At 38.0% G+C, this 288358-nt stretch overlaps 6 protein-coding genes across 11 annotated transcripts in view; 3 read left to right on the forward strand and 3 right to left on the reverse strand.

Annotated features, from left to right (window-relative positions):
- Nucleotides 1–1057: 1057 nt before the first annotated feature.
- On the forward strand, nucleotides 1058–30658 carry LOC306872804 (insulin-like growth factor 2 mRNA-binding protein 2). Of its 5 annotated transcripts, none has more exons than XM_079421652.1 (12): nucleotides 1058–1162; nucleotides 20318–20623; nucleotides 22958–23092; nucleotides 23296–23418; nucleotides 23579–23714; nucleotides 25513–25641; nucleotides 25834–25902; nucleotides 27174–27290; nucleotides 28009–28083; nucleotides 28225–28356; nucleotides 28748–28861; nucleotides 29764–30658. In XM_079421652.1, the coding sequence occupies exons 2-12, from the start codon at nucleotides 20442–20444 to the stop codon at nucleotides 29860–29862; spliced, it is 1311 nt and encodes a 436-aa protein (XP_079277778.1). In that variant the 5' UTR covers nucleotides 1058–1162; nucleotides 20318–20441; the 3' UTR covers nucleotides 29863–30658. The 5 variants fall into 5 exon arrangements, with proteins under 5 accessions (XP_079277778.1, XP_079277776.1, XP_079277779.1 ...); XM_079421650.1 differs by having other exon boundaries at nucleotides 1069–1162; nucleotides 25510–25641; XM_079421653.1 differs by having other exon boundaries at nucleotides 1146–1353.
- Nucleotides 30659–36299: 5641 nt separating this feature from the next.
- On the reverse strand, nucleotides 36300–52926 carry LOC306872467 (transmembrane protein 41A-B; the record flags this gene model as incomplete). Its single annotated transcript, XM_079421032.1, has 5 exons — nucleotides 36300–36529; nucleotides 37339–37477; nucleotides 42186–42347; nucleotides 43548–43698; nucleotides 52772–52926. The coding sequence occupies 5 exons, from the start codon at nucleotides 52924–52926 to the stop codon at nucleotides 36300–36302; spliced, it is 837 nt and encodes a 278-aa protein (XP_079277158.1).
- Nucleotides 52927–69759: 16833 nt separating this feature from the next.
- Nucleotides 69760–85756, forward strand: LOC306872085 (UPF0524 protein C3orf70 homolog A). Its single transcript, XM_079420460.1, has 2 exons — nucleotides 69760–70278; nucleotides 82911–85756. Exons 1-2 carry the CDS (start codon nucleotides 70104–70106, stop codon nucleotides 83546–83548), a joined length of 813 nt encoding a protein of 270 aa, XP_079276586.1. The 5' UTR covers nucleotides 69760–70103; the 3' UTR covers nucleotides 83549–85756.
- A 12651-nt stretch (nucleotides 85757–98407) lies between these two features.
- Nucleotides 98408–220323, reverse strand: LOC306872817 (vacuolar protein sorting-associated protein 8 homolog). Its single transcript, XM_079421673.1, has 45 exons — nucleotides 220147–220323; nucleotides 219762–219830; nucleotides 218257–218389; nucleotides 218035–218129; nucleotides 217661–217693; nucleotides 217522–217576; nucleotides 214652–214776; nucleotides 214454–214540; nucleotides 214299–214366; nucleotides 212857–213010; nucleotides 210136–210195; nucleotides 207182–207289; nucleotides 206814–206894; nucleotides 206554–206724; nucleotides 205063–205137; nucleotides 200767–200802; nucleotides 200587–200677; nucleotides 200252–200298; nucleotides 195480–195569; nucleotides 194597–194643; nucleotides 176908–177130; nucleotides 176734–176823; nucleotides 174289–174340; nucleotides 173400–173442; nucleotides 173247–173319; nucleotides 170960–171079; nucleotides 170754–170825; nucleotides 169614–169733; nucleotides 169147–169203; nucleotides 168968–169050; nucleotides 168080–168164; nucleotides 167894–167992; nucleotides 165935–166024; nucleotides 165077–165123; nucleotides 158142–158292; nucleotides 156038–156127; nucleotides 144846–145028; nucleotides 144619–144700; nucleotides 142456–142538; nucleotides 136790–136870; nucleotides 123633–123802; nucleotides 121529–121697; nucleotides 118374–118427; nucleotides 110506–110586; nucleotides 98408–98609 (listed from the first exon to the last, which is right to left on the reverse strand). Exons 1-45 carry the CDS (start codon nucleotides 220216–220218, stop codon nucleotides 98466–98468), a joined length of 4239 nt encoding a protein of 1412 aa, XP_079277799.1. The 5' UTR covers nucleotides 220219–220323; the 3' UTR covers nucleotides 98408–98465.
- Nucleotides 125765–128626, reverse strand: LOC306872847 (uncharacterized protein). The gene is made up of 4 exons (XM_079421721.1): nucleotides 128439–128626; nucleotides 127827–127968; nucleotides 127540–127664; nucleotides 125765–126209 (listed from the first exon to the last, which is right to left on the reverse strand). The coding sequence occupies exons 1-4, from the start codon at nucleotides 128601–128603 to the stop codon at nucleotides 125880–125882; spliced, it is 762 nt and encodes a 253-aa protein (XP_079277847.1). The 5' UTR covers nucleotides 128604–128626; the 3' UTR covers nucleotides 125765–125879.
- Nucleotides 220324–243838: 23515 nt separating the features above from the next.
- Nucleotides 243839–288358, forward strand: part of LOC306873206 (E3 ubiquitin-protein ligase MARCHF4-like) — a 53781-nt gene continuing 9261 nt past the window's right edge. The window contains exons 1-4 of one of the 2 annotated variants that reach the window (XM_079422318.1): nucleotides 244043–244134; nucleotides 244365–244686; nucleotides 268007–268162; nucleotides 278843–279035. In XM_079422318.1, the coding sequence (XP_079278444.1) occupies nucleotides 244405–244686; nucleotides 268007–268162; nucleotides 278843–279035 (631 nt within the window). In that variant the 5' untranslated portion in view covers nucleotides 244043–244134; nucleotides 244365–244404. Of the gene's footprint in view, nucleotides 244687–268006; nucleotides 268163–278842; nucleotides 279036–288358 lie in introns of both variants that reach the window. The other variant, XM_079422317.1, reaches the window with a different exon arrangement.

The following is a 288358-nucleotide window of genomic DNA, read 5'->3' on the forward strand; positions in this document are numbered from 1 at the left end:
CAAAATTAAAAAAAAATATACAAAAATGCTGCTACATAATTTGCTGCAGGATGGGAATCTAAGCGCCAATTCTTTAATCTATTATACAAGATATTAATATAATAGACACCTACAACTAACCACAACTCCAGAATATTATATCCATGTTCTATTCCTGTTCACAACAGTAAACAGTAAACCTGTAATATAACTGTAAGAAAGTGTAAGAACGTTTTACTTTAAAAGTCACTGTGAGCGTATAAGATTAGCCACTATAAGATACTGTATATTCATATGAATATTTTTATAGTGTTTCAATGGCTGCTAAACCCATTTGTGGTCAGGGAAATGAACAAAAGCATAGCCGAACTTCAGCACATTTGGCAGCTTCCACACTCAAATGCTTCAGGTTTTCCAGCGTTCCATTGGGACTTGTACAGTTTGTACAGTCATGTACAGTTTATTTAGTTTCTGTAGCTAAATTTAAGTGAAATCTGCTCAAATCACATTAATTCAAGTCAAGATGTTAATGATGGAGAATGCAAAATGGTTACCCTGTTATGTCATTTATTTTGAATAATCAATTAAGAAAAAAAAAAGTAAACCACATTATAAACAACTGCCATAATTAGCCTACATTGAGTGATCAGCAAACTTATATATACACTAACATTCAAATAAAACATTTAATTTCTGGAACAAAATGAATGCTGTCATTTTACACTGTATTTTTAACAAAACACAGTCACAAATTTCAAATTATGTAACTATTTGTATGCATTAACATAAAAAAATAAAAAATAAAAAAAAGGAAGGCATTGTCATTAAGTGCTGACATGATAGGCTACTCAAACTTTTTTATGGCACAGCTGAATAGGCTGTTGTCTGAGAGCAGATGAAAATATTTTTTGCATTGTGTCACAAGGTGGCTTTTTCTTAAATACTACTTTAAAACAAAAAACTTTTTCATTTAAAAAGGTTAAATCAACATATCTTCTGACTGATTCCATTGCTCCAGCTAAGAGTTTCAGTTTCATCTCTAATATCGTAAAATAGAGGAGGCGCTATGAAGTAAACCACGGTGAAGAAGGACAGTAGTTCTGATTGGACAGAGTCCATGTACCATCGGGAAGACAGCCGCTCCTCTCCTGCCGCGAAACGACGCGAAAATCTTATTAACCAGGTGAATATATAAGCGAACAAGTTCTTTCCACGCTTTCCAGTTCTCCACATCCACGAGGAATGGGGTTATTTTTCATCTTACCATGCAGTTTGGGTATTTCCGCCGGGTGGTGCATTTCACGGATTTCCCGCAGAATTAATTTTCTGTAATATTTTGGTGAATTTATTTGAAAGACTTCAGAAGACGAAACGGTATGTTTATGCATTTACCAAGTTGGTGCAACATCGGAGTATGTTTCTACGAGGTGGATTGTGATTAGGGTCAATGGGGTTGAAGAAAAGAGATGATAATATAGTTCGGGGTAAGGGGTGTGTGATTGCATGGATCCTTTCAGTTAACGCAGCCTAAATATAAGAATACATTCAGTTTAATGGCGCATATCAACAGGCTGTCAATAGTAAGTCACTTAAATAAGCAACCACCGTATAAAGTCCACTTTAATGTAAAGACGTCCAGATGAGTCAGTTTAAGTGGGAGGGAACAGTTTTGTTGAGGTTGGCACCCTTGTTTATTTTGCGCCTGTTTTCCAAAATTATACAATCGAGTATTGGAGATGGTGGCTTTTGTAACCTTTGTTTTTAAAAATTGGTGAACAGAAAGCGTTCATATATTTCTATCTTTTGAATAGACGTGTATGGATATTGACATCCATACATATATATTTATGTTTGTTCCTGGCCTTTTTCACGACTGTGAAGTTGTGTGTTGTCCTGATTTCTCGGAGAATTGCACAGGAAGGTGTTCAAGGCTTCCCAGAAACTTAAGGTCATTTTTTCTGCTGTCATATAATTGCTTGCTTGTGGGTCTCACTGTGCTTTTAGAGATCGTGTGGGCCTCGCACTTGTTTATATCCAAAGTTGTTATTATGTAACGAGAAATGTTGTTTTGCTCAGTCGATCAAACAATATGAAACACATTTTTTTTTTCTTCAATTTAAGTAAGAAATAATAATCGGCCTTTACAAATTAATATTACAATACCGTAGACATAACATCTACAGGCTAAGCTATGTTTTCTTTTAATAACACAGGGCTTGACAAAGGTTGTTAAAATGCCACAAAGTCAAACTTCCTGTTTGGGTCGAGTGCTTTTGTCCATTGTGTCAGAACACACACATGAACACACACACACGCACACACATGCACACACACACATGCACGCGAGGGATTCAGGTCTGAACATAACACCACGTTGTGTGGATTAAGTAGCAAATGTTCCTGTAGCATACTCTTAGCATAAAGTCCCTAAATTGTTATGTTCAATTTGTATTTACGTGTTTATGTTTGTAACTTCGGCTTGTTTAGTAGAATATCTGCTAGCTTTAAACGATACGTCGCAAAAGTAGTTTTTATTCTTTTAATTATTCGTATTATAATTTGTAATATGTGGAGTATTTTGTTGATTTCTGACTGTCTTGTTTGCCTACTGTTATTATATGAGAACGAGTTTATGGAAAAATCTGACATGAACTGCTTTGTGTAGGCCTATGTGTTTCTTTGAATGCTTTATTTAGTACAATACTCTTTTAAAACGAGTATCACAATGAATTAAAAAAAATAATTTTTTAGTTTACAGCTAATGTAAATCAGATTGGATATGTTCAAATACATGCAGAAGTGTTTAAATAGCAGTCAGAGGTAACTACATAGTTAGCTAGATCACAACCACGTGACCAGATTTACATTCCTCCATATGCAGCCATCCTCAAGTTTTTAGCATATGAAAAGTTCATTTGCAAAAACAGAACTCCATTTTTAACAATTTTCAAAAATCATGTTTTATCATTGTGCATTCCAATTAATCTCAATCAAACCGCAGTTCAGTTATTTTGATTAGGTTAAAAAATAACTAAAACTACAGCTAACTAACACAATAAAAACATGATCACAATGAAAAACGTGATTTTTGAAAAAAAAACAAAAAAACCCAGAGTTATCTGTTTTTGTGACTCTTCATATGTGTTTCTACACAGACAAATATTTTTTTACAGAAAAGCTTTTTAGCAAGGATTGTAACCTGCAGTTGTTGCCTTAAAGAGCTATTTCTACCTGCTGATAGAAAATAGAAACCCATAAAAACGAGTTTTGTTGTAATAAATTAATGTATATGGGTTGGTTCGGTGATGGTAAATATTTTTTGACTCAAATAAAACCAGCTGATATAGATGTTGCTGTTTGTTTCACTTTACATATTCATGATTGGTGGGGACAAAATCACAAATTTAACAATCTAAAAAAAAAAAAATATTAATGGACCACTTTGTTCAATGAATATTGTGGTGGTTCAGTTTTAAGTGCAAAACTCAAATAGACAGGCTGATCAAAATGCTTTTGTAAGTAATTATATGTAAATTATATGTAAAAATTCACATGAAATTTGACAAGTTCTAGATTAAAGTATTCCATCAGTGTGAGAAGCAAAAATTAGATTCACATGTTCGTAAGGATTGCTTTTTGCTTATGAAGAAGACATCATGTAAGCATTAGATTGTATTAATAGATACCACCATTTGAGGTGGGATGTGGAGCAAATAACATAATCAAAATCCACTATGCAGCAAAGCGCACACTGTACACTTGTGCAGTTGAGTAATTTGTATATGCATTGGTGTACATAGAGTGGTCCACGTTTAGTTGCAGTTACTGTTTTGAATTAGTTTGTTATTTTCGCTATATATTAGGCACATTATAAGCTTATTATACCTATACACAAACGGTGCATATTGACATCTACCACTGTGGTTTGTGGCAAAGGTTTCTGATTTCCTAAAAATTGTCAGTGTTTTGAGAATAAAATGTTAAACATCAAACAAATCAAAACTCAAATTTAAATCAAAACTCAACAAAAGTTTTGTCAATATTCGTTTAATCTCTTAGGAGCCACTCAGCTATTCAAATGATAATAATTAAATGATAATTATTACACTTAATAAATTACATAATGTTTTGTTTGATTTCAAACATTATTTATGTATTTGATGATTGTGTTCTCAAATATGTTTACTTTGTTTACAATGTGCATTAAGTACTTAAAAGAAAACTGCTTTGAAATCATGATTTAAATATTCCAGTTGACCTTAAAGGAAAACACATCAGGTATCAGATTCAGATAGCATAGATCAATACATGGGAAAAAATGGTAACCTAAAATTGCTAACATCTGTATTAACTATTTTTTTTCCCAACCAAAAATAATATTTATCATCACTGAATCAACCTCAATACCTTAATTTATACCAACAAAATGAAGTTTTACAGGTTAAATCAAGTAGAAATAGCTGATAACAATCGCAGGTCATCACTTTTTGTAATGATTGTAATGATTGTAATGATGTATAATGACACATTTATACAACCTTAACTGCACTCAGGATTACAAAGAAATTGACTAAACTGGTCCTTGTTTGATATTATACCAGCTGTTGATTTGCAAGTAATTTATTTGTTGTTCATATTGTTATTTGTCTGAATGTTCACATGTAACACAAATACTGTACATTTGAAAAGGCAACGTTTTCTGCACTAAAGGGTGTTTGTGTTTGATAGTGGAGTCATGTTGAATCTTTAAGATTAAAATATAGAGAAAAGATTTTTATTTGTAGGTTTATGATGTTTACAAAAAGGAATTTTGTCAAAATCAAAGACATGAGAGTGAATGTCATCAGCATTAGACAGAATAATAAATTAAATTTAGGGGAACAGATAAAGGATCAGAAAATTAAAATGCAATTTAAATGATAATTTACAACTTCACACATATAGTGACCCTCAGATGTTGATAAAGAAATATGTATTTTAAGGTAATCTTATTATATTTGTGAAGCTCTTTATGATTATTTAAAAAAAATGTTTATTATAGGTCTCAAAATTCTTTGAGATTCTGGTTCTTTAATTCTTTTTAAACAAGATTTCAATTATGTAATTCAACAGATGTGTTTATTTGTGCATCAGATTCTTTTTCTTTTAAATATTGAATCATTTTGATTGTTATTTGGATCAAGTTGAAAAAACTATGACCAGTTCTTTCTAAACTTTTTGACAGCTGAAATGTAAAATTAAAATGCTGTCATTAATTTCATAAAGAATTACAGCTTTTCCTGAAAAAAGTAGGTTTTTACGTGCTTCTGAGGAGGGTTGTTGTTTTCTATGCGTTTGTGCTCAAGTGCTTTTTTGACACTACTTTTTATTGCAACTGCATAGAGAGATACGGTAGACAGTGCTACTACAGTCAATGGAAGTGGGCCAAGCCAACCGGCTTGTGTGTGTGTGTGTGTGTGTGTGTGTGTAACCAGAGCCGAGCAGATCAGATGCCACACTATGAACAGGACTTGGGTTCCGTCACCCTGTGTCATCTGATGCACAGGAATCCTGTCACAGAACACATGTTGAATGTACTGTAGGTATCATGATTAGAACAGCAGATGAGCGAGTAAGAAAATGTTATTTTATATAGCATGCTAAAATATATATATACAACTGCTGCTCAGTAATTGTTTTAGTTTATGTATTATGATCATGGCAACAGTGTTAACACATTTTTGTAACCAACACCTGTATGTGGGGATTTAATTGTGGTTTTGTGGATAACTGATTCATGTTCCTTGTCTTATTGTGACAGATTTATGTATTTTTTCTTATTTATTAATTTTTTACATGTAATAACTTGCCCTTTTTCTGTTAATTAGGGCTGGGTAAAAATATCAATTTTCAGAGTAGTTGTGATATTCATGTGAACACAAGATGGATCTTTTTCATCTGATGGCTTTCAGTATCCATGTGAAAAGTGTTTGTGCAGCACTTCCCGTCCTGCAGATTTAAAACTAGCTAACTTCTAAACTAACTCACTCCGCTGCTTAGTTTGAACCTTGCTGTTACATTTTCAAATGAAAAGTTTTGTAATGTACAAATTTTGAAGATTCCACTTGTTCAATGAAGTGGTGCTCCAGTTTGTAAAACACTGCAGTGTTTAATTTTCAGCATTAGTAGAGGGAATTTCTTTTATATGTAAGCAAAATAGACATTGTGACAGAAATATAACCACCCCCCAAAAAAGAACCAAATCTCATTGAGTTCTTGTGAATTTGAATCAGATCTGTATTTAGCCCTGCTGCTGATGTCAACTTAAAGCAGTTTAGGCATAGTTTTAAGAAACTTACATTCAGCTTTGCTCCATTCTGGTACAGTATGTAGCACACGATTTTCACAATCCTATTAATTAAAATGTAAAAGCAATACAATATTTGGTGCTCACATTTGAACATGATTTTTCAAACAAACAAAAAAATTGGTACAACAGGTTTATACAACTGTGTACAGCAGGTTTTTCAGCAAAGTGATTTTAGGAAGATTTTTTTTTTACTATCATGTGTATTAGAACATTTCATGATACGAAAGTTAAATGGCAATTGAAGGTAACTTGTGTTTTCGCACAGCCAGTTATGATATGCCTGGACAAAGAGGACAGTATCTGATCTGAACTCTGTTACACCAGTAGAGGGAGTACAGACGGTATTAAGAGATTACGCGGATAAAACCCATCTCCATTCATCCTTTCTCTCTCTTTTCTTCGCATTGCCCTTATCCATTAACACCTCTCGTGGCTGTTTCTGGATATTGTGCATGGCAGTGATAGTCCATCAGATGTTTTGCAGTTTTTGTTTCTGTATCCATCTGTCTTTCTCTTTAAATAAGCACACGCTCACACGCATTGACTTGATAACATTCAATGCTTTTACCCCATACTATACCTAGGCTGAGGCAATGCTGATGACTTGGGGATGGTGCAGGAGTTGCCATGGTAACCCCATAGCTGGAGAGTGTCAGGTATAGGCAGGTTGGCAGGGCTTTTGTTATGGATGGAGTGTGTGAGTCTAGAGCAACACAATAGCCCACTGAGACCAGCTCACAAGAGAGGGAATTTACTGGGAAAATTGTGATCTATAAGTACTGTGAGAAAGGTTGGGAAGCAGAAATAATAACGTGCTGTGAAAGCAGAGTGAGAGGAACACTCCCTATTTGCTTATGGGTGTCGGCTGTTCAACAGGTTAGGTAGCATGTTTAAGACTCGCATAGAAGAGTTGAGTATGAATTTATATCCAAAAGAACTACTAAAACTACTAATGTAAAATAAATAAAAAATACACATCATCCTGTTCAGAAAGTTTACTCTAATGCCTTGTGTTCTTCTTGAGTCAGTGAATGTTGGTAGCCTCAGTGTGAAAAGATGAATGTCAAAATCATGCAGTCACTCTTCTAAAATGGCTCAGATATGCAGAAGATACTGGAAAACCAAAGAATGTGCAGGACCTGGAGGATAACTGTTAGCAGTTTAGCTTTTTAAGAAATTCAAGCCAAAAATCACACACATATCGCATATGGCGTGTATTTCACTGCTCTTGTAATACGAACAACCAGTCAGTATTTACACTGACAAGCTTTAAGTACATATTACACAATAACCGTTGTGTGACAAAAATGATGACTTGCACTTCGTGAAGTAGTCAAGAATGGAAATTAACATTAAATCTTAGCACTTCATGGTATTCGTCTAATTGCAATATGCAAAGTTTTATTTTCTCAAATTCACCTGTGAATGGAGGTGTGAACTTGCAGGCCAGTTACCCACTGACCAGATGCCCTGTGACAAGAATAGAGTTGGTCAGAGTTGACATTAGAAATGTGGAAGCTATGCTTTAGTTATATTTGCCACTCCCGGGAGTGATAAAGGTTATATCAGTGCTGGATAACTTCACTGCGTGGAAGAGTATTTATTTATTTACCTTTTTATTGTGGATTTAAAGTATCCTGCTATTAAAGGAATAGTTCACCTCATTCCAAACCTATTTAAGTTTCTTTCTTATTTTGAACACAAAAGAAGATATTTTGAAGAATACTGGTAATACAGGTTCGGAACGACATAAGGGCGAGTAAATGATTACAGAATTTTCATTTTTGAGGTGAACTATTTCTTTTATTGTCAGTATGGCAACTGTGCATAAAGTGTAAGCATCAGCTGTATTATGTTTTGTGGTTGTCCTGCAGTTACTGTTCAGAAATAAGGCTGCACAGATTGTATGGTGTTTTTTTTTTTTTTTTTGCATTTGTTCTTTATTGAATTGAAGATTCAGTAGTGGCACAGCTCTGCTGCTGAATAGCAGTGCAGAAAACAATTTCCGTCTACAAGTATTTTAGCCTTCTGTTTGCACTGACTGAAAAATTCTAGAATTTTTCTTAACAAGAATTTTATACTATGTTAAGAATTTTTCTTAACATAGTATTTTCTTAACAAGAGCCAGTTCACCATTCCGAGCTGTCTCATCTCTGCATTGTGGTTTTGTAAATTGAGTCAGTCTTACCAAATGTATTTGCATGCATGTGCATTTGTATGCTGATCTGGAATGCGAACATTTGTATCTGCCTGTAACTGGTTCTGTTGCAGTATGAGACTGTGACGCAATCATATTAGAAGAGTCACTCATGATTTCACTCTGGCACTCTAAATCTACAATGGCATGACAAAAGAAATTGTGTTTTTTTTTATGTGATAACATACAGTGTACCATGAAAAAACGCAAACACAATGCATCTTTATTGTATTTTTTGTATTTTGAAACAAAAGCTGATGACTCAAAACAATGAATTATTGTTCAAAATAAAATAATGAATCCTTCACTAACCTAACTCATTAAAACAGATATATACTGAAAATGAATTAATGTCTGAATGTCTTACTCAGCCTTAAGTCTTGCATCAAATCAGTCTTTCCAATTAAGTAAAAAGGTTTATAAAACTTTGTTCAATCAATCTTCCTTCAAAAAACAAAAAAAAAACCACCCCATCACGATTGGTTGTTGTTCATCTGACCTCAAAACAAAACTTTAATAAAACTTCAAATACAGTACCAAAGTTATATTGTTTGCAGAAACGGGTGTCTTTAAGAAATATGGTAACACACACATAAACACACTAGGTCAGCTCTTTAGATGCTGAGCTACAGGATATGGACACACACACACTGGGTCAGAGGATGAGGATCAGGTTGTGATGAAGATAATGCTTCTTCAGCCTCTTGTGAATCACGTGATAGTCTGTGATCTGATGGCCAGGTTAGATCTGTATGCCATATTAATATCATTAAAACACATAGCAGCGGATTGATAATTAGTCTGTAACTGCTTCCATTGCAGCAAACGCTGACACACACACAGATTTTTTTTTCTGCATAAAACATGCATATTATATATTTGATAGTGTACGTGCTGGATTGTCTCCTTTTAACCCCTTCAGGAGGATTGGAGTGAGCCGAGTATGTGTATGTGGCCATGGTTTGGGGGCAGGGGGTGTAACCACACTTAATAAAGGCCTCGCCTGTGTCTAATAATCCCAATCCCCTCAGATTAAAGGATGACGTGTCTGGTAGAGCGCTACTTGGCTCAGACTCCAGCCACGTTGTGTCCTGGTGAGGGAATGCACCATGCATGAATTACTTCAGTACGTGGGGTTTGACAAGGCAAGAGTCTGGAACGCAGAGCATTGATGTCACGATTTGTGGAACTTTTTTTTTCACGTCTAAGGAGGAATCTTGATGTCTGATTTGTAATGAATGAGTAGCTGCTTTGGAGCAAATCTGTGAGACCCGTAGCAATGAAGATCTTGAACTCTCACACTTTCTAAAATTATTTTGTCCCATCAGTCTTCATGATCACTGGAACATCCGCACCAAGTTGGGCAAAGGTATCATTCACTACTAATGTAAAGTCAATATTTTAATGTTTTTTTATATTTTAAAATGTAATTTATTCCTGTGATGCAAAGCTGAATTTTCAGCATCATTACTCCAGTCTTCAGTGTCACATGATCCTTCAGAAATCATTCTAATATGCTGATTTGCTGCTCAAGAAACATTTCAGTATTCACAATTCTAAAGTTTTGGGTGAGTAAGATGAAAAAAAAAAAAACGTTAAGCAAGGATAAATGCTCTTTTGATTAATGAAAGAATCCTGAAAATAAAAATGTATCACAGCTTCCACAAAATTATGAAGTAGCACAACTGTTTTCAACATTTATAATAATGAGAAGTTTTTCTTGAGCAGCAAATAATCATGTGACACTGAAGACTGGAGCAATGGCTGCTGAAAATTCATCTTTGCATTGCGGGACTTTACTTTAAAAGAGGTCATTTTAATTGAGATAATATTAGACAATATTACCGTTTTTGCTGCATTTTGGATCGGATAAATACAGCCTTGGTGAACATAAGAGACTTTTTATTTTTATTTTTTAGAAACATTAAAAAATCTTAATGATTCCAAACTTTTGACCGGTAGTTCAGGTATCAGTTGTTTTCCTTTGTCATACTGAAAGTCTTATGTGTTGTTTTCTTATGTCTTGTTTTTAATGAGACAGTGAGGAAGGGGAAACTCATACATATGCAAATCAGATATGTTCAGTAGCCTATATTTATGCAGTAAGTATGCCTCTCAAGCATTGAAATATGGATGCGAGTCCTTAAAGTGGGAAGGGGGAAGTCGTGGCCCACGTGGGAAGTCGTGGCCTAATGGTTAGAGAGTCGGACTCGTAATCGAAAGGTTGCGGGTTCGAGTCCCCGGCCGGCAGGGATTGTAGGTGGGGGGAGTGAATGTACAGCGCTCTCTCCACCCTCAATACCACGACTGAGGTGCCCTTGAGCAAGGCACTGAACCCCCAATTGCTCCCCGGGCGCTGCAGCATGGCTGCCCACTGCTCCGGGTGTGTGTTCACGGTGTGTGTGTGTGTGTGTGTGTGTGTGTGCATTTGTTCACTACTCACTGCTGTGTGTGTGCACTTGGATGGGTTAAACGCAGAGCACCAATTTCGAGTATGGGTCACCATACTTGACAATACGTCACGACTTTACCTTTTAAATCTCATTTGCATCGCATACATCTTGAGTATTCCAAGCGAGATATAATTGGCAGGGCATCCGTGAGGGGAGGCGTATATGACATTTAAAGTGCCTGCAAGGAGGTCTCTGTCCAGTAGGAAATGCTGTAGAAGGATTTGTGTTTTCTGTAATTTAGTTTTATTTTGTCTTTATCTACAGTATGATACACCTATTAGTCCTGACAATTTTATTGGTAGAGTACTGATTTAAAGATATGTTTTCTAGCAGCGGGCAGTGATTAGAGCCTCTGCTGTTACTTCCTTTCTCTCACAGCTGGTTTCTCTGTACCTCTGTGCAAGTCTCACAGGGTTTGCTGATGCATTAATGTTTTAATATTCTTCTCTGTTACATGCCCTTATTGATATTTGTTAAGTCTTATTGATTTTCTCCTGAAAACTGCAGAATGTTAGTCATGCATTATTAACCGTGTTTACACAAGCTAAGACTGACAGAAATCTATACTTGCACATGCATTACCCATGTATACACAGATAAGTTAGTATTTATCGTATTTTGCAGACATTTTTATCAAAGGAAACTTTTGCATTCAAGGTATGCATTTTATCCGTTCATGCCTTCCCTGGGAATCTAACCCATGCTTTACTGTTTGAGCTCCAGCAACCATCCATCCAAGTCATTTTTCCTCTGTAGGGTCTTGGGGAATGAAATACGTTTTTCTTTTCACTGTTGGAGCAAATGGGAATGCAAAGATTTCTTATATTTTATATTTCTTATCTACCTCTATGAAAGTGAAAGTGTAAAAATGGTTCATTAGGTTTGAATAATCACTTTGTTTTGTGACTTTGCTGAAAGTTGATAGATGCACCATCCCTGTATCTATACCTATGCTTCACTAACATACCTATGGTTCCTAACAAACACCAAGTTCTAACAGTTGTTGGATTAGTGTGATAAACCTGTTAGTGTTTGTTGAGGCAGTGTGATAATGACAGTTGTGTTTCGCAACATTGCAATGTAATAATCTAAGAATTTCTAAGTATAACTGAATTAGCAATACCTGCTATTTCTCTGTCTCGTGTAGTCACTTTGTCAAGTATGCTAATTAATGCTGTTTACTCTTAAACACTAATTTGTGCTGTAGAAGGCATCAGAATGCTAATACAAAAAGCACGACTCATAAATAATTGACTGAGCTATGCAGAATGCTAATGGATTAGCCACTGGGGGAAGCGAGATGCTGCTGTGGTAAAATAGTGCATGTTGAATGTTAATGTGGCAAGCGATGTCCAGGTGTACCTCTGGAATGTGAAGAGAGGCACTGATTCTATTTCTGGCTCTTTCGTATTCAATAAAGAAACAACACCAGGGGCTTCAGAATTAAAACCATGTTGACAGTAAATGCTGCTGCTTTAAGAGCAACAATTCCAGAAAACCAATCTGCAGGACACATGCAGACATTAGTGAAGTCTTAAGTGAAACAGAGCAGTTTTTTTCATAATAAAGCATCCTAACCATCATGAAACTTTTAAGGAGTTTTCTGGAATGCTCTATAGACAGAAACAGCACTTTAGAAAAGTGTTGCTCCAAATGGGAGACTGAAATCAAATTCAGTTCAATTTGTAGTTACTTTTTTTGCTGAACTAGTGGTGCATTGTTGTAGTACTCATAAATAATCCAGTTATTCATTAATCAATGTATTGAATGAATGAAATCAAATTTTGCTTAATAAAGTCATTTATCTCTTTTTGCAAGTGCATGTATGTTACCTTAAAGCAAGAAATAGTGACGACTTTTTTATATATTTTGACATAAAGCACATCAGAGTGTAACAGATAATCAAAAATAATAATATCAGATTCTAACCAATGCATTTTTGTAAGAAAAAAATTCCATATTTAAAATGTTATAAACAGTTTTATCTCACTTCCGCTGACTGTCATACGAGCAAGCCGTTTTCTTACTAAAATGCATCGATTCGTTACAGGAGGCCTTTATTCACCCCCCGGTGCCATGTGTGACACGTTTTATTACGGATGCGCACACTTTATTTGCCTACTTTTGTACCGTTGAACAAAAACACTACTCCCATTCTAATACTTGGAAGAGCCAGGATAATTTTTTATATAATGACTGGATTCGTCTGAAAGAAGAAAGTCATATACACCTATGCACTGAGGGTGAGTAAAACATGGGCTAATTTTCATTTTTGGGTGAACTAACCCTTTAATCGTAAACATTATCACATAATTTTTTTGGTGTCTAAGCAAATCCTCTGAAGTCTATCAAGAGGTGATTTCAAACATTCGACTGAGAGTAAAACCATGTTACAACGTCATTACAGCGGAAGTCATTCAAAAGCATGTGGGGAGGCGTTTCCTCATGTCAGCATGTAAACTCACGGGCACACAAACCGAGCCAATTCGGAGAGAAAAATGGTAATTCACAAGCTCATATTGAACCATGGAGGTTGTACCGAAAGGTTAAATATTATATTGACAATTGTGGTGTCACTAGTTCAAAGTGACATTTAAGTTCAGACTCGACTAGTATAGATGTATCTAATGAGCCAAGGTGAAGGGTCACATGGATCACTCAGTGTATTAAGGGATCAGTAGTGTCTTAGCTTTGATCCCATTGGCAATAGCTCTGACTGAGATTGGCAATGGGACAGAAATAACCCCATCCACTTCATGGGGTCGCAAGCTGATCGAGACCTCCAGATGCCATACTGCTAGCATAGATGACTAGATATTGCACATCTGATTAAGGTGAGGCAGTCATTAGTTGCTGAGGTGGCTAAATTCTTTTTCTCCACACCAAAGCACTGAGGGCAGCTATGCCTAGTGCTTGGCTGTAAAGACCTTTCAGTAGAAAATCTCCATTCAGTTGTTATACAGTAGGAGTCCAAGATTGAGACACATTTTTTGTCATTCTCCAAGCAGCAGATATACCTTTGCTAAAGCTCATAATACAACATCTTTTGTCCCAGTGGAAAATGCACTTACTCTGATTCTTGGCTCTGACTCTTTGCACACTTTCAGGACGCTTATGCGCTTAAGTGATTAAGAGACGAAGTGGGAAATCAGGTTAATTCAGCTTAGAAGTGTCTCTTGGCGGGTGGGAGCCACTGTCACTTCAGGGTCCCTAGGGCCTCAAACATATCCTACATCTACCTGCAGGAGTAACTGAGTTCAGCAGGTTTTAGACTTTGTTTTGGTTATTTTGTGCAGGTTATTCCAGATTTCTTGGAGATAAAAGACTGTGCGTCCATCATCCTGCTGTTTATTTACAGCCTGAGGCTCAGATCACCAAAACTAAAGCTGATTCTGGGTGTTTCTTGTAGCTTTTGTCTTGATGCCTTTTGGATTAGTTTTGAAATTCTCACGTCATAAGCAATGTGTCATGTGCACACTCTGTGTGAATGTTCAGGCTCATTACAGTTTCAATATAGTTACCTGTATTTCTCTGTTCATGACCCTGATGTCCTTTGACAGTGGTTGTACAACTGGCTAGGCTTACTCTGTGACTCATTACAAAAGATCAAGTTTTCCTGTCATCTTTAAACACATGGGTGGAGAGCCATCCTGGCACCTGTCTAGTCCTGAAACAACTATTACATGACTAACGTTGATCGGTGACACCAAACCGACGTGACTGGTGGAGCAACTGTCACCCTTACCTTTTGCACCCTGTCAGGATAGTCACATTGTTACATTCTATGAGAGTATCGTCTCCCTTTCTCTGTAAAGAGGTGTGTCGCTGGTGTATATTTAAAATAGTGGAATTTGACAGGAGTCTCAGCATGTCTGCAGAACTGAAAAAGCAGGGTGTAGTGCAAAGGTGATCTTTGGCAGCGCCAACATGTTCAGTTAGCACAGTTACTGTTTGTATCCTTCTCTGCAAACAAGTGGACACAAGGAGGTCAATTATTTTACCTTTTATATCTTAAATGTTTAGTAGTCAAAACCAGATTACAGGTTTATAAGTAAATATTATGTAATTATAGATAATACAACATTGCTGTTGGACAGTTTAAAAAAACACGTGTGAGCTGAAAGCAGATTTTAAACATGAAAAATGAAAATTATGTCATAATTTACTCACCTGTATGAATGTCTTTGTTCTGCTGAACACAAAGGAAGATATTCTGAAGAATGTGGGAAACAGAGCAGTTCTGGGGTACCATTGACTTCCATAGTATTTTTTTCCTTCTATGGAAATCTATGGTGCCCCAATACAGCCTGGTTACAAACTTTCTTCAAAATATCTTACTTTGTGTTCGGCAGAACAAAGAAATTTACACAGGTTTGGAACTACTTGAGGGTGAGTAAATGATGACACAATTTTCATTTTTGGGTGAACTACAGTATCCCTTCAGTCTTGTTCTAAACCTGTACAATATTTGTTTACACCGCTTTAAAGGAGCAATTAAATCATTTACCGCAGTTATTCATATGACAGTGAGTAGTCAGTCAAAATTTCATGACTCAATGTCAAATGTCTCAGGTTTGTAACGTGTACGTTTCGAAAAGAATTATGGCTTAAGGGAGGAACGTTGAAAATGTTAACATAAAAATATGTTGTCAAGTAACCTACAAATGAAACATCTAGCTACAGTACAGTTCAGAAGTTTGAGGTCGGTGAGATTTTTAAAGTGTCTTATGCTCACCAAAGCTGCATTTATTTGACCCAAAATAAAGTTTTTGATTTTTTTATTGTATTATTATTATTATAATTTAAAAGGACAGTTTTCTATGTAAATATATTGTAAAATGTAATTTATTCCTGTGATGGAAAGCCGAATTTTCAGAAGTCTCCAGTCTTCAGTGCCACATGTCCTTTTAGAAATCACAGTAATATTCTTATTTGTTGCTCAAGAAACATTTCTTATTGTTATCAATAGGGGTGTGCGATATATATCGTCTGCGATAATATAGTAATTGTTGTTTTAACAATGTGCAATTTGACATTATTGAGTATTTTGCAAAAACCAAACAAAACACCAATGGAGTGCATGCATACATTAGCCTACGTGATGAAGCGGGTTAAATAGTGCACGCGCATTTAGTGTTCTTTCACTGCATGATTCTGTCTATTAAAATGCATTAAGAATGATCACAAAATTCAAGACATGGAGGCAGAAAGTGTATATATTTACATCATTTCATATAGTTAAAATCACACGAAGAGTGCCGTTTTTTTCTTCAAAAATAAGCATGATTACAAATGTGATATTGATTTTATACAACAGTTCAATAAACAATAAGTTAATATTAAGAGACTTACGTTTTAGACACCATATTGCCTTTTTTTTGCTCCAAATAATTCCAAACATCTCTGAGCAACATGACAGTGCTTCGTTCGTGAATGAATCAACCGTTTAAATGATTCGGTTCAGTCGCAATGACTCACTTATTAACAGTGACTTTCTGCCACCTACTGGCGATTTTAATTTTACATTTAAAGTCTATTAAACCCCTAGTTGTCAATGTTAAAAACTGCTTCATATTTTTGATGATTGTTTTTGACTATTTTAAATAAATAATTTTGTGACATTATAAATGCCTTTTGTGTCGCTTTGGATCAGTTTTATGTATCCTTGCTGAATAAAAGCCATTTCTTTCAAAAGTAAAATTGTACTGACCTCAAACTTTTGAATGGTAGTGTAAATGAACCTGTTTTATTAAAGCCAAAAATATTTAATATGGCTGAATCTGCCTAAATATGTTTTGTTACACCAACTAAAATAATTTTAAGTGTTAGTTCTCGAAGGGTTATCTTTTAAAGCTACGTGTTACCACTCTTTACAGTGTGAACTGTGATATGATCCAAAAAAAGTGGAGTCAAAGGTGATGTTAGAACAGTAACTGACACTCATCTGACCCCATTAGTGCAGGTGATGTAGCCTAGTGATCTTCTTATGGTCATGATGTCATTTGGCCCGCAAGTGCAGCATGTTATGTCACCCTGTTACAGTCACTGGTGATTGATAGTGAGTCTTGTTTATTCCTGTGACCTGCTTTAAGTTCATCTGACTGGCACACACACACACCTGCTTTGAACAGATCTGTGAATATGTAGCTTTATTAATTAAGGTGAATCTCACCTAATATGCAGACTTTTACCGGAGCTGTAGGTCATTGCTCTTGTTGCAGTAGCAGTAATTTAGACTGCAGACATGCAGCTGGTAATAGCTTGTAGTGTATCATATACCCCTGCTCACATGTTGCTTGTTGGCATTGCGTTCTGTAGGGTGGTCTATTGGTGCATTGCATTAAGCATTCAGATGGCAGTTAAATTAAGCGTAGTTCAGCATTTAAAAACAATGTTGAAATGCGTGCATTCTGTTCTATTCTGTTGCAATCCAGGAACGCTTCCTGTGTAAATGGTTATTTACTAATTCTGTGCTTCTTAGTAACTGCAGCGAGAGAACTCCACTCAATGTTGTTTTCAGTAACCAGCCAATATAATCATCATACATAAACACAGTTACAGGTGGAGAGATGCAAGCTTTACTTTTGAATGCCCAGATTAAAGATACAAAGTAAATTCTACTAGCTATGCCTATATTAATTTTTGTATGTCCAAAGGTGATATCATAAAGAGCAGCATGATATAAAGCCGATGTATATACTGTATATGTAAATGCATACATGCTTGTATATATTTAAGAAAAATGTCATATTAAATGTATTTAAATTATATGCATATAAATATATACATGTAAATATTTTCTAAATATATACTGTATGTGTGTGTCTTTATATATAGGCCTACATAATAAATATTCACAGTACACCCACATATTTTATAAACAAAAACTTTTATTTTGGATGTGATTTAATTCCAATTAATCGTTGCCCAGCACTAGTTAAAAGAAAAGTCTTGGTGCTGTCAATATAAAAGACCTACTTCCAATGCTCATCTATCAAACAAAATCTGATGCAGATAATTAAAAAAATTTAGACCAGCAGTACTTTGGTGTTAGCTAACGGTTGATCGCTAGTCAGTACAGTCCACTTTCATTAACCTACACTCTAAAAAAAAATGCTGGGTTAAATAAAACCCAGTGCTGAGTAAATATTGGACAGAACACATGCTGGGTTGTTTTCAACCAACAGTTGGGTTAAATGTTTAACCCAGCCTTCTGGGCAGTAACTCAACCGCTAGGTTCATCCATATTTTATCCAGCGCTGGGTTGTATGTAGCCCAACAATTTTTTGAGTGTAGATAGTCTAGTAGTCACAGCAATGATATTTGCCCATCTATGAAGCAGGTGACATGCCAAGCTGCTGGTGGTCTTTGTTTTAAGGTACTGTATATTAAGTGGTTGTTTATGGATAAAAAAATGAAGTCCTGAAGAACCAGTCCCACCCCATCCAGCATTGTGGACAACATTTCACATAGTTGATGTTGCATTTGTAGCATTACAATTGTGAATGAATGGACATCAGCTGAGAGATGCTGAGAATATTTGCTCCAGGACACATGCTTGACCGAACACTTGGCTTCAAACAATAGTAACTGTGTTCCCAGCAGCTGATATTATATGGCGGTGCTAGTCGCAATGGATCAGTCAAGCAGTCATCACAGTTTAGGTTGCAGTTGTAAAAAGTGGTTTTACTGGGCAGTGCCTTGTTTTATGTATTTTAATATGTATGTGTGTGGTGGAAGAAGTGTTTAGGGGTTTGAATGTTTTCTTGTCTCCAGTGATCTTATTTTGGAGCTTTGATCTGAGGGAGGTCTCTCCCAATGGGTGGGTATGTGTGTTTTGTGAGTTGTCTGATTTACTATTTCCTGTCATAGGGCGACAGAACGGCGCTTGGTAATTGTACCAGCATTTGTGTGAGCAGGCAGGGTTGTGCACTGTTCAGAGTTGAACCGAGATGTTAATTTAATTCCAGCTCATTACCTGAAGTTGATTTTTAGAATTTCACAATTTAAATAAACCAACTGAAATTCAATCGAATCTAATTTCACTACATTTTATTTTTCATTATATGCACTAGCATTCACAAGTTTGGAATCAGTCAGTTTTTATTTTAAATAAATTAATACTATTATTTTAGCAAGGGCCATGAAATTGATCAAAATGACAAAAATATTTTATAACATCAAAAATATCTTTATTATTTCAAATAAAAGCTGCTCTTTTCTGTATCTGTATTTTTTTCAATCAAGATTACTGGAAAAAATTGACCACAATTTCCACATAAATATGAAACGGTACAACTGTTTTCAACATTGATGATAACAAGAAATGTTTCTTGAGCAGCAAATCAGCATATTAGAATGATTTGTGACGCACAGAAGACTGGAGTAATGATGCTGAAAATTCACCTTTGGATCACAGAAAACAATTATATTTTAAAATATATTCACATAGAAAATATTGTTTTATAATATTTTACAATCTTGCTGTTTTTACTGTATTTTTGAACAGTTAAATGCATCCCTTGTGAACAGAAAAGACTTAAAACATTAAAAGTCTTACTGACCACAAACATTTGAATGATGGTGCATTTAATTATTTTGCATAAAATAATAATATACATATCACAAATTCATATTATGCATCATGTTGAAGGAACATGTAATACAAGATTGCTCTAATACGCTTAATATATTAGTTAATAGGTTCAGTTTTTCATTTTTTTTTACATAAATATAATTTGAACACAATATGATAGATTTTTTATGTAGGTTTACTGTTTCTGTTAATTTGACAGTATTCAACAGTTTCGAGAAATATGTCTATTCAAACAATGTATTTTGCACATCAAAAGATAAATAAGCATAAACAGTCAAAATTAGTTTTGCAGTTATATGTTTTGTTGCACAAATGAAATTGTTCTGTGTCTGTTTGACTGTTCAGTTTATTTGAATTGCAATATCTCTTCTTGTCATTTCAGTTCAAATTCCAAGGTAGCCTGCAGGGTGTGGTCAATTCAATTCAAATTCCTCATGAATGAATGTCAGTTTTTTAAATTTGCCCAACCCTAGTAGTGACGTGGCTATCACAGCAACAGGTCATGCAAAATGTGTGGAATAAATATATTTATTTGATTCATGATTTTTAATGTTGGAATGCATCCATTTTTGTAATCCATTCATGACAGTATAGAAATCTTTATCCCAATGTAAATAATTCTTTGTTTCACGTTGCGAGTGTTGTTTGGGGTCTGTGTATGTTATGATCTAGTCTAAAGTATGTCATGATCTAGTGATTGATCTAATGATTGACCGATATCTTTCTCTCTCATTCTTCTCCAGGGCTGTTGAGAAGTTGACAGGCCACAGTTTTGAGAATCACTCCTTCTGTGTATCGTACATACTGGACGAGGAGGCAGGAAGGGACGGGGGTGTAAGACCCCAGGTCCTGCGAGGGGCATCTAAAATGGGGACAGGAAGTCGGGAGCAGGAGTTTGGTCAGCCAGGGGCCATGGGAGGCCCCCAGGGGCCCAGGCATCGTCAGCAAGAGCTGCCTCTTCGAATCCTAGTGCCCACTCAGTTTGTGGGAGCCATCATTGGGAAAGAGGGACTCACTATAAAGAACATCACAAAGCAGACACAGTCCAAGTAAGAAGTCTTGATATTTTAAACATGTTAACCAGCATTTGTCGAGTTAAATTTAACTAGGGCCCAAGCACCAATGGTGTGAGTTTATTGAGTTTATAACTCAAAGATGTTGTAATAGCTATCATTGTTTAATCACACAAATACGGATGTACCAGTAGGACATTTCTGGGCTGATAATGAACACCTTGCTGTGGCTGAAACAATAATTTATAATTTTGCTTTTTGTTTTAACCCTTTCGTCTGGCACTGTAAAGCCTTTCTGTGCTGGTAAAATGCAATCGATATTTCTACCTCATGTAACCTATACAAATGAGTTTTGCTTGTATAAATTAATGTGATTAAGTGATGCTAAATACTATTTTTGATTAGAATAATACCAGTTAATATACTGTAGAAGTTACCATTTTTCAAAGTAGAGTGGCTAGCTAAATTAAAAATCACTTACTTGATGCTTGTAAAAGCTTAGAATTTGGACCTCATAATAGTGGTTGACCGATATATCATCAAGGCCAATATTTACAATTTGGCTGATAGGTTTATGGCCGAGTAGGAAGCAGGATGTTTATGCTGATCCCAGAACCTAAGCTCAGACTACCTTTGTTTAACAGTTCGGTTTAATAATTGAAAGGCAAATGCAGTAATACTCAAGTTTAATATCTAAAGAATATCTAAACGTTTAGGGCCAGTTTTAATAAACAGGGCAAATTAGCAGGAGAGCGCAATTCCAGAACAGTGCAGATTCGAGGGGAAATTTGTGCAGGTGATTTACTAACAACCCGCAAATGAAAAAACACAGATGCAGCATCTCATTTCCATATCGACCAACGCAATATACCAAGCTCAGCACAAATTAGCATAGTCGCAAATAAAGAATAAAGAGGCTAGAGTACGTTGAAAAGAACTGGAGGCTAAAAAAATGAAGGTTTGCGATAAACCTATTGCGTGACTCCTAGTTGAGGGTTCCAAGTCGTCTTTTATTTCCTGAAGCAAATTAAAAATGGCTTGGCAAACAATATGTTTGGACAATGTGTTCATCTTGCTTTTTAAATAAATTAATACATGTGGAAAAAATCCCCTAATGCCCAAACTTCACAAACTCGAATGCGTTTGTAATGCGTAGCCTGTTTAAAAGTGCATGTACTGTAGTACTGTAGTGTCCATTTCCCAAAAGCTGCTATGGTTGCAAGTTCTGTTGTTACCAATAGAGTTCAATGGAACTTGTGACCATAGTTTGCTCAAAGCTGGCTAAAGCTGACCCATGGAGAGTTGTGCTGTCACTGTACATGCATCAGTTAGCAACTTTAAATCCTTGATTTGAAACTATTCTGCACTATGTCCGGTTTGTCATATTCACTGTATACTGTAAAATTAGTGTTACTGAGTACACTTTTGGTTACAGGGTTCTTTCACTTGTGTTTAATGCTTTTTATAAATATTTATTTAATATTTATTTTTTATTTTATTTTACCACAAAAATTACTACAATAGGATCGCAGAATCAAAACAATTCTGTATAAAGTATAAATTAGATTTCTTTGTAGATTTTACAAAAATGTATTTATTTATTTAAATTAAATAGTGTAATATCATACATATTGACCATCTATGCTAATCATAATTTTAAAAACGCAGTATACATCAGCTGAAAGCATCATGTAGATTTTATAGTTATGTCAGATAACTAGTATAATGAAACAAGCATATTTGCATGTTTTACAAACTACAGCAAATATTTTATGTGGATACCCTTTGACACAAATGTTATAGGCAGGGTTTATTCTTGTTCATTTGTTCAAAGACAACTATATGTAGCACAAAGGGATAGAAAAAACCTGTAGGGGTCTTGACGTGTTTTTCTTGTTTGACTACTTAACTTCAAATTGAAGACTTAAGTGCTGTGTGACGTGCTTAATATGACATGCTGAACAGAGTATCTTTTGTGGGTCGCAATTACTTGCTGTGTGTGCACAATTCCACTATGGGTATTAATTGTAAGAATTCATTTCTTTCCAGTAATTGGCAAACGATATAGTGCTATTTTAGTATCATTGAGATAGTATCAGGTATACTTATTTCATTTATTTTATTACAATTATTATTATTATTATTATTTTTTTTTTCAAATTGCAAAATATAATTTTTTATGGTTTTAGTTTTTGGTAATGAAACTAGATAATATATTGGCTTACAATATATTGAGCACCTCTAATCACTAACATTGCATAGTTATTCTTATTTCTGAGATCATAACCTATTCTCAATATCCATTTTGCTCTATCCACGTGACAGTTAAATTCAAAAATGTGATAAAGGTCATCCTTTGCTCTGTCTCAGGGTAGATATCCATCGTAAGGAGAATGCAGGAGCAACTGAGAAGGCCATCACTATCCACTCATCTAAAGAGGGCTGTACACAAGCCTGCAGGATGATCCTGGAAATAATGGAAAAAGAAGCCAATGACACCAAGATGTCAGTATCTGTAGGGCTCATTAAAGTAGGGACTGTAGGGCACATTAAAGTTTTACATGCTTCATTTGCTTTAGGATTGATTCTTTTAAGACAAATAATTTAAAACTGCGTAAATAAGCAAATAACCTTGTGTTGTTCTCAGATTTATTATTAAAAAGAAATAAAAAATGAAAATAATATTGTGTGCTCTGTCTCTGAATCAGTGTTGATGAGGTTCCTCTGAAGATCTTGGCCCACAATAGCCTTGTTGGGAGACTCATAGGGAAGGAGGGCAGAAACCTGAAGAAGATAGAGCAAGATTCTGGGACCAAGATCACTATTTCTTCGTAAGTTTGCTCTGAACAGACCATCTTGAACAGATGACATCAATTAAAGATCAAACAGCTTCTCGTAGGATAGGACCCAGTGATGAATGTGTATGTATTGATTGTTCATCGGAAGTGGCAATGCTTATCTTCTTCAATTTTTTTTTTTTTTTTTTTGTAGATTACAAGACCTAACTATATATAACCAGGAACGTACCATCACGGTGAGGGGAGGGGTGGAGGAGTGCTGTAATGCAGAAGTGGAGATCATGAAGAAACTTAGAGAAGCCCATGAGAATGATGTGGCTTCACTTAATGTGAGTGGATCATAGCTTTTTAGGCTTATTGGTGGATAGATGGTAGTTTGTTTATAGAGATAGGAAGAGTTTTATGTGAAGTCACTTTGAAACAACAGGGATTGTGAAAAGTGTTGTATAATAAGTTTACATAGGGCCAGTATTATTTTTATCTCTTCTTAAACGCACTAATCCTACAACAATATTCTTGTTTGCTGGTAAATGATGAAGGAAGCCTTTAACCTTTACTTGCAAATTGAATCCAGATGTTACTTTTAACAGAAGACTTTATCATTAGCAAAGCTGAAAGCTGAAATATCACTTCGACCAGAATTTGTGAATTCAAAATTTGCATCACCATTAATTATTTTATCTACTGACAGCCCTATTTAAAGATAAAAAGTGGAGAATTATGAGTGTACATGGACACGTGCTCCAAACTGTTTTGATTCCTTTGAAACTGACCTGACCTGAACTGACCTCTGTGCAGTTATGTGGAAGTTTGCCCTCTATAAAAATATAATGCCCTCTATCAAAATAATATTGAGTTGCTGTCAAAAGTAAAAGCCCATGTTTACAGAACTTTAAACCTGTATTTTTAGAAGGATTGGCTATTTTATTTTAAAAATGTGTAATTATAAAACTTCATTGGTTGTAGAAAAATATCTTCTTTTTTTTTTTCCTCCAAACGTGTCCTGTGATTGAATGCAGCCAAACAACCACCCAAAGAGTTCCCTTTCTTTTGTGTATTGTGACACATTCTAAAACTTTGGTAAATCAGGATCCAGTTTTAAGAACACAGATCTACCAAGATGCACAAATATACTGCGCCATTTCAGAGGATTGAATGTACGTACCGTACCTTTTCAGATGATGCACTAAACAAGTAGCGTTTAGTGATGTACTGAAAAAGAATTTCAGAACTCTTGAACTACAGTAACAAGTGTTTGTTGGAACTTACCAAATAAATGAATTCAGTGAAATATTGAAGTAATTAGTTTACTGAATTAGTATTGGTATTAGTTTACTGAATTATTGATTTTTATTATTAATTATTGAGTAATTGATTATTGTATCTTACTTGTAGAGTTGTCTTGTTAAAGTCGCGCTTCAGCCATTATACTCTGTGACTTTTTTTTTTTTTTTACAATAATAGTTTATATATTACTATTAATCTGCCAATTTTAATCTCCAATTTATATGACCTACTTAGCAGACATATTTATGTACAGTGGGGAAAAAAATGGTTAACTGGCTTAGTTAACTGGTTTTGTCTAAAATTGTATTTAATATTGTTTAATCAACCTAAATATGTTAACCTAAATACTTTAATTAATTTATAACTGAACTAATTTTTATGGGTTAAATTAGGAAAAAATAGGACAGCAATGACAGCAATGACACATATAGCGGTCTATGTAAATATAGAATTGTCCATCAGTAGATTAAATATCCTCACAATTGATCTGAATGAATATTGCAGAGAACAATGTAATACGGACTGACAAACACCAAACATATCCTTTAACTGTTCTCACAGTGTTTGGGTTTAACTGTGGCTTTAATCCTGTTTCTTTAATCTTAGTAAAGCAGAAATTGTTTTGCCTGGACAGACAGTGATTATCAGGCAGAGTGTGGATGTGAATTGGCATTAACTCGGTAGAACTGCATTTGTTTAATCCATTTAATTTGCTGATTCAGTAGCTGTTTGACTAACATAAACCTGTGAAATTGAACAAGATTGATTAATTCCACGCTTTGCATAAAGTCTCACTTGTACTCTCAGATTCACATCCTTCTCCATATCTGGTTTCAGCAGCAGACTAACATGATGTCAGGTCTAAACATGAGCGCATTGGGGATCTTCTCCTCTGGCTTGTCTGTTCTCCCACCAGCCTCTGGTGTGCGTGGATCTCTATCTGCCCCAGCCAACTACAGCCCCCTGCTGGTGAGCATCAGGATATGCATGAGTGTATCATGACACTGAGCTGCCAATGAAAAAAGAATGTGTGATCTCTTGAGGGAGTGTGAGAGATAGTTGTCTTTCATCTTAGTTTATCTCTTAAATAACCATCTGTTTGCTTAATTTTGGGTTATATTGGTCTCACCACGTCCTCCATGTGTATGTTTGCCACCGCAGGGCCCCTCATCAGTACTAGGTGGTCTGTATGGGGTTCCCTCCTCTGGAGCATTATCTCTTCAGCAAGCAGTGAGTACTTGTTATTTTATGTGTATGTCAGTATACATTTCTCATTATGTTCCATAAATCTGCACACTGCTGTATGTCATGACAATCTTAAGCTCATAAGAACCTTTTCATTCTGAGCCATTCAGAACTTCAGGATATTAAAAATGTCTTTTAAATAATAATTAAGTTCATGATTTTGAATTGTGGTATCAAACAGATCCAGAACAATAATTTGAATTTGAAATTAATCATGTAGAATAAAAAGGAAATTGAAAAAAATTATATAAATGTTGTAAATGTGGTTTTTAATAATACATTATATTTTTCTGCATGTATTTCGCATACACATGTTGACACATGGCATATTGCCAGAATCGTTGAATGATATGATTCAACTCTCTATCCATTAGGCCACGACTGCCCCTAATAAGAGGTTGTTTAACAACAACAACAAAAAACATACAAGTTTTACATGCAATTTTTAAAGCTTAAAACTCCCCACTTTAAAATATGAATTATTCTTAAATAAATGATTCTTTTCTACCCATCTATCCAAGGTAGAAATGACCATAAATACATTTTTGTTATGAAAAACATACTAAGATTATAGATGCACCTCAGGAAACATTATTAAATAATATTTTTCCCCTTGACCGCTCATTACCCTTTAATTTATAGATATTTCATTATATGCAAATAATGAACTTTAAAATAGAAAAAGTTACGAATTATAAATTAACTTTGATTCAAAGATTCAGTGTGTCAAGCTTAGTTAATGCATTAGGTATCATAATTTTACAATACAGGATTTTATCAATTAATTTACCGGGAAAATGCTGCAGCCGCTTTATTTTTGAAATAGATCATTTAGTTCTGAAGCAGTTTTGTGAAGCTAATGGTGTTTAATACTGTAAAGTTGCTGAAGTAATCTGTATCGTAAAAAGCACTATCTATCTATCTGTCTGTCATCTGTCTGTCTGTCTGTCTATTCATCCATCTATCTGTCTATTATCTGTTTCTATTTATCTCTGTCTGTCCGTCTATCTCTCTATCATCTGTCTGTCTGTCCGTCTATCTCTCTATCATCTGTCTGTCTGTCTGTCTATTCATCCATCTATCTGTCTATCATCTGTTTCTATTTATCTGTCTGTCTGTCCGTCTATCTCTCTATCATCTGTCTGTCTGTCTGTCTATTCATCCATCTATCTGTCTATCATCTGTTTCTATTTATCTGTCTGTCTGTTTGTCTAAACTTGACTAGCAGGAGTCAAGGCTGTCTGTGTGTTTTTCAGACTGCTGAACAGGAAGTGGTCTACCTCTTCATCCCCACTCCAGCAGTAGGAGCTCTCATCGGGAAGAAAGGGCAACACATTAAAGAGCTGGCACACTACGCTGGAGCCTCAATAAAAGTGAGACACTTCTGATTCCCACTGCAGTTCACTCTCATTGCAAACATTAACCAGTTTTGAACAAAGCTTGAATGAAAGAATGGTTTGAACCAGATTATATTATATTGCTTGTTATTCAGGACTATAAAAACCTTGATATGTTCTACTGTTTTGGGCCATCTAATGGAACTGCTTCACCAGTGTTGCATTGTCTCTACAGCTTACGTTTGTTGATTTAAATGTTTTTGTGCCTTGCAAACTTTTCGAATTCTAAATGATTTATTGTGAATTCTGCTCCAAAGTAACAGTATTTAGCTGATTGACAGCTGTGGTTTTATCTAAATTATGACTTGTGATTAGACAAATGTAAATGGAAAACAATCAGTAATATTTGAATTGTGTTCATTTGTTTTCCATGAAAAAGTGTTGTATAATGTAGACTTGAGCTGTACACGCTATAAAAAGTGATGACCTGCAATTGTTACCTTAAAGAGCTATCTCTAACTGGCATTAACCTGTAAAATTTAGTTTTGCTGCTATATATATATATATTGATGTATATAAGTTGGTTCATTGATGTTAAATAATATTTTTGACTTGAATAACTTCATTTAGATTTTTAGGTTACCAATTTTTTTCTGTGTATTCAGGGATCACTGCACACTTGTAGCAGTTTAAGTGGTCTTTTGTACTCATCAAGACAGAACAAAAAAAAAAGTGGTGTTTTGTGTCACTGCAGATTGCAGCACCAGACAACCCTGATGATCCTGAGCGGATGGTCATTATCACTGGACCACCAGAGGCTCAGTTTAAGGTAAAAGCCATCATTCAGTCATTTAGGCTCCTTATCTTCAGGGTACAAATACCGCTAGGCAGGACCCGGGGTGTTTTACATTGATCTCTATATTCATCCCTCATTTCTCCTTTACTCATCTGTGTATGTGTGTGGCTGTAGGCACAGGGGAGGATATATGGGAAGTTGAAAGAGGAGAATTTTTTCAATGCTACGGAAGAAGTGAAGTTGGAGGCACATATAAAAGTGCCTTCGACCGCCGCTGGACGAGTCATCGGGAAGGGTGGCAAAACGGTATGTGTGCTTTGTGTACATGTGATCGGATCACCAAAGACATGTTAAAACTTGAGACAGATTGTTATTTACACTTGATAGTAGCACAACACTTGAAATCAGATTTTGAAGGAACTGTTACTGAAAATGTTACTTTGTGAAAATAAAACTACACACACAAAGTCAGAAAATTGCTTTCAAATGCTTCCAAATTTGAATCTAACCACAAACGGGTTAAATAAAATGAGTCATTTTAGTCACTTACATTGACTTAAGTAATTAGTAAATCTCGGTAATAGGTTGTTGAGCAACACTTAGGAATCATGAAGCACTGCTCACTTGTGATTGCAGTGTTAATTCCAGTTCTATATGCAATCTGTTTGTGTGACCTCTGACCTCTTACCAACCACAGGTCAATGAGCTGCAGAATCTCACCAGTGCTGAGGTCATTGTACCACGGGACCAGATACCAGATGAGAATGATGATGTGGTTGTAAAGATAATTGGACATTTCTTTGCCAGTCAGGTATGATTTTGACATTTTCCCAGCCTTTAAACTCTTTGCGTTTATTTGAATTTGACTAAAACATCAGGGTCATACCAGGTCACCGCTGAAAAACCATGGGTGCAGCAGTATCATATTGTATCATAACTAGTTACCTAGCTGGGGACTACTTTCAGGCGCTGCGTAATATCATTGCGCCTGCTGCACTCATGGTACAGCAGCAAAGTTCCTTGATTATTACGCCAGAATGATAATATAGTTCCTAGCCATATCGGCCTAGAAAATCGCAACTTTTCATTTTCCGTCAGTCTTAATACACGATGTAACTACAGGAGAGTCAAATTTTAAATAGGAAAATTATCGAAACTGGTAATTTTTGAGCGAGATGCTAACGGTCTAATCCGATTCAATGATCTATGCTAAGCTAAGCTAAAAGTGCTTCCAACAGACCGGAGATCGGCTGAATGGATTCAAAAACAGTAAAACTCCACGGGAGTTGTAAAATGAGCCTATTTCCAAAAAAAGTGGAGTGTTCCTTTAAGTGTTCCTTTAACTACTACTGGGTTGTACTGCTCACTGTGTTTTGCTTTTGTGACCAGTTGTTCCTAAGTAGAACAACCTGAGTAGAAATATTATCTGATCAATATTAATTCTTTTTTTTTTTTCAATCTTGGTATCAGCTTGTTAATACAGTACTGGTACATTTGACTTTCCTGTTTTAGACTCCTCACTCTCTCATTGTGAACATAAATCAGTTTTGAGGCTTGAATGAAATAATGGTTTGGGCTTGACTGTGTCCAAAGGCTTGTTATTCAGGATTACATACGATTTGTTGAGGTTCTTAAAATATTATCTGTTGATGTAAATAATGTATTTGCATGTGCACCCCAGTCACCTTTTGTTTACGGTGTGTTTGTTTGCAGGCTGCCCAGCGCAAGATAAGGGAGATTGTTCAACAGGTCAAACAGCAAGAGCGGAAGCACCAACAAATGGTGCCGACACCCTCAGAACCATCAGAATGATCAGCAGACGCCTGCAAGCAGCAGCTAATGAATGTAGCTCATGCGAGGACAAATCGAAATTGAAGAAAGAATTCAAGAAATAGACAAAGGGAGAGTGAGACAGAGCGGGAAACAGAGAGAGGCAGAAGGTGACGAAGAGGACCAGCAGTTTAAAACAACCAAAGAACTGAAAGCACAAAAACATTTGGTCATGCAGATATGAATGAGGATGATTGAGAGCGTTATCAGGTCAGAGATCTTTTTATGACCACGGACCTGATATTTCAGATTGACCTCTTTGTGTTACTGATTAAGCTGATTAAGCATAATGAAGATTTGTGCACTGTGAAGTAGACTGCTGGATGAGGACTTGCACGTCCGTACCTGAATGTTGCAGGTCTAGTTGTGCATTAGATCGACTCATTTATTAGGAGATATAATAAATTGCACAGCAATATATTAATAAGATTCTAAAAAACAATTCTATTGGTTTATTCAACAATTTTCTTTGGAATCTCATTTCAGGCTATTTAATGGGAGATCAGATTTTTTTGTTGACCTTTTCTAGTAACGAATTAGTACGGCACGGTAACTAAAAGCATTAAGTGATGTTACAAAGGATCGTACATGTAAAAGAGTGCTTGCTGTGTGCCAGCATTTCACTTCCAGTGCCTCTTTTCCACTGCTGAGTCTTAAGCATTTCTCCTCTGCTTGTTGCCCTGTTCTCTTTTCTCTTTTTAAATTAATTTTGTTTTCCTTAAATCCTGTTCCTGATTTATTCGTCACACAAAATAAGAGCTGTTTGTGTGCCAACTGTAAAAAAAAAAAAAAAAGAGGTAGATCTAGATCATCTTAATTTGGGAATCTAATGTTGATATCCCGTACCCCCATGTATTACTCCTTACACTACTGTTCTAAAGTTTGTGGTCAGTATGATTTTTTTTTTTTATTTAAAAAAAATTATAATCTTTTCTGCAAGGATGCATTAAATTTCTCAAAAGTGACGGTAAAGACATTTATAATGTTGCAAAAGATTTATATTTTAAGATTTATTTATCTGTTTTAAAACTTTTTTAACTTAAAAGAAGAATCCTGAAAAGAAGTATGGTTTCCACAAAATATGAAGCGGTACTTCATATTTGTTTTTTCAACATTGATTATACGGTAATAAATGTTTCTTGAACGGCAAATCAGCATTTTAGACTAATTTCTGAGGGATCATGAGACACTGAGGACTGTAGTAATGATGCAGAAAATTTAGCTTTGCATCACAGAAATAAATTACTTTTTAAAGTATATTCGCACAGAAAACAGTTATTTTAAAGGGGTCATCGGATGCGACATGCACTTTTACAAGTTGATTGAACTGAAATGTGTGTTGACAGTGTGTGTACACAACCACCCTATAATGATAAAGATCCACCCAGTGTTTTTTTTTTATCTAAATAATTTCCCTGTGACGTCACACAGACCCAGGCTGCTCCCACGATTGTTGATTGACAGTAGCGTTTTACCTTAGACCCGCCCTGAGTGAACTGTTATCAGTCCGCCATTGTTTCAATGCTGGAGCAGATGTAGACAAGAATGGCTCCGAAGTGATTGAGGTGTTTTGTTGTTGGATGTAATAATGAACATAGCAGTCGTCATTTACTCCCAATATCTGAGCTGCTGAGGACACAGAGGATTACTTTCGCTTTTGAAGGGAATGCATCCTCCAATCTACCTAAATGCGTTTATGTTCACACAAATCATTCGTGATCCAGCTTCACCTACAGAAGTGAGTATAAGGTTCTTTTATGAATCTTTGCAAATCACTTTTCCTAATAATGTTCTAGTTAGCAAGTTCTGCGGCTAAAGGAAACAGTATCATGAGAACGGCTCCTCACCCCACGGAAGAGAGGGGCGGGGTTAGTATCCCTTTGCATTTAAAGGAACATGGACTAAAACGGCTTGCTGAAAACAGCTGATTTTGACAGGGTAAAAAGGTTGTTGTTTTACACTACCATTTGTGCAATTTTAACCAAAGCATGTTATAGACTTTTCATTAAGACCCTAAAGAATCATATCAACTTTTGGAAAATAGGCATCCGATGACCCCTTTAAATTATAATATTTCAGAATATTACAGAAGATTAACAAAATCTTACAAGCCTAAACTTTTGAATGGTAGTGTACGCACATGGAAAAAGGTGAATTTCGTGTTCAATCTGCACCTTGTCTGTAGGTCCTGTAACGGGAGCCCATGGGAGTCCTTGAGGTCTTCCTGACACTCGTGAATGTATATGATGCAAACGCCTTCTGCAAACATGTACTTTCTGTGTAGCAAATATAATTTCTCTTTCCCCCCTCTGATTTCACGTGCTAAGATGAGTGCACACAAGTGTGTTTGCATTAGGGAATGTATGCATAGACCGAGACAACATAAATGTCTACAAATGCATTTTTGACAAGAGAAGAGCAAAGCCAAGACAATTTTTTTTTAAATTGTTTATAAAGACGTCCCATTTTTTTCGTAATATACAAAGGTGATGTGATTGGTGAGGTATGACGTAATGTTACACATCCAAAAGGCTAATGGAATAAAAAAAAAAAGTACTGTATATAGGTGACATTTCAAAAATATTGGTTTTAGTATTTCATGATTGATCAAATGCAAACAGCCAGCATTGCAGTACTGTACAGTCATAGAGCGTAACATTGATATAAAGCAACTGATACAACCATGATTGAGACATGAAAATGATATATTGAAAGTCCACGCAGCTTTGTGTGAACCAGTACAATATACCGTTCTACCTCGAGAACAGGGTACCTCAATCTGATCTTTTCTCCCTTTTGCATATTTTGTATACCTTGTAAAGCTCTCAAACTTGGAGCATTTTTTATTTTTCTAAATAAAAGAAGAAGAAAAAAAGGGTTAGTGCAAGGCACCAACTTGACCTGCTTGTTCTTGCAAAAGAGGTTTCAGAAACTGATTGTTGCTTTATGGTTTGACTCAAATGAGCTCTTGAGGTCAATACAACTCTTGGGCAACTGAACATTTGGGTTGACAGTACTTTGTTCCTTGCAGTTTATGTTTAAACTGAAATAATTGTCTTGACCGATATATAGTGTCTAAGAATACAGCTTAATCCAACCATATGCAGTGTTCTTCAACCTGTATTTAGAATGGTATCTTTGTTACTCTGTTACAAATGGCTCTGTAATTTTTTTCATATCTGATGAGATGGCCAATAACAAGTTAGTTTTGAATGTTATTCTAACAGCATATTTGTGAGGTTTTATTATAGGAATAATCTCCAGTTTACTGCTGAATGTTAGCGTAATAATATTAGATACAATTGAATTAGCTCCTTTCAGTTTGGATTTCTGTAGTAAAATTGTGTCATGTCAAATTGGAGAGATTTCCAGCTGACAACATGTACATGAAACCTAGTCTTTGCCGTATTACTTCTGCAGCTGTCTCTGTGTTCGTTTCTCTTCACATTCTACCATGTTCAAAATGTCTTTATTGATCACTTGTACAGTGAATACTTCTGGGTGTTTGATAAGCCTGTCCCTTATCTGATCAACTCTTATAATGATGTCAAGCAATATAAAAATGGGTAAACAAACTAATTTCAGATCTGGGCAAAAGGGGGACATATTCCATTGGTATACTATGGGCTGTAGCCAAGTGTGGGTGAGTTGGGGACAACAGGAGTGTGAACAATTATAAATACACATCTGTTTTTATGTTTTCTGGAAGGGTCACACTACCCTTCACATGGATATGAGCAATAAAGGGTCTTTAAAACAATGCTTCTGGGTTTTTTTTTTTCATCTTTGTATCAATATGTCAAGTTTACTTGTGTCATCAAGTGAAGTGAAGTGAAGTGACATACTGCCAAGTATGGTGACCCATACTCGGAATTCGTGCTCTGCATTTAACCCATCCAACGTGCACACACACAGCAGTGAACACACACACACCGTGAACACACACCGTGAACACACACCCGGAGCAGTGGGCAGCCATTTATGCTGCAGCGCCCGGGGAGCAGTTGGGGGTTCGTTGCCTTGCTCAAGGGCACCTCAAGGGCAATAGAGGGTGAAGAGAGCGCTGGACATTCACTCCCCCCACCTACAATCCCTGCCGGCCCGAGACTCGAACCCGCAACCTTTGGATTACGAGTCCGACTCTCTAACCATTAACCATAATTGATAATTTTTATCTCACAATTCATCATTTCTTACCACAATTATAAGTTTATAGCTCTTGTTTTCCTCGAAAACAAGAATTTTGAATTTCTGAATTTAGTAGATTACTGCTATATAATAATGACTTATCAGAATTGCAAGTTTATGCAATTACTTTTTTTTTTTTTTTTTTATCTCAAACAATGTCTGAGCTATGAGATAAAAAATCCATATATCCGCAATAACCTTTTTTTTTTTTATCCCATGGCAGAAACTAGCTTCCACAAGATGCTAAAGTGAAACCTTGATTTCTGTTGGAATATTATAGGAATGTTCTGAATCTATACTATATTAATAGAACATCACAATATTTTTATCCTGCAGTAAAATATTCACACATAGAACTCTATAGAAATAGTTTGACTAATTTTATTATGCTTTCAGCTGCCAATATGGTATTCTATCACTCATTTCAGCAATTTTACCATGTATACATCCATTTCACATAATTTAACATAAAGGTTACAATAAGATGTTAAATGGTTTCAAATGTTTTTATTATTGAATTTAAACTGCATGAAACTCAAGTACTACCTAGTTGTGAAAACAGCAGTTATAACTTGGTTATAACAGAATTATAACTTTTAAGCACTCAGCCAGCAGTTTTTAATACAAAAACTAAACCTTAACAACTTATGTACACATTAAGACATTGATTTATTTTTCCATAAATGGCTTAAAACAGGACAACTACTGTAATGCAGTAATTACTTAATCAAGTAGCACCTGTAGATGCAATTCATGAAACTACTATGAAAATTTGTTGTTGTTTTTTTTAAAGGATACATATATCCACCACAGAAACAGCACTAGAATTGAAAGTTTCTGTGACATGCTGATGATTTATACTTTCATGGCACAGTCAACTACAAACTAATGATCAGTACAAATGTGTAAAGTTTATGCTGCATATGAAGCTGAATGGATGAGATATATTTACAGTGCCATTTTATACTGTAAATTTAAATACACTTCATTAATACTGCCATCTGTCTAAAACAGGTCATTAGTAGTGTGCGTTTTTTGTTGTTAGAGTGCACATGTGCAAGTATAACAAAGTAAGTTCAATCCCTGAATGTACTGTGCAACTCCAAAAGATTTAGGCCATTGTGATCAGTGCACAAGTCTATATTTAAGGCATGACACTAACTTGCAAATAAAAGAACACCCTGATAGTAGGACGCTTGAGGATAATGAATATAATAATATCTAATAATCTTTACAAATCGCTTTAGTGGTATGCACCTTATTTTTCAGGGCAGAAGTAAGCTACTTTTTGTGAATTTGCAAATCCTCTTATTCATTAGCTGGTATAGGTAATAACAAGAAGAATAACAAGTGCAGTAATTGAAAAACTATTTGTGCTACAAACCGGTGTGTTTAGAATTATTACATTGTTAAAAAAAAGAAATATTACAAGAATGACATGCCAAGCCTCGTACATTCAAGTTACAAATGGCTGTGTCTCTTTCTTAAGTTAAATAAGGTTGGATACAGTATAAGTAAAACTAGTATTATTAAAAATATTTTTATGTAATAAATTATTTTTATATGTGTGGATCTTGTGCAGAAAATTCACAAAGTGTAAAATGAGTGGTAATCTGCTTTTGTCACCTAAGAGCTATTTACATGTTTTAATCCATAAAAACTGTATAAATGAATGTATTTAGATTAATTGAGCGATATTAAATAATATTTTTGCCTTGAATAAAACCAGATAATTAGATGTGATCATTTTAGGTTACTATTTTATCAGTGTACATTTAGGGGGAAAGTAACTAATCATTAGGTCTATTTTGGTAAAATGTATAAACACTCAAAAACACATGGAATTTACATGTTTCCACAACTAAATAAAGCCAAAAAACACACATAAAGCTACAAACCAACATGGTCACTAAACAACATTTGAAAACAAGTAAATATTTTTGGCTTCAATAAAAAAACTTAAAAGCTAGGCCGTCAGATTCCTTTTTCCTATTTAATGACGCAATGTCCAGTGTTATATATGTAACATCAGCTCTTTTAAGACATTAATAGTCTCTTCCTTTACACTTTCTCTTCATTATAGACATTTGGTAATTATTATTTTCTCTTTCTGTCCATGTCAGTTCCACTCTGCATTCAGACATTCATAACCAAATCCTCAGCTGTGGCTCCAGACCAATGATCAGTCCCATATTAACAGACTGCAGTCTCCTCTTCTGTCTGTCTTTGGTTCATCTAGTCTTGCGATCATTCAGGACCTTTTGGTGTCCATTGGGTTCCAGGCCATCAAGTTTGAGGTGGGCCTGACTATAGCGGCGGATCAGAGCTCCAGGAAGTAGAGCCACACATGCGATCAACAGGAGCTGAAACAGGGTCCTCCAAGAAAAGATGTCGTCCAAAGAGTTGATCTCAGACAAGATGGCACCCGTATGGACACAGATAAAATTATAAGGGATTAGACCTGGGGAGAAAATAAGCATTTAAGATCACGAGGATTGTTTTTCTCCAGAAGCTGTATTTTTACTTAATAACTGTTCAGAGTCTGGCCACCTAAAAACTATAGAAAGGGTTAGTTCACCCAAAAATGAAAATTAGCCCATGTTTTACTCACCCTCAAGGCATCCTAGGTGTATATGACTTCCTTCTTTCAGACAAATCCAATCGGAGTTATATTAAAAATGATCCTGCCTCTTCCATGCTTTAGAATGGGAGTAGGTGGGTGTTTTTATTCAACAGTCCAAAAGTAGTCAAATAAAGCGCACGCATGCGTAATATGCGCGTGACACATACGTCATCCGCCAGAATGGCTTACTCATATGACAGTCAGCGGAAGTGAGATAAAAATGTTTATAACATTTTAAATATGGATACTTTTCTTACAAAAATGCATCGATTCGCTACAGGAGGCCTTTATTCACGCCCCGGAGCCATGGGAGGCGCGTTTTATTACGGATGCGTGTGCTTTATTTGACTACTTTTGGACTGTTAAAAAAACAATAACTGCCTACTCAACGCTTGGAAGAGCCAGGAATTTTTTTTATATAACTCCGATTGGATTCGTCTGAAAGAAGGAAGTCATATACACCATGCTTTGTGGGTGAGTAAAACATGGGCAAATTTTCATTTTTTGGGTTAACTAACATTCTGGTCAAAATGGAATCATTAGGAAAATTTAGGGGGGGGAAACAGTGTAGAATTGCAGTGGAGTGTAAGTACACCATTCACATAAAAAAACATGAATGTATAACTGAAGATGTACTGTAAGCTCACCAATGAGGATGGAAAAAAAGAATATGGGGATGGGGATGTTGAGGATTGGAGAGGTGACATTCAGAAACCAGTTTGGTGTCATGGGAAAGAACCGCAGAAAGAGCAAGAAGAAGAACAAACTACTCCTGTTCTCTTCCACCTAAAAGAGAGAGATTAATCATGTTGCATTAAGTTTCAACTCCTAAGTTCTCTAACAGATGAAAATAACGATTATGATCAAGGTTGCCAAATTGAGCTATGTTAAAAAAAAAAAAATTATCACAAAGTATCCCTTACAAAATACATATATACATACTTCGGGATAATTTTATTTGGTAAACTTCAAATTCAAATATACACTGAACAAAATTATAAACGCAACACTTTTGTTTTTGCCCCCATTTTTGCCGGTTGGATGTACTGCCAATGCCAAATTCTCTGAAACACCTTTGGAGACGGCTTATGGTTGAGAAAGAACGTTCAATTCACGGGCAACAGCTCTGGTGGACATTTCTGCAGTCAGCATGCCAATTGCACACTCCCTCAAAAATTGCGACATCTGTGGCATTGTGCTGTGTGATAAAACTGCACATTTTAGAGTGGCTTTTTATTGTGGCCAGCCTAAGGCACACCTGTGCAATAATCATGCTGTTTAATCAGCATCTTGATATGCCACACCTGTGAGGTGGATGGATTATCTCGGCAAAGGAGAAGTGCTCACTAACACAGATTTAGACAGATTTGTGGACAATATTTGAGAGCAATAGGCCTTTTGTGTACATAGAAAAAGTCTTAGATCTTAGAGTTCAGCTCATGAAAAATGGGGGAAAAACAAAAGTGTTGCGTTTATAATTTTGTTCAGTGTATTTTCCAAGTATACAGTACTCTATGTACTAAGTATATTCAAATCAATATAGTAGCATACTACTTATTTATTTAGCAGACTTGTAAGTGTACTGTTTCAATACTACTTAGGAAGTAAATTGGCCCACTTTTTAGTTAATAAATGTATACTCTTTTAGTTTATAAAAGTATACTCTTCAATGTACTTTAAGCATAATAGAAGTAAACTTTGAGTACACAAGTTTTTTCCTGTATTGTAAATATACTGTGAACTACAAGTGAACTTATTCTGTTATAATTCTAGTTTACTAGTTATATGTATCTATCCCACTAGTTTATAAAAGTACAAGTATACTCTCTCAGTAAACGAATTAAGTCAAGTCAAGTCGCCTTTATTTATATAGCGCTTTTAACAATACAAATTGTGTCAAAGCAACTGCACAATATCAAAATAGGAAAATAGAGAATGAGAATGAGAATGAGCTTTATTGGCCAAGTATGTTTACACATACAAGGAATTTGTTGTAGTGACAGAAGCTCCACAGTGCAACAGAAAGACAGCAACAGGACAGGACACAGATAATAAAAACAAAATAACAACAAATAGTCAATAACCAATGTACAAAGCAGCAAAAAAAACAATATATAATATAGACACCTATGTATGTACAGGTCAAGTATGTGCAAATTAGAAATTAGAAATTAGAAAAATAAAAATGAAATGAGTGAGTGTGGTGAATGGATAATGTATTAGTTGTGTGTTCCACGTTTATTGTTCATGAGATGTATTGACTGAGGGAAGAAACTGTTCCTATGTCTGGTCGTTCTGGTGCACAGAGCTCTGTAGCGTCAACCAGACGGTAACAGTTCAAAGAGGGAGTGTGCTGGGTGTGAGGGGTCTAGAGTGATTTTACCAGCCCTTTTGCTCACTCTGGATGAGTACAGTTCTTGGAGAGTGGGGAGGGTTGTACCAATGATTCGCTCAGCAGTCCGGACTACCCTCCGTAGTCTTCTGAGGTCAGATTTGGTCGCTGAGCTGAACCAGACAGTTATAGAAGTGCAGAGGATGGATTCCATGATGGCGGAGTAGAATTGTTTCAGTAAGTCCTGTGGCAGGTTGAACTTCCTCAGCTGGCGAAGAAAGTACAACCTCTGCTGGGCCTTTTTCACAATGGAGTCAATGTGATTGTCCCACTTCAGGTCCTGAGAGATGGTGGTGCCCAGGAATCTGAATGACTCCACTGCAGTCATAGTGCTGTTCATGATGGTGAGTGGGGGGAGAGCAGGGGGGTTTCTCCTGAAGTCCACAATCATCTCCACAGTTTTGAGCGTGTTAAGCTCCAGGTTGTTGAGACTGCACCAGACAGCCAGCTCCTTAACCTCCTGTCTGTAAGCAGACTCGTCACCGTCCTGGATGAGGCAGATCAGTGTGGTGTCGTCTGCAAACTTCAGGAGCTTGACAGAGGGGTCTTTAGAGGTGCAGGATCCTCTCATAAGTCCCTGGTATGTCCAGATGCTGCAGGATGAAGTGCAGTCCCATGTTGACTGCATCATCCACAGACCTGTTTGCTCTGTAGGCAAACTGCAGGGGGTCCAGTAAGGGCCCAGTGATGTCCTTCAGATAAGCCAAAACCAGTCTTTCAAATGATTTCATGGCTACAGACGTTAGGGCCACAGGTCTGTAGTCATTAAGTCCAGTAATTTTGGGTTTCTTTGGGACGGTGATGATGGTGGTGTGTTTGAAGCATGAGGGGACTTCACACAGCTCCAGTGATCTACAGTATTGAAGATCTGTGTGAGGATGGGGGCCAACTGATCAGCACAGATTTTTAGGCAGGCTGGTGACACACCGTCTGGACCTGGTGCTTTCCTTCTTTTGTTTTTCCTGAAGACCTGGCACACATCTTCTTCACTGATTTGAATTGTAGATGTGGGGGAGAGAGGGGTTGCTGGAAGTGTTAATGGTTGTGTGAAGAAGTGTTCAGGACGGGTGTGGGGTGATCGTTCAAAACGACAAAAGAACTCGTTTAAGTCGTCTGCAGGTGTTGATTCTCCAGACTGCTGGGGATGGTGTCTTGTAACCGGTGATATCCTTCATTCCTTTCCACACTGAAGCAGGATCACTGGAAGATAATTTTTTCCTGAGCTTGTCAGAATAATTCCTCTTTGCCACTCTGATCTCCTTTTCCAGTGTGTATTTGGCCTGTTTGTACAAGACTTTATCCCCCTTTCTGTGAGCATCTTTTTTGGCCTGACGGAGCTGTCCGAGTTTGGCAGTGAACCATGGTTTGTCATTGTTGTAGAATAGATGAGTCCTGGTAGGAATGCACATGTCCTCACAGAAACTGATATAAGATGTTACAGTCTCTGTGAGCTCGTCCAGATCATTTGCAGCAGCTTCAAAACAGTCCAATCAGTGAGGTCGAAACAGGCTTGTAGATCCCGCTCCGTTTCGTTAGTCCATCTTTTAACAGCTCTTAATACAGGCTTTGCAGACTTAAGTTTCTGCCTGTAGGACGGAATAAGATGAACCAAACAGTGATCAGAGAGTCCTAAAGCTGCTCGTGGAACCGAGTGATATGCATCCTTTATTGTTGTGTAACAGTGACCCAGTATATTACTGTCTCTGGTGGGACATGTGATGTGTTGTCTGTATTTTGGCAGTTCGCGGGAGAGATTTGCTTTATTAAAGTCCCCGCGAATGATTAAAACAGAGTCTGGGTGTTGTTGCTCACTCTCTGTGATCAGATCAGCGAGTTTCTGTAAAGCTGTGCTCAGGTGCGCTTTCGGTGGAATGTAAACACTCATGAGAATGAACGAGCAGAACTCCTGCAGCAAATAGAACGGCTTGCAGTTAATGAAGAGCGTTTCTAGATCTGAGCAGCACATCTTCTTTAACACAGTTACATCTGTACACCACCTCTCATTGATGTAAAAGCACGTCCCGCCGCCGCGCGATTTCCCTGTTGATTCCGTGTCCCGATCTGCTCTGATCAGCTGATAATTAGACAGATGAATCGCGCTGTCCGGTATGTCGCCATTCAGCCAGGTTTCCGTGAAACATAGAGCAGCAGAGTTAGAAAAATCCTTGTTTGTCCGGGAGAGCAGAAGGAGTTCGTCCGTTTTGTTGGGTAGAGAGCGGAGATTCGCCAGATGGATGCTAGGCAACACCGTTCGAAATCCGCGCTGAAGAAGCTTCAAGAGCGCGCCGGCTCACTTTCCCCGCCTGCGCCTCCTGTAGCGTTTGACCAGATCTACGGCTCCGCCAACTACAATGTCCAGCAAAACGTCCGAAAAATCAAAATCTGGTAGAAGATTTTGTGGTGTGTTCTGCCGAATGTTCAGCAGATCATCCCTGGTAAAACTGATCGTATTTGAAAAACAAAAAACAAACAAAAACAACACGAACACTGAAGAGCAACGCACAATAGCTGCCATCATCGGCGCCATGTTGTCTATGAGACAATAGTGTGTCAATAATGTAAAATGACAAGATTAAACACTCAATTTTCAGTTAAAGGCATTTCATTATTGAATTCAGTGATGTCATCGTCCAGCTCAGTTCAGTTTAAATAATGTCTGCGCAATCAGGTCGACAATATCGCTAGAAATGAAGTGTCCCCAACTAAGCAAGCCAGAGGCAACACCGGCAAGGAACCAAAACTCCATCGGTGACAGAATTGAGAAAAAAACTTTGGGAGAAACCAGGCTCAGTCGGGGGGCCGACTATTAGCATCTACACTGAGGCACTAATGTGCTGCAAATTGGCCACTTTAAATGCTTGAGCCCTAAAGCATGGATTAAGGATTGATCATCAGTAGGAAAAAATAATTAAGTAGTTCTATATTGTTAATCTGTGTTGTTATTGTCATAGTTGTGCTGTGGACTCTGCTATTCTTTAGAATTTAGATGCACAGTATAAACAAACAAAATCCAAAGTCACACATATATTCACTGACTATTTTTAGCACATTCATTAATGGAAAATCCCTCTGTCATGTGCTAAACACCTAGAGGTGACCCACCATTCTCTGCAGCATCGCCACCTTCTCAGGGAAGAGCCTGACAATGTGGCGTTTGCCAAATGTACGGGACAGCAGGTAGCAGTTGGTGGAACCCACAGTAGTCAAAGTGCAGGCGATGAGAAGTCCATGCCACGGCCCAAACAATGCCCCCGCCAGCATGTTCTAGACATGACAAGAAAAACTGACAGTAAAGGCTTTTTTATTAGGTCATCAGCTACATGCAGTTACATACTGTATATAAATAACTGTACTGTTTGTATATATATTAAGCGTCCCTTGTAAAAAAGTAGTATCATTTCCATACTTTTACACTAAAAAGAGGTAACCTGCGGTTGTTACCCTAAGGAGCTCTTTCTGCCTGATTTAACCCAGAAATATTTGCTTTGTTCATATAAATTATGTATGTATGTTTGGTATGTATGTTTGTAAAATAATAAAAAAATCAGTTAATTTAGTTACCATGTTTAGGCTACCATTTCAGTGTAAAAATCAAAGTACTTGAAGTACTATAGTTAAAAAATTGACATACTTTTAATGTATGGAAATACTGTACAAGTATGAAATAAATGTAACATGTTAATGAAAATGTGGTTTAAATTTATATTAAATGCAAGGAAGTGTTTTTGACTCTTGACCCTCTTAAGTAGAACTCAAGTAGTTGTCTTTTAAATATGGTTCAAGTGTACTGCTGAATGTACTGACAAGCATTTATAAAATATACTTTAATGTCATGTTGACACTTGTGTCATGTTATTTATAATGATGTAGCTGCAATTTAGTACCGTTAGTACTGTGTATGTTAGTTAGCACATCAGAACGAATATACTTTAAAGCATTATTAAAACATAATTAAAATGTACTTTAAAATTAAACTTAATTTGACATTATTACAAAGTGCACTTTTTAAAATGGCCATGAAAGTGTATTCTCTTTACATTTTGTGACCTTTCATTAATATTTTTGTTGCATGAACAGTTTTGAAGATTTAAAACTACACTCTAAAAATGCTGGGTTAAATCTGGACAAACCCAGCGATTGGGTTGTTTTCAACCAACAGTTGGGTTAAATGTTTAACCCAACCTTCTGGGTAGTAACCCAACCGCTGGGTCAAAACCAAACCAATCGCTGGGTTTGTCCAGATTTTACCCAGTGCTGGGTTGTATTTAACCTAGCATTTTTTAGAGTGTACATTATAAGTGCACATTCAACACAATTAAGCACACTTCTATGGGATTATGTCCAGGAAAGGAAACATGATGTAAATGGCATTTAGAGGAACTGGTGATAACGCTTTTATTTCAGTCTAATGAGGTTGTATCAAGCAGGTCTACTAGTGTCACAGAGTAGAGCTCTGTTACCAACCAAAAAGGATGAGCCTGGAATGGCGAAGGACTGCTTGTAGAGGTAGGCACTGCAAAAGAGGATGAACACATATCCAGTGTGTTCTGTCTTATAGAAATTCAGCAGCTCGGCTAGTTCCCTCAACTCGTCCAGATCAGATGGGAACTTCAACCTGGAGAAAATATAAGACATTGTGGGATCAGTAAAATAATGGCACTGAACTTGCATGTTTCTCTTGTAATTTCTAACAGGTTGGATAGTGGCTGTCCTCTTCCTATCAACCCAATTGCTTTCCATTACAAAAACCAGCAGAGACTGATATGAAGGACAAAGAGGGTTTTAATCAATAGATTGAGTGGATACTGTGGGCTTAAGTTATATGACCTGAGTGTACCCTAGTAAAAAGTATAGTATTTAAAATACATTTATTTCATACTAAAGGTCATTGCACACAGAGTCTGAAATTTTCGTCCGAAATCTTTGCACGTTAAAAAATAAATACGACCTCACATTGTGTCAATCACGTTTACACACTGCCTCCGAAACTTTTGTCTGTTATAAAACCATTCGGATCAGGTTCGATTTTCTGTGTTTACTGTGTATATTTAATATATATAAATACACACACATGTATATATTTCAGAAAAATGTTTTTTATATATTAAATATATTTGTTTATAATATGAATTCTATGAATATAAATATAGACATGTAAATATTTTCAAAATATATACTGTATGTGTGTGTATTATATATATACATAATTAATATACACAGAACATACACATATATTATGCAAACAAAAACTTTTATTTTGGATGCGATTAATTGCGATTAATCGTTTGACAGCACTAATTAACATATTTACTGACATGTTTCTTGAGATATAAAAATTTGAATTAGCTAAACTTTATTTGGAGTACTACTTGTGCACAATGCACATTTCTTAATATTAAGCCTAAAATGCATTTTAATGTCACTATTGATGAAGACTGTATGATCTTTGAATAATATTAAGTGCAAGATATTTAAGTGTACCTAAAGTATACTTGCAATAGTTCCACTTCAGCACAATCAAATAAACTTCAGTATATCTTTAGTTGGACTTCAGCACTGCTTTCGCACAATTAAAGTGCATTAAGTGCAAAATTAGTTGTTCCAATTTAACAGAATTCAACCAGTTTAATATACTAAAAGTAAAGGGTATGGTATGGAGTACATAAATATGTAAATATATTTGTTGTATACTTAGCGCGTATGGTACTGCAGGAAGTCTGACAAAATAAATGTTATTTAAACAAATACAATATTGCTTTAACTTTTACCAAAGGTGAAGTTAAAAGGATAAGTTCAACCAAAAATGTCATGATTTACCCACCCTCGTGATTGCTCTACCTGCATGACTTTGTTTCTTTAGTTTAACAAAGATTGAAAAATGCTGAGAACCAAACAATGGAGGTGTAACAGAAGGACCAGGCTCCTCCCAGAGCCAGTTACCCCGATCCACCTCACCTGAGTTTTAATCACCTGCACCTGCACCTCATTATCACCAGCCACATATAAACTCAGTCACCAAAGTCACCAGTTGTCCGATCTCAGGATTACTCCATGGACCATCTCGGCTGCTTGACAAAGCTGAGTATAACTACCTGCGATTACTTACCTGTCCCTACTTACCTTCTGTCTTATCCATTCCAGTCCTCCTCCTCGTCTGTTCCGGTGGCTTGATCGGCTCTCCGCATCTCTCTGTCGCTCTGCCGCGGCCAATCCCCAGGATCTGTAACATCAGAAAGACTGATTACTATTGTCATTCAGTTCTCCTTAAACCTCACGAAGTGACACTCACCACATCCGAAGAATCCTCACGACTGCAATTCGCTGTAACACCCTGTAAATAAACACCTTGTCATTTCACTTACCATCTGTGTCAGACCCGTTCCATTACGGAAGATCGGACCAAGACGGCTACACCATGAGTGTAAACGACCCATTCCAGGAACTGGTCGACACCTTGAAACGGGTATTAGCCCGTCCAGCTTCACCATCACCACCGGACTCTGTTACCACACCCGTCACTTTCGCCTCAACCACTTCTTCGGCAATAATGTACGCCAGTCCCATGGCCCGACCAGCGCCCTATTCAGGTGATCCAGAGGAGTGCAATGGCTTCCTTCTCCAATGTACCCTAACTATTGACTTACATCCTCAGATGTTCCTGACCGATCAGGCGAAGATAGCATTTGTGATCACGTCGCTCACAGGACCCGCATTGAGATGGGCGGAGACAATTTTAAACCAAGCTGGACCTGCCACGCACTCTTTTGCCCAGTTTCTCGCCCATTTTAAGGAGGTGTTTAGCAGCTCTCCTGGTGATTCTTCAGTGGGGGAACAGTTATATAAGCTTCGACAGGGTAATCTGACTATTCATCAATACGCCCTGAAGTTTCGCACCCTCGCGGCCGCGAGTGGATGGAACGAGCCATCACTGATAACTGCTTTCCGGCAAGGCTTGAATACCCGCCTGAAAATTCAGCTGGCAGCCTACGATGACACCTTTGGGCTAGAGAAGTTCATTCAACTTTCCATTCGCTGCTCCAACCGGATGCGGGCCTGTACATCGGAAACCACAACCGTTACCGCCATTGACACTCCTCCAAGCCACCAGCCAGAGTTTAGACCCATATCCGAACCGATGCAGACTGACACTTTCCATCTATCACCAACAGAACGACAGAGGCGAATTACCAACGGTTTGTGCCTGTATTGTGGAAGTTCTGACCACCGAATTCAATCCTGCACCCTTCGTCCGCCCAGGCTTTGGGTGAGTGGTATGCACCCTCACATCCCCAAGATGAACCCCTTAACTACTTGTGCTAACATTGTTCTTGTAAATCACCTAATGCCAGTCACAGTCCTCTTGGACTCCGGATCAGCGGGGAACTTCATCTCGGGGAAACTCAGCCGGCAACTCCACCTCACACCCATTACCACCGAAACCACTTACCAGATCCAGGCCATAACAGGTACTCCACTCACTCGTCGCCTTGTCAAATATTGTGTCGGTCCCCTAGTGCTGAGAATGGGGCAGCTCCATCAAGAGAGTATTCATTTACTAATTTTAGAGGAATCCACAGTAGACATTGTTTTGGGTCGACCCTGGCTGGTTAAGCACGATCCAGTTTTATCCTGGACCTCTGGAGATGTTCTGAAGTGGGGTACTAACTGTTTCCCGCAATGTTTCCCACATATGCCAAAACCATCTCCACGTCCAGTTGTTAAGTTATCTGTGCAGGCCACGTCCATAGAGAGCCCTGTGGAGAAACAATCAGTGGAGGTTCCACCGGACTACGAGGCTTTCAGGGATGTGTTCTGTCCCAAAAGGGCATCTCGGTTACCACCTCATCGGCCATGGGACTGCGCGATCGACCTCGTTCCGGGTGAACCAGTACCACGGGGAAAGATTTATCCCCTCTCTCTTCCCGAGCAGAAGGCGATGGAGGAGTATATTGAGGAGGCACTCAAACAGGGTTACATCGTCCCTTCCATCTCCCCTGCTGCTTCGAGTTTCTTCTTCGTGGCCAAGAAGGACGGAGGGCACCGTCCATGTATAGACTATCGTAAATTAAATCTCATCACGGTTAAGTATCGCTATCCACTTCCTCTTGTCCCTGCAGCGTTGGAACAACTTCGCGGTGCCACCATATTCACCAAACTGGACCTCCGCATCAGAGAGGGGGACGAGTGGAAGACCGCCTTTGTAACCCCTACAGGGCACTATGAGTACCGGGTCATGCCCTATGGGCTTGTCAACGCCCCCTCTGTCTTCCAAAGCTTCATGCATGAGGTGCTCCGGGAGTTCCTTCATCGTTTTGTAATAGTCTACATTGATGACATTTTGATCTACTCCCGGAGCCTGGCCGAACATCGCCACCACGTTGCGGAGGTCCTTCAGCAGTTACGGAAACACCAGCTCTACCTCAAGGCAGAAAAATGTCTATTCCACCAACCATCCGTCCACTTCCTTGGATACATCATTAGTCACGGTGGCATCCGCATGGACAAGGGGAAGGTGGAAGCCATTACATCCTGGCCTCGACCCACCACGATCAAGGAATTGCAGCGCTTCCTGGGTTTCTCAAACTTTTACAGAAGATTCGTTGCCAACTATAGTTCTATCACAAGCCCCCTCACTGACCTCCTACGAGGAGGTAAGAAGTCCCTTGCCTGGGATGTGAATGCCACCAATGCCTTCAACCGTCTCAAAGAAGCCTTCACTACCGCACCACTCCTCGTCCACCCCAATCCAGAACTGCCCTTCATCGTAGAGGTGGACGCATCAACAACTGGAGTAGGTGCGGTATTATCTCAGCAGCAGGGGAAGCCTCCCAAGCTCCATCCATGTGCCTTCTTCTCCAAGAAGCTCAGCCCGGTGGAGAAAAACTACGACATCGGCAACAGGGAGCTTCTGGCCATCAAGCTTGCCCTGGAGGAGTGGAGACACTGGTTGGAGGGGGCAGCTCAACCATTTCTCGTGCTTACCGATCACAAGAACCTCGAATATCTACGAGACGCCAAAAGATTAAATCCACGCCAAGCAAGATGGGCATTGTTTTTCACCCGTTTCAATTTCCAAATCTCCTATCGTCCAGGATCCCGTAACGCCAAGGCGGACGCTTTATCTCGTCTTCACACCAAGGAGGATTCTCTCGAGGAGCCCGAAGGTATCTTGCCCTCCAACATCATCGTAAGTCCCATTGCTTGGTCCTCTCCGCCAGTGTCCTCCGACACTCCTCCTGCCAATCCGCCGGGCTGCCCACCGGGTCGTCAGTATGTTCCCAGGACACAACGCACTTCCCTCATCCACTCCTCTCACACTTCACTTGGTACTGGTCACCCAGGGGCCAACGCTACTCTCTCGCTGCTAAGCGATCGCTTCTGGTGGCCGAACATGGCCAGGGATGTGAGAAGGTTCGTTCAGGGCTGCCCAGACTGCGCCATATCCAAAAGTTCCCGTCATCTCCCTTCCGGCAAGCTGGTGCCCTTACCCATTCCCAACCGCCCGTGGTCACACCTGGGAGTGGACTTCATCACTGATCTTCCACCCTCCGACCATAATACCTGCATCCTCGTCATCATCGACAGATTTTCCAAATTCACCCGTCTCGTTCCTCTACCTGGACTCCCCACTGCCATGCAAACAGCAGAACTTTTATTTAATCATGTATTCCGTTACTACGGCCTCCCTGAAGATATAGTCTCGGACAGAGGTCCACAATTCATCTCCCGTGTTTGGAAGGCCTTCTTCGCTCTCCTAGGTGTGACCATCAGTTTGACTTCAGGTTATCACCCTCAATCAAATGGGCAGACTGAACGCAAAATCCAGGAAATTGGGCGCTTCCTGAGAACCTTCTGCCATCGCCGCCAGAATTCTTGGAACCAGTTCCTAGGCTGGGCCGAGTACGCCCAGAACTCACTCCGTCAATCTTCTACTGGATTCTCTCCCTTCCAGTGCGTACTCGGTTTCCAGCCTCCATTATTTCCCTGGTCCGGAGAACCTTCCGATGTGCCTGCGGTCGACCACTGGTTCCGAGAAAGCGAGGGAGTCTGGGACTCAGCACATCACCACCTGCAACGGACAGTACGCAGGCAGAAGATCGCCGCCGATGCTCGTCGTTCAGCAACACCCACCTATCTGCCTGGACAGAAGGTATGGCTCTCCACACGAGACATTCGGCTACGCCTGCCCAGCCGTAAGCTGAGTCCCAGGTTCGTTGGCCCCTTCACCATTCTGGAACAGGTCAACCCGGTCACTTTCAAGCTTCAGCTCCCTGCACAATATAAAGTTCACCCTACTTTTCACGTCTCCTTACTCAAACCTTATTACCCTTCTGTTTCCCCAGAGCCTGGTCCAACCGAGGAACCCCCTCTCCCACTCATCATTGATGATGGAGCCATCTACAAGGTCCGAGACATTACAGGAGGTTTAGGATGACATGATTAATTTTGAATAATCTAAATGTTTCATTGCTCCTTACATATTAAAATTACATAAACAATTAAAAAGTACCATACGATATATCAATAATTGGTAATTGGTATAAATTGATATATTTAGGGTCAGTATTATTAAATAACCTTTTTTTACTTAAATAAAGCCAGGTAACTTCCATTTTTAGGTTAGCATTTTTTAAGTGCACAGCAGACTTGAAATCACTTGAAGGATTCTTGAAAATGGTTGAAGGCCCCTGATCAAGACACTAGCCTGTCAGCAAGATGAGACGGAAAGACTGAAATCTGCCCTCAGCGTGCATGAAGGAATGAAATATGATACACCAACTGGACGGAAATAGCCTCTCAGCTGTGGACATACGCTAGTGTGCATGTGTGTGGTTTGGCTGTACTGGATGGCCAGACTGTTTAAAACATCTTTAAAACACACTTAACATGATCATCAATATGGCTGTACCACAGATTGGATTTCTTGTGTGGTGGTCACAGGGCTCTTACCAGCAGATGAATCACATCTTGTGCAGTTGAGAGTAATCTTAGCTCCTTAATGCCATCCAGGGGGTAATTTGGGCACGCAATGGGGCGGTATTCCCCACCCATGTGCCAAAGAAGAGGTTTTAATTTCACATACGTACCTGGTATGACGAATATAAACATGTGATATGCTCCATGCTGAGGGGACACTGAGTATGTTCTCACAAGTACAACAATATGAGAGCCTTCAGTGGACGAGACTGACCAGACAATAAACAAAACAGAGTCAATAATCAAAACTCTTTTTTGAAAAGTCCTGACATGTTCAGGACTATTTAAGCCTATTCTCCTTAAAACAGCTGATTTTTATTGCTATACCACTGTAAAACATGATACATGCACATATGTCAACACAAAATTTCCCTTCTCTTATAACTATGGGGATTCCCACCAAAAGATTCAAACAGCTAGCAGTACACAAGACACAGCTGTCTCTGCCATCACTGCTGAACAACATGTGAAAAACATCTCAGCCTCATCAGCAGATATTCTCCAGGGTACAGAGGAGTGAGCTAATCAAGACAGGAACCAAGACATACAGGTCACAAGACACTATGAAAAGGTCAGATCTTTAGACGGAATGTGATGATGGTAGATATACAGCAGATCCGTTACCCAATTTGAAACTTCAGTGTCCTTTCCACTGTTTTTGTTATTCTAAATATCTGGATGACTTCAGAAAGTGACACACTGTAAGCACACAGGGCTTTTGAGACCTCTCTCCTTTTCTTTATTGGTGCGATTTATTTTAGCTCGTCAGGTCAGACATACATGTCGCATATAAACCCTCCAGATATCTTTCTTTCCCTCCTCCTCTATATTGCACATCTCAGCAAATGCAAGGGTTTTCGAGAAACTCCAGAAGGCAGTTGTCTGATCTTATAACTGTCACCTCATGCCCTCTGCCAGGCTCCAATTCTGAGACATGACTGCTAATGTTGATTTGCATTCAGAGCAGACAAAGCAATAATTAATGGAGAGTTTAATTAATTCATAATTAAAATAATTATATTAAAAATGTTATGATAAAAAGATAAACAGTTTGGAAAATGGATGGATACTTTTAAAAGAAAGCAAGGATTTCAGTATTAAATTGATCAAAATTTACAACTTTTAAACAGTACTATATTCACGTATATTTCCTAATAGTGGAACATGCCAGGGCTTTTGTTTATTTTCTAGTAAGTCTGATTCACTGTATATTGTTGCACATATATGCTATATACACTACTGTTAGAGACTACAGGACCTACAGGGGCTAGGACTCACACAAATGCAAAGCAGACAACATTGGAGAATCAGATGCATAATAAGAACTGACTAAAGATAAGTTCCTTTAGGTGCCTGCCAAGGAGATGTGAGAGGACAGATGAAACATTAAAGAAGAAAAAGAGTTTTGATGTGGGTTGCATGTGAATTACATGAAGCATCTATGATCTGGACATTTCCCACACAGACACAGAGCTGCTCACACAGTATAAAGTAACGCTGATGAGGAGAGAGCACAGGAGCTGAATCAGAGAATAACTGCCAAAGCTTCTCTCTTTCTACAGTACAAATCCATCTCTCATTCTCTCTAATTTTATTTCTTATTCTCCCACATTACCCCTCCTCAGAATTGAGATGAGGGTATATATTATAATAAATAAACCAATACTGAGTTAAACAGACACAAAGACAAATATGGAAGAATGTGAAATTAATGAAGATAGAGAGAACTAATAAAAAAAAAGATGGAGAGAGTGAAGGGTGAAGGGGAGCGCTGTCATAAACTGCACTGCAGATGCTTCTCTTAGAAACAGTGGGAACTACTGCTACACTGTAACATGCATGAGTTTAATATGTATATGATATGGATCATCCAATATATTATTAGTGGAAATGTATTATGAGTGGAAAAAACTGGAAACATTTTACAGTTCAGTTATAGCACAAATTCATGAAAAGGACCATCTTGCTCCACTACTAGGGTAAAATTCCACTGTACCTTGGGCAAGAAGCCCCCAGGGAAACATGTAATATTCTATGTAAATCACAGTTTAGTTAAATAAGTGAATACATTACAGAAAAATCAAGTTACTGAATCCCAATTAAATAGACAAGGTTAACTGTTAACATAATTCAGATCGGCCTACATTTTTTATGAAGGGATGTCATAATAGCAACAGACTATGAATTCAGATTAGACTATGGTTATTAATAAGTTATTTGTAATGTTAATAATAATCTAAACGCTTCGTTCACTCGATCGTTCATATTTCGATGCTTTCACTGAATCTTTAACTTAATAATATCAGTGATAGATGTGAACCGGTTCAGCCTATTAGCCTAAGTAAAAAATAAATAAATAAAATAAATAAATAAATCCGATTAAAAATAGCAATTCATTCATGAATCGCAAGTAGCCCACGAAACATCAATATAGCTACCAAGTTTCACCATACAATTTTATTCAGTTTATTTTAATTATGTCTGTTGTGTAACTATGTTTATCTGAAATAATTTCCCATTCTGTCATTTGTCCACATAAGATTATTAAAATAACATATTCAGACGTTTATTTTACCTGTAGCCAGGTAAATAGGTAAAAGTTTAACAGACTATTTGACAGTTAATAGAGAATTTATTCAGCTACAAGCAATAACATAAGTAGGAATAACTGCTCACAAAACAAAGTAAAGTTACCAAAGATATGAATCTACCTGAGTTGTTCCTCGTGCGGTTCATCGGCGGTGTGTTGAGGGTGAGCGTCGTGAGGTCGGGCGGCGCGCGGACCCGGCGGCAGGAACACAGACAGCAGATACAAGTAAAAAGTTGCCGCGGCCACCAAGGCAATTAAACCCCAGACTGAGCGCATAGTCCCGGACTAGATCTATCTAAAAACGATACTGTTGCACTTGCTGCTACACCTGTTAAATAGCAGATCCGGTCAGTGGGCAGTTTATACATGTTACGTCTCCATCCCATGCAAGTACGTGGACCTACTGTATTGCAGCAATGTGAGTCAGTGAAGCCCCTTGTGAGGGTGGACCTATCTGTCACATGAGACCACCAAAAATATGAGCCCATGGTGTGGGCACTGTGGGAAAAGTATGTGTAACTTTAAAAAAACTTCATTAGAACCCCATAAGTAACAAAATAGTATTATTAGAGGCTACAGTGTCGTCAGTGCGTTGCTTTCAGAACTGCAGAGAATCCAAAAATGAAATTGCACCATGGTTTTTAAGTCACTATATTTATAAGGCATGAGCAGTAAAAAAACAGTAAATACACTGTCTTACAAAGTATTTAGGCTATTTATTTATTTATAAGTCAAACGCACATATTTACTTGGATGGTGTCGATTACAATAAAATACAGAAAATATAACAAAATGTACACACCACAGTTAATATGTACACTAATGCACTAAAGAATGTATAATATGAATTATCAAAGTCAAATGTGCAAAAACAGCTGTCTTATTTTACAATCTGATCATGCAAAGGAAATTATTTTCGCCATATTAAAATACAAGATATTAGGAATAAGTAGGTAGTACTATAAATAATAATAAAAAAAGATTATTGTTATAAAAGTATGAGACTATAAAAAAGTGATGCACAAAATATAAATTACATCAATATTAATAATTAAAAAAGAACATCTAGTAATAAAAGAATCGCCTACAGTTTTAAAAAGTGGAATGAGCACTATAAATAAAAAACATAATTGGGTTTACTCAATTTCCATAAACTGTGAATTGGCAAAGAATATCTGTTCCAAATTATGTGGAAAGAGAGGGAAAGATTTGAACAACTTTTGACAGCATAGAACCAATTTTGCTCAGATAGAGTGAAAATTGAGAAAAAGGGATCTTATACTGACCGATACAAGGTATTTCATTACCTTGTCCTGTAAATGCATGCCAGTCTTTGTTTTTTTCATCCTTTTTCAAAAGTTTTGCACTCTGAGGCAACAACCTCGCCCTCACGTCTTTTAGTGGAGGACTACAAAAGTTTGTTCTATTTTGTTACCACAAGATGGCAGAGTTGCCTTCATAATCTATAGCCTGTTTTGAAAACAGTTTTCAACACAGGGAGGTTTTGGGAAGATTTGTAATGATTAACTTTTAACTTTTGTTTAATAGACAAGTAGCTTACTTTGCTCAGTTATAAAGATATGAAATATGAAAAGTGATCTTAGTAAGACGAGCTGTGTCTGAAATCTCATACTGTGTTAATGTGTGTAGTAGGCTATGAATTCAGTTTGGACATTCTACATCCATCATGTTGTCATTGTCATGTGACATACAGCGTCAGTTGTGTTGCTTCACTTTCATTCACAAGTCCTCCCCTGTGGCCTAATGAGATAGTGAATTGTCAGATTTCAGAATCTCACCAGAAATAGCTTGTGACTTTTCAACTACTGTTTTATGAATACCCTGAATATTTGGCATACTAATCTCTTCACATACTGTTTTTCGCCTACTATTTAGTATGAAAGTGTGCATATTTTCACTCACTGATGCTGTGATTTCATCAAGTAGAACATGACCTTGGATCAAGATCCTTGCGTAATAATATTCCTTTAAGGTTTTAGGTTTTGTCGAAGCTGTGTAGGGCTTCTGATCAACCGATTAGTTCTTTCTAAATTTACAGGCTATTGATGTTTAGGGTACATTTAGGGTAAGGGAGAATAACTATGTTAGGAATATGTTTGTTTGACAGCAATATGTTGATTCAAGAAAAGGCCTTGGCACTACTTGGGCAAGAAAAAAGAAAAAGAGAGTGAGAGACTTTTAAATGTTTAATTAATGTTCCCCTTGAGAAAGCTGTTTCATCATCAAAGATTAAAATAACCTTCCCAGCATACTGCAGAGGCAGATTCGTTGATAAAATTCTGCTGTGTGTAGACTGCTGTGTAAATTCTCCACAGAGGTGCCATGCCTGACTGGGAATTATGGATTGAGAATAGGCACATTTGTTTCCACATTTTCACGATTGGTTGAGGATCTACCGATTTGTATTACATCTCTAATCAATTGAACCCGTTCATTGATGGGTAGTTTGAATGCACGTGGTGGACACGCACACACACACACACACACACACATCAGGCTGTGCTGGATGCCGAGTAGATTTATTGATTTCTCTTTGTGGAGTAACAAGTTTGTCATTGATATTAATCAGTGACACACAAACGAAAAGATGTGAGATTGCAGTTTAAAAAGTCACTCAGAAGAAGGAATTATTCCGAATAAGGAATTATCAACTTTTCCAGGAAACAGAGTGATGATGTTATAGCTTGTCCGATGATGGCAGTGTTATGTCACTGAGTCTGTGCGAGCGTGATGGAAGATACGAGCATGATGCCTTTCACGCAAATAAGAGATAGAGAGCAGAATCCCCTTTAGATGCGATTAAAGGGAGATAAGTGCACTCTCAGCTCATTTTAACTGTCCTCTTTACAGGGCACAGTTAGCTTTAAAAGGATATATAAAGCAGGAGGCTGTCAGACAGACACAGAGGGAATGCTGATAGATAGGGACAAGGAAGAAATAAGAAAGAGAAATGCTTGATATGAAAAGAGATCTTTTATTAATGATTCTTTAAAAAAAGACCAGTGGAATTACTCATCTTAAAGAATTTGTTCATCCAAAAATAAAAATAATGTCATTAACTCACCTTCATGTTGTTTCAGAGATTATTTCATATATTGGTTACATTTTGAAAATGTATGCAAAAACACCATAAATTGTTGTCAATACTGAACTGAATGGAGCTGTAATGAAACTGTTGCCTATTTAGAGTTGCTTAGCAGCAGAATTTTGGATTTGCTTCATAAATGTTTGCATCATTGGTTCTGTTATTTTCCTGTTTAATACTGTAAAGCTGCTTTAAAGCTATCTGTATTGTATAAAACACTACACAAATAAAGGTGACTTGACTTGACATATAGTTAACATGCTATATTCTATGTCTTGTGAAGTCACATAAAACCTTTGTGAATGAAACAGAGCCAGATTCCAGTCATTATTCACTGATAACCTTTGCCACCACTGGGCTGACCACTGCGGTCAGATAATTGAGTTTTCAATGAGTTGAACTCCAGAACCAGATCAGTCATCAGACCGACATTCAGTTATTTTGAACGGAATCAGCTGATTTATTGAAAAGATCCAACTTACAGTTTTTTTCAACTGCTTACACGCAAAATCTTTAATTGTCTCACAATTTCTGAAACCTGACACTCAAACACCAAACCACACACCGAATCTGCAAAACCATACGCTAATTCTCGCATCTAAAACTAAAATATCTGAGACTGCTTATCTTCTTGCCCTTGCCCTTCCCATTTATCGTTCTCTTCCATGTTGTCGTCCTCCTCCTCCTTCTTCTCCTCTACCTCTTTCTTCTCCTCCTGTTTCTCTTTATCCTCCACATCTTCCTCTTTCTCCTTCTCCTCTTCTTCTCTGTACTCCTTCTCCACCTCCTACTCTTCCTTCATTTCTTTCTCTACTCCCTCCTCCTCCTCCTCTGTGGTGTCCTTGACCTCTTCCTTCACGTCTCTCTGGATCCATTGTTTCAAACCAGTACAGTTTTTCTCAGTCGCTTTGGTGCATTTCTCGACTCATCCGTACTGTAATATTTGCAAAGAAGTATGTGCATTTCTCAAAACAGTTAGAATAAACAGCACCACACAATGGATTTCCTACAAAAAGCCTGTAACTTATTCAAAATATTTAGTTCATCTCTCAAAAGTAAGTATTTGTCAATGAACATATCCGTGCCATCAGAATGAAAAGTGTCCTCCTTGTGTCGTTGTTCACAAACAAGATAGTTAAAATGTTTAGTCATGTAGCACTCTCTTAGTATTACCTGATGTAAACTATGGCAACAGTTTGGATGACAGTTACTGTATTGAAATGCAGAAGGCTGCGCCTCTTACGTATGCCATTGTGGTGAGTGGGGCGGGGCCGAGAGCCGTGGGAACGGAGCGAGGCCGGTGGAGTTAATGATAATGAGCGACACCTGCGACACTCACCGGTCTCGAGTCCCACGGAGGAGCTCCGGAAGGATAAAAGGAGGAGTGACGACAGTGGAAGACGAGAGAGGACCAGGCCTGGATTTTATTTTGTGTTTTGTGTGCGGCAGTCGTCCGTGAGGGGCTGCCGCTGTACTTTTACGTTTGTTTATTTTGATTATTAAATTCTTAAATGTTTGCCGGTTCCCGCCTCCTTCTTCCCGAATCTACGAACTTTGTTACATTGGTGCCGAAACCCGGGAGGAAGGAGGGACACGCTGTCAGAGAGCCCTCGCTGCTGAGGGGGATCGCGGTGCTGAGGAGATCGGGCAGCAGGGAGTAGCGGGGACGGCCGCTGGCTGCCCGAGGCGACGGTGGTGCTGGAGCGATGGAACATCAGGTGGGACGGAAGACTCGCTGCCGTGCTCCTGGGTCGAGGAGGGGGGCTGCCGTCCGAGAGGGAGCGGAGGAGTCGGCGCCATTCGCCGAGTGGCCGTAGCCTGCTGCCATCCGCCATGATGGGGAGGAGCAGGGAATGGGGGACTCGCTGCCGGCTGCCCTCGACCGGAGGAGCCATCGCCGTCCGCCAGGAGGCGGAGCGTCGAGCCGTCCACCAAAGAGGTCCAGTACCATCGCATGGCACCGCGAGTGAGAGCCTCTCAGCTGGTTGAGGACCAACCAGCAGTGTGTCCGGGAACCGGACCGAATTATTTTTTTTTTTCCTCTCTCGTCTCTGTCACTCCTCATCCTTCCGTCTCCTTTTCTCTCGCCTCGTCTGTCCGTACGCCGCGGCCGCCCTGACGGGTCCTCCCCAGGAAGGAGGGGGGGGGGGGGGGGGAGAGTAGAGCGCAGTCTCGAGTGTACCCCCCGGCCTGCGAGGGGCGATGGGGGTATGTGGTGAGTGGGGCGGGGCCGAGAGCCGTGGGAACGGAGCGAGGCCGGTGGAGTTAATGATAATGAGCGACACCTGCGACACTCACCGGTCTCGAGTCCCACGGAGGAGCTCCGGAAGGATAAAAGGAGGAGTGACGACAGTGGAAGACGAGAGAGGACCAGGCCTGGATTTTATTTTGTGTTTTGTGTGCGGCAGTCGTCCGTGAGGGGCTGCCGCTGTACTTTTACGTTTGTTTATTTTGATTATTAAATTCTTAAATGTTTGCCGGTTCCCGCCTCCTTCTTCCCGAATCTACGAACTTTGTTACAGCCATATATCCAGTTCAAAAGTACAAATTTACACATTACTGTATGTGGGATATTGATTGAAAGAGACTGTTTCAAAATGTTTGAATTATTGAGGATATGGTTGATCTCGCAATATTTAGCTGCACCCTTCATCCATTGTAAGGCCGTGATTGGCAACATGGTCCAAAATAGTGGCCATTATTTCATATGATATGTGCCTCTGCCCTCGGCCTCTTCCTGTCACGAATCCTGGCCATGCTCTTCCGTTAACTCGCCACCAGATGTCACTCACTCACCACATTGACTCTTACACTACACAGCACACTGGACTACAGTTCCCACAATCCATTGCACAGATCACAGCTGTCACCATTCACACATCACTCACACCTGATTATCATTTCACAATCACTCACTATTTAAATCTGGGACTTGCTCTTGCTCAAGGCCGAGTATTGTTAGCATTTATCACTCACCAAGCGATAGCAGCTTTACAGAGCCATAGTCATTGTCCTAGTCTTAGTCTTGCCTTGTTTTCCTGCCGTGTCTGACCGTGCCTGTGTTTACTGGATTTACCCCTTGTTTGGACTGTGTTCGCTCCCCGTTTGGATTATTGCTTTCGTTCTGGATTATCTCTCTGCCTTGCCCCTTTGGATACTGTTCGCCAATCGTCGACCCACGCTTGTTCCACGGATTGCTTTGTCTTGCCCTTGCCATACCTGTTTGCTGTCTCCTGACCCTGCCTGTATGACCATGTTGTATAATAAAGCTTTGCATATGGATCCGCATGTCTCACGTCTCGTCAGCCCCATAACAGAATACTCGGCCACCCCAGGATCCAGCGGCTTTTCCAGTGGACATTGGCCAGGTATGGACATGGCACGTATATTATTAACCCTCGAGCAGGGCTCGCGACCGCTCGAGGAGTATATACAAGAGTATTTAGACCTCACCCATTTTTCTGATCTGCCGGACTATGTACTTATTGACTTCTTTTGCGAGGGCATTAACCAACCACTCAAATCACGTTTAATCCGTGAGGGTCCCCGTGCATCACTCGCTCAGTATATGGATTATGCTTTGCTGTGTGTGGGCTCTCCGTTCACTGTGGGTGTTTCGGAGGAACGCAACACCGCACTCACTTGCAAAATGGCGGTAACAACAACACCCCTTCACGTCTCCGCTGTCAAGCCAGAGTCTGCTCACGTCTCCGCTGTCAAGCCAGAGTCTGCTCACGTCTCCGCTGTCAAGCCAGAGTCTGCTCACGTCTCCGCTGTCAAGCCAGAGTCTGCTCACGTCTCCGCTGTCAAGCCAGAGTCTGCTCACGTCGTCGCTGTCAAGCCAGAGTCTGCCCACGTCTCAGTGCTCAAGCCAGAGTCACTTCACGCCTCCGCCGAACTGCCAGAGGCTGTTACCACAGATTCAAGGTCAGTCCTTCGAGTTCTGATATCCAGTATGATGGACCCACCACTGATGTCGGTGCGAGTAGCTGGCATTCCCAGGGCCTCAACCCTGGCTGTTACAGAGACTGTTCCCCTGACCTCAGTGCTTCCCGTTATGGCGGTCGCCATTTTGAGTGTGTGGGCTGCACACTGTGCTCCTGAGGCCTCTCCTGTCCACGAGTCTGCTCCTGAGGCCTCTTCAGTCCACGAGTCTGCCCCAGAACCTCCAGAGGAGGCGGCGTCCACTGCAGAACCACCAGAGGTGGCCGCTTCCGCTGCAGAACCTCCCGAGGTGGTGGCGCCCACTCATGAACTCGCTATCTGCCCTGTCACGGCCACGGAGGCCATTCCTGACCTCACGGTCTGCTCCGTCACGGCCATGGAGGCCGTTCCTGACCTCACGGTCTGCCCCGTCACGGCCACGGAGGCCATTCTTGAACTCACTGTCTGCCCTGTTACGGCCACGGAGGCTGTTCCTGAACTCACGGTCTGCCTTGTCACGGCCACGGAGGCCGTTCCTGACCTCATGGTCTGCCCTGTCACGGTCATGGAGGCCGTTCCCGAACTCCCTGTTTACCCTGTCACGGCCATGGAGGCTGTTCCTGAACTCACTGTCTGCCCTGTCACGGCCATGGAGGCCGTTCCTGAGCTCACGCCCTGTCCTGTCACGGCTAAAGAGGCCGTCTGTGAGCTTTCGCCCTGTCCTGTCATGGCTAAAGAGGCCGTCTGTGAGCTCACGCCCTGTCCTGTCACGGCTAAAAACGCAGTCTATGAATCCTCGTCCTGCCCTGCCGCGCCCCCTGAGATCATGAATGCTCTCCCTTTATTGTCTCTGCTCTCCCTGTGTTGTCTGTCTCTGTTTCCCCCAGATCTCAGACTCTGCCATGGTTTCCTGCCCAGTCTGCTTCCTGGCGAGGGTTTTCTGCTCAGGTCTGGTGGTCCTCTGCCCTGCCGTGGTGGTCTTCTGCTCGGGTCTGGTGGTCGTCTGCCCCGCCATGGTGGTCTTCTGCTCGGGTCTGGTGGTCGTCTGCTCAGCCGTGGTGGTCTTCTACTCCGGTCTGGTGGGCTCCTGATCCGTCTACTCCGCCCTGGTGGGCTCTTGCTCGGGTCTGGTGGTCGTCTGCCCTGCCGTGGTGGTCTTCTGTTCGGGTCTGGTGGTCGTATGCTCCACCGTGGGGGTCTTCTGCTCGGGTCTGGTGGTCGTCTGCTCTGCCGTGGTGGTCTTCTACTCCGGTCTGGTAGTCATCTACTCCGCCCTGATGGGCTCCTGGTCCGTCTGCTCCGCCCTGGTGGGCTCTTGCTCTGTCCTGGTCTCCGGTTCCGCCTGGGTGTCCTGCTCTGCCGGTTCTGCCTCAGTCCCCGGTCTTCCCACTTCCTGCCTTGCCCCTTTGGATACTGTTCGCCAATCGTCGACCCACGCTTGTTCCACGGATTGCTTTGTCTTGCCCTTGCCATACCTGTTTGCTGTCTCCTGACCCTGCCTGTATGACCATGTTGTATAATAAAGCTTTGCATATGGATCCGCATGTCTCACGTTTCGTCAGCCCCGTAACACTTCCTCTGTTGTGCCTCTGTACCCTTCCACCATGTATCCTTACTCCTCTTCTTCCTCTCGGCTGTTGACCCTGATCGTTTTCTGGATGTTCATCCATTGTCAGAATTTGTAACTCTTGTGTTGTCCTCTGTCTATTTATCCTTTCCAATTAAAGGTTCATGAGATGCACCTTTGAGCTATTTCATAGAACTGGTTTATAATTGGTTGATCTATATTCTCTTCATTAGTGAAATTCAAGATTCACTTGAACAATTCATGGCAAATGTATAAAAAGTCTAATAGAAATGTGTAGAAAATATGCTTGACAGTTTATGACAATTAAATCAACCATTTTGCATTTACCATATGACTTATACAATGAACTAATGACTTGATGTTTTGAGGTTTGAAGACTATAGCACAGAGAACTATATAATACTGTACATTTTGAGCAACATGACAATAGCAGCTGATAATGTAGGAAACCGCAGACAAATGTACACAATCAGTTGCATGAATGTACCAAAGCAATCGCAACTTGTTCAAACTTTTTATGATGAGCACAAGTGACTAGATGATGTGGAGGTTGAACAAGTAGTTTTGAGAATTTCATCTCTGATTCGAGAAATGCACCAAAGCCACTGAGAAAAAATTTAAGCTGACTTTGGTCCTTTATACATCGAAGGTTCTGATTGGTGTGTGATTAAATTTTGACTCCTAGTGTTTCCACTTGGGTAATTGTGTGCTAATTGAGCTCAAACTTTTCCGACTTGAGCGAACAATATTAAATGCTAGTGCTTTCTAAATGACCATATGGTGTAAGCACTGATAAATGTAGGGATTTGTGTGTAGAGTTTTGCAGTTAACAGTTCCCCAGATCTGACTCATGTGTTAAAGCAGGGGAATACTGTTTATAGTTTAGGGGAATGGGTGTGTTTTTTTTAAAAATGGCGTTATGGTTTTGACATTTTAGTTCAAAAGCATGGTTATAGTGTTTTAGCAATTGAGAAAAACTGTAATCCAAGTCCCCACTATGATAAAGAGATTTTAATTTAGGTTTTAGAATCACATATAAACATGATCAGTGCACATACATAGAGCACATCACATATGTTAAAAGGAAGCTCATATACGTACTTGCTTGATGCATGAGAATGAAACTCATTGATTCCTGCACAGCAAACAAGCATGTTTGAGCTTCCATTTATCATATTTGATGTGCTCTGTGCACTGTATGTGCATTCTGAAGATGAACAAAATTAAATGATGACAGAATTTTCATTTTTGAGAGTGCTATTCCTTTAAATTGGTCTGTTCCTGATTCTTATACACAAAACTATTAGGCCAATGTGGCTTCAAAAAAACAATTTTATGATACCTTTTTAAAGCTTGAAAGCCTCAGTCATTGTAATTGCATGGAAAAAGTGATTTTGCATGGAAAAACAAATTTCAATTGTTCCTTCACAGGACAGAAAGTCAAGGAGAAAATAATGACAATTTTTAATTCCACTTTAATTATTATTTAAAAAAATTTTTTTTTTTAACTAGACAATAACTAGACATTACCCCACCACATAAATAGTTTTACCTAATGAACCCTAAAAAGGTGCATCCAAACCAAAGTTTTAAATCCTCAAGCAGAAGCGCTGCAAGCGTGTTCACACACACAAACATATGCACACTTACACACTGTCCCGAATGATTTATGTTCACCCCTGTAGTTACTGAAACATCTGGATCATGCATTGGATCCCTAAACAAAAGGCATGGTGAATCTACACCCAGGAGATCTTCTGCAGGTCCACTGGGGATATACTGGAGAATCAGCAGCTGAACCTGAAATGACCTGCCAAAAACCAATGTTAGGCAGATAAAGCTTTAATAAAAATAAAATACTAATATATTAACTAATTAAAACTAAATACTAACTAACTAAAAAAATAAATGAATAAATAAGAAGTCATGGTAAAATGCTCCGGATAGAGAGCAATCATGCGTTGCAAGCATGTAAAATCATTGGCAGGATCATGTTAGATGGGGTTTTCCCCCAGATGGGACGTTGCAGAGCTGAAATAGAAGTGTGTAACCCAGTTTTGGTGATGGATATAACTCTGCATCAAGCTGAGGGTCCAATTCCTGCCCAGATCTCATTACACTGAGAAAGCAAGACAACCTTACACACACTAAACAGATTCAGAGATGCACCATCCTGCCAATAACAATCTCAGTGCCTCAGGCAGTGTCTGTTTGGTGGATGATAGCAAATGTGATATTTAAGTTGTTCAATAAAGCTCAATGTCTGAGTGTGAGAAGGATTTCTCAGATGTTAAAAATGTGTGTGTTTGTGTGTGTGTGTGTGTGTGTGTGTGTTTGTGTGTGTGTGTGTGTGTGTGTGTGAGTGTGTGTGTGTGTGTGTGTGTGTGTGTGTGTATGTGTGTGTGTATGTGTGTGTGTGTGTGTGTGTGTGTGTGTATGTGTGTGTGTGTGTGTGTGTGTGTGTGTGTGTGTATGTGTGTGTGTGTGTGTGTGTGTGTGCTGTGTGAGGGTGTGGAGGAGGGTGCTTTCAACCTAGATATAGTTATTGCTGCAGGCTTTGGTAGCTATATATTGAAACGTCGCCCCCTAGTTCACGTGCCAGACACAAAGAGCATCCAAGGGGGGAATATTCAATCAGACACAACATCTACATCACAAATCCTGGTCTAATTTCAGCTTCTGTGCTTTCATTTTCTACACATCAACTTCATCTCATAATTTATTGTCACCATGAACTCTGAGGATGAACTCTACACATCTAAACTGCCTTTGTATGACATTTTTCTATTATTTGAATTCAGGGTGGCTGAAATAATTACTCTGGTTCATTTTACAGCAAAAGAAAGATTAAGCTTAGTTGTTGCTTCATCATAAAATGTACGACTTTCAGAAGTAGCGTCCTTGCCGAGATGCAGAAGCATCAGCGGCATGAGGATGAGGTACAGATGAAAATTGGAGGAGAAACTTACCATGATTCATCTTTCATAGCTCATGAGACATTGAGTTGTCTCAGTTAAAAATGTCTTAACAATTTAAAATCTAATAAACATGATTTTGCATACCTCAAAAGTAGCTAAACATGTAAACCTCAAAAATATGTATGTATTACATTGTAATATGCAACAGACATAAGTTGTTAATAATATTCCCAGACCATATACAATAATAAACAATGATATGCATACACCAGAATCATATTCAAGTCAAAGTATGTAACTAAGTAGATACAAAAGCAATGCATGCCCAGTCTATAAAGAAAATTGTCTGGGAAAAGAACTCTTTTCTTGTCTAAGAATATGATTGTTACCCTTTGTGATGATTTTAGTTCATTTATAGCAAACACCGATCAATGAATGTATGTTATAATATGACTATTGTTGGGTTTTTGCCAGATTTCTTTGTTCCTCTTAGTTGCTTTAGATAAAAGCATCTGCTAAAAGCATACATGTAAATACCTGAGAGTATCTGACACAGCCTGCAATTCTGTACTACAAAGTATAGTGTTTGTGGACAAAAGCTAGAATCCACTAGATGTGTATATATATATATATATATATATATATATATGGATACCTCTGTTCTCTGTCACACCGTATCATTTTCTAAAGTCAGCACCATGCCACAGCGCCACACAGCAGGTCTTTTCTGTCAGAGAAAGAGAGAGGCAGAAGAGGTTTATGACAGGATGTATTTTGTTTCGTATGTGCGCAGATTGTCTCTGGCAGAAGCATATGCATCAGTGCTGAGCAGAGATGGCACGTTGCCCTTCTCACTACCTCAACACAGAAGAGCAACCGAAGCTGCAACAGAAGCCACACACCCACTCTGTCAGCTAAGAGCTGCATTAAGACCTTGACTCTAAATGAAATAGTGTCAGCAAAATGGTTCAACACAGTCTGCTTAATCAACATTATATTGACATCCATAAAGCATTCAAGTGTAAATGCATTTGATGATTAGAAAAAATGACAAACACTTTCGTGACAGAAGATGGTTCACTGTGAAACTGAATTTTCTCTCAGAGGGTCTTATCAAACTTAAAAGAGTAAATAGTTCAGCCAAAAATGTCATCATGTCATCATCATTTCAAACATCAAAGTGTTTCTTTCTTCCATGGAACCCAAAAATTAAATTTCAAAGAAGATATTTTTGAATAATTTGGCAGCCAGGATCTTGGAAAAAACGTTGGAAAAACATTTCTAGGCAAGTGATGCTAAAAGCATATTTTTCTATTTGAGACAGATGAACATGATTATAACAATGTTTTATTATGTTGGTTGTTGTTTGTGTCGCTGCAGTTTGGAAATTACATGTCCGGTGATCGGAGACTAAAGTTAACACTATATTATGTTTGAAAACAAAGTATGAAAACAAACTGAAACTAAAGCAACCATGCTATTTTAGTTTGCGTCTACAAGTGTTACACAGGACTCGTACTTAAGTGCTTCACATCACAAATGCAATGCAATACCAGGTGAGTTACTGAGCAAGTTTACTACACCAGAAAGGCCATATGTATGGAGCTGGTTATGTGTTGCAAACATTAAAATGGACACTGTGGTAAAAGTGTTTTTAAAAGTGTCTGCCCGTAATCTTAATATGTATGATAATGAACAAACGTTTTGAATAGTATATGTATATTTTGCAAAAATGTAGGTATGTTTGTGTCACACAGAATTAATTTATGGGTGAACTATCCATCTAATCCCAGGTTATTCTAAACCCTGCATTATTTCATGTTTGAGGCCTTAAAGCCTGGATTAGGAATAAATCCTGGGTATTCTGGTTTCAAGGTTTCACACTGCACATTTGTAAACCATGGGTTTATTTGTAGTGGCAATTATTGGATGAACACAACACAAGACTTCTTAAAATAACAACCTGAATAGAATTTACAGACCATAAATTTAAGAATAAAACAGTCTATTTTTCACATCATTTGACAGTTTTTCTGTCACTGTTTGACATTTCGTTTGACATTCCCTCTGAAACATGTGAAAGTCTCTGTGACTGTACAAAACAAATGAATATTTAATTAGGCAAGCTGTTCAGTTTATGATTGGTTGTTGCTAAACAATTGCTTCACACTGCATCTTCAGCATCTCAGTGCTGGTCCAACAAAAGGTTAAAAGCAGTTGTAAAATTACAAGTGTGAAACATTGCTTTACCCAAGGTTTAAAAAGATGATAACCCAGGGTTAAGCGCAGTGTGAAAAGCCCAAAAAATTCCTACATTTTTATTTAGATCTCAGATCTCTTACTCCGCAAAAACTGTAAAGGATGCAGTCTCATGGGGCACTTTGTAAGGAAATTAAATGAATTAAGGAAAGTATCTCATCTCTCTGCCTCTAACAGAATCTGTCTTTGACAAAGAGCACCAAAGCAATAACACAGAGACTGCCTGCGCCCTGGAGCTTATTCAGAAATAGAGAGGGAGAGTGATGGAAAAGTGATTGTCCTTTGGGCAAATGTTTGAGGGACTTTCTGGCTTAACTCATATCTGTGAGGATGACAGATTGTGCTAACAGTATTTTCCATAATCATACATATAACAGGGTAGAGAGAGACTCCATGTAAATTTTCAAGTACAGTCACAGTTTCAAGGGCAGTAAACACTGTCAGTGGGCAGAGAGGTGTATATTCATACTTTATAGAGGTCTGTTAAATAAAGCCTCCAGAAAGAGACAAGTTCCCAGCTTTCTCTCCAAAAAAATATTCTAAGGCATTTGTAATATCTGTGTTTTGCTTTGCGGTTTTCACACACAAACACTGTGAGTGGCCATTTATCCCAAAATAAACCCACCCCATGACCACCTTGCCAGACTCTTCACACACCCAGAGAGAGAAAGTCCACCGTGAAACCTGATTGCTAGCTACAAGTCCCATCTCTGGGGAAAGTCTAATCAATCCTTTCCCTAGGATCAGCAGACAGTGGCTTCATTGATTGGATAGTTATTGTGACACATGTGGTGGCAGCAGCCGTTTGGCTTCATGACTCCACGCTCCAGTGAAACATGGCTCTTTTATGAGCCTGCTATTCTGCACGGCCTGCCTGCAGCCTCTGACAAAGTGGTTATGGATGTTGCCAATTTAATGGTAGCTTGTGTGTGTGTGAGTGTCAATGTGCATGTGTGTTTCCCTTTCCATTCTAGAGAGAGTCAGAGACAGCAATATGGGTCTGGAGAGGCAATACAATTTAAACGAGGCTGTAGTCGTGTGACATTAGCAATCTTTACTAACATTGTGGAGGTTTTACTCGCTGACAGGACAATAAAAACAAATAAATAATGTTAATGCCAATGAAACCTTTGAATGATGAATAACTTCCTTGTTGCCCTGGAGACAGCGTATATTGACATTTTGGTTGAAGGTGAAGGAGAATGAAATGTAATTAAAGTGGAAGAGGTCAAGAGAAAGGTCATAAACAATGCATATGAACAAGCATAAAGCTGTGCAATAATATTGCTCCTCAAAGCCAAGCACATGTGAAGCAATTATTCTTATTGATGGATACATTTATCTTATACATTTAGCCATTTTCTTGCAGTATTTTACTGCATGTATGCACAATCCTCTCTCCCTTCTGTTTTAATAAGATACCAAGCTTATTTTGTACACACAACACTTTGAATTTCAGCAAGACTTAATTTTTTTTACTTTAAGGCAGAATCACTTATATGGAAATGTATTACATATACATTGCCCTATATCAAAAATGATATTGACATATATGTTATCTCTGAGGCCATATATGATTTTCACGTGTACCGGGTAGATGAAGATAAAAGTTCATAACATATATAAAATATATAAAATTCCCATAGTGAAATTTGTATGTGAACACACTGTATGTTAATAATATATATGATGATTTTTTATATGTAGCAGCTATTTATGTCAACATTATATATTTATTTATATGTGCACCTGTATTAAAACAGTATGCATACAAAAATATGTATGCTTATATGTGTTTTTGTAATAAACTTTTTAAATACATATCTATCTTTAAATTTACTTGTATAATATCATGTACATCACATATATGTGTAAAGACGTATCAAACATACATAAACAAACATATTTGTATGGGCTAGATATATACAGTATGTTAATATATGAAATCATTCCAATTTTTAATAGGTTTCAGCTATATTTTTTACATCATATGGGATATATGGGAATTTCATGTGGAATATGTGGAAATTTAATATGTGTATATACTGTATATGTTAATGGCTGCGATAACTTTCTTTTTTATTATAGCTGTTTTTTCAGGTCAGTTGGATCCAGTTTACATTCTTCATGTATATATGAACAAATTAATACTTCACATTTATTATTTTCAGGACATGACTGAATACTTCTGAATATTTGCATAGAGCTATATGTCAAGTTTTCATAAATTGTGTAGAACTCCTGTGCTAAAAGCAAAGGCTTTTTTTAAAGATGTGAAATCAATTTCTCTTTTGATGATATTCTATATGGTTCATGCATGAACAGAATTTCTTCATTCATACCAATTTTCCTTTCATCCTTTGATAAAAGATCTTGATAAAAATGCTATAATGTGGCCTTGACCGTGCTGTTCCACACCAACTAACCCATTGAAAGACTCAAAAAGACACAGGCATTTTCTCCTTGAGGTGGTCTAACGTGAAGTCAATCACTATGCTGTCAACAGTGGCTTTGAAGGAGGAAAATGTTGGGCAAGCTGCTCCAGAAAACTGCTGACAAAGAGAAGCTTTGAAAACGGAAACACTTTGAGGATGGATGCCCTCTATGACTGTTCTTAGGTTAACTTTGAAAACTGAAACATTTTCATCTCCACAGCCAATGTCTGAAACTATTCTGCAATTCTCCCTAGATTTTGAAAGAAAAAAATTGTAGGTGCTTAATTGTTTGGATAAAAAGAAAATGAAGACCATCAATACCTACCTTTACAAAAACTTAGGCTACTTTATCTGACAGACCATTTCATCTGTGGGTTTGATTATGCAAACTTTCCTATAGTATACAGTAACAATGGCAATTCATCAAACAATGAGTAGTTTGCATGAGTTCACAGTATTCATGAAGCAGTAGACCTAACTGAACAAAACAGATAACGTTTGACATCATTCTTCACCATACAAGAACATTGATGGTCAAAAGCCCTTTTCATGGTGCCCTAAAACATAAAATTGCCTTACTTTAAGAAACGAATACATTTCAAGTGCCTCAAAGCTTTTCCTTTTCATAGAGTTACTAGAGGAACCACTGGCTGTTTAGAGATCTTGCGGGAAATTATAGGTTCTATTTTGGAAATTCCCAAGAAGAAAGGCTCGGAGGAACTTTTGAGTTTAAATGGTAGGCTACGGCAGCTTATTTTCCTTTTTGCAGACAACAGTAATTCTTTGACAAACCTATACAGTCAATGCGCGGAAATGCGAGCATGCATTCATAACAGAAAGAGAGAGAGCGAGAGAGAGAGAGAGAGAGAGAAAGAGAGAGAGAGAGGCGGGGGGATCGACGGAGCAGGAGCGAAACGGAAAATCCGTCTTCGGCAATAAGCATCAAGATCAGTCCCGGTGCCAACCTGAAACTGTTTATACGGACACATTTGGCACGGCGATCTTTTATGCAAAATTAACGGTTTTAGAGGCAGATCGAGCGGAAACTATATGTTTTTTTATAGGGATTAGAAGTGGAACTTGGGTAGGCGAAGTCTTGGGCGTATCTCCACTTTTGTTCATATATAGCCTAGTCGAAGTGGAAAACAGCCGAGTCTGAGTGCATCTGATCTTCCCCGAGCGCTCGGTGCTGATGAGGGCTTCATCGGCGTGATCCGTGCGCGATGGCCGCTTCGGGCGGACACAAGAGTGAGAAGTTAGATGAAGCTCAGGCTCTAGCGAGGAGTTGCGCAGGGCGACCGGACTTTCTGCCCTGCGATGGACTATCCATCTGCGCCACACACAGCCACGGGAAGTGTTTCAAGCTGCACTGGTGCTGTCATCTGGGCTGGTGCCACTGTAAGTACACGCACTGTTTCTCCAGCATCGGTGAGACTTGGATAGATAAGGATACTATCAGTTACACCGAATAAACAGTATCGAAATGCCTCGAGACTTAAAACTATCACCCACAAAGAGGAGTTTCAGGGGTCGGCGCTTTCATCTCTTAACAGTTCACCAGTAACCACTGGCCAGTGTAAGGTTATGTGAGGAAAATGTATGTGTAAAATACAAAGCTTATTTAAAAAGCTTGCTAAAAAAGATTTTCAAGGCACCTTTGGTTTGTAATAAAACAAAGATTTCATTCACAGACTCAGGGAAATTCTTTTGTTCCCGTTTCCCTTCAGAGTTCACAAATGCTGTCAGATAAGAGTTTCTTTAGATTATTTAGCAACTAATATGTCAATGTATTTTGCTAATCAGACATTTAACAGCCTTTAATCTGATAGATAGCCTACGTTTGTTTATTTTTATTAGACAGTAATAGCATCTTTTTATCACATATTCTCAGAGGAATGTGGCATCTTTCGTTTGTGTCTCTGATGAAATATTAAACAAGTTTATAAATGTTGCATAGACATCTTGGAAATGACGTTGTGATGTACATCCAGTTTCTGCTTGTCTATGCAATATGCTATTTAAAAATAGATTAAATTACTTTGACATTTACTAAGTATTGTTATATATAACCCACTGTATATATACATATATTTTAAGAGATAACGATGATCAGATGCAACTTATACCACCGGTGGAGGGAGCTGTTTCTTTTTTGCCTTTTTTTAAACCTAGGTATTTAAATACAGAATATATACAGCCATAGCCTAATAGCGAATTTCAGCTGGTTGATTGTTTATGGTCTCCATATGTAAAGCTATTAAATGTTGACTACAGTATACAGTAGTAGAGCGTAGAGTAGTAGAGTATTATAACATTAACATGCATTTCTGTAAAGCTGCTTTAAAATACAGAATTCTTTGACAAAAAAAAGGAAAAAAAAGACAAACCAAAATTTTCAGCCATGAAAAAAAAATCTAAATAAAGAAGTCATTATCATTATATAACCCAAGCATTATTATATAATCTAACATTGTTTTAATTAATATGCATGGCTGACTATAATGTTTTGCAGATGATTTGCAAGGTGCTTTTCCTTCATCTGGGAAAATTGAATAACACTGATTACATTTAGAGATACTAAGTTATTTATTGCTCATTTTGTTTTTATAAGCAGTGCAAGGTCTAATACTGTTTAATCTGTATATTAACATTTTATAAAAAAATTCAGCAGTCAGAAGGTCAACGATCCACTGCAGTACAGTATCTAACTCAAAAGCTGACTCATAGGGACTTTACAGCTGAAGTGAAACTTTGTACAAGCAGACGTGAATTACTCTAACATGTCCACAATGAATGTGCATTACAGAGGAAGTCAACAGACGAATAAAGATGAGTGCTAAGATATATTTATAAGGCAGCGATAAGATCGGGCCATTTCTGGTGTCAGGGGTATCTGATAAAAAATGGCAGTCATTGTGAGGCTAACAAATGTCATGTGACCGTGAAGGAGAGAGCAGATTCCTGAGACCTCTCTGTGAAATAATCATCTCCGAATGTGTATGTGTGTTTCTGAAAGAAAGAGAGAAAATTCTGTAGGAGCTTTTTAAAAACTCAGTGGAGATTCTTAGATTCTTCTGGGCAAGTGACAGTAAAATTAGGTTGCTAGGTTTTTGTGGGTTTTGATATGCAGTTGCCCCAGGACGGTGCTTAAGTCTTGTTTCCTGTTTAAGTTTAGAGCAGCATTTGAGACAACCCCCATAACTTGACTACATAAACTCCTCCTCAGTTTAAAACAGAGGGAGCAGAACAGTTAACGTCTGTTGTACCAAATTTTGTTTTTCAGTTAGCTACGCACATCCCTTCAGGCATCAGTGGCTTGGATTTCTCAACGAATCCAACGGTTTTGTTACTTTTCTGACTGACAAGCTGAAAAAGAAATTAATCAGGATATGACAGAAAGTTCACGTAGCCCTGTCAGAGGTCAAGCGCTAGTCTGGCCTTGTTGCTAAGTTCTGCTTTTTTATCTCAGCTTTAAAATGTCAGCACAATTTATTCCTAGCTTTAAGGTCTCAGCTTTGACGTGCTTTTTTAAAGTTCAACCTTTCCCTTTCAGAAAAAAAAAAGTGATAGCGGTCAAGTCTTTGAGCTTTTAACCTGACTCAATATAAAATGACAGAGTACAACATAAAACTCACCCACCATTTGAAATTAAATTGAGAAGGTCAGTTAAATTCCAGTTCACTTCCTGAATTTGAATTGATGAACAAACAGGATGCAGAATTAGAGTTTGAATAAAAGGAAATAAAATTGAGAGTGAAAAAAATAAGAGTGAAACTGAAAAAAATGAACATGCTGGAAAATGGCAGAAAGTGACTTTTTAATATTGTATTTAATAATATATTTTATTTTCACTGAATTACACATGCTCACTACATAAGTTTGATTTTTTCTAAAAACAATCAAATAATCTGAAATCAATGTTTTCATGATATCTTATGTACTGTATAGCAAAATTAAAATTTGTAGTTTAGAAAAATGCATCAGTTGAGAAAAATGTATTATAATGTACATATCAGGACACAAATAGGCAAAAGTCTAAATTAATGATGTTATTATTTATTTTCCGTGTCCTATTGCTTTCATTATAATTCAGATTGCAATTCAACATCCCATACTGGAGGGTGTGACCATTACATGAATTAATTATTACATTAGTAACAAAGCTATTTCTACCCACACAACAACTCACTGTAACTGTAAAGTTCAGCTGTCACAATAATTAAGCCGTTATCTGTTCTCATTAAGGGGAGGATGTTTATGTTTGCAACACTATGTGCATTATGTAAACATGCTAAATATTAATTTGATACTTGGCGCGATGCAGCACAGGCTCTCAGGCAGAACCAGTGCTGCTTAAAATGGAGCGACAATGTTTCTCCTGGGAGCTTGACTGACATTTGGCCTACTTGTGAGTTGAATTCCATGAGTTATGTCTTATTTCAGGACCCGAGAAAGATAATACCATCATTACACAGAAACTCTGTCAGGTGCTAATGTTAAAAAAAAAAAAAAAAAAAAACCTTGACTATCAGTTTAATGATAATTAGAAAAAAAAGGTATTGTTTCTTTTGCTAAATACAATGATTCTCTGCGTGCTGTCAGGCTTGTTATGGGCACTGCATAAATGAGGAATACAGTACAATTAGTGGACCATTATTTCAAAATAAACCCTAGGCAAATAAATAAATCCATCTGACTATACAATTTCCCACTTATTACATGGCTACGTATAAAATAGCAAAGTTCAGGAGAAATGTGTTTAATGCTGCAGACACACAAAAACTTGATCCCAAGATACCGTACAATACCATTGTTAGTCTCACATAGAGACAAGAAGTCACTGTACAGTATAAAGCCCAAGGCAGTTAGGAATGTATTTATACATACTTGCAGGAGTGAATAACTGAATACAGATTGGCTTTGTCCTTCGAGATAAGTCTTTTGAGAGGAGTTCTCTGCAGACCCTGGGGAATTCTGATGTTTTCTTCTCTCGTACTCCTCTTTTTCTGTCTTTTATTTGTCTTTGCTGTTTGGGTGCATGTAAACACAGCAGGCATTGCTCTTGTTTACCTCCCTAAAGGTTAGCATCAAGATATGCCATTTGGGGACTTCAAAACATAGAGGATGCTTTTAAGAGTTCACTAAATCTGCTGTGTGAAGTTAGCTTTTTAGCACTTGAAAATGTATGTGCGATTGTTAAAATTGTTGTTTTGCAGCCACCAGATGTCTCTGAGATTTAATATGAATGACATCCTTCTAAAATTAAGAAACATAATGATATGCTTCAGTCCAGAGGCCCTAGTGAATTGGTGTTCTGGGTAGTGTAATGTTATTCTGTACTTGTCAAGCTCTGATGAAAAAGGAAGTGAGAATGCTACGTTTCTCCCAGTGGGTTGTGGGGCAGGCCATAGGACATCAGCACTATGAGTTAGCCTTGTTTAGTGTCAGTAATAATATGTCATCCTTTTCCAACGGATGGGTTCAGGTGTCATGCACATGGACAATTCTGGATTTTGAAATTCGCTTGTGGCGTCACTGCACCTTGGAGACTGTCAGGGGTCTACAAAAGTCTCAGATGCTAAATGATGTGAGCTGACCTCAAGAAACCCTTGGCACCTTCAGTGTACAGTGTAATATTATCCAGTCAGGGCTGTAGACCCCTCAGTACTTCCAGTTTAGGATGACCAGAAGGGGCTCCAGGCCCCTCAGCTGATACAGTGTAAGCTGACTAGTAGGTACTTCAGTGCCCACGATGCTATCATAAAGCCATCAGAGCCTTCAATGCAAGTTGATTACTATGGGCCCCAGGCCCCTCAGAACATACAATGTACCAGGACATACAAGCTTACCAGTAGGGGCCCCAGACACCCTGAGCACTTCCAGTTTAGGCTGATCAGAAGGGGCTTCAGACCCCTCAGCATATGCAGTGTTAGTTGATTACTAGGATATAGTATATAGGATATAGGGCTTCAGACCCCTCAGCACATACAGTGTAAGCCTACCAGTAAAGGCACAAGGCCCCTCAGCATATACATGTCCAAAAGAGGCTCCAGGGCCCTCAGTACTTACACTAAAGGCGATTCAAGGGGCCCCAGGGCCTTCAGCCTATGAAGTGTTCACAGATCACCAAGGGCCCCAGCCCCCATAACATGTACTGTATAATATAGGATGATCACTAGGGACCCAGGGCCAATAGCCTGTACCAGAGGTAGCCAATGGGATTTAGAAAAACAAGTCACGATGGTCACAATGTCTAAATCTAACAAATTCTAAACAAATATGTTCTTGCTTGAATTCTTAAGAAAAAATATAAACCAGATGAATAGAACGTTCTCCTCAGTAAACAGTACTCTAAAACTGTAAGAAAGTGTAATTGGTGCTCAGTGAGGCATCATGTAAGCACAGCATGAGATGATGCTCAGTCTGTTTTTGAAGTCAGTCTGGACCAGCAAGTAAACCTATCAGACACACATGCAAAGAAACTGAGAGGGAGAGAGACAGACAGACAGAGAGTGAATGTTCTACCTGAGATGAACCGAGACCTAAGCGTGAACATGGCATTGCCTGTCTAATCCTGACAGATGATTCACACTAAGGGATTTTCAAGGCCTTCATCATCAGTCTTCATCCAAACCCACCTTCACACCTCTCTGAGACCAGTCCGATGTGTAATTACAGTTGAGCAGGACAGAGAGATTGTAGGAGTGTAGAACTCAGCTCCACTCATCTGTGACTTCACTTTTCTAATCAGGGTTCTCTCTCAACCTTTTATCAAGACGAGCATCTCACACAGTCTGAGTGGCAGCCACCCTCACTACTGCTTTCACCAAGGTTTTTGAGAGTCTATTTTAAGGGTGCATCAAAAGGCAAATCCTTTAAATAGAAGCTATGAACTCCTCCAAACTTCTGCCAGCACTCACCATTTATGTGAAGTAAATACTCTACAGAGAGTAAGTAGAGAAAAAAGTGATTTTAAGATAATAGTCACAAATCTGATAATAGTCACAAGTCACAAAATCTGACATTATTTAATAACCATTATGTCATTCCAATCCCTTAAGATATTTTTTGAGGTCACTATGAACTGCAAACATTGCTTGTTTGCTTTGTATCATTTTATCACTACGATCTGCCATTGTAAGGAAAAGAGCTTTGTAATGATTCTTCAAAAATCATATTTTTGTGTACTCCAGAAAAAAGATAACATGTGACTGGAATGTTTGTTAAAGGGTTCATTCACAGTAGTCATTACTCAGATCTTACTGTTTTAAATAGTGTTGGAGTTCAAGCGAAATTGTAAGCGAAATTGGACCCCACTGACTTTCATTGTGTGCAACAGGAAAGAAAAAAATGGGAAGAAGTAATCATTTTGCACCATACATATAGACCTGTTGAGAAAAACCACCATAGCTGGTCAGCATCCTATTTTCTATATCTTAACTACCTTAAAAAGACTTCCTTGGTGAAACATAAAAAAATATCACCAACAAGACAAGCACAACACTAGCATAAACCAGCAAGACCAGTCCCAAAGCACATATAAAATACTGTAGAGTACTCAAAATCAAAATATAAAGTAGACAGACAAAAGTCCAAGTCATTGGTTTGCTTCCCAATTCTCAACCAAAACAGTGTATAGAAGTCGATCGTTTGCATTATATAATTTTATTTAGAACCAGGTCATAGTCACAAGTAATTATGATTAAGACCGTAAATGTCAAGTCAAAATTGTGCCTCGATTCAAGTTTAGAGCCTCAAGCTCTTATTTCTGATAGCTTAGATTGCATGTCTGTAAAACAGGATATGGAAAGTCCTGCTCACATCCGCCTGTAAACCCTGATTGTACATCAGGCTTTGTTTGCACAATATTTGTCTGAGCACAAGAACTTAAAGCCTAAATATAAGACCAACAATCACAGGATTAGTCTTATCTGTAGACACACACATTCTGTGGTACCCAGTCAGCAGGGGTTTCAGATGTCCTCATATGGACCTTTACTGATTCTTCACTGATAAAGCTCACTACAATACTTGCTCGATTACTCAAATCCCACTTATTTATATGCGGGACGCATGTCTGAAAGTGGTTTCCAGTTTCATTAGCTTTCATCATTTCATCAAGTGTAAATGAAACATGAGAATAGATAAAGCAGATTGGAAACAGCAGCTCTGTAGCTTTCTGTTTTGGTGTAAATGGCCTTGATGGGTAGTCTTTCAATTAGATACAATGCTCCCCTCCTAGCACTTTGCACAGACTGCTAACCTGTCTGTGGACACATGGTCAATGATTTGTAATGGGCCTATAATATACTGTATTATGTGACTGAATCAGGATTTAGTGGTACATTATTATCTGTCATGTGTAGAATGACCCAATTACTGAGCTGATTTAGTAGGATAGACTACCACAAAGATTTTCTTATGAAAATTCACTGGAGGCCTGTTATGACTAGTGTCAAAGAGTTCGCTTGACACATTATTTACTTTTAAAAAAACAACCTTAAAATAATTAATACTGTAAATCACAAGAAATAATGTATTCCTTAGCAAAGTTTAAACTGTAAACATCTGCACAAATTGGCTGTGTTCTTTAAATAAGCTAATGAATAAAAAAATAATTAACCCATACACAAATTAAATTTTTGTAATATACTTTTTGTACATATTAGATTTCCATATATGAAATGTATATATTGTCATATGAAGTAAAACATATATTAAAGCTATAGAAATTTCATAATTAAAATATATACTGTTTACAGTATAGCCCATACAAATATGTATGTTTATGTACAAACCCGATTCCAAAAAAGTTGGGACACTGTACAAATTGTGAATAAAAACAGAATGCAATGACGTGGAAGTTTCAAATTTCAATATTTTATTCAGAATACAACATAGATGACATATCAAATGTTTAAACTGAGAAAATGTATCATTTTAAGGGAAAAATAAGTTTATTTTAAATTTCATGGCATCAACACATCTCAAAAAAGTTGGGACAAGGCCATGTTTACCACTGTGTGGCATCCCCTCTTATTTGTATAACAGTCTGCAAACGTCTGGGGACTGAGGAGACAAGTTGCTCAAGTTTAGGAATTGGAATGTTGTCCCATTCTTGTCTAATACAGGCTTTTAGTTGCTCAACTGTCTTAGGTCTTCTTTGTCGCATCTTACTCTTTATGATGCGCCAAATGTTTTCTATGGGTGAAAGATCTGGACTGCAGGCTGGCCATTTCAGTACCCGAATCCTCCTTCTACGCAGCCATGATGTTGTAATTGATGCAGTATGTGGTCTGGCATTGTCATGTTGGAAAATGCAAGGTCTTCCCTGAAAGAGACAACGTCTGGATGGGAGCATATGTTGTTCTAGAACTTGGATATACCTTTCAGCATTGATGGTGCCTTTCCAGATGTGTAAGCTGCCCATGCCACACGCACTCATGCAACCCCATACCATCAGAGATGCAGGCTTCTGAACTGAGCGCTGACAACAACTTGGGTTGTCCTTGTCCTCTTTAGTCCGGATGACATGGCGTCCCAATTTTCCAAAAAGAACTTCAAATTTTGATTCGTCTGACCACAGAACAGTTTTCCACTTTGCCACAGTCCATTTTAAATGAGCCTTGGCCCAGAGAAAATGCTTGCGCTTCTGGATCATGTTTAGATATGGCTTCTTTTTTGACCTATAGAGTTTTAGCTGGCAACGGCGAATGGCACGGTGGATTGTGTTCACCGACTTTGTTTTCTGGAAGTATTCCTGAGCCCATGTTGTGATTTCCATTACAGTAGCATTCCTGTATGTGATGCAGTGCCGTCTAAGGGCCCGAAGATCACGGGCATCCAGTATGGTTTTCCGTCCTTGACCCTTACGCACAGAGATTGTTCCAGATTCTCTGAATCTTTGGATGATATTATGCACTGTAGATGATGATAACTTCAAACTCTTTGCAAATTTTCTCTGAGAAACTCCTTTCTGATATTGCTCCACTATTTTTCGCCGCAGCATTGGGGGAATTGGTGATCCTCTTGCCATCTTGACTTCTGAGAGACACTGCCACTCTGAGAGGCTCTTTTTATACCCAATCATGTTGCCAATTGACCTAATAAGCTGCAAATTGGTCCCCCAGCTGTTCCTTATATGTACATTTAACTTTTCCGGCCTCTTATTGGTACCTGTCCCAACTTTTTTGGAATGTGTAGCTCTCATGAAATCCAAAATGAGCCAATATTTGGCACGACATTTCAAAATGTCTCACTTTCAACATTTGATATGTTATCTATATTCTATTGTGAATAAAATATAAGTTTATGAGATTTTTAAATTATTGCATTCCTTTTTTATTCGTAATTTGTACAGTGTCCCAACTTTTTTGGAATCGGGTTTGTATGTGTAATACATTTTTGGACATATATGTCATGTATATCATTCCTAAAACCTGTCAATACATGATGATGGTATATAAGTAAGACGTCTCTGTAAAACATTTATTACAAAAACATATATAAACATAAAGATACAAACATACAATTTTTTTGGTATATGTGGTGTTTTAATAAAGTTGCATATATGTATAGTTGACATGTTATTGCTACATGTAATACCATATAAAAATAATCATATTGATATTATATATAATTATAAACTTTAATTATATATATATAAACGTATTATATATAATATACAGTGCGTACATATTTTACTATGTAGAGTTTATTTATGTTATAAACTTACCCAGAGAATATACATACTTTATGTGAAAATTATATATGGATTTATAGGTAACATATGGCAATATCACTCGTGATATAGTGCAATCAATGTCAGAATTTTTTTTCCACCTGGGAACTCATGGAAACATTAAAGTCAGCTTCACAATTACTTTATTAATTATTAAACACTAATTAACACGTTTTATTTGAGTATCTTCTGTTAATTAGCATTCCACACATCTACATCAGATCAGACAAAATATATTCAGTCTGGAGGATGGTGATGGATATAAACACACTTTTTAAGGGCAGTTGAATGTTTTTGCTCGCTTGTTCCTAAGAAAGTGTTTCCTGTTTGGAAGCTTAATCTAAAAAGACAGACATGACAGATACAATTACAGTGGCAGAAGAATTCTTGTTCTTGACAGGATGTTGATGTGATTATTACAAAGGATAGTTTTTTTCATGGCTAAGAGTTTCTACACTCTAAAAAATGCTGTGTTAAAAACAACCTAGTGCTGGGTAAAATATGGACGAACCCAGCGATTGGGTTACTGCCCAGAAGGATGGGTTAAACATTTAACCCAACTGCTGGTTAAAAACAACCCAGCATATGTTCTGTCCAGTATTTACCCAGCACTGGGTTGTATCTAACCCAGCATTTTTTAGAGTGTATACAGGCCTCAAGGCATCTATCATTTCACATCTCACGTTTCACACGTGACTGCAAACACTTATTATTTCAGATCCATAGTGAAGTGGAGGCAATTGTTTTGTAGATACATTTATCCTTCTTTTAAATTCTTTAGCTTGACAGTAGAAAAAGTGAAAGTGGTACAGTCACAAAAATGGTAAATGGCTTTACTGAATGGGATTAGAGGTATTGGCTTTTGTTCTTATGACTTGTTAACTGAGGCACCTTTTTTTCTTTCTTTTGTATTGAAATGTAAATTAAGTAGGTTTGCTCTGTCTTTTTCCATCAAAAGCAGATTAACATTCATTCTACCACAGCTAACATGACAAATCTGGGCATATAGTAGGTAGCCTATTTACTGTAAGTCGATCCCCTGTGTGTCATATGCTTTGAATGAAATGTGTGTCATGTCTGTTCATATAATTCATATTCATTCAAGGAACTCTCTCTGTCCTATTTCCCTTCAAATGCTCTCTTTTTAATAATAAATAAAACATTGCCCAAGGCTATCTGCACCAACAATTGTATATATACCATACAACCTCTCCCAGTTTTTGTTCCCATAGTTTACAAATTGTATATACTGCAAGTCATCTTCATCTAATGCAGACCCAGTATTGAGAGCTTTGAAAGAAGTTGCATAGACAAGGGCAAACACAATGAGAAGTTTTGTGTTTATCTAATCTTAAGATTCTCATTGCCTTCCAATCACATTACAGGCTGGGTGTGATGAAAAAGAGACAGAACGTCAGAAAGAGATGCGTTTGTCTGTTTGGAGAAGCAGAAACTGCAAGTGATGTCAGTAATAATGGTTCATTCTGAATTGTATGTCAGTAAACTGCCACAGCTGAATGCCTTTTATCAATGCAGTTGGAAATTCAATGTGTTTTTTAGGGGTTGAGATAAATAATAAATCTACAAGGTGGAAAAATAGCTGGAAAGAGAAGATAAAAGTGTGTGATGCTACAGAAAATGCTGTTTTGGACCAGATATCTGTGATATCAGACTGCTTTTTGTCATCACTAAATGAGTAGAGATTCGGATTAGATGGAAATTATTCTTTCTCCTGCCTCACAGCCAGGTGGGCCTCAGGATGGTCCAGAGCAAACAATCCATTCTGTCTCTGTAGGGAATTCTGCCTTTGAGATACTATAGCCATCACACTCAAACTCTGTTCACTCTATGGGGGAAATGCAGTGGAATTACTTTTAGATAAGATACACCTGTGAACTTTTTTTTTTTTTTACAAAGAGACTGTTAAGACAGACCGCGCAAATTTTTTTTTCCAAAAACTATCGAGTCAAATGAGGGAATTTAAAAAAAATATTTTATATATGTGTTTGTTCTTGTGTCTCATGCCTCAAGGGCTCCCTTTTTTAGATAATTTGTGATTTGTGGGTCAATGAAATAATGCTTGCATTTGTTTTATGGATCTATAAATTTATGGCCTAATGGTCAGAGAGTTGGACTCGTAATCCAAAGGTTGCGAGTTCGAGTCTCCGGCCGGCAGGAATTGTAGGTGGAGGGAGTGAATGTCCAGCGCTCTCTCCACCCTCAATACCACGACTGAGGTGCCCTTGAGCAAGGCACCGAACCCCCAACTGCTCCCCGGGCGCCGCAGCATAAATGGCTGTCCACTGCTCCGGGTGTGTGTTCACGGTGTGTGTGTGTTCACTGCTGTGTGTGTGCACGTTGGATGGGTTAAATGCAGAGCACGAATTCCGAGTATGGGTCACCATACTTGGCTGAATGTCACTTCACTTCACTCACAAAATGACCAAAACCCAAACTAAAATTAAAACAGAAAATATAAAAATAAAAACCATAATAGTATCTAAATGATGCTAAAATAACACTGCTATTCTGTGATGAGCATTTTTTTAAATTCTGAAACATATATTTTGATTTCTGATATTGTTTTGGTGTAGCATATATTAAAAAATATCCCTGTGATACACTTTTCCTGATAACATAATGAAGATTAAAAATGTATTCTTAACAAAAATAGTTTGACGGCCTTTTATTTGTATTTCCTGCTTTTAGAAGCTATTATTTCTGCTTCACTGCTTATTAAAATTACATAAAACATAAAAACATGCTGACAAAAAACATCAATTGTACATTGTATTTACATATATATTTTTACAGAACTATGTTCCCTTATACAGTATCTTATGTCTTCTGTAGTACACAGTACATGCCGTATGACCTCTAAAGTTGAGAATATGCCTCTGCATGAGATTGCCAGTTGTGAAAAAATCAATTCTGTCCTCTGTGAAAGAGTAACACTTTCAGATTAGTAACTTGCGTTGTACAGTGCAAATATCTAGCAACTTATAACAGCATCTATCACAGCTATCACTAGCACAGCAGACAAATCAATAGCAGCGCAATACTAAGTCAACTCTCCAATGAGATTTGAATTTAAGTTTTCAGCAAGAACATATTTTTGCTCAACCTCACTTTTTGTCATTGTTTTTTAGTAAGTTTTCTCACATTCAGTTGATGATATCAGTGTCTCCTGTACACAGAAAGAATCGTTTTGGGGCACATATTGTATTCATTACATATGAATGTATATTATGAATTTTATAAGTTCAATCTGCTCTTTTTTTCTTTGCAGGTAAATATGTCTACCAACCCATGACCAGCGTATGCCAACTTCCCAGCACGGCGGTTCCAGTTGCCCCCTCAGGTCACACCCACACCATGAACCTGTCCATCTCCCTGGCTGAGCGCTTTCTCAGGACAGCCCCCAAATTCCATCCTCCACCCTGCCCAGAGTCGCCCAAGTTCTGCGTCATCTCTGAGCTCTTTGTGGATGATTACATGGTCAAACGTATCAATGGTAAGATGTGTTATGTGCAAAGGCCGCCTCCCCCTACACCAAATCCCACACACCAATCCCAAACACCGGCACCTCAACCTGCACCCCAACGTACCAACAAGCACACAAGGCAAGCGGCCCCAACTATTAAACACGGCCAACCAAACGAGAAGCTCTCAGGCCCTAAAATGGACCACTGCTCCTCTCCCTCCAGCTCAGAAGACTCTGGAATCAATGCATTGGGTCTGCACTACATGGAATCATGCGATGAGGACTCCTGCGTGGATGATGACGACGAGGAAGAAGAGGATGATGAGCTGAGTACCGATGGGGATTCCAGTCCTGGTAGCCTCTGGGACCAGGATGAGTGCACTTTACTGTCACCGTCCAAATCAATGGTTGAGATCATTGAGAAAATCGAGACTACAGTTTGACGTGCCTGTCGGTTAATACCACAGTTTGTAAATTCTCAGTTTCGGAAACACTTCCCTACACTATCCTATAGGCTGGTGCATGAGTTCAATGAGCCAGTGCAAGCACACGCTCCCTGTTATGGCAGTGCCATCCGAGGTTGTCCCAGAAGAGCCTTCAAGAGATGGGTCATGGCAACTTCTTTTTACTCACTACAACTCTCATTTTCCCTATAGTCCCTTACGCATGGTGAGGTTAATGTAGGTTACACGCAAGTAAAAGTGCGCTGACAAACACATATTGTGAGAACTATGACCAAATGGGACTCGATACATGATAGAATATTACATGGGTGAACAGATGAAAGTCAAAATCAAAAATATGAGGCTATGTCTCTCCTTAGAGAGTTCAGACACAATCTGTCCAATACATAGAAACGGAAGAGGGGATGGCTGATGCAATATGGAGAGATCTAGACTAAGACGGTCTGTGTGTGTTAGGAGGATGGAGAGTGCTACAAAGATAGAAGGAGAAAGAGTGAGGAAGAGAGAGTCTTTCAACGTCCTGTTAGCAGAATCAGTCAGAACAGTGGCTAAATCATGTATGAGCTCAGAGGACGGTAATGAAACTTTGCGATGAAAAGAGATTGAGGCTCGTGCTTGAGGGAACGCCCCTTTTCTCAAACTCTCTCACACACTGAGATTCCCTAGAGCCACAACCAAGGGTACATTACCAGACGTTTCTTGTCTGGCACCAGACTGTGGGCCGGACCAATCCTCCCATCGTCACAGTCCTTAAAGTTTGTGTCTTTTTTAGGAGTGGAAAATAACTTCTGACAATCAATTATATTTAATATAAATTCTGCAGAAGAGTGATAAGGAATAAAATTGCATCGTTCGTCTCCCAAGAATCCCATTGTGGTCTATGTTCCATTATGTCAAGCCACTTTAAAGTATGTGGCGTGTCATTGACAAAGCCAGAGCATTGCTTAGGGGCCGTTCACACAAGATGCGTTTTTGTGTGTCCTGTTTTTTTAATTGTTGGTCTACATAATTATGCTGGACAGATGCTATTGTTCCTTGAAGTTTTTCTCACAGCTGCATTTTTATGAGTTTACCCAAGCATTACAATTCTGTCATAATTTACTCACTGTCATGTCATCACAAACCTGTATGACTTTCTCCTGTGAAAGATTTTGAGAAATGTTATTTGTATGTGTTGTGTAATTTGGAAGAAGCTTTTTGCAAAACAACGTACAATGAATTCGAGGTATACATGCAGGTAAACATTGTATCAAACCCATAACCTTGATGTGGCTGGTAGCATGCCTGATCTACAGGAATGCTATAAACCAGCTTTCAGGTCATTTCTGCCGCCCCTGTCTAGTTGTATTTAACGCAAGAACGCATCCTGTGTAAAAGGCCCCTTAGTGTCACTTTGAGATCTTCACTGGCTGCAACAGTTTCAGATTTTTTAAGGGTTTAAGAACATCCGGCCCATTAAGACTTGCCAGAACATCTCTGGGCCTCATTTTTCCATTGCATTCAAACTTATCTTATTATATCAAGACCACAACTATGTTACCTCCAAATACCCAAGCACAGTTATAGACTGGCCCAAAATGTAAAAAAGAACCAGCATGTCAAGAAGTGCTTCTTTGCCTTGGTTTAAGCACATGAAACCATTGCTATTACTGCTGAGGTGGAATACAGTCCTAAATGAAATGTCTTGCTCTACATTTTTGAAGGGATTGCAACTTAACCAAAAAATTTAAAGTTATGACAATAAATTTGCTAATTAGGGAACTACGAGCTGAGACTGCCAAGGATGTACTTTCTGGATGGAAACCAAGTGAATCCTTTTAACGATCCAACCTCGTTTATTTCAAGAATTGGCTCAAAGATGTTATGCTAGCTTGCTGTTTGCCAAACCCATGTAATATATAAGCACATATGTAACTTCACTGCCTGAACAAAAATATTAATTTTGTAGTTCCTCTGATCACGGAAGGACTATGATCCATAGATGGTGCAGGTGTGATTCTCTCCTTGTTACTGAATGAATGAATATAACTATCCCTGTCTCTGCAGTTTTCATATCAGGGACTGATACTGTAGCTACAAATATATACTGTAGACACACAAATGTTTATCAAATATTAAAATATATTCTTTTTCTTTATATCAACTATTGTTAGCTCACCTCTTATTGTTTCTTATAAAGAAATTTAGAAAATAAGAAATGTTTCTGTCTTTCATTCTGAAAATATACTCATGCATTTTGGTTGCTTCCAAACGTAAGCATTAAGTGTTAATATAGTTTCACAGAAACATTCCTCTATGGATCTTCAGCTGTTAAAGGCTAAATGCATTGGCCTTTTAATCCTAGAGAACTTCCAGTTCAATTTATCACCTTCATTATCAGAAGAGAGGATATTTTGGAATCATAGAGGAACAGAGAAGCCCATTTGAAGCCATCGAAGCAGTGAGACCTTATGCCTTCTTGGAAAACAGATGGGTGCTAACAAGAAGAGGCTCTATGGAATACAAGCCTGAACCAATGAAATAACGGACCACAAAACTTCCCCATGTTGTTGTGCACACTTGCATCTCTCTTAAAGATAATTAATTTACATCCAGAACAACATATATCAATGCTTTTATTAACTGCATTTTTGATTAGTGATATTATTGACCCATTAAAGGAATAGTTCACCCAAAAATGAAAATTTACAGAAAATGTTCTCACCTTCAGGCCATCCGAGATGCGTTTCTTTATCTGAACAGATGTGGAAAAATTTAGCATTATATTATTTGTTCACCAGTGGATCAGCTGCAGTGAATGGGTGCCATCAGAAGATGCAGATACTTGTATCATATATCTGATATCAGCAAATGTGACATTGATTGACAGGGAGGAAAGACAGCACAGAAAGCTGCTCGGACAAAGTTACCTGCCAGGCCACAGTTTATTTGCAATTGAGAGTGGAATGGAGAGCCGGCACAATCCTTTAAATGAGCACCAGTTAAATGATCACCACAGCTAAAAACTGCGACTACAAATAAAAAATGTGATACTACAGATTTAAACAAATACATTTTTTTTTTATTATTTGCAATTATAAGAAATAAACTCCGGTGAAAATAGGCTTCCATAATTTCTTGTACTGCATGTGCATTTGAAGCAAACATTTGTATTGTTTTCCCATTCCTTACAACATACACGTTTTCCATTTTTTGGGGTGGCGGCTGATGCCCTGGGACACGGTGGGACCACAATCCATCCTTGGACATGGATCATTCCAATTATAGTCTCTAAAGTGCATTTTAAGTATAGACAACTTTGTTTACATCATGATAAGTATAAATTGAGTGTCGACACACACAATCATTCAAAAGTCTTGGATTGGTAAGAATGAAAAAAAATGTTTTGAAAGAGGTCTCATCTGCTCATGCATTTATTTGAACAAAATGCAGTAAAAACAGTAATTTTACAAAGTATTATTACAGATTAAAACTGTTTTCTATGTGAATATATTTTAAAAATGTAATTTATTCCTGTGATGCAAAACTGAATTTTCAGGAACCATTTCTCAAGGCTTCAGTTTCACATGATCCTTCAGAAAACATTCTAATATGCCGATTTGCTGCTCAAGAAATAATTGTTTTTGTTATCAGTGTTGAAAATGGTTGTGCTGCTTCATATTTTAGTGGAAACCGTGATATTTTTGCTCATGATTCTTTGATGAATAAAACGTATACTTTTTAAGTAGATTAAAAAGTAGATTACAGTATTTTTTATCAAACTTTTAAGTATTTGTTGAATAAAAAAATTAATTTCTTAAAAAAAAACCACTGACCCCCAAACTTGTGAACAGTAACATAGTTTTCTCTTTGTAGATTGAATGTAATATACATGACCTAACATGCCAGGCAACTGCAATGACATTGCATACACACGAATGATGCAATGCTATGTAAACCAGAGCAGATGCCTGCAAGAGAGCACAGCTTTATGAATGCAGGGGGGAGAAAATAGGGTAGACTATCAAGACTTGGAATCGATCCCGCTCAACCACTGCTAGGAGTACCAGACTGCATCAGCCTTGCGAACAGAATGACTGAGGTAGTGCATAACAAGATAAAAACACTGGAAGTGATGGGAGAAATAGTTGACTGTATAAATCCTCACATCATTGTCCACAGATCTGAAGAACAGAGCACACAGGAAACTCGTGCTAATGAGCAAACAGGAATGTCGGATCCAGCATGCACTCATCCCCACAGGTTGTCAGGGAGACATTTATCTGGGGATCGGAAGAGAGAGAGACATAAACAAATAAAGCTACAAGGTATCCGATAGAAAGAGAGAGGGAGGAGACTTTCATTTCTTAACTTAGCAAAAGTACAAAAAAGTGCACAGTCAGTCTCAAGACCATAGAAACACAGAGTTCATCTCATTAGATATGCACTCTATTTGAAACCATTAGAGGAGAATTAGAGCCTTACCCCTGGGCTGGCATCATTTGCAGAAAGTAAACAGTCTTTTCTTTCATTGTCAGAATGTGGTGGTGGGGTTTACTGTGTTTGAGGGGGTCTGATGTTGTTAATCTTCATGCAAACAGTGCAGCACAGCAGGCAGAGAGCTAGACTGAGAAACATCCATAGAATTCAGCTAATTAATCCAAGCTAACCTAAGGCAAAAAAAAAAACACCAACTGGCTTGCAAATGCATGAGTGAGAAAAGCAGACTTTTTACTTTGAGCTGAATTGAAATTGAACATTTAATTTAGACTGCCACTGTAAAGGGTTAAACTTTGTGCTGAGAGACCTCTAAATGAAGGTGACTGGATGATTGTGTTTGGTTTATCTCATCAAAATGATATTCTTTAACATATTAAAATACTATTTAAGTGAGTTAGCATTTGCATTCTTATTTATCTTGGCATATTATCTAAATATATTCCTTATCAAAATGTATGACACCTATGCATATGCCTACAGAATGTGCACAGTATCGGATCATGACCTTTGCTGTAGCCTGTATGCTTGACAGGGATGTTTGCCGTTTAGAATTGATTTGAGAACGTCAATTTCAAGTTTTTGAATATAAATTACATTTGACTTGAGGTAGCAAATATGATTCAGGATATTTATTAAAATTTTAATATGAGGGAATACATTGAATTTAGTTGGCAAATTTCATCTCTTGGTCTGAAAGCAAGCCAGCGGCATCATTGACCCCAGTGCAAAAACATTTGGATGGACCTCCTTCACCCTGTGTGTCATTTTTTGTGCAACATTTTGAGTATGCAGAAACTAAACTGGGTTGTACACAGATATAAATATGAAACATTTAGAAAAACGGATGCAAGGGACTTTTTCCCAAGTGCTTAAATTATAAGATTTAATAAAAGTCTTACATGTTCTTGAAAATGTTAGAATATCTATTAGACCTAAAAACAATGCTGCTTGTCACATTAGTGTTGATCACTCATGTGCATGCACAATATTCATTGTTCACGTTCATGAATTGTTCAGGTTATAATTACCCCGTTTCTAATGCACTGTGTATAAATTAGCTTAGTGCAACAAAGAGGGCGAATATTCACAAACAAAAATTTTAAGGGTTCATATGACGTTGTTAAAAAGAACATTATTTTGTGTATTTCATGTAATGCAATGTGTTTATTTGGTTTAAGGTTCAAAAACACATTATTTTCCACATACTGTACATTATTGTTGCTCCTCTATGCGCTGCCTTTCTGAGAAAAGCTCATCGTTCTGAGAAGCGAGCTCTGATTGGCCAGCTATCCAGTGCATTGTGATTGGCTGATTACCTCAAGCGTGAGACGGAAATGTTATGCTGTGAACAATAAATAAACAATAAAACCCATTATAAACGAGGCATTTGTTGCATCCAGTGAGGACATAATTACTGATTATAATGACTTATACAATCTTTTTACGCATCACGTTGCATTGTGTAAACATTACCATGTCTGCATTTGTGATCAGAGAAACGACAAACAAGCACTACTCTACACAGCTCAAAACTCGCGTTTGAATAGTCAGTGGCAAATTCTTTAATTATGAAAACTTACAGGCTGTGAGTCAGAAGTGCCAGACTGTCCTTGCAAAGTTGGTATTGCCCCACTTTATAGAAACAGCCTTTATGCACAGCTGGCATTTTAGGCTACTCTCCCAGGTTTAGGAAATACCCCTCCGTAAGATGCGCTGAACACACTCTAATATTTGCGTTGTACTGTTCTGGAACAGTGTTGTAAATACAACTTGACCACTGATTTCTAGTTGTGTCCTCAATTCCAAAGAAAGTAGTTTCACTTTCACAACGAAACACAGCATCTCCAGGACATGGCGTGGGGATCAGCAAGAATAAAAATCACGCCCTCTTTCTTTGTGTATACATTTGGGCGGTGATATGCAAATCTTCCCACACTGTGAAGTAGACATGTGGGGGCGTATTTAAGTCTTAATTTTTATAAAGAATATCTCTTTGGGTTTGGGACTTTAGTCTTTGCAACTTTAGGGATCTTATCTATGCATGAACAGCTTGTAACACTCCAAAGAGAAAGGAAAACTTGAAATCGCATCATGACCCCTTCAAAAAAATTCATTAAGGCACCATTGTGGTTCCTTATACAGCACAACCTCTGGAACCCTTTTCAAGGTGCTGATCTCCTGGCACTGTGTATTTATAGCACAAGTTCACGCTTTCATTTGGCATGCTCTTTATATGCAAAAATGACCTTTTGCACACATCTGATACACACCTTTTACTATCTGATATGAAATAAAAAAAATTCACTGATCGATTTGCGGGAAGCGTCAGAACTTTTAAATCAAGAACAAAATGGATTTGAAATTAAATCAAGCTTTTAAAGATTACACAAATGATTAAATAGTGCTGTCTATATTGAATTTGAAGTTTGGGTGTTTAAAATCAAAACTAAAATAAGTTTGGCGAGCAGACCGGGTTCTAAATTTCTTATTGTGTATTCAAGGAACTTGAATACAATATTTAAAAAGTGTCTGAAGTATCTATTCATTTTCTGAAACACTCCAGTTAGACTTTGAATTCCATGTCGTCACTTTAAAAGCAATGTGTATTCTGTTTCTATTAAAGTACTGTTTAATATCAAAGACTGACATGCATTTTTCCATTTTGTGATACTACTAGCATCAAAATTGCACACTTTGCCTCTGAATCATATACAAACAAAATGTAGCATTCCAGAACACAGAATGATCTAAAACAACAGCTTATAGTACAGGGAGATTTCTGATAAAATAGTAACAAGTACAAATAATATACATCCGGAAATGGTTATCCAGCTTCACCAAAGTACAACATAAGTAGTGATGGTGCTTCAAATTGTTTGATTACCCTGAGCACAAATAAGTCCATGAAGAATTATTATTGTGAATAGAGGCAAGGTCCTTGAAGAGCAATGAGTCTCTCAAAACATATTGGAGTTTCTCTAAAGAGTATGATAGCATTTCCAAGGCATAAAACACAACAAAACATGAATGAAATGCACTGAGAACCTTCCAAGCCCACCAAGATACATGCAAACTCAACTCTCTTGTCCAGCAGCAATAGGCTCAGAGTTTCATTGCATGCTGGATTGTGAGGGTGGGTTGTTTCAGGTAAATTGCCCAGATTAGAACATTGACTTTGGAATTAGCATGACACTAATAAACGCAGCTCAGCCAATAACAGCCTTGGCAGTGCAATTATTTAACAACACATTCAGTCAATTTCTCAACTTGTGAAGACTCCATAATTACCCTTTCTATCTCGTTAAGCCTATAGTGTTTTTTCTTTCCATAAGACCGAATGTTCACAGTGTGAGCAGAGATGTGCAGTGCTGAGACATGGCACGGTTTAAATACTCGAGAGAGGCCAGCTGTGCCTGAGTCAGATCATTAAAAAAAGGAAGAAAAAAGGCATTGGAGACCAAACACTCCTCCACAAAGCTCAATCAACTCAGTCATGAGGGCAACAAAACCTCCAATGCTGCTTCATTTACAATTCAAGTTAGTGTTTTTACAGATGAATCAGAATCCTTTTGGTTGTGTTAATTGCTGTTGTGTAAGTCATTGTTAAAGAAATTACAAAATACATTTTCAACAAACATTTTAGTGGATGGCCTCTACAACAATAAAAGGCTCAAATCAGTCATTAAACCACAGGAAAATAAAAGAAGAAATTATATGAAGCCTCAAATACTGTGACTAGTTATAATGTGAGCCTTTGAAAAGTCTTATTTTAGTTTTAACACTCGTTTTCCAGGCATAATGGGCAAACCGTTTAGGTATATCGTCTCTACTGGATGGTGATTTAGGTTACCATAAGAAAGTAAGTGAAACTCTTAACTCTTGGTATGTTTTAAATAAGGGACACTTTTCTGTTTTATATCACACATGCAACTTAAGTAGAGGTGACAGCTGACCACAATGTAAGTAAAACTGGAATGCTATACAGTCATAGTGCATATCTGCAGTATGCATATAAAAATATTTTTTTTGCATAGAAACATCCATATTTTGCATCGTTTGCTAATTCTAAAGTAATTTTTTGAAACATTGACACTTAACAATAATGATTCAAATACTTAAGATTTATTGGCTGTTGGCTCTAAAATAAGGGTATATGTCATACATTAAAGCACTTAAAGATTTGGCAACCAAAATCAAAATGCAGTTAAACAAAGACTCATGAAACTTGTCAAATTGCATCTCTAAAAATAAAAAAATAAATGATCACACATATCACACACATATTGTATCAGTTTAGCTTCTACCAAGGCAAACCAGAACTAAAACTAAAAAAATTACAGACATAAGTATTTATTGTAAATTTTGAGTTTTGTATTATAGACATTTAGTTAAGACAAATCCAGTGAAAAAATGTGCACTAATGTAATGCACCGAAGCTGAATATTTCCTTTTTTTCAACATCACATTAAATTATTATATTATATTATATTACCAAGTATAAAAAATGTAGGCAACAACCTAAAGTATCAAGAAAGAATAAAAAAAAAAAAAAAAAAAGTGAACTTTCACTTCTCTCAGCAACATTTGTTAGTCCTGAAGTTCAGTTTTGTATAAAATAAGTAAATTATATATATATATATGTGGGTAAAATATTAACAATTTCTCTTGTAATCTTAGTTTGTCCTCTTACAGACCAATCTACCTAACACTGGTCAGGTAGAACACTGTCAGTTTAATCTAGATTAAATACACATTTCTTTAACCTGGCTTGCACATAACACACTAATACAATTCTATTATTCAAATCTGTTAAAGGATTGTTAGGCTGCATTAATTAGATCAACCGGAACCGGGAACACTCCTCATAACACATGATGTACTCGTTACATCGTAAGAACAATGGCATCTATTCTAATATGTACTCCCAAAGGAGCATAGTCTGTGAATTATTTTTTTTCCTCATGTCATGCTGTATCTCTTCCTCACTCTAAAACAAATTCCTCGTATGTGTAAACATACTTGGCGAATAAAGCTCATTCTGATTCTGATTCTGATATTTGTCTGTTTCTTTCTTATTCTGTTTCTCAGTCCGTGTCCGGATCAGATGGTGGATCGGCGCCGGGAGATGACATCAAATTGAGAAACTAATGGAATGTATAGTCGATATAAAAAAACTGGATGACGAGTAACTTCTTACTGCTAAATTCTGAAAAAACAGGTGTTAATTATCAGACCTAAAAACCCCACATGTAATATCCTAGAACACTATCTAACACTTGACGGCTGCTCTGACAATTCTTCTTCATCAGTTAGGAACCTAGGTGCGTTTTTCCATCTCAAAAACATATCTAAATTGCGACTTATGCTCTCAACGTCAAATGCAGAAATACTAATTCATGCGTTTATGACCTCAAGGTTAGACTATTGTAATGCTTTATTGGGTAGTTGTTCTGCACGCTTGATCAACAAACTACAGTTGGTCCAAAATGCAGCAGCTTACTAGAATATCAAAATCGACTGCAGGCGGCAGATCCTTTTCCTATTTAGCACCCAAACTCTGGAACAATCTACCTAACACTGGTCAGGAGGCAAACACACTCTGTCAGTTTAAATATAGATTAAAGACACATTTCTTTAACCTGGCTTACACATAACACACTAATACACTTCTATTATTCAAATCCGTTAAAGGATTGTTAGGCTGCATTAATTAGATCAACCGGAACTGGGAACACTCCTCATAACACACAATGTACTCGTTACATTGTAAGAACAATGGCATCTACGCTAATATTTGTCTGTTTCTATTCTGTTTCTCAGTCCGTGTCGGGATCAGATGGTGGATCGGCGCCGGGAGATGATGTATGTGGCCTTGATCATTGGCGGAGGCCGGACACCTGGATGAGCCCCGGGGACATATCCCCAGTGAAGACCTCGACTAAAAATACAATAAAAATAAAAGAAAATAACTAAACATATAATAAAATACTTAACTACATAATACTATTATCGTTAGAAATTGCAACAATATAAAAATAGAAATATAATACATTTATACATTTAAAATTTTAATTAAAACAATAAGTAAACAATAAATAAACAATAATATCCTGGCCAGAGGAGAACTGCCCCCCCGACTGAGCCTGGTTTGTCCCAAGGTTTTTTTCTCCATTCTGTTGGGCGTTTTGGTTCCTTGCCGCTGTCGACTCTGGCTTGATCAGTTGGGGACCCTTAATTTCTAGCGATTATTGTCAATTTGATTTCACAGATACTATTTATTAACCTAAATTTAGCTAGACAATGACATCTCTGCATTCAATAATGAAATGCCTTTAACTGAAAATTGAGTGTTTAATATTATTATTATACATTACTGACACTCTATCATCCAATTTGATACTGTTAAGTGATTTGACACAAAATGTATTGTTAAAAGCGCTATATAAATAAATAAAGGTGATAAAGGTTAAATGTTTTAATATTCATCACTGATTCAGGCACAATTAGAGGGAAATGCAAGATCTTGTCAAACTATTTTTTTTTTGTCCTGAAAACATGAAAATGACAGAGGAATGGAAAGCAAATTGCTTTTTAAATATGTGCTCTTGAAAGGCTGCACTTGAAGCAGAAGTTTGCTTAGTGCTTTTAAGGAACACAAGCACTGCACTTCACAGCTCTCTGCACTTGATTTCATGTCCAACTGTTTATGTATGTGTTCATTTATTTATTTTCATATTTGTATGAAGTTCTCTCCTCAAAACAAGATCAATACAGCGCAATATGATGCCGGATCCTCTATCTTCCTGTCTCTCTGTGCTTTACAGAGTATAGATGCTTTGAATGGAAAGGCTCATGAAACAAGTCTAGCCGGAATAAACAAGAGTTTTACCAGCATAGCTTTGATTTTGTAGTTGTAATGAGGATGTGCTCTTTTAAAAGGCTTCAGTATTAATGCATACAGTGAGATTACACTATTAACTCACCTTATGCATCAAACACCTTAATGTGGTTGCATATGCAGAAAAAAATGGACTTTTTCTCTCTTTTTTTATTAAATAAATAATATGAAATGTCACACTGGAAAACTTTTCACAAATGACCTGTAATAATTTCTTGCCCTGAATGCACATTTGTCATGTTTCCTACAGCACTTTAGAGACACAGGCCGAGGCTCAGCACAATCAGAGAGATTTAAAGCCATCATCGAAAAACACTCCATCCTTTGATTGACTCTCTTCCACTGCCCACACATGTAAACGCTCACCGACACACTTAGAAATTGCCTTTTATCCGGGTTGTTCAAGTGCATATGGGAGTACTAAAAGTAGAAAATGAGGTGGAAACAGTCAGGCCTTTTGCTGAATAGTTTAGGGACCATTAATGCTCTATGTATAGAAGTATAGGTGGAAAAATAAGATCCAGTTACCATATCTTACTTCAAGAAGCATTTTAGCTGTGGCTGTGTTGATTCTTTTCCCATGTGTTAATTGGTGGGAACCAACAGGGAGACCTCAGAATAACTTTCAGGGTTTCTGCAGGTTTTATGAAGGTACGTAAATGCAGTGTTGCGTTCTTGAGCATCAGTGAATGTTTTCACCCTTTGTAACAGTTGTGTATGAGTCCCTCAGTTGCCCTTGGTGTAAAAAGATGGATCTGCTGGAAAATATTCAAATATGCAGAAGATGCTGAAAAAATAACAACAACAAAACAATGAATGTGCAGAACCTGGAGGACTTTTTCTGAAGAACAGAAGAGAGTTGAACTGCTCAGGACAGCTGAGGGACTCACGAACAACTAAAAAAAACAACAAAAAAACCCCAACAACATTTGAGATCATCCAGGTAATTACACATAGTATTAAAGCATATGTAAACTTTTCAACAGGGTTAGTTTTAGAAAATAGAATTTATATACTAGTTATTATTTTATTAGAATAGATAATAAATTCTAGTTATTTTGTCTTGTGGAATATATGTAAACATGTTATGTGAAATAGTTTATTCAGGACAGTACTAAAAAAAAACATGCAATTTCCATAATCCCTCTTATTTTGTTAAATTATTAACATTTTGCATATTCTGCAAGGGATGTGTAAACTTATGATCTGAACTGTAATTCAAAGGGAAAACACTTTTTCGTATCTCATTGGCAGGTATTTGTTCTTTTGGTAACAATTTAGTATAGGAACCGATTCTCAGTATTAACTAGTTGCTTATTAGCATGCCTATTATTAACATTTTAGCTGTTTATTAGTACTTATAAAGCACATATTCTGCATCCCCAATCCTACCCAACACCTAAACTTAACAACTACCTTTTAATAAGCAGCAAATGAGTAGTTTATTGAGGCAAAAGTTGCAGTTAATAGTTTGTTAATAGTGAGAATGGGACTTGAAATCCAGTTTGACTGTTCTTTCCAACAAAAATTCACTTAATTTTGTTCAATTTCTCAGAAAACAAGACTTCATATCTTCATTTTGCATCTCAAGTGAATGTATCTTTATTTAAGGATGTTTAGATATTTGTATTGGAAAACTAGACAAAAATATTGAAATTAAATTTCCATAACTTTATGAATTTAAGACTTGCTCTGATTTAAGACCTTTTTAAGGCCTTAATTTGTAGAAGGGCATATTAAGACTTTTTTTAGACCTACAGAAACCCTGAATGAATCTACACAACACACACTCGCAGCTGCATCAGCAGGACAGTGTTTGCGGTGCATCTCTGTGCCTTACACTGTTTAGGACACTGAAATGAGCTTTTGATGAGAGAACAATCCTTTCTCAGAGGCTGTAGGGGAACAGCGCCTGCTCTCTTCTCTTAAAGAACTCTCTGTGTATCGGTTCTTTAGCACACATCTCACTCTTTCCTGGGTAAGTAACAGTGTGTATATTAGAATCAGTGATACTGGAGGGCAACTGAGAAAGTTCAACCTGCAGACTGGAATACTGAATAAAAAAGGCCACAATGGACCATTAGGATAGCTGAGAGGATTGCTGGTGTCCACAGAGCATGCTTTGAGGTGTCGCCGATTAAGCATTTTCATAGTCGAATCGGAATTTTCAAATCTTGCCGATATTCGACTGATAGCCGAATCATATGTTTGGGGGCGTGGTCAAAATACATTACCAAGAGTCAAGTCAGACACAGATGTTAACACACAGGGGAAACGTAACAGGCGACTCGCAGATACAAATGGGGTAAATAATGTTTTATGTTTTGATTAATAGATAAACGTCAGCGAAACCCTAAGAATTCGCAACATTTTATTTACAATAGTGCTCTCATTATAATGTTATGTATATGACAGTCCCAGTCATAGTTATTAATATTCTGCATTCTTTGTTGTTTGTCCTGCGTGCGCTGAAGAGATAATCACTGTACCTCAATGAAGCGCTTTACTGCAGGGCAACTCCACCAAATGCATCACATACGAGATGAATACTATATACACGATATAAAAACCGGCTGAAATGTTTTGAAATCTGCAAGTTGTACCCTACCTGATCGAAAAAAATCCAGTCTTTCACTCACCTGTGTAAATTTGAGTCTCAATGCTCCTCTGTGGGTCACGGATCATTGAAAGTGAAACTTAAATCTATAGGGATTTATTCACGCATGTTAAAATATTTATTTGAAGCTTCTTTCTTTTCAGATTCTTATTTACAGCATTATTTTAATAGGCTGTATATTAACTTGTTGTGAGAAAACTGGTAGTTTTATGTGAAATCAAAGATTTGAGCACCCCCATATTTCCAAAATGGCACGATCATAACACCCCGCGAATATCAGGCTCCTCCTATCGATGCAGCGAATCGTCCACTATTCGGGGTCACCCCTTGATTTCAGACACTGGACCACAACTTCTCACCTCAGACCTCTAAAGCCAATGAATCTCCCACAAACACTTAATGCTGTCTTTATACTGCAATATTTTTGAGACGTGCAACATTCTTATTTATAAACATTTAATTTATTTTATTAGTACTTTAACAGCAAGAATGAAATTAAGCTTTTTCTGTTAAAATTAAGTACTGGAAACTTTTGTTAACAGTCAAATTCCTTGTCTGTGTGCGATCAAAGGCTAATGCATATATCCATAAACACATTCTTTCTTTTTGTTTGCCTCAGGTAGTTAAACAACTATTTACAGTGTCATGGGCCAAGTGTAAAGACTGTGGCTCATTTGAATATTACTTTAATCTGTTTACCAATATAAATTATTTTTCTCCATTTAGCATTTCTGAAACGTGGAATTAACATACATTAACTAGTAATTAAAGATTACAATTCATTTGTATCGTCTGATATGAGACTGTAGGGACTGCAATCATCGAAACACAACATCTCAAACATGAGTTCTGTACAGACATGGTAGTGCTTTATTATGATTTGTAACAGTGGGCGGAGTCATCTACTCCTCCACCAGTGGCGGAGGAGAAAGCTTTAGCTGGAAATTCTCGCTGTGATAAATACTTCCTGTTCCTGGATGGACAGGGTTTGACAGACCAGCCCTCTCATTGCCATGAGAATGACTGAGTTCTGTCAGAACAGCAAGCTGAAAAACAAAGAAAAAAAGAGATGAAAAGGGTGGCAGTGCAAAGGTGGTAAAAAAACCAAAGCAAAACAACAACAAAAAACAGTTAATAATTACATAGCTAAAATAGTTATTACAATGACAATAAAAAACATTAACAGCTATAATATAATAATAATATACAATAAAAAATAAAATATACTTTAATATAACAAAATAATATTATAATAATTATTATTAAACCATTACCTTAAAATTGAGTTAGACAGTACAATCATTCACAACTGTTTGTGCACAGAATCATTTAAAAAAAAAAAAAAAACTTCCTTTCAAATATTAAAGATGCTGCCATAGCTGCATATGAAGCAAATAAGTAAAAAATGCCCATTTGCTATCAGTGCAAGATGAATAAACAGTGTTAAAAGCTTCTTATTGTGTCTCCAAGTGCTTTCCCTTTCAGAGTTCTGGAACAACTTTTTTCAAACAAAGTTTTTCTCTATACAAGCTGCCCTCTAATATTAATTTTCATTTTCAATGTAATTTATCTGTAGGCTACACAGCTGATTGGTTTGGTCACGTGTGATTTTGTTCACCGAGTCAAGGTCAACGTCAAATTTAGGGTTTCATGCCTTTTATTGTTTACACCTGCCTTTAAAGGGATAGTTCACCCAAAAATGAAATTCTGTCATCATTTACAGACCATTTCATTTACACACACCACCTTTCTTTGTTCTCTGGAACAATAAAAAAAAGAAAAAAAAGCTATTTTGATAGTTCATTGACGATGTATTTCATTGATCATCAAAAAGTATTTCTTTTGTGTTCCACAGAAGAAAGTTATACAGGTTTGGAATGACATGAGGGTGAGTAAATGATGAATTTCTTATTTTAGGTTAAACTATCCCTTAACACGCATTTCATGCAGCACTTAATGTCAATTATTATTGTTTTATTGACAACAGTATCAATCTGTTGGTGTTGGCCGGTAGAAGTAATGCAGCAACCTGGATTGCACCATGCAGTAATATATACAGAAGACTAAAAAAAAAAAAAATTTAAACACAGACTCACACCAACCAACCCCCACTCATTAGCAGCATTAGCCCGTCCAGAGTTATTCATTAATGTGTATATTTTCAGCAGGGACCTCGTTACAGCTGAGCAATCAATGCGCATTTAAAGAAACAGCATGAATCAAACAGCATAATCTATCCTTCTCTCTCCAGCCTCACTGTGAATCCCTCCTTTGCATCTTTATCTTCTCCTTCCCTCTCTGATCTCACTCCCGTCCACTCCCTCTCTAATCAGCCCCTTTCTATCTGTGGGCAAACCAACTTTTCAGCATCAAATTCAATTCACTCATTTTGTGTCCCCTTCTTTCTCCTGTTGTTTATTAGCAGACTTCAAAACAGGCTGCCATTTATAAGCCATAGTTCTATTCCTCAGTCAAGCTTATTTTCTTTTTTCTTTCGCTTCCCTATCTAAACTGGACACCTGCTAAGCGAAGGCTACGGAGAGTGACGGATAAAAGCAAATAGAGACACAGAAAGCACGTCAGTGGCTAATCATAGCCTCTGTCACTGCAGTGGCTTTATTATCAGCCCCATACTGTTAGCAAACAGGCTAAACACTGAGTATGAAGTCTGAGCACGTCTAATACCAGTAACAGTCTCTCTGTCATACTTTACTATGAGCTTCAAAAAAGGAAAAAACAACATGAATTTGACTAATAGCATGTTTATACATACATACATACATACATACATACATACATACATACATACATACATACATACATACATACATACATACATACATACAGTATATTACGATATATTGTTATTGTACATTTATATGTACACATATTGCCCACGATAATGGTGTAGTGAGAAATCTGATATCGTGACAGCCCTAATATAGACTCTACAACAAATCTGTACATGTATTCATGTGATGTACTTCTGAGTGTGTTAGCTTGTAATGGCTTCCCAGGGTGAGTCATATATGGAGGCGATGTATGAAAAGTTTTTTGTGTGAAAACTATGGTGTATGATTTAATTACATTAGTGGACAGCTGTCAAAGTGTTAGGTATGAAAAAGGACACACTTTGTACTATGCTCTGTGTGATGGTGCCTACTGTAATGGATAATGAATATGGATGAGGGCGAAAAGAGAGCCTGAAGGTTTATTCACACTAAGAACTATGTGACAAAGCAAGCAATTTTCCAAAACCACATAGACATCGAGCTGTTGATATTACTGGTGTCTGAGTACAAGGAAAATAAAACAGCTAATAGGGGTCTGAAGCAATGCATTTTTTGGGAGGGGGCTGTGTTATACCACATTCTATAACAAGAGATTGATTACAACTCATTTTTGTGACCACATATTCTAGAATTGTGTATTTTAGTGTGTAGGGGATCATTTGTAATGCAGTATATGAATGTTTCTTTGTGTTTGTAATTGACAGGTCATTGTATTTGGCCCTGGGATGAAGGAGAGAGTATTGACAGAATGACAAAAAAAGAATTATTTTTCAATGTGAATGAAAGTCTAATGGGTTTTGAATGACATGAGAGGGGGTAACCGATAACAGAATATTCATTTCTGGGTCAACTATTCCTTTAAGTTGCAGGGGGTTGATTATAATACCTTTTTAATGTTGTCATTTCTTTCATTCCTTTTCATCCTTTTTAAGATTGTTTAAAGCTAAAACATCTTAATGATGGATTTGTTTCTTACAAACACACAGCTTTTCATTTACAAGATGTTGATTGATGGACTGGAGTTTTCTGGATTATGGTGGAGTCTCATTCTGATGGCACCCATTCACTGCAGAGCATCCATTGGTGAGTGTTATAATGCTACATTTCCCTAAATCTGTACCCATTAATAAATAAAACCATCATCTACATCTTGGATGGCCTGAGGGTGAGTACATTTTCAGATTTTTGGATTAACCATTCCTTTAAGGCCAAGATCAAATCTCCTAGGACAAGCTGAAACATTTATTTTAGCACAAATGAAACATTTTCCAAGATTTTAAGTTGTCAGAAGTGCCTCTAACTAAAAACCATCCATATAGTCTAATCAAAGGCCTTCCGTTCTCCTCCCTCATTCTGTCCTTTCGCCTCTCTTAAATCTGGTCCTCCTAATTCATTAATTTTGAACACCTTCCACCATTTCATTGCTCCTGCAACTTCATTATCCTTCCACTATTTTCTCTCAACACAATCCCTTTCCTTCAGCTGTATTTCTCCCTATTGCACGCTTGTCTCATCTCTCCACATACATCTCTTTTTCCAGTGGCTTCATACGTCTTCCTCGCCTTCTTCCTGGAACTGCTGCACTGAAGGGAAATGGACCGACTGGGACCTCAAAGAGAGCAATCAAAGCTCAGCACTGACAAAGCATCAGAGAACCCCTGCAACCTCCCCCACACACACACACACACACATTTCAGAAAGACTATAAAACAAGGCACACACAAACACATGAACAACACACATCTTTAATTTCTTCCTGGTCGAAATCAAATGTTCCTGTAAGCTTAATCAGCAGGTCCAGAACATTTAGACAGCACTCCAAAAACTTCAAAAACTTGCATACTCTCACACACATACGCTAGTGCTGACATAATCACGACTGGAGTTTATTGTCAGCGCCTGCCTGGCAGCCTTCTCATTAATGCTTTAAAGAAACACACACACACACACACACGTGCCAAGTTAGTACTCTCAGATGTTGGGAGTGTCACTCTATCTGCTTTTCACTTCTCGTTTTAATTAATCTCTCTCTCTCAAACACAAACATCTTCAATCTGTTTGGCTCGGTTTCTTAATGCAAATCAGACTTCCATAATCTTCACCCAGACAAAGGAACAACGGAAGACACTAACCACACATGCACAAATAAACACCTTGTCTGACGCTCTGGTCTTTTTTTCATATACTCATCCTCTGAAACCATTTACGGTTTAATTAAAGAGCTCAGAACTGGGCTGTGCAGTTCTGCTGTGTTAATTATGGGACGTCTGCTGGGAATGTGTACTGTATGTGTGTGTGCTGACCAAACAGTTCTAATAAAACTCTTGAGGATGCTCGTGTGAAGGGATCGGCACAAAGACTGATACGTGTTTACCTGACTCTCAGCTCTCATGGGATACAGCCATGTCAATTCATGTTCCACCCTAAAGCTCTATAGGAAAAACACTGACTGTTCAAAAGAGTTTTTAATGCTTTTGATAGAAATCTCTAATGCTTATCAAGTTTATTTGATCAAAAATATGGTGAAAACGCTAATATTGTGAATATATTTTTCTATTGTAATGTATTATAAAATGCTGTGATTTTTCAGCAGCCAGTACTCCAGTCTTCATTGTCACATGATCCTTCAGAAATCATCCTGATACTGATTTGCTGCTCAAGAAACATTTCTCGTTATTTTCATCACTGTTGGAAATAGTTAATGGAAACTGTGATATTATTTTCATGCATTTTCTAAAGAATCATTCATTCAACAGCATTTATTTAAAATAAATAAAAATGAAATTTCTTGTAACATTGTAAATGTTTTTATTTTGCTATCAATCTACTTTATGTCTATGCCTTTTTAAATTTTTTTATGTTTTGAATGTATTTTTTATTTTATTTATTTTTTAAATCTAACTGACCCCAAACTTTTGAGCGGTTGTGTACAAGACAAAGCAGCTAATATAACTTTCTTTAACTATTGTGCAACAGAAACATAATAAACCCTAATAAACTATCAAATGGTTTCCTAGAAATTGGCTGTATGGAAAAAAAAATAGCAGTCTCTGTGCAGTCTATGGTGAATACGTTTATCAGAAGGAGATAAAATGCACTGCGTGTTGACCATGAGGCTGGACGAAAGCAGTGTGTTCCAATACAGGATCTGTATTCAGCATCAGAGACCACAGCCTCTTCATATCCTGTGAGGAGACTCACTTAGAACCAACACAATGACTAACGGATATATTTCCGTCACTCATATACAGAGGCAAGGAATGCTGCGATATGAGGAAAGAGGGAAATAGAAAAAAGTTTTTTAATGTCCGTTTTGTGTGATAGATGCCGATGATTCTACTTCAACTCAGGGCTTAAACTTTATTATTAGGTTTAAACTGACTGACAATTATCAAATATATTATAACTTTGTTTTGTTTGGCTTGATAGGGAGATTAGAGTAATAAGGGGAAGAAAAAGAAGAAGGGGAAATGGGACTGGGAAATGATTTGCAGAATCATTTGCAGACTCAAACTCACTTCCCCCATATTAGCACCACTTAATGCTGCTAGACCCCCCTCCCTCACCTGCTCATCTAATAAAACTGTACTATTTTGTAGAAAGAGTGCCAAGTAAGTGATAATGTATAGTCAGATGGTCATCAATCAAATGACCGTCATCAGATGCCACCGGTCAGATTCAAGTATTCCAGAGAGCCATGTACTTAAAACAGATGGGGAGATGGCCTCTTTTTCAGATATTTTAGGATGGAGAGAGATGGCAGAGGGTGCTTGAGGAAAACAGGGACGGTAATGAGAAAGTCAAGCAGGTCAAACTTACACTGCTAGACTCACATGTTTAAAAAGAAAATTTTCGCATATTAAAAAGGATTTTTAATACCACTGCAAGTGACAAAGTCAGTGAGTCAAACAGCTCACTAATAGAAACTACATAGTGAAGACTGCAAACATTAAAAATCAATCTCAAAAATAAAAGAATCATGTTTTGAAAGATGTCAAAATGTTCCTCCGTGTTTCGAGGAGGGAGGCCTGAGAACCTGAAGGGGTCAATTATTTGAGTTATCACTAATGTGGCTCTTCAAACACTTTTTGTGTCTCACTTTTTCACTTCATTTCTGTGTCCACTCCTACCTTCAGCTTTGATCAAACTGAGTCTACACACAGAGGAAAATATGATACCATATACTCTTATACTTCTTCACTGTTGCCTCATTTTGCAGCATATTCCTTTTGTTGAATTATTAACATCTTAATTCATACCACAAAATATCACAAAAAATAATATTTTCCCTGATCCTTTGATAGTGTTCTATGTACTATTTAAACATAGTCTAACTTTAAGAATGTAAAACTCCCGAGTTTAATTTATTAAAACAAAGCTGTAAAACACTCTTAATCCAAGTTAGACGTTAAAAGCAATATGTACACACAAATGCTGTAGGCAATACAGTGGAAGCAGGATATTGACGTTAGATACTAACATTCCTCAAGACCAAAAGTAGAACATAACACTATTCAAGTTGGAACATTACTTACAATAGGATGCGTGAGACATTCATCAAACATGCGTTTCCTGGCTGCGTGGAAGAACCTATTACTCTGTCTAATGTTAGAACAGCTTATATTTACCAAGGCCACACTATTCAAAATACAAGTCAATATTCACTATGAAATCACACCACAAACAGGACTTTGCATTCCTATGAACTTACTTATACTGCACACAGAGTATGATAACATACTTTTTATTTTATTTTTTTCAACCTGAATTTTTCCTTTAATGTTTGGGGTCAAACAAGCAGAAAACAAAGATGTGATATGAAATTCATACTATATTAGTAAAATCTTTATTATCTGCTGAGTTGTTTTGCTTTATAACAACTAACGTATGTTTTTGTCATATGTTTTGGGAAAATGGTCAAGTAAAAGTTATTACTTGCCCTTTTGACTATGTGGACTTCAGAATAAAATGTCCCCTTTAACAGAGCCCTTTGAAGAAATGAGTCACTTTTATTTAGCTCTAGACTTTGGGGACACTTAGGGGACCTATAAAAAGTTGCAACCCCTTTTTTGCATTAGGTCTGCCAAACTTTAAGTTTAGAGGACTAAAATGTTCTGGTCTCAGCAAACCTATTCCTTCTTTTGTTGAGTCTGTCACATGAAAACTATAGTCAAGCTGTGATGACACCCTTCTGTACAACCCAGGCTGATGAACTGTGAATACCATTATTGTCTATTTTATAGCGAGTGCTACTGTTGTGATAGTTTCCCTCATCTCTCTCTCATCATGGAGGACACAGCATGGGGTGACATCGCTTACTCTGGCAGTACATCTCTATTGTTGTACTAGCGTACTACTTATTACATATATTGATATGGCAGAACCACAGTACTTGATTAAATTGCTTCTGCTTAGTTTAAATTCAAATTCAAAGAAAAACAAGAAACAATAAGAAGAACTGTTTCTTGAGCATGAAAGATCATGTGACACAAAGACGGGAGTAATGGCTGCTTTGACATCACAGGAAAAATGACAAAATGAGAAAACGGTTATTTTAAATTGTACAGGTAGGGATGGGAGGGAGTTTTTAAGGTGTGAATACTTCGTGTTACCTGCACCATCCACACATACACATGCTATGCATTGTATTCATAACCATGGATCGAGTGCGTTTGTTCATCTCTGAAGCTCAGTTTGGCATGATGTCAAGTCTTTAGTTTGTTTCCTCATTACCGAGAGTGTGAAGTCTAGCACAGAGACAGGAAAAGAATGACAGCACATACACAAACACACTTCAGCATGTCACATACTGTAGAATAGATAAACGAAGAACAGCAGACAGACAAAGAAACTGCATGGAATGGAGAAGCTGACAATGAGAGTACTCTCTGTCTGTATATCTATCTCTCTCTTTCAGGATGTCTATCTACTCTGACTCTTAAAGCTGAGGACAGATTGAGAGTGTGTTAAGAGGGACACTGGATTACAGCAGTGACTTGCTATTTCTTCAGAGGATTAGGGTCAAAGATTCCCACACAAACTGACTGGATTGGTTTGAGTTGGATAGGGCTGACTGGTAAATTGACATTTAACTGGACAAGAGTATCAACAGCAAGTCTTCAGTAGGCCACAATGGCTCCCTGTATAGCTACAGTTAGATCTGATCACATTAACATGTGAAAACTCAAAGTGTCTCTTACAAATAACATGAGAGGCTGCATTAACTGAAACATTTAGATCATTTACTGCACTTTAGAAACATTGTTGTAGGAGTGCTGCAATAACCACATTGACAATAACCATGATACACACATATATATTTTTTAAAAAGATGTTAATATGACACATATGATATTATTGTAAATAATCCAGTGACTAACTATCTGGTTCACACTCCCAACATAGTGGGCAGTGGCAGTGTGTAGCTGTCACATAAAATCATGTTTTGATTTTATGTGACAGGCTAAAACCAGACATTCAACACACACCCGGAAAATGTCAGCTCACAAATGTGGGAGTTTTTAGGATTCTGTAATAAAAGTTGAGGTTTTAGAAACCCCAGACTGCAAAGCCTTTATGTATAACACACTTTAAGGGTACTCATAATGTATGTTGCCATGCATTTCATTTTTTCATAAATAATTGTAAGGTACCATTTTACCAAAGGTAAAATGCATTATATTATTATTTTTATTATTGTTGTTACATCTGAAATAGGTTGTTTGTATATGTTTTAATACAATATTCTTGATAAAGCTAAACAGCAAATATAATTATTACAATGTAATATATGAAGTGAAGTGAAGTGAAGTGACATTCAGCCAAGTATGGTGACCCATACTCGGAATTCGTGCTCTGCATTTAACCCATCCAACGTGCACACACACAGCAGTGAACACACACACACCGTGAACACACACCCGGAGCAGTGGGCAGCCATTTATGCTGCGGCGCCCGGGGAGCAGTTGGGGGTTCGGTGCCTTGCTCAAGGGCACCTCAGTCATGGTATTGAGTGTGGAGAGAGCGCTGAACATTCACTCCCCCCACCTACAATTCCTGCCGGCCGGGGACTCGAACCCGCAACCTTCGGATTACAAGTCCGACTCTCTAACCATTAGGCCACGACTTCCCCCTTACAAATAAGATATATATCTGTGGTTATATAATATATGTGTGCACTATAAGATATTTCACAAGGCATAATAAATTCATTAATAGTTTTATAATGCATTATATTTAAATGCTTCAAGTTCTTTTTGAAAAGTGTTGTAAAAAAAGTTGAACGAATCTGACTGATGGCATTATTTATTTATCTATCTAATTTATATACTTATTGTGTTAGTTATTTGGGACTAGTGAAAATCCATCAAAATGATTTATGTGAAGTGAGATGTATATGATTATTTACAGTGTAACTTCAATTATATTGTGAAGCATATGAATATTTACAGTGTAACCTCAATTCATATTACTTGCATAACTGAAAGTAGATGAAAATGCACTTACACCATTAGATGTGTCATCATCCATGTCAGACCACCTACAAATATGTTTTCAGTGATTCGATCACGACCCAGTCATAATGCTTCATGGGTGCATTTATGTCTGGCTTTTAATGTTATATTATGACAGTAAATGAATATTAATTCCAGGTGTAAATAGGGCAATGAGCCTCTCTTAATCAAAGACACTTTTAAATAAATTCCATTTGACACCGAGTCAACTTAGTTTTTAGTCAGCAGCAGTGAGTCGACATAGATCTTCATTTGATTGTAAGCGTCTCTATGTTTGTGTGAGTGTATGTGGGGGTGTGCACATGTGGGTGAGAGTATATTTGAGTGCATCTGTGTGTATGTGATGGATAGAACTGTGAGCGAAAATAGAGTCCAATACCTACAGGTCTCTAATCTGGAAAAAGTATATAAATGTAAAACTAAGGGGGAGAAAAATGGCCTTCCACCCTCTCATATACATAGGAATATGCACACACCCTTCTAGACTTTAAAACTGGACCGCTCACATACAGTATGAGGAGTACACAGATGTGACAGTAGGTCAGAGGGCAGAGCACTGTATGAGTGTGTTCAGCCAGGATACTGACACTTACATGAAGACATTCGGATTGTCTCTGTCTGATAAGTGCTGACCCATAAACAGTAAGACTCAAATGACTGAAGTATATACACAAACGCAACACATACACGCGCATTGTATTGCATAACAGTCCGCTGTTATGCAATAATCTTTTAAGGTACTGACACATGTTTTCTCCATGGGTGAAATGAAAATCCCACAAAATCTGCAACAAAGCTGAAGTTCAAGAGTATACTTTAGAGCAGTGTGGGGCACAACTGCTAGGGGGCCCACACAGGTACTGCATGGGTGTGCAGGAGATCAGCAGAAAAAACAACAACAGAAAACTGCCTTGGCAATAGCATTCGAGTGTGTGAATGGTGGTTAGATACACTATATTGCCAAAAGTATTGGGTCACCCCCTTCTAATGAACAGGTTTGACTACTTTAGTAATTTCCATGAGTACAAATCTTAATGTTTAAGCATATAATGATATTCTAGGGAATTGTGTGCTTCTAATTTTACAGCAACAGTTTGGACAGGGCCCTTTTCTAGTCTAACATGACAGTGCCTCGGTGTATAAGGCAAGGTTCAAAAAGAAATGATTGATTGAGTCAGTGTGGAACAACTTGACTGGTCTGCAGAAAGCCAAGTCCTAATCCCAGCTGAACACCTCTGGTGTGACTTTAAATGCAGACCTTCAGCCAAAAACTCGTCACCAAACAGCAATAACTTGTACATATGGGTAAAGTCATTTTAGACACTTCCAAAACTGTTTCAACAGAGATTGAAATACAATGTTTAAATACATGAACTATGTTTTCATCTTTGTTGCCACAGTTTGGAAGTGCCTTTTCCTTTTCTAAAGAAGGGGGTGTCAATACTTTTGCCCATACAGTGCATGTACAAGTCATTGGTGTTGGGTGACGAGTTTTTGGCTCAAGGTCTCTTTGAACCTTAAACCACATAAACACACTGCATTTCACCAAATACACAAAATAATGTTATTTTTAGCATCGTCATATGACCACTTTAAAAAAAGAAAACAAAAAAGAATGATACACGGATTAATTTGCAAGATGTTTAGCATTTTTTTTTTTTTTTTTTTTATATTGTTAAAAACTCCCTTTTGTTTATTTATTAGTCCTACAAAATTAGATTTTTTTTGTACTAAATTAGGTGCAAAATAGACATTTACAAATATTCCACAAGAAATATAAATGCAATTGCTGAAAATACAATATGTCTTTGCGGTCTTGGTTCTTAGTATCATATACTGCCTCCCTGAGTATCCATGACTGCTGCCAGCCTTTTGTAATAATGTACATGTCCTTCGATTGTCCTGAAGCTGGATATCAACATCGTTGAGCCACTGTGGGGAAGAATTCAGCTAGCATCCAAGAACTTAAAGTACCCAGGGTTTTTTTTCAACTTTAATGTTTAGGACAAACCAGGGACTTATGCACTGCTATCACAAAAGGCTGCAAGCAGATATTGATGCTCGAGGTGTCAACACTAGATAATAACCATGGTATGTAAGGGTATGTATGTATTGAACAGGATAATGTGATTAAGTAAGATATTTTTTTGTCTTGTGGGATACAATATCATTCAAAATTCTGGGGTCTGTAAGATTTTTATATTTTCTTTAAGGAATTTAATATTTTTTTATTTATCAGTGAGGAATTAAAATGATCAAAATGACAGTAAGGACATTCATAATCTTACAAAGGATTTCTATTTCAAATAAACCCTGTTCTTTTGAAGTTTCTATTCACTAAATAATCTTGAAAAATAAAATGTATCTTTTTCACACACACAAAGAAAATAAGCAGCAAAAACTTTGACTTTAGAAACATTAGAAAAATCTTACCAACCCCAAACTTTTGAACTGTATAGCGTATATGTCAAATAGCTTCACCATGATTAAAATAAAAATTTTATGACAGTACTAAAATGCCATTTTTTGAGGGGAAAAAAAGGAAAGATAAACAGATTTGGCAGGATTTGGCAAGTAGCATTTAAACATTTGAGTAATGCGAGAATGGAAAGAACAGATTTTAAGGTCAATCGTACCCTAGATGGTCCTCTGTAGAGAGTGCGGAAATGATCCCAGGCCTGAGTCTGCTGGGCATCCAGAGTGGCTTCAGTCAACATCTACAGAGAGAAAAACATACCAACATAACAGATCAACACACTCACAAGAACCAAAACACCCCTGACACTAGATACATGGCCAGAGATAATCCTGAAAGTCCTAAAATCCCCCATTTTTGAAAAAATACATCAATGACATATACAAAAACATTAGAATGTCAATATGAAATATGAAGGGGCAAACATTTACAGACAGTCCCTTCATACATAATGACACATTCACTTATTTAAAGACACATTCCAGTGTCCTTCACACCAATCAGAATCATTTCATCACTTGGTTTGGCTCAAATCGGCCTCCAGTGATCCAAAACCTCCCAGTCTCTGTCATCCAAAGTCAGACTTCTCCAGTCCCAAAGGCACAAAGTCAAGGCAAGCACAAACCCTAAACATCTTCCAAACTCCACCCAGAGACGCTTTTCAACAAAATGTTCCAGAATTAAATCAAGTGTATCCTCACTTTACCTCACTAGGTCTCTATATATAATCAGAGTCTGTTTTGAGTGGCACAAAGGACAAATGCTACTGTCACTGCAGAAGAATAAATGCAATTATTGCGCCCTCCCTTCAGCAGAAAGGAGGAGATGAGCATTGTCACGCCGTTTCAGCTGTCTCCGTACGCAGGGCGCTGAGCTGGAAGACGTCGAAAGGCGTGACAGTATTGTGGGAAAGGTAAGATAATTTGGTGAAGCGTTCATTAAATCCGTTATTTACGCATGACTTATTTAAATAAACCAATTACACACTTTTTGATAGCCCAATGTATTTCCTTGCTTAAAAAAGTAAAAACCCACTTTTCTTGACTTCGAGAGATCAGGAGGAGCATTTCAGCCAACTAGACAAGATGTTGAAATCGTTTAAAGAACATCTGACCTACTTCTAAAGATCTGCCATTTTCTCTTTCTTCTCACTTGCTGTAGGATCAGCCTCATCCATACCTGAAGTATCATGTGTTTTGTTTAGATTAAACCTAATTTTTCTTGTAGTTAGGAAGGGACAAAAAACAGCCTCAGAAAAATATATAATTGTAAAGGTCCTTGCACACCAGGTCTGAAATTTTTGTATGCATTTTTGTATTTTTCGTATTCATCATCTTTTGCATGCGACAATGCAGAAAATCGAACCGGGTCCGATTTTTTTTATGATGGAAGAATGTTTGGGAGGCAGTGTGTAAACGCGATTGACACAAAGTGAGGTCTTATTTATTTTTGAACGTGTGAAAATTTCGGACTCGGTGTGCAATGGCCTTAAGACTACCATAAGTACTTTTAGCGAAATGTCTGAGAATTCTTTGGTGGCTATGCCAAATATAAATGAGGTGGTCAATTTTACTCAGTGATTTAGCAACACATGCTCATTGGGGAAAAAACGTACCTACCTCTACATTTGTGACTCTGGACCACAAAACCAGTCTTAAGTCGCTGGGATATATTTGTAGCAATAACCAAAAATACATGGTATGGGTCAAAATTACAGATTTTTTTTTAATGCCAAAAATCATTAGAACATGTTAGTAAAGATCATGTTCCAATATATTTTGTAAATTTCCTACTGTAAATATATTAAAACTTAATTTTTGATTAGTAATATGCATTGCTAAGAACTTCATTTGGACAACCTTAAAGGCGATTTTCTCAGTATTTTGATTTTCTCAGATTCCAGATTTTCAAATAGTTGTATCTCGGCCAAATATTGTCCAATCCTAACAAACCATACATCAATGGAAATCTTATTATTTATTCAGCATTCAGATGATGTATAGATATCAATTTCGAAAAATTGACCCTTATTTTGTTTTTGTGGTCCAGGGTCACATTTTTGCAAAACTTCAAAAATCTACCAATACATACAATTCACTGCAGTTTCCAGCTTAAATGAACACTAAAGGCAGTAAAACACCAACAACTTTTATTCCTGTTCATGATCTGTAAAGTAACAAATGTTCACATTTGCATCAAATAACCAGCTTTTCTGATGTAGTAAACTGTCTTGGTACCTCACCTGGTTGCACTTAAGAAGTGAAGAACTTAGAAACGAGTCATGATAAAAGAGCTTGTGGAAGCAAGATAAAATGGCATGGTTGCTTTAGCAAATGCATTTTTATCTCACTTTTATTTTTGTTAACAGTAGCAGTGATGTTTTGGGTCCGGGTTAGTGTAGGTAGTATGTTATTTTTAATTGCATTAACGCATTAACCTTACTAGGTGCCAATCATCGGACATAATTTTCCAACTGCTGCGGTAGGTACAACAACCAACATAAAATGTTGAGTAACACTTTATTTTAAAGGGGTCATCGGATGCTAAATTCACTTTTACATGTTGTTTGAACATAAATGTGTGTTGGCAGTGTGTGTACACATCTACCCTATAATGAAAAAAATCCACCCAGTGGTTTTTATTTAATCCCTAAAAATAATATCCCCTTTTTCAAATTAGGCCGTTCTCAGCTTCCTGTCTGTGTGACGTCACACAGATGAAGGACGCTCCCACGATTGTTGATTGACACTAGCGTCTTACCTTCCTGAGTGAGCTGTCATTGTTTTGGCGCCGGAGCACGAGTAGACAAGAATGGCTCCAAAGCGATTGAGGTGTTTTGTTGTTGGATGTAATAATGAACATAGTAGTCGTCATTTACTCCTGACATCTGAGATGCTGAAGACGCAGAAAATTACTTTCGCTTTTGAAGGGAATGCATCCCCAATCTACCTAAATGCATTTTTGTTTGCACAAATCTTTCGTGATCCATCTTCACTTACAGCAGAAGTGAGTATAAGAGGTTTTAATGAGCCTTTACAATCACCTTTCCTAATAATGCGCTAGTTAGCAAGTTTTACGTCTAAATGCGGCTAAAGTAAACAGTCTCTCAGAAAACAGCGTGTCACCCCACAGAAGAGAGGGGCGGGGTCAGAAGAGCTCATTAGCATTTAAAGCAACGGGTTGATTTGTGCAAAGCTGATTTTGACAAGGCAAAAAGGGTGCTGTTTTACGCTATCATTGAGAAATTTTAACCAAAGTATGTTAGACTTTTCATGAAGACCCTAAAGAATCATATCAACTTGTGGAAAATGGGCATCCAATGACCCCTTTAAGGAACAATTAATGCCTTATTCTGCATGACTGTATTTTAGATCTCTTAATCCTACCCCATCCAACCCCAAACTTATTACTTTAACTATTAATAAGCAGCAAATTAGGGCTTTGTTTAGGGAAAACTCTTAGTTAATAGTGAATGTGTTCCCTATTCTGAAGGGTTACCAAATGTTGCTACATTCACAATCAGATGTTTTGAAGAAACCTAAACACAATTGTTGTAGTGCCATTCTCTGGACATTTCACTTTGAAAGTGTCATGAAGTGTGCAAGAAGCAACGTAATACCACCACAGGCACCTTTTTTTCTCAATGAGCCTGGGTTGAATGAAAAGTAATGTAATGTAAAAAAAAAAAAAAAAAGTAATGAAACCAAACCTGCCCCAAGAACCTTACAGGTACTTTCATCCTATTTGATCCTATATATGTATTTTCATATTATAATCATGGCTGAGCTTTAGGGTTAGGTTTAGGTTTCAATTGTATGTTTTTGTACAACCCTACCCTAGATTGTGACATCATGAGAGCAGGTTAAAATTCAAAAGCAGTTGGAAGAAGCACTGTAGGTTCAAAAAAGAAATCTATATATAATTCCCGAATTCCGGAAATGTTGGGACATTTTTTAAATTTGAATAAAATGAAAACTAAAAGACTTTCAAATCACATGAGCCAATATTTTATTCATATATATTCTATATAGAACATAGAGAACATAAATGTTTAAACAGAGAAATTTTACACTTATCCACTAAATGAGCTCATTTCAAATTTGATGCCTGCTACAGGTCTCAAAAAAGTTGGCACGGGAACAACAAAGGCCTGAAAAAGCAAGAAACCTTTGATAAGATTCAGCTGGGAGAACATCTAGCAACTAATTAAGTTAACTGACATCAGGTCTGTAACATGATTAGCTATAAAAGGGATGTCTTATAGAGGCAGAGTCTCTCAGAAGTGAAGATGGGCAGAGGCTCTCTAATCTGTGAAAGAGTGCGTAAAAAGATTGTGGAATACTTTAAAAACAAGGTTCCTCAACGTCAAATTGCAAAGGCTTTGCAAATCTCATCATCTACAGTGCATAACATGATCAAAAGATTCAGAGAAACTGGAGAAATCTCTGTGAGTAAGGGACAAGGGCCAAAGACCTTTGTTGGATGCCCGTGGACTTTGGGCCCTCAGACGACAATGCATCACTCATCGGCATGATTCTGTCATTGACATTACTAAATGGGCCCAGGAATACTTCCAGAAACCACGGTCGGTAAACACAATTTGCCGTGCCATATGCAGATGCCAACTAAAGCTCTATCACGCAAAAAGGAACCTACAGTGGGGAAAAAAATTATGTGATTCCTGCTGATTTTGTACGTTTGCCCACTGACAAAGAAATTATCAGTCTATAATTTTAATGGTAGGTTTATTTGAACAGTGAGAGACAGAACAACAACAAAAAATCCACAAAAACGTATTTCAAAAAAGTTATAAATCGCTTTCAATTTTAATGAGTCACATAAGTATTTGATCCCCTATAAATCAGCAATATTTCTGGCTCCCAGTTGTCTTTTAAACAAGTAAGGAGCTGAGATTAGGAGCGCTCTCTTAAAGGGAGTGCTCCTAATCTCAACTTGATACCTGTATAAAAGACAACCTGTCCACAGAAGCAATCAATCAGATTCCAAACTCTCCACCATGGCCAAGACCAAATAGCTGTCCAAGGAAGTCAGGGACAAGATTGTAGACCTACACAAGGCTGGAATGGGCTACAAGACTATCGCCAAGCAGCTTGGTGAGAAGGTCACAACAGTTGGTGCGATTATTCGCAAATGGAAGAAACACAAAATAACTATCAGTCTCCCTTGGTCTGGGGCTCCATGCAAGATCTCACCTCATGGAGTTTCAATGATCATGAGAACGGTGAGGAATCAGCCCAGAACTACACGGGAGGATCTTGTCAATGATCTCAAGGCAGCTGGGATCATAGTCACCAAGAAAACAATTGGTAACACAATACGCCGTGAAGGACTGAAACCCTGGAGCGCCCGCAAGGTCCCCCTGTTCAAGAAAGCACATGTACAGGCCCATCTAAAGTTTGCCAATGAACAGCTGAATGATTCAGAGGAGAACTGGGTGAAAGTGTTGTGATTAGATGAGACCAAAATCGAGCTTTTTGGCATCAACTCAACTCGCCGTGTTTGGAGGAGGAATGATGCCTATGACCCCAAGAACACCATCCCCACCGTCAAACATGGAGGTGGAAACAATATGCTTTGGGGGTGTTTTTCTGCTAAAGGGGACAGGACAACTGCACCGCATCACAAAGGGACGATGGACGGGGCCATGTACCGTCAGGGCCAGGGCACTGAAGCCAGCTAGGGCATTGAAAATGGGTTGTGGATGGGTATTCTAGCATGACAATGACCCAAAACACACGGTCAAGGCAGCAAAGGAGTGGCTAGCCAGTCTCCAGACCTTAATCCCATAGAAAATCTGTGGAAAGAGCTGAAGGTTCGAGTTGTCAAACGTCAGCCTCGAAACTTTAATGACTTGGAGAGGATTTGCAAAGAGGAGTGGGACAAAATCCCTCCTGAGATGTTTGCAAACCTGGTGGCCAACTACAAGAAACGTCTGACCTCTGTGATTGCCAACAAGGGTTTTTCCATCAAGTACTAAGTTATGTTTTGCAAAGGGGTCAAATACTTATTTGACTCATTAAAATGCAAATCAATTTACAACTAAGGAAATGCATTTTTCTGGATTTTGGTGGTGGTGATGGCGCAGTGGATAAGACGCATGCCTTTGGTGTGAGAGACCCGGGTTCGAATCCACTGTGTGACACCAATGTGTCCCTGAGCAAGACACTTAACCCCCTAATTGCTCCAGAGGCGTGCGACCTCTGACATATATAGCAATTGTAAGTCGCTTTGGATAAAAGCGTCAGCTAAATGAATAAATGTAAATGTTATCAGCGTTCAGCTCAAAAGCCAGCATCTTTGATGGTACAGGGGTGCATAAGTGCATACGGTATGGGCAGCTTGCAGGTCTTGGAAGGCACTATGAATGCTGAAAGGTATATAAAGGTTTTAGTGCAACATATGCTCCCCTCCAGACGACGTCTATTTCCGGGAAGGCCTTGTACAGTTCAGCAGGACAAAACAAAACCACATACTGCAGATATTACAACAGCATGGCTTCATAGTAGAAGTCCATAGTAGAGTCTGGGTGCTGAATTGGCCTGCCTGCAGTCCAGATCTTTCACCTATAGAGAACATTTGGCGCATCATTAAACAAAAAATAGGATAACCAACTCTTCAGCAGCTGGAAACCTATATCAGGCAAGAATGGAACCAAATTCCAACACCAAAACTCCAGAAACTCATAACCTCGATGCCCAGACATCATCAAACTGTTTTGAAAAGAAGAGGAGATGCTACACCATGGTAAACATGCCCCTGTCCCAACTATTTTGAGACCTGTAGCAAGGCATCAAATTTTAAATGAGCTCATTTTGTGCACAAAATTATAAAATTTCTCAGTTTAAACATTTGTTATGCTATCTATGTTCTATTGTGAATAAAATATCTGAATTATTTTCATTTGGGGACTTTTCTAAGCGATTAATTGTGATTTCTGCATCTAATTGTTCTTATTCTTTTTTTAATACCTGAATATGTACAGTATTTCTTCCATGTATGACATGTTTGTATGGGTATGAGTACATCCAAGCATTTAAATCTTTATCTTTGCATGTTAAAAGCATGCACTGCATTCAAAGACGAAAAGCAGAGAGAGGGGGAATAAAAACGCTGTGTGTCGTCCTGTCAGCCTTGTTATCATTAGCATGCAGGAGTTCTGAAGCATTACGTGTTAATTAAAGCAAAAGTCACCACAGGTATAATTCTGTGTGTTAGCAGGTTTCTGAAAACTTGGACATGAAGAAAAGTGCTGAATTTTGCCTGTTACAGATAACACAATGCTTAGTGATGCTAATGGCTGAGGGTTTACTGAAGGAGAGAGAGGACGAAGGGATGCTGGAGAAGAGGAATAGGTCAAAAGGTTCATGTCACTTCCTGTCTTGTCTTTAAGGCTCACTGTCACATTGCATAAAACGCCAAGTCTCTTGACTGACAAGCAATGAATGCTCAATGAAGAGAGAGAGAATGTCTCCAAAAGAGCGAGAAACGAGAGACAGAAATGTAGATGAGAGAGACAGAAAGAAAGCAAGAAAGAAAGAGACAGACAGACAAGGCAGGACTGTTTCATCACTCCATTCCTGCCAGTAAACAAATGCATGAAAGTAGGGAGAGAATGTAATGCAATCATAAACAAGCTAATTTGCTTTGAACCAGCAGGGAAAAAGCCATTTATGTTTCATGGATGAATGAACACACAAAAGGCAGAGTGGAAGAGAGCTATGATTCTCTGTCGAGCTGAAGTAGAGCAATGATGCACCTCTAAAAGTGCTGGCTTTAGTCAGTTATAGAAAAGAGAAAATGCAACACAAAATAGTTTATTGTAAAGGTCTAATACCAATTAAAAACTAAATCTAAAATCTGAAATCTAAACGGCACTTAAGTTTGTTGCTAAATGAATCGACAATATAAATCTAAAGCAATTTAAAACAACATTTCTTATAGCTGACGTAAGATTTAATCATCTAATCAAACCCAGTGTGGTTGTAGAATGTAATTCCACTCACTTACCTTTCTCCCATGAGCCTCTGCTACAATCCCACGATGAACAGACATCACTTTGGTCTGAAACACACAAGGTGACAAGTTAAATGTGATTGACAGATTACGACAAAACGCATTGCAGCAATACAGTCAGACAGACTCGAATATAGACCTATCATAATAAATCCCAACTACCCTAACTACCTTCACCTGGTCATTAAAAGGTGAAATTATCTGTCATGAGGGTCTGCAGCAGTCCTCTCTGTGATATCATTTGCAGTTTTATGTTTTTTTTAATGTGTTTTATACTTCTGCATGTTGGTCACACCACATGACTTTGATCTTCCAGAAAAACTTTTTAAAATATTAAGCAGCAGTGAAGCTTTTGTTAAAAATATAATAAAGAAAATATATAATATAAAGAAAAAATTAATAAACTATTAAAATGTTATTCTTTTAATTACTCGCATTCAGAAATGTTAATATATCACATTATACAGTATCACCCTATATCAAGAGTTATATGGCCATTTAGGTTATCTTTAAAGGGGTCATCGGATGCCCATTTTCCACAAGTTGATATGATTCTTTAGGGTCTTAATGAAAAGTCTATAACATACTTTGGGTAAAATTTCTCAATGGTAGTGTAAAACAACAACCTTAAAACACCCTGTCAAAATCAGCTCTGTTTTCAGCAAGCCGTTTCAGTCCATGTTCTTTTAAATACTAACAAGCACTGTTGATCCTGCCCCTCTCTTCCGTGGGGTGACGAGCCGTTCTCATAATACTGTTTACTTTACCCGTGGAACTTGTTAACTAGCACATTATTAGGAAAGGTGATTTACAAAGATTCATAAAAGAACCTTAAACTCACTTCTGCTGTAAGTGAAGCTGGATCATGAATGATTTGCGTGAACATAAATGCATTTAGGCAGATTGGAGGATGCATTCCCTTCAAAAACAAAGGTAATCCACTGCATCTTCAGCGGCTCAGATGTTGGGAGTAAATGACGACTGCTATGTTCATTATTACATCCAACAACAAAACACCGCAATCGCTTTGGAGCCATTCTTGTCTACATTTGCTCCAGCGTCAAAACAATGCTGGACTGATAACAGTTCACTCAGGGCGGGTCTAAGGTAAAACGCTACTGTCAATCAACAATCTTGGGAGCAGCCTGGGTCTGTGTGAGATCACACAGACAGGCATCTGAGCATGGCTTGATATTGTCACGGGACGCCTCGGGAGTGGCGTGAAAAGACGTAGTCAGGGTCCAGATGCAGGTAAGGTGCTTTTAATAATAAACAAAAAGGCCAACACGGCACAAAAAAAGCAAAACAGAAAAGGACTGGGATACAAACGGCAACAAAGTGCATGTATCCCAGACCAGAGCCAACACTAGAAATACAAAACACATAAAATAACAACTAACGAACCCAGGCAGAGTGGTGGAAGAGGGGAGACTATATAGTCTGTGGCAAATGGAGAACAGCTGGGAGTGTGAAGTGTACAGGTGTGTGTGATGTGGCAGGTGTATGTGATGTGGCAGGTGATCTGATTACGGGAGATGAGTCCGGGAGGAAGGGAGAAAGATATGAGAAAGGGGAAATGATTTAACGAAATTTTAAAAAACTACAGTGTGGATCTTTATCATTATAGGGTGGTTGTGTACACACACTGCCAACACACATTACAGTTCAAACTACTTGTAGAAGTTCATGTTGCATCCGATGACCCCTTTATAGAGATCGTTCACACAAAAATATAATTTAAGGCCATATATTATATTCACATTTTGTAACGAGTGAGCCGGAACGAGATGGAGTTAGAATCCAAACGCGAGCCCAAGTAAGTTTATATGAAAAACACAAATATATAATTCAATCCTGGAACAAAAATACAATCCACAAGAATAAATCAGGAGCAACCCACACAAGTCAGGAGACAAACAACTTGGAACACACACAGGAGCAACGACCAACCAAAACAATTGAAACACAGAGGTTTATTTAATCACTGTATGTATGAATTGTATTTGCCTGCATTTTTGAATAAATCATTAGATTTTCACATCACTGACCCATTAATCCGGCAATTTCAGTTTACCTTTATTATTTCATTTACAGTACATCACTAACTTACAGAAATGAACATTCTTTTGTTAAGCTGCAGTACAGATTCAATCAGCAGGAATTATGGGCCATGTGTTTAAGGCAACGGCAGCCTTTAGAGTTGCTTTGTTTTTGCACTTGTACAAATATTCTAATCACACTGGCTGGGAATCATTTGTCCTTTACATCCAAAAGAATCACTGTGGCAACACCTCTGTGATTAGGGATACTAGCATGGCTCTCTTTTGTGCCTGCAGCCATCAGCCTCCTATGGTTACGACTAATACAGGTGCATGCTGAGAAATCCATTTGCATGCCATTTACATATTCACCACTGCCACATAACAGAGATCCAATTAGCGTGGATAATACATACACCCTGGCAGTATGCGTATAAAAGTACTTAAAAATCATATAACCTTTAATGTGAACTCTCTGTAGTCCCAAAGTGTGTATGAGAGAGATGTAACGACGAATAGAAACATGATCAAACTAAAAAAGTCCCTTAAAGAAAGGTGGTTCTATGCGGATATAATTACGATGAGCTCATGATAGACTGAGAGACACACTGATGGACAGACAAAAGACATGAAGAAACAGTTCAAATGAAAAACAGATTAAATGAAGTGTTAAAGGATTTGTTTACCAAAGTAAATTTTTTTTCTCAGTCATTATTTACTCACATCATGTCTTTTCAAGCTCATATACTTATATGTCTTTTTCTATACTACAGTTCATAGATCAAAAAGGATCAAAAGCAGCTAAGAATAAAAAGTAGTCAATATGACTGATGCTCTTTGTGGAAGGTGTTCGGTAACATTTCAGTACATTATCGTCTATTCCACACACAAATCTGTCATACGGCTTTAGATGGTATGCATTCAGACCTGAAATATTGGGTAAACGTCATACTGACATGAGCAGTATGAACTTACAATTCTTTAAGAATTCTTATTGTGGGCCACAGAAAAAATAACATTCTTTAGAAGCATATTGAGGTGAATAAAATATGCCAGAATTTTCATATTTGGGTGAACACACTGATTGTGAACCGTGACTGCCTGACTGACCTGTGCCAGAGAAGTAGAGCGTGATCGAGAGCTCTCTGAGCTGGGTCTGTCCGCTGGCCTTGAGCCCTGGTTAGATGTGCATTTGTAGCAGCTCCATGAGTACTGCCTCTCGCTCAAAACACCCACCTCTTTACGTTGAAGACACTGGCAGTGGTACAGGTGTCCACAGCTACACATGAAACAAGAGTTCAGTATAATGCTAATCGTGGTCTGTTTGTGTAGTGCGTTTAGGCAGAGTGCTACAACAGCTTGTTTAAGTAAGAAATATGTGACTCAAAGAAGGGATGAGAAAAAATCACCACAAATATCTAGATTTTTTGGCTGGATGCCAATACTGACAAAGGGCAACCAATGGCAGATATAATGCTAATATTTCTATTAGATGTAACACAATGACTATGATATTTATGAAATTAAATATTGATCTGGTTGACACTTCCACATAGTGGTTGGTTGTAATGCACTTTAACACTAGTAGGCTTCTGTCATAAACTGGAAACAAGTAGAAGATGCAGTGTGTAGCTACTACTGCCACACAAACTCACATTGGAGGAGATGACAGGTAAAAATCAGACATTCCACCTGCAGCTGAAAAAAGTCAGCTCGCCAAGGCAGGGTGTTAGAAACCCCAGTCTGCAGGAAGTGTCGATCAACAGTAAAGTTCTTTCTGTACATCTTTTGTACAGTTATGGTTACAAAATCTCACCACTTTTCAATAGGTGTATTTGGTAACACTTTATAATAACGTCCAGTTATAAGTCATTTATAAGTGATTATTTAATGATTAACTAATCATTTACAAAACATTCATAAGCGATTAATAAGTGATATGCTAACAATTTGTGTATGTTTTGTTAATTCATTTAAAAGTCATTTACAAGTAGTTAGCTAATGATGAACTAATCATTTACAAAACATAACTATACATTCACAAATGATTAAGTAATATGCTAACGATTTATAAATCTGTCATAAGTTATCTTTATAAATAGCATCATGAAATAATTAAACATCCTTAATGGTTAATAGTTAATATATTATTAATCACTTATAAATCATTGAAATGTCAACATTGTACTATTATCTCAATGAACATTATAAATCATTTACAAAGCTTTCTGCATCCCCTAATCTAAAGTGTAAACTACTCATCAGTTGTAAATGTTTTACAAACCTTCCAGGTTACAGGTTGTTTGTGAATATATATATATATTTACGCACACACGACTGGAAACCATAAAGTTTGTAAAACATTTACAACTGATGAGTAGTTTACACTTTAGATTAGGGGATGCAGAAAGCTTTGTAAATGATTTATAATGTTTATTGAGATAATAGTACAATGTTGACATTTCAATGATCTATAAGTGATTAATAATATATTAACTAGTAACTATTAACCATTAAGGATCTGTTTGATTATTTCATGATGCTATATTTAAAGATAACTTATGACAGATTTATAAATTGTTAGCATATACTTAATCATTTGTGAATGTATAGTTATGTTTTGTAAATGATTAGTTCATCTTCATCTAATCACTTGTAAATGATTCAAAACTTATTCTACAAAACATAGATAAAAATATTAACATATCAATTATTAATCATCTATGAATGCATAGTCATGTTTTGTAAATGATTAGTTCATCATTAGCTAATTACTTGTAAATGACTTTTAAATGAATTAACAAAACATACACAAATTCTTAGCATATCACTTATTAATTGCTTATGAATGTTTTGTAAACGATTAGTTAATCATTAACTAATCACTTATAAATGACTTATAACTGGACGTTATTATAAAGTGTTACCGTGTATTTTAAGTAACAAAAAAGGAGGGAATTTATATAGATATCGCAATGATATAGTTATCATAAATTATTTTGGCCATGATAATAGTGTAGTAAAAATGTAGATTGTGACAGCCCCAATTTATAACAGTAAATGTATTTTACAATTACAGCATTTAAAAAAATGTTTTCAAAACATCATGTATTCAAAATGAAAAAAGAATGTGAAATGCATCAGTTTTGTTATAGCAAAAGGCATTGGGCTATGTTCAGGCAGTGTACAGATGATACTGTATGTGTGTGCGTACCTGAAGATAATGATCTCCTCCTCACTCTCCTGGCGTCTCTTGTACTGCTGTAAGCAGATGTTGCAGTGGTCCTGTCTTGGGTGAAGCCCTCTACTGACAGCCCTACGCAGGTGTGACAGAGACCAGTGAAGATCTGAGTTCAACAGATTTGTGGTAGTCTCCAACAATGTCTGAGAGAAAGAAAGAAAAACCATTGCAAAGGTTAAATAATGGCACAGAGGTGCTCCAGAGACAATGAAAGATTCTGCTTTTTCAGATGAAGCAGTTTTGATAACTATACTGTACTGTATGTTTGCACTGTAAGAGGCAAAAACCTGTGCTGATGCTGATCCTTTTTTATTTTTTGATGTGTTAAAGTTTTGGTTGCATGGACAAAATTGATGAAAAAAATATTTATATGTTCATTAAAAATAGTAAAAATATGTCTAATAATAAATGCATATGCGAATATATTTTACAGATGTTCCCCTAAAACCAGCATAGAAAATGTTTTTACAAGCTATCATATTTAATCTGAGTTTAAAGATTACAGTTTCTGAACAACATGCATAAAATTATGAACAGCTACAATTTCTAATATATAACTTTCCTGTGTTTTAAAATAAAACCTTTAAGTTAAAAAAAATGTAATGAAACTTTCCTATTTCAGTTTAATTCACGAGGGAACACATTTATTCATCCACAACCACAGGAAATGGAAGAAATTCCCCACACTCTTAAAACAGATGTGTTAAAAACAACACAACCTGTGTTATATCTTAACACACCCGTGTGTCTAGTTAAGGACAACACATTTTGTGTTACTTTTAACTCAACCAGTGTGTTATTCTTCTTTACACATTCAGTGTGTTAAAATATTTAACACACTAATGTGTCATTGATAACACAATTTGTGTCATATGTGCTATTTTTTACCAGTTACAATGAATGCAATACAAAAAACAACTTTTTTCTTTCAAATATATACATATTTATTAAAACTTCACTTCTGAATTTTCACAAAGGCAATATTCACGTGTCATTTGAATTTCATAAAGATTTTTAAACAATTTTATATCTTGGATTTACAAACAGGTTTTCTTTGTTAGAAATCATGTGAAGTGGTTTTACATCAGCAGCATTGCTTAAATTAATGACTTTATATTCATTTGTTCTTTGGACAGCATATGCATACAAGTGTGGGTGAAAATACAGTTGAGATAGAACTAAGAAAAACTACAACCCTTTCTTTTTCACATTGTGGAACTGTGTAAAACGTCACCAAAGAGACGCTCTTCTCTTAAGTCACGGTTTAAAGCAATTACACAACCAGTTTGAAAAGTCTGACCGAACGCATTAACAGAGTGAGAAACGAGAACAGTGCTACATGTGTCAAGTTCATAGCCAAAGCTTGAGGATATCTGCTGTACAATTTGTGATTTCTAAAATGTGAGCCATCACAGTAATCACGCAATTTGTCGTCACTTTCGGTTGAATCCACAAAGAGCTTTTGCATTTGTTCATTGTCAAAAAGAAACTTCAGAGTATCAATAATAGATATGTACTGACATGTATCTGCTATTAACACTTGAGTTAATGTACCTTGCTTTCTTGCAGTATCACCTCTGTTTCCAAGGAAGATTTCTATTGGCTTGATGAAAGAGTGGTTTGCTGCAAAATATTTGGTCATTTTGTAGGGGGTATCAACTTCCTCAAACATATGTCGTCCTCTTTCAAATTCATCCATCAAAGTCTGCAATTCATCACTGGGTATAGAGTAACGATTAAGCAGAGATGTGGTTTTCTCTTGCAAACAGTCCAGGGTTTCGCAGAGCAGTTCTTTTGTGCATGTGATGCTTCTTTGCACATCAGTCAGAGTACAATTTGAAGAGGAGTACATTTTTGCAACAAATGCTGCTGCACAGCTTTGGTAGTCAGAGGTGCTGCAAGTACTGGAGCCATCAAAATTATTTTCTGGAATATCAACAGCAGCAGAGCAAGATGGAGCTGGAAAGTCCTCACTCGTGCTGGTGTCACGGTCTTGTTCTAAATGTAATGGGTTTGCAACCTGAGCATGCTCTCTATTGAGATGTTTAGTATAAGAATTGAAGTTATGGTATGTTCGTTGGCAATTGTTTTGACTACAAACAATTGTATAATCCTGTCCATCAGAAAGTGCATGGACATGCCTAAGATGAATTATGAGTTTCCGGACGTCTTTTGAAGTTGATTTTTTACACCTTGGACATATGTACATGGTGGTACAATTTAGGATAGTGCTTGAAGCTTCGAAATAAGCTCCACAACTTTGGATCTCTTCCCACCAGAGAAAGGAATGTCATATACATTTTCAAGGAAATTAAAGACCGATGTAAGTTGGACAGGATATTGTACATTGCAAACCCAATACGTTTTGAACAGCTTGTCAATGGCACACGTCAGACTGTTATCGTTGAGTGGAATGGTGACTTTGTCATTCTCGGCCACAATGATGTATTGCGCTGTAGAACTGCGGGCTCCTAAACAGACAATGTGGGGTTGATGGTTTTCCACCATTGTCTGGGAATGATCCAGGAGGCTGGAGATGCTGGTTCCAGCCTGTAAACATAAAAGTACATTTTTTAAAAGCTATTATTAAAACAATTCAAGTGACTGAAGGTTTTCTTAAAGGGATAGTTCACCCAAAAATTTGAATTCTGTCAGTAATTACTCACCCTCATGTCGTTCCAAAACCGTAAGACCTTCTATTATCTTCGGAACACAAATTAAGATATTTTTGATGAAATCTGAGAACTGTCTGACTCTTCATAAACAGCAACAGACACAAAACTGAAATGTTCCCAAATGCAGAAACGTAGAAAGGACATCAGTAAAATTGTCTGTGACATCAGTGATTCATCTGTAATTTTACAAATTCAACAACTTTTTCCTCCTCATTCCATCTGCTGCCTGTATGCCGCCATTGTGAAGAGAGTATCATGACGCATGCACTTGCTTCCGCTTGATGTAAACAAGGCATGCATTTGCTGTCCTCTGCTCATAAACAAAACACGACGAGTGCTTTGTTTACATGGACAGGAAAGCCTGTGCATACGTCGTGATACTCTCTCCAAAACTGCAGCACACCACGGCAGATGATAAAGAGAAGAGTTGTTGAATAAAGTTGTTATTTTTGTTTTCTTTGAGCACAAATGTATCATAGCTTCATATCAGCACAACTGAACCCCTGATGTCACATGGACTCTTTTACCTATATCCTACATTTCTGTGCTTGGGAACATTTCAGGTGTGTTGCTGTTTATGGAGGGTCAGAAAGCTTTTGAATTTCATCAAAAATATCTTAATTTGTGTTTGCAAAGTTGAATGAAGGTGTTACGGGTTTGGAACGACATGAGGGTGAATAATTAATGACTAAGTAATAAAACTTTTTTGGATGAACTCTCTCTTTAATTCATTTGCATTCATTGAACTGAAGGCCAGGGATATTTTCTTATTTATGTTCAAAAGAAAATAGGAATGCACAATATTATCACTTCACTGTTTTGTATCACTGCATTTCATTTGAGAATGCACATACAGAATGATGCGTTTAGTGTGATAGCGTGCAGTGACAACAGCAGCAACAGCCTCCCTTTGGTACTAATGTTCATTCGGTAAGGCGTTTTTTTTTTTTTGTTTAGTGGCCGCTGTTGGTCTATTTATAACAAAATAAAAAGTAAAATGCACAAATAACCTTAAGATACTTAGCCAAAGTGAGCTAAAAAATACTGACAAAAACCTAATATTGTGCATCCCTAAAAGAAAACAATGAAAACAGTATAGTTTTATGTAAATTAGAGAGTCATGTAATTAAGTAACATCACAAAGTGCTTGCACAGAAAACTAACAAACTAAAACATAAACATATTAGGGCAATCAAGCTGCTTACCGGCTTAATGTCCAAGAGGTAAGAAAGGGCTGACTTTGTACTGCATTTGGCCCAACCTTTGCTCCTCCCGGACGCAGTGGGGGGCAGCAGTGTAGTAAGAATTTGAAGAGCTCTGTAACATGACTCTGTAGTATAATAAAAAAAAACACAAAATATAATGGCATTTTTCAAATGGCTGAAATAATGGCAGACTTTGATCTCCAACTTTGCCTTCAGAGAACTAGTAAAACTAATGGTGTCCACTGAAAGAAAAACAACGGTTTGACAGAACAAGCAAAGTAGCCTACCTTCACTCTCATTATCAGTTGGCATGACCAGAGGATCTTTCACTGTGGACATCTTTTGCAACTTCCGAACAATATTTCCTTCCCATTTTCGAAGAAAGAGGTCAGCCTTCCCAGGAAACATTTTTCCAAACTCAGTGTCAAGCTACAACATAGGATACAATACACAATTACAACACTACCGTGTTTTCTCAGTATGTTCACAAATGATCAAATCTAAGTTTATGCAATCATAACAGTAAAAACAAAACTACTATACTTCAGTTTTATGATTTGAATTAAACTGATTGAAGTAAAATAAATGGTGGAGCTTGATTTCAGTGCACCTTACAATCTCTAGTTTGCAGCAGACTGATGGTTGGAGGGGAGTGGTTAAAGGATGTTTAAAGGACTTTATTTTATTTTATACTTTATTTTAATTAAATTGCATAGAATTTTTCATCACAAGATTAGTAATGTGCACTAACAAAGTATAAAAAAAAAAACATTTTGAATTCATTTGGACTTTAAATGTTAATATTTAGCAGCCTTGTCCCTGTACTGACAAGTCTATTTATACCTAGCTAGAAGAAAAAAAACACAAAACACAAGATGCAAAACACAAGATGTTCTTACCAAGTATGGCATGTCTACAAATCGAGGATATTGTTCAAAAATCTCTTGCACTGTTGGGGACGTGTTTGCAATCCATAACCTGCGATTACTGTATGTTTTCTCCATGCCCAATTTGATGGTATTGAGGTTTTCTGGAGATGGTTTCATCCTTTTGATCACAGTCATCCACTCCTGAGTGGAGTCCTCCTCCCCTTCAGCATATGTTATATCCAAAGTAAAAAAGGCAAAGAAAAACACCAATCTGTTATATACATATACTGATTACACATACATTCATAATGTAAAATGTAGTTAACAAACAGTGTTATAATGAATATTTATTACAAAAACAGCTAACAAAAGCTAGATAAACCTTCAAGATATAAACCTAAACATCCTTTTTGAGATAAAGACATGCGAATGTCGAAGTCAATCAAATGTTAAACGTTACAGTAATAAATCATAGTATTATTTAAAGACATTTAACAAGACATCAATACATTATGTTGTTTAATGAAAGAAAGGCGACGGATAGCAGTGAAAGTGATAAGAGTTAGCTGGTAGCTGCTACCGCTTTGTCAAACTCATTAACGACAATCCTGCCATGGCTGCAGCGTTTTATCGGACGTCATATAATTGGCAACAAATCAAGCAAAGAAAAACAAACTCGTTAAAAATAAGTTCTCTCCAGAAAGCGAGGAACAAACGTACCAAAATGTAAAGAAATAATAATGTGTGAAGCATTAACTATCTGACGCCGTTTTCGCCCTGTTCAACACCGCCTCTCGTGACTACCGAAAATACCCGTATGCACGACTAGAGGCTGCTAACTAAATGCACATTTGACCGTCTAAAAAATTCACATTAAACATATATATGACAGTTTCTAATAATTAAAAATAATAAATCCAAATACCTGACATGTGCACTGCATCCAAGTCACCCATGGATGGAGATAGAGGCGCGAAATTGCTTAACGGCTTGCGGAGTGACGTAGCAGCAATGTGATTGGATGATAGTTAACACATGTTGTGTTGGACACACTGTGTTGTTTCTCTCTTTCTCTCTCTCTCTCTCTTTTACACATGATCAACTTAAAATTACACAAAATGTGTCAAAATAGCCATAACACAAAAAATGTGTTATTAATTAACACATCCTTTTTGAGAGTGCATAACCAATGAAATTATCGGAATGAAACCAATGAGACATGCGAAACGACTCAGAAAAGAAACGTTTAAGCGACTTGAAATGGCATTTGCTTCCCTTTAGATTCTATCACAATCAAATCTCTTTTGAAATTTGTGAAATGGATTAACATTTGAGCTTGTGCTGACACTAAAAGTGGCTCAGTTTATTTTCATGAGCAGAAGAATCTCTGTTAATCTACACAGTCCCCTCACCAGAGGCAATGTGTTTCAGCAAGGTCATATAAAAGACTGAAGAGTGGGAGGGAGAGAGAGAGAGAGAGAGAGAGAGAGGCTTGATGTATGTTATTTCATTTTGCTGTTAGTGTAGCATTTTCAGTATTACACACACACAGACACTGCAAACACACAAACCTGCAAACACACGCACGCACGCATGCATGCACAGGGAAGCACATTTAACCCAGACAGACATTTCTGAGGATTGGATGAAAACATTTCAAAATATTTCATCAGTTATCGGGGCAATTCACAAAGTGTGTGTGTGTGTTGAAATGTAAGCCAGGACAAGCTTTCCTAAGGGATTGTTCAAGTGTGTGTAATTATGTGTGTAATTTACGTCTCAGTTTTGTGGCTGCATGTTATTTACTGCAGTGATGCAAAGTGGAGAGTCTCAAAAGCAAGGGGGAAATTTGTGTGTGTGTGTGTGTGTGTGTGTGAGAGAGTGTGTGTGAGAGAGAGAGAGAGAGAGAGAGGAATCAGGTGGTATTCTTGCCTTGCTCGCTATTTCCTTTGAATGACAAGCTGCAAATTCCCATTGGTCATGGAAGGGAGGGTGCAAACATACACTGACACACACTTACTTCCACAGACAAACTGAAAGTCTGTATAGCCATATCTGGCGATAGTTTAAACACAGACAGAGAAAGTGAAAGAGAGATAAAACAGAAAAATCCTTTAACTTTTAGTAGCATGACAGTAGCTCAGCAACAGGACATTCTCCAAAAACATCAGATTTTTTTAGTGAATCAGTTAAAAAGATTACTTGGGTATTTAGAAAAGTCCATTTGTGACATTTCATGTTTATAATTATTATGTTTTAGAAATTATGTTTTATTCAGATGTTTTTCTATTAGTTGTTTAAATGTATATGTAGCTGTTAAGGTTTGATGTTAATACACTTCGAGTGAAATAAATACTGGTCTAACAAACTATGTAATCTGTAGACAATTAAACAAAAATTAAATTGACCAATTTAGACAGATACTTTAGCTAAAGGGTAGCATAACTGGAATTGAACTGTTCTGTAGCTTAGCTTGGCAAGCTAATGTTTCCCCAACATTGCTAAATAGCAAATAAAACTCTGTCACAATAAACAAATTTAACCGATTAACTGAAAATCTTCCACACTGGTAATCTTTGAAAGTAAAAGAAACTACATAACAAGGAAGGAAACAAATAGCTCAGCAGTACAATGTATAACGCATATCAGTCCTGTATTTTAGTGTACATTGAAACTAAATGCACAAACCTACAAATTTTAAACTAGTGATGATATATGACATCTCTAAAGATCTATTGGTAACACTTTAGTATAGAGACCAATTCTCAGTATTAACTAGGGATGGGAAGATTCCCCGATTCGCTCGGTGCATCGGCAAAAAAAGTTAGCGATGCATGGATTTAAAAAGTGTGCATCGGATACAATTTGGCATTTGTATCGCGATGCATCGTTTCTAACATATTTGCATCAGTAAAAAATTTATTTATTTATATTTAATTACCAGTAGATGCTACACTTTTATGGTTTAGAAAGTGACCAATAATCTGTGACCAATATTTTATATGTAGATTGATTTTTCTCGACACTGTTTCTCAAACGCGTTCTCTCATCACCGCTGCGCATATATACGACGAATCACAACAACACTGCGGAGACCTGAGGAAAAGCGGGGATTAAAGTACAAAACCTGACTTGAAATAGTCTAACAAATCAATCGGCGCTAAAGCGGTTATAAATGACTAATTTACTAACTAATTTGTGCTCGCTTATTCTTAAGCAACCCTTAATGTCGATCATGGATCAAATCGATCAACCATAGCAAACAGCGAATATATTTGTGCTGTTTAATGCATTTGAGACGTTTTGTTGTCCTCAGTGCATAACTGACATGTCAAGAGTAGCCTATATTTTTCATCTGTAAATGTTAGAAAGTCATGCAAATATATCCATTTTGCTGTCAGGAGTCGGCGAGGCCCGCGAGTGGACGAGCGCTGCTGCGCGCATGCACTATACAGACGGAGCGCAGTAATTCTGAGTCAAATATGCATTTTATGATAGCAGTAACTGTAAAGGGACTATTGTAATGGGTAAATAAAATGTAAGCTAATAGTTTAGTAACTAATTACTAAACTCAGATGAGTTAATGTGTGTTTCCTATAGCAGTTAAAATGTAGTTTTAATTTAGTGATTTTAACTTTTAGTTTAGTGATTGTTAATGCTTTAAAGAGCAATGTTAGATTGCAATGTTCTAATGCTATCTGTTCTAACTATAAAAGGTACAGCTGTTATAAAACCAGAGAGAAAGGCTACATGGCTATGATAGTATGTGAGAAAGTGGAAATATTATTGCATTCCTATTGGTCAGTGTTAGAGGAGCTCAGCTTAGCCTGACAGTTAGCCTGCTCTAAACCAGGTTAGCTTTCCAGCATAAGTAGCCACAGTGACTGAGGTTGATCTTTGTTAAATTTGCTATATGGAACCAAATCATTTGACAGTGAGTCAGACTAACCGAAATAAGCCTGGCCTATTTGGTAAACTTGTTTTATGAAACAGGCCTCGAGGCGTTAGAAATCAGAAGACACATAAGTTAATTTATGATTTGCTGTCTGTCTGAACCAAAGAAATAAAAGCGATCGTATTTTTTCCATTGGATCGTATTGCATCGAATCACATTGTATTGAATCGAATCGCACTGCATCGTAATAGGGGTGAATCTTATCGCATCGCTAGCTGCCTCATATATATGTTAAATGTATCGTATCGTTGGCTATGCATCGAGATGCGTATCGCATCGGCCTCAGTTATGGAGATGCACATCCCTAGTATTAACTAGTTGCTTATTAGCATGCCTCTTATTAACATATTGGCTGTTTATTAGCACTTATAAAGCAAATATTCTGTATTACCATATTCTACATCCCTAATCCTAACCAACAACTAAACTTAACAACTACCTAACTAACTATCAATAAGCAGCAAATTAGAAGTTTGAGGCAAAAGTCATAGTTAATGGTTTGTTAATTAACCTTAAAATAAAGTGTGACCGATCTATTAAACATCAATATTATGGATAGAAAGCAAAGAAATGGATTTTAGCAGTTGAAAGCTTTTTATTAGGACTCAAATTTCTCAAATGCGGAAAAGCAAGACTCTTTCCATTGAGAAGACAAGTTTTTTTAAGGGGTTAATGCCTTTGTTTTCTATTTTGTACTGTTCTCTGAGGTACACTTATAATGTTATCAAGACTTTTACATCAAAAAACAATTTAGAAATAATAAGCTTTTTTCTGTCAGGTATGCAAATACATATTTGTATGGCATGCAGGACAGCCTATCGTAATGCTCGGACCAAACATTTTGATTGGACGAACATTTTATAGTCCTAGATAAAAAATTTATTTAGAGTACTTAACTTAGGCCCCGTACAAACAGAGATGCATTTAGCTGTATAAGTAAAAATGTTGTATCGTATCGGCTTTTCGTCCAGACAGATCCTTTTGGGAGCCTGAAACCGCTATTTTCTGAAACCAGTTCCCAGAGTACCGCTACACATACTGGTCTGGCATGTATACTACATCGTTTTGAGTCGGTTTCAGTGGTTTCCTGTGTATGCAGATATTTCTTGAGATGATGCTGTGTTTATGGAAGAACAAGGGAAAAAAGATTGGATACGGAAAGGTCTGGCTTCGTGTGGATGAGCCCTTACTGATTGTTATTGGGATGTGAAGAGACTTTCAACCAGCATAATAAAAAATGTTTTTGAACCAAATCACCTACCCTACCTTTAACAAACAACATACATATTAACTAATCCAGAAATGTCTTTTCTAGAGACCGAGAAACAACCTTTCATCTCCCTGTAACTATAATGAGTCGCCAACAGTAATTCTGTTTCTGATGTACTTCATGTGCTTGTGCCACTTCCGGCAACAGAATAAATGTATGCATAAATGGATTTCAAAGGTTTCTAAAACTCTTAAAACTCTTATAATTAAAACTCTTAAAAGGCTGCAGTTCAGTTCATACTTGATTCAGCAATTATTTTGTCAAATACAAGGAATAAAAGTGAACACACTGAAGTCTTGATCCAGATTTCTGGATGCAATTAGCCTGCAGGTGACACTAAGGTGAAGAAAGCAACTCTTCACACTAACAAACAAAAATCTATAAAAGAAATTAGCATTGCAAAAAGATGTCAATAAGTGTCAGACAAGTTCAGTGGAATTTCAGACAACACAGTCTCTTTACTCTTGTTTATTTTGTCTCGACTTTCAGAAAATAACAAGCAAAGCCTTTTTCAGTGAAGCCGAAACCAGGGAGGATTTTAATCCAGTTGCTACAATATAATAACACTAAAACACAAATAAGAATAAATGCTTCAGAAGTTTTCAGACAAGAAATTCTGTGAGGGCTTGAGATGAGGGAAACTATTTATGGGAAAGTATTTAGTTGTTCATTAAGTAAAACTGTAGGGTGTTACTGATAACCATTACGGGACCTAAGACGTCCAGAGACCTTCTTCAATTATGCGCTTGTTAATTAATGAAGAAACAGCCATTAATGAATTCTCATAACACTCCACCCTCAACTGACCTAATTAAAGCAGCTGTGAGGATAAGCTGGAATAAGTTAAGTATGATAGTTCGTCCGAAGGGCGTCACTTCCTAAAAAGCTATTAAGAGGGACTGAAAAGGTACAGTATTTGTCTGTGTGTGTGTGCATGACCCATCACTGTGATGTTTTTATGAATATTGCTGAAACATGTCCTAACAGGTCCCTATTCTCTCAACAGTTTGCTGTAGAATACTTATTTTATTATTATTCATACCCATATTTATATTAAATTAAAACTACTGGCATGTTGGAAATTAGCATGAAAAAGCCGATATTAGAAACTGGTTTCTTAATCAGTATAGTAGCTACACTTATTGTAATGTATCATCTTACTGTGCCCTTATTTCTTCTGCCCATAATAAAATTCATAAATACCAACCCAAAATTTGCTAAATGTATACCAGCAACAGTTTGATCTCAGCAACAGATCTCTGTTACCTTATAATTCATTCAAAAAATTAAAAAATTAAAATAACAACTAGAATATGGAATTTTTACTTCTGATCACCCTGCAAAACAGTGTTCTTCATCCCTTTTTGCTTTTTTTGTCTTGTTTTCCAGTGCAAATGTCTAAAGATTCTTAAATCAAAAATTAAGTTTCTTAAATCAAGAAGTGTTTTTTTTTTTCTTTCTGAAAAGTGAGTTTATGATGAAAACAAGAACAAATATCTGACAATGGAGCCAGAAAATATCCTTAATTCAAAATGAAGAAGTTTTACCCACATATTAATGTTTGTTTTAAGCATAAACTCACTTTTGTTCAGTTTCTCAGAAATCTTCACTTTGCATCTATTATATTGCATCTGATATTTGCACTAGAAAACAATACAGAAATGCTCAGGATTATATATATATATAGATATATATTATTTTTTTTTGCAATGCATACTACATTTAATGACATTACTTTCTGCTATAATTTAAGGCCTTAATTTTAAGACAGTTTAAGCAGAAACACTGCTTTAAAAAGCACGCACAACCATTAAAACAAGTAAAATAACAATGAAACAATGTGATGATAAAATATTTTACCTTTTACAGAGGTAACAAATAAATAATTTCTTTATTATAGGGCAAAATATACTTTAGTGCCAATAAATATTCTCAACACTTGCTATTGGCTTAAAGGTTTTAAATTTTCTTTTTCAAAGGATCCCACCTCCACATCTCATTCCAATTATCACATAAAGCACTGAATTTAGCTGCTGTAGCTTCAGCTGCGTGAACAGTAAGAGAAGATCTCATTATCATTTAACAGAGCTAAATGATGTATCTTTCTATGCTGCTGTCTGAAACCAGCAAGAGTGTAATTAGTATGAAAGTAAGACATGAATGATGCATTATGGGTAGCTATACTATATGAATATATTTAATAATTCATCTTATGAGTCAGGCTGTGCATCAACACCTCACAAACCCTGCACTACACCCTAACACAAAGTAAACACCCTGGTACAGTGATGAGTTTTTGTTTACTGATGCTGCTATAGAAATGTGCTTTTCAAAATAGGCAGTGAATAATTTATGTGAGTGAAAGGGAACTGCCATTAACAATAAGTGGCCAATAAGGTATGTGAACTTTTTAACAGGATGATGATGTGCAAATGTTTCTTATTATGTTTAAAGATCATATTTTTCTTCTGGGAAACATCTATTTTATATAGCTTCTAAAGGGCAGTATTAAATGAAAAAATAAGTACAATTTACGCCGATCATCAATTAAAAAATCTACACTTCCCATGTTGCATCAGTGAATGTTTTCAAATTTTGTAATAGTTGTGTATGAGTCTCTCAATTGCCCTCAGTGTGAAAAATCAAACATTCACTGCTGGAAAAGGTTCAAAAATGGAAAACTAATGAATGTGCAGAACCTGGAGGATTTTGCTGATAAAAATGGCCGGCTGAACTGCTCAAAACAAACAAGGACACATGAACAACTATCACAAAACATAAAAACTTAATATTAAACCTGAATAAAAACGTATTAATAATAATAATACATTTTTATTAGTTTTTATTAATATAGTTAATAATACAGTATATTATTATTTTATCTTGTGGGATATATGTAAACATCTGTGAAATAGTGTTTTTAGGACAATTTTTATGATCATTCTAATTCAGTAAAATTATTAACATTTGGCACATTCTTCATGGTACACACACACTGACACACACACACACACATACATACTGTACAAGAATGCAAGACAAACGACAATGAACATGCACTCTACAGTGTAAGAAAGCATTTAACAATAACAAGCTGATGAGGTCAAATTGCTACATAAAGTACACACACACACACACACACACAGTCATCACTACCTGTTCATAGTTGAAGGTTTCTAGCATCCCTAAAATGAGTCCCTGAATCTCAGCCAGCTTTCCTCTCCCATACACAGGGTCCTGCAGGAGAGAACACATAGAAGAGATAAATAATTTTTTCATAGTTTTGATCACACTAGCAGAAACCTGTATCTGTCTGTACAAAGTTTGTAGAAGTAAATTTTAAAGGCATGTTCTGCAGTAAACCACAAATCAGAGAGTAAACACAGTATGTGCTGTCAGACTGCATTCACAATGACAGCTGATAACTCTCTGATGATGAAGGAGTGCAGTCTCAGAAACATCTCTCTCACACGCACACACACACACACACACAGTCATCACTAGCTGTTATCACAGGACTGCACACACTTGGGTAATTTTGCCCTCGGTAGGGGCTCAGAATGATGCAGTCACAAAGATGAAGACCTGGAAGACTCACACACATACATACAGTATCCTGTTCATTCTGACGGACAGAAACAGTACACACATTCTGTTATCAAGGGAAAAAAAACATGAAGATCCCGCAACAGCAAACATAACAGACTTCTGATCATTCATTATTTTATAATCACTCCTATTCTTACTCTCTATTTCTTCACACTTTCTCAACATGAAAAATACTGCCTTTGATAGTTAGTTCCCTTACAGTAACATATGATACTTTATTGGCCCTGATAAGATTATTATTTTTTGATCCCAATAAGGTACTTTATTGATCCTGTATGAAGAGAATAGGGCATATAACTTGGTTGTTATAGTCTACCTCCTACACACACAAGATGAATGCAGTCAATTCCCCAAGGCTAAAACCGCTTTCCCTCAGGAGAGACAATCACTCACACAAACATCTGGAATATCAAATCCCTACAGTTCAGGTTTGAAACTCAACATATGTTCTGCGAGAAGAATGAAAACTAACAAAACTCAATATATTTCGCTCTTTACAATATACCACACAAACTAGCTCCTATGGACCCTTGGCTAATGGGACATCACTCTAATCCACAGGCCCCCCCCCCCCATATGGGCCTAATGAGCCAAATTTAGTTTTATATTTTTATATAGACTTTTTAATGCTGCTCAGAGGCACTCTAAATGCAGGGTATTTGGGTATTTTTTTAAATTCAAGGAATTTGGGTATTTTTTCAAAACACACACATCTCTTAAAACCCTATTTTCACACGCTCACTAGTTTATTTAATTTGTCAGTGTATATACCTCGACTAAGGTAGAATTGCCTTAAGTAATTCCCACCGCAGTACCATTTCCACCACATTCAAAATTATGTATTATGTTTAAGAGCATCTTGTGGTATAAATTTGCAGTACATTTTTGGAATGAGATGGCTGACTTCTTTATATAATACATCATTTGATTGGAAATTAAATGCAATAATATTTTCTTCACATATTACATATCTCAGGTTTCATCTCAAGCATGAAAAAAGTACACTAACTTAACATTTTAAAATGTAACTTATTCCTGTGATGGCAAAGAGGTATACGATCCTGTTTAATGAGATACTTTTGTCATGTTCAAAAGCATTTATTAAAAATTTAAATCTTTAGTATGATTATAAATGTCTTTACAGTCACTTTTGTTCAGTTTAATTTGTCCTTGCTTAATAAAGCTTTTTGAAAAAAAAAATATTTTGAATAAAAGTTTAAATCATGTTCACATAGTAAATATGGAAATTGTTAATTTGACTATTTCTTTAGATCATAGTTTTTATTATGGAGTTATAAATAAAATAATTTAGCAGAGAAAAGGATGAACAAAGAGAAAAGAATTCACTGCAAGAGAATAATTGTCTAAAATAACATCACTTTCTATTTCCAGCAAAACTATTTCCCCCTCATCCAAATGGCTCTCATGGTTCTCAAGAGCCATGCAGTACGCCACTGGGAGCAACTATAAACCTTCTGTGAGATGTACAGTACAACTACTGCTTCAGGAAGAGACAGACAGAAAGAAGAGAGATGCTCTACTAATCACTTCAGCATGTTTGACTCAGATGAGCGTCCTTGACTAAACTCTGAAATAGATATGCATGCCACTCTAGTTGCAGGTGTTATTCAGCCTCCCAAACATCTATCACTATTCAGACGCCCTGTAAACAAGCTGTAAACAAATCCAAACATCCATGGTCAACCAAAAGAATTTCAATATTGCAATTACATTTACACCCCTTTGAACTTTGGAGAACCAGGATTTACAGTTCTCTTATAGAAATATAATGCCCCCTTACACTCCATCCACCCACATATCACAGTGCGTGAGACATGAAAAAGACTGTTATATTATTGAGATAATACTGTCGTTATAATGTAAAGAGGCTTTGCTGGTGGAAACAACATTTCCAGACTTATTCAGACTGACCAGAAATGTGATGATAAAAATTGACATCGTTCTTTCTTCTGACTGCTGTAAAATGCATTTCTCTAGATCTTTTTTTCCTTGTGGAAAGCCAAGTAAATGCAATAGTGGATGATCTAATTTGCCGCTGGAGAAAAAAACAACACAAACATAATATTTACTAGTCTCCCATGTACCTCTAAAGAAGTTTACCCTGCTATTTTACTTCACTTGTGAAAAGTGTTTATATGCATAGCAAATGAATGCTGGAAAATGAGTGAAAAAACTCCACATTGGGAGTATTTGTCTCCTCTGATCAACAATAAGAATGATCTCCACTCAGAACGCCATGTTCTCAAGAGTCTACATCCTCACATGCAATCTTGTTTTCCAGAAATATCTTTGGCAGATTACTAAAGCAGGTAAATATTCCATACATTCCAGGTCATATCAGTTTAAGGTGGTTATCTGGTTGGCTACCAACACAGTCTAATAGATCTAACCAGGAGTGTGTTTCCAAAAGCAGCATCAGAAGCAGCAAGTTCTGCCGTTACCAACATAGTTCTAAGATTAGGTGCTTCCAAAAACCATAGCTCCAATGAACATTTGCAAACAGCATCGCCACCAGCTTGGTCTGGTGCAGACCACGGCCCCCTCTCTTAGAAGTCTGTGGAGCGCAAACAAATTGGAAATCAATTCTAAACCTTGAATTACATAATGATAATAAATACAGCAATAAGGAAGCACAGTGCGTACAGCTGCAGGTGCCTCTGCCCAGGTGTAAGTGCACATTCAAGACGACACCTGTTAATTATGTAATATATTGATTGCGATCATTTGTTAGTATAAATTGACAGGGTTCTTTCTAACCTTTCCTGTTCCTTGTCAGTGGTGCATTTGCATTCACAGCAGCGCACTAATGATTACACGCTGTGAGCAAATGCCATCAAATGTCACCATCAGCAGCCGGGCAGAACCAGAGCTGCTCAGATAGATGCTGAGGCAGGGAGATTAATGAATCAACATGGGCCACAAAAAAAGAGACTATTACTGAATCCTAATGAACATGAACAATGTCAAAAACTATAGTGACAGCAAATGTTTTGTCTTAGATTTACTTTCACTTTAATGTGTGTTTCTTGGTGATGTACAGTACCGTTCAAAAGTTGGGTCAGTAAGGGATTGGTAATATTTTTAAATGTTTTTGAAAGAGGCCCCTACTGTCTACCAAGGCTGCATTTATTTGATCAAAAATATAGTAAAAACAGTAATATTGTGAATTTAAAATAAGTGTTTTAAATGTGAATATATTTTAACATGTAATTTATTCCTGTGATGCAAAGCTGAATTTTCAGCAGCCATTACTTCAGTCATCAGTGTGAAATGATCCTTCAGAAATCATTCTAATATGCTGATTTGCGACTAAAGAATAATTTCTTATTATCAATGTTGTTGCATTATTATCAATTATCAGGATTCTTGTGTTCAGTACTGTCTTTACTGATACTTTTGATCAATTTAATGCATCCTTGCTGAAAAGTACACATTTTTTCAAGAAAAAAGGTACTTCAAAACCATTTTTTTTCATTAATTGTGACTGTAATTTAAAAATTATTATTTTATAAGCTCATATGTAAAAAAAATTATTATCCTTTGTATCCTAACTCTACAGTAACTGATGTGTTTTAACATCTTATGAATAGTCATATGTATTTGCGTATTGGCAGCATTTAAAAAAATGGCTAATAAAGGCACTTAAACATCAGGAATTGTTTTTTTATGATCTAATCTAAAAGGAGAACCGTTTACTCCAAATAACCATTAAGAACAACTTTAATACTGGTTTAAAATACAGCACATCAGTTAAGTATAATAAACATGATCTCTTTAAACTATAACTCTTTACATATGAGCTAAATAAACAACAATTTGTTTATTACAGTGAAAATGAAAGAAGAACTCACTATTTGCATAAATCCTACTACTGTATTAAAAATACAAATTCTAAACTATAAACTAATAGTTTGCAAGTAAGTGGTTTGTAATAAATTGTGAACAAAATATCAAAAATTTTAACATTAGTGTATATTTGCAAACCACTGAAAAAAAATCATAAGCACTGATTCAAAAGAAATCACAGAGGTTCTAATGACAGCAGGTTGAAGCAGAGTGCTGGTGTAATAGCACTGATAAGGAGGGGGGAGAATGATGATCGATGGGGGAAAGCTGACAGCACTGAATGTGTGTAGATGAAAACAGATAAAGGCCTTCCACTGCCCAAAGCATCAACTGATTCATGAGTTGCGGCATCGATCTCGTGGAGAGCAAAAATGTGTGTGTGTGTTTGAAACGGCTACACCAGGCTCTGAATAGAAAAGCAAATATGAGAACTAACTGTGGATTCTGAGAAAGCTTGCGCCAAAAAAGCAAATATTTAAAGGTTGCATCTGTAGATGCCATTGTAAGCAACTAATCCTACAGTATTTAACATGTATATAGCATATCCTGCCATACTGAAGAGGTCTGAATCCCTTTGATTCAGAATGTTTGTAATTTTCATAAAATTCAATTGAACATAAATGTCAATATATATACTACTGAATAAAATTCTAAGAAACAGAATATTAGAAAATGTGCTTGTAAATAAAAAGGATAAATATTGAGCACAGATTGCATAACATTAAAAACGTAATCAAACACAAAAAGTGTAAACAAAGAACAAATGTTCAATAAATATGACAATAAATAAATCAAGTGATAAACATGTACTTTTTGGGGTTCACACAATTATATAATGTAATAAAAAGTGTGTGTCAACCTTATGTTGAACTTCAAAGTAATTTTAACTTGATAATCTGATTCAGATCATCTGAATTGTTATTAAAAAAATAACAGCAACACACCATAATTTGAAGTGTATAAAAGCTAATTTATGGCCCATAGCAACTGCACAAACCTGATGTTTAAAAGTTTCAAGACGGTAGATTTGTTGACATATCCAGAGCAGTTGAATTTAGAGTCTGTGTAAATGTCTGTGAGTGTGTCAACAGTTTTGCACAAATAAGAACCATGGGATTTTGAGCTTGAGCCTGCTACCCTATTGTCAAGTCAGAAGGCTTTAAGTCTTTCCAAACAAATCCCACAGAACAATAACATCTCACACGTACCACAATCACTGGAACACACTGAACGACCTCTGAACATGCACACAATGACTGGCAGTTTAGTAACAGGCAGGCATTAAAACAGCCTAGTTTTAAGCTAAACTGAATGAGCTGTTAAAAACAACAAGAGCATGTACTTACCTGTAGGATGCGCTGAATGATGGCAGGTGGGGCGATAAAACTGGACATGCTGTTTAAGACTTTCATAGTGAGCTCTTTTAATGCTGAGGAAAGAGAGACACAATGAGGACTGACTGAGACCTCAGCTAAATTAATTATACACTAGAGCTTCACTGAAGTCTGTGAAATTAGTAAAAAAAAAAAAAAAAATTACATTATTTTTATCAGTTTTAATCATTTTCATTTTAAAAAACAAAAGAAACTTTAAAGCACTTAATTAATGCCTATTTTGAATTTTCTATGAGGATTAGGGATAATCTATTTAGAATCAAACCTCATCAAAAAGCTAAAACTACTGAAAATCCAGTCTTCTCATGGCACTGTACTAGAAATGAGAAGTTATTGTTGGAGAAAAATGAAATCGTTAACAACAGATCAATCATTAGCTTATTCGGACTTCAAGTGCATCTGGAAAACTGCTACTTCCAAGTTGGGTCTTCATTATTACAACAAGTTACACATTCATGTCTGAAAAATAATATGGACGTTTTCTATTGCTTTCTATATTTTTATTTAATTTTATTTTTTTAAATAGTTTTAATTTATCACTATTAATACACAATATCTACCGCAAACCTTGAAAATTAGAAATAACCATACTTTTTTGTAAGCAATTATGTAAAAAATGGCAATTGAAATAGACAAAATGGATTAAAGCTGCAACAGCGTTGAAAGGTACCTCACACCTGGGCTCACCACCACCCGATGGCTTTAGAAAGACAGCGAACAATGGGCAATATGCATTTAAAGGGGTAAATATAGAAGGAATATGTCAAAAGCATATATATGTGCCAAAATTTCAGCTACCAGGTGGTGGCGCTATGACTATAACTGGATATTGGCATGTAGATGTCTTCAGGCCAGCACTTTTATCAAAGTTTGGTACAGACTGAACATGGTATGTTTTAGTTGGTGTAAAACATGACATATCCTGTTGCCAATAGGTGGTGCTATGATGATATAACTGAATATTGGCATTTAGAGGTCTTCTGGCCAGGACTGTGAAATGTGGTGCAGATTGGACATTGCATATTTAAGTTAGTGTAAAACAAGTCATTCCCTGTTGCCAGCAGGCGGCACTATGGTTGTAACTGAATATTGGCCCTTCAGACCAGGACTCTTATCGACCGTGTGGAGTTTGAGGCAGAACGGACATTGTAGGACACAAGTAGGGCTCGCTGCAGTCCACAAGATCCAGGGGGCGTGGTTGGATCCACATCTAGGGGGTGGAGATTGGTAGGTTTAGGGATGGAGATTGGTAGGTTTAAGGGTGGAGATGGGTAGGTTTAGGGGTGGAGATGGGGTGGTTTTAGGGATCCGGGGGTGGAGATGGGTAGTTTTAGCTATATGTAAGGTGGGAGGAGTTGGATCTGGATCCAACCACGCCCCCTGGATCTTGTAGGCTGCAGCAAGACGCTCCTCAAACTGCAGAGGAAAGCACTTTAACTGAATATGGACATGTGTTCAGGACAGAACTCTTATCAAACATGTGAAGCTTGGGGCAGATCAGACATTGTATGCCTGAATTATAACAACTTCCTGTTTCATGGCGAAACATTGAAGTTTGTCAGGCTGCCATGGACACGACCTTCAACGAAAACTCAAGATCTTCACAATTTAAAATCACAAAGGGCTTTAGATTAGACTGACCAAATTTGGTGTTGATCTGTTTAAATCTCTAGGAGGAGTTCGTTTAAATACATTGCCTGAAAATGGCAAAAATGGCACAAAACGCTGAGAAAATTCAAAATAACTGACTTACTATTGGGTTTTCAGATTTCGTACCGGGGGGGGACTTTTTTGTAGGTATTGGTGTGTTACATGTGTCTACCAAATTTCGTACATGTATGTGAAATACAGGTCGAGGAGCACTTCGTTGAAATTTTATAGGTGGCGCTATCAAGCCATTTTGCAACAACCACTTCTGAATACCATATCATTTGGAAAAGAGTATTGTTGTCATCATTTCAGAAGTAAGAGAATAAATATCATAGGATGAGAATGAGGGGCTTTTTTATATTGTTGAATATTTATTCTTATAGGGGCACTGGAGTTACAAAGGTTGAGAACTGCTGCTACACTGTGGATAAACTCCAAACTAGTGCTTGTGTGTGTTTGTCTCACCCTCTGAGGTGTGTTTGGTGTCGGCTCCTTTGAGTAGTTTCTGTGGTGACATCATCGCCTCGAGGAGAGGAAACCACAGAGCCTGAGAGTGACAGAAGATTGATGTACACACACAATGAGAGAGAGAAATGTAAAACCAGGAATAAGAAGATCAATACATCCTGTTCATGAAAAACACAGCTCAGGTTGATCGGACAGTGCACACACACACACACACACACACACACCTCTCTCTGCTGCTGGTTGAGACCGTGCGAGCTCCTCTGACACAAAGCAATGATGTCATGCAGAGCTTCCTCCACTCTCTGTAACAGATTCGGCACTTCATCACCTGTCTCCTCCTCCTCACCATCGGGTTTGTCTGCCTCTGAGCCATCCAGGGCAAGTTTGTGGAGTTTGCCCTTCAGGGTCTGAGAAGCAGAAATCAACAGATCGATAGCGCATTTCCACCTGCCCTTTCTGTCTCACCAGGGATATTTAAGACACTGTTCTCTGAAACACCATCTAAATGAGCTGGCCATTTCTGAGGGTGATTTCACACTGGCTGTTTAGTTCGAAACAAGGCACAGTTTGCGTGAAAACATGGTAATGAGAAAGCTGCCGTGCAGAACGGAAGCAGTACCGAACCTGAGAATATCTGTAGGAGGTGGTCTGAGTTTGCTTGCCCTGGAACTGTGGCACAATTTGCATGATTATGAAAGCAACTCGGACTCGGGTGTGCCCTTGTTTAGGAAGTAAAGTAACCTGCACATGCATTTTAGCCTGATGACAATGTCATTAATTCAACAAAACGCACATAAGGGATGACAGCTAGCGTGTAGTGTAATTGGGCATAATGAGTGCAATCAGAGCGGCAAAAAGCTGAGTTTATGCAACACACAGAGAGAAGACGCCAGTGTCCTTGCACATTTTAGGACCAAATAACCATAATAAAAAATATTGACCCACATACCCACAATGTTGTTCTGTTCTGTTTTATATCATGTGCTGTGCACAATTGTGGTGATGAATGCTTTATGCATGATGTGTGAACGTGTGGCATGAAATAAAAATAACTTTGTCAAATGTAATGTTAATGTAATGTGTATATCCATACTAAAAATACACTACCATTTGGAGTTGGAAAGATTTTTTTGTAATGGTTTTTGAAAAAAATGCCTTATGCTCACCAACGCAGTATTTATTTGATTAAAATACAGTAAAAACTGAAATATTGTGGGGAAAAAAAACTATTACAATTAATGTTTTCTACATTTTTACACATTTATCATATATTTTAATCGATGTTGAAAACATTGCAGCTTCATATTTGTATGGAAACTGTGATTTGTGTTTGTTTGTTTGTTTGTTTGTTTGACGAATAGAAAGTTCAAGTTGCATTTATTTCCAAGCAATGTAAATATACAATGTAAGACTTTACTGTCATTACAAGATAAAGTATTACTTTTGGTATTCTCACTATTAGCTAGTTGTCTATTATTAACATATTGGCTGTTTATTAGTATTTATAAAACACATATTCTGCTTGACCATAGTCTACATTCCTGATCCTACCCAATACCTAAATTTAACAACTACATTACTAACTATTAATAAGCAGGAAATTAGTAGTTTATTGAGGGAAAAGTCATAGTTAATGGTTTGTTAATAGTTAGCACTGGACCTTAAAATAAAGTGTCCTTAATTTTTTACTGACCCCAAACATTTGAATATATTTTGTGTAAGCTGGTGGTCCACATCAACAAGTGCAAAAGTCTATAAGTCTAATGTAGCTTTTCATTCATGCATTCCATCTGCAATATTTTTTAATCATTGGTTAAATGTGCTATGTGCCAGAAAGTCTTTAGTTGTTATGCTGCATCTCACTTTTCAGCATCTCTTGTTATGATCGCCAATGCTGAAATTCAACTTTGAAAAAGCCCAAACTCACTGGCATTCTGTTACATGCTGCTCCATTACAGCGGTTTTTAAATGCAAAAACATGCCCTGCAGGAACATCTGCTTACTAATGTATTGCTTGACTTGCTCTGACATTAGTAAAATTGTTCATTATGGAATATATGTTTGGGACAGGGGACAGAGCATGTGATTGTGTTATTTTTTTTTTTATAATTATTGCACAAAATCAACACGTTAAATTGAGAGCCTTAGAAATATAATAATAAAAAGGCTGGCGGCTCATACAAAATCCTCATCTTGATCATTCTTTTTGCTACCAAAAAGACTGCAGTGCTCCCAGTTCAATTTAAGACGTATGAACATGGGTAAATCCATTCTGCAGAATTACACAATTTTTTATAAAAATCTAAATCAGTGCTGCAGATTCTGCTATTGCTAAAAACTGCTAAAAAATTCAGTTAAACTAAAAGCTGATATCAAACAAATTGTCCGGATTTGGAGAAATCCAGTCATTTCAATACACTGAATGCATGCTTTGCAAGGGACTGCATTACGCCGAGTTGGCACTGCATGGTTTTCAAAGTCACCGTTGTTTTCACATTGCACGACTATCTGGGGTAGCTTTCAGTTGCTGCTGTGTTCACATTCCATGATGGATCAGCGACAGAAGGTTACACACTGCATGACTTTACAATAGGAAGAATCGCCGACAACTCTGTCTGATCTGCAAACTAGAGGGAAATCGTGGCCTAATGGTTAGAGAGTCGGACTCGTAATCCAAAGGTTGCGGGTTTGAGTCTTGGGCCGGCAGGGATTGTAGGTGGGGGGAGTGAATGTCCAGCGCTCTCTCCACCCTCAATACCACGACTGAGGTGCCACCACATAAATGGCTGCCCACTGCTCCGGGTGTGTGTTCACGGTGTGTGTGTGTTCACTGCTGTGTGTGTGCACGTTGGATGGGTTAAATGCAGAGCACGAATTCCGAGTATGGGTCACCATACTTGGCAGTATGTCACTTAAAAAAAAAAAAAAAAAAAAAAAAAAAAAAACACTACAGCCAAACACATGAGAAGTGATAAGGAAATAATGCAAGATCACGCTGATATTATAAGTCCTTCACGAGCACACAATAATTAACAAAGATGACATCCTTTTTAACAACATCTGCTGAGAAAATTTTATATACAAATCTGAGTACTTGAAAGTGAAACAAACGTTATAATGAGTTTACTTCTAGCCAACAAAAGCCCTCAAAGTGAGGAAAAATAAAAATGCAATAAATATTTCGTCCTTTATAGAAGAATATTATTTACAGGAAAAACCCTAACCCCCTATTGTGTTTAATTATTTTTTTTTATTTTATATATGTTTGTGTGTGTGTATATATATAGCCTATATATCTTCTTGTACCTGTTCTGTATATTCTAATGCAAAAATGTACCGATACTGCCAAGTTGTTTGTACATAAGTAATATGTTTAATAAAAAACTTCTGTCCATCATAAAATAAAAAAAATCGGATCAGGTTTGATTTTCTGCGTTTTCGCATCCGTAACATGCATTTTGATAGGAAAGGATGACGAATATGAAAATTTACATTAAATGGCATCCAGTTTTTTATATCGACTATGCATTCCGTTAGTTTCTCAATTTGGTGTGTTTCACTGGGCTGCGAAGAAATATAGAGTTGAGTATCATCAGCATAACAGTGAAAACTAACACCATGTCTCCTCATAATATCTCCCAAGGGTAACATGTAAAGCGTGAAAAGTAACGGCCCTAGTACTGAGCCTTGAGGTACTCCGTACTGCACTTGTGATCGATATGATACCTCTTCATTCACTGCTACGAACTGATGGCGTTCAGATAAGTACGATTTGAACCATGCTAATGCACTTCCACTAATGCCAACAAAGTGTTCTAGTCTATTTAAAAGAATGTTGTGGTCGATAGTGTCGAATGCAGCGCTAAGATCCAGTAGAACTAATAAAGAGATACAACCACGATCAGATGATAGAAGCAGGTCATTTGTAACTCTAATGAGAGCAGTCTCAGTACTATGCAGTGGCGGCTGCTGGTCTTTCAAAGAGGGGAAGCTAATTTTCGGCCTACATCATAAAAATTGTCCATTTATTTATACGTAAATTCTGCCATCGTGTGCAGTTTGCTAGCTGGCTAGTCCACCGCCTGGCCTACTGTATGAATGAATGAATAAACAAACGATGTAAAAAACATATTAAACTCGACGGAGGAAATGTGGGAATTAGGTAAAACTGAAACAAGGAATGTGGTGTATAATTGTGTGAAATGTATAATGAAAATTGGCCAGCAATTTCGCATTTTACATTTGTTTGTCTCTCTGTGCTCATGCTGTATTTTGATGTAGCCAAATTCTCAATAAAACTGTTTTCCTTTATATATTTTACTGTTTATGTTGTCAGTCAACGGGATAAATATGAAACAGTGACTGAAACGCAGCCCTTTAAGAATACATAACCAGCTCTCCCTCCCAAGAAGTTAGTCTGCACAAAAATCCTAATTTATAATCGAGTCGTCGTCTGATGAAATCAAATATTACACACAAGATAAGACAATTCCTGTGCTGTGGTTTCAGCTATAAATTAGATGCATGTAAAATTAGAGAAGCAACATAATATCTATTTGAACTGAACGCGCTGCTCCTCTCAGCCGCTCACTGAACAGAGAAAGCGGTGCGTGCGTGCTCACCTCGCGCCGTTGCGGCAGTACCAGCGATCACAGAGACTCACTAGGGTTTGTCAAAGAAGTCACTAGATTTGTCGCTAGTCGCTTTTGGGGAAAAAGGTCGCTATGGTGGTCTGAAATGTCGCTAAGTTGGCAACACTGGCTCGAATAGCTTCAGCATCAGCGACTTCTTATAGGACACAATCGCTGTCAATCAAAAGGAGATGCAGTCTTTCGACAGACCCTCCAATCATCACGCAGAAGCCCGGAGTCCAGCCCCGCCCCCTCCTCCATTCACCCCCAGAGACGCTGAGCGTCCGTGGGCGGTACATAATCGCAGGATTTATCCTATGAGCGTCTAGTTTCGAAGCACTGAAAAAAACCATTGAAGTCAACGGACGCTAGGCTTCAACAGGGAAGTACACTGTGACGCTACGGGAATATATGAGAAGGAAATCGAGTCACCTGCTATTTGTAGCTGATTCTGAACAAATGATCTTCGAGATGAACGTGTTCTAACGCATTTTTAATCAATAAAATGTTAACACAATAGTACATATTTGACCATAAATTTTTTGACATTATAGGGGAAGCCAAGCTTCCCTTGCAGTCTTAAAGAAATCCCCACTGGTACTATGATACGGTCTAAATCCAGACTGGAATTCCTCACAAATACTATTTTTCTCTAAGAAGGAATATAATTGCGAGGATACTACCTTTTCTAGTATCTTTGACAGAAAAGGGAGATTTGAGATCGGTCTGTAATTAACTAAATCTTTGGGGTCAAGTTGTGTTTTTTTAATGAGGCTTAATAACAGCCAATTTGAAGGTTTTGGGGACATATCCTAATGACAGTGATGAATTAATAATAGCCAAAAGAGGATCTATGACTTCTGGAAGCAGCTCTTTTAGTAGTTTAGATGGAATAGGGTCTAACATACATGTTGTTGGTTTAGATTATTTAACAAATTCATACAATTCTTCCTCTCCTATAGTAGAGAATGAGTGAAATTGTTCCTCAGGGGATCTATAGTGCACTATCTGATGCGATATTGTAGCTGACGGCTGCATGGTTACAATTTTATCTCTGATAGAATCGTTCTTGGAAGTAAAGTAGTTCATAAAGTCATTATTGCTGTGATTTTGGGAAATGCCAACACCTGTTGATGCTTTATTTTTTGTTAATTTAGTGACTGTATTGAATAAATACCGGGGGTTATGTTTGTTTTCTTCTAGAAGAGACGAAAAGTAATCAGATCTAGCAGTTTTAAATGCTTTTCTGTAGGATAGGGTATTTTCCAGCCAGGCTATACGAAATACCTCTAGTTTTGTTTTCCTCCATCTGTGCTCCATTTTCTGGGCTGCTCTCTTTAAGATGTGAGTGTGCTCATTATACCACGGAGTCGGACTGTTTTCTTTGATCTTCCTTAAGCGTAAAGGAGCAACTGTATCTAAAGTGCTAGAAAAGAGAGAGTCCATAGTTTCTGTTACATCAAGTTTTTCTGCGCTGTTGGATATGCTGAGGAATTGAGATAAATCAGGAAGATTACTTACAAAGCAGTCTTTTGTGGTAGAGGTGATGGTTCTATCATACTTGTAACAAGGTGTAGAATTTACAGTTTTAGCTATATGGAGTTTACACAAGACTACATAATGATCTGAGATATCATCGCTTTGCTGCAGAATTTCAACACCACTAACATCAAATCCATGTGACAGTATTAAATCTAGAGTATGATTTTGACAATGAGTAGGTCCGGAAACGTGTTGTCTAACCCCAATAGTGTTCAGAATGTCTATGAATGCTGATCCTAATGCATCTTTTTCATTATCGACATGGATATTAAAATCACCAACAATTAAGACTTTATCTGCAGCCAGTATTAACTCAGATAGAAAATCAGCAAATTCTTTAATAAAGTCTGTGTGGTGCCCTGGTGGCCTGTATACAGTAGCCAGTACAAACATCACAGGGGATTTATCATTAACACGTGTTTCTCTAGATAATATTATGCGCAGCACCATAACTTCAAACGAGTTATACTTAAAGCCTGCCCTCTGAGAAATACTGAGAATATTGCTATAAATTGTAGCAACACCTCCCCCTTTACCTTGCGGACGTGGCTAATTTTTATAGCAGTAATCTTGGGGGGTGGACTCATTTAAAGCAATGTATTCATCTGGTTTTAGCCATGTTTCTGTCAAACAGAGCAAATCTAGATTATTATCATTGATCAAATAATTTACAAAAAGTGCTTTTGTAGAAAGGGACCTGATATTCAGTACGCCAAGCTTTATCAATTGTTTCTCTGTATTGTAAACATTTTTTATTTGTTGAACATCAATTAATTTGTTACTCTTAATTTGGTTTGGACGTTTTCTGTATTTTCTAGTTCGGGGAACAGACACAGTCTCTATAGTGTGATATCTGGGTGAAGGAGTCTCTATGTGCTGAGAATTAGCATCACAGAGACTTCTGTGATGTAAAGCGGCTAGCAGACGGTCGGTTTAGCCAGTCTGTCTGCTTCCTGACCTGGGCCCCAGTTAGTCAAGTACGAACTCTAAGACTATGTGCCATATTTCTAGAGAAAAGAGTGGCACCACCCCAGGAGGGATGAACACCATCTCTTTTCAACTAGTCAGGTCTGCCCCAAAAACTCGTCCAATTATCTATAAAGTCTATGTTATTCTGCGGGCACCACTTAGACATCCAGCCATTGAGTAACGACAGTCTGCTATGAATCTCATCGCCACGATAAGCAGGGAGCGTACCAGAGCATATTACAGTGTCTGACATTGTACTTGCAAATTCACACACCTCTTTAACATTATTTTTAGTGATCTCCGACTGGCGAAGTCGAACATCATTAGCGCCGACGTGGATAACAATCTTACTGAATTTACGTTTAGCATTAGCCAGCACTTTTAAATTTGCCAAGATGTCAGGCGCTCTGGCTCCTGGTAAACAATGGACTATGGTGGCTGGTGTCTCTATTTTCACATTCCGTACAATAGACTCGCCAATAACTAGAGCACTTTCACCAGGTTTCTCAGTGGGTGTGTCACTGAGCAGGGAGAACCTGTTTGATGTTCTGATCGGAACGGAAGAGTGGTGTTTTGACCCGCGACTAGGCCGCCTTACAGTCACCCAGCTGCCCTGCTGCACGGGCTCTACCGGAACCGAACAATGTACAGGACTCCCTGAGCTAGTCACATCCAAAGCAGTACCTACAGCCCTCACATTCTTACTATCCTCAAATAAAGTTTGGATGCGTGTCTCTAATTCTGAAACCTTCTCTGTCAGCCTAACTATTTCCCTGCATTTATCACATGTGAATCCCTCGTCGCCGACAGAGAGAGATAAACTATACATGTGACATGAAGTGCAAACAACAATAGCAGGAGAAGAAGCCATTACTCACCGTGACTGATGAATGATACCAACTTAAATTACCACTTATCACTGATGTTTGATGAACTCGTGAAAAACGGAGCGAGAGAGAAATGAAAACGGAGTGAGAAAAAAGAAAACAATAATAGGCGCGAATAGAAACGCGAATGGAATGGTTTTAAAAAGCGAACGATCAAATTAGTTAGATTAGTTTGATAGACAATACCAGAAATATGGTGGGAATTAAGTTATATATTATCACTTTAAACAACAGAGAGTGACAGTAAGGTAAAGATTCAATAAAAAAGCAGAGCTAAAAACGCAAACCTCTCAGCAGCACAACAGACAGGGACAGACTGAAGCAATCGATCACCAAGTGAAATTCTATTTCCGTGATATAAAGCGAAGATAGTCCTGGTCTTCATTAAGCATCTATTTGTAAACATCCTGTCCTTGATGTTTAAGTGCCTGTAATAAGATCTGCTGACTGGACCACTCTCCTTAGAACTTTGTACTTCAGGGCAGTGCAGCTCCCACACCAGACTCTGATATGCCTAGTCAGGACACATACACTTACAGATGCTGACCAGGATGTGATGGCATGCCAAACTTCTCTAATTTGTGCAGAAAATCTGCTGACATGCTATTCTGACCACAACGCTGGTGTGACAATGTCAGGTTAACTTCTCTGTGATGGTTATTTTTGAGAAAATGCTGACCCTCTCGACTCAAGTTTCCATCAATGTTAGGTCAACCAGTCTGGAGTTGTACTGGTCCAGAGAGAGCTGAACTGTCAAGATAGAGGTCACAGTCCTATCACCATACTGCCTTGGTTTCAACTTCTATTAAGCAGCCTCTCCATGTTGAATCAGAGTGACCAGTGACCAGTTTAACTTTGCAGCCATGTCTGGTGAAACACTCATGGATTAATAAAAGCAAGAGGAGTGGGAATAAGCTTACAACCTTGGGGGACTCCATTGTTCAGAGTCACAGCAAAGGATATGTTTGTCCCTACTTACATCACCTGTAGGCATCTCATTAAAAAGCCCAACATTTTATACCTATACCTAGGGACGTCATCCACTACCCTCCCCATTATTGATTTTCTCAAGTGTTACTCAATCTATTCATTATCAACAATATGACAAGAAAAACTTACAAATTTATTATTTTATTTTTTTCATAAAAATTACCACAGACATAAAAGAGAATACTCAAGTATCATCAGCAAATCTTGACATGGCTCAGCGATTTACTGCAGAGCAAGTTCGCAATCAAATATTAGCATAATTTAATGGTGGACCTGATGACAAAGCTGTCGGTGAACAAATGACTGATTCTGAAGATGATGAAAATGAAAATGTTTTGAGAGTAACATATCAAAAAGGCCCACAATCCCCAATATGAGCCAGATGATGAATGTACCTGGAATGTAAGTGGGGAAGCAGTTGCTCAAAATGGCCTTTGAAGTTCCAACAGAAATCAAAACATACTTTATTTTATTACTTTGTTCTTGTTATTAAAATATCAGGACAGTTTTATACTATTGGGCCAGTTTAGAAACCCAGCTTAGAGCCCTGCATTTCAGCCCGGGCCCGACGGGCCACGACTTTTTTACGCCTCTAGAGCCGGGCTTCGGGCCAATTTCCACTTCATAGTTCAGAGGCGGGCCGGGCATCAGGCCTGTTTTGGGTTTCTCCTTATTTTATATTGTAGACGTCTATCGTTTAGTGATGAAAAAATTGCGGCGCTGGTGGAAACAACACGAGACCATGCCGCGACTGAGAGCAGCTCGATGGTGTTTAGTGTCCCGCAGCAGTAGCAGGTGCGCAAGTGACATCAGCGCAGCGGAATAGTTCTGCGTTCAAATGCACGCAATAGGCTAAAGTTTGCTGCAAAACCCCAGCAAACATAACCATGAATGTGTCTGCGGGAAATAGTAAGGAGATATTTGAATTATTTACTAATAAACTAATGTTTTCTGAGTCTGTGTCGCAAGGATGAAGTTGCTGATCCTGACTCGCCGTCTCCTCATTAGATGCGCCTTTAGAGAGAAATGCATCTTTATTGATTATGATTAAGATTATAATAAAAGAGTTTTTGTTTTAATTTTTTTTATTTCGTTAAGTGATAATTTAAAGCTTTCTATAGATATATTTATCATGTCTGTGAGGCATGTATTCGCTCAGCTTCGGTTCATTTTTGTGAAGCGCTCCTGTTCAAGACAAGACGGCAGAAAGCGCATCATGTTTGTTTTCTTTGTTTTATAAAAGAACTACCCTTTGTTGGTATTGTGAGTGCACACAAATAGAAGTAGACCCTTTACAGGTCCGAATGATGTATTACTCTTACCTTTATCAAAAAAATGACAGCGTAGGCTATTTTAATTTGTTTCCACTGAAAAAAATCCAAAGCTGGTGCCTCCATGTCCTGCAGAGCGCGCTTTAGCTTCCACTCTCCACACAAACTTAGATATAGGCTAGCGCACATTATTATTATAGCGCAGGTTTAACGTTTAAACATTGTTATATACTTGAACTGTTTTAGTATATCTATAGACTTTATTTTAGGCAAGTCGTGATGATATGAGAAGGCTAAATTGATCAAACATAGGCTATGATCAGCTCATGCCGCTGGCCGCTTGGTCGTTACTTTAAAAAAAACAAAAACTTATAGGCTATTTAACGAACAAAAATGCTCCAAACGTTTTTCTAAATTAACTTTATAAAAAAACAAAACGAAATATAATAATTTTGCCATTACACACAAAACTGAACTATTTTAATAGCCGAAACAGTAGTATAAACTGTTTTAGGAGAAGAGGGAAAAAAAGACGGGCTCGGGTCGGATTCGGGCCGGTAATTCTGATAAGCTGTCGGACGTAGGCCGGGCTAGGGCCTGAGCGTCTCGGGCCAGGGCCGGGCTAGGGCCTAAATTTGAGGCCCGTGCAGGGCTCTAACCCAGCTGTGTTAGATAAAGACCTGATTATGTAATAATAATACATATTAGAGCTATATTTACAAATATCCTGGCTCTACCAAGCTTTATAATGGAAGTGAATGGGTGTTGAGATCTTGAAATCCAATAAAGTGCATTTATTAATGAATGATGAATGAATGAAGGCATTCATTTCCCCCCCAGTAGCCATTTGGAGTACTTTTTATAATGGGTGGATGCTCTTTATTGGACTTCAAAATCTCAACACCCATTCACTGCCATTATACAACTTAGAAAAGCCAGGGCATTTTTTAATATAACTCTGATTGTATTTGTCTGAAAGAAGAAAGTAATTCACACCTACGATGACTTGAGGGTAAATTATGGGGTGCTTTTTATTTTGGGTGAACTGTCCCTTTAAAGCAAGCATGGATCCTCTTGCCCAGTTTCTGAATCTGCTGCAGACTTGTGTGGTGTGATGAGCTCAAACCTGTAGCAGCACTTCAAAAGCTCCCTGCACATCTCCCTTCTTCTCCAGCAGGTAGGCAGTGGCCTCATGCAGCTTGTGTTTCTCTGTGATCTGTGATTAGACAAGACAGAGATAAGTCTGTCAATTGTGTTGCAGTCAAATTGTCAAGATTATCAAGACAAATGATCCACTCCAAGCCGCCCACTGGATGAACACGCTCAGACTCAGACTGAGAGAGTGTTTAGGTGAGATTGTTTGTTTGTGAGGAGACCATTTCCATAATGAAACATTCAAACACATTCTGAAACTAAAGTAAAAAGAGGGTTACGCGGAAAGCAGAGAAACACGAACTGGCATCCATGAATACAGTTGAATCCATGAATACAAAAATAGGGCAGCTGAGAGCGAGCTCAGAGAAAAAAAGACAATACAGGCTGACATAAACAGCAACAAGCAGATGGATCTAGATATGGAGACATACACAAAGAGCATTGAAACAAGAATAAGGCAAGATGGCAGGACTTTAGAGCTGCTGTATATGCATGCGTGTGTGCAAGGTGTCTGTTCAAATATTTAGCAGGTGCCACTCTTCCTCTGTAACAGTATTGATTCTCTCGGTCTGTCTCAGCGCTTCAGCACAGCAGATATCTCCCATCCCTCTATTATTCATTCATTCATTCCTTCCTCCAGGCATCTTTCTGCCTGAGCCTGTCAACCAGCCCTCTAATTACATCAGTTTGGCAACCTTTACATGCTCTATCAGTGGTTTCATGTTGATTGATTAGATATTGTGTGGTCTCTTAATCGTCAACTTGCCATCCCAAACCTGTAGTATCAGTAGTGAATTCAGTAATCATCTGCATTTCAGTGCAAACAGTGTCTTATTTACTAATAGCCCGCAATCCAGTTTACCAAGATGCTAAATGCGGTGAAATCACACCAAAAAGCACCATGAGTTTTGAAGTCAATCTCAATCTTTCACTTTCAGTGTAAACTTCCTTTTATGCAAATTAGGCTCATTAGTCACAAACTAGGTTATCTGTCTACGGCAATTAGCATCACGCTACTCAAACTGAAGGTTCTCACCCTTTATTGCATTGACAAAAATAGCTTAAATATTCTGAAAATATATTATTTTAGCTGAAGAGATTTAAATTGACTTTCTGAGACTCCATGCAGAGAATAACCTGAAAAATGTACATTCATCGTATAATATTCCATGACATTTTTGTGACTTGTAGCATTTTATTACATTTCATGCCTTTTCCTTTTTTCAAATAACTTTTTTAAATTGTATTCCCAGATATTTGCAAGTTTTATAATGGGAGCCCGGTAAAATACACAATATAATTTAAAATAAATATGTGTGTACTTTTTATTGATCACTGCATTTGTTTATTAAATTATGTGGAAGAGTGTTATAACTGGGCATATCTTCACTTTTCACAATTTTAAAGAGCCGATCCAGATGCATTATGCAATTTGTGTTTAGCATTTATTTCCAGGCACATTTAAGCAGATTCACAGAATTTCTTTAATGAACTGGACTTGAAAACAGCACAGACAATGTGTAAAAGCCTGTATGCAAAATATGCTTTTCAATATGTGCTGACAAAACTCATTTGAGCTTTTCAATAATAGACAAAACATCTGTGAGCCTTAATACTAACTAGCTCTGTTTAAAAAAAACAAGTAAAGCTGGTCCTACACTTGAAGAAAAAGGCAAATGAACAAAGTCATGTCAATGAGTGTGACTATGGCATAAAAAAAATAGTAAAAACAGAATGATAAAGGCCCATTTATATTGTTCTTTCTACATTTAACTCATAGAATTCATTCAAGCCACAAAAACATACTTAATGAAAATTGTCAGGTACACAATCTTCCAGCCATGTTTTCAGACTTGATCTGATTTTTGTGGAATCCTGTGGAATATGTTACATGGAACTGAAAGCATCAACAAATTATCTCAAATATTAAAATAAAAAATGGACGGATAGAAACATACAAAGTGAAGGGGATTTTTAGAGCTTTCAGTGTCACAGAATGGAGCTGTCTATATGAAGGCAGCAGACCATAAGGCACCAACAATCGATATGTGTGTATGAGGTTCATTGATTTATACCTGAATGGCCTCCTCCAGTCGGTAATCCTGAGAGGTCTTAAGGAAGGTGGTGACCTGCTGAGGACTGAACTGGCACAGTAGGTCCGCTAAGAGCTCATGAAGATCTGGACCCAACTTCAAGACAGTCTGAGGATTCAGACACTCTCTGGAGCTGTAACAGAAAAAGAAAACCATAAATCATGTGAAATGAATCTAGACTAGAGGAAACAGTCACAAAACACTACCAGAAAAAAAGTTGTTGTTTTAATAAACATGATTTGTGGCAAAATGGTAATTTTTTTTAATCATCAGACTATAGCTGAGCATTACTGTCCAGACTTACTACACACAGCACATAAGAGCAGCCTGCTCAAGGCAGTCCTTCAAAGTCAACTCCTGTGTACTGATGTTCAGACCACTGGCTTGAATATGCCAGGAAAACGATCAACAGAACAGCCAGACCAAAACCAAGGACAAACGGACCATACATTTTAAGCATGAAAACTCAATAGGATAGAGAATAGAATTTTTATCAAAAAAGCAAAGCAAATTAACTGAGAGAGAACTGAAGAATGAGAAGGTGGCAAGAAATGTGTCTTTCATTTATAGAGCATATAATTTACTGCCTATTCCAAAAATGCACATTAGCTATCATAACATTTTATTTAATTTATAATTAATATACACTACTGTTCAAAAGTTTGGGGTCAGTAAGATGATTGTTATCACCAAGGCTGTAATTATTTGCAGTACAAACCATAATATTGTGAAATATTTTACATTATGAATTTAAAATGTAGTTTATTCCTTTTATGCCAAAGCAGCCATTTCTTCAGCGTCACATTCTTTTCAGAAATCAATATAATATGCTGTTTTTAGTGGTGCAACGGATCACAAAACTCACGGTTCGGATTATATTATGGATTTTGAGTCAAGGATCGGATAATTTTTCGGATCAGCAAAAAACAAACAAACAAAAAAAGTTTTTTTTTTTTTTAATTACTGAAAGCTTACTTTAAGTACTTCTATACCATAGCAAAAACTACTAGCTGAACTAATACAGTCAGAAATAAAACAAGAACAATTACACAAATTACAAGCATTGATGAATACAACTTAGTTACTAATAAAGTCAGTAACACTAGTATTCAGGTGCAGAAATGTAGTAATTAATCGTAAAATAACACAATAGTGCTCTTCACTGCAGGTATTTATAGGCTGCTGTCTCTTTAAGACCAAATGCATGTACCTAATACTGACACATCCGGTTTCTTTCTCGATATTTAAACATAAGTTTGTGTGTATGTTCAAAGAGAAGTGAAAGAGGAATCAATCTGTTTGAATCACGCGAGTGTTCTCTTTTGCTTGAATGGTTTAAAATAGTTTCAATGGGTAAACTGGCAAGACAAAACACATGCAAATTATAAACTTTCACTCTATAACAGTTAACCTGCGAATCACATGCGTGCCGAGCCGTGGGGTCTGGTCCGTACGGATCACGGATCATCTACAATCTGTTGCATCTATAATGCAACCCCTAGTTGTTTTAATGAAACATTTCTTATCATCAATGTTAAAGAAAGAGATTTAACAAGAAAAAAAAAAAACTTACATTCCCATTCAAAGGTTTGGGATCAGTAAGATGTTTAATGTTTTCAAAGAATTCTATTCTGCTCATCAAGGCTGCATTTATTTGATCAAAAACACAGAATAAAAAAAACTAATATTTTATATTACAATTGAAACGAACAGATTTCTACTTTCAAAATGCAATTTATTCCTTTAAAATATCATTTATTTTACAGCTGCTGAAAGAACAGCAGTTATTCAAAAACAGAAAGCTTTTCTAACAATATAAGTCTTTCCTACCACTTTTTTAAATCAACTTAACACACCCTTGCTGAATAAAAACAATTTACTGACCCCAAACTTTTTAACGGTAGTGAATACGGTTACAAAAGATTTCTATTTTAAACAAATTCTGTTCGTTTTTACTTTTTATTTATCAAAGAATCATGAAAAAAGCATCACAGGTTACAAAAAATTAAGCTGCACAACTGTTTCCAATATTGATAATAAATCAGGATATTAGAATGTTTTCTGAGGGATCATGTGACAGAAGACTGGAGTAATGGCTGATGAAAATTCAGCTTGAAAAATAAATTATATTTTAAAGTGTTTTTTCTGCATTTTTTATTAAATAAATATAAATCTTACTGATCCAAAACTATACAGTATATAAATATCCTATATACATACTGTGAAATATATAGGTCTTTTAGGCCATACCACCCAATCCTAAAACTGTCCGTCTCTCCTGGGGAAAAGAAGTCCCTTTTCACAGAACTCCAAATGGAAATCATGCATGATTTGTGCATCCCCCTCTTGCTCTCTTTCTTTCTCAATCAAGTTATCATGTAGAGTGCTTTTCTCAGACCTCAATCATAGCCAAGCTCTCAAATCAATGCCCAATCAGCCACCATCAGCCCCTGCTGCACGAGGCATGTGAAAGACGTACTGCTCTGTCATAAAACTATGAGGCATATGAGAATAATGATGATGTGAAGTACATGAAGTGGTCAAAATCACACAGAACATAAAAATTGCGGATTCTGAAAGTACACAGTAGAATTACAACAAAATAACGCAGAATACTGATATATACACACATTCTCTGGCAGGTGTTTTCCAATCCAAGAGACCGTGAATGCGGTTTGTTTTTAAATACTAGAGAACAGATCAGTAGTCTAGATTAAAGGATAGTTTACCAAAAAATTCTGTCATTGTTTAATCACCCTCATGTTGTTCCAAATCTGTATGACCTTCTTTCTGCGAAATACTAAATATTTTCAGGAAAGTTTGTGCCTTCAATGAAAGTTAATGGGGACCAAAACATCTTTTTTGACTTTTATTGTAAAGCTAATTGAGTATCAAAGATACTGAGACATTTATTTTTATTCCACAAAACCAAAAATCAATACAGGTTTGGAATTATATGAGGTTGAGTAAACAATGGCAGACTTTTCATTTTATCGGTAACTTCTCTTTAAGAGAGAATAGGGTAAGATGTGTCAATAATGGACATCACCATGGAATGTAGCAAACTTTACATATTTGTGTCATAGAACCAAATCTCTCATAGCTGGTAACATACATTTTTACGTCATAGCAAAATTATCCATGTATACTAATATACAGAATATCATACATGTTGGTGAATTGCCAATGGGAAAAAAAGAAAAACATGTCAACATCTGAATAAAGAATGGCCATTAATTATTTAATCTTTTTTTTACCCCAAATGCTGGCTTAGGAGTAGTTTTTTCCTCATTTATGATCATATTTTGATTTGAAATGTAAATCGTTCACATATTGTCCTAAATCAATGATTCAACCAAACCATTTTTCAGAAGTCATTTCTAAGGCTAAATGCTTAATACTTTCCAATTACACTTTACAGAGAATTAGTTTTATCATGTTCTAATTTCGTCTTGCCAAGAGGAAGTAAACCTTAAGTTAAAAAATGGCACAGTTTATGCCGCTTTAGTCTGTAGTGTGTTTATCACTGCTGTGACTGACTTCATCACTAAAAGAAGGTTATTTATTTATACAAACTACCCTAAATGAACTCAACTATGTTGTCCAAGATGAGGCTCTGTGACAAACTGAGATGGGAGGGTTGTAAGGACAGGAAGATCGTGAGGCGAAACGTGCTTTGAGGCTTGGCCTGAGAGGAGACAGCAGTCACACGGGGAGGACAGAGTAAATTCAGATGTTCTTCCACAGATGAGTTTTGGCCCTGAGGTGCCATGTGTCCTATAAAGGGCACTGCAGGTCAGCTACAGCAAAAGCAGCGTTGTAGCTCTGAGGGTCTGCCATGCCGCGGAAATGAGCAAGCACTGATGTGTGACTGTGTCTGAAACTAAAAAAAACTGTGAATCTGGAACGAGGTGAATGTGTGACAATCCAAATATAGGTTTTTAATAACGTAAGAAACGCAAAGGGTGTTGCTACGCACTTGCAAACGTGTTCTGAATGGGTTTTAACAAGTTTCTTACTGACTTAAGTTAAAGTTACAGTGAAACAGAATGAACGACAGATCTTTTCTTCTATATTGCGAAACATACCAAGTACAACAAAATCAAAAAGTAGGGTGGAAACTTTTTCCATCGGTTGAGATGTGGGCATTGCACTCAGAAATGGAGGCAGACATAAACGCTAGCTTTTAATTGATCGTAAGAAATGATTTCAGAAGTCCAGAAGAGATGTTTTTTTATTATTAAAAATAACAGTCGTTTACAATACAAATAATAGAATGCATTAAATAAAAACTACATTTTTTATTCGTGCTGACTTTAAAATCATCATATTATGTGTGTGAATACGATAAGTTAATTATTATTTTTGTTATGGCTGATGACCAATAAAAAATGATAGAAAGGTAGTTGTTAAAGTAGTTTTGTTTTGGTTAAGGAACCTAGAATATGGTCATGTGAAATAAACCATTAATATGTGCTTTTACATGTACTAATATACAGCCAATATGATAGTAATATGCATGTTAATAAGCAACTACCGAATAGTGTTCCCTAATCTAAATTGGGTTGCATTAAAGGTTCAATTCTCGCTATTAACAAATCATTAACTACGACTTTTGCCTCAAATAAACTCCTAGTTTGCTGCTTATTAATAGTAAGTAAGGTAGTTTTTAAGTTTAGGTATTGTTTAGAATTAGGGATGTAGAATATTGTCATGCAGAACATGTGATTTATAAGTACTAATAAACAGCCAATATGTTTTTTTATAGGCATGCTAATAAGCAACTAGTTAATACTGAAAACTGGTCCCAATAATACAGTGTTACCCTAAATTGTTTGTTACCAAAAGAATATATTAAAATTATATTGTATTTCAATGAAAAGTGAATTAAAAAACTGCATTAAACGGTTTAAAAATGCTACAGTACAAGTGAATTTAAGCATCACAACGTGAACTAATGCACTGTTTTTTAAGATTTGCTGATGACTACATTTCACTGAATTCAAAATTGTTTTTAAAGATGGACTTCAAATGAATAACAGCAAAAGTAATCTACAGGTAAATAATTTCCACCTATTTAGGTAAACTTTGTGCAAGTAAAAAAAAAAATCTGATATCGACTGATTCCTGATGTGGTAATGATGCATTGTGCATTTCTAATATCGTGGTCTTTAGACTCTATGGGATTTTTCAACAGATGTTATTGTCAGCCAGGTGAAAAGTCTGATGACTGAAAAAATTTCTTCAGATTAAAACAAATTAATCAGATTCCTCCATCAGTCGTCCAATCAGAAAATCTCACAGTAAAATGCATACATTGAAAGAAGGTCTGATCTCTCTGTGTAAAGACTACTGTATTGACAGACCTTCTTCCTCTCTGTTTTATAACTACAGGCTGTCAACAGCAGCATGTACAAAACTCACTACAGATACTGATCTTAATCCTTGAGTCCTTTTGCCAAGAGCAGCAGAAGAAAGATACAAACTAAAATGTGGGGGCTGGGCGTAATGGACTCCAGGACAATACACAGGGTACAAGTGAATGAAATACTATTATACTAGGTCTAGATAAATGTATGTGTGGGGAGGTCATATGAGAAAAGAGATGAAAGAACAATGCTTAAGAGAGATGGTGACAGAGATGGCTGTTATTTTAATGGAGGACTGCACCTGCTCACTAATAAATGCTTTTACATGAGCAATACTGTCGTCTGATTAATAATAATGACAAAATAGGCAGTGCAGGTCTACTTAACCACATTTACACTGCAAGCCCTAATGTATAGAATGCATATTTTGAAACAAATTAGATGCAGCCTTTTTACTGCAAGGCATATCAGCCTTGTATCAGACTAGTCCTCTGGTATTTTCAATGAGAACATTTACATGCAAAGTTTGATATAATTCAGACTAAAACAATAACACCCAGGTGCACAAAAATAATATATGCTGAATAGTCTCTACTTATAGATCCCTCACGGTCTAGTTCTCATTTGTGTCTCATTAAATGATGTAGGGAGGGACAAAATATATAATCAACCTTTCAAAAGTTTTTTATTCATGTTTTTGGAAGAATTCTCTTCTGTTACCAAGGCTGTATTTATTTGAACAAAAATATAGTAAAGAAAGTGATATTGTAAAATATCATTACAATTTATAATGACAGTTTCTTTGGAATTTTCAATAACCATCCAGTTGGACAAGATTAAAAAAAAGAAAAAAGAAAAAAATATATATTAATACTATTATGCAACAAGTTCAAATAGATGTTTATTTTTTCTTTCTATTCATCAAAGAATCATAAAAAAAAATAAACAAAAAATTATAATAAGAACCATTATGGAGAACCAGTAATAATTAATAATGTTTGAGCAACATATCAGAATGATTTAAGGATCATGTGACACTGAAGACTGAAGACAATAATAAATTCTACTTTAGAATCTATTACAACAGAAAAATATTTCAACTTCTTACTGTATTTTTAATACAGTACTGTATTTTTAATACAGTAAGTATTAAAAATACAGTTACTGCATATTATCAAATGCAGCCTTGATATGCAGAAAACACTTATTTCAAAAATATATACAAATCATATTCCAAAAAAATTATTCTCAAATTTTGGTAGTGTAGTTAACTAGTGTAGTTTAAGTAAATCATTTTTATGGCCAGTGTTTACAGTTGACCTGACTTTGTATAGGTTTGCGTGGGTGGTAAGGAAACAAAAAGAGAAAGAATGGTAAAAAGTGATAGTGTTTCTCTGCTAGCCCTGGAGAGAGATCTATGAGGTGTGAAACTTTAACTGCACACCATCACACCATTACAAAAAACAGCACAACACCGACAGCAGGCACGTAAAATGAAACAAAGCTGCAGAATAGAGACCGTGTTGCAGAGGGTGCTGCTATTATTACCTGAGGTTCAGGAGGCACTTTAGAAACTGGAACACCAAATAGTCGTCCTACAGACACAGAGAGTTCAACATCAAAATATAGTTCACTTTCAAACAGATTGCAGTCATGTAAAATTATAACTTGACATCTTCTATTTCAAATCGCAATGTATTGCAATTGTTGTTCATTTGCTCAAATACCACAGCCAGACACTGTGCCTGGCATTTTTCCTTTTGCCATTACTTGTACTTTATTTGAGATAACTAAGTTTGTAAGCATAACACCATTTTTCATCTCCATTGACATAAAATGATTAAACCCTGAGAGCATGATGTTATGGGTCTGGCTGCTAGTAAAAATCTGCTCAGTTTGACCACTAGTGTTCTTGTCATCGTTAATTTACCAAATGCTCCAGAACTACACATCATTAATGTTATTATCGCACTAGTCTTTGACTGTGAAAAAAAATCCCTTAACACTTGTTTATTTTCATATCTCATATCTTCTTCTCATCGGCACATATGTTTGCACAAGCAAGCTTTTCAATTAGCACCTTTCTGATAGTATGCGAGAGATAACGCAAACCCAATTACACACAGCACTGCAGATAGAGCCTAATCCATTTACTGATACACACACACGCGTGGGCCTCAGGGGGGCCTCTTCCTTCTCACACACTTTCACTGACACTATCTTAAGATGAGTGAATAGGAGCCCAGACAATGCAACATATATTTACACACACAAAAGCGGAGAATCAAACACTGACAGGGTCTTTTAGAAACGCTTTTCTCAACAGTCCAGCCTTTGGAAGATAAACTGTCAAGCCAACATCAAGTGAACAGAGAGAGAGCGCTGACATACGGCAATGCGGCATACCTGCAGAGATGTGATGATAGACTGCACCTTGTCTGCAAAGTGCACTGCAACTAGCTCTGCTGTTTTAGCTGAGTTAATGCTGACCAGATCCTGCAACAGAGAAACAATGACATACCAGTGAGCATTCATAACATCAGCCAATCCACCAGAGTAGCATTTTCTTAGTATTAGTTGGATCCTAATAGTAAAAACATTTTTCCATTCTTTATTACAAATAATATTGTTGGCATAACAATTTGAATGAAATGCTTCATCAAAATAAATATAATGTGAATTTCAGAATTGTGAGAGGAATTAACTGTCTACATCAGCAGCTATCAATAGCATATATTCGTCATTTAAAATGAGAAACCGAAACAAAGATATACGCAGATATATAAAACGTAAACAAATCAGCACTTGCTTACCATTTTGAATATCAGTAACGTTGATAACTTTAATCATTTTAAGCAGCTCATGTTGTTATGAAAACAGTCGCGTATTAGAATGATTGGGAAAGATCACGTAACATTTAAACAGCCTTCTGTCTGTATCGCCTTCATTTATGTGCTCGTTTTCATCACTTTTGCTGTAATTCTCGGGGACTGACTCGTTCGCTAAACTGAACATCCAATCAGAGTTCTCCCTCTCGCCGACGGCCCCGACACCGATTCCATGTTGAATCGGGCAAACTGCTGCCAACGTGAGCCAGACGAGAGACGACGAGTGGAACACACCAAACAAACTGACCGTCCGTTTAGTGTCTCCCAGCCTTATGACTACACCATTCAAAAACTTGGGAGTTTCTATTCATCAAAGAAATCTGAAAAAATTCTACTCTGCTGTTTTCAACATAATAATAATAAATTATTTTGAGCAGCAAATCAGAGTATTAGAATGATTTCTGAAGGATCATGTGACTGGAGTAATGATGCTAAAAATTCAACTTTGAAATCATAGGAATAAATTACATTTTAAAATATATTCAAATAGTGTTCAAAATATTTTTAGGAAAATATATGCTGTTTTTGCTGTATTTTGGATCAAACATGCAGGCTCGGTGAGCAGAAGAGACTTCTTTAAAAAACATTACTGTTCAAAAAATTGGAATGGTATTGTGTATGTTATTTGTTGCGCATCAAATTTTATATATCAGTCTTACGGCTCATATACCTTAAGATCATGGAGGGAAAAAACAGCTGAGAAAAATGGTGCAGATGCTGATATTTATTATAAAAATATGCAATTTTGTACAGATGCTGACATTTATATGACCAAAAATTAAGATTAAATTCTGGAGATTTTAAAGTAAACCAATGAGAGCTTTATATCAGAATATAGACCACTTGCATAAAATGCAATAAATATCAGATCTCCCAATAATATTTAGTAAGATAATATTTTAATGCTTACTTTAATAATCAAAGCTCTGTAGTTTCAAAACATATAATGCATTACAATGCAATACAGTGATGACTGAAAGATGAACAAATAAACATTCCTCAAAAGCCATTTCTGATACTCACATTTTGAACATCTCTTTTTTTCATAAAAAAATAATGTATGATAATCAAGTAAACCTAAGTGTCTTCAGTCCAGTAACTGTTCAGCTTGAAATATTATTAACAATATTATTCTTGCATTAACTTTACTGATTTTTATAAAGATTTCGAAGCAAAAAGACAAGTGAATCACAACCTGAAGGTGGAAAATGTTAGGGTTATATAACAAATGTTCGTTTTTAAACCCAGACTTTACAGAAAGGCAGTCACAAATAATGCAATGGCATTGACTGATTTTTAGAGCTCTCTATTTAAACAGACAGAGCAAGTCATTTGGACAAAGACCATTGACTGAACAAGATGAGAGAGAGAAGGGTCTGATGAGACTAGGGTCTGAAATTAGCTTTCTGAAGCCAGAGCTCTCTCTACCTGGAGTGTGCTCTAGGGGACAAAGCATTTGAAGCCTTGTTTGACTCACCTTGATATGTTGAAGGGCTTTGACCCACACCAACTGTTTCTCCTCTGAGCTGTAGCCTGGCATGGACAGGATGTTATGGATGTAGTTGAAGAGCTCCTCCTGGAGTTCGAGATAAAAGATTTAGTACAGGAATAACGAGAGTGACAGGAACGAAAAGAGTGAAATGGATGGATTAAGGCTGAGTACCTTTCTCAAAGGGTCTTTCAGGTAACAGTCAACAATTTTGTCGTAAACGTGCTTTTTGTCATACATAAACTCGCAGATCTGATAACTGAAAGAGTGAAAACAAAACAACAACATTGACTAATGAGTAATAATACTAACAAAAAGGTTTGATCTTCAGTAGATTTTCAATGTCTTCACCTTGAGGAAATCAATATGACGCATTCAACAGAGGCTGTTAGATTTATCATTGATTTAACCTTCTAGCTTTTGAAGTCTTGCTTAGAGTGGATCACTATGTTTCCTTGGTACTTACCATGCAACTATTTTTTGGACCATTACATTGTTTTTCTGCATTTCAGCACAGTTAACCACATTTTCACCCCTTTATCCTTAAAGGTAATTCTCATCACTTTAATACAATGTTTACTGTAATATAAGGAAAAAATACCACAAAACAAAGTTAGTTTATTTTAAATCAGCAAAAAATTGAAGGCAGTGCAACAAATACAATCATGATATACACTATCATTCAAAAGTTGGGATTGGTAATATTTTAATATTGGTAATAAAGAAAATATCTAACTAATATTTATGTATCTGTAATAGAAATGTTCTATAACAGTAACCTAATTAAGGTGCATATTAGTGAGTTGACTCTACAATATAAATCTAATTTATCAACCAGATTTCCAGAGAATAATTAAGTGTGTGTCTCCTGAAATCATACGCCGGGTAAATTATGATTTACTATGAACTATGAATGGTTCATGTTGTACTGTAGAAGATGGATGGACCTTATTGTTAAAAAAATAAATCATGTTTTGACTATGAAGTTAAAAGCCTTCAGCTGTATATTTGTTTGGTGGATGAAGCAAATCTGTTCTGCTTTCTGATTGGAAGATATCTTACAATTCTGCCTTCTCTGCAAGGTCAAGCAGACGCCCCTCATCAAACTGGACCACGCCACCAACCTGCAGCAGCTCCAGCAGAACCTGACACACGTGAAGATCATATGATCAATCAAGTAATTTTTTGACAAATCCTGAGTAAAATTAAAGATGGTTTCAAGATGGTTTTTGTGTTCCTACCTGCTGTCTTTCTGTATGTCTAGAGTCATCATCTGGACTACATAAAAACTCTAGAACCTGCAAAAGAATGAGCAACAGATAAAAAAAAAAATAAAAACACTTCAACAAAACATCTTTTCAAATAGGAAAGGCAGAATAAATCTAAAATCACAACTGTCAGCTTCCCTGTCGGTAGACCAAAAGCTTCCAGTCAGGTTTTAATTTGATGCAATCTAATTAAGAACAGGCCCCAACGCAGGGTGCAAAATCCTGAACTATTTAACATGCAGAAAGACAAGCATAACGCTTCTAATGCGGGAGAGCTATTTTTACAGAAGCTGCTAATTGTCTTTACCAGCACTAACACCTTAGAAATATTCTCTTGCTTTAACCATTACAGCTCAGATGAAAAAAATGACAGCATAGTGCAAATGGAAAAGGTGAAGGACTGACAAACAGACTGTGAAAGAAGCAGACTGTCAGGTCACCTGGTCAAACAGCTTCCGGTTAACAAAGAGGGTATTATCAGGTTTGGCAAGTTGTCGTGCCAGGAAGGTGAAAAGACAGCCGACCTGAGACGGGGTGAAGTCAGAATTGTCCACCATAACCTGAAAAGAACGCACACACGGGGAATTTGTTAGTGTCTGTACATATACATATAAAGATTATTGGAGTGTGTTTTACAAGAAAATACCATTTCAGTCGCTCTAATTCAAAAGGTCAAATTTAATTGAATGAGTTACTTGCCATTTCTTTGTAATTATTTGTGCTCAAGTACCTAAGTAAATTTGAATGGAAATGGCAAAAATCACATTTACTTTGTGTTTAAAAGTGCCTCTGGCATTGGAATTGATGCACAGAGGGAGATCTGACTGACAGGCTTGTCCAACGAATGCTATGTAGATTTTGTATGATTTTACTAAAGGATTGAGATTATGATAAGTGGAGCAATATTCGATTTTAAGGCCGTTCAGTAACATCTGCAGTGAATATTTGAGTTTCTAAAGTTGTAGTGCAGGTTCTAATTATTGACTTATTGATAATGTTCATTGTGCACACTCGATACTTACAACTACTACTTATATATATACATACATTTTACATAGATTTTGGAACTTTATGGAAAATTAATCTAAGCAGAACTTCTAAAAGTTTTTTTTTTTTTTTGCATTTTCTACATTTGTGATTGTTGAATTCTATGGAATGGATTCAAATATGGTAAAACGTGTTTAACTTTCTGAATGATAAGCATTTTAGTTCTGCTGGATATTCGGTGTTATGTGGGAGACCATGGGGGCCAAGGTAGTGTTTTTTATGAATGAGCAAATGATCACAGATGGAGAGAAAGGGAGAGTGTGCGGATGTTGATTTGAGTTGCTGAAGGCTCTTGAATGAGCTGTGATGAGGAGGGGGAGGAAGACAGCAGGACTGAGCCGGTTCTCCAGCAGATAAAATTATCCCAGTCACATGATTTGCATTCCAATGACAAGAGTGAAGAATCATTTCAGATACAAATGCTTTTTACACAGATGGAGGGAAAGCTGCGTGAGCATTCGTATGTATGTATGTGTGTGCGTATGTGTATGAGATTTGTAGGCAAAAGACAGTGAGAAATATGTTTCTGTCACCTTCAGTAAAATGTCCACAATCCTTTGCTGGTACTCCAGAGCCTGTTTGTCATTCTTGAAGTCCTCAAATGTCTGTGAGGCAAGGAGATATTAATACTGAGATCTGATTAAATGGCAGATGAACTACGCTCTACACGTATAACACATTAGTAGAGCACTGATGATTTTAGTAATACATATTGATTTATGGATTAGCTGATGCACACCAGTGCCAGGACGTTGAGGAACTCTCGAGTGTCGAAGTGCAGAAGAGTTCGAATGTATGGATACACTTCCTCTTCCTGTGCAGCCTCCACCGAGTGCAGACGAATGAGAAACTCAAACACCTGGAACGCATTCAGAAATACAATATAAATTGCACAGAATTGCTTTTCAAAGATTTTTTTCTTATTTAAGATTACCTTTGCTGTCATTGAACACTTACATAATGTTATTCTTTTAAAACACTAATAATTGATTAACTTTTATATATAGTATTCAAGTAAAAAGCCATTGTAATATTGGCCCAATATCATCGGAGTACAGTACAGTGCTGACTAGTTGCCATGGTGACCAGGTGGTACACTTTCCTGCTAGTGTGTGTGTGTGAGAGAGAGAGAGAGAGAGAGAGAGAGAGAGAGAGAGAGAGAGAGAGAGAGAGAGAGAGAGAGAGAGAGAGAGAGAGAGAGAGAAGCACAGACCAAAAGATTAGCCATTATCTCCCATTCACACACACAAAAAAAAGAGGTAATTGGGCATCTTTTGGAGGTGCTCATCTTGGCAACGCCAATGTTGTTTTACAGCAGTGAGGTGGTTTTATTTAAGGAAGAATTTGGACGTGCAGATGTGACATTGTGTGTGTGTGAGACTACATGAGAATGTATGGATGTGAGTCATTGCAATGAAGGATCAAAGAGGAACAGGAGTCTCTCTGTGCACACGTCCCTTTGAACATGACCCCTTAGGGCCCAAAAGATGATACGCCACTTGATGATACAATTTACTCCCTGCTGTAAAACATGCATTACACACTGCTAAAAATAAATATATTTATAAACGCATATAAATACATACACAAGCATGCATATGTGTGCATATGTACATATTTTTTTCAGTACTGTTTTTTTTTTAATTAATGTAAAATATTTTAATGTACAGTTGAGGTTAAAAGTTTACATCCACCTTTCAGAGTCTGCAAAATGTTAATTATTTGAGCAAATAAGGGATCATACAAGGGGATTGTGGAAGAATCCAGGTTTAGGTTTTAAGATGGGCTGCATTTTTGTGTATTTGAACCCTTTCCAACAATGACTGTATGATTTTGAGATCCATCTTTTCACACTGAGGACAACTGAGGGACTCATATGCAACTATTATAAAAGGTTCAAACCCTCACTGATGCTCCAGAAGGAAAAACCATGCATTAAGAGCCAGAGGGTGAAAACATTTTGAAGTTGAAGATCAGGGTAAATGTAACTTATTTTGTCTTATGGGAAACATGTAAGTATCTTCTGTAGCCTCTGAAGGGCAGTACTAAATGAAAAAATATTATATTTATGCAAAATAAGAAAAAATGTACACATCTCCATTCTGTTCAAAAGTGTTCAACCCCTGGCTCTCAATGCATGCTTTTTCCTTCTGGAGCACCATTGAGCATGTCATTTTTTTAAAGAAATTCACACAATAAATACCATTTTGTGGCTTGTAACAGATCACTGTAGAGCCTCTGTTCAAGCGGCTCATAAACCGATCATCTCTTACGCTTTACTAGCTAGAAGATAAACATGAGTGTACATCAGAAAGTATTTTGTTCAAGTCAAGTTCAAGTCCACCGACGTTGATCTACTCTTCGGTCTGGTTTGTTTGTCGGACAAAATGGCAGATTCTGTGTTATGTTCAGTCAGACTGCCTGTCAGTTAAACTCTGCTTCAGGGTAAATGACTGTAGACTCAATAGAGAATGTCCTGGCAGAAAACCACCAGTACATTTCCTGTTTTTTGATGTATTTTTTCTTTCAGTGGCTATTCTCCAGCCCATCATAAAACCTAAACCTGGATTCTTCCACACTCTCCTTGATTTATCTGAGAACGTTCTGTCTTGTTTCAGCACAGATCATCTCTACACATCACTGGAGTAAACAAACCTGTCTGTCATGCTTTTCACTCAAACCTATAGGGTGTGACAGCACTCAATGTGTGTGTGTGTGTGTGTGTGTAAGAGTAGCTTTAGGTTGTGTGTGTGATCCATGTCCGTATTTAAGTTCCTCTGGAGGTTGTCCATCCCAGAACGAATCACTTGAACACTTTGAATGGGCAACAAAGAAAAACTGCAGAGAATACTAAACACATACACTTGTGCTGTATATAACTGAGGGAGAAAGAGTGGCGTGACTCATACAGACACATACAAACAAAACAGACATGAGTGTTACAGCGTTGATCTGTATGGAACATGAGTGACTGATAACCAAACAATACACGTTCTCTGCCATCTGGGTTTAATCAGACTACTTACCTGGTTTTTCACCTGAGGGACCAGATCTTCAGGAATGTCACCTAACGGATAGGCCCGTCCTACCAAACAACAGCTGGCAGAGGAGAAGGAAACAGGTGTGTAATGGCACACAACTATGTCGGAGTTCAGTACTTATGCAGAAAGTCACCTCACCTAATGTACACCAGCAGTTTATTTCCCATCACAACATGCTCATCTGAGGAAGGAAACGAATGGGAAAATGTGATTGTGTGAACTCTAGTTTAGCATTAGCTGACCAGATTTAAGAAATGAAAGCCATTCTACTTCAGCAGTCAAAAATCAGTGGTATTTAAAATGCTGTTATCTATTAATTATTTATTAAATCACAGTGTTATTAAGCAGGTTATGTACATTTTGACCATAGTACGTGAAACTAGGGTTGGCTGGCATTATTTTCTTTTCATTCTTTGCTAAGTACCTCTTGTGCAACATGTGAAGTCAGAAAATGTGTAAAAGGAATTAGAGTTATTGGGTAAATCCCCCAAAAAAATCATTCATCGGCTAGGATTTCTAGCACATTTTGGTTAAAAATTCAGGTTACGATTTTTTTTAATATAAAAATTGTGATTGTGATTTAAAAAGCAATTTTAAAATAATCCAGGTTTGCTGTGTCTGTAGAGCATAATTTGGTCAAAAGTTTGTGAATGTATATGAATATAGCTATATATTGCAAATGCAAACTATACTAAGTAAGAAATGTTACTACAATTTCACTATAAAATAGCCAAGCATGAGTATTCACGAAAATTATTATAATAATTGTTATTTTACATTACAACTGTAAAATCGTAATACTAATAATTAAAGCTGTCTAAATTTCTTCATTTTCAAATGTTAAACCACTGAACTTTTATTTTGAAGGAAAACCGCAGGGAGCCCTTAAAGCTTCTCATTACACAATTTTTAATGCACAATAAAAAACTGACATTTTCTGGGATAGCTTTTGCCAGCTCCTCTAGTTTAGCAGAGTATGTTGATGTATGTGGGGTGTGTTTTTAGATTTGCTGGTTCTCTTTTCTACCTGTGAGAGGCTTTCCTTCACGAAGAGGAGGACCAATCGCCTGAAAGAGTTTCTGAAAAACCAGGAAACAGAAGCAGTTCATTTTTATTATTTGCTACAAGTGAACATGAACATTAGTAACAGAACTAATTTAAAATAATACATAATTTTAACACTTCATCTTGGCTTAGCTATTTTCTAACAACCAGCAAATAAATTAACGTAAGCTTTTAAGGAAAGTCACTTCAGAGACAGCAATTCATCACAATTTGAAATATATATTTTTTCCTCTGGAAGATTGTTCATGATACAACCAGAAAAAGACAGTAAATATGCTCTCTTTTTATTTCATCTTGACTTTGAACTCTTAAGACAATCTCATTTTTATTTTCAGCAAACGTACATAAATATACAGCATGTTGAGAGAGTTTCTCATATTGTGCTAAAGATGTACTATATCCAACACTGTAGTCTACTCTCCCTCCAGACTCACAGCAGCACCTGCAAGACATGGTCACATAATCCAGCACAACACACACTAGAGCAAAGTGCTGTTGTGTTTGGTCAGTGTGTATGTGTGTGACATTTTGGCCATGAAACAAATGAATCCCTTTCTCAGTCGCCTTTCATCTGGGGTTCAGAAGATTCCCCTGACAACAAGGCTTTCATCTTTTTTCTAGCTTAATAGTGAGAAACACACACAAAAAAAACCCCACACTTTATGGGAAAAACACACGTGTGGATCAAAAATGTGCACACACACCCTTGATGCGTCCCCAAAGGCTTACCAGGTTCAATTGAGTGGTTTCGGTTTTGTGTGGCAATTATACCATCAGTGCATGAATGAAAAATTAAAATAGTAAAAAAAGAAAAACATCTGCAATTCCATGGTTTAGCCACTAGATTCCTATATAGCTCTATATAAAAGGCTTATAAATTCTCTAGTTGTTTTTAGGCATAAAGACTTATTTTTATGAAGTTGTGAATCTGGATATATATTTAGACATTCTCAAAGACAACATTTTGCAAAGGTTTAGATTAATTTTTTTTTTTAAATTTTGGTTTTAAATGGCTTGGTTTCAATTTTGCCATATTGTTACAGCCACATCAGTTCATTTGTGCGTGTATAATAGTGTGTTTTGTGTGTGTGTGTGTGTGTGTGTGTGAGTGCGTGTAAGTGAGTGTGTGTGTCTGTTTTGTACTCTTGATGTTTTAGTGTGTAACCCCTTCCTTGGTGTCTGTGTTTTGACTGCATTTTTGGCCGAATTATTGATTAAATTTCATGTATTTGCAGAAATATGCTTTGTGTTACAATCACACTAGTTCATATATGTGTGTCTGTGGGGGGGTGGGCGGAGTGTGTCTATTTTGCACTCTTGATATTTTAGAGCGTCACCCTTTTATTGCTGTGCACTCTTTTTCTGCATCATGAATGATTTGTAGATTGTACACAAAAACAATTCTCAGTATTTTCATATTTTTGCATGTTTCCCATTCATTTCTTAAGTGTTTTACGACCATTTAGCTTTTTCGAATCAAGTCCACAATTTTTTTTGTGGTCACACAGTGACTGCCATAAAAGTAACCGAGTTTCGTACCATTCCAATGAAGTAGCAATTTTTAAAAATTATTTTTCTTCCAGCCTAAAATGACCGAACAACACCAGAGGGTTAAAAGCTCCTTCCACCAAAACATTTGGTGATTTTGTAATTTCCTAGAATTTCTTATTTTCGGAAAGTTCAAGAAGAGATAGTAAAAGAAATCCATATGAATCTAATGAAGTCAACTGAAGAGACACGATCGCTTTACAGGATGGACAGATTTCATTTAATGGAAGGGCAGAATGCTCTCAGGGTTTGGAACGACATTATAGTGAGTAAATGATGCAATGATGATTTCACTCTCAGGTGAACAGATTTAAAAGAATAGTAATATTTTATTTTTCAAAAATTAATATTTTGTCATCATTTACTCAGCCTCATGTCGTACCAAACCTGTATAAGATTCTTTCTTATGTTGAACACAAAAGAAGATATTTTGAAGAATTGTTCAGTTCTTGGTCCCCACTGACTTCCATAGTATGGAAAGAAATACCAATAAAACAGTTGGTGGTCCAGGGTGAGTAAATGATGACAACATTTAAATTTTAGGTGAACTATCCCTTTAATAGGCCTAAAGTCACTCACTTCCAATTCATGCTGTAGTCTGTACAGGCCAGACCGAACACGTCTACCCACCAAGACCAGATCTGAATGTGCTTGGCTCGTTTTTTCTCATTATGCATCTTCTAGCAAGTTTCTATGAGTCTGTTAAGATCAGAATGACTGGAAAAGTCTGGTATTGTGTGATCTTCAGTCGTTCAATGCATGATGCCCAGATCATCTCTGTAACCATTCACAAAGTGTATGAAGCAAGTTTAGGGTTTTAAAATCTTAACACAAACATTGATCGAGCACACTATCATACCTCCATGGGGCTGATGTAGTCGTTCATGCCACTGTTGAAGACGTAGATCATGGCATCATAAAGCTGGTTATCCCAGCACATCTGCACCACCTACAAACATCCAGTAGACATATGCTGATTTAAGCAATACAGATGATGAAGAGCTGCTGCTATGAAGCGTTTACTCACACACACCTGCTGTATGTCCAGATTGGTGATGTCCATATGGACCAGGCATCCCTCCACACTATCCATCATGCCGTTCTCCTGGAAGTAGCTGAGGAGGTCTCTCATGACGGGTGCAGTCAGACAACCAATCCTCTCGCTCAGAATGTAAGGCTCCAGACTCTCCAGAAACACACCCCTGGCCACTGAGTTCTCCACTAGCCGAGGGTAGATCTGGTTAAACAGTAGGTCCCTGAGCAGAAGAGAGATTGTTTTAAAAATGAGATGGGTTATCACATTTAACATTGCCCATCAAATCCAGTCATTTCAATATGAACCCACATGAATAAGGAATTTAGTGTGAACATTTTTCCTATGTATATTTTGCATTGGGTTCTTTTGGATTGATTTGTTAGATTGAAACCTATTGTACCGACCAACAAAAAGCTGCTTGGTTGCCCACTACATGGTTTATTGTTTTGTTTTTGCCTTCAAAAAGTTTCACTGACTTGACCACACCTGTAGTGTTTCAAATAAGTTATTTTTAACCAAGTCTTGTTTATTGCTCCTGTGCTTAGACATTTTTATACCCTATTACAGTAGTTCCTTTAGAGATACTGCTCTCATACAAATGCTCCTGTAGCACTCCGTCATTCGCATTACTTCCTAACTTTTACAGATAAGGATAGAACTATAAAAATGTTGGTCATGTGCTGGGAAACATGTCTTAAATACTTGAAAAACACACATCTATTAAATCAGCTGACCGTAAACCATATGCTTAGAAGTTTGTTATAAGCTCTTAATATAAAGCATTCTCATGTTCAGGACAGTTTAGGTCATGTACTTTTCCCACAGCAGCTCACTGTGTGTTCTCTGCATTTTTTCAAGAGCTTTTCTGTCCATATGTTTTATTCATTGTCAAATATTTTCATTACCAATTTTTATTGATTAGTTGTTGCAGCCCTAACTTATATACTTCTATACATTTGAAATTGTGTTCAACTATTTTATCATTTTATGAATTCATGAGCACTTTAATTTAATAGTAATTAATAATTTGGAGAATATATTTTATATTGTCCATCAATTTTTCACAGTGGTATCATTAGTTCATTCACTTACAAAAGATTGAATTGAATAATTGTGCAGTCTTGTCTTTTTTTCCTCAGATTTTCAAAGATTTTTGCTTGGAATTAAAGTATGTAGTACTGTGATTCGCTGAGCTCATTAATTTGGTTCATGTCTTAAAACTCTTTACTTCCATAACCAAGGCCAATGAGATAGTGGGTGGATATTTTTGCATTCTATGTAAAAACAATGGGTCTGTCCGAATACTCACACTTGCGGTCTTGGCCACTTGAGAGCATGTGCACACAACAGGAAGTAAGTGTGTAAAACTGTCCCAGGTCTTAAAAACACCAACGTGCAGTACCCTTAATGCATTTTCTGTATAATGATTGCCAAGACCTCAGTGCAAGTTAAATATTAATAATAATAAATAATAGTAATAAAACAAAGTGTTGCACATTTTATTGGAATACAAATGAGTATGTGTGTTTTGTACATGTCCAACTGCTTTTTATCACTTCATTAGATGCACTACAAATTAAATTGTTTATTAAACTGAAGTTTATTTTTAAAATGTAAAGTTTTGAAAATCAAAATAAAGCTCTGTAAACACACTTGTAAACAAGTGTGTCCCATCGGGCAATGAAAAATTCTACACACACTTGTGGTCTTCATGCCCACTTGAACTCTTGGGCCACACAGGAAATACATAATGTAAGTAGACAAGTGGTTAAGTGCAAAGACTGCAAGTGTGGGTATTTGGACAAGCCCATTAAATACAAAACACAAAAAAGGCACATGACCTAAACATTTTAAATGCAAAAAAAATGTGAAAATCATATAAGGGTTTCGTCCACCTTCAGTCTACAAATGTCAGCAGAAATTCCACTTTCAAAAATCAACCACAAATTATCTGTTTATATAGATCATTTTAGTCAAGTCAAGTGTTATGCATGAAGCACATGGACAGCTAGTCTCTCTAGTGCAGAGGTCTGTCACATGCTCTAGGCGAGCTCCCTGATCAAAGTGCAAACACCGAAAAAGCACATACAAACTATACACATCCTTCATTATAATGCATTAGTGACAGATCTGAAAACTGACATATACAATCTCATAGTATTCTCCATCTGTATATCACTGAATTATTAAATTTAACAATTAATATCTGATTCAAAAACAGCAAATATCGCACAACACTAAAATTCAAAGTCTGTATAAACAGCATTTAAAAAAAAAAAAAAGATTCAAGCAAATACCAAGCAAAAAACATCACCGCTGATTAACTGGACGTGCATTTAAAAACAAACCTACTGTGATAAGAGCTTATCAATTACTGATGCGACAGTGTCACAAGCACCTGAAGTGTAAGAGAGGAACAGAACTCTACCAGAAAACAGGAAGTGACGACAGGGATTAAAGTCTCTGTGGAGACAGCATGATAGCAACTCTAGGCAGTGGGACTGTAAAGCTTGAGTACAAAGGCTATGAATATATGCAGGTGCATCTTAAAAATATTAGAATATCATGAAAGTTCTTTTTTTTTGTAACTAATTTAAAAAGTGAAGCTTTCATATATTCTAGATTCATTGCATGTAAAGTAAAACATTTCAAAAGTTTTTTGTTTTAATTTTGATGATTAGAGCTTACAGCTAATGAAAGTTAAAAATCAAGTAACTCAAGATATTAGAATATTTCCCAAGATCAATCAAAAAAAGGATTTGCAAAACCGAAAAGTTCAAGTTATTGAAAAGTATGCTCATTTATGCACTCGATACTTGGTCGGGGCTCCTTTAGCACAAATGCAGCATCAGTCAGGTGTGGCACTGCTGAGGCACTATTGAGCCTTCAGCTCGTCTGTATTGTTGGATCGACGGTTTCTCATCTTTCTCTTGAAAATATCCCATAGATTCCATATGGGGTTCAGGTCAGGCATGTTGGCTGGCCAATCAAGCACAGTAATATCATGGTCAGCAAACCACTTGGAAGTGGTTTTGGCACTGTGGGCAGGTGCTAAATTCCTGCTGGAAAAGGAAATCAGCATCTCTATATCGCTTGCATCAGGAGATGGAAGCATAAAGTGCTCCAAAATCTCCTGGTAGACGGCTGCATTGACATTGGGCTTGATAACACACAATGGACCAACACCAGCAGACGTCACGGCACCACAAATCATCACTGACTGTGGAAACTTCACACTGGACTTCAAGCAGCTTTGATTCTGTGCCTCTCCAGTCTTCCTCCAGACTCCAGACCTTGATTTCCAAATGAAATGCAAAATTTATTTTATCTGAAAAGAGGACTTTGGACCACTGAGCAACAGTCCAGTTATTTTTCTTCTTAGCCCAGGTAAGATACTGCTGACGTTGTTTCTGTCTCAGAAGTGGCTTGGTAGCCCTTTTCCTGAAGACGTCCGAGTGTGGTGACTCTTGATGGACTGACTCAAGAGCAAGTCTCAAGCTTGTGGTCATCCCTGTTGCTTGTGCACATTTTCCTACCCAATTTCTTCCTTCCAGTCAACTTTGCATTTAATATGCTTTGATACAGCACTCTGTGAACAGCCTTTCAGTAATGGCCTCCTGTGTCTTACCCTCTTTGTGGAGGGTGTCAATGATTGTCTTCTGGACCATTGCCAAGTCAGCAGTGTTCCCCATTATTGTGGTTTCAAAGAACAAGAGATACCCGGAACTTATACTGTAGGGATGGTCATTTAGTGAAACTCAAATGTAAATATTCTAATATTTTAAGATACTGGATGTTTGACTTTCATGAGCTGTAAGCTCTAATCATCAAAATTAAAACAAAAAACTTTTGAAATGGTTTACTTTACATGTAATGAATCTAGAATATATGAAAGTTTCACTTTATGAAATGTTACAAAAAAATTACTTTCATTTTTTTTTTTACTTTACATGTAATGTATGCATGTACAGTATGTATGTGTGTGTGTGTGTATACATATGAGAATGTAAAATTGTTATATTTTTACTATTTAAAATAACTGTTTTCTATTTGAATATATTTTAAAATGTAATTTATTCCTGTGATTTCAAAGCTGAATTTTCAGCATCATTACTCCAGTCTCCACTGTCACATGAGCCTTCAGAAATCATTCTAATATGCTGATTTGCTGTTCAAGAAACATCTATTATTATTATTCTTATCATCAATATTTAAAACAGTCGAGTACATTTTTTAGTCCGTTAGCATTAGAAAAATGCTAATTTTAAAAGAAAATTTCAGATGGGACTTAAAGGCTTTTGCATAGGAGTTCTTCGTATAGAGATATATGAAATATATATAATAGATAATAATAAATGTTTCTTGATCAGCAAATCAGCTAATCAGAATGATTTCTGTGTGTGTGTGTGTACGTACACACAAAAGTTGAGGAACAGGAAGGTTTTCAATGTTTTTTAAAGAAGTCTCTTATGCTCATCAAGGCTGCATTTATTTGATCAAAAATACATAAAAAAATTGTGATATATAACATTATTTCAATTTCAAATAATGGTTTTCTATTTTAAAATAAATTGAAATATGTTTAATTTTTTTTTCTGTGATGGCTGTATATTTTAAAGCTATTATTTTCTGTCCTTTAAAAATCATATTTCCCATGTTACAAAAACAGCATTCTTCCATCTTAGAAACATTGCCAAGCTTTGAAACATGCTACCTGTTTGTTTCTGATGCAGAATAGCTAGTTCATGCATTCATGACCTCTAGACTGGACTATTGTAATGCACTGCTAGCTGGTTGTCCTGCATCTTCAATAAACAAGCTACAGATAGTCCAAAATGCAGCGGCTAGAGTTCTTACCAGGTCAAGAAAATATGATCATATTACCCCAATTTTACAGTCTCTGCACTGGCTACCTATTAAGTCCGTATCATTTACAAAATATTATTACTTGCCTATAAGACCCTAAATGGTTTAGCTCCTGCGTACCTAACTCGTCTTCTACCACGCTACAATCCAACCCGCTCCCTAAGGTCGCAAAACTCTGGACTTTTGGTAGTACCTAGGATAGCAAAGTCCACTAAAGGAGGTAGAGCTTTTTCACATTTGGCTCCCAAACTCTGGAATAGCCTTCCTGATAACATTCGGGGTTCAGATACACTCTATCTGTTTAAATCTAGATTAAAGACACATCTCTTTAGCCAAGCATTCACATAATGCATCTTATAATCTTGTACTGCAGTTATATCTGATCAAATGTACATTATTATTATTCTTTAGTTTGGGTTGAACAAATCGTTTTTGCTTCGATGGAACAGCAGCTACGCTAATTATGTCTCTATTTGTTTCTCTGTTTCTGCCACGGGATCAACATCCCGTAGTAACTAGGAATTACAGAAGCTTCAGTCTGGATCCAACCCTTAAATGATCTGAGATGACCAAACACCTCAGTCGTGGTATTGAGGGTGGAGACAGCGCTGGACATTCACCCCCACCCCCCCTCCCTCCCCACCCACCTACCTACCTACCTACCTACCTACCTACCTACCTACAATCCCTGCCGGCCCGAGACTCGAACCCACAACCTTTGGATTATGAGTCCGAATCTCTAACCATTAGGCCACGACTTCCCCCTAAAAAGTACTGAAAAATTTAGCTTTGGCTTAATTTAATCACAATATTATAAATAATATAATATAAATAATATAATAATATAAATCTTTGTCCTTAGCACAAATAGACATACAAAGTGTTCTGAGAAACTAGATGGCAGAAAAGTAAAACAATAGCTTTCTGACTTATTTTTAGATGTCAAAATAGGAAACAATTCACAATTACAGATTGTAAAGCCACGCTCAATCAATTTTCTGACAAGTGCTCTGACAGCTTCTTGTACTGTAGCTATGGTAACGCAGACACTAGATGTTGCTCTTTGCACGCACAGAACTTTTGTTCAGAACTAGGATAGCCATGTTCAATGAGGTAAAATAAGACATACAATTCCCACTTCCTAACACTTTCCATTCTCATCATTACGAAAAAAAACATTCAACACAGGACAAATTGTTCTGTTTTGAAATAATACAACATCATTTATCTTTAAATATGGACTGATCCCATATTTTACAGGATAGGTACATGTGATTCACATGTAAACAAACTATTTCAGAATTTTAGGTATAAATTAAATTCTGTGTTCTGAAACATGGCTACTGATGCCTATAGAGTGAACAGACACTTGGCCCATCCATTTACACCGAGGTAATAAAAGAGAAAACAGCCCAAATGCTATTATTCCCAATTACCACATAAACTACCTATTATATTAAAATGACAGAAAATGGCTTTTTAGATTACACTTAAGCCTTGGTTTGTCTCTTTTTTGGGGGTGTTTTTTGCTGGTTCGTGAAAAACAGGATGGTTTAGCATTGTGGACATCAAAGCCATTCAGCATTAATATTCATCTCATTCTGTTCCTCTCCCTATTTCTTTCACAGAGAAAAAAGAAAGAGCCCAAAAGAGCGAATGTCAAATAATGTGCATCAAATAAAAAAGAAGAGAGAGAACAGAGAACCAAGGAGAGGGAGAGGACGAGAGAAAGGTGGGATGAGAGTTTAGTCTTTGAATCCATTTGTTAATCAGTATATTGTGAACAAGAATTTGACATTATAGTAAGGGTCTTGATCCACCAAACAGTGGGAGACCTTTCACTCAGTTGGGCATTAAAACGTAGCTGTGAAACATACAGTACAATGACAGTTATAGTGTAATTTCATTCGTTTATTCATCGTAGCTGCTCAAGAGTTCAGTAGCATTATGAAACATGCTAATAACTACTTAACAACTAATGAACCAATTAGCTTAGCTAATGCAGTCAATCTGAACTGATAGCAAACCACACCTGTGTTGAAAACATCTGGCTTTTAAGCTTTTTTTTCACATATTAGCATAATATAGGCAGATGTTTAATGTAAATATGAGCACTAGAACTGTGTGAACTATTCTTTTTGCTTTGTACCTCGGTTAGCCTTAAATGTCCTAAAACAGAACTTGATTTAGTGTAAATAATTTATAGCGTGTGTGCATTGTTTTGGCAGAAAGACCTAGACATCAGTTCTGAATCTGACCGAGGAATCATCATGTGATGGTAGTGGATAATATAATATAATAGAATATAATAGAATAGAATAGAATATATCATATTAGCTTTATCCATACCTCTTAATGATTTTTTATAGCAATTTACAATTCAGACATTAAATAAAATATATTTAGGTAAAATGTTGTCTGTAAATGTTATTGACATGATGATTTTTTCAGTTTATTTAAAACAAGTATAAATGGACGCAGTATTGTTTAAAAATACAATATGCCTTACACAGGGATTTTAAAAGTTAGGGAAAAAAAATTTAAGTATCTACATAGAAGCATAATCATTATGGTATTTTTAAGTGTTTTTGACCATTTCAAATTTTACAAAGAAAAAAACTATGTGCTATGGCAGTGGGAACCCTGTACTGAACTACTTTAGATCCACCCAGAGAGATGGTGTTTTGCTCAAGAGGATCATAGTTTGTCCCAGTATGACAGAACACATTTCCCTGAAGGGCATGGGTGTTTGAGAGCCCCAAAATACATACACACATCAATGTCAACACACACAGACACACATTCACAGAATTATGATGAGAGACTCTGGCATTCTGTGAACAGCAGGGCTTTTTAAACACGACAACATCAGTGAATGCACCTACTCACTGTAACCACTGACACAAAGCGTCACAGCTGTCAGTACGTCTCACATCTAGAGACACAGCACCATTAATCTCATCTCTAGCTCAAACATGAGTCAACGGTGTATATGAGGACAAAAGCAGAACCCATCCAACATGCACATAAATGAGACATTTCCTTGCATAACCTTTCCCTTTGTGTGTGCATCAATGACAATAATGATGTCCAAGACAGTAAAAATGAGAAATCATTAGAAACAGTTTAAAAACACATGTACCAACTCAGAAATATAGGGCTAGATTTACTAAAAATGGCAAATTAGCATTAAAGCGCAATTCCATAAAAGCGCAGATGGGAAAGTTCTTTGGGTGCGCACAATAAAAAAACACAGACGCAACATCTAATTTCCATAATGACCAGCATAATCTACCAAGATCAGCGCAAATTATTGCCTGCTTTAAGACATGCTTTTCTGGGTGTTAAATAATATCACAAAAAACTGCGTAAATCTTAGTAAATCATGTTGTGTGATTAATTTTAATACTCTTCTCCCATAAATTTACCAATCGAAAGGGAAACTCCTACAAATGCATACTCAATAAGGTGAGCCACAAAAATAACCGTCCATGCCTTTTCAGCACTAATTTCCCACTGCGTCTTTAGTAAAAGGTAGCTTTTTAATTCCAAATGTGGGTTTGCGCTGGCGCAAGCTGATAGTAAATCTGTCCCATAATCTTTATATTCAGTCTGTATTTTAGGAGGGGGAAAAAAATGTACAAACATTTTGTTTCAAATACTTATAAGCACCAAGTATAGTGCATTTCTCAGTACTAAGTTCAATAATATCAGTACATTTTCCTAACATTTAAAAAAAAATAAAAAATTTAAATTCAGATTGTAAATAAATGCATATAAATTAATAAATCAAAGTGTATCTGGAAACAAAGAATATGGGTAACAAGTCTCAAAATTATTTACATTTAGTTACATTAACAATCTTCATAAAAGATCCACAACATTAAACGGACATCCTATTTTTAAGTCTATTTTAATAATAACAATAATCGATAAGGCCATTTCATTTACTTCTATACAGTAGTTTTCTTCACCTGATGGATAACACCAACTTATAGCTTACTGTTATATTTGCTTAAATGTTTTCAGATGAATTACACTGGAGTGTCTAGTCATGTACAACATAATAACAAGAAATGACAGGAGTGTATGATGATAACAAGAGAGGAGAGGCAGAGAAGAGTGGAGGTTGAAAGTGTGAGGCAGGTCTGATAAAGGCAGCTGCTGACCTTTACTGGCACTGATAATACAACAAGAAACAAAATTACACATGCAGGAAATTGGCTTGTCGCAAGGATAGAAAATAATGCTCCCAGAATATGAGGAGAAAGATTTCATCTTCTGCTCGTCTAGAATATAAATAACAGTTTGTCATAGAATTTTTAAGATAAAATACTTTTTTTAATATAAAAGGTGTAGGATATCAGAGACTGAATCAGACAATTTTAAGATGCATCAGAACACTGAAACCTGAGGAGCTGGAATGCAGAGAGGCCTCAAAGCTGTAACAGGACAACGCCATAAATCGGATTCCTGCCTCCTAACCAGCGAGCCTCTTTCACTAAACAGCGTGCAACACTGAGAAAATAAACACTTATTGATAATTCCAATTCAAGAAGGAGACTGTCAAATTTGTTGCAAATAATCAAGACTGACTGTCAAAGAGATGGCCATCACGTGTTCCACGATTGTATTCACTAGCTACAGACTCTCTCTTGGGCGTGTCTCCACACAGAGAAGACAGTCCAAACCAACATTCCTTTGTCTAAAGAACATGCCTTCGTTCTCCTTAGAACTATACAAAGACTTCCTTTTTCATATGCACATAAAATCATCCTAAAAGGACATTTTTATGTTGTACCCACATATCATGTTTTAATCAAATAATATGTATGTCTTTTTAATCATTATTGAATAGTTCGAGCCTTAAAGATAAATATTGCATATTTAGTGTATGAGTTTGAAAATTCATGCTGTGAATGTTTCTTCCAATCAATTCTTTGTCAAATGCATCATAGTCTTATTATGAAATCATGTTCAAAAAGGTATACTTTGCCAAAGCCTGTAAAATTCGGACCATGTGACTGATAACAAGCTGATTTATGATGTAAAGAACACACCCTAGCTAAGATAATAGCCTATCTAATTGGTCAAGACATCCAGATGGGAGGGTCTGAAAGCTGAGTTTAAAACTCTTGTCCGCTTTCTCCTCCCTCTCTCTTACTCTCTGACTTTTATCTCTCGTCCCTCTCACCGCGTGCTCTGGCCCACGTGCCATAACGAGATGGAAAACAACTTAGTCTCGTTACATCATTTTATTTTTATTCTTTTACTTTAGTTTCTTTTCTTTCCGTGGAGTTTCGTGTTCTAATGTACGTTTGCTACAAAGTCCAGCTCCGACTGCACTCAAACGTCAACCAAACTTCAACTCCACGCCCAAGAGACATCACTTCAAAGACTACTGAACTTCCAGCCAATCAGACACTTCGGGGAACCCCCTGTCTGCAACGAGGACACAACCCCGTTACACAGGCAAAGCAAGCTACACCTCCAAATTCTAACTGAATCAGGTGCAGTTAATATAAATTTTAGCCTCATTGAGAAACTCAAAGCGAGGGTTAAATAAGTGATTGATGGTTGTTCAGGTCTATGCAATAGCACATATTGCTGTAAACTTGGGATTTCACATTTTCATTCTCTTAAACTCATCCTTTCCTCACTTTCTCTCTTTCTGCAACGTGTGAATGCTTGTGTTCATGTGTTAGATTAGTTTATGTCTTAGGTTTATATAAATAAAATCTGATTTATATTGAAAAGAGAAGTATCTTGTGTTTTGTGCTCACAAGTTAATGCCTTAATCTGTCGATTTCGTTACTGTGCTATTTAATAGTGTTTTCACTATATTTGGGATTTTAATATCCAGAGCAGAGTTTGTCATACGGCTCGGCTCGTTCAGTGAATCGCCGTAACACTGATTCTGTTCAAATCCCTATAAAATCATAAATTAAACTATTTCTTTAAATTACGTATTAATATTATAAAATGTATAACCCCTACAAAGGTTAATTAAATATAATTCAGAATAAAATAAAAAGCAGTTAAACTATTTTTCCCCAAACTTTTTAAGAACGTGTGTGTTTATGTTTATGTAATTTGCCGATCTCTGAAGTACTTGTATAATTGGGAATGAGCACGGGACAGATGCTTTGCAAGGTCTGATGTACCTTGCTGAAGGTCTTTTTGATGCAGCACATGTCTTTATTGCAGAGGTCTGGCGTTCGGTCTGCAGGTTAAACCATTTTCATTTTGGTTGTGTATGTTTTGCTTCTACAGCGCTGCTTTTCAGAGTTGAGAGGAGCGAGCAAAATTTTTCACATTATCCACCACAGCCATCACTTATCTGCCTCACTGCACACTTCACATTTAAATTTACCCTCATGCATTTGGCACACACTCACTTTTATTAAACGCAACCTGCATTGCATTTCAAGGTGTCCGTTTTTTTAATCAGTTTATGCATTCCCTGGGAGTTACATGGCATGTCACACTAGCTAGAAATATCAAAAGGCTGTGCTGCAATGCTGATGGTGATGTTGCACCATTTAAAATATTTGGTACCATATTATTTTTCAGCACCAGCATACAAGTGCAGGAGTTTAAATGTCATGAAACCCCCTATTTTAACACCAGATTGTTATGGTGCTTACCACAGGTTTGAAAAATGCTGAAAGGGATAGTTCACCTAAAAATGAAAATTACCCCATGATGTTTTTCACCCTAAAGTCATCCTAGGTATGTATAACTTTCTTCTTTCAGATGAATGCAATCGGAATAAAAAAAGGGCTCTTCCAAGCTTTAAAATGCCAGTGAATGGGTGTTGAGATTTTGAGAGCCAATAAAGTGCATCCATCCATCATAAAAAGTGCTCCACATGGCTCCGGGGGTAAATAAAGGCCTTCTGAAGTAAAGTGATGTGTTTGTGTAAGAATAATGTCCATATTTAAAACTTTAGAAACCATAATCTATAGCTTCCGCTATCCGTTGCTTGCACATTCACAAGAGAGTGGTAGATGATGTAGCTAACGTTAGCTCTGGTGAAAAGTGACAAGCGCGGAAGCGCAGCGAACATTGCAAAACAAATCACCAGTCATGAATTAGTACAAAATGAGGATTTGCAAAGAAAAACGTCAGAGGATTTTGATATAAGCCAAGAGGAGACTGGTTTTCCTTTGCTTGAAACAAAACTTTTTGGTTCTCGAAAGACTAGCATATTTTCACCGGAGCTTATGCTACACCTTACGTTACGCTAGCCAATGTGAGCACTTTTAATGATGGGTGGCTGCACTTTATTGGACTATTGAATACCAACACACATTCACTGCCATTATAAAGTTTGAAAGTTTATAAAGTTTATTTTTTTTATATTATTCCAATTGCATTCATCTGAAAGACGAAAATCATATACACCTAAGATGGCTTGAGGGTGAGTAAATCACCACTCACACAACAAAATGAACAAATATATCATACAAGATTTTAAAAGCTCTCAGTACATTACACAAATACACATACATCCTGTCACAACTATAATTTAATGCACAAATACATTCACCAGCCACTTTCTAAGCATTCTATGCATCTGTTCAGTAACACAAATATCTTCCGATCACATGGCAGCAACGCAATGCATCTATGCACGTAGACATGGTCAAGATGATCTTCTGAAGTTCAAACCAAGGATCAGAATGGAGAAGAAAGGGGATTTTGAATGTGCCATGGTTGTTGGTGCCAGATGTGCTGGTCTGAGTATTTCAGAAACTGCTGATCTACTGGGATTTTCATATTTAACCATTTCTAGGGTTTACAGAGAAGGGTCCAAAAAATATACAGTGAACAGCAGTTCTATGGGCGAAAATGCCTTGCTGATGCCAGAGGTCAGAGCAATATGGCTAGACTGATTTGAGCCGATAGAAAAGCAAAGGCAACAGTAACTCAAATAACCACTTGTTACAACCGAGGTATGCAGAAGTGCTTCGAGGTTAAACACAACATATTTAACCTTGAAGCAGTGTAGTGTTTTATCTTCGCTAAGAACAGGAAACTGAGCCTACAATTCCCAAAGGCTCACCAAAATTGGACAATATAAGACTGGAAAAAGGTTGCCTGGTTTCAGCTGCAACATTCGGAGAATGTGGTGTAAACAACATGAAAGAATGGATCCATCCTGCCTTGTATTAAAAGTTCAGGCAAGTGGGGGTGGTGTAATGGTGAAGGGATATTTTCTTGGAACACATTGGGCCTCTTAATGCCAAATAAGCATTGTTTAAACACCACAGCCTACCTGAGTATTGTTGTTGACCATGTCCTTCCCTTTATAACTGGCAGGATAAGGCTCCATGTCACAAAGCTCAAATCAACTGGTTTCCTGAACACAACAAATGTGTTCATTATACTTCAAAACTGCTATTGTTGCACTCCACTAACATTCTTTGTGATCTGATGGGAGATGAGGTTATTTGCTGACACTGACTAACACTGACACATTGCTAGAGAGAGAGAACAGATGGAGATGATAATCAGCATGAGAGAAAGTGCAGAGCAGTAATGAGATGTCTGAGAGCTTGGCCCAAGGATATTGAGATGCCAGTTTATCTTTGTGTGTTTGTGCATGTGTATGCATGCACATGCTCATGTGTGTATTATTCCAAGGTCTCCATGAGCCACAGGCAATGAAAACACCATGACAATAAGACGAGAAGTGCAGAAAGAGAAAAAAATATTTATGAACTATGTGCCGTTTCCAAAGATGTTCAGAATTCAGTAATCATTTCTTACAAAACAGGAAAAATTATATTATTTTCCAATACCGTTTTGTAAGTTAGTGGTCTCATGTGAGGATGGGTTTATATAGTAGTTTCTAATAATGTGTGTGTACAAGTACATATCAATGCTCAATTCTAAGTTTGTTTATCCAACCATGAAATTCATTTAGAGCCTAGAAGAACAAAGAACAAACCACCAATAAAAAGCACAATGTTCATATGTTGATTATTTGGCCTGGTGGATAGCGAGTTGGACTTGTAAGCCGAAGGCCGTGGGTTCGAGTCTTAGGTCCGGCAGGGATTGTAGGTGGGGGGGAGTGAATAACCAACACTCTCTCCAACCGCAATACCACGACTGATGGGTTACACTTGGATGGGTTAAATGTAGAGCACAAATTCCGAGTATGGGTAACCATACTTGGCCACACACCACTTCCCTTTCAATTTCCGTTCCCCTTTGGGCAGTCGTGGCCTAATGGTTAGAGAGTCGGACTCGTAATCGAAAGGTTGCGAGTTTGAGTCTCGAGCCGGCAGGAATTGTAGGTGGGAGTGAATGTACAGCACACTCTCTCCACCCTCAATACCACGACTGAGGTGCCCTTGAGCAAGGCACGACCCAACTGCTCCCCGGGCGCCGCAGCATAAATGGCTGCCCACTGCTCCGGGTGTGTGTGTGTGCACTTTGGATGGGTAAATGCAGAGCACAAATTTCAAGTATGAGTCACCATACTTGGTCGTATGTCACGTCACTTTCACTTCCAAATGCTAGTGAGCTCTCTCTCTCTCTCTCTCTCTCTCTCTCTCTCTCTCTCTCTCTCTCTCTCTCTCTATATATATATATATATATATATATATATATATATATATATATATATATATATATATATATATATATATCTCTCTATGGAGCTTACTAAACTTCAGCCGCGAAACTGGCTAACTGGCGCATTATTAGGAAAGGCGATTTGCAAAGATTCATAAAAACCCTTATACTCACTACTTCTGTAGATAAAGCTGGATAACGAATGATCCGGGCGAACAGACGCATTTACGTAGCTCGGGGATCGGCGCATTCCCTTCAAACTGAAAGTAAAGTTAATCCTCTGCGTCTTCAGTGGCTCAAATGTCAGGAGTAAATGACAACTGCTATATTCATTATTACATCCAACAACTAAATACTTCAATCGCTTAATTGGAGACATCTTTTCTTCCCCTGCACCGGAGTTGACACAATTGCAGACTGATGACAGCTCACTCAGGGCGGGTCTAAGGTAAGACGGCCTTGTCAATCAACTATTGTGGGAGTGGTCTGTACAGAACTACGTCATTCTGACAGGAACCTCAGAACAGCCTGATTTGAGAAAGGGGATTTAAAAAAAATAAAAAAAAACACTTGAGTGTATTTGTATCATCATAGGATGGATGTGTACACACACTTCCAACACACATTTATGTTCAAACAACTTGTAAAGTGAATTTTGCATCCAATGACCCCTTTAAGGGTCTGGAGTTGATTCTAAGTGTGCCATTTGCATTTGGAAGCTGTTGCTGTGAACCCACATCATGCGGTCAAAGGATCTCTCCATACAAGTGAAACAGACAATTGTTAGGCTTCAAAAACAAAACAAATCCATCAGAGAGATAGCAGGAACATTAGGAGTGACCAGATCAACAGACATTCTGAGAAAAAAAGAATGCACTGGTGAGCTCAACAACATAAAAAGGCCAGGACGTCCATGGAGGACAACAGTAGTGGATGATCGGAGCATTCTCTCTATGGTAAAGAAAAACCCTTTTACAACATCCAGCCAAGAGAAGAACACTCTCCAGGAGATAGACGTGTCACTGTCAAAGTCTACAAGCAGACTTCACCAGAGCAAATACACAGGGTTTACCACAAGATGCAAACAAGGCCAGATTAGACTTTGCCAAAAAACATCTAAAAAAGCCAGACCACTTCTGGAAAAGCATTCTTTGGATGGCAGAAATTAAGATCAATCTGTACCAGAATAGCAGGATAAAAAAAAAAGTATGGAGAATGCTTGCAACATGATCCTCATGATCCAAAGCATACAACATCATCTGTGAAACACGGTGGAGCGTGATGGCATGAGCATGCATGGCTTCCAGTGGCACTCGGTTACTAGTGTTTATTGATGACGTGACAGAAGACAGAAGCAGCCGGATGAATTCTGAAGTGTATAAGGATATACTGTCTGCCCAGATTCATCCAAATGCAGCAAAGTTGATTGGGCGGTGCTTCATGGTACTAATGGATGATGAAAAAACATACAGCAAAAGCAGCCCAGGAGTTTTTGAAGGTAAAAAAAGTGGAATATTCTGCAATGGCCAAGTCAATCTCCTGATTTCAACTCGATTGAGCATGCATTTCACTTGCTGAAGACAAAACTAAAGGCAGAAAGTCCCACAAACAAACAACAACTGAAGTCAGCTGCAGTAAAGGTCTGGCAAAGCATCACAAAGTAGGAAACCCAGTCTCTGGTGATGTCCATGAGTTCCAGACTTAAGGCAGTCATTGCCTGCAAAGGATTCTCAACAAATTATTAAAAATGAACATTTTATTTAAGATTATATTTATTTGTCCAATTACATTTGACTGTGTATAAAAAAATGGTTGTAATTCCAAGCACTTTGGGTTTTTTTGTTCAACACCTTGAATTAAAGCTTAAAATCTGCATTTCAATGTAATCTTGTTTGTTTTATTTTAATTCTATTCTGATGGCATACAGAGCTGAAATTATGAAAATTGTGTCAGTGTCTTAATATATATATATATATATATATATATATATATATATATATGTAGCTAACAATATGTATATGTATATGTACACTATATTGCCAAAAGTATTGGGTCACCCCCTTCTAATGAACATGTTTGACTACTTTAGTAATTTCTAAGAGTACAAATCATGTAATGTTAAAGCATATAATGATATGTGTGGAAGAACTTGACTGGTCTGCAGAAAGCCAAGTCCTGATCCCAGCTGAACACCTCTGGTGTGACTTTATATGCAGACCTTGAGCCAAAAACTCATCACCAAACACCAATGACTTGTATAGACACTATATGGACAAAAGTGTTGGGACGCCCCCTTCTTTAGAACAGAAAAAGGCACCAACAAAACTGTGGCAACAAAGATGGAAACATAATTCATGTATTTAAAAATTGTATTTCCATCTCTGTTGCAACAGTTTTGGACGTGTCTAAAATTGACCTTACGCTTCTGTACAAGTCATTGGTGTTCGGCAACACCAGAAACATGCCGCAACGTGGCTGGTAACACAAGCACTGACTAGAGCAGCCGCGATCAGCTCCGATTCCCGCGGAGACGTATCGTGCCGCAGCCGTGTGCAGTGATGCGCAGATCAGCTCTAACTGAATCTGCTGTTAAAAACGAACCATCCATTCATCATATCATCATGCAAAACACATGATGCGATGACATGACTGTGGCGCCAAATTATTTATGTCCTTACGCATCATGTACAGGACATAAATAATTTGGCTCACGCGTAAGTTTGTGGTCATTGAGAATTATTTTTCCACAATTTCTTTAAATTTGAATTAAATAAATTGAAAAGTCTATATCTGAAATATTTATATTCATCAAAGAATCCAAAAATGTATGGCTTCCAGAAAATATTAATCAGCTGTTTTCAACTTTAATAATAATAAGAAATTATTCTTGAACAGCAAAACAGCATATTAGAATGATTTCTGACGGATCATGTGACACTAAAAACTGGAGTAATGGCCACTACAAAAAAAAACTTATTTGATATGACAGGAATAAATTACATTTGACAATATATCACAAACGACAATAAACAGTTATTTTAAATTACAATTACTTTAATAATATTTCACAACGTTACTATTGAAACCAGAACATTTAATTAATGCTTCAGGCTTGTTTTGCAAACTCTGGGATGATTCCCAGAAAAACAACAGGTTCAGAGTACACACATAGAACAGCATTCTACATAGTGTGTGTACTATATATGCGCAGGAAAAGAGGTGTGTATACACTCACGTTCTCTGCAGAAGGAGACAATAATCCACCATGACAGGAACCATGTCCTGCAGAGGAGAAGAGAGAAAGAACAAGCAGCAGCAAGAAAAGATGGAGCGATGGGGTTTGAAGGAATAAAAGAACAAGAAAAAAAGATCGTGAGAATTCATTAATTCATGATAATAAAATGTAGAAATTAGAAAGAAATCTGTGTTTGTAGAACTTGGAAGAAAGTTAACAGATTTCTACAGAACTAGAACAATGCAGATTTATAGAATCAATAAATAAGCAACAAACATTGTTCAAAATATTGTGAATCTTATCTATCTGATATCCCAGCCTTAATTACTATAGAACCACAGTCCAATGAATGTGGGTGAAGTAATTAAATATACACATTTCTCTTGTGGTAAAACTGACTTTGAAAGGGTGTCTGACAGACAGGCAGCTACAGCAGCATAACATTCCACATTTCCCTAGATATACAGAGCTAAATCGTCCATTTGGTCATGGTGAGTGCCTTATTTTTGTGATGACAGAGTGCTTTTTAATGGCAAAAAGAAATCGGAGAGCGAATGAGACCCAGAGGCAGGGGAGAGATGACATTAGTGGGCCATTATTGTATGTTTCTGCCTTATGATGAGATGCGGTTTAAAAATGGATGCCGCGGGCCTAAAGACTGACATAAAGGAGACTGTCTGCATCGCTCGCTCAGTCTGCTCTCCTCACTCTCACCTCTCTAAAAAGCCTCTATAATGCTAAAAACTCTTCAGCTGTGTCTTAGTCTCTTGTTAAATAATATCTACATCTTTAAATAATAATAATAATAATAATAATAATATGGAAAATTGATAAGATAACATTTGAGGCTCATTTGAGAGGGCTTCTATTGGTGACCCATTACCTGGAAGTGTTGCTCCATCACCTGGATTTTCCCTTGCTCTGGACATTTTTTCAGAGAGCGATCCACATACTGTAACAAAATTTCGATCATCTGTGAAGAAAGAAAATCATCAGAGAAAGATGTCTTTTATTCAATTAATTTAGCCATCATAAATTGAGCATTAGCGTTAGTTCTGGCAGTTTACGTGAGTCAAGCTTGCATCAGCTGATTGTCAAGGAGTCAAGACATTTGCAAATATGATTAAAAGATGAATATGAGACAACACTACAGAATGTCACATTTTATTATTAGCCGTTTCAACACATTGTTTTACCAAATAAAAAGAACAGCACTTTTAGAGTTCATCCCACTCATTGATGTGAGCATAAGTATTGGGACAGTTGAACATAAGGCAGATATAAAAGATTAAAAGCTATTATTTAGTTGCAGATCCCTTGCACACAATCACAGCAATGAGTCTGTGACCCATAGACATCACCAGACTCTTGGTCTCATCCTTTGAAATGCCTTTCCCAGCCTTTAATGCAGCCAATTCCAATTGTTGCTTGTTTTGGGGAGTTTCTGCTTTTACTCTCCTCTCCAGCTGGTGAAATTCATGTTCAATCGGATTTAAATCTGGAGATTGACTTGGGCAATGTAAGACTTTCCATTTCTTTGCCCTTATAAATTCCTTGACTGAACTGGCAGGGTGTTTTGGGTCATTGTCCTGATGCAATATGACGCACTTCCCAATGAATCTGGTGGTATTTACTTGAATATCTTGAATATACCCTTCCAAATTCATTCTGCTACTGTCATCATACATTAAGTCATCAGTAAAGTTGAGAGGGCCTGTTCCAGAGACAGCCATGCATGCCCATGCCATGACACCACCTCCACCATGCTTTACAGATGAGGCTGTATGCTTGGGATCATTTGCAGTTTGCTTTTTTTCTCCACATTTTTGCTTTCCCATCACTTAGATAAAAGTTCATCTTTGTCTCATCGGTCCCTAAACACAGTTCCAAAATTTTTCTGGCTCACCTTTGTGCTTTTTTGCAAACTCTAATCTTGCCTTTCTATTTTTGGTGCTGGTCAGAGGTTTATATCTTGCTGTGTAGCATCTGTAATTCTGTGTCAAAGTCTCCTGAGGACAGTAGATTGCCAGAGCATCACCCCAGCTTTCTGGAAGTTGTTGGTGATTTTACAGACACGTCTTTTAGGTTTCATTTTCACAGCTTTTATGATTTGTCTGTCATCAACTACTGTTGTTTTCTCAGCCGATCAGGTCGTTGTTGGTTGCTGGTGTCGCTGGTGGTTTCCAAACTCTTGATTTCTCCATGCCCTTTGTTTTTGCTAGAGCTCTAATTGACTTCCTTTTTTCTTTTAGCATTCAAATTGTTTGCTTTTCTCTCAAAGTCAGCTCCCTCGTCTTCATCCTGGTTTGTGTGTCATCATCGAATGCAAGATTCAGAATACAGACGTAATGGATATAACTGATACGACACATTCCCTGCTTTTAATATCTGAAAAATTAATGCAACAGGACACAGCTGATCACTTAGAAAGACCTGTGAGGCAATTGTTCCAATACTTATGCTCACATCAGATAGAGGGATGAAACTCTAAAAGTGCTGAACTTCTTAGCTGATAAAACATGTATGTGTTGAAACGGCTAATAATAAAATGTGACATTCTGTAGTTGTCTCATATTCATCTTTTAATCATATTTGTAAATGTCTTGACTCCACAGCCAACAGAGCAATTTTGTCTTTACTGTTCCAATACTTATGGAGGGCACTGTAAGTTCTATTCAGTATTAATCAGCAGCTTTTCCCGCTTGCTCAGGTGCAAATTAGACAGCGAATTTCATCTCTATGGGAAAGCTTTCAATGAGGAATTTTCAGGGGTTCGTTTCTCAGAGTTCTCACCAAATTCAAGTTTGTGAACTTGAACGCGAATTCGCCGCGATTGATATATAGACTCGGAAGTGACCTGGGCAAGCACTGCTTCTCACAACGATATATCATTGACATAGACTCTTTGCTTGCAATGCCCGCAATTCGCTGAAGTTGTGCTAATGTGACTGCATCAACAACACTTTTACAAAAGATCTGCTTTCCCCGCTGGAAGAAGCAAAGATTTTTTAACCCTTTATTCATCTCTGAATGTCTTCACGAAGCTAAGCTAAGTTCTTTTTTTCATTCTCATTGCCTTATGCTATGTTGGCAATTATGCTATCATCAAATATTGCTAGTTGTTTAAGGCAGTTATTCAGTAACATGTTTGTTTGCAAGGCATGCTGTTGCTTTAGGCTCATTGGTTGTATTTTGACACGCTGGTAAGATCACCCAGTTAAACTTACCACAGCGAGGCTTATTTTTAATCTGTTGTTTAACCACTTAAACTCTGCAGCATATTTTGAATTTTTTAGAGGATTTGGCATATCTGAATATGCAATATGCAAATGCAATATTGGACCCACCGGTGGGTAAGCGGGAGGCCGCAGAGTTAGAGTGGTTAAGGTTGTCTGATATGAAACAGGCTTGCTGCTTAAGGCTCATCTAGTATTGGAAATTCTGTTTCATTAAACTTATCCTACTATTATTTCCAAAACTCTGTGTTTTAAGTTAGTGATATGCTGTTGCTTTAATTAGTGTACCTGTAACATGCTTGATACTAATGAGCAGTATGTAGATGTTGCTACCAAAGGTTAATGCTAACAATTATTTGGATAAGGGCAACATGCTGTTGCCTAAACTTCGGATATTGACCATATGCTGTACTGCATTAAAGGGGCATGCTGCTCTTCTCAGCTGCTTATTAAAGAAGAGCACCCCTTCGCTGCTTCTCTTCTTTAAGGGCATGCTGCCCCATCTATGCTATTTCAGAAGGTCTTTGCTTTAAAGCTGTTAGGGTATTGGGATTTTGCTTGCTTTTAGGGCTTATCTAGTGCTCAGTATCATGTTTGTTGCTAGATCTGCTTGTAGTTTTAAACTATTGGTTGTTACTGCAAGTGCTGGTACTTGGTTAAATTTGCAACAGCAAGAAGCTAATGTTTCGCTGATGTTTAGGCCATCTGACTTTTCTCGAAAAATGCTTGCTGCTTATGGCTCATCTAGTTATTGGGACTGCTATTTCCTTAAGTTTCTCTGACTACTGCAACATGCTGTAATTAAGCAAGCAGCATGTATTGGTAAGGATTTTTGTCTTCGCTCACGAGGGTTGTCAGATGGAGGACACGTAACACAACGAGCACAATGTCAATGGGAGACGACATACCTGTAAACTGAAGAGTTGATTTGAGTTATTATATGCTGTTTTTATAGAGTTTTTAAATGGATGCTGAAGCTTTTAGGCCAGGTAGAACCTGCGATCTCTTTGAACCGTTCATTGCTACGCTGTGGTAGCTGCAGATTAGGCTGCCAATTTTAGTGAGTTTTCTGCATCTTTTTCAGGTATTGCATTAAAGGGGCTTGCTGCTCTTCTTAGCAGCTTATAAAGAAGAGCACCCTTTTGCTGCTACTCTCCTCCAGTAAGGGGCTTGCTGCTCTTCTTAGCTGCTTATAAAGAAGAGCACCCCCTTCACTGCCTTCTCCTGTAAGGGGCTGCTGCCCCAGTCTCTGCTATTTCAAAGGATATCAGAATGCCATCAGTTGTGATTTGGGTGGTTCTGGCCTATCGTTGTGTTGGGGGGTTCTTCGTTTGTGTTAGGGGGATTATTATTATTGCTGCTCTCCCGGCTCATTCATGACAGGCTGCATGGATGGGCAGGGAGTTCTTGCACAGAACAGAACCATACCGCCAAACCAAACTTCATGCGAAGTATCTATCCTTTACAGCGCTACAGATAAATTCATTTTGAAATGTGTTATACAGGAAAATCAAATACTGTCTCAATAAGAAAAAAATAAATTCACAGTATAAAGAAGTGGGATTTCAATAGAATCCTTGGTTCAGTTAGAGAACAAATCTCAAATATTTTTAAAATCAATGGATTTAAACCCCATATCAGCTCAACCAGGTTTAACTCTGGAGACTGTGCTGGCCATTTCATGATTTGAAGCTACTATCCTGTTCTACTCTACTGTTTTAGGCCATTATCCTGTTGAAGGATGAAACCCTTACTAAGATGAAGTAAACCAAAGGGTGCTGCAATTAGTTTTTTGGTTAAGGTTTGCAACACTGGATGCAGCAAAAAGTACCAGACCAATACGCTTCTACTTCCATGTTTGATGTCACACAATGATGGCTTACTTATTTGCAGCATAAAAAACACTGTGTGATGAACCAAAGATTGGTCCATAATACCTTCTACCATTCTTCAGTACTCGGTGGTATGTCATGGCCTAGACAAGTGTTCTAAAATATTTCACAGGTAGTGCATAGATTGTGCATCCCTCCAATAGCTTCCTATTCACCTGTATAAAGTAAGCCTATGGGCATGACTTCCGGTTCATTAGCTGCTATAGGGAAATAACAAGAAGAATAATGTGCAGTAAACGGTTAAAACTGTTTGCACTACAAACCAGTGTGTTCGTAATTAAGATAATGCATTAAAATAATATGGGAAAACACACCAATTTTCAATATCAAGCAGCAGATCTAACTGTTTTGTACATCTAAAAATAGCTGGACACGGATGAGACCGGAAGCTTGACCCATAGAATTTGCAAATGGCCGTGCCCATTTTTACAGGAAGAAAAAGGTGGACACAAAGGTTTTTTTTTTTTTTTTTAAATTGAAGTAAAGATGTATGTACAGCAGTGTAACTGCATTAACAAGAATCTTACCTTGTCTGCAACCACTCCTTTTCTCTTAGCAGGGTCTGCAAATAAACCTGTTACATAAACATTAGGTCTACATTACTATCTGCATTTTGTGGTATAATTAAAGCATTTGAATCTTAATTCTATCAAACAGTATTCTAAATCCTTTTTTTGTGATTAACAAGAATTTTGAAGTTCTTGGAAAATGAAAGACTATATAATTTGTAACTTGCATAATTACAAATTAAAAGCGTTGAGGTCTGAAAGCTGTAATAATTTTCACAAAAATTGAGAAAATAACAGTCATTTGGTTCAACAGAAGCGTAGATTTTAGAGTGGATGTGAACAAAAGGACCGACCTAGCACAGCTTTGGCGGTGCCCTCGTGGAAGGACCAGGCAAGAGACAGAGCCTCCATGAACTTCTCCTGCTTCAACATATGGTCTACACGCTGCAGGACGTCAGAAGTCCCATTACTATCAGATTCATTATTTTGACTCAGATATAACATTTGTAATGTGCTATAAAATGATGCCTTACCTCACGCCAGTTCCTCAGGGTCATGATGTGCACAGACTACAAAAAAAAAAAAAAAAAAAAAAAAAGAGGGATTATTTAACAAATCTGAAACAGTAAGGGAGAAAATGCTCCTGATCACCCGGAGCAGTACAAGAGAGTTGAGCCAAATGATAGAACTGTTAATTTTACCAGATGGATGTTGCGCCGTTGCTATATATATATATATATATATATTTTTTTTTTTTTTTTTTTTTTTTTTTTTTTTTTTGCAAACAAACATACTATTCACAGGTGACAAATCAAATACAAAATAACCAAGGTCAACAAAACATACATGACAGCCAACATGGTTTGTGTGAGTAAGTATGAGTATGAACATGAGTGTGAGTGGGTGTTGGGGGTGAAAGTATATAAACAAAAATAAATAAATAAATAAATAAAAAATAAAAGTACAACAGACATAACAATAGTAAAAAACCATAATAGTAATGATAACAGTAATAATAATAATAGCATTAATAACAAAAATTAGAGGATGGAGAGTGAGGAAGGTGATAAGTAATAACAGTAATAGTAGCAGCAATAATATTAATAAATAAATAATAACAATACAAATAATAATAGTAATTAACTCAATCAGAAATAAGGGGAACGTTGGAGGATCAGGAAGAGGACAAATAGTAATAATAATAATAAAAAATAATAATGGTAGTAATAGCAGTAGTAATGACAAAATAATAATAATAATAATAATAATAATAAAGCTATAAAGAGTAAGATATTGTAAGGCTGCCTCTGGGCCCTCCGTGAGCAAGGCATAAATTAGGCCCAAGACGAGCCATCATGGAGAGGTGCTGCGGTCCCACCCCGGCTGTCACTCACATGCCACGCTTACCCTACATATGTATATGTATTGTTGAGTGTACGATGCATTAAAAAAGTGTGACGTGAAGCGTGGAACCAGCTCAGTGCAAAGTCCAGGCCCCCATGCTTACAACCCACTCACCCTGTGTGTGTCTGATATACATATATGCTTTTTTTCCCCCTTCTTCCCTTGCTTGTTTTACAATAGATGTATGTATGTATATCGTCTAGTGACGCATTAAAAAAAAAAGCAAGGCATGTAGTGCTGATCCAGCCAGAGGCAAGAAAACCAGGCCGAAGCTGGTACAGGTTGGAGGTACAAGGTCCCCGACCCCACAGTACACCCACCAACCACTAAACCGAACCACACAGGGCAGGAACTGAGATGCCACATCCAACCGAGGCCCAGAGGCGTGAAAAGAGAAAGAGAAAAGAAGAGAGAGAGAGGGAAAATAATAAAAATAAAAAATAAATAAAAAAGCACGACAAAAGTGGAGAGAACAGAAAGGATAGACAAAGAGATTTTATATATATATATATATATATATATATATATATATATATATATATATATATATATATATATATATATATATATATATATATATATATATATATATATATGTTGCTATATATTCAATTGCTCATCACATAAATACATCTTGAAAAATTAAACATTTGTTTGCCTGTATTAAACTAAACATTATTATTGTAAATTGTGCTCATTTAAATACATTACAATTTTCTATATGGCTGATATAGGAATGGTGGAATTTTAAACAATTGGCACATTTGGTGGTACTCAATAAAGAATCCTGAAAATAATATAAAAAAAAATTTATATGTCATGGTTTCCACAAAAATATTAAGCACTAAACAGCACAACTGTTTTCAACAATGATAGTTAAATTAATAATAATAAAGTTATTTTAATCTTTAATAATATTTTAGAAGTGAAGTGACGTGACATACGGCCAAGTATGGTGACCCATACTCGGAATTCGTGCTCTGCATTTAACCCATCCAACGTGCACACACACCGTGAACACACACACACCGTGAACACACACCCGGAGCAGTGGACAGCCATTTATGCTGCGGCGCCTGGGGAGCAGTTGGGGGTTCGGTGCCTTGCTCAAGGGCACCTCAGTCGTGGTATTGAGGGTGGAGAGAGCGCTGGACATTCACTCACCCCACCTACAATCCCTGCCGGCCGGAGACTCGAACCCACAACCTTTACGATTACGAGTCCGACTCTATAACCATTAGGCCACGACTTTACATTACTTTAACACATTTTTCACATTAAACACCTTACTGACCCCAAACTTTAAAATGATAATATTAATAATAGAAAATTATACTTTTTAAAATGGCTCCCTAAAACATTTATTATATTTAGAATGGACCTCTGAAAATGTACAAAGCCTAGTGAGGTATATGTATTTGCCATTAAATGTATTAATAGAGCAATTAGAAATTAGAATCATTCATAAAACTTAAGGTCACATTAGATGTTTATTCAAGCACTGGCTGAGTTATTAAATAAGCAGCACTTGGGGGAAGTGATACAGGTCACAGGAATTAATGTGACCTCCCAGAGCTGGCCCACTACCATGTCTAATGGATGACCTCCAGGCAATTTTAATGCAGTCCTTCTTTCTCCCCCTCTCTCCTTCATTTCTCTTCCCTTCCCTTCCTCTGGCTGCAGGTAACAGGAAGTTCAGTGAGGACATCACGGAGAGCAGACCTCAATGAATATTCAGGGTATGCGTGATGTGTGATTAACATAATAGCACTTGAGTGTGCCATAGCTCAGTCAGAGGGGTGCTGGAGGAGTCAGTCAAACTTACAGCTGAACAAGCCACCCAACATGTGCTACCAGACTGAGAGTTTACAAGATACCCTTGCAAATCCCATGTATTCATTATTGCAAATCTTCATAAGAAGATGAATACATGAGAAGATTATTCTGCTGTGGACAACTCATGGAGTGACATGGTGATTGGCTTAATTCCTGATAATCCAGTTCAGAGTTTTAAAAGGAATTTTTCACCTAACCATGGAAATTTGCTGAAAATGTACTCACCCTTAGGCCATCCAAGATGTAGGTAAGCTTGTTTCTTCATGGAAACAGACATTTGAAAAAATGTAGCTTTACATCACTTGCTCAAAAGCGGATGCATGCTCTACAGTGAATCAGTGCCTTCAGAATGAGAGTCCAAACAGCTGATGAAAGCATCACAATAATTCACATGACTCCAGTCCACCAATTAGTGTCTTGTGAAATTATAAATTGTTTATAAGAAACAAATCCATCATTAAAACATTTTTTTGTTTTGTTTACTTTAAACTGTCACCTCTGGCTATAATGAGTCCTCTGTTGCTTTCTCCAGTGACAAAGTTGTCTCATTTAATAAGGAAAGAAATCAAGCACTGTTTACAAGCAAAAGCAGTTCTAAACAAATATGTTGGTGGATTTTGATGTGAGAGGACAACAGGGAATGGACTTTTTAATCAGAAGAACCATTATTACAGATTCATATTTTGGTCTGAAGCAACAGTTTGAAGTAAAAAACATCTTAATGATGGATTTGTTTCTTACAAACATATAGCTTTTCATATCACAATATGTTAACTGATGGACTGAACTGAAGTCGTGAATTACTCATGGATTATAGAGGTTTGGACTCCCATTCTCACGGCAACCATTCACTGCAGAGGATCCACTTGTGAAGTGATGTAATGTTACATTTCTCCAAATCTGTTCCCATGAAGAAACAAACTCATCTACATCTTGGACGGCTTGAGGGTGAGTACATTTTTGGGTGAGCTTTTCCTTTAATTAGTTTAATACACATGACTAACAACATCAAATCAGCTTTTTAAAGATGGAATTTTCACTTGCCAGTTTCAGACGATTCGCTCAACATTTTACTGAGATAAACATCCAACACATTGTTAAAAATCATCTCCTCATTGGCTAAATGTTTTGTGTCAAAAATGTATCACAAAGCCAAAGGCTGGCAGTTTACGGTGAAAAATTATAGGATATACATGTATGTCTCAAAATGTCATAAAATCTGTCTGCACTGCTTGGAGGCAAGCTCATTTTGTCTGAGAGTAATTTATGGTATCATGTACAGTTCTATAACATGAACACAGATTGCATCATTTCTAGGAGAAATTGGGTGAATCTTTTTAGACAAAATCTGATGTAAACAATAGAGAATATATCAACATTTCTTAGAGTTTACACGTTTGTGAATGTTGTTAGATGTTTTTCTCTGGCAAATTGTTGCTTGTGATGGACAATTCCATCTAAGAATTGTCCATCACAATTCCTTCCAATTCCAACTAAGCTCGCATAGAACTGAAATTTTAGTAATGTAGAAAATCCATTCTTATGTGCCGTTTTGTGCTTGTGTTCAGAGCTATCATGAGTGGCTTTACCTTTGTACCCAGATACATGATCTGGCCTGCATAGCTGCAAACAGACTGGTAACATGTCTTCTCTCCAACTAAAGCCTAAAGATGTACAGAGGAATAGTGATTCAATGTCTTCACCTTTACATACAAATAAAAAAAATTATATGCCAGACACTCAATATGAAGATTCCTTCTATAGTTCCTCTAATTGTCATGAATTGACCATTGGGTTCTTCATGTGTTTATGAATATAACGTTTAGGTAAATGGTCTTAACAATGACTTCTGAATCTTTAATCTATGCTCTTTACAACCTGATCTCGGCCTCAGCCACATTGTCAGATGTAAATTGTATACTGGCTGGCCTCAAATGACTCCTGTCTACATGCAAGTAAACTTTTTATTCATTTTCTTCATAGAGAAATGATCTTACTATAGAGATTTTTTTTGCCTTTTCAAGACAGACCCATCATGCAGTCTGAGATTGTTAAATGGGAGCATGCATGCTTCTGTAAAAGTCACAAATCAATGACTACGTTTACACGGACATCAGTAATCTAATTATTTACCTCAATCTGAATAAGACAATGTTATGATTAAGGTGTTTACATGAGTTGCTTTTAGAAAAATCCTTTCATGTTCCCGTTTTATATGTTATAGTACATCGATCGATTAATGGGACACGTCATTACGTCACCACGCGACGCCATCTGACGTCCCCTCTAGAATTTCACATATAAACATATAGTTCGTCTTCATGATGATGCCATATACAGTTTTGGGTGTTTCATTTTTAATTTTATGAAAGTTTCAAGTGCAGTTAATTATTTGTATGTGCATACAGACGATGGCGGCGTTGAAGTTCTTTTATTTGCCGGCAATTGACCACTGCAGTGTGTGTATATCCTGTCGCAAAATGCAGCGAAAAGTCCTACACTACGGTAATAATGTGATTAAGGTCTGTACTGCACTTCAATAATGCAACTAAAATAGGAATACTCCACGTCTTAATTCAATTTGTGTTTACTTCGATTATGACTTTAGCCGGATTAAGGTAATCAAAAATCTCTGTTTACACGGTAGATTCTTAATCAGAGTTTATCTTAATAGTATTAAAATCGGAGTATTGATGTCCATGTAAATGTAGTTATTTTAATTTTATGTATTTATTTATTTACATTTAATGACATTGTGCATACTTGAGTTGGTTCTTTAAGTATACTTTAAGATGATTTCTCTCATTTTTAAATACTTTCAATATTTTAATACACAAAAAATTATAATGTTATGATATATCTTAGCTTCAGTGATTTATGATTGCTTATCAAGCTGGTTGATCGAAGGCTACAAATACTTTATTCTTCATCTTTTTTAATCCTTATGAAGAAAATAAATGGGGAAAAAATACTTCCAAAACCTAGGTCATGGGAAAAAGGGGGCATTCACTGTTTCACACTATAAAGTACAACATGCACCAGACTAAATGCTGAAAACATATCAAGATCCTGGTCTTTACCAGTGCTTGGCTGACATTTCCACCAGTAGCGAGGGATTTAAAATGGCTGCTGTTATAAACCAGCTGCAGCTCGGCCATGTCCACTGTTTCTAGTTCCTCCTGACTGGGCCTGTCCACCACTCGCAGCTTCTCTGTGCTGTCCATTAACACAAGCGTACGGGGGTTTATCCACTGCCAAGAGACAAGAGACAACATGAAACCATGCACACTGCCATAATGGTAATCAAACTCGTATGATTGTTAGTGAGGGTCTGACTCACGCTCAGATTGATGAGGTCACAGTTGAGTTGAAGCTGTCTCTGTTTGATGACATGGATGGTGCCAGACTCGTCCTTTTTAACCTGAGCACCAAAACAACGGAGTGGGTTGATTACTGTATGACCTTATTTAAAGGTGAAGTATGTCATTTCTGTTCCACTAGCAGAACTAAACAGATGTATGACTTGTTTCCTAACTACTTTCAGCCACTCACAAATATCAGAAATGTCTCAAACAGTCATCCTTCCCCAAACTCACGCTACTGGTGTGTCTGGCCACTAGGGATGTTCAAACTGAACAGAAATGCCACACTTCACCTTTAAGTCTACATTAATTTTATCACTTTGAAAATAGTGTTGCTCAAACAGACCAGCAGGAAGTGGATGGTGTCTCCTCTACAGAAAGCCAGAACTGGGTTGATTGTTTTCTGTACTGCCACAAACTGCCAAGCCAACAAGGGAACACTCGTAGGATCCGTCTGCATTCAAAACCATTTCAAATGTATGAGATATTTAGAATTGCAATGATTAGAGTCCAGACCAATGACTAGGGCTGTGTATTGGCAAGAATCTGGTGATACGATTCGTATCACGATACAGGGGTTGCGATACTGTAAGCAAGGCGATATATTGGGATATTTCTTATTTTAGAAATAGGATATATATTTTTTGGGAAAGCTGTCATTAAGAACACACCACCATATGCAAACCTTAGCAAAAAATAAATAAATAAAAATAGTTTAACCAGAACACACTGCAGAACACACTGGGATCTGCATTTGCAATAATCAGTCCCTGTAACATTCAACATTACTGAACCACTTTTTGTGCAGCACGAGTAAAGGGGGAAATATTCAAGTGCTTGCATGATTCTTTAGTTAAATGCATGTATAAAATGCATTTTATAAAAAGATAAAAATATATATTTATAGACTCTACTTTAAAGTTTCACAGTTTAAGTTTATAATTGTGACATGCAATGTCATAACATTTGATCTGAACAAAAAATGACATCTGCTTAATGTCGATGAAAAATAAAGTGCTTGCAGGATTCCTAAAGAAAACAAAACAATTGTAAAACAATCAAATAAATACAGATGTTAAACATTCTCAGAACTTTAACTTGGATTTCACAGGTTTTTCAGTTTGTGTTTATGTTCCGCGTGGAATCGCCGAGACCGCGACGCGAGCACCGCCCCAACAGCACAAAACACCCCCGAATTACGAGAAAGCTGCAGCTGTGCGGAGACTCTACCGCCCGCCGCGCCCCGCGCAAAGGCTCTTCAACACGGGACGCGCAGAACCGAGGTTGCGCTTGTGCCGCGGTCCCGGGGCAGACATTACCACAAAAGCCCAAATTACGCCACACTTCAGCTTTGTACATCGAAACGAGAGCTGGAGCAATTATTTCATCCTCCATTACTGACAGCGAACTATATTAACGCTAACATTAGTGGAGTTCCCTGATGCTAGTATTTCCTGTCACTGTTTAAGTTCAGAGATGAAGACTAGCGGTCGGGATATGAACTCAAAACGAAACAACTGCCATGAATCTTGTATGATTTTTTTTTTTTTTTTTATATATATATTCCGTTTTGGAGAATCGATACAGTATAGTATCGCCAAACAAAATAATACGTGTATCGATATTTTCTTACACCCCTACAAATGACGCAGGTATCCTGCTACTTCCTTGTTGCATTGCATGTTCTTATGGTCACACTCGCTGTTGCTTTTTGACCTCGCACTTAATTGGCATCTTTTCCTACCAGTAGAAGTAATCATCACTATTTATTAGAGTGAATTTTCCTATGAGAAGATGCCATGAAAATGTTTGCAGGCACCTCAGAACTCCTTCATAACCCAAATCAATCATGTGAGGCAAAATTGAGTGATATTTGCGTGCTAATGGGCAGCTGGTCCATGTGCTCTGTGCTAAATGAATTTAAATTAGCTCAAATTAATTGAAGAGAACAACCTCCAGACAGGCATAAAGGAGACAATAGACCAGATGAATCCAATCAACAGGCACTTCAGAACTTTTGTTTAGAGGTTTAAAGAAATCTTAGTAGGTGGTTTGCTTTATTTTGAACAAAAAAAGTTTAATGGCATCTCACTATGAAGCTCGTGTGGGTTTTAAATGTAACTTCCAATAAAAGCAATGTGTGATTTATGATTTTGTTTTACAATAATTGTGAATAATCGTTTACAGATATTCTGCTCTAAAGTCACCATAAAATAAAAGTTAAAGGAACACTCCACTTTTTTTGAAAATAGGCTCACAACTCCCCTAGGGTTAAACAGTTGAGTTTTCCATTCAGCCGATCTCCGGGTCTGGTGGTAGCACTTTTATCTTAGCTTAGCATAGATCATTGAATCGGATTAGACCATTAGCACCTCACTCAAAATGACCAAAGAGTTTCCACAATTTTCCTATTTAAAGCTTGACTCTTCTGTAGTTACATCGTGTACTAAGACCGACGGAAAATGAAAAGTTGCGATTTTCTAGGAAACTCTTTGGTCATTTTTGAGCAAGATACTAATGGTCTATTCTGATTCAATGATCCATTAGCTAAGCTAAAAGTGCTACCGCCAGACACGGAGATCGGCTGAATGGATTCAAAAACGGTAAAACTCAACTATTTAACTCTAGGGAAGTTGTAAAATGAGCCTATTTTCAAAAAAAAGTGGAGTGTTCCTTTAAGACGGACTTCCATATTGTGATATATTTCCATCTAAAATGCAAATATGTGTGCAATGGTCACAGTATTATTCACAGTAATACCATTAATCCAAATTAAAGGAATAAATAAAATAAAATTATGAATTCATGCCAACTTTAAATTAAAAACCCACTCTCATGTTTTGTGTAGGCAAATGCAACAGAACTGCAAAAAAAAGTAAATGCAACAACACATTTCTTTTTAATACAGTTAAAAAGCATGATGATCACTTGCTGCATTGGAAGTACAGTTATGATTCTGAAGATAAACTCAAGTCTAATGGGTTTGGAATGACCTGACAATGAGTAAATGATGATAGAAGTTTGAGTTTTGGGCAATCTATCCCTTTAAAATATGCATAGTGACACTGAGATCAGGGCTGAGTAATGTAAGGTAAGGTAAATGATAACTTGTATATGATATTTACAGCTGAAGAGAGGAAAAACACTAGAGATGCAGTCAATAATATATGTGCTGAGAAAACAAATGCTAACATAAATCTTGAATATTTATAAGTTTATCTTTTAGATGGCATGTTGATGGCTGTTGGAAAAGCAAACAGACACACACAAGAACACTGAGAATGAAAGAGTGTACTGCACCTTGCCGTAGGGAAAAGTCATCCACACTTTGAGTGAAGGCTTCAGTCCTATCAGCAGAATCTGTCAAAATAAAGAGTTCAGAGGCTGAATAAAACTGCAGTCAAACAGAAACCAATCAAGTGTGTTTGGATGCTAGTAGCTGACTGGTGCCCCAAACAAACAAGCAATTCACAAGATATGACAATACTGTTAGTTTACGCACATAAAACCAAAATAGAAGTAATGCGATATTCAAATCTCACTCCATTTAATGCAGGTACAATGAGATATATATATATATATATATATATATATATATATATATATATATATATAGCACCGCTCAAAAGTTTGGAGTTAGTACGATTTTTCTGTCTCTAAGGCTTTATGCTCACGAAGACTGCAATTATTTAATAAAAAATACAATAAAACAATAAAAATGTGAAATGTCATTATCATTTAAAATAACTCTTCTGTTTAAATATATTTTAAAATGCAATTTATTCCGATGATGAAAAACTGAATTTTAGGCAGCAATTACCCCAGTCTAAAGCATCGCATGATATTATAAATATATCAAACATTCTTATTATGCCAGCAGCTGCATTTTACAGTACTTCGTTTGGTCAGCTTTGTCACTGTTGTTACACGTTATATGTTACCTGTACACTGAGACAATATGAAATGGCAGTTATGGACACATGAGTTTTTAGCTGAATGAAGTTAAAAGAGAAACTGTTAATAAGTCCATTGGAAATCACATGAAGAATGACAACTATGAACATTAAGTTTAAATAAAAAGCTAAAACTCTAAGATAATAGCAGAGTCCACACCACAACTATAACAGTATTGACACAGAGGAACAATACTTTTGCAATCACTTTTTAGAGTGATTTTCTTCTAGCTAATGAATGAAAAAGACATTAACAACCATCCAAAATCCTTTAATTAAAGCATGTGCTCAAAGACCCAAATGTTACATTAACTGAAAACACGGCAAAAAATGTTGACTATACAAAAACCAAGCAAAAACCAGAGACCGAAATGTATCAATTTTGCTGAAAGACCTATCAAGATACTATTTCAGGCTGAAAAGGAAAATTGGCAATTTTGGAACTGTAGAGCAGGAGAGGTATTTTTGACAATCGGAACACATGAAAAACACTGGGCCAAAAAAATGAATCAGGGTGTTGAATATGAGAAATGCCTAGCCATTAAATGCACAATTATTATATATTTTTTTCAGTTTCAAGAGATTTAATGTGGCAAAAAACATGTTTATTCTCACTGTAAATGAACCTGGCCTGCACACACTGTAACTAAATGGTCAGATTTTACTAATTCTCCTACCGGTGTAACTACATTTTGGTTGCACTGGTGTGATTACAAAAGCATGTTTGATTATTTGCTGCTTTTATGGGAACCACCTAAACCCAAAAATCCAAACATTTCCCAAAATCTTCTGAAACAACAATATATATATAATAACATCTGCAAAAAATATGATTTAAACATCTTTACAGTTTAAATAATAAAGGTGTTTTCTCCTGAATTTTTTTCGATATTCTTCATATTCTGTGTGGTCAGTTCACAGCAGTGATAGAAATGTATCTTTTCCAATAAGTTTAAATAGTTTTTTACCTTTTATGGGCATTTTTACCTTTATAAAGCCATTTTTCTTCTAAAAGTGTGCATCATCTTTTGAGTCAAATTCTTACATTTAATCAGTCAATTATAATAATAATAAATTAAGGCTGTTACTAAAATGAAACCAGAATCAATAAAATTAATCTTTGCCAAAGTTGCATCTGAAGTGTTATTTAGATGTATTTACACATACTAATGCAGCTTAGAGGGACATGGAATGCTTTAACTTGCAGTTAGAAATGCATAAATAATGTTTTGATATTTCAAACATGAAATGTTAAATACTGATATGTGAAATTATTAAAAAAATGAAAAGATACTGCAAATGTGAAATTAAAACCGCCAGTAGGTGGCAACAAGTCACTGTTAATAACCGAATCGTTTAAACAGTTCATTCATTCAGGAATGAAACACCATCATGTTGCTCAGAGACACAAAACAGTACTGTTGCTGTTTTTGGAATATGTTTTGTTGTCGAAATAGTGCATATGGTGTCTAAAACATGAGTCTCTTGATATTAACGTATTGTTTATTGAGCTGTTGAAAAAAATCAATATCACATTTGTAACCATGCTGATTTTTTAAGAAAATACGGCACTCTTCGTATGATATTGATTAACTATATGAATTGATATAAATATATAAATTTTCTGCCCCCTTATCTTGAATTGTGATCATTCTTAATGGATATTACTAGACTGAATATGCAGTGAAAGAACTCTCTAAATGCGCACGCGCCCTAGTTAGTCTAACCAGACTTCATCACATAGTTGTATATGCGTGCACTCTGTAGGTGTGATTTGTTTGGTTTTTGCAACATACTCAATAATGTCATGATGTCTCACGAGTTCAGTATTTGCGCTAAACCTGCGCAGATTTGGCTTGCATGAACCTCCCCAAGAAATTAATGAGTGAACATAACTTACAAAAAGTAACCCATCAAACTGGCTAGTGATTTGACATTAGCCGGGTGTTAATTTCAAACCCTGATGTTATATATAATTGGTCTGAACAAAAACAGTGATATTGTGACACCCCTAGACCTTTAGGGAGTGAGTAGTCAGCAGTAGAAAGTACTGAATGTATGCGTATACCTTGGTGAGTGAGGCCATGGCCAGCAGGGAATAGTGGGTAATAGGATGATCTTTCAGTTCAGGTCCAGCATGTAGAGGCTCAACACAGCAAACCTCACCTTTAGAACCACTGAATAAACACCTGGATTCACATGTCCTCATCCCCATTACCCTCCTAGATAGAGACAGAGAGAATGTGAGCACATTCATAATCCAGAACCACTATAACAGAGTCCCAGCATTACAGCAGCGAATGATCGATACCTGTCAGGTTAATAAGAATGAATGTTTTTTTCACTCAACAAAAGCATTCAATGGGAAATGAATTACAATTTCCTCTTTCAATAAGACTAGAGTCATAAGAGAATTCATCAATTGATACAGATTCAGATAATTAGGTTTCTGTTGGAATCGCTAAGTTGAGGGATGTGACAGAGCTCTATTCTCTGCCATAGAAACAATGGTAAGAAAAATTAATGAGAAACGTCAGGTAAAATATGGCACAAAAAAAATGAATGCAAGTTATTGTTCAATATAATAATTTATAAAGTTGAAATAGAGTAGGTATACCATACTGGCAAAGTGAGACAGCATATCAAGTCATGATATTAATAATATAGCAATAAAATGGCAGTGTAGTGCAGAGCATAATATTTATACATTTATTTATTTACAGAATGGAAAAGAAAGAAAGTGAAAGAACAGAAAAAAGATGGTTAAGAACAGGAGCAACAATATATATATTAGTCAACAGAGAGAATGAATGTAGCAATACTAGGAAAATGTTTACTCTTAAATCATAGATATTTGAAGTAGAACTGACTAATTTAATTAGTTTTTTTTATTTTATTTAATAAGTGGATATTTTAATCTATGTTAGTTTTAATCATTTATGTAAATTACAAATACTAAAGCTATATCAGCTCACTTACAGGTTGCTTTCTATTTTGTTTGGGGGGGGGGGGGGGTGAGAAGTTTGTAGAATATTATTTAATATGAGGCTTTTTTATGCTGTGTCCAGTGTTGTTTCAATATCACTGAAAATGTTATTATTTTGAATTAAATCTTACTTTTATTTTTTTAAGTTTTAGTCATTTTGTTGTGTTTTTAATATCTGTACAATTCTAAATTTTAGATTTAGTTCATTTAGTTTTATGAAAGAAAATAAGTTAACATTTTCATGTTATTTTATTTAAATAATCAAACACACCTGAGCATGCTAATCAATGTCTTCATTATCACTAGAAAATCATAGGTAGGTGAGTTTAAAATGGGTTGGAGGTAAACTCTGCAGGAAAGTGGATCTGGAGAGCCGGATTTGAGGGTTCCTGGTCAGATGCATGAGGCTCTACTGCCCCCTACCCACCAGTTATCTGTACTACAATCTTATAAATGTGCCTTATAAATGTGCTTAAAATGCGTATAAATTTCAAGATATATGTTTAAGTTGAAGTACATCTCACCTGAATGTCAGCTCAAACACTGATCCGCCACTGTCATTACACACGGCTAGTGCCGGGTGGTCAGTGAACTGTGGAAAGAAAGAGAGAAAAGTGCTTTATTCAATGTCAATGAACAACAAAGCTTGTAAAGTACATACATAAGTACAGTGCATAACCTTCACATGTAGTATGGCAGTGCCAGGTGGATGGGCGTCAGTGATAGTGCGGAGCAGCTTCCCATTGGCCAGATCCCACATGGTGATCTGCATTAGGAATAAAATGACACTTTACATACCTTGACCTGACCTGATCCTTATTCATAATTTATTTGCCATCAAGATTGCCTGTGAGTTTAAGGGTTTGTTGTGGCTCACCTGTCCTTTGGCAAAGCCACACAGCAGTCGTGTGCAATCGTGATTAATACTGAGAGCTGACACCGCCCCATACTCCGCTCCTGTCGCTGTGGTGCCCAGACAGAGACGCAGAGCCTGGTTCTGATCTGAAATCAAAATATACCAATTAGACAACAGCATTAAGTGCAGATTATAGAACAATTATGTCCTTCAAGCTTTATCAACAACATAATTTAAAAAAATTACACACACACAGTGGATTGTTTTTGTAACAATACTTCTAAATGCAGCAGCAAGCAAGACACAAACAGATGAAGAACGTGCAAACAGCCATGGCAAACTTCTCAGCCCATATCTTTCTATTTAAAAACAATGCTTTAAATGGTTTAGCATGCTCTTAGGCCATTTCGCACTAGACACAAAAGCAGACACATAGACTGCCCCCATGTTAGCAGGTTAGAGGATTCACACTGAAAGGTGAGACAGCACAGCACTGTGTAGCTGAAGCAGCACTGTGATCGTTTCCTATTCTTTCTGTGCTGTTCACACTGAATTAAAATGACACTGCACTGTTCCTGGCCAAAATACACATGCACTAACATGAAAAAGAAGCATAAAAGCATGCAAGTTGTGTCTACTGCAGTGCTATCAAAAAAGGGGTCCTGGGTCCAGTAGGGGGCCTTATTTATTTATTCCTTCCTTTGAAGAAACAGGGTTCCCACAATCTTGAAATTCCTGGATATATGAGGCTGCCTAATTTTAAAAGTATGATTTCTAGAGCTGGTCAAGTAACATCTTAAATATTTATATTTCGAGGGGTGAGAACCTCTGTAAGTGAAATTTAAAATGTAAGTGACATTTTTGGTGAAATGGACATATATACATCAAATGAAAGCTCTTAATGAGCTCTTTCTACTAGAAAAAGTACTGTCATCCATGAGTGTACAAATTTGTATTATAAACAATTATATTCAGTACACAAAGTCAGATCAAACTATGGTAAAATTTTTGTTTTGGCTCTCCTGTAAAGTTGGTGAAATGGTTCTCACCCCTCGATATGTAAATATTTATAACTGTGTAAAAAATAAAATGAAAAATCGTTAATCCTTATTAAATCATGAACGACTGAAAAATCTATTTAATTCACTGGTTAAAATAAGTGAAAACCCTGAAGAACATTGAGCTTTTAAAACTCCTGGAATCCTAAAATTTGATCATTTAAGTTTTAATTATCATTATAATACTCCATGGACTCTCCTTGTTTCTTTAAATAAAAAGTTTTTGGGGAAAACCCATCATAACAGCAAATATACAAGTGGAATTAGTAGAAACCTAATAGCCTACATGAGGAGCAGGGGCCATCGAGCACTAATGTGTATTTACATTTAGTTATTTAGCAGACGCTTTTATCCAAAGTGACTTATAAATGAGCACAATGGAAGCAATCAAATTCAACAAAAGAGCAACGATATGCAAGTGCTATAACAAGTCTCGGTTTTTTAAATATAATAAATAAAAAGAAAACAGATAGAATGGAGCAAGCTAGTGTTAGAGGCATTTTTTGCTTTTGTTAATTGTATAAAAAAAGAAAAAGAAAACATACAGAATACAAAAAAAGATTAGGAAAAACTAGTGTTAGTTATTTTTTAAGAATAGAATTAGAATAGAGTGTATTTAAATGATTTGGTTACAGTTTAAAATAGGGAAAACCTATTCACTAAGAGTTTTCCCTGAACAAACTCCTAATTTGCTGCTTTAAAGGTTAGGTATGGGCTAGGATTAAGGGATAGAAAATAAGGTCATGCAGAATAAGGCATTAATGTGTGCTTTATAAATATGCTAGTAATATACATGCTAATAAGCAACTAGTTAATAGTGAGAATTGGTCCTTAAAATAAAGTATTTCCAATGATTTTATCTAGAAATATATTTTTAAAAAAATATTACCATACATGAACTACACTACAGTACACAGCATGTAACATGGTTTAGCATCATATGGTTATAGTTTGTGTGTGTGTGTGGGAGGGAGGGCATGATGACAGGCTGATGATAGCTGGAGGTCAACACAATCAGCTGTGGTTCAGTTGTACACTAGAAACACTGCCAGTGTGAAAGCACAGTGAATGCCGCTTCTGCTCTCTTTACACATCCAGTGTGAAATGGGCATTAATGTGTAGCAATGCTAAACATGATGCAATGGAAAACAATGTGGTATTAACTAGGGCTGTGCAATTAAATCGAATTCGATTATCATGCGCATCTCGTCAGTAAAGCCGGTTCAGTGATTGGCAGTAAATCGCCATCACCTGCTTTCAAATGGAGCGGGAATTACTACACAGAGCCGTAGTTCACCGACAAGATAGGCAATATCACGTTCATAATTGCAGACGAATCGCCTTCGATTACGAGCACGAAATTGCCTAGCTTGTCAGTGAATTACGGTTCTGTGTAGTAATTCCCGCTCCATTTGAAAGCAGGTGATGGCGATTAACTACTAATAAAGAAACCGGCTTTACAGACTAGATGCGCATGATAATCGAATTCGATTAATTGCACAGACCTAGTATTAACACATTTTGCACTATATTAATACATTACCTTTTCCTGAACATTCCACCCAAGACAAGCCAAGGCAGAGAGATAGTCCCAAAGTCGTTTAAAATACACTCATTGACGAATACGCTACTATTACAGTAGTGCACATAAAGAGTTCTAAAACGGCATTTTTGTGTTTTATATCAATTAACAATAAAGCACTGAGATAAACAAAGTTCTAGACAGACTGTTATGATTAAACATACAACATCCCTTCCAAATAAAAATCAATTCCACTGTAGTGCCCTTTATCAACTTTACCACAACAGCACAAAGGACTGAAACATGCTTACCAAATACTAAGGCCAGACCATGTGATGTCCCCACAGCGATAACATTTGAAACAGTCTGCAAACAGAAAAACATTTCAGACATGAATGAGTTTTTTTTTTTTTCATTAATTAGAAATCAAAAATAAAGTCAAATACTCACTATTGCCGTTGGCAAGCCAGCATCAACTTTATCCTGATGAGAGATAGAAAGAGTAAAAACACCAAATTATAAAGTGAGCAACACAATTTCATTGGAACAGAAGAAATTTCATTTATAGCTCTGAATGATTAAAACAGGATTGTAGACCATTGCCAACTGAACTGACAATGTCTGAATTTAATCTGTGGAAAGAAATGGAAATTAATTAAATACAAACAAATCATATAACTGCTGTAAGTGTAGCTTTTCATAATGTAATGTTATTTACATTGCCCACAAACATTATCATTTAAACAACACATGTACACACAGCATACTTATTATAGCTTTGCACAGTACAGCACAAGCAATAGATGAAGTGTTATTGGTCTTACCGCAGCTGATACTATCTGAGCTGAGATGCCTTTCAGCACATTGCGTCTAAGAACAGATCCATGTACAGTAGCATTAGTTTCCACTACTTTCCTCCTCCTGAGGTGAAAATACACAGACTAATTACTGAAAAGAAAAGACTTTATTCAATCACCAAACATGCATCACAACATCACTACAGAGCCAGCGCTGTTAATGTGTAGCCAGGTTAAGAAAGTGTCCATTCCTCTTTAAATGTGTGCGGTCTCCACTGTCAGAGCTGGCCAGAGATGAGGTTTCACACGAGTGGGCGTCAATGTTCTCCGTGTTCAAAAGACAAGTGTCCTCCAGAATGAATGGCTCATCCTCATCTTCAGGCTGAAAACAAGAGTGTTGAAAATCAAAACAGTTACTGTCATAAAACAGTAATTTATCATTATTAATTTATATAATAATTACGAGGGGGGGGGGGGGGGGGTATGTTTTCTCTACATTTGTGCATTTCACTTCTGCTCTAGTTAGTAATCTAGCTCGTACTTGAGACTTGGTATTGTGTATTAGAAAAAATTATTTGCTCTTATGATAAGTTGCTTGCCGTGTTCCTCATTTGTATAAAAGCATCTTGAATGAATGAATAAATGACATGTCTGCTGAATTAAAATATGTTAAAAGAATGGATTCAAGATAAGAAAAAAATTACCATTCAAACATTATGAAAAGACATTTATAACTATCACAAAAAGAGTACTGTGATGGTACCATGGTATAGCAATGGTATTGATGGTTATATCATGGTATTTAAAGATTTCCATATACAAGTACTATGGTATTTTCATTGTACTGCAGGACAAAGTATATTTGTGAAAGCACGACTGAATTTAGATAATCGTGGACTAAAGATTCGAGCTTAAATGCTTGTCATTAGTTTTGTAGATAAACACATTATCATTCAGAATTTTAAGGTCAGTAAGTTTTTTGTAAGAAATTAACACTTTTATTCAGCATGGATCCTTTAAACTGATCAAAAATGACAGTAAAGACATTTATAATGTTAGGCAAAAATCTATTTCCAATAAATGCTGTTCTTTTGAACTTTCTATTCAACAAATAATCCTGAAAACAAAATATATCAAAGTTTCCACAAAAAAAAAAAAAAAAACACTGATAATAATAATAAGAAATGTTTCTTGAGCAGCAAAGCAGCAGATTAGAATGATTTCTGAGGGACCATGTGAAACTGAAAACTGGAGCAATGGCTTCTGAAAATTCATCTATGCATCGTAGGAATAAATTACATTTTACAGTATAGTCATTTAAAAACTGTTGTGTTAAACACTAATAATATTTTCACGAGATTACTGTTGTTGCTGTATTTTTGATTAAATAAATGTAGCCTTGGTGAACAAGAGACTTTCAAAAACTGACCCAACCCCAAATGTTTTAACAGCAAGTCTGCATGTGTCTACTTATGAATTTCTTTATTAACCATTTTAATGGATGAGAGGATAATATTTAGTTCATAACAAAATTCTCACACTTCCATTTATGTTATTTCATAGTTTTTATGACTTTTACTACTATTCTGAATTGTGGAAAACACTCGTGATAAAAAATAAGTAGGTGTGTCCTATTTTACATTTACATTTATTAATTTAGCTATTTTTGACTGGTAAGGTTATATCTGCAGCTTTAATATCTCTCTAGGGTGCTGTAAGATGACTGTTGAAGTATGATAACCTGACATACTGACCTCGTTCAGGATGCTCTCTAAGGTCGGAGGCGTGTCCACTTGAGGGATGTCAAACTCTTTATCATCAATCTAAGAGATAAATACGTCCTTCGTATTAAATCCTACATGTATCGCTCTGTTTTCAATGACTGACATTTTTCGCTGTGGATACTTCAAGTTACATTTACATATAAAAACGTGAATGTTTTGTACGAGCATTGTACATTTACAAAAACATATTAAACAAATGAAGAAGTCACTGACGATGAGAAACAAGCACATATTAAACGCACTGATCTCAAACGCAGCATTAGTAAAATGACATTAAGAACAACACCAAGCTTGTAATGAACAAAATGAAACAAGCCATACAGACATAAACTGAAGCAGCCAATCTCAGTCTTACCGCCTCTATTTCCATTAAATTGAGCTGTGAGGACGCAGAAACAAGACTGCGACTGTCCGGAGATTCAGCCATTATACAGTCAGAGATTAGCTGTCGAGTGTCATAACATTTATATTGTATGTTTATCTGCTGTAGTCATTATGCTCTGCAGCAGCGGTTCACATCCCTGATAGCGTCGGAAGAGGCGGGACCTAACGACATACGTAACCATTCCACTTCCTGTTTATAAATCGTAAGACTTACAATAAAATTTTAATTCAAATAGTACAATATATTTTTACATAATTATTGTTTTTATACAGCTTTGTATTTTGTTTTTAGTTTACCATTTTTTTACTTTTCACTACCTTTTTGAACCGTAATTTCGCATTTTTGCTGCCTTTATGGTGAAACGTAAAGTAATAATAATAATAATAATAATAATTTAAGCTATTATTTCTTTAAAATGTATATTGTCATAAAATACTAGATTGTTCTTAATATTATAATAGTAATTTAAATAGTATTTCTAAGTAAGAAATCAATTATTTACAGTTTCGGATTGAATTGTTGTTGTTGTTGTTGTCGTCGTTATTACTATTATTATTGTTGTTGTTGTTGTTGTTGTTTTTATTTTTTAGAGTCCGAACACAGAACATTATAGGCTATACACAACTTTTCATGACATATGCAAAGTCTGAAATGCGGTTGAAAATAGATGAAAAGTAAAAAAATAACAAATAAAAGAAAATTTACTCTGAAGACATAAAAATACATAAAAAAATAATTTTATATTGATATTAATGTTGATATTGTACGATTTAAATTAAAGTTACATTTTTAAGAAGCCCACAAAAAATATATTTCCGAGCTGTGCTCTCATTGGAGGGGTTTGCTGCCCCCGTGTGTTTATGATTAGGATTTTCTGAAAGAAATCGAATTTGGTGCTGTTTTTAATCCAGGGGGAAATATCATTTTATTTCACTAAAATGTTTGGCCAATTTTAAGAAGAGTAGCACTGTGAGATAGTTTGTATGCTTTGTTACAATTTAACATGATCTTATAATTAGTAGCATAGGCCTACTCTGATATAAAATCAGATACTTTCTATTCATTCCATGCTTGCTGTTCCTCACAACAATACAAGGTAATGCTTTCAAGCTGCTTTTAATGCACAAATTTGCACAATGCACTCCATCTAAATATTGGTTAGGCCTATAAATTGATTAGGTCAGATTAGATTTACTGTCACATTGAGCTAAATTGCTGTGACAGTTCTTTTTAAAAAACAACCTAACTGCTTATGAAACAGTGGAGTAATTATACCATAGTGTATAATGCATGAGCGAGATATGGTACACTAACCCATCCTTTGTTAATGAGAGACCTTTTCCTCTTTTCATCTGCTGGCAGAGATACACCAGAGACAGCAGGCAAATGTCAACCTCATCACTTGGTTGCTCTAAATAAATAAAAAAAGGACTGGTTGTGTGTTATATGTAATGACAGACCTCACATTGTTAAAGCTCTGTTCACTTCCTCTCTGACATGTGGGAGAGGTGTGAAAATAGAATTCCAGCAGGTGTATTTACTGTATATGATTAATGCTAAACAATCAGAAAGGTTCATTTGTTGGCTGAAGTGGTAAAGTTAATCAGATACAGTACTATTTCTCATTTAGAGAAAGCATATTTCGGTTCTCGGGGTTCCAAGTCTGATCTAAAATCACTTTAAGACCAGATTTCTGTTCTGTGCAATTGCATTGTATGCCTATATTGTCATAATGAGAGACTGGAGGATTCAAGCTGCGGGAAACAATAACGGTTTATTGAAAACACATCAGAATAACAACAGTCAGAAACACTAGAATGCACCGCGTCCGTCAGGCTCAGTAACGCAGAAATGCAAAGTTCGGCCAAGTGTCCGGTGACGGAGTCCAGGAAATGACTGTGATCTGGAGACGAAGAATCAGGAGACAGGAACGTGCGGAACTCGTGACCATCACGCGACAGGTAATCCAAGTATCTGACAACACAGGACAGCGTGAGAGCATCTGATATAGCGCTGATAATGATCCACAGCTGGAGCCAATCAGCCACACCCACACACACACCAAAACAGAGCGAGGATGACACAGTGAACCCATGAACCGTGACAGTACCCCTCCCCCTGAGGCGCTCCAGCCGATCTTACCTGTCGATTGTAATCATCAATAAGGGAGTGATCCAATATATCCCTGGCCGGAACCCAACTTCTCTCCTCCGGACCGTAACCTTCCCCGTCCACCAAGTATTGAAATCCTCGTCCCCTCCGTCTCGAGTCCAGGATACGATTTACCGAATAAGTGGGTTCCCCATTTACGAGTCGCGGCGGGGGAGGAACCGGAGTAGGCGGATTAAGGCGAGAATGAAAAACAGATTTTATTTTGGACACATGAAACACGGGATGAATTCTCCTGTACGCAGGAGGGAGTTTGAGGCGGACTGTCACTGGACTAATCTTCTTAGTGACAGGAAAAGGGCCAATAAATTTAGGAGCCAATTTATTACACACGGACCGGAGAGGAATGTTCTTGGTAGAAAGCCACACCTTTTGACCAACGACGTAATCAGGAGGCCTCGACCGGTGGCGATCAGCCTTAGCCTTGGTGCTCGCCCCCACCCGGAGGAGAGTTTCATGAGCTCTCGTCCAGATACGGTGACACCTCTGGATGAAAGCGTGAGCAGAGGGGACCGCGACTTCGGATTCCATACTAGGAAAAAGAGGTGGCTGGTAACCTAAACTACCTTCAAAAGGCGAGAGGCCCGTGGACGACACCGGTAATGAGTTATGTGCATACTCAACCCATGATAGTTGCTGGCACCAGGAAGTGGGGTTCTGGGTGACCAAACATCACAATACCCTCTCGAGATCTTGGTTGGCCCGCTCAGTTTGACCGTTGGTCTGAGGGTGAAACCCAGAAGACAAACTAACAGTCGCCCCCCAGTAAACGACAAAACTCTCCAAAATTTGGACACAAATTGGGGACCCCTGTCGGAAACCACGTCTACCGGGAGGCCATGAATGCGGAAAACGTGATCTACAACAGTAACCACTGTCTCCTTGGCTGAAGGCAATTTGGGCAAGGGAATAAAATGAGCCGCCTTCGAGAACCGGTCCACTACGGTTAAAACCACCGTATTACCCAGGGACGGGGGGGGGGCGTAACGAAATCTAGCGCGATATGGGACCAGGGTCTCAAAGGGACCGACAGCGGCTGAAGTAACCCATCTGGGGGTCGATTGGAAGTCTTACCCCGAGCGCAGACTGAACAGGCCAACACAAACTCTCGGACGTCACGAGCCATGGCACGCCACCAGAAACGTTGTCTAACCAGAAAAAATGGTGCGACTGATTCCTGGATGACACGCCACGTTGGAACAATGACCCCATCGGATCACGTCGGACCGTAACCTCTCCGGCATGAACAAATGGCTCGCTGGACACCCGGGCGGAGGCGTTACCCCTTCTAAGGCCGTGCGGACCTTCGATTCGATCTCCCAAGTGACCGCAGAGACAACCAATCTCTCAGGTACAATGCACTCGGGAGACACCGGGCGGTCCGAATAATCGAAAATGCATGACAAGGCGTCGGGTTTAACTTTCTTAGACCCCGGCCGATAGGAGATGGAAAAATCAAAACGTCCGAAAAATAGTGCCCAACGAGCTTGCCTGGAGTTTAAACGTTTAGCCGACTGAATATATTCCAAATTCTTATGGTCGGTTCAGACCACGAAAGGAACCCCCGAACCTTCTAACCAATGACGCCATTCTTCCAATGCTAGCTTGACGGCCAGCAATTCTCTGCTACCGATGTCGTAATTACGTTCGGCAGAGGACAAACGGTGGGAAAAAAAGCGTCCGAGGTGCTTGTCGTCCGAGACGGCCCGCTGGGATAACACTGCACCTATCCCCACCTCTGATGCGTCTACCTCCACCACAAACTGGCGTGTGGGATCAGGGGCCTGGAGAATGGGAGCCGAAACGATGCGGCTTCTGAGTTTATTAAATGCAGCCTCGGCTGCATCTGACCACCTGAACGCCGTCTTGGTGGAGGTCAAGGCAGTCAGAGGAGAGGCTAATTGGCTGAAATTGCAAATAAAACGCCGGTAAAAATTAGCGAACCCAAGAAACCTCTGCAGGGCCTTGCGGGAATTAGGGGTTGGCCAATCTACCACAGCCTTAACCTTGTCAGGATCCATGCGAACCCCCTCGGGCGACACGCTAAAACCCAGAAAAGGAACTGACTGTGCATGGAACGCGCATTTCTCCACCTTGACAAAAAGCCCATTCTCTAACAACCTCAGGAGCACTCGCCTGACGTGTTGAACGTGTTCCTGGAGAGAAGAAGAAAAAATCAATATGTCATCCAGGTAGACATATATGAACTGATCGACCATATCTCTCAACACGTCATTGACAAGTGCTTGGAAGACCACGGGGGAGTTAGAAAGCCCAAAAGGCATAACCAAATATTCAAAGTGTCCTCTGGGAGTATTAAACGCGGTCTTCCACTCATCTCCCTCTCTTATGCGGACCAAATGATAGGCGTTTCTTAAATCCAATTTAGTGAAAACAGATGCTCCCTGCAACCTCTCGAACGCTGAAAACATCAACGGCAAAGGATAAGTATTCTTTACCGTGATGTTGTTCAACCCTCGGTAGTCGATACAAGGTCGCAGAGAACCATCCTTCTTCGCGACGGAAAAAAAAATCCTGCCCCGCTGGAGAAGAAGAGGGGCGGATGATCCCAGTAGCCAGAGAATCAGTAATATATTTCTCCATGGCCTCCCTCTCTGGAACAGAAAGAGAGTATAATCTGCCATTAGGCGGAGACATACCTGGCATTAAGTCTATGGCACAGTCATAGGGACGATGAGGAGGAAGAGAGGCAGCTCTGGACTTACTGAACACCTCGTTCAGGTCACGGTACTCCTCGGGCACGTTAGACAAGTTCACTGTCTCATCCTGCAACGAAGAACGAGAAAAAGAAAAACCAGCAGACTCAAGACAAGAGGCAAAGCACTTCTCACTCCACTCGGAGACGGTGTTGCGACCCCAATCCACCCGAGGATTGTGTAGAGTGAGCCAAGGATGACCCAACACCACCGGAGCTAGAGGTGAGTGAATGACGAGGAATGAGATGGTCTCCGAATGATTTCCTGAAGTGATGAGGGTGATAGGTACTGTGGAGAGGTGGATCTCGGGAAGAGAATGTCCGTCCAAAGCGCTGACTGATATCTTGTGACGGAGTGAAACCAGGGGAATGTGAAGAAGTCGTGCCATGGAAACATCCAACAAGTTACCCTCGGCTCCAGAGTCTAACAGCGCCTCACAGTCATGTCTTCCGGCCGCCCATTGCATCCTCACCGGGAGGAGGGTGGTAGATGAGGTTTTATTAAGGCACACACCACCCGACAGTAACCTCAGACCTACTGTCGGGCCTGCTCTTTTACTGGGCAGTTCGACAGGAAATGGCCCGCCGCTCCGCAGTATAAACATAATCCCCTCATTCTCCGGCGGTCTCTCTCCTCCCGTGAGAGTCGAGCTCTACCCACCTGCATGGGTTCGCCCTCTGGCAAGTGGCTGACCGTATCGACCGTGTCGAAGGAAGGGTACTCTGCTGAAAACCTGCGTAGACCTCGCAGATTACGTTGCTGAAGATGCGCATCCACGCGTAATGCTAAACCCAGTGGGTAGTTCCACTGTGTAGATTTCTTGTTGGATACGATCAGCCAGCCCATGCAGGAACATATCCCACTGCACCTTGTCATTCCACTCACTCTCCGCCGCCTGGGTCCGGAACTGAATGGAATAGTCGGAAACGGATCACTCCCCTTGGCGGAGATCAGCCAGCATGCGCGCCGCCTCACGCCCGACCAGCGCGCGATCGAAAACCCTCCTCATCTCCTGGGAGAGTGAGCAGAATGAAGAGCAACATGGATGGTGATTCTCCCACACCGTTGTGCCCCACGACGCTGCTTTCCCCGACAGCAACGTCAGCACGAAGTGGCGAAAGTCTGTGGCTGGAGAGAAAAAAACAGAGAAAATTTTGTTACGCTCTGCAGAGGTTGGGATCTCCAGCATACACCTCCGGTGTAGGGAGTCTGGGCTCGTGCTGAGTGTGAATAACGGGAACTGGGTGAGTCGGCGGTGGGGGAGGCACAGTGGTTGATCTTAACAGTTGTAGCTGGGTGGTAAGCTCCGACATCTGCTTTACCAAAGCCCGTACCGCTCGTCCAGTGTATAACATGTGCTCCTCCTGTTGATCCATGCGAGCGCTGTTGTTTCTTAATATTTCCTGAAAACCGAAAGCCTCCGCTGAATCCATCTTCTGGTCAGATCCTTCTGTCATAATGAGAGACTGGAGGATTCAAGCTGCGGGAAACAATAACGGTTTATTGAAAACACGTCAGAATAACAACAGTCAGAAACACTAGAATGCACCGCGTACGTCAGGCTCAGTAACGCAGGGATGCAAAGAGCGGCCAAGTATCCGGTGACGGAGTCCAGGACACGACTGTGATCTGGAGACGAAGAATCAGGAGACAGGAACGTGCGGAACTCGGTGACCATCACACGACAGGTAATCCAAGGATCTGACAACACAGGACAGCGTGAGAGCGTCTGATATAGCGCTGATAATGATCCGCAGCTGGAGCGAATCAGCCTCAATCAGCCACACCCACACACACACCAAAACAGAGCGAGGATGACACAGTGAACCCATGAACCGTGACATATATTGTATCGCAGTCTACAAGGACTCTATAATACATTTAATTGTAAAAATAAAAAGTTGAATCTCTACATTTTCTAATTTGTTTTTAAATAATTTTGTCTTCCTCAATATTTTATTTCTTATTTTAGCTTTATTTTAAAGACTCCATACTAGTTCTGTCAAACGATTAATCCCGATTAATTGCATCCAAAAGAAAAGTTTTTGTTTACATAATATATGTGTGTGTGTGCTGGGTATATTTATTATGTATATATAAATACACACTCATACGGTATATATTTTGAAAATATTTACATGTACATATTTATATAATTTATATTATATATAAATAAATATATTTAATATACAAATATAACATATTTTTCTTAAATATATACATGCATGTGTGTATATTTATATATACATAACAATATACACAGTACACACACATGTATTATGTAAACAAAAACTTTTATTTTGGATGCGATTAATCGCAATTAATCGTTTGACAACACTACTCCATACACAAGACAGCAGTAGGGCAGTCAACTATATTGGTATGGTACCTGTTCTGGTGTAGGAAGAGGATGGGTTAACTTAGATATGCATGGATGATGGAAAATTTACCCCTTTTATGCTGGATTTGGTAAGATTTGCATGCTTGCTTGATTTGGATTTATGAAGGATCTAATAAGAAATGCTTGAAAGGAAATGGCGATAACACATATACATTTACAAATTTTACTATGGGGACTTTATATGTTGAAAACTTATATCTTTATCTTCCCAGAAAATTTACATTTGTGAAATTTATATATAGCTTTATAGGCAATATCACTCTTGATAAAGGGCAATGTCATTACATTCCTGTATTGGATCTGCGTACACATTTACAGTGCCGCCCACTAATATTGGCACCCTTGGTAAATATGAGCAAATATGGCTGTGAAAATAAATCTGCATTGTTTATCCTTTTGATCTTTCATTCAAAAAATTTACAAAATTCTAACCTTTCATTGAAGTAAAACAATGGAAAGTGGGGGAAAACTCACATTATGAAAGAAATGTTTTTCTCTAGTTCTCGTTAGCCACAGTTATTGGCACCCAATTATTGCAACGTCCTTTCCCCAATAACAGTTCTGAGTTTTCTCCTATAATGCCTGATGAGTTTGGAGAACACCTGATAAGAGATCAGAGACCAGTCCTTCATTCAGAATCTCTCCAGATCCTTCAGATTCACAGCTCCATGACGGTGCTTCTCCTCTTCAGTTCACCTCACTCATTTTCTATAGGGTTCGGGTCAGGGAACTGAGACATGGCAGAAGCTTCATTTTGTGCTCAGTGGCCCATTTCTGTGTTGATTTTGGATCATTGGCTTGATGGAAGATTGAAACATGGCGCATGATAAGATTTCCAACAGAGGCAGTCAGGTTACGATTTTTTATCTGTTTGTCTTTGATAGAATCCTTGATGCCATGCACCTGAACAAGATGTCCAGGACATCTGGCAGAAAAATAGGCCCAAAACATTAAAAATCCAGCAGTATATTTAACTGTGGGCATGGGGTACTTTTTATTCCTCTTTGCACCTCTTTGCATCTGGTGGGTTTGCTGCCAAAAAGCTCTTTTTTATGTTTTACCTGACCATAGAAGCCAGTCCAATTTATAGTTCCAGTCGTGTCTGACAACTGAATATGCTGGAGTTTGTTTTTGGATGAGCCAGGAGTTTTTTTTCTTGAAACCTATTTGAACAACATGTGGTGATGTAGGGGCTGTTTGATATATATTTTTTACGCTTTCTGACCCCAAGACTCATCTAATCTCTTCGGTTCTCCAGCTGTGATCCTTGAAGAGTCTTTGGCCACTCAAACTCTCCTCCTCACCATGCATTAGGACGATATAGACACACGTCGTCTTCCAGGCAGATTTGTAACATCTTTAGTTGATTGGAACTGCTTAAACATTGCCCTGATGGTGGAAATGGGGATTTTCTTTAGCTCTTTTCTTACAGCTACTTTCTATTTTGTGAAGCTCAACAATCTTGTTCTGTACATCAGAACTGTATTCTTTGGTTTTACTCCTTGTGATAGATGATTAAGGGAATTTGGCCTTTTGTGTTCCTTATATTTATAATCATGCGGAACAGGAAGTCATGGCTGTTTCAGTCATAAATATACTTCAGAGATATTTTACTCATAAGAATTTATAGGAGTGCCATTAATGGTAGCCAACATGCATTGGAGAAAAACATTTATTTCATAATGTGAGTTTCCCCCACTTTTAATTGTTTTACTTCAATGAAAGGTTAGAATTTTTAAATGAAAGATCAAAAAGATATATGATGCAGATTTATTTTCACAGCCACCTTTGCTCATATTTACCAAGGGTGCCAATATTAGTGGGCAGCACTGTAAAATGTATAGACTTTCTCTTCCAGGAATTTTTTTTTTATCTTTGATCAAATTAAATTCTAGCATGTCCTCTTGCCAACACCAGCAATGAATGCCTAGCATAATGCTATATTGGGAAGGGTAACACTTTATTTTAAGGTGTCCTTGTTACGCATATTACATGTACTTACTATTTAAATAACAATTAATTATGCACAATTACATGCAATTAACCCTAAACCAAACCCTAATCCTAACCCTAACCATATAGTGAGTACGTGTAGTTAATTAATATAATTACTCAGTACTTAAATGTATAATTACTCTGTAACAAGGACACCTTAAAATAAAGTGTAACCGGAAGTTTCTACTTACAAGTTCAGAAATCATAATAATGACATGATGCCTACAAAGCAATTTCGGTTGTAGCGCAACTGCTGAACAATTTTATATTACTTTCTCTATTTCTCTCTTTCTCCCGCTCTCAGTGATCTTCATAACATTTACAGCATAAATTAGATTAATTGTCTTCAAATATGTTCTAGATGTATGCAGAAGTTTTCAAATGCAAGATCTTTAAAACCACCCACATCAACCAAGGCAATTCTTTTATTTGAAAAGCTCATTTTAAAATAATTGTAATTATGAGGAGGCTGGGTTATGGTTAGGGTTTATTAAAAACATAATCAACCTCTTCAGAAATCCAGCTGCACATAATTGAAGAGAGACAAATTGGAGCTGCTGTTCTGCGTTCAACATGCACCTGAGATTTTTCCACATTAGACATTCAAGAGAGAAGTTCAGGCTTCAGATGTAGCCATCGTTGCAGTAGTAAGAGAAGGTGAAGAATAACAACAGTCAGAAACAGGTGAATCTGTCAGTGGTACATGGGAAATTGAAATTGGGAATATCTCCATGGTGACACACAAACACACACACACAAGTATCCTGGCCATGATTCATGATTCACATCCAAGGTTATTCTCACTGGCTGTCTCTAGATCAAGCCAGCTGAGTCAATCTATTATTCATGATTCAGTTCAGAGTCTCAACAGAATTCACTAAAACCTGTAGATCATCTGACAGAACAGGAACTGTTCATCCTGGTGGAAGAAAAGTGGCCCATTAGCTCGGCTGCCGTATAATAAGGTGATGACTGGCCATGCGAGGTGTAATCTGAAAAGCCTGAAATGAGCCTGAGATCTAAAAGTGAGAGCAGCAAGAAAGTAGAGAGATGAGTGAGGCAGAAACGCTAATCAGAGGATGGACTGATAAAAATAGAGGCGAGCAGACGGGACTGTGGGAGAAAGAGTGACTCAGAGTCAAAGGGCTATTCAATAAAAGCAGCACCGTATAGAGCTAGAAAACAATGAGTGATTACAGCCATAGTGAATGATTAAAGGGCATATATTACCACAGCATACTGTATATATATATATATATATATATATATATATATATATGTGTGTGTGTGTGTGTGTGTGTGTGTGTGTATGTATATGTATATATATATATATATATATATATATATATATATAAAATACTCTAGTATTTCTAGGTCTCTAGGCAAATTTGTTACACTAAGTTAAAAGGTAAAAGGTCACAACAGATAAGATTTATTTGATTCCATTGAAGCACATAAAGATGCTTGCTCGAATATTCCTAAAAAGGGAACATAGCAAATACTCAAAATTACAGAAATGCATGTTTATTTCTCTATTTTTCACCTTTTTGCTCAAAATGTTAATCATATAGAATTTGTAATTAGACAAAAATGGAAACAGAAGCTTTTTCTCTAGACTACAGTGAACCTCACTGTATGTGTTCAGTTTATAAAGAAAATGATATCTGTAATAAATCTCACAAAAATGAACACAGTTAACCCAAAAAGGAAAATTGGTTGTAAATGTACTCACACTCAGGCCATCCAAGATGTAGAGTTTGTTTCTTCATGGGAAGAAGTTTAGCATTACATGCTCACCAATCGATTCTCTGCAGTGAGAGAGTGCCATCAGAATGAAGCAACAGTTTAAAGTTTAAAAGTTTTAATGGTGGATTTGTTTCTTACAAACATACAGCTTTTCATGTCACAAGACATTATTTGATGGACTGGAGTTGTGTGGATTACTTGTGGATTTTTGTGATGTTTTTATCAGCTGTTTTGATTCTGACAGCATCCATTCACTGCAGTAGATCCATTGGTGAGAAAGTGATGTAATGCTAATTTTCTCCAAATTCATTCCCATTAAAAAACAATCTCATCTACATATTGAGATTGAAGTGATGTACACATGCCTGAAGTGAGTAAATCTTCAGCAAATTTTTATTTATGGGAAAACTATTCCTTTAAGGAATAAAGCAAATGTTCTTAATATAGATTTACTGCAGGGGCGTGCAACAAAACATGTCTCATGGCATGGCAAATGTCAACATCATTATCTCAGTTCATTGCAAGACAAAACACCATAGGATAGGGCACGGAAACATACATTTCCAATCGAAACTCATCAAGACAGAATAACTCAATAAATGTTATGTAGAACGGAGAAACCCCCAAGGGAATCAGATATCATTTTATCTGGCTGAATGAAGAGAGCTGTATAATTCATGAAGAATTCTCTGGTAGATTGTTAATTGAGCAGGGCCAGTTTTTCACACAGGACCAGCGATACTAGCAGCACTAATTGGCCTTCTAATGTCCCTAGAGGAACAGAAGGAATAAGGTGTGTGTGTGTGTGTGTGTGTGTGTGTGTGTGTGTGTGTGTGTGTTTATAAGTAAGTGTGAGTCAAAAAGAAAGTAACAGAGGGAAAGATAGATAGACAGAAAGAAAGAGCAAACGCATTATAATTTCAACCAAAGGCTGAAGCAGGCAAACCCATTGATCCTTCAAAAGGGAAACATGCTTGCTCAAAAATCTGGTTCAAGGTTCTTCACAAGTTCATAAGATATTGATGCTTGTGCCGTATACTTCTTATATGATGCAGTGCGTAATAGAATTTCACAAGAAGTATTAATGTAGTGCAAATAGCAAACAATACATTTTTAATCAGCAAGATATGTCAGTATATGTCTATATCAAGGCCCAATAATTTTATTTTTAAGAAGCGCTCCTTGAAAGTTTTGCAAAATGCAGTCATCCCATCACAATTACTGTATTGTTGTGTTTAAATGCACAAAACTTACTAATATTAAATATTCCTTAAGCATCAAGTAAACATGATACTCCTAATACTCCGATTTCTAAAAATCTGACTTAAATAGCTAACATAATCATTTAGGCTCATGTTAACTGTTAAAGTTAAACTAAATACATTTCAGTAGTAAGGAGAAGACTGAATTTATTTTACACTGACAACCATACAAAGCATCGGAACTGATTTAAAAAATGAAAAGAAACATCATGACCAACATTCTGTAATTCATTGCACTCTTGTCTGTCAAGGACCTGAATGAGATTTCACAGTGTTTTACTGTGCAGAATTAAATGCAGCATGACAAATTGCACAAGTGAGCATCTCCAGTCTTTCTCAAAGAGAATAGCACACTGTGAAAAAAACAGTACTATTGCAATAACAGTATAACAGTACTATTACTATGGCAAAATCACATACTGTCAAACCTGTACCTGAACAATCTAATTAAGGAGTTCAGGGAACTTGAAAATTATAGGCAGGTGTGTTTGAGCAGGGTTGGAGCTGAACGCTGCAGGAAAGTAGCCCTTAAGCAGCAGTGAATCATTGTTCTATATAGTATGAATGCAATCCAGGCATGCTACATCCACCATGCTAGCATTTTCATGTGACTTACAATATAATAGTGTTTCTTCCATCTAATCATGAGATAGAAAAGTGTCTTTCGTATGCATACTTCATTCATACATACTACTCACCTAATGTAGCCTAATTTGTTTTTTGGTTTTTTTTGCCTGTATGGTGGGGTTCTTCCCTTTGGCCTAGCACTCTCACCCCATACTTTCACGAAGTGTGTGGATGCGGCACTGGCCCCGCTGCGGCTTCAGGGCATCCGCATACTGAATTATATCAACGATTGGTTGCTCCTAGCTCAATCAGAACAAACGGCGGCTCGACATCGAGATGTCATTCTCGCCCACATGAAAGACCTGGGGTTATGACTAAACACCAAGAAAAGTGTGCTTTTCTTGGTGTTTAGTCATAACCCCTCCATTACATTTCTCCATTAATACATGTAATACATTTCTCCATTACAGAGGACCACTTATCTGGGCGTGGTGTGGGATTCTACCACGATGCAGGCACGCCTGTCCCCTGCTCGTATCGAGTCAATCCTCACACCAGTCAAGAGAGTGAAAGAAGGCCAGTCACTCACTGTCAAGCAGTTTCAGAGACTGCTGGGTCTGATGGCAGCTGCGTCCAACGTGATACCTTTTGGCCTGCTGTACATGAGACCCCTACAGTGGTGGCTCAAGACCAAGGGGTTCTCCCCGAGGGGAAACCCACTCCGCACTTCCAAGGACACAAGACGATGCATACGTGCCTTAGACATGTGGAGGAAACCTTGGTTCTTGTCCCGGGGCCTGGGAGCTCCTTGATGCCGTGTAACACTAGCGACGAATGCGTCCCTCACCGGTTGGGGAGCGGTCATGAGTGGCCACCCTGCCTGCGGTCTGTGGAGTGACTGCCATCTGACATGGCATATCAATTGGCTGGAGATACTGGCCGTGTTTCGAGCACTCAAACACTTCCTCCCAGACCTAAGAGATCACCATGTGTTGGTGCGCACCGACAGCACGTTGGTGGTCTCGTACATAAACCATCGGTGGTCTCGTACATAAACCACCAGGGAGGTCTGCGGTCGCGACCCTTGTACAAGCTGGCACACCAGATCCTTGTGTGGTCCCAGGGCAAACTCCTCTCATTAAGAGCAGTGCACATTCCTGGGCATCTCAATGTGGGAGCAGACGTTCTGTCGAGACAGGGGCCGAGGCCCGGGGAATGGATGCTTCACCCCGAGGTGGACCTGTTTGCGACTATAGAGTCAGCGCAATGTCCCCTCTGGTTCTCTCTGACTCCTCCAGCTCCTCTAGGACTGGATGCTATGGTGCAGACTTGGCCGAGGCTTCGTCTGTACGCTTTTACCCCTATCACTCTGCTCCCGGGAGTTCTGGCGAGAGTGCGCCAGGACTAGGTCAGTCTACTACTGGTAGCGCCGTTCTGGCCGGGCTGAGTATGGTTCTCGGACCTGATTTCTCTCCTCGACAGCACTCCATGGGAGATTCCCGTCAGGAGAGATCTTCTCTCACAGGCGGGGGGCACAATCGTCCACCCTCGCCCGGAGCTGTGGAAGACCATCCTCCAATCCAGAGCTCCCTCTATGAGGAAACTGTATGCCCTGAAGTGGACACTCTTCACTTCATGGTGCGGAGACCGCCAGCTCGACTCAGTTAACTGCCCGATTGGTACAGTGCTGGAGTTCCTGCAGGCCCATTTCTCTGCAGGGTTAACCCACTCCACCATTAAAGTTTATGTGGCGGCCATTGCGGCCTACCACGCTCCTGTCGGTGGTCAGTCAGTGGGTAGACACCCCCTCGTTACACATTTCCTCCACGGTGCGCTGAGACTGAGGCCGCCGGTACGTTCACGTGTCCCCACGTGGGACTTGGCTGTGGTGCTAGAGGCTCTTTGCAAGGCTCCCTTCGAGCCCATCGAGGAGATATCTGACAGACTCCTCACTATTAAGACTGCCTTCCTTCTGGGTTTTTCCTCTCTAAAGAGAGTTGGTGATCTTCAGGCCCTTTCAGTGGCCCCTGCCTATCTTGAATTTGCGCCCGGCATTGCCAAAGTTTTTCTCTACCCTCGAGCAGGGTATGTACCTAAATTTCCCTCTGTTACACCGCAGCCCATCGTACTTCAGGCCCTCTGTCCTCCTCCCTTCAGGGAGCCAGACCAGCAGAAGCTTAATTGTATGTGTCCAGTGCGAGCACTGGGCACATACATCCACAGAGCTGCCCTGTGGAGAAAGGCGGACCAACTGCTTGTGTGCTATGGTCTCCCTAAGAGGGGTCTTCCTGCTACGAAGCAGATCCTCAGTAGGTGGATAGTGGATGCGATTAACACTGCCTATGATTCCTCTCAGCTCCCCTCGCCGATGGGAGTCAGAGCTCACTCAACCCGAGGTGTGGCGGCCTCCAAGGCCTTCTTAGCAGGCGTGTCTATGCAGGATATCTGCAAAGCTGCTGGGTGGTCCACGCCCCTCACTTTCGTGAGGTTCTATGACCTCGATATGCGAGCCACTCCGGGCTCTTCTGTTCTCTCGTCCTAGTACACACTGGGCAGGGACTTGTCAGTCTGGCGGCGTGGGTATCTCGTTCCCTAAGCGTTTTCGGATGAAGCTCGAGTTCCTGAAGGGGAACGTCTCAGGTTTACGTATGTAACCATGGTTCCCCGAAGGGAATGAGATGCTGCGTCTCGAGGCCACACCTCCGGCATCCCTGCCAGCGCTTGCTTCATTTCTAGAAGCTGAAGCCGGCTCCGCCACACGTGCTTTTAAAGCTTCCTGGTCATGACGTACCCGCCCGTGACGCCTCGCCCTTCCATTGGACTGATTGTACAGATGATTCAGAGCACGGTCACGCTGAAGGCGTTCCCTAAGCGTTTTCGGATGCAGAGTCTCGTTCCCTTCGGGGAACCATGGTTACATACATAAGTGGGACGTTTTTAAATCTCATTAATGAAATAATCCACTCTCAGATGTCCCTATTGTCACTCTTCAGTTTGTGCTACCATCTGATTATTTTAACCCTTTACATACAAATCAACTGTACAGTCATGCATAATTTAGAAAAAAATAAATAAAATGGGCCGTACAGGTGTTTCTCACTTATATTTTGCCATATTTCTATTGTTTAGACTCTACTAACTAATATTATGGTTTGATGGTACTTAACTGATTTCTTGTTTGACCCTGATATTTGATTGACCAATCAGCATCTTTTGTGTGACTGACTAAGCAAATCACTGACAGATTTTTCATACTCAAAGTAAGGTCTACCATACGGTTGAGTCAGCTGAATCAGATAAAAATCCCAGATATCTTTGTTTTGATTGTGCCTTCAAAAACAAAGCTATAATTGTTCACTTCTTATATACACATAGATTTATATAAATAGATTAATTTATTGTACTACCCTGTTGTACTATTTATTGTACTACCCTGAACCACAAAACCAGTCTTAAGTCGCTGGAGTATATTTGTAGCAATAGCCAAAAATACATTGTATGGGTCAAAATTATCCATTTTTCTTTTATGCCAAAAACCATTAGGATATTAATTAAAGATCATTACTAATGAGATTTTTGATCAGTAATATGCATAACTAAGAAATTAATTTAGACAACTTTAAAGGTGATTTTCACAGTATTTTGATTTTTTTGCATCCTCAGATTCCAGATTTTCAAATAGTAGTATCTCGGCCAAATATTGTCCTATCCTAACAAACCATACATCAATGGAAAGCTTATTTATTCAACTGCTTATAAAATCTTAATTTTGAAAAAATTTACACTTATGACTGGTTTTGTGGTCCAGGGTCACTTATAAACATTTTAGACTAAAGGATTAACCATAGACCTGATTTGTAAGTAAACGATCAATTTCTTATCATGTATCTTGTTACTTGTGTTTTAACTTGTGTAAAATGTGTTTTAAACCTGTTTTAATACTAAACCATGATACTGAGCATCAATCTGCTCTGATTTCTGATCCTACTAAGAGCAGACGACATCCGGATCCATTTGTCACTTCTTAGAGAAGTGTGTTTCTTTAAGCTGAAAGAGAGCACCATTTCTACAGAACTTTAAGAATCTGTCAGTCACATGACTGAACTTAAGCTTTTTCCTATAAGACTTCAGAGAAAAAAAAAATACCATCAGCCTACAGTTCCTGAGCCGCACAGACCATTAAATCCAGAGCCCTGACCTTTTTTGTATCTTTCGAAGAATGTGTGTTTGTGTGTACATGTGCCAGTTTATGCTCAAATGTTCAGTAGACATGTATGAGTGTAGAGCAGCTCCTTGGTTAGATCTGAGATAATCCTCCTTCAAAATACCTTTTCCAGCTGAATGCGTCTCTCTTCTTCACAGCTCAGATTGTCAAAGAAACCTGTCTGCACATCAGTGCTCACAGCTGGGTGCCTTTTACATATGAGCTGGGATACTCTTCCAAGCTGCAATGACTAAAGCCTATATGTCTTTATTGTTTCAGAGTCACACTTGTCTCATTACTGATTAGCGAAGATAGAAAATGTCTATGAGTGTTTGCAGTTGCTTAGAGAAAAAGAGCTTTAACACAACACAATCTCCCTTAATGTACTTCCCTTTGTAACTAAAATTATCTTACTGTGTAAACAGAACAGCTAGTAACTAGATCTCACTAAATTGCATCTCAACACTTATTTAATGGTTATGCTCTTATAATTCTTATTTTTCATTTTATCTTTTTTGAGAGTTATTCCATCAGAACTCTCCTCATTTAATCTGAGATTAAAACGTTTTTATTGTAAAGAACTGGAATAGAAGTCATGTTGTCACTGCTGGTATTATTGTTCATTTATTATTTTTTTGTAGTTCATGACATTCATGAATAACAACAACAATAAATAGGACAAACAATGTTGATTTTGCCAGAATTAGGAAACAATCAATTCAGTTATAATTACAACTTCAATTTCAACTATAAACAGCTCTTCAGTAGTGTTATTATTCATCTAAATTCAAATCTGTTATTTGATAATGTCAAGCACATTTAAACTGATAGGATTCACTGAATATTAAGCCCCTTTAATTAATAATAAGCTATTTGTAAGTATTTTTTTTATTTATTGTTTTTAAATTATATGAGATGTTTTTAAAATAATCTGCAAAAATCAGATGACAGTTTTCATAAATTTTGTGCTATAACAACTGTGGCTGTTTGTATTTCACTGCATCATATCCGTACATGCTAAGATAATATCTAAATATGTTACAAGTTAGTTGATACACACTGTTCTTAATGGGAGCGTCTTCCTCCATCTTCCCCCATTCATCACCAACACAAAGGCCATAGAGAAACGAACAAATATGAAACTGTAATAGATACAGTTGTTTAGATTTTTCATGTGAAAGGTGGTGTACTGAACAAAGATCTAGGCTGGTATTTAGAGAGCTGTGTACACAAAACTTCCAAGAGAAGTTGCATAGATCTGATAAATGACTGCTTGTATTCAAAAATGATCATTGTGTTTATCATACGCTTCTCCATTCAGTCATAAATTGCTCTCACTCTTTGTCAATCATTTGTGAACTTCTCACTCTCCTAACAACAGCCAGTCAAACTGAGCCACCGGTTCACACATGACTAGCTCTCTTAGCCTTGGTTTGGGCTTTGCGTGGCTCTTTATCCCCGGTTTACCTTCTTCTGTCTCCATGGCTTATCTTCACAGGAGTGTGGAAGAGGCTGTGAGCCACTGCAGCTCCTCCTATAGAACATGCACAAAGCCATTCATTACGATGGCTTTACCCATCATTCCAGTGAAATCTGCTAGAGCTCTAGATGTAGTTGCTATGTATGTGCATGTGAGTGTGACCTAGACAGTGAGACTAATTAATTAGATGTTGTAAGAGGATTTTGACCATATTTTAAAATCTTGCACAGTTTCTGTTTTCACAATTAATGACAGAATTTGCAGAATTTGCTGACCATTTACTCGCCCTTAGGTCATCCGAGATGTAGATGAATTTGCTTCTTCGTGGGAACAGATTTTTTGAAATTTCACTTACTCACCAATGGATTCTCACCAATCCTCTGCAGTGAATGGGTGCCGTCAGAATGAGAGTCCAAATAGTGCATTAAAACATCACAGTAATGCACATATAATCTACATGACTCCAGTCTATCAATTAATGTCTTAAGTGGAAAGCTGCGTGTTTGTAAGAGATAAATCCATCATTAACTTTAAACTGTTGCTTCTGGCCAAAATACAAGTCTTCCAGTGAAAACGTGAATCCTATTTTGACCTCCCACATCAAAATCCACCAACATATTTGTTTAGAACTGTTTTCAATTGTAAGCAGTGTTTGATCTGTGCATATTTCTCTCCTGATTAAGACGAGAACAGCATGAAAAGCTGGACTCATATTTTGGTCAGACGCAACAACAATGATAGCTCTTCACTTCCCTTTTTTTTTCTTTCTTTTTTTACTTCAGTAATTGATTATTGAATATTGTGAGCTGTTTGGACTCTCATTGAAGGCACCCATTCACTATAGAGAATTCACTGGTTAGCAAGTGATCACAAAAAAAAAAAATTATAATAATTTTCTAAATATCTCCAAATCTGTTCCCATGAAGAAATAAACTCATCTAAATCTTGGATGGCCTGAGAGTGAGTAGATTTTTGGCAAATTTTCATTTTAAACTATCAAACTAGTTAATAAAACAAAAGCAAATTAACTGTGAAACAATATTGTCTCAACAAAATGATACTAGATGCTGTAAATATCATACTTTTATCATATCATACATATTTTAGCTACTTTGCTGAGTGCTGTTAAAATCATTTTTTCAATATTGTGTTAATGAATGCCAGTAGTATCCCGAAGCCAGTTAGCTCAGGATTCTCATGGGATATTTAAATCTATGAATTTATTTAAAATGCCTGTGCCCTTTGTTAAGATAAATAACCAATGAAATTCCTGAAACCCAAGGGAGAATTCCCAAGAAATGTTTAAATATCAAATTTTTGTTTTGTCTTTTTGAGCACAAAGAGAAAAGGGAACTTCTTGGCGCGTACAGCAGAAATGCTGAGATTTCCAAGTTGAATTTCTCCTTCAAATCATGGGTGAAATGGATCACAGCCAGTGAAAGATACAGGCCAGTCTGCCAGGGACGGTTAGTGTTTCTGCAAGACAAATGTCTTTATCTATTCTGTGTATTTCCCTCAAATGTCTCAACTTGTAGAGGAATTTATACTTTGCACTACTTGGACAATCCTTTGCCCTACAAGAAAAATCCATACTCTTTTATAAGTAGAATTTACTTGACCGAGAGTGTTTATTTTATCATTTGGTCAGTATAATATTTATAACAGATTTTCTGTCAATTAAAAAATAATAGGCAGCTGTTACCTTAAGGAACTACATGATTTAACCCTTAAAATTACTTTTGTTGGTGTAACCTAATTTTTCAGATTATTTTAATGATATGAAATCATATTATTGATCAATAAAACTGAATATTGCCTGATGAATGACATATCTGGCAAAACTTTCAGTGCACTGTAGAAAAATAGTTAGTAATTTTAATGGAACAAGTATTGATTGATTCTAAGTTACCATATGATAAAAATTATATTGTTCTTTAAAAGGCAGTAAATTCAATTTTCATGTAAAATATTGTTTGATATTAAACAATATTATATTGTTTAATATTAAACAATATTTTACATGAAAATTGTAAAATATTGGACAATATATACTGAATATAGTCCATAATTTAGATATGAATGTAAGTAACATGAAATACACTCAAAATGCAAAATATTAAATAAAAAAACATTATTGAAGTGAAATATGGTATATTCATTAATGGCCTCCAGTCAGTTTTGAACAACACAAATGTGACTCCCAAATGAACAATATTTCAATATTTTTTACAATATTAAACAATATTATATTATGAGCTGTTGAACTGTTTGTGTGAGGAGGATTTCTGGCTTCTCCCTTTCCCGTGCTCCCACCCACCTCCCCATGCTCTCCAGAGCCCCTGCTGGTTCCGACCAGCGTCCTCAGGGTTGGAGGTTCCCCAGTCTTCGCCTCCACCCTTCGAGACCCAGACTCCACCTTGGCCCTCCGACCCATCGGCTCCACCTTGGCTCTTGGCTCCCTCGTCTCCACCGTTGCCCCTCATTCCACCAGCTCCACCGGGCTCCCTCGTCCCTCCGGCTCCGCCTTGGTCAGTTGTCCCCCTGCCTACTCCACGGAACTCCACTCTTCCAGCTCTGCTTCATCCCTCCGTTCCTCTGGCTCCGTCGGGCTCCTCCCTCCCTCCGGCTCCACCTTCATCCTCTGTCACTCTGGCTCCACCGTGTCATTCAGGATCCCCGCCTCCCCCTCACTCGCCTGAGCCGCCGGCTCCGCCTCGCCTCGGTGTCACCCTGGCTCTGCGGCTGCTCAGCTCCAACCTGGGCTCCTACTCCACCGGCGTCATCTCCGTCAGTCGGCCCCCTGGTGTCGGCGGTCCCATCCCCAACATGGCTCCTCCCACCGTCGACTCCGCCGTGGGCTCCTCCTGCTCTAGGCTCCTTCCTGGTTCCTCCCACCCTCCACTCCCCCTTGGACTCATTTTTTGGACTGTTTTTGTTTATGCCTTTGTTCTATTGCCTGTCTCTATCCCACTGCATGCCCGCCTCCTGAACCCCCACCCTCCCTCCTCTGTTGGTCTGTTTTTCGGCGCGAGGACGCACCGTTCCGGGAGGGGGCGAACTGTCACGGTCCTGATCTGTTTTTGTTTAGTTATGTCTAGTCAGACTTCCTAGTTTGTTCCCATGATTATTAGTTAATAAGCTCCACACCTGTTTCTGTTCTCCCTTGATTGTGTCTAGCCTTTAAAGCCTGTGTTCTCCCCTGTTCCCTTGTCCGCTATTAAACGTTTACTTCTGTGTTTTGCTACTTGATGTTCCTGGATTTCCTGTTCCTTCTGTGAGATACTATTAAAAGACTATTATTTGTAAACCTGCCTTCGTCGTCCGCTCCTGTAGCATACACCCATAACATTGTTATTATCACAGTTGCTGGAAAGACAAATTTTTATGAACTTTATGTCATCATGTGGCCATCTTTTATACCACCTGCATCATTATCAGTGCATTTTACAGTAACAAACAGAATTGAATAGCTTATAGGTTGGTAATCAGTATTATATAATTTGAAGAAAAAAAAAATGGTAACCTAAAATGGTCTTATGAGTAAAATGTTTTATTCAAGTCTGACTTATTTTATTCAAGTAAACAATATTATTTAACATGCAGAACAAGCCTATGCGTTAACTTATGCCAACAAAAGTACATTTTATGGCTTAAATCAGATAGGGAAAAAAAATCTCTTTAAGATAACAATTGAAGGTCACCACTTTTTTCACTTTAAGTTTAACAATTTTTCCCAGTGAAAATTCAGAGCTGCAATCAGACTCAATCATTTCAAAGTCTGATTCCTGTCATCTCCCACGGCGGGAATGTATGCTGGAAAATGCCATGCAGCAATTGCAGCTGTGGAGTTCATGTCTGCCCAACGTTTACTTGATATCTTCTGCGGTGGAGTTCATCGGGTTTATCGTCTCAGAGGGGGAACGCTGGTAACACTGACCTAGAAACACATGTGCTTGTGAGCAGGTCTCACATGATGAGAGCTGAAACCAAATCGGTCTGTGGCTCGGATGCATGAGAAATGCAGACTACAAGAACGATCTCCTCAGGTTTGAATTAGAAAACTTCACGTTTCAAAAGCTGGATTTGAATCCCACTGGATTCCCGGGCGGATGAAACTGAGCTCTTTATTTATAACGTAGCGCAAACTGTAAGGACGTGATTTGCTTGCATCACACTCTCGGAGGGGGACGGGCCCGCGGCTGGGAGCTGTCCCGGGCAACATGGTGCTGAAGCCGCAGCGAGAGCAGCATCCTCCGGCTTTACTGATTATCGTCAAAACAACTCGTGTTAGATAGATCAGCACAACGCCTACCGTCGCATTAACCGCAACGCTTCACCACGCAGGAACCACTTCAGTATTTTACCAGCAATTTGATTCAAAGAAAGAAGGCGCTGGATGTGACAAAACGACGGACTGTGGATGGTAAAAATATTTCTTCATCGTCGAAAGCGAATCTGTTTCTTCTCTGGACTGATTTTCGAAAGACATGTCTGACATTACACGGGACAGTGAGCTAAACTGCCTTGGGATTTCTGCAACAAGGGCTGGGTGTTTAAGGAGATAGGCTGCCTGCACTAACAAGACGCTGGCACTTATATCTTTCAGAGGGGGACTTGTGCGGGATGCATTTGTAAGCGGTCGGACCTGAAACATGAGATGAACGCCAAGGACAATTGCTGGATAATTGGCAAGATTGTGGCTGGATTTGGTTTCACGCAACACACTTTGCGTTCACATTAACACCATTACACGGTAGTCGCATTTGGATGATGGCTAATAAGCGAGGAGGGTGTGAACTGGAGAATAGAAATTGTGTTCTGTTTGTATCGTAGACTTCAAATTGTTTAATTATTAGACAAACCAAGGCTGCCATTTGTTTGGCTCTGCTGACGAATAGCCTGCATTTCTGTTTTCCTGCTTTTGATGAATAGATGCCACTGGCAAGAGTACCTCAGGGTAGGAGCTCCTTTGTCAGAAGCTGTTCGCGGGAATCCCCGATATTTTTCGTTCAAATCAGGTTATTTGTTCGCAAATGTGCGATTTGAGTATTTGTAAGCCCAATTGTGAACACCCTCAGTATGACCCTGTAAACTGTTTTATTAGGTAACCTAATGTGCTTTACGTGGTAACATCTGAATCAACTAGTTTTCTTGAGGTACTCGAGACGACTGAATCAACATTAGGTTACGAACAGGGTTACTAAAGGGTTACCGCTTTTGACAGCTACTATTACACGTGCGTGCAATCGTCAGCTTCTCAATGGAAACACGAGCGCGATGATGTACTTCTCAGAATAATAACTGTTGAAAGTAAACACCTTCTCCGTGTCCAAACCGTCAGTTTGGGCGAGGTGAGCAGAAAGCGGTGTTGCTCACGAGACTGAAGACAGGTGTCTTTCCTCGTTGGAAACCAAACAGTAAGTTCTGTTATGTGACCTGCTGGAGTCCAGTAACAGATAGCCTTAGCATCATAGGCCGTTTAAAAACATAGACCGCCTTTCCATTATTCATTAGACGGGCACATGTTGTTGGCTATCGGTGTCATTGTATGGTGTTGGGGATTGCTGAGACCGATGCTGCGCCGCCAGGGCAAGCAGAAAGGCCGCTGTTGCGTCTTGTTCAGTGACCTGAAGGTTTTCCTACTCAGGCCACCTGCACCGTCGGCATCTCCACCTGCCTTCACACCCATGAACGAACTAAACGGGGACGGCAATGCGACGAGCAGCGCCACGGATAGCAACTCTTTAGCCAACGGGCATTATCAGCCGGTAGCAGGTGAAGCTGCGGACACACGAGGGAGCGAAGACTGGACTCATAGCGGGGTGGATTCGCCGAGGACGCTGGACTGCTGCAGCTCATCCGAGGATTGCTCTAAGGAGAAGCTGGACGAGAGGTTATCTCTGAACAGCTGCACGGACAGTGGAGTCAGGACTCCTTTGTGTCGGATCTGTTTTCAGGGCCCAGAGCAGGTAAGGAGTCCACGTGCAGCTACACTTTTGTGTGAGGTGAATGTATTGGGACTGTTTATTGCACCTATTTGTCCATACAGTATACTACACTTTGACAATTCCACCTGCTGTAATTAAAAAGTCTAGGTTCTGGTGGTGCCTAAGTGACACCTTGCAGTGATAAGTTCATTGCACTTTTAAGACCACTTAAAAATGTAATTACTGATGAAGAAAATCGAGCTGAAACTCTGACAGCAATTATTGTGTCACATTAAATGGATGAAAACAAAGATTTTCTTATAGAACATTTTCACAGGTCTTGCACTGCATGAATGTCTCTGCATATACAGTGGACTCAAAAAGTATTTGGACACTTAAGCTAAAATGTATGTGTGGCATTGCATTGCGTGATGAAATGTCAAAACAAGAGCCATGTATTTAAAGAAAGAAGTGCACGTTGCACAAAAAAAAAAAAATCAGTTGATATTCAAAATTACTTAGAAGTATTACTTAAATCAGACTTAAAAATGTATGACTGCAAAGTGGCATTTATTTTAAAAACAGAAAGCACAAGCTTTTCATGCAACATTCCACTATAAAAGATATACTGTTCAAAACAAAGACAAAAAAACGTTTGTCACACACACAAAAAAAATTTTTATAAATGTGACTAGATTACATAATTTAATATTAAATCAATGGCATTTATTTTGCAAAATGATAGCACATGCACATTTTAAAGCACAGTATCTCATAAGAGAAGTAGATAATACTGTTCAAAACTAATGCAAATAAATTTGGATACTTTCTTAGTGGACACTATAGGCATAGTTAAAGGGGTAGTTCGCCCAAAAGAAAATATAGCATTTTCTCATACGGTTCTAAATCTCATGATGTTCCAAATCTGTATTACTTATTGTATGACTTATATTTCAAAGAACTGTTTTTGTCCAATCAAAAAAAGTCAAAACATTGGATCCCATTGACTTTCATTGAATAAATAAAAAAGCTCTCACATTTTCAAAAATATATTTTTTAATTTTTAATTTTAATAATTTTTCCCACAGAAGAAAAAGGTCAGATTTGACTTCATAATCACCAAAAGTGCAGTTTGCAAAAGTAATGGGAAAAATGAAAGTGAAGGTAGTTTTGAGAAAAGCACTCTGGTCTAGCAATGAATTTCTTCCCATTACACTTGATATTTTGTTATCCAAATGTGTCTGGATACTGCAAGTGAGATTCCTCATCATTGCTGCTGTTCTTGAAGTGATTTGTACCATAAATCTAACTGTTACTCTGCCCCAGTGGTTTTATGACAGTGGCATTTATCCACAGCTAGGTGATTTGTTCTAATGGAATGCACCACATGACTGAAAGGTCAAGGGTTTGAACACAAAACATTGATCAAAGATAGAGCAGAACATTATATGACTGGCATACGGACACCTCTGTTGACCAGTTTGATATTTGGCCTTGTTTCATCTGTTTGTTTCGAGATCATATGCTGTAGGATAGTTTTGCATTTTTAGCATCAGAGAGTTTATTGCTCTCTCCTCTTTACAGGCCAATTTAGCCTGTAAATGCATGTGAAATTGTTTTATTTTTTCTTTCTCTCCCCCACGTTCTGTCACTCTCTCTCTCTCTCTCTCTCTCTCTCAGTTGTTTCCTGTCTCTCTCCTTTTCACTTACCCCACGTCTCTTTCTCTTTCCTCTTTCCATTAATGTGGGCTGTGGCAGAGTTGTGTGGCTGCGGGCTGATGGATGGGCCTGTGAGTGTAATGAGAGCTGTGTAGAGAACAGATGGGACTGAGGAGATTCTCTTCGCTCTGACTGAGCTGTGTATATGTCTCCAGTCCAGGCACACACTCCCTCTCTTTCTCACTCTCCTCTCCACTGTATGCTTTGACTTTTTCCAGCTGCCTCTCCCTTTTTCTTTCACTTTCAGAACCCCAAGGAGTAGATAAGGAATGTCTCCTGTTCCCCTAAACCCATCAGGGAGGGTGAGAACAGTTCCTCTCTTGTGTACACAAAACACGGAGGAACAATTACATACTTGGGAAAAGAAATGATAGTTTTCTCTTTCTCCACTCACTTCCTCTCTCTCATCCACAAAACCACTGAGGAAAAATGCCCTGGACCTCCTATGGTCTCATTTTAATCAGTGTGAAAACAAGAAATGTATTGTCACAGATGCTGGAGGTGATTTGAGTAGCATAAATCTTGCACCCTGTTGTGAGAAGCCACTTACATGGACATCATTTCACCTTCATCAGAGAGAATAATTGGGCAACATGCCCATGTTATTGGACAAGACACAGACTAAATCAGTTATTTAGAGTAGCATTATTAAACTGTATGAAGGGGACTTGTGTCTTCTTTGGTTTTTATACTTAGTTAAATCTTTCTTCTGTGTCTTTATAAGTAATTTGTCAGTCAACAATGAACCCAAAAGAATATTGCACACTTTGTGGTGGCATTCATGTGTTTATCTCGCAGCTTGAACACAATACTAATAACAGCCAATGGGTGGGAACATATTTGATGTTTAATTATTACTGGGATTTTGGACCAATAAGATTTCACAGTAAACGGGGCTACCAAGAGTGATACTGCAGAAATAGAAATTGACAAAATGCCCTGTGAAAATGCCAATACATTTTGGCCAAAGTGGTTTGGTCTCATTTTACCTAGACCAAAAAGACACATATATATCACTATCTATTACGTTGTTTACTAAATCAAAGAAATTTAAAGAGTATTTATAGAATAAAACATGTGGTGGAGGGGGTGGTTAGGTGTGAAAGAACTTTTTGTCTTCTGTACCTAACCTCTTCTAAATGTTCGCACATTCTTTCCTTCTATTCCATTTGCTCTTTCTCTCTCTCTTTCAAAATTAACGTTCAGTGCTTTGGTGTTGTAGAATGCTGACGATGTAAAATCCCTGTGTGACCCACATTAACATGTCATTGACATGAAACATGGTCACATCAGTGTTACCAGAAGAAATATAAAAGCTTTAATTTACAGTATTTTGAAAGTGTTGTTATTATACATCAATAGTGAAAAATAGCTGAAACTGACATAGTCAGCATGACTCAGATTCCTTTCAAATAATTTAATGCACAAGCAACAGTGAATGTAGATTTGTGTGGCCATGCTGTGCCTTTTTGTCACTCCAAAATGAGAGTCAGTGTCTGAGTAGTAGTGTCTGGGTCCTGAGTAGGCCTAAAGTTTGTTTACCTTTTACTGCAGAAAAAGTGACCAGAATAAATATCTCTAGCAAAAAATTAAAAAACATGCTTCAGATTTTTAACGTAGGCAAAGCAAGGCAAGGCAAGGCAAGTTTATTTATATAGCACATTTCATACACAGTGGTAATTCAAAGTGCTTTACATAAAAGAAAGTAAAATAGACATCAAAAATCAATAAAAACATGGAAATAAAAATAATAAAAACAAGGAATTTTAGAGATACGTAGAGAAAGAAGGCTGATGTATATGTGCACATGGATGATGACAGTTTGAGCTTGCATGAGAAATATGTTTTACAGCTGTACTTTGTTACAGCTGTACCCTTCATAATAATGGCAATACAGTGAGAAATGCCTCTCAGACAGCTGTGATGCCTGATTAGTGGATTAAACTTGGACTGTTTCAATACACTTTTAAGTAATATCACACTGGCAATAGTGTTGATAATCGTGTTAAAGGGGTCATATGATGATGCTAAAAATAACATTATTTTGTGTATTTGGTGTAATGCAATGTGTTTGTAACGTGGTGAGCATGACAACGGAGTTGGAGGATCCAAATGCAAGGCTTTATTAACAGACGTGGTCAAAACAGGTAGGGTCGAGCACCAGCAAACAGAATAATCCAAGGCAGAGGCAAAAGAGTACTCCAATAAATTGGCAGTGGCCAATGCAGGCGGCAATCAATCAACAAACAAGAAAACAGTCCAAAGATCAAAACACGGTTAAACTAGGAAACACGGAAAGGTAAACCCGGCAGAAAGAATCACTTAAAATTTGCATTGCATTACTCTTTTAGAAAGCACATTACACACAGTCCAATGCAAAAAGCAAAAAAACTGCACTTCTCTCTCACTGTCTCGCTTTTTCACCACCTTTCAAGTATGCTAATGACAGGAAATACTATTTATTTTATCGCCGCTCAGGGCCGTTTACAAGGATTCTCTCTTTCATTTCTCTCCCTCTCACACTGGCCTAGGCTTGCTGTCTCTTTTCCTGGTTCTCTCCTTATTTTCTGTCCCTTCGTGCCTCTTTAACTCACAAAGTCATGCATAGGTAGTGCATCCTTCTTATTATAAAACACCATGCTCGGTTCTTACCGAGGGCTCGTTTCTTTCGGCTCCCATTAATTGGCTGCTGTGTAACGCTGACCTAACATCCAGCGCAATAAATTAAGGCTGCGCTCACTGCCGAGGGCTGTAAGGGGTTATGTATATAGGATCAGCCATTCAGATTGTATTGATAGTTCTGCTTTAGTACCACAATTAGATAAAGTGGCCTCTTCTCCGACTCTGACGAGTCGCACTCTGATCTCCCATCACACATCTCTGCTGCACAACAGATCATTACAACCCCAAACCATCAGTGATTATGTATAATTAGTGTAGAACAAATCAAGTGAATATGAATTAACTCGACAAATAGATGTACATTCAATTCCAAAATCTCCATGTCCTCGGATTAGACTCATAATGCATGTCAAATGAAATCAGAGGGACTTTACGCTGGGAATTAGCTGCATTCAATTTTTAATGCTCTGCAGTATGGATATTTGATCACTGATGAATCAAGTCGAGTGAATCTGAATAGCAGCGCCAGCATTTGACACAGGTATCATAACTGATCATAACATCAAAGATGCAGATTTTCCCAAAGTTAATGTAATCTGTTTAGAACAGAGACTAGTGCTGAGATTAAGGCCTAACATGGTAATCCTGTTAATTGAAGTTTGTTCATGACGGATGAAATGACACACACATTCATACTGTGTTTGTCAACCTGGAGTCTCGTAAGAAAATCTAATCCTCTCAAAGAGAGAGGAAGTGACAGATCCAGCAGTGTAAATGGCCTTGACACAGAACATACAATACACATATAAACATAACAGTAATTGGATAACTGGGCCAATTACCAGAAGAGTGTGTTTTTTTAAGCAAAATCCAGCTGTTTTTACTTTGTAAAACATTCAGCTGCTTGTTGCGTGAATTATTGCATGAATGTGAATGCATACTTAAAACCTAGAGGTGTGTTCTCATTAAAACTGGTTCATGTAAAATTTTGAAATCCTTTTTTACTTATGGACTTTGACTTTTATACATATCTTTTCATGTTTAGGATGTTTAATACAGTACTATTCAAATGTTTTTTTATTTTTGTAATTAATACTTTTATTTAGCGAGGACACATTAAAAGGATCAAACGTGACAGTAAAGATATGTAATGTTGAACTTTCTATTTAAAGAATCCTTTTGATATTTTTCACAAAATATGAAGCAGTACAATGACTTGAATGTACAATGACTTCATTGTACTTCATTGAGTACAATGAAGAAGAAATGTTTCTTGAGCAGTCAATCAGCATATTAGAATGATTTTTGAATGGTTATGTGACACTGATGCTGAAATTTCAGCTTTGCATCACAGGAATAAATTACATTTTAATGTAGATTCACGTAGAACACATTTATTTTTAAGTTTAATAATATTTCACAATATTAATGTTTTCTTGTAGTCCTTTCAAAATCCCCCCCAAAAAATTTACTGGCCCCAAATTTGAATTATAGTGTAAGTCTAGTATTCTATCAAGGCTAGTATTTTATCATAGCAAAGATTTGGCCATGAAGATTTTCTTTTTAATACATTTTAAATGATTATTCCAGGTTTCGCTCAATGAATAGATTTCATAATGTAAATAGGGACCTTTTTTTCCTTTACAAAAAGTAGAAATTTGTGTTACAGTGAAGCAGTTAATGTAAATGAGGTCAATCAATAAATGTAAAAAAAAAAAACTCACTGTTTCAAAAGAAGTCACAGACATAAACAGTATGCATGTTAATTTGATTTTACATGGTTTCTACATCCAGTATCTATCTACAATGGCAATGTTTTAGCAGAAGAATTAATCTAAAGTGCTTTTCTAAAATTACAAGTTTCACATTTCTGCTTTAAAAACCTCCATTTTTGCGTAAAAAAAACAAAAAGCAATTATTTGTTGTGGTAACTAATGCGGTGAATGAGACATGAGACGTGGGGATCCATTTGCAAGGCTTTTATTCAGAGACGTGGTCATGTACACAAGCAGGGTCGAACAACAGCAAACAAGTATGGCATGGGCAAGACAGAGTAATCCTAGGGCAAGTGTGGGTCTTTGATCGGCGAACGATATCCAGAGGGTTAGAGAAGAGGGGTAGTCCGATAACCTGAGCAATAATCCAAACGAGGGATTACACAATCCAGGAGTGCGGTGGAGCGGAGGCGGAACAGGGGGAGGGACGGAGGGACGGAGGGCCAGGTCCATGTAAAGGTGCAAGACCTTGGGACTGAGGCAGAACAGGGCACCATGATGGAGCCGGCAGAACGGGCGGAGCTGATGACCACCATAGCAGATCAGACGGGTCCGAGGATCCCCACGGCAGAGCAGAAGACCACCAGAGCCAGACAGCCGACCTCCATGGTGGAGCAGACGGAGCAGGGGCCCACCAGTGCGGAGCAGACAGGGCAGAAGACCTCCACGGCAGAGCAGACAGGGCAGGAGCCCACCAGTGCCGAGCAGACAGGGCAGGAGATCTCCACGGCAGAGCAGGAGCCCACCAGTGCGAATGAGACAGGGCAGGAGAGCACCACAACAGATCAGAAGAGCACCACGGCGGATCAGGAGAACACCACAACGAATCAGGGGACCACCACGGCGGAACAGGAGAACACCGAGACGGATCAGGAACCCACAGCAGAGATTGGAGCCTAGGGAAAACTGAGACACAAGAGACAGACATAGCATTTACGGTCTCATGGACCGAGGCCGGGAATACAAGAAATACATCAACAGTTTCCCTGGCGCCCACTGAACAAGCAGACATTTCACAACCAGGCTCACTGACTGAGACTTGACAGGTAGACAGTTCATAATCAGGTCCATTGACTGAAACCAAACAGGCAGACAATTCAAAAATCAGGCTCATAGACTGAAACTAGACAGATTGACACTTCACATTCAGGTTCCTTAGAAGAGACTGGACAAACGGATAAGTCTGACTCAGATTTGACTGCAGAATTTAAACCAACATACAGTTCACAATTGGATGCATTGGCTGGTACTAAATTGGTAGACAGTTCAGTGATAGAAGCTGGCAAGACAGACAGTTTAAAATCATACTCATTTACTGGAACTGAACAGGAAGACAGTTTAAAAACAGGCTGACTGACTGAGACTGAACGGATTGGCAGTTCATAATCAGGCTCATTAAGGGAAACTGGACTGGCAGGTAGTTCACTAAAAGATTCATGGCCTAATAGAAGATAGACGGATGGCTCAAAATTAGATGAATAAACTGAAGCTGGATAGGTAGACATTTAAATAACTGATATAGGACAGACAGATAATTCATACTCTGAGCCATTAATAGAAACTGAACAGATGGATGGTTCAACAACAGACTCAATGACCAAATCAGGACCGACAGATAGTTCACCAGTCTTTGGCGAAGACAGAAGAAATAGAGCAAATAGAGATTTCATTCATGGTTTCGGAGTTCATAGCAGGCAGGGTTAAGTGTTCAAAGGTTACTTTTTTGGCTGTGACAAGGTTACTAGGGCACATAGCAAGTTCATTAGTAACAGGACCATTATGAAGTTTGCAGACAGAGTCCTTGACTGTGATTGACAAGACAGAGCTCATAGGTAGTCTCCTCGGCTGGATCGGGACAGGAGAAAAGTTCATAAGCGGCCTCTGTGGCCGGTTCAGGGCCGGACAACAGTTCCCGTACAGAGGGCTTTCAGGGCCGGACAACAGTTCAAGTACAGAGGGCCTTCACCGACGGCCTTCGTGGCCGTGACAGGACGAGGATTCGCAGATGGCCTCCATAACAGTGACAGGACAGGACGGGAGTTCAGGGACAGCCCTTCTGGCTGCGACAGGACAGACAAAGAGTTGGTGAATAGATACCACTCACACCTCCGAAGGTTCTGCAGCGGTCTCCACCACCTGTTCTACAGTGGTAACAGTCTCTTTGACCGTGACACGACAGGCTGAGAGTACGTCGCTGGGCGCCACCACTATACAAGGAGTTGAAGCCAGCACCGCTGCTTCGGGAGGTTCTGCAGCATGTACCGCCACCTCTGGAGAAGCGGCAGCGGGTGCCATCGCCTGGTGCAGTTCTAAAGTGGTGTACGCAGCCCAAACGCAACATTCGGACAGGGGAATTAGTGGAATTAGGGAATTAGGAAGAGGAGGGTTAAAGTGAGCTGGTTTGGGGATACCAGCAGCACGTGCAGACACCAGTGGAGCATCCCTCACACTGGATACCAGACTAGGATACTGAAGGACTGACCTTGAATATCTGGGTGTGGCAGACAGGACAAGACTCTGGATGATCAACTGTGACGTAAAGAGACTCTGGAAGATTCGCTGAGACATGAAGAGACTCTGGAAGGTCAGCGGAGACGTGAAGAAACTCTGGAAGGTCAGCAGAGACGTGACTTGCCTCGTGAAGATTAACTGTGACTGGACTTGACTCGTGAAGATTAGCTGTGACTTGACTGGACTCACGATGATCAATAGTAATTTGATCTGATTCATGAAGATCAACTGTGACTTGGCTGGACTCACAATGATCAATAGTAATTTGACCTGATTCATGATGATCAACTGTTACTTGGTTGGACTCACGACGAGAAGCTGTGACCTGGCTTGATTCATAACGATCAACTGAGGCTTGAATGGACTCATGATTGACCGCTGTGACATAATGGGCCGTTGTTATGTCTGCCATTTTGTGATCAGGCTCTGCTGTCGCCGCCGTTTTGTGAGCGCGCTCTGGTGCATCCGCCACTTCAGTCACAGACGCGGTATCACATTCCTCTATAACTATAAGGTTGACAGAATTGAGTGACATACTCCTCAATAGATGAACTCCCTGGTCTCAGGTCGAGCAGCTGGTCGAATGGATCCATACCTGGCCAGGGTTCCTTAGAAAAGCCGCTGGATCCTCGTGTGGTGAACGAGACGTGAGACGTGCGGATCCATTTGCAAGGCTTTCATTCAGAGACATGGTCATGTACACCAGCAGAGTCAAACAACAGCAAACAAGTATGGCATAGGCAAGACAGAGTAATTCTAGGTGTGGGTCTTTAAATCGGCAAACGATATCCAGAGGTTTAGAGAAGAGGGGTAGTCCGATAACCTGAGCAATAATCCAAACGAGGGATAAACAGAGTCCGAACGGCAATACAAGGGTTAATCCAAGATACACAGGCAGGAATCAGGAAACGAGACTATAAACAAAATAAACAAAATTTAGACTTAGAAAACACGGAAGGGCTCCGTAATGTAGCTATCACTTGGAGAGCGATAAACCCTAGACAATACTGGAACTAAACAAACACAGAATGGCTCGGTAAAACAGCTATCACTAGGAGAGTGATAAATGCAGACTAATACTCGGAGCTAAACATAAACACGGAATAGCTCGGTAAGGCAGCTAACACTTGGAGAGTGCTAAACAAAGAACAATACTCGGCAACTGGAACAGCATCTGAGTGTGTTTTATATAGTGAGTGTAATAGCTTTCAGGTGAAGTGGTGGAGTGATTGAGACAGCTGTGTGTACTTAGTGCAATGAATGATGGGAAATGCAGTCCAGGGTAATATTTAACAGTCTGTGTGGTGTGAAAGTCAATGTGATGGAGAAGTGACCTCTGGTGGCGAGCGAATGGAAGTAAGGAATGTGCCACAAAAGCAGAACCTCTACGGCAGGGGTGTCCAAACTTTGGGATTTTTAAAAATGATATGAATCTGCAAAAGTGGGCAAACTACGGGTGTTTTCATCCAGCAGTTGTTCCAAAATGGCTAATTTGATGCAATATCAGTAATATCCAATAGATAGCGCTGTAGCCTGTAGTACAGTATATAACCCCTGATTTACACTGTCCCGCCGCTCCTACAAGGCCACCGGAGCGGATCGCGGTCACTCCAGTCAATCCGCGGCACGTTTCAGAAGCGGCTCTCCACGCGGCTTTGCCAAAGATAGGTGCTTAGTCTATTTTTGACGGACACCGCGAATACAAAATAAAAAGTCAAAATAGCTATATACACTACAAAACTGGCACAATTGTTAATAAGTTACTTATTTTAAAAATGTGAAAGTGTTTGTTTGTTTTGAAAAATGCCTTGTATTGGAACTGTTTTAAAAATGCTCTGTAGACTTTCCAGTATCAGAACAAATGCCAGTGTTATCCCGTTATCCTCCTGCTCACGGGTGCTGTCATTTTGTGGGGAAAACATGAAAATAATTTGTCATTATCTTGCAAAGATGTTTTCTTCTATTTTCCACACACATTTTTATGAAAATGGATATAGTACTGTTTTTCTGGATTATAAATTGCGGTTTTTTTCATCTGAAACATGCTGCAATTTCCAAGGCGATTTATATAAAGCAATCAAGGTCAAGCGCAAAGCGTGCACATTAGGATTGGTAATGAATGAGAAAAGGCAAGTGAGTTTGCATTGTACATTTTTCAGCAACCACGCCGCTAGTTTCAGTTTCGCGTTAAATATTTAAGGCTGGGCGTTTATAATATATGTTTGTAGTGAATGCCACTATAATTTGTGTTTGTTTTTTACTTATATTTTCGTTCTTTTTTCTATTCTGAACACTGCTAAATTTACAGGACTTTTTTGTGGAGGGTGGGGAATATAAAAACATGTTTCTAATGTTTGTAAACATTTAGTTTATTTTACATTATTTCTGAATGAAATGATAAAATGTGTCTTATACATAGACTTGTACACCAATGCAATTTATCTGTGTGTCATAAAGTGCTCATAAAAATAGGTAGAGATGGTACAAGAAAAGAAATGCCATGTATGTACAAGTAGACATAGTACAGTAGTAAGTGAGTGTCAATTTAGAATAAAAAAATAAACAAAATCAAAGCTTCTTTTGTCATAAACATATTATGCGGCCCTTCACTTAATGTGGAAAACTTGATGTGGCCCTTGAGTCTACAAGTTTGCCCACCCCTGCTCTACAGCTATAACTATACAGACAAGTAAAGATGCATATACTGTTGAAACAGAGGTGTATAGGGCACTCATGACATATTAGGAGCTGTGGTGCTCATGGGGACCCAAGATCAAGTCTGATCTGGGTCATGTCCCGAACTCATTCCCCTCTCTCTCTCCCTCCACTTTTCTCTCAGCTCTCCACTGTCCTATATAATAAAGCAAAAAAGCCAGTAATTAAAAAATGCATATACATATACTTGTAAAATATGTATAAAATTCACACCATGCGAAGTTATTCATTTGTAATAAATAATTCATTTATAATAAATATGTTAAAGAACTTAATATCAAACTTTGTGTTTAGTAGAATTCATCAGAGGTTTATAGTCAGAAATGGTAATCTTTTCCTGGAATGACACAAACATACATCCACACACAGTAAGTTCAGTAACAACATCAGCAGTGTTACAGACAACAGTATGTAGTCTGATGACCACTGTACATTTCAAAAATGTTCTTTGGATGCATATGACATATTCCTAATCTGATTCTTACATTCATATGTGAACAGACATGTGGGGAAATATAAAATATACTGACAGATTAATTTCGGTATATTTGTAGTATTCTTACAGCTGCAATGGGTATCCAGCAGGTGGCAGTAGCCAGGAAGAGAACTCCCGAGGAAATCTAGAAAAGAAATAAGAATAAAATGGGTATGCTTTACGTTTAGCATTAATGACAGTATTATACTAAGCTCTAGTCGTGACCAGTGTTGGGAAGGTTAGTTTGGAAATGTAATAGGTTACAGATTACAAGTTACCCTATTCAAACTGTAATAAGTAGTGTAACTATTTCAATTACTTTATTGAAGTAACTGATTACATTTGATTACTTTTTGATTACTTTTCTAAATTTCTAACATGTTTTCAAATGTTAACATTTAAACCAGGCAGGGTTATCCTTACAGTAGCACTGATTACTCACTTTCAAAATCCTTCATCAGTTGAATTAAGATTTTAATAATTAAATTTTAAAGCACAGCAACCACAAAATCCAACTTTAACACTTCTTTTTACTTTGAGATCGTTCTGAGGTTAAAAACAGATTTAAAATCATAACAAGAAATAGTTTAATAGCCGTGATACTGTTTTTTAAATCAAATCTTTGCACAGCTTTGGCGGGAAGTACTGGCATCTAACAAAGCCTTGGAAAAAACAGTTAATCTTAAAAAATAAAGCATATACATAAACCCAAATAGGAAATAAATCAGTTATCGAATAAGCATATATCCTATTCCGTGTCCTAAACTCCTGAAACATTGGTGTCTCTTATTTTAGAGCAGTCAATGCAGTTTGGGAAAGAAATCAATTAAATCTGTATGTGTGAGTGAAAATATTCAGATGTAAGCCCCTTTGTAATCGTTAACATTTTCAAAAGTAACTAATTTAATTACCCATTTTTCTCAACAACAACTGATTACAGTTACATTAATTTTGTAAGTAAATTTCGTAATGCTGTTATATGTAACTAATTACTCTCCAACACTGGTTGTGTTCGCGCCTGTGAATGATCACTCAAATGATGGTGGCTAAATAAAAAACTTATCACACACTTATTAACCCCTTCCTTCAAGCATGTTACATATGTGCTTCAGCATAGCGAGAAATTTGACTCTTCTTCATGAAGGTAGACAGCTGTATTGAGCGTGTGAGGTATCACCCTATCATTATAGGCCTGTATCATTAATTTGATGGAAGTATAAACAGCTTCAAAACACATAAGGAAATGAATGACAGTAGCAGCAATAGCTCAGAGTGCCTAGACTGTCAGGACGGATAGAAACACATTACAGAATGTTCACACATTGCCAATGTGTCAGAGATAGCGAGGGCTGACAGAGAGGAGGTGACAGGTGGAACCTTGACAAGGAGAGGATGTGGAAACACTCCACCCTTTCATTCTAGAGAATAAATGTTTCTGATTTAATCTTGATGTTAGTGCAGAGTGGTGATAAACAGATATACTTTACATATAACTATTTTGAGATTATCCCATATCCACTTGGTCGATTAAATGTGCTGTATGTAGGATTAACCTACATACCTAGCGGTTGAAATAGGTATTGCAGTCCAAATTCAAAATATTGGAGACTTATTAACGACAGATTAACGACACCAACAGAAACGAGAGCACATAACGATGAATGAGATTAAATACGCTGTGTTTTCCGCCAACTGGCAACCCGGCGAGCCGAAATACAATTGGGTAAACTGGCAGTGGGTGGGTTTCACAAACCATAACAAACACAGACATTCCGGGCCGGCATGCACATTTTCAAAGGAGAATAACTGACTGTAGCATTGTCTTTCAGATAAACAAGTATGTTAACTTAGCATGTTTCTTAAATATCTGCAAACATATTATGGTATTTTTATGCTTTAGTAGAGTCAAAATCCTACATATAGCACCTGACGCAGTCAGTTAATTTTACATTATTTAATAAACTGATTTCCACTTTGATTAAAAAATATATAACGAACATGATTAATGTAACCATTTTAAAGAAAAAAGGTTGTTTTGTTATAGCTTTTGGAGCAAGGGCGCCGCCATCTTGCTGTACCACAGCGTGTGACGTCATGGGGTTGGTTCGCTCTGATGGCCAGTGAAGTAATATAAGCATTTCTTTACATTTTTAACACACAAATGTTATTTTAACACACAAATAATTTGGTTTTCACCATCATTTGGATGAATATTCAACATCAAACTGTCTATATAAGTTTTGATCGTGGTCTCCTCAAACATTGTTTTCATAATGCCAGGTGCAACTTGATGTAAACAAACAACGCTTCATACAGTATCATTCATGTCGCATTTTATTGTTATTCAGACCATTCAGACATATGCATTACATTGACTGGTTCACCAGTTGTATGCATCATATTTTATGTTTACCTGCGAATACAATTAGCTTTTCAGCTGTTAACAGGCCGTAGTGTTTAATCACCTCTCTGAACGATCGGGCCAGTGCTGCTTCCTCAAGGTTTATCATTCTCACGTGTTTTAAGCCTTGTCAGTTTAAACATTAAAGTGTTTTAAGCCATTCAAGCATGAGATAGCACGAAATAGATTTCAATGCAGTACTTACACGCTGTGATAGACATTTTCTGAAAGAGATTTAAATGCGGTACTCATGTGTTGTGATATATCATTCTGTTCGCGCCGGTGGCACCGCGCACACACAAAAAGCCACAGCTCGGCTCGGACAGCACGTGAGTACCAAATTGAGCTTTCTTTCGCGCCTTCATCAGCAAATGCACACAAAAGCAAATCAGAATGACAGTCTTAAGGAGTATTCGCGTAAACGAGTATTGTTTCCGATCCGCACTTTACCCCAAACCAGCAGGTTCACGACTTCTCCAATCCCTACTGCTCGGTCCCATTGCCGTATTGACTCAAATGCATAGGCAATTGCACTTATTATGGACTCAACAGTGCTTTCAAGGTCAGCTTCCACCATTTCAAAACAAGCATGTGTTAAAAATGTAAAGAAATGCTTATATTACTTCACTGGCCATCTGAGCGAACCAACCCCATGACGTCACACGCTGTGGTACTGCAAGATGGCGGCGCCCTTGCTCCAAAAGCTACAACAAAACAACCTTTTTTAAAAATTGGTTACATTAATCAAGTTCGCTATATATTTTTTAATCAAAGTGGAAATCACTTTACTAAATAATGTAAACTTAACTGACTGCTTCACTTCCACTTTAAGTGTTCCCTTTGTCACTCACGTCCAAAAAACATATACTGTGGTTATTCTATGGTTACCACACCTCAAGACACTGTTTAGATGACAGATTTCATGACATTTGTTTCAGGTTTTTTGTCCTTAAAATGCTCTTGTGTCTGTGTCTGTGTCTCTCAACAGTGTTCAGTAGCAGCATCTTGGTTTAACTTCTTCAAGAACATTGACGTTACCACCTTGCTAATGAGAAATGTCATGTAACTTTTCAGCTGCAAAACTATATTATTGATAAATTCGCAGAGCAGTGCTGATAATTTTCTGTCTGCGTGTTTCCGTGCGTCTACGTTCCATTAAAAACAAAACATAATTTCATGGGTAAAAACATGGAAATAATTTATCACATTAGGGCTGCAAAACGATTAATCACGATTAATCGCATTCAAAATAAAAGTTTGTTTACATAGCCTACTATATTTGTGTGTACTGTTTATATGTATTATGTATATAAATGCACACATAAAAAAATATATATATTTGTTTGTATATATATATTTATATTTAATTTATATTATGTATAATATAATTATGTTATATATAAATCTAACATATTTTTCATTAATATATACATATGTGTATTTATAATAAATATACACAGTACCCACACATATACAGTATGTAACCATAAACTTTTATTTTGAATGCGATTAATTATGATTAATCGTTTTGCAGCCCTAGTCATTTTTATCCTATCGTTGGCTTGGTCAATTTCATTGTGTGTGTTTTGGATCTTTTGCTTGTTTTAGGCTATAAGTACCTTTGAAATAACTAATAATCATTTGGTGAATTGATGTGGAACTGTAAGGCGGTCAAAACATGCCCGCAACTACGTTAACCGTGCATTTCCTGAAAAATAATTGCACACCTTAATATGTTGCTGCAATGTTTATTTCAGCAATTTTGTAATATGTAAATTGTAAAGGCAGATATATTTTAAGGCTTGTTTATAACAAAAAATGTAATGTAAGATGACCTGTTGTTTAAAAATTAAATAATTTATTTAATGGTAACATTTTACAATAAGGTCTCAGTTTTAACATTAATGCATTAACTAACATGAACTAACAATGAATAAATATATTCAAATTTACAAAGTTTGTTCACAGTGCATTAATTAATGTTAACAGATACAACTGTTAATCTTAAAAATGGATTATTAAATGTTAAGATTACTAAGATTAATAAATGCTGTAGAAGCATTGTTCATTGTTAATTTTAACTAATGTTAATAAATGAAACCTTATTGTAAAGTGTTGAAGACTTCATTTATATTGTAATTTTACTAAAGCCAAAATAAATGATTGAAAAAATATACATTGTGCTCAAATTTTCCATGGACTTCCTTGAGACCAAGCACTATATTTTTCACATCAACTATTAATATTAAATGAATGAATATTAAATGAATATTGACCTCACTAATATTGAATGATTTTGATATTAAATTGTGAGAAATACATTTTTCTGATATGGTGATAAACTACATGATGGCATGGTACAGTGAGTTAAAAGGTTCAAAGTAGTTTGCCTGTAGTTCTGCTTTATGTAGTTTTCTTGTCAAATTATACCTGGATCATTTGCCACACTGAATTGCAGTAGGTGTTACATTATGAGCAGGAAAGTGATGTGTGAGTGTATGTGTGAACACGTGTGCGTTATGAGCCATTATGTCCCTGTACAGGAGATTAAGAATAGATGAACATATCGAATTTGCATCAGTTGTCAGAGGGAGTAAATAAATCTAGATTATTCAGAAATATTAATGAATGATAACCTGAAACCAGTTGATGAGCAATCCAGAAATGTGTTGTAGGTCTGTTCTGATGCAGACAGCAGTGAAAAATGCAATAGCAATGATACAGGCAAATAGTAAAATGCAAGGTAAAGATGATAAAGGATGGCAAAATAAATAGTTTCATCAACTGGAGGGGAAAAAACGCTTTACATGTCGATGTCAAAGAGCATGCGACTGTGTCAAACTCAAAAATTTGGCCACAAAAAAATATAGTCAAAAATATAGACTTTGACTTATCCTGTTGATTTTGTGTTGCATCAGCACTTGTTTTTCAATGTTATACTGTATCTGGGTCCTGAAACAAGATCCACTGACCAAAACCATCTTGGGTTGTGAGCAATTCAATGCAAGGGCAATAAAATAATCAAATAATGAGAAAGGATAAAAATCTATTCAACTGATCAGTATTTTATGTCTTTATTTATTTAATTTATAAATACAAGTTAATTCGAAGCTCTGAATGTACGGAAAACTTCTGCTGTGTTCCCTTTTGTTTCTGTAACTAAATGGACTTTAAAATGCACTTTGAAACACTTTGCACTTTTAAAAGTAGTAGATGTCAATTTGGGAGAACACAAAGACACAAATGTTTTGATCAGGTCCTCTTTACATTTACACCAGCCTTGAATAGTCTGGCCCAAGTTTAGACTGGAAAATAGTCTGTTTTTTATAAAGAGGTCTGCCGACAAACTGATATGACCTTATGCTCATGGGCTCTTCAACAACTTTCTTGCAGGGGCCAGAAAACTGGCAAAGGAACAAACATTTTCAGATTAAATTTGAACACTTTCATTGTACCTTGTTAAAGGAATGGTTCACCCAAAAATGAAAATTTGCTGAAAATACTCGCCCTCAGACGAGTATTTCCATCATTTGTGAAGTGAAAAGCTCAATGTTTGTAAGCAACAAATCCATCATTAAGATGATTTTAACTTCAAACCATTGCTGCTGACCAAAATAGCAGTCCATAATCCATAATAGCACTTCCTCGACAAAATGGTTTCCTACAAACACACATCTTATCACTTAACAAGAAATTAATTGAACAAATTAGAACAAATGAGACAAGTTTTACTCTTTAATCAGGGACAATAAAAGCAAACTCTTCTGTTTATTCTTCTTTGATGGTTAAATTCTTATTATCAGTTTCTCTTTTTTCTTTTTTTTTTTCCTTTTTGAGTGGTACTTTGTCCTTGTCCACAGGAGCTGGCAAACTTCTGTCTCACCTCATTTTTGTCTGAGTATTTATCTACAGCTTAATCATTTGCATAAACACATTTGATTGGATGAGATGCAATCAAATACCTAGGCCTAAATGTATTTAAAAAACTAGTGTATCTGAACTGTTGCCAGAACACGCTCACTCCAGTCTGGATCTGGACCACAGATTGCTAATTGATGACCTCAGTGTGCTGTTGAACTCACCGCTGAGTTATGTATCGAGCAGCACAGCAATTTCATCAAAATCAATTGGAGAGCCATAAAAAATGATCGACTTTCTGCTAGGTGTTTCTGCACCTTACAGGCGAAACTGTAGAGCGAGTTTTGTTTTCTTGAAAGCAATAGCTGTCTCAGCTGTTGGCTGCAAATGTCATTGAGGATGTCTCATTTCAGAAAAGTAACCATTATAAAACTGACTGTTATTCTGTGTGAGGTGTAAATTATTATAATTTCTTTCTTACTTTGGAATATAATTGTTACTTTTCTTAAATGAGGCAGCCATGATGACGTATGCAGCCAACAAATGCAACCTCCGGAGAGCGCAGCTCTTAAAATGAGAATGGGAAGTGAAACACAGAGAAGTGGGGTCATGTATCCCTACCTAGATCTTAAATTTAATTTTGAATCCAAAATTCAACCTCAGAAGACACCACAGCATTTGCTTATGCATTTAAGGGCAGATTTACTAACAGCCAGCGCAAACCGTCTTTTTGCATTAAAATAGTACTGTCAGGAATTATTAAAGACATACAGTGAAGAATTAGGCATGGACAGTTATTTTTGCACCTGACCTTATTAAATATGCATTTGTAGGAGTTTCAGATGCAAAATTTATGGGAAGAGAGTATTAAAATGAATCACGCAATGTGATTTACTAATGTTTGCACTTGTCAAATTACTGGTATTTCCGTCATTATTTAATGTACAAAAAAGCATGTCTTAAACTATTTTGCGCTTGAAATGTTGCTAGGAGGAGATGCCGCAGCAAACAGAGAGAGCGCGTGGTAGAAGAACATTTTTTCTACACTTACAGTATTAATTTATTTGAAATGCCTGAAGAACACATTATCTGAATGCGTACATATCCTCACGCTAATTTCCGCTGCGCTTGGAAGATTGTGTTGGTCATTATGGAAATGAGATGTTGCGTCTGTGTTCTTTAATTTGCGCGTTGTCAGTAAATCACCAGCAAAAATTTCCATGCCCAATGGCGCTATTTAGGAATTTCGCTATCGCGCTAATTTGCCCTGTTTAGTAAAATTGGCCCTAAGTCACTTACAGTGAATTCAAGTTACATTTTATCAGTTTATTTGTATATGGACGTTGAACCCATGACCTTAGCATTGCAATTACTAGTGCCATGCTCACTTAGAAAAGCTATACATTAATATCCTATATTCGGTCTATGACAAAATATTTGCATTGGTATAGCTGACACAAAACAAAATAAAATTATTTAACTTTTACACTTACAGTATTTTACATGTTCAAAAACCATACAACACACTTATGTAAGGAACAGACAAACTAAATGTATAAGATTTACTTTCCCACTTAAGGTCCTTGCGCACTGAGTCTAAAATTTTTGCATGAGTTTTTTTGTATTCGTCATCCTTTCCTATCAAAATGCATGCTACGGATGGGAAAACGCAGGAAATCGAACCTGATCCAAGTTTTTTTAATGACAGACAAAGTTTCGGAGGCAGTGTGTAAATGTGATTGACACAACGTGAGGTCATATTTATTTTTTAACGGACAGAAATTTCGGACTCGGTGTGCAATGTCCTTTAGTCTTGATATACTATATTGCCAAAAGTATTGGGTCATCCCCTTCTAATGAACAGGTTTGACTACTTTAGTAATTTCCATGAGTACAAATCTTAATGTTTAAGCATATAATGATATTCTAGGGAATTCTGTGCTTCTAATTTTATAGCAACAGTTTGGACCGGACCCTTTTCTACTCTAACATGACAGTGTCTCTGTGTATAAGGCAAGGTTCAAAAAGACATGATTGATTCAGTCAGTGTGGAAGAACTTGACTGGTCTGCAGAAAGCTAAGTCCTGATCCCAGCTGAACACCTCTGGTGTGACTTTATATGCAGACCTTGAGCCAAAAACTCGTCACCAAACACCAGTGACTTGTATAGACACTATTAGGACAAAAATGTTGGGACACCCCCTTCTTTAGAACAGAAAAAGGCACCAACAAAACTGTGGCAACAAAGATGGAAACATAATTCATGTATTTAAAAATTGTATTTCCATCTCTGTTGCAACAGTTTTGGACGTGTCTAAAATGACCGTACCCGTCTGTACAAGTCATTGGTGTTCTATACATATCTGCTATAGAAGCACACAATTCCGTAGAATATCATTATATGCTTTAACATTAAGATTTGTACTCATAGAAATTACTGAAGTAGTCAAACATGTGCATTAGAAGGGGGTGACCCAATACTTTTGGCAATATAGTGTATGTCAAAGACATATAAAAAGTAAAACTTTAAACTGCAGCAGTTTGTACCTGGAGCTGCTTGAATGTGAGCCAGATCGGGACTGTTTTCAACAGTTTGTCAATGAGCGTCATGGTAAAGAGTTGGACATAACCCTGCGCATGTAGAGCTAAATGAGTGTGTCAGTTCAGTGAGGGACATCAAGCCGACTGCTGGAAACTATGCTCATTAGCGCAGCTCCTCAGAGCTCCAGGGCAAAGTAGTGATCTGCGTTTTCTTACCATGCATAACTTGAAGAGAATTTGAGTTGCCATCCTGATCTCTCCCTAAATATCTCCTTCTGAGAACGCTGTGGGTAAATAATTCATACTTTATGCTGATGGAAATTCAGTATCCCTTATCTAGGTGCTAAACTGAAGCAATCTAAAAAAGACGGTGCAGCAAATCTGATCAGCACAGAAAGGTCATTTCTATCAGTGCGATAGGGATCGGTTTGACGCCGCTCCAGTCAGTGAGCAAGTCCCAGCTCACTGTTGCCAGCGACAAAACAGATGCTTTTATCTGATCATCCCTCATTATGGTGTGTGTATGTGTATGTGTTTGTAAGGCCAAATGATAGATGCTGTCATTTTGTCTGGTTACTATTTATGAAACAATGGAATTTGCTATGATGAATGTTCGCTCTTGTGTAAATAGTACCGGATGGATAGATATACTTTGCACTGGTTTAATGAGCTCAAAATAAACACGCTGGATTGGGCAACTATTTGTCACCCACACAAATCTCACTAGAGGCATGCTTGAAACGTGTGCTGTTTTGAAACATCGTAAATACTGCTGTGAGGCTTCTGTGTAGATATTTTGACATGTAGCACTTGAAATGTTTAAGCCTGCAGTAAGACATGTGATTTCAGTGGGTTTGTTGTCTCGGTTTATGCATGATTCACATGAACTGCAAAGCAGTAATCAATCAAATTATGTCCCTTTGCTGCTGAAAAGGGATTCTGGAGTTTTTATTATCTATTGAAATCAAACTGGACACAGTTTTTTTAACAAGACATGCAACACTGTTAAACCATCTTTCCCAAATGGATGTCCCATGGGTACAGTTTTTGTGAAGGTCACTGGGGCTTGTCCCAAGTAACTCTTAAGTGGTCCTCATTAATAATTTGTACAACTAATGGATGGGTCAATGATGTGATGCTCATGTTTTGGACTGGATCTATTAATGTATTTAAAAATACATTAATAATGCAATTCATACATAAAATGGCTTGAATATACCTCTTCTATGATGAGCATGTTTTTGAAGTCTCAATTAAAATTAATTTTGATATTTTTGTCAAAAATGTTAGGATGATACAACACTGTCCTGCCATAATAATGAAGATGTTGGAACTGCTTCATTGCTTATTATTTCAAAAACTTGTCAGGAAATATCAGATCATTTGACCTTTTGTGTTGTGACAAGGCAAGGTTAGCTTAGGTTGTGAAATGTCACCTGGTAAGACTCTCCAAAAATGTAATATTTATGAATTTATAATTCATTATTTATTTGTAAAATATTATTATTAATTTTAAAAGAATATAAAATAAATTGTAAAAAAAAACTTACCTTTATAAATATTTTAAATACATTTTTAAATAGTGATTAAAGAAAGTCAATTTTTCAGTAGTGTAGATGTATAAAACACAACTTACACAGAAGTCGCTCTCAAGCCAAGCAGCTTTCTGTTGGCCAACTCAACTGAATTGACAAATTCAAACGCAAGCAAAATCTGCAAGGTGAACTTTTTTTGAACTCCCAATGGTGTGCATTTCCTTTAAAAAATACATTTTTTTGTAAATGTGACCGCACCTGAAAGTCGTAATGAAATGGAAGTAGCAACAGATCTTTTCTTCCGTACTGTGATATATGACCAAGTGTAATGGATTTTTGAAAAAGAAAAAAAAAATGTAGGGTGGGGATTTGCTTCTGTACATCGGGTGGTTGGATTTTGACATGAACACAAGCTTGCAGGGGCGGGGTTTAAGAAAATGAAATGATTGGAGTCCTGCATACGTCACCGTTAAAAATTACGAGGTCAAAAAAAAAACAAGAAACAAACTAAAAGGGAATGTATGCACAAATCATATGCACAAGATCAAAGATCAGCATTTAGAAAATGTTCATTTCATCCTGACTTAAAGATATAGAATCATCATTTAATTTTTTAAAAAAAAATTGAAAATTGCGAGTTTTTAACTTACAATTCAAACTTTTTTTCTCACAAAAAGACAAAAAGCCAGAAATGCAAGACATGAAGTCAGAATTATGAGATATAAGCATGCAATTTTGAGAAGAAAAGAGACTGAGATGAAAAATCACAATTCCATTTTTTATTGTTTATTTTGAGGTGGAAACAAGCTTCCAAATCTTTAAGTGATATGAAATGAAAATTTTCTAAATTGCAATATGTAAATTAAGAATTTAGAGAAAAATAGTTGTAAGAAAAAGTCTGAATTCTGAGTTTATATCTTGGAAATATGACTTTTTTTCTCAGAATTGCAAGTTTATCTCTCACTATTTTGACCTTTTTTACAAAAGTGCGAGAAAAAAGGTCAACATTTTGACATTAAAAGTCGCAATTAACTTTTTGTTTTAATCCCATTGTGGAAACAAGTATTCATACACTCACATTTATTCAGATTGTAAGTTATTGTATCTTATCTTATTTATCATTAAGCCGGGTGTTTATGTACAGTGGTTTTGGGATTATTTCGGGGGAAGATTAGCTTCTGGTAATGTAAGCATGTGTTGTGTCTTGCAGGGAGAGCTGCTGAGCCCGTGTCGCTGTAGTGGTTCTGTTCGCTGCACTCATGAGCCCTGTCTTATTAAGTGGATTAGTGAGAGAGGATCCTGGAGCTGTGAACTCTGCTACTACAAATACCAGGTCATCGCCATCAGCACCAAGAACCCGCTACAGGTAACTCTGCCTGGTCTTATGTGGTCTTAGTACAAAAAGTGCAAAAGTATGTGTTAAAAGTAAAAGGATAAATATATGAGTTCCTTATTATTTATAGTTTTATTTCATATACCGGATTCTCCTACTAAGAGAGATGGGTCTAATGCACCAGTTACACAGATAGGATAGATTTTAAATAGAGCTTGGTCTGACATTATTAAGAATTTTATAAGTCTGAACACTTGAGCTCTGAGGATAATATTAGTCCTGGTTGGCTCATTTTGACTCAGACAAGACCAATTCAGTGATTTGAGACTTGATCAGCCCGGATCATTGAAGCAGTGAGTTGTGAACTGCTGCAATCGGATAAGTCGAATTCACAAATGAATCATTAAATGTGATTTATAAATCAGTTCATTGAGAATTGCCTCTGAAGAATGATTTCTTCCCCAATCAGACATTATCAGGTTCCGAGCAGGTCTCAAATCCTTTTTTTTTCTGAAATGTAGTGGAGGTACCCATATGTAAATGTGAAATACTGTAAATTAAATTTCCATATATGAAATATATTGTCATATACATTTTTTTTTTTTACGCTATTAGAAATTGGTACAGTTTACATGTTTCATTTCTGTCCACTAGGGGTGTCCCCGTCTAAAGATTTACATAGTCAAATCAGAATTAACAAATCTTGCTGATAGTCGACTGATGGTCGAATCATATGTTTGGACATGGGGGGCAAAATACATTACCAAGAGTCAAGTCAGACATTTGACAGTCATAATTACTGACGTTAACACACAGGGAAAATGTGTAACGGATGCCTTGCAGATACAAAATAATGTTTTATGTTTTGAGTAAAAGAAATTTAACATTAAATTCAGCAAAACCCTAAGAATCCATTAGAAATGTTTTTACAATACTGCTCTCATTATAACGTTATGTATATGACAGTAGTTATTAATGTTCTGCATTTCTGTTTTGAGCTGTGTGCTCACTGAAGATGACCAGTAGAGTGAAACATTTGATAGCAGGTTTTTAATCAATGGGATTTATCCCATCATTTATCTCATATAGAATACGCTTTGTTATGAATACAACATAACGTTGATATTACGACTTATAGGCTATCGGCACAAATTGCCCCGAATGCACATGAACATGTCTGCGTGGCTCTGAATGAACTCCTTTTTTGGATGCGTTCATCACACAACAATGTGCAGAAACATGGCAACTAAACTCTAAAAATGTACAGCATTTTATTATAATAGTGTTCTCATGATAATGTTATGTATATGACAGTCCCAGTCATAGTTATTAATATTCCGCATTGTTGTTTGTCCTGCTCGTGCTGCACGCTGCAGAGATAATCACCACATAGTACTACAATGAAGCGCTTTACTGCAGCGCAACTCAACCAAATGCATCTTATATAAGAATACACGATATATAAACCGGCTGAAATATTTTGAAATCACTTGCACCTATACCTGATTGAAAAAAATCCAGTCTTTCACTCTGCCTGTGTCAATTTGAGTCTTGTTAAAGATTTAAATCCCTGCCGCCAAGATGCTCCTCTGTGGGTCACGGATTATGGAAATTTATGGATTATGGAATTTGAATCTATAGGGTTGGTTGGATTTATTCACGCATGTTAAATTATTCATTTAAAGCTAATTTCTTTTCTTATATACATTATCATCTTAATTGGCTGTATATTAACTTATTGGGAGAAAACGTCTCGGGTTACGTATGTAACCCTGGTTCCCTGAAGGGAACGAGACGCTGCGTCGAACGCTACGGGGAACGCCCTCAGCGTGACCGCGCTCTGAACCAGAGTGTAAAATGTCCAATGAAAGGGCGAGACGTCATAGGCGGTGACGTCACTGACCGGAAAGCATATAAGCACGTGCGGTGGAGCCGGCGTTTGCTTCCAGGAATGAAGCAACCGCTCGCAGGGATACAGGAAGTATGGCCTAGAGACGCAGCGTCTCGTTCCCTTCAGGGAACCAGGGTTACATACGTAACCCGAGACGTTCCCTTCCAGGAACTCGAGCTGCGTCGAACGCTACGGGGAACGAGATGCCAACGCCACCAGACTTCCAAATACCTGCCCTGTGTGTATCACTGGGAGCACAGCGAGGGCGAGAAGAAGAGCCGGGAGTGGCCATACGATCAAGGTGATAGAACCGAACAAAGGTGAGGGGCGTGGACCAACCCGCAGCATTGCAGATATCCTGCATAGAAACCCCTGCCAGAAAGGCCTTGGAGGCCGCCATACTCCTAGTTGAATGGGCCTTAAGCCCCAGAGGCGAAGGGATGCCTGAAGATTCATAGGCCAAGGAAATAGTATCCACAATCCACCTGCTAAGGGTCTGCCTAGAAGCAGGCAGACCCCGCTTAGGAGGACCGAAGCAAACTAGCAATTGGTCCGTCCTTCTCCACAGGGCAGCTCTGTGGACGTATGCGTCCAGTGCTCGCACTGGACACACACAGTTATGCTTTCGCTGGTCAGGCTCCCGAAAGGGAGGAGGACTGAGGGCCTGCAGCACGACAGGCCGTGGTATAGAAGAGGGGATCTAGGAAATAACCCGCTCGAGGGTAGAAAAACGCTTTGGCCAGACCAGGGGCAAAGACGAGATAAGAAGGGGCCATGAAAGGCCTACAAATCCCCACTCTTTTAAGAGACCACAGCAAGGTCCCCGTAGGGACACGTCGTACAGGAGGCCTCAGCCTCAGCGCACCGTGGAGGAAACCTGTAACCAGGGGGTGTCGACCCACTGTAAGGCCACCGAGAAGGGCGTGGTAGGCCGATAAAGCCGCCACGTAAACCTTCAGGGTGGAGTGAGTTACCCCTGCGGAGAAACGGGCCTGCAGGACCTGCAGCACTGTACCAAACGGGCAGTTAACTGGGTCAAGGTGGCGGTCTCCGCACCAAGAAGTGAAATATTTTCACTTCAGGGCATACAGTTTCCTTGTAGAGGGAGCTCTGGATTGGAAGATGGTCTCAGCAACCTCGGTTGAGAGACCGGAAGCTATGAGCTGCGCCCCCTCAGAGGCCAGAACTTCCACACGTAATGCGCGCGTCGCCTCGGCAACGTGCGCTGCAACAGCGAGCACTCACTCAGAGGGGGAAGAACCGCACACGCGGACTTCCACGAACGAGAGCGCTAGATCTGGGGAATGCAGGAGGAGATAGGGCGAACCCGTCTCCAACCTGTTCACCAGATCCCTGTTGCCATCCAGAACTCCCGGGAGCAGAGCGATCGGGGAAAAACCGTACAGACGAAGCCTCGGCCAGGTCTGTACCAAGCGTCCAGTCCAAAGGAGCTGGAGGAACTAGAGGGGCATAGCGCTGACTCTCGAGTCGCACAGCCAAAAACCTCCATATCTGCTTCACCACCTCGGGGTGAAGCATCCATTCCCCGGGCCTCAGCCCCTGCCTCGACAGGATGTCTGCTCCCACATTGAGATACCCAGGGATATCGATGGCTCTGAGCGAGCGAAGTTTGCCCTGGGACCACACAAGGATCTGGTGCGCCAGCTTGTACAAGGGGCGCGAACGCAGACCTCCCTGGTGGTTGATGTAAGAGACCACCGCTGTGCTGTCGGTGCGCACCAACACATGGTGATCTCTTAGGTCCGGGAGAAAGTGCTTGAGTGCACGAAACACGGCCAACATTTCCAAACAATTGATATGCCACGTTAGATGGCGACCGCTCCACAGACCGCGGGCAGGGTGGCCACTCATGACCGCTCCCCAACCGGTGAGGGATGCGTCCGTCACTAGCATTACGCGGCGACAAGAGGCTCCCAGCACCGGGCCCTGAGACAAGAACCAAGCTTGGCTCCACATGTCTAAGGCACGTAGGCATCGCCGCGTGACCTTGATCATGCGAAGCGGGTTTCCCCTCGGGGAGAACCCCTTGGTCTTGAGCCACCCCTGTAGGGGTCTCATGTACAGCAGGCCAAAAGTAATCACGTTGGACGCAGCTGCCATGAGCCCCAGCAGTTTCTGAAACTGCCTGACAGTGAGTGACTGGCCCTCTTTCACTCTCTTGACTGAGGTGAGGATCGACTCGCTCCGAGCAGGAGACATACGTGCCTGCATCGTGGTCGAATCCCACACCACGCCTAGATAAGTGGTTCTCGTTACTGGAGAAAATCACACTTTCTTGACGTTCAGTCTCAACCCCTTCATGTGCGCGAGATCGACATCTCGATGCCGAGTCGCCACCTGCTCTGATCGAGCCAGAATCAACCAATCGTTGATGTAAAATGCGGGGTACGAGTGCAGGGCCAACGAGAAGAACCCAATATCGGTAAGCTTTGCCCCTAAAAGCAAACCTGAGGGACTTCCCGTGAGAGGGAAGGATGGAGACGTGAAATATGCGTCCTTAGATCCATCGTGACAAACCAGTCCTCGGACTTGGTCTGAGACACGACTGATGAGTGTAAGCACCCTGAACTTCAGTGACATGACTGAGCGGTTCAACTGACGCAGATCTACCATCCTTCCTTGGAACAATGAAGTACCGGCTGTAGAACCCGGACTCTCTTCCGTGAGGAGGGACCACCTCGATGGCCTCCTTCCCCAAGAGAGTGTCTACTTCCTGTTCCATGATCAGAGCCTGCTGGGGGACCACGCACGTGGGAATCACCCCATTGAAAGGCGGTGGCGGAGCGCCGAACTGAATACAAAAGGCCTTTCTCTACAGTACGCAGGACCCAATGAGATCCAATTGGCAGTAGTTTCCACGCTGCCTAAATGGTCTACTAAGGGAACCAGTCTCTCGAGACTGGCCTCTGATGTACCCAGAGCTGCTGGCACGGTGCCCTGAAGCGGAGGACCGGCAGGGGACGGCCGAACCAGGAGCTCTAGGGACCCCCGCAGGGGTGGCGAGCTTCTCAGCTCCGCTACACTTCGGGGCGGAAGAAACTGAGAACACCGCTCGCTGGAGCCAGCTGCGCCCTGGAACTCTGGCAGGGTTGGCAGACTGCTCTCCCGAGGGCACTGGGGGAGACGGACACCCGATCTGCCCCAGAGGGGTCTGCCCTCGTAAGTCCTAGGCACAGCACCAGGACTGCCTCAGCCTCAGCCCCCTAATGAATGACGGTCCTCAGACCCGCGTCATTCCTAGGAAGACCAAGCTGAAGAACCAGACCCTGCAAGGCAGGACCCAAAGAGACACATCGGCAGTAGTTCCCACGCTGCCTGATGGTCTCCTAAGGGAACCAGTCTCTCGAGACTGGCCTCTGGCGTGCCTAGAGCTGCTGGCTCGGTGCCCTGAAGCGGAGGACCGGCAGGAGACGGCCGAACCAGGAGCTCTAGGGACCCCCGCAGGGGTGGCGAGCTTCCCAGCTCCGCTACACTTCGGGGCGGAAGAACTGAGAACATTGCTCGCTGGAGCCAGCTGCGCCCTGGAACTCTGGCAGGGTTGGCAGACTGATCTCCCACGCCCGTAGGCTTCTTGGCCGAGAACCCCCTTAGACTTAAGAACGGTCCGCAGATCCGGCTTAGCCTTAGAGGTCCCCGACCCAGAGCGTTAGCTGCCACGGCCCCACCTCGGTGGGGTGTGAGTAGCCACGCTCTGTTTTGCGCCTCTCTAAAGAGGGGCTGGCACGCGGCGAGGGCTGCTCCCGCCTAGCAGCCCCCTGAGCTGGAGAAAGGCGAGGGAGAAACCGCTGAAACGCCGCCGCTTGTCTACGAGCCTCCTGGTACCTGTCGACGTCGTAATTGACGTAGTCGCCGAACAGGCCAGAAGGCGCAAGCGGGGCGTCCATGAGGAAAACCCTATCTTCTCCTTCATGTCAGATAGGGTCGACCACAGACAGCGTTTCTAGGGAGCTCAGAGACCAACTTATAATTCAATCAAGTTGAGCCCAATCCCTCATCCAGCTCTCTAAGCAGGTACGTCAGCTTGGTGCGCCTGCAACACTCTCTCTTTTTTTTTTTTTTTCGGTGTGCAGACACGCACCAGCCTGACCTGCAGCCGCGAGCCTTCAGAGACAACGCCACGCAAGGGGACAGATAGCTCGCGAGCGTCTGTTCCACCCGGGGCATCGCTCTGATATGAATGAGAATAACGCACGCGTCGCCTCGGCAACGCGCGCTGCGATCCCCGCACTCACACTCGCCGCCGTGCCTCAGCAGCGGCGGGAATGTGAGATGTACAGCGGAGAGAAACACAACCAGCCCCCTTTTTTTTTTTTTTTTAGAGCTGACTGCGCGCCGTTCTCATTCATAATATGCTTGTGCAAGCACTGTTTCATTGACGCGTCCACCTCCTCGGAGGAAGACAGGTCTAGGAAAGGAAGAAGACACGGGCTCGCCCGTCTTCATTCAAGGCTAGTGAAACTCACTCCTCTCTTTTTCTTTTTCAAAGAGAGCCTTCAGAGAGCAGGTGTAAGAAATGAAAAAGCTCACAAACGGGCAGTCAGCTCCCTCGAGAGCTGAATCTGCGCGCTCTGCTCTGAAGCAGACCACACACAGACTGCGTGCATCCCAAGCAGTGATATAATGTGGTGTAGGGAGGAACACACAGCCCAGAATGCGATCTGCTATCGCCCCAGTGCTTGCACATATTGCTGGAGCCTACTTAAGTGATTGTGCAGGACAAACAACACTAAATAAGACTCACAACATGCAAAGACAATACACACAGACAGAGAAGCGGTTGCTGAATGACAAAAAGCAAACGCCGGCTCCACCGCACGTGCTTATATGCTTTCCGGTCAGTGACGTCACCGCCTATGACGTCTCGCCCTTTCATTGGACATTTTACACTCTGGTTCAGAGCGCGGTCACGCTGAGGGCGTTCCCCGTAGCGTTCGACGCAGCTCGAGTTCCTGGAAGGGAACTGGTAGTTCTACGTGAAATCAGACATTTGAGCATGGCTATATGGGGATGCTCAAATGTCTGATTTCACATAGAACTACCAGTTTTCTTCGACTATTTGGGGTCACCCCTACTGTCCATTGGTACCATTGGTATTCTTTGAAGACACTGCATGGCCGAAAAATTGTGGACACCTGAACATGACACCCACATGTGTTTTTTGAGCAAAACCATGCAATTCATTTCAAAAGCAGGGGCATTAATAAGTCATCAGTCCTCTCTTCCACTCTTCTGGAAAGGCTAGACGGTGGAACACGGCTGCAGGGAACACTGCTCTCGTTCAGACACCAGAGCATCAGTGAGGTCAGACACTGATTTTGTACAATGGGGCCTGACTCACAGTCATCCCAAAGGTGTTCAGTGAATTTCAGGTTGGCGTTTTGTGAAGTCCAGCCAAGTTCTTCTATACTTGAGTCAGTAAATAATTTCCTCATGGATCCTTCTTTGTGCAGAGAGCACTGTTATGTTGGGAAAGAAAATAGTATCTCCCATTTTTGGATATTACATGACTGTATGCTTGACTGAATCAGAAAATGATGTTCACAAACTTTGGCCATGTAGGGCATCTTGGGTTACCAAGTATGAGAAATGAATATGGTAGTCATTCAACACCATGATCTAGCCATCTGATCGATGTACCATTGTACCACCACAGTGCTGAGAGCAGTAGCGGTGTGTTTATCTTATTCCTTTCATACTGTGTTAGTTCAAGTAGTTTATATGCTTCTCTGGGTTCAAAGCTTCTGCTCTCACTGATTTTACTTTGTCTTTTTTTATTTTCTTTTGATCTGACTTTCAGATGATAAGTAGGCTATTTTTTTGTTTTGTTTTAGTTATTTTAACCACAGAACTTTGGCCTCTATTTTGCCATCTGTGGTTGAAACAGAATTACAAATTACAGAGTTGTTTAGTTGTGCTTTTCTCTGGTTGATTTGCCTATGATTAGATCTGTCATTCTATACCAAGATCCAATGACAGCTAGAAGAATGTCTGCATGGCATATATATGAAGAAAAATACGTATTGTGAGCAAGTAGCCAGACCATTTTTTGATTATGAACATTTTGTAAACATTAAGTATAAAAACTGCACTAATGGCTCAAAATATAAATAATTTTTGTAAGACTGTAGTGACTTGGGGTAAGGCAAGAAAAGTGTTTTGAATACTGATATTTTTACGTACAAAATCAAGTTCTTAATCAATGTAATTTTATTAATTTTTTACATAAAAGATCTTCCATAGTGCCAATAAACAATCAATCAATCAATGCTGTTTAAAGGTTTGGGTTTGATAAGATTTTCTTAAAATGGTTTTGAAAGATGGTTTTAAAAAGTCTTTTCTGCTCAACAAGTCTGCATTTATTTGATCAAAAGTATAAAAAATTGTCTGTTTTCTATTGTAATATATAATTTATTCCTGTGATGCATAGCTGAATTGTCAGCATCATTACTCCAGTCTTCAGTGTCACATGATCCTTTAGAAATCAATCTAATGTGCTGATTTGCTGCTCAAGAAACATTTATTTTTTATCAATGCTGAAAACAGTTGCTTCATATTTTTGTGTAAACAAGGATGCATTGTTTTTCCAGGATTCTTTGATGAATATAAGGTTCAAAATAACAGCATTTTTTGAAAACAGAAATATTTTATAACATTGCCTTTTCTGTCACTTTTGATCAACTTAATGCATCCTTGCATTAATATTAATAAAAAAAATAATAATTACTGAGCCCAAAGTCGAAGTGTAGCTTTTCATAGTATCATTCTCTATAATAGTCACTTACAGTTGGGCAAAAAAGTATTTAGTCAGCCACCAATTGTGCAAGTTCTCCCACTTAAAAAGATGAGAGAGGCCTGTCATTTTCATCATAGGTACACTTCAACTATGAGAGACAGAATGGGGGGAAAGAATCCAGGAAATCACATTGTAGGATTTTTAATGAATTAATTGGTAAATTCCTTGGTAAAATAAGTATTTGGTCACCTACAAACAAGCAAGATTTCTGGCTCTCACAGACCTGTAACTTCTTCTTTAAGAGGCTCCTTTGTCCTCCACTCGTTACCTGTATTAATGGCACCTGTTTGAACTCGTTATCAGTATAAAAGACACCTGTCCACAACCTCAAACAGTCACACTCCAAACTCCACTATGGCCAAGACCAAAGAGCTGTTGAAGGACACAGAAACAAAATTGCAGACCTGCACCAGGCTGGGAAGACTGAATCTGCAATAGGCAAGCAGCTTGGTGTGAAGAAATCAACTGTGGGAGCAATTATTAGAAAATGGAAGACATACAAGACCACTGATAATCTCTGGGGCTCCACGCAAGATCTCACCCCGTGGGGTCAAAATGATCACAAGAACGGTGAGCAAAAATCCCAGAACCACACGGGGGGACCTAGTGAATGACCTGCAGAGAGCTGGGACCAAAGTAACAAAGGCTACCATCAGTAACACACTACACAGCAAAATCCCCAGAGTTAAATCAACTCTGCTCAGAGTACATATTGTCCCAATCTACAGAGTGTTAAAGTAACACTGAAGCAGAGTTAAAGTTAATGGGATAATTAAGCGATTCATTAAGTGATGAGTGAGCATTAGAAAAGAAAACCCGTTGTTAACAATGTTGAAGATGAACAACTACTGCTCTGGCTTTTAGACATGAAAATTTATCTCATAATCCTCAACAGTGGTAACTCTACTTCAGTGTTACTTTAACACTCTGTAGATTGGGACAATATGTACTCTGAGCAGAGTTGATTTAACTCTGGGGATTTTGCTGTGTACGCCGCCAGGGACTCAAATCCTGCAGTGTCAGACGTGTCCCCCTGCTTAAGCCAGTACATGTCCGGGCCGTCTGAAGTTTGCTAGAGAGCATTTGGATGATCCAGAAGAGGATTGGGAGAATGTCATATGGTCAGATGAAACCAAAATATAACTTTTTGGTAAAAACTCAACTCGCCGTGTTTGGAGGAGAAAGAATGCGGAGTTGCATCCAAAGAACACCATACCTACTGTGAATCATGGGAGTGGAAACATCATGCTTTGGGGCTGTTTTTCTGCAAAGGGACCAGGACGACTGAGCCATGTAAAGGAAAGAATGAATGGGGCCATGTATCGTGAGATTTTGAGTGAAAACCTCCTTCCATCAGCCAGGGCATTGAAGATGAAACGTGGCTGGGTCTTTCAGCATGACAATGATCCCAAACACACCGCCCGGGCAACGAAGGAGTGGCTTCGTAAGAAGCATTTCAAGGTCCTGGAGTGGCCTAGCCAGTCTCCAGATCTCAACCCCATTGAAAATCTTTGGAGGGAGATGAAAGTCCGTGTTGCCCAGCGACAGCCCCAAAACATCACTGCTCTAGAGGAGATCTGCATGGAGGAATGGGCCAAAATACCAGCAACAGTGTGTGAAAACCTTGTGAAGACGTTTGACCTCTGTCATTGCCAACAAAGGGTATATAACAAAGTATTGAGATGAACTTTTGTTATTGACCAAATACTTATTTTCCACCATAATTTGCAAATAAATTCATTAAAAATCCTACAATGTGATTTCCTGGATTCTTTCCCGCCATTCTGTCTCTCATAGTTGAAGTGTACCTATGATGAAAATTACAGGCCTCTCTCATCTTTTTAAGTGTGAGAACTTGCACAATTGGTGGCTGACTAAATACTTTTTTGCCCAACTGTGTATTTTTTTTAATGTATAAATATTTTGCAGTGTCTTCTTGTTTTTCATGTGTGCTGAAATGTGGTACTGATACTGTATTATCTATTAGTTCACATTTTTGTATCTCCAGTGGCAGACCATCTCTTTGACTGTGATAGAGAAAGTACAGATAGCTGCAGCTGTTCTGGGTTCCCTGTTCCTGATAGCCAGTATCTCCTGGCTGGTCTGGTCCTCCCTCAGCCCATCGGCCAAGTGGCAACGGCAGGACCTGCTCTTCCAGATCTGTTACGCCATGTACGGCTTCATGGACTTGGTGTGCATCGGTAGGTCATTTGATTCTCAATAACTGCAGCCACCTGGCTCAGCAAACCCAATGCTGTGTTTTTTATGTTTGCTTGTTTACCAGTCTGAGAAGGGAGAAGAAAAAAATAACCTTTGAGTACATGGTGGCCTCCCTGGCAAATGACATATGTTGGAACCATCTGAAAGTGAATAAGACATGTTGAATTACAAGCCCACTGTCCTTTTAAAGCACAGGAAAATGTACAAGCAGAACTGAGAAGATTGTATTTTTCAGGCAAGCCACAGGGAGCCATGAGTAATTGCTGCATTTCACTTAATATCAAGATTTTTCTATGTACGGTATCTACTGAATAAAATGCCTAGCCAGGGAAAGACTGAGAACTTGAAATTGATTCCTGAATAGATATGATTCAAATCCACTTCCGATTCAAATTGGCCACAATACACTGGCTGTCACGGCATGAATATATACAAATCCATAAAATGTATGCAATTTTAAAACTATCTGATAGTTAATGACAGAATATAAAGCCTAGAAACAACACTAGCAATGCTAAATTAAATTTGGGTAGCTTACTAAATACCGCAGGGTACTGTTACTACTATTTATATACTATTTAGTAGTTTATTTAATTGAATTTAATTTTTTACATCAGTAGCACCCTACATAGCAGTCACATAAATTTATCACATTGGTTAATTCAGCGAACAGTATAGTTAGCAATTTGGAAAATAATCATTTTAAAAAATAAATAAGCATACAAAAAATGTAAAAACAGAAATGTTATATAAAAAATCAAATAGATAGGATATGTGTATGATACATATGTCATTTTTTTAAGGAAATCAGTACTTCTATTCAGCAAAGATGCATCAATTTGATTAAAGGTGACAGACATCTACATTGGAGCAAATAAGTATTTGATACACTGCCGATTTTTCAAGTTTTCCCACTTACAAAGAACGGAGAGATCTGTAATTGTCATCGTAGGTACACCTCAACTGAGAGAGACAGAACAGGGGCGTGTCTAGAGCATTTTAAATGGGGGGGCCAGTCTGGGGCACTGCCTTAAAAGAGGGTGGCCGGGGGGGTTGGATGGATACACGATGTTAATAGGCCTATATTATATAGGCTATTAATTGCACAGTGTGTGAGATTCATTGGTCCTCACAGAACTTTGTGAGATCGCGATGAACAAAGAGTGACAGCTTTATTGGTTATGAGCACTCTTTGCGAGCTTTCTAAGCAATCCATTTAAAATGTAGAACTTTGTTTTTTGCCCACACACACGTTGCAAAGTTTTGGGAATGACATCTGCATATTTATGTGGGATTCGCTCTCGAAGTAGCAGCATATTGATAGCAATAGAAGGGACAAAATATGTGAAAATGTGCATTAAGAGAGCACCCCCACTTATTTCAGAAGCAGCCTTAGTGATTACTTCTGGAACCTGGTTGATATGCTTCTATAACTATATACAAAAACAACAAAATACAAATGTACTACATAAAATAATTTAATAAATGCATATTTACAATTTAAGCACTTAACTAAAATAAGTATTAATAAAATTAATAACTAGAGAAGGCTAACTATATTCAGCTTGCTTCCATTTAGTGAGAAAAGCCTACTCTTCACTTGAATTAGAAAAAAAAAAGCTTTTCTGGTCTTCAGTGATGCGAGGATAACGTTTGAGCATACACACAATATCTGAGTGAGACCCGAGCCAATTCATAAAAGAACAATGTAGATTTAAAAGCACACGTCCAGTTTTGTGCGAGTGAAGGAAATCCGCTTGCGAGTGGAGAGATTCGTGCTCGCGCATTACATGATCGTGTAACATTATGCGCTCTCGACATCTGTCATTTAGATCACGCTAAAATGCCTAAAATGAATAAAGAAGAGAAGAAAGCAGCCCTAGGCAGCTGCCTACACATGCCAAGATACGCCAGATGCAGGCTGTGTCCAAATTCAGGGTCTGCATCCTTCGGAGTACTCATTTGAAGGATGTTACGTCACAGCGCCGCGACGAAGGCTGTCCAAATTCGTAGGATCCTTCAAATGCGGCCCACAAATACGTCCTCCTTTTCCCCGAATTGGAAGGATGGGTGTGGTGGATCCTTTCCCGTCCTACCTATCCCATAATTCTTTTCGGCAGAGCGTAATGGCGGACGAAGCGAGCGGTAGCGGAGTGGGAGAGGAGTTTCTCTGACAAAACAAGCTAAAGTTTATGCTTCGGCTCAATGAATTTGTAGGAGAAATTAGTAGAATACTTAAAAACAAATAAAAATAGGCTATAATGGCTTACCTGCATGTGACTGTCTTGTAGTCTGATATAAAAAACTCTCCGACAACGAGCAAAGAAAGTATTTAATTTATTTAATTGCTTTATTTCTTCCAAAAGAATTAAAATGAGGAGAATAACTCTTTGTTTGTCCATTTTCCCGCTTCTTGCTTGGCGCTGTCACGGTTGCTAGGCGACAGGATATGAGCAACGGGTAAGGGAGGGAACTGAAAGAAGGGTAGGCTGTCCAAATTCACAAACACCGACTTCCGGGTTTTGCGGACGTCGGAGGATCCCTCCTCCTTCAACCGGGTAGGAAGGATCCTAAGGAGGATGCAGACCCTGAATTTGGACACAGCCGCAGTTATAAATTAACTAAAAACAAGCCTATCGCAAGACATCTGGTAGGGGGGGCACCTGGGGTGGCCAGCCAAATTTCAGGGGGGTCCGGTGCCACCCCTGGCAACCACGTAGACACGCCCCTGAGACAGAATATTAAAAAAAAAATCAAGAAAATCACATTGTATGATTTTTAAATAATTAACTTCCATTTTATTGCATGAAATAAGTATTTGATCACCTACCAACCAGCAAGAATTCTGGCTCTCACAGACCTGTTAGTTTGTCTTTAAGAAGCCCTCCTATCCTCCACTCATTACCTGTATTAATTGCACCTGTTTGAACTCGTTACCTGTATAAAAGACACCTGTTCACACACTCAATCAATCAGACTTCAACCTCTCCACTATGGGCAAGACCAAAGAAAGCTGTCTAAGGACACTAGGGACAAAATTGTAGGCCTGCACAAGGCTGGGATGGGCTACAGGACAATAGGCAAACAGCTTGGTGAGAAGGCAACAACTGTTGGCGCAATTATTAGAAAATGGAAGAAATTCAAGATGACTGTCACTCTCCCTCAGACTGGGGCTCCATGCAAGCTCTCGCCTCGTGGAGTATCAGTGATCCTGAGAAAGGTGAGGGATCAGCCTAGAACTACACGGGAGGACTTGGTCAATGACCTGAAGAGAGCTGGGACCACAGTCTCCACGGTTACCATTAGTAACACACTACACCGTCATGGATTAAAATCCTGCAGCGCGCTCAAGGTCCCCCTGCTCAAGCCAGCACATGTCCAGGCCTGTCTGAAGTTTGCCAAAGACCACCTGGATGATCTAGAGGAAGCATGGGAGAAGGTCATGTGGTCAGATGAGACCAAAATATAACTTTTTGGTATAAACTCCACTCGCCGTGTTTGGAGGAGGAAGAAGGATGAGTACAATCCCAAGACCACCATCCCAACCGTGAAGCATGGGGGTGGAAACATCATGCTTTGGGGGTGCTTTTCTGCAAAGGGGACAGGACAACTGCACCGTATTGAGGGGAGGATGGATGGGGCCATGTATCACAAGATTTTGGGCAACAACCTCCTTCCCTCAGTAAGAGCATTGAAGATGGGTCGTGGCTGGGTCTTCCAGCATGACAATGACCCCAAACACACAGCAAGGGCAACTAAGGAGTGGCTCCGTAAGAAGCATTTCAAGGTCCTGGAGTGGCCTAGCCAGTCTCCAGACCTGAACCCAATAGAAAATCTATGGAAGGAGCGGAAACTCCGTGTTGCCCAGCGACAGCCCCAAAACCTGAAAGATCTGGAAAAGACTTAATTAAATTGAATTAATTATTCAAAAATTATACAATGCGATTTTCTGCATTTTTTTTTTTTTATTATTATTCTGTCTCTCACAGTTGAGGTGTACCTACGATGAAAATTACAGATCTCTCCATTTTTTTGTAAGTGGGAAAACGTGAAAAATCAGCAGTGTATCAAATACTTATTTGCCCCACTGTATATCTTTTGAGCTTTCTGTTCATCAAATACTGAAAAAGTATCACAGCTTCCACAAAAATATTAAACGGCTTCTGATTTGTTTGTTGTTGTTCTCTGATTGGCTGAATTCTTTCTTTAGGATTTATTAGCAGTATAGTGCTTTACCTGGATTTTATTTTTTATTATTAAAACAAAACAAAACTTATGAGTTAGGGCTTAACAGAAGCATATACCATATATTTTGTCAGCCTGTCTTGAAAGCTTTATGTAGAAAAATCAATTTTTATATTGAGAAAATTAATGGATTTTTTACTTCCAGTACCCCACTGTTGCTCTCTGCTCTAAAATGGTACTTTCATTACTTGCTCACTGTCGTTTGGAACAAACCTTCAAATTAATTACTTCACAAAGGGCTCTAGAGAAGGCTATTACAGTTTACATATGCAGCAGCCATATCACCCTGCAGCCCAAGACTGGTTGCCCACTGAAGATAAGCAGGGTTGAGCCTGGTCAGTACCTGGATGGGAGACCTCCTGGGAAAACTAGGTTGCTGTTGGAAGAGGTGTTAGTGAGGCCAGTAGGGGGTGCTCGCCCTGCAGTCTGTGTGGGTCCTAATGCCCCAGTGTAGTGACGGGGACACTATACTGTAAAAAGCACCGTCCTTCGGATGAGGCGTTAAACCGAGGTCCTGACTCTCTGTGGTCATTAAAAATCCCAGGATGTCCTTCGAAAAAGAGTAGGGGTGTAACCCCGGCATCCTGGCCAAATTTCCCCATTGGCCTCCTTATCATCCCCATACACTGATTGGCTTCATCACTCTGTCTCCTCTCCACCAATAAGCTGGTGTGTGGTGGGTGTTCTGGCGCAATATGGCTGCCGTCGCATCATCCAGGTGGATGCTGCACATTGGTGGTGGTTGAAGAGATTCCCCCCTTCTATGCAAAGTGCTTTGAGTACCCAGAAAAGCACTATATAAATGTAACAAATTGTTATTATTAATTATTACAGACAATCATGCCTTCAAGGAAATATTTAGTTTGTCTTCCATTTACGTGATTTTACCATGGATTTTAAAATGCTCAATTATTCTCATGTACCCATAGACTATCAGAAGAATTAGTTGCACAGAGCCAAAATTTGATGCAAATATGTATTTTCCACAACAATCTTAACAGCTGAAAGTGATTTTGCAGCTACATTAATATTTCCACTTAAAATGAAGGTTGATACATATGATACTCATTTCAAGTGCTTTGCCCTTCAGAGTGAGTAGGATGCACTTTTGATTGAAATTCACCTTGTTTGCAGTTCAAACATTTCTGAGAAAGATATAATGATATAATAATTGTGATATGTAATTTGGAAGTGGACAGACCAAATATTTAGGACTTTCTTTGGTATGTAATACGTTGTCACTGGTCCAAAGTATTACAGGCAAAGATATGCTGAGTTTGATCTCTTGAGGAAAGGAGACAATGAGAGAGAGTCTAATCAGGCCAGCTTAAGGAGTGATCGCTATATGAGAAAACACACACTGCTCCCTCATGATCTGGATACAATTGAGGCAGTAAATAAAGCACGCACACACATTGTATGTCTTTTTGTCTCTCAGAGGAAATGTGCTCCTAATTAAATGATAAAATTGTTTGAATTAAGCATCAGCTGAACCGCTTAGAGTTGCATTGCTGTAACAAAACCACTTTCAGGGAAGAAGGGGGGTTTTGAATGCCGCAGCAAAAACTAGAGCATCACTTATCAAAAAACAGTTCGCTAATGAAGTTTTTTTCCTGAAGTATTAGAGAACAACAAATCTAAAGACTGTGTGGGAGAAAAACAGAAATCTGAAGTTAATTGTGGGTTATTTCACTCAAAAATGAAAATTCATGTCATTCCAAGCCAATTAGACTTTTCAGCATCTTTGGAATACAAATGAAGATATTTTAATATACTATAGACGGTTTCATCGGGCGCACGTGCCTGGCCCGAAGTTAACTTCCTATGGGATGATATTAGACTCAAAATGATTAATAGATGCATGCACAATTATCCATAACTTCCGGTGTGTGTTTGTTTATCGGCCTGGTTAGTGGCGCCAGCTACAAACGCAGTTAAAGTTAAAGCGATGAGTAATGAAGTTGGGCTCAGGTTGTCCTGCTGTGGGATGTGTTTCCCATACATTTATTTATTTGTGGCTACCCGCCACGATATCAAAACTGACGATTTTCCAAAAGGCTTCGTTGAATAAACATGAGCACGTAATGCACGTTTAAAAATCAAAACGAGGCATGGGTGTTTTTATATCACTGTATTTCTGAAGGAAGACAGTTTTTAGAAAATGTTCGATGTCATTTTCATTTCATCTTGCATGTTATTATATGCCTGATAAAGCAGCGTTTGTGAGCTCAGCGCTGCTTTGTGTAATGTACAGCCCAACAGCTGTTTCCGGGGGACCTCTAGATCTCCCGCTTTAAAGCGCCTCCTGCTGGCAGAGAATGAATTTGCATTTCTAATAAGTCCGTCCAAGTAGTTATCGCTGCATCTTAGTCTGTCTGATTTACTCAGCAAACATATTTTGTTTGTTATTAAAAAAATCTACTCTAGCTGTTGTTACTGATTCTATTTGGATGTCTAACAGAAGTTAAGTTAGGGCCACAAAAGCACACATGCGCAGTAACGTTTGTTTATGTTGTTGCCGTTGAAACGTCTATATTTTCATATATTTAAAAAAAAAAATTCAATGCATTGAAATTCAGCATTTTCAAGCTTCAAAAACAACATAAAAACATTGTAAAAGTAATTCATAAGAATAAAGCTGTTTAATTCGAGTCTTCTGAAGGGACATGATCACTTTATGGTGAACAGACTTATTTTTTAAGCTTTTATTTGCATACAAACATTAGCTATTTTTCCATCACCCTCTTTTTATGCACATTTTGAAGTATTGCATCCAAAACGAATGAAGGAAACCCCAAAAGAAATCCCTTAGTTAGCAAAAAAGTTTACACTCTCTTGAGGTGGTTTTTGACTTGTGTGAAAAAGGCTTAATGCAAATAATGGGAGATGGAAACGCAGCGAATAAATTATTTAGCGAATAAATGCCCCATAAGCGTTCAAAAACGTCACGTGACTTTGCGCTATGGGATGGCATAACCTGACTAACCTGACTGATTTTGTTGCACAGCATCTGAAATGTTGTTATGGACATTCTGAAGTGCCCGAGCAAAGTCTGTCGTCAAAGTATTTCTGTATAATTGCCTCCCAGAACAGTCTGCCACAACTGCGTTCCCAAATAGCTGACATTCACCTCCGAAAGCATGACCGCATTTGTGTTTCATCTGCTGTCTCGAAGTGCAAGTCATTTATTATATTTGAGAATTATTATAATCAGTGGCTTCTCCTACTTTTCTTTGTGATATTTAGTGTCAGTTTATCAGGAACGAAACGGTGCTTATTCACAAATGTTTTATGCGATATTCCAATTCTGTGCATAAGTTAAATTCACAATTTAGGATGAAAACCTGGCTATGCAGTTGACCTATCGGTAAGCCCTTAGTTACTGTTGGTCCCTCGGACAAACAAACGGAGTTGCTCACTGTCTTACAATGACAGCTGCAGTGTGAAAACCTTGCCCCATAATGTTTTTGCACAATTTTGGACACAGAAGGCCACCAAATGGGAATTAAATATTCCATGGAGGGATTTATAAAATATTTAAAAATAAATACTCTGGGTAACTCGAAGCGAGGGTTAACAGATCACAATGCAAGCGGGAGAAGTCTCATTATGGTCATCACGATCATAGATATACTAGATGCCTCATCAGCGACTGTTTCTATGGGCCGCTATATGTAAGCCGCCCGCCATATTGCAGCGGTGAACTTGACGTCATTCACCATAGTAATCAATAAATATTCGAAAGATGCCACAATCCTGCACAGAATGGCTCTCTGCGAACCTACAGTATGGTGAATGATGTCAAAAATACCGTTCCAAGATGGCGTCCGCATCTTGCTTGGAGCGGTCGAATAGGGCGTTTATACTGTATGTGTCTATGATCACAATCACGGATGACAACATGCAGGATCAACACTGTTCATGTATCGCAGGGTACGATTAAATTAATGTACATTTACCAGTTTAATATGGAGAGGCACTGAAATGTAGACCTTCGTTTATGTGTTTTTGACCTATACTGTACAAGACGCAAGAACAGTCCACTATTTAGGTTTGTACGTTAACATGGACTCGCTAACTTTAACGTTAGCTAGTTTTAGTCAGAGATACCTTGCTAAAGCACAGGATAACATTAATGTTCTGCTTGAGCAGATGAAAATTGTAACTTAATGAGTGTATGACAACTAGAAAATTTACGTTTTGTATTGGGGTTGAATACTTAGGGACATTTTGCTCTGTTTTGTTTGGATTCAGGAAATGTAATATAATAAATTATATTGCCCATCCTTTCAGGATACCTGGAATCAGTGTTACAAGTACCCCAGGCACATAGTTTTTCCATTTTTGAAGCATAAACCCCATAAAACAGATGCGAGCTTCGGATCTTCCTATGTTTCTCTATGGCACTGAAGCCTAAAGATGTCCGAGTTCCACGCCCCTTGCAACTGATACTCGACTGCCATTGGCTAGTCTGCGTTCGAGGGGAGGGGCTTACCGATAGGTCAATCGTGAGTGAAATTTTTAATTGCATAAATTCCTATTGAAAAAAAAATGGATTTCACCATTAAAGTAAATGTGACCACAGTTCTGAACAATGCCTGTCACAACAGATAACGAAAAAATTATATTTTTTATTTTGGATATGCAGCCAAAAACTCAAGTTTCATCCACTTTGTTCTTTTTCTGTTCTCTTTTGTCCAACCATTTAGCTCTGTCTCTCTGATAACTCAAAACGCCAATTTACTGCAATTATTCTGCAGGTTTTTGTATGTCGATGACATGAGAGATGTCAGTAACTAGGGAACTAATCACACAGCACCAGAACATGGCAGTCAGTCACATTTTAGAGTGCTAAGTATGTTAAGTTATAAACGAGAGTAACAAATTTGTTGTATAGACAAATAGACTTTACATTTTCTTTGCTCACACCTGAATGTTATATTTTTGTTAAGCTGTGCTGGGTAAATGGAATCACACTGTAAAACAAATTTTCACATCATACTGTATAACCAGTCTACACTGCTCACACACCTGACGTGTGTATTTCACATATTCCTGT

The sequence above is a fragment of the Barbus barbus genome, assembly GCF_936440315.1.
Source record: "Barbus barbus genome assembly, chromosome: 7".
Classification (NCBI taxonomy): Eukaryota; Metazoa; Chordata; class Actinopteri; order Cypriniformes; family Cyprinidae; genus Barbus; species Barbus barbus.

What these genes read in the sequence shown, in the direction of transcription:
- LOC306872804 (XM_079421650.1), top strand. Translation starts at nt 20,442, where the DNA reads ATGGGGACAGGAAGTCGGGAGCAGGAGTTTGGTCAGCCAGGGGCCATG. An exon ending in CATTATCTCTTCAGCAAGCA is followed by an intron (nt 25,903 to 27,173) that starts GTGAGTACTTGT and finishes TGTGTTTTTCAG; the next exon opens with ACTGCTGAACAGGAAGTGGT. An exon ending in GACATTTCTTTGCCAGTCAG is followed by an intron (nt 28,862 to 29,763) that starts GTATGATTTTGA and finishes GTTTGTTTGCAG; the next exon opens with GCTGCCCAGCGCAAGATAAG.
- LOC306872085 (XM_079420460.1), top strand. Translation starts at nt 70,104, where the DNA reads ATGGCCGCTTCGGGCGGACACAAGAGTGAGAAGTTAGATGAAGCTCAG. An exon ending in TCATCTGGGCTGGTGCCACT is followed by an intron (nt 70,279 to 82,910) that starts GTAAGTACACGC and finishes TTTTCTTTGCAG; the next exon opens with GTAAATATGTCTACCAACCC.
- LOC306872847 (XM_079421721.1), bottom strand. Translation starts at nt 128,603, where the DNA reads ATGACTGTGATCAAAAGGATGAAACCATCTCCAGAAAACCTCAATACC. An exon ending in AACTGATAATGAGAGTGAAG is followed by an intron (nt 127,665 to 127,826) that starts GTAGGCTACTTT and finishes ATTATACTACAG; the next exon opens with AGTCATGTTACAGAGCTCTT. An exon ending in ACCTCTTGGACATTAAGCCG is followed by an intron (nt 126,210 to 127,539) that starts GTAAGCAGCTTG and finishes TTATGTTTACAG; the next exon opens with GCTGGAACCAGCATCTCCAG.
- LOC306872817 (XM_079421673.1), bottom strand. Translation starts at nt 220,218, where the DNA reads ATGGCTGAATCTCCGGACAGTCGCAGTCTTGTTTCTGCGTCCTCACAG. An exon ending in GACTGGAGGAGGCCATTCAG is followed by an intron (nt 156,128 to 158,141) that starts GTATAAATCAAT and finishes GTCTAATCACAG; the next exon opens with ATCACAGAGAAACACAAGCT. An exon ending in AAACCTTCAACTATGAACAG is followed by an intron (nt 123,803 to 136,789) that starts GTAGTGATGACT and finishes TCTTTCTCTCAG; the next exon opens with ACATTGTTGGAGACTACCAC.